Here is a 257,500-nt window from a genome sequence, read left to right as displayed (position 1 = left end):
ATTCTGAATGAAACGAATATAATATATCTTAAAACGATGAAATATAAAATGCACCACAGTTTGAGCATTGTAATTGCATTGTGTCTAAAATGGTTCATTGAGATGCAAAAGAGGTGCGATTTGAAAAGTGCAGAGAATCTCCCTCACCCAGCAAACGACCCCACCCGCAGTCGTGACCCCACTTTCAGTCATTGCCCCACCCGCATTCATGACCCCACTTTCAGTCATTACCCCACCCGCATTCATGACCCCACTTTCAGTCATTACCCCACCCGCATTCATGACCCCACTTTCAGTCATTACCCCACCCACATTCATGACCCCACTTTCAGTCATTATCCCACCCGCAGTCGTGACCCCACCCGCAGTCGTGACCCCACCCGCAGTCGTGACCCCACCCGCAGTCGTGACCCCACCCGCAGTCGTGACCCCACCCGCAGTCGTGACCCCACCCGCAGTCATGACCCCCCCCCCCCCCCCCACAGTCTTGACCCCACCCGAAGTCGTGACCATACCCGCAGCCGTGACCCAACCCGCAGTCGTCACTCCACCCGCAGTCGTCACTCCACCCGCAGTCGTCACTCTACCCGCAGTCGTCATTCCACCCGCAGTCGTCACTCCACCCGCAGTCGTGACTCCACCCGCATTCGTGACCCCACCCGCAGTCATGACCCACCCGCAGTCATGACCCACCCGCAGTCATGACCCACCCGCAGTCATGACCCACCCGCAGTCATGACCCACCCGCAGTCATGACCCACCCGCAGTCATGACCCATCCGCAGTCATGACCCCACCCGCATTCATGACCCCACCCGCATTCATGACCCCACCCACATTCATGACCCCACCCGCAGTCGTGACCCCACCCGCAGTCATGACCATACCCACAGCCTTGACCCCACCTGCAGTCTTGACCCCACCCATAGTCATGAACCCCACCCACAGCATGCAAACATGAAGGGAAGAAGAAGACCTATGCTCACCTTTGAGCTGTCTAGTCTTCCTTCGATCCCTGATGTGGAGGAATTTGACTGCAATAGTAGCCCATGTGCTTCGTTCAGTAGAACACCGAATCGTAGTCCGCCCTGCTTTATAGAATGGACATTAAGCCAGATTGTTTGGTTACATATGCCATCAGTTGCTTGTGGATGTCAGAGCCCACTGTGCCTTTTTTTTTTATTGTAGTCCATTGGGTGTAGGTACCATGGCTAAATTGTGAATACCTGCCCTAAATAAGGACTGGTGATGCAGGATCCACCTGTCCAGGGTAAATTCTCGGCTCTGAAATACTTGCGACTTGCAGACCTTAATATTGTTACGTTTGTTGGGGTAGGTAATGAAATACCTTAGTCCAGATAGGATTGTATAGGGTAGTGTGCTCCGAATGTCGCGAAGAAGAAACCTTCCTATAATTAAGTGAGGCCCGGATGTCCGTGTAAGGCTTATGTGTCTCCATGGCGAGGGGTGGAGCTATGCTAATTCGTTTGGGTATAAGGGTAGATTTCCTGTGTGTAAATGCCTCTGTAGTATTCCCTTCGTTCTTATAACACTTACACCACCGTCCACCAACCATGCGATCAGCGCCTAAATTAAATAACGCCGATTCGACAGTGCTCGTTGATTGGACCGCGGGTGACGTCAGCGAAAACATTCTAGCGTCGGAGCAAAAAGGGACACATCCCACCATGTTCCCTCTCTCTTGCGCTGGGTTTGATTGCGGATGCACTTTTCTCGCTCTCTGTCCCGGGCTTGGCAGAAGGCAGATGCATTTTATTCTCTCTCTCTCTCTCTCTCTCTCTCTCTCTCTCTGTCTCTGTCTCTGTCTCTCTCTCGATACTCGCCATAAATATTATTGTTAATGGTGCTTACTGAATGCACCCCTGATATGGTAAAATATATATTGTTGCGGATATGGAATTTGGCCTCCATATCCGCTTGTAAATATTCCCCTATTTCCCCAATACTCCCCAACTATCCCCAATCCCCCATTCCCTAGTCCCATTGCCTGTAAATAACACTCTGTAGAACCGACCTTCCCCTTCTTCCCCCATTAAATGTCGTGCCCAGGTCCACCGCATCTCACGTAGACAACTTTCGGACCTCTTGCTAGTTATTCTTAGTCTATGTCAGTTAAGGACTCGTTTCCATTAATTCTGACTCTTCGTTGCACCAGAATGTGATTGTATGGCACCAGTAGTGAGTTTAGGACCTCCCCATACCTCCTCCCATCTCCCCATGAAACAACAACAACAACAACAACAACTACAACAACAACAACAACAACTACAACAACAACTACAACAACAGAGGAGATTGGGGGCGGCGCGGCGCGGGGAGTGTGCGTCCTCACTCCGGCTTGGTTAGCCGCCATTGCCCATGCGCTCCACGGGGTTACCACGAAGGGGCTGGCTGTCAGCTCCTCGTCAGGGGTGGAGCCCGGTAACCCCCCGCAGCCAGTGAGAAGCGGCGGGCCGATTCCATCTGGGGCGGAGCTAACGAGCCGAGGGCGTGTCACTCCCCGCCGGATATGCGCAGCCACTTACCGGACGTGAGGTCAGATGCGCCCCCAGCTTGGAAAGACAAGTCGCGACCTCCGAGCGCTGAGCGACCTCCCCGCATCTTTGAACCGGACCGGGTCGATTCTGTCCCTGAGCCAAGGTGCACCTTGAGCCATCGACTACCCGCCTTCCTTGCCATCAATCCCCGTGTGAGTCAGTTTTGTCCCGTTTATCTGTCGTCTGTCGGGGCTAATATAAGACCATGTTTAAGTGCCCACCTTACTATGCTGTACCTCTCATCCCTGTAATCTAAACGTTCCGAACTAATATAACCTCCTCCGGAGGTCTTGAGAACTGTACCCCTTGTGTCGTTGCCTTAATCCCAGCCGTTGTGTCCTTTTCCTTCATTGATCTAGCGTAGCGCGACTCGGCCAAGGTTCGAGTATAATCGGGTAACTTGTGCGGACACGGCGGCCATTCCGCTCGGCCCACCATAACATCAAAGTCGTGTCCGTAACAATTGGTGTCAGGAGTGTCGGATTCGGACCTGGGACTAAATTCATTTAGCCCAAATTTTGGAACACCAATTGTACCATTAGGGTAACAATTGGTGTCGAGGAGTGAGATTCGATCCGGAGCGCGTTTTACGCGCTCAAAATTATAACAGCGAAATTTGATTGTGTTTTACAAAATATAAAAACCCGAATTTTGAAAGTCGCGCTATGGCAGACCAAGTCGGCTGGGGTCCGGTAGAGGAGAGTGAGGCAGGGTCGATCCAGGACCAAAATGAGGGACAAGGGGAGAGCGAAGCAGTGAGGGTAGCAGACGCACAAAATAGCGTCGTTGCGCCCGACGTTGCGGGCGCGCAAAATGGCGCCTCGCTGGTCACGGCGACCGCGCCCGCGACCGTGGCAGCGCCCCTGGTGGATTCGAACCTTTTTATGTTGCAAATGAGGGCCCTTATGGAACGAATGGGAGACCAAATTGTGGGAATGAGGGCTGATAGTGAGCGGTTGGGGAACCGGATGGATGCTCAGAGTGAGCAATTGGGGGTAATGGGAAACCAAATGGGGGTAATGAGGGACGAAGCGAGGGGTACCGGTGAGGGGTTAGACAATAATTTTAAGGGATTAGACAAGAAATTTGGGAAGTTAGACGACAAATTTGAGGGGTTAGACAACGGGATAAAAGAGGTGAAAAATGGGTTAATGGGGGTAGAAAATAGAATGGCTGCCCAGGAGAATCAGATAGAGGGAGTGAAAAATGGGTTAGAGGGGTTAGAAAACAGGATGGAAGGCAAATTGAGGGACATGAGGGACCAAGCGGAAAGGGAAGTTAAACAAATGGGGCAGCAGATAGAGGGGGTCAGAATGGGGGTAGAAACCAAACTGGATGCTCACAGGGAGGAAATGGAGCAGATGAGGGTGGCATCTGGGCAGGAGATACAAGTGATGGGAGAAGAGATCAGAAGAGGTGTGAGTGAGGAGGTCGGAGGAGTGCGCGAGGAGGTGAGGCACTGTGAGGAGCACATGGAGAAGGAGGTGAGAAAGGGGACTGTAAAATTGCAAGGGGGTATAGAGGAGTTGACGCTGGGAGTAGAACAACTGACAGTGGGACAAAAGGAGTTGGGGGACCAGGTAAAGAAGAACACAGCGGTAATAGAGGGTTTAAAATCGACACAGAAGGAGATGAAAAAGGACGTCGGGGTAATTAAAAAAGAGTGTCAGACGGTACATGAGGACCTGACGAGGAAAATGAACAAAGTGGTAGAGGTGATGGAGGTTAAAGAGCGGGAGGTGCGGGAGCACATAGAAAAAAATAAAGTGGAGTTAGAGGAAGAACTTAAAGGGGCGCACGAAGAGATGAAGGAGGTGAAGCAGAAATTAGAAGAAGTGGAAGAAGGGGTGAGCGAAATTAAGAAGCGACGGAGAGAGGATAAGAAAGAGATAAAGGAGGAAGTAAAAGAATTGGTCCAAAGTCTGTGTTCGGATCGTGATGATGTGCTCATTAACCGGATGAGGGATTCGCAGGTGATGGAGGAGAAGCGAAGAGGAAGAGGACCCGGTGTAAGTGGTGACCAATATGGTCGTGCGTATGATGCGCCAGGTGATTTAATGAGCTTGGGGGTCGAGATGGACCCGGGTGTTCGTGAGAGGCCGTTGGTGAAGTGTGCGACAGGTCTGGTGTGCGAAAAAGGAGGTGTGCGAGAAAGTCCGACTCTGGGGTGTGTGAGGAAAAAGTGCGTGCCAAGGAGTGAGGGTGCTGGCGAGAGTGAGTCGGTCGTAGCGTGTGTGCGAGGGAGCACATGGAAGCGCGGTGTGGTAAGTGTTACAGAGGGTGTGACGGGAGAGTGTGCGCGAGAAAGGTGTGTGACGGACAGGTGCATGGGGAAAGAGTGCGCTGTCAAAGGCAAGGAAGAATGCACGCCTGTGGTGAGTGTTACAGAGGGTGTGACGGGAGAGTGTGCGCGAGAAAGGTGTGTAACGGACAGGTGCATGAGGAAAGAGTGCGCTGTCGAGAGTAAGGGTGAGTGCGCTGTCAAGAATGGAGGTGAGAGTAGTGAGAGTGACAAGGAGAGTGAGTTGGTTGTGACAGGTGAGCGAGGATGTACACCTGGGATGGAAGGATGCACACCTGGAATGGTAGAGCGTGAGTGGGAATGCACGCTGGAGTTGGTGGTGAGGCACGTGGTTGGGTGTGCGAATGAGAGCACACCTGTGATTGTCACAGAGGAGGTGACAGAGGAGGGGGCGCGAAGAGGTGTGTTGGTGAGGTGTGCGACCAACGAATGTGTGCCAAAGTGTTCGGTGGTCAGGTGTGTGACCAAGGCTGTGAGTGGAATGGGTGTACCTGGGTGTGTAAGGAAAGGTACGAGGAGCATGGAAACGGCTGGATGTGTGAGCAAGGAACGGGCTGCGGGGTGTAAGCGTCCAGGTGAAGCATCGACGGTAACCGGTTTAGAGGTTAGAGCGACTTTTAGCCGAATCGGGCCCTCGGTGCGTGCTGGGCCTCGCTTTGAACGGCCGCGTCCGTGCTCCACTAGGCGGAGCGGGCAGCCCGATAGAAAGGGTCGTCATGGCGACCACTTTTTGTTGAGGCAGTCCGGCAGGTCGAGATCGGGACATTGGATGGCTCCACGCCGAGATGGTGCGTGGGATCTCGGCCCGGGTAAGCCCCCGTCCCTGCACCGAGTGCCGGACGCATCCAGCCGCTGGCACAGAACAACCCGCATTCATGGCTTGGCTTTACGAAGCCGGGCTTTGGACAGGAATTGGCGCACCGAGAGGAATTAGTGAGTAGACGGGTGATGAGGATAGTGTTTTGGCCCCAAAATTAGAGAAAAACAAAATTTGATGATTGGCAAAGGATTGGCAGTAATGATTGGCAGATGATGGGCAGTGATTGGCAAATTTTTAATTTGTTGAAATTTGATGTGCAAAATTGGTAGTGAGCGATGGGCCCGGTGGGTAAGGGGGGCATCCCTGCCACCCTTCCCATGGCGGGGGCAAATGCGCTATAGCTTATGGGGTGTATGGCAGTGAAAACTAGCCCGGGTGGGTTAGGATATTGATAGGGCCCTAGAAGATGACATTAGGTAACGTTAAGGTTAGTTAGTGACTGATACCTGTAGTGGGGACGCAGGTAGATTAGTGTGGATTATAATGACGAGGGAGCGCAATAGTTTAAAGGGACGACAGGGAAGCGCAAGTTTCAGAGGGGAGTAGTTAGATGAGATGATGCTGTGTGAGAGCTGGACAGGTGTGTGGAGCAGTGTATGAGTAGTGAGTGTTGTGGATCAGCGCGAATGCGCTTGGGGAGAGAAGGGTGCAGGTGGCACCAGGTGTGAGAGCACAGGTGTGCAAGTACAGGTGTGTGGAGAGAGTTGGAGTAAGTGGTACGGAGTGGTGTGCATGGTGCGAAGGTGTGAATGGGGGAAGAGTGGACCCCCATCACGGATACCCGGGGCGGGTAGTGTCAGTGTTAGGTAGAGGGTATAGGTAAATTGTGGTTGGATATTGGCATTTGTGGTGCGGTTGCAGAATGGTGTTGTGGATGGGTGCATTAGTGTTGTGGAAATGGCTGGGCGTGTAGCCTGTTAGTGTGTGTAGTTGGTTGGGCACTCCACCACTGTGAGGATGTCGGCCAGGTGAGGCCGCAGGTGGGCTCTGGGAGCCGTTAGTGTCAGTGGGTGCCTGAGGATCCCGGGTATGGATCGGGTAGCCCAGTGCCAGAGAGGGCACCGAGTGGGGAGAGCGCCAGAGGGCCTTCCCCAGGTAGTTAGGTTAGGGTAAGGAGCAGGTAAGCTCGGAGGCAACTGCAGTGGTGGAGGTGTGCAGGTGGGTAGACCCGCTGGGAGAGGTACACGCCACAGCCCAGAAATTGTGCGAGGGCACCGGGAGATGAATCGGGGGAGTGAGACCCCAAATTGAAAAGCACCACAGTTTGGTCAATGGGCATTGGTTTTTAGAACCCATAGTGTAAGAGGGCCAATGGTTTGGCAGGAGAAAGACCCCGGGTAATGTAAAGTTGTTAAAGTCATTTAGGAAATAGTTAGGATTGATGAACCTGTCGCACCATACGCAGCCACTTACCTGTGGTGATGATGACTCCACACCTGCGTTTTCTTTGTTTGTGTTGCAGGAAGGAGAATTGCTGTGTTGGATTTGTGAGACGCATCACGACGTGGATGAGACATTGGGGTGATTCCATCTCTCCCTCCCTAGGAGGGACTGATGATGAATTGGTAATGGCAAATTATGATGTTGAGTTGGAGATGGCAAATTTTGATGAGAGTTGAAAATGGCAAATTTGATTGGTTAGGAGGGAGAGAAGACGAATTTGGTTTATGGGAGGAACGGGGAAGACAGTAGGGACGTTTGTTGATTTGTAAAGTAGATGTTTATGGGTAGTGTTGTGTTTTGTGGATACAGTAAGGGGTAAGGGAGGGGCCATGTAGGTTACCTGGTTGGGGGGGGGGGCGTACGGTAGGAACGTACCTGTCTCACCTGGTTCCCATGTGCCCCCAGTGTGCATCACCTTGTATTGCGTGCACTTTTGCGCCCTTACCACCTTACTCACTTGTCTTTTCTTTTGTCTCCCACCTCCGAGGATCTGGCTTTGGGGCAGAGAGAGAGAGGAGAGAGAGGTGCTGGCTCCGCAGTTGTGGGCCTGTACTTTCGCTGCTTGCTGCCTGGATCGATACACCATATGGACCGCAATGTTTGTGGCCGCCCACCATGGACCGCAGTTTTTTTGCGGCCAAGCACCACCCATTGATGGACCTCTGGGTCAACGTGGCACCTATGCCAAACAGGTGAACCACTAATAGTTGGCCCCCTGACGGCCACAATAAAGAAATGGACGCGGTTGGCGCCTTTCTTTATTTCGAAAGAAGCCAGAAGGCCAAGTGCACCACACGAAGAGCAAGAGACACCTGCAGGGTTAGGGGTTGTTGTTTTTATTTTAACGAACAATGGTGACTGCACCGGATGGTGCTGACTGTGTGATGGGGTGGTGTTTTTGGTGCTGGGAAGGGGTGCTCTGCACATTATTAAAGGCCGTAAGGCCACAGAGCACTCGTGGGTTGGTGTATCGATGCTGGCATGCGTGCTCTCTCTATGCATAACATCTGCATGTGTTCCTCCAAAAACAGGTCCTGGATCGTAGTGTAAATATCAGCGTAGTCTTGTAAATAATGCTCCCTACCGGCTGTATGTTTAGTTTGCGAATTCTTTCCGCGATTCGGTTATCCTGTGGGTGTGTTTCTGTGAGGAGAAGGGTGCAACGTCGCAGGGGGACATATTTACTCAATTGTGAATATCTGTAAAACTGTCGCACTCAGGGTAGAGTTAATAGTAGAGGGAACTACATCTGAGTGCCACACTAAAATAGGTAAAAATTTATCGGGTCGGGACGCCCCGAGGGTAGAGAAGGGTGCAATGTTGCGGATATGGAATTTGGCCTCCATATCCGCTTGTAAATATTCCCCTATTTCCCCAATACTCCCCAACTATCCCCAATCCCCCATTCCCTAGTCCCATTGCCTGTAAATAACACTCTGTCGAACCGACCTTCCCCTTCTTCCCCCATTAAATGTCGTGCCCAGGTCCACCGCATCTCACGTAGACAACTTTCGGACCTCTTGCTAGTTATTCTTAGTCTATGTCAGTTAAGGACTCGTTTCCATTAATTCTGACTCTTCGTTGCACCAGAATGTGATTGTATGGCACCAGTAGTGAGTTTAGGACCTCCCCATACCTCCTCCCATCTTCCCCATGAAACAACAACAACAACAACAACTACAACAACAACAACAACAACTACAACAACAACTACAACAACAGAGGAGATTGGGGGCGGCGCGGCGCGGGGAGTGTGCGTCCTCACTCCGGCTTGGTTAGCCGCCATTGCCCATGCGCTCCACGGGGTTACCACGAAGGGGCTGGCTGTCAGCTCCTCGTCAGGGGCGGAGCCCGGTAACCCCCCGCAGCCAGTGAGAAGCGGCGGGCCGATTCCATCTGGGGCGGAGCTAACGAGCCGAGGGCGTGTCACTCCCCGCCGGATATGCGCAGCCACTTACCGGACGTGAGGTCAGATGCGCCCCCAGCTTGGAAAGACAAGTCGCGACCTCCGAGCGCTGAGCGACCTCCCCGCATCTTTGAACCGGACCGGGTCGATTCTGTCCCTGAGCCAAGGTGCACCTTGAGCCATCGACTACCCGCCTTCCTTGCCATCAATCCCCGTGTGAGTCAGTTTTGTCCCGTTTATCTGTCGTCTGTCAGGGCTAATATAAGACCGTGTTTAAGTGCCCACCTTACTATGCTGTACCTCTCATCCCTGTAATCTAAACGTTCCGAACTAATATAACCTCCTCCGGAGGTCTTGAGAACTGTACCCCTTGTGTCGTTGCCTTAATCCCAGCCGTTGTGTCCTTTTCCTTCATTGATCTAGCGTAGCGCGACTCGGCCAAGGTTCGAGTATAATCGGGTAACTTGTGCGGACACGGCGGCCATTCCGCTCGGCCCACCATAACATCAAAGTCGTGTCCGTAACAATTGGTGTCAGGAGTGTCGGATTCGGACCTGGGACTAAATTCATTTAGCCCAAATTTTGGAACACCAATTGTACCATTAGGGTAACAATTGGTGTCGAGGAGTGAGATTCGATCCGGAGCGCGTTTTACGCGCTCAAAATTATAACAGCGAAATTTGATTGTGTTTTACAAAATATAAAAACCCGAATTTTGAAAGTCGCGCTATGGCAGACCAAGTCGGCTGGGGTCCGGTAGAGGAGAGTGAGGCAGGGTCGATCCAGGACCAAAATGAGGGACAAGGGGAGAGCGAAGCAGTGAGGGTAGCAGACGCACAAAATAGCGTCGTTGCGCCCGACGTTGCGGGCGCGCAAAATGGCGCCTCGCTGGTCACGGCGACCGCGCCCGCGACCGTGGCAGCGCCCCTGGTGGATTCGAACCTTTTTATGTTGCAAATGAGGGCCCTTATGGAACGAATGGGAGACCAAATTGTGGGAATGAGGGCTGATAGTGAGCGGTTGGGGAACCGGATGGATGCTCAGAGTGAGCAATTGGGGGTAATGGGAAACCAAATGGGGGTAATGAGGGACGAAGCGAGGGGTACCGGTGAGGGGTTAGACAATAATTTTAAGGGATTAGACAAGAAATTTGGGAAGTTAGACGACAAATTTGAGGGGTTAGACAACGGGATAAAAGAGGTGAAAAATGGGTTAATGGGGGTAGAAAATAGAATGGCTGCCCAGGAGAATCAGATAGAGGGAGTGAAAAATGGGTTAGAGGGGTTAGAAAACAGGATGGAAGGCAAATTGAGGGACATGAGGGACCAAGCGGAAAGGGAAGTTAAACAAATGGGGCAGCAGATAGAGGGGGTCAGAATGGGGGTAGAAACCAAACTGGATGCTCACAGGGAGGAAATGGAGCAGATGAGGGTGGCATCTGGGCAGGAGATACAAGTGATGGGAGAAGAGATCAGAAGAGGTGTGAGTGAGGAGGTCGGAGGAGTGCGCGAGGAGGTGAGGCACTGTGAGGAGCACATGGAGAAGGAGGTGAGAAAGGGGACTGTAAAATTGCAAGGGGGTATAGAGGAGTTGACGCTGGGAGTAGAACAACTGACAGTGGGACAAAAGGAGTTGGGGGACCAGGTAAAGAAGAACACAGCGGTAATAGAGGGTTTAAAATCGACACAGAAGGAGATGAAAAAGGACGTCGGGGTAATTAAAAAAGAGTGTCAGACGGTACATGAGGACCTGACGAGGAAAATGAACAAAGTGGTAGAGGTGATGGAGGTTAAAGAGCGGGAGGTGCGGGAGCACATAGAAAAAAATAAAGTGGAGTTAGAGGAAGAACTTAAAGGGGCGCACGAAGAGATGAAGGAGGTGAAGCAGAAATTAGAAGAAGTGGAAGAAGGGGTGAGCGAAATTAAGAAGCGACGGAGAGAGGATAAGAAAGAGATAAAGGAGGAAGTAAAAGAATTGGTCCAAAGTCTGTGTTCGGATCGTGATGATGTGCTCATTAACCGGATGAGGGATTCGCAGGTGATGGAGGAGAAGCGAAGAGGAAGAGGACCCGGTGTAAGTGGTGACCAATATGGTCGTGCGTATGATGCGCCAGGTGATTTAATGAGCTTGGGGGTCGAGATGGACCCGGGTGTTCGTGAGAGGCCGTTGGTGAAGTGTGCGACAGGTCTGGTGTGCGAAAAAGGAGGTGTGCGAGAAAGTCCGACTCTGGGGTGTGTGAGGAAAAAGTGCGTGCCAAGGAGTGAGGGTGCTGGCGAGAGTGAGTCGGTCGTAGCGTGTGTGCGAGGGAGCACATGGAAGCGCGGTGTGGTAAGTGTTACAGAGGGTGTGACGGGAGAGTGTGCGCGAGAAAGGTGTGTGACGGACAGGTGCATGGGGAAAGAGTGCGCTGTCAAAGGCAAGGAAGAATGCACGCCTGTGGTGAGTGTTACAGAGGGTGTGACGGGAGAGTGTGCGCGAGAAAGGTGTGTAACGGACAGGTGCATGAGGAAAGAGTGCGCTGTCGAGAGTAAGGGTGAGTGCGCTGTCAAGAATGGAGGTGAGAGTAGTGAGAGTGACAAGGAGAGTGAGTTGGTTGTGACAGGTGAGCGAGGATGTACACCTGGGATGGAAGGATGCACACCTGGAATGGTAGAGCGTGAGTGGGAATGCACGCTGGAGTTGGTGGTGAGGCACGTGGTTGGGTGTGCGAATGAGAGCACACCTGTGATTGTCACAGAGGAGGTGACAGAGGAGGGGGCGCGAAGAGGTGTGTTGGTGAGGTGTGCGACCAACGAATGTGTGCCAAAGTGTTCGGTGGTCAGGTGTGTGACCAAGGCTGTGAGTGGAATGGGTGTACCTGGGTGTGTAAGGAAAGGTACGAGGAGCATGGAAACGGCTGGATGTGTGAGCAAGGAACGGGCTGCGGGGTGTAAGCGTCCAGGTGAAGCATCGACGGTAACCGGTTTAGAGGTTAGAGCGACTTTTAGCCGAATCGGGCCCTCGGTGCGTGCTGGGCCTCGCTTTGAACGGCCGCGTCCGTGCTCCACTAGGCGGAGCGGGCAGCCCGATAGAAAGGGTCGTCATGGCGACCACTTTTTGTTGAGGCAGTCCGGCAGGTCGAGATCGGGACATTGGATGGCTCCACGCCGAGATGGTGCGTGGGATCTCGGCCCGGGTAAGCCCCCGTCCCTGCACCGAGTGCCGGACGCATCCAGCCGCTGGCACAGAACAACCCGCATTCATGGCTTGGCTTTACGAAGCCGGGCTTTGGACAGGAATTGGCGCACCGAGAGGAATTAGTGAGTAGACGGGTGATGAGGATAGTGTTTTGGCCCCAAAATTAGAGAAAAACAAAATTTGATGATTGGCAAAGGATTGGCAGTAATGATTGGCAGATGATGGGCAGTGATTGGCAAATTTTTAATTTGTTGAAATTTGATGTGCAAAATTGGTAGTGAGCGATGGGCCCGGTGGGTAAGGGGGGCATCCCTGCCACCCTTCCCATGGCGGGGGCAAATGCGCTATAGCTTATGGGGTGTATGGCAGTGAAAACTAGCCCGGGTGGGTTAGGATATTGATAGGGCCCTAGAAGATGACATTAGGTAACGTTAAGGTTAGTTAGTGACTGATACCTGTAGTGGGGACGCAGGTAGATTAGTGTGGATTATAATGACGAGGGAGCGCAATAGTTTAAAGGGACGACAGGGAAGCGCAAGTTTCAGAGGGGAGTAGTTAGATGAGATGATGCTGTGTGAGAGCTGGACAGGTGTGTGGAGCAGTGTATGAGTAGTGAGTGTTGTGGATCAGCGTGAATGCGCTTGGGGAGAGAAGGGTGCAGGTGGCACCAGGTGTGAGAGCACAGGTGTGCAAGTACAGGTGTGTGGAGAGAGTTGGAGTAAGTGGTACGGAGTGGTGTGCATGGTGCGAAGGTGTGAATGGGGGAAGAGTGGACCCCCATCACGGATACCCGGGGCGGGTAGTGTCAGTGTTAGGTAGAGGGTATAGGTAAATTGTGGTGCGGTTGCAGAATGGTGTTGTGGATGGGTGCATTAGTGTTGTGGAAATGGCTGGGCGTGTAGCCTGTTAGTGTGTGTAGTTGGTTGGGCACTCCACCACTGTGAGGATGTCGGCCAGGTGAGGCCGCAGGTGGGCTCTGGGAGCCGTTAGTGTCAGTGGGTGCCTGAGGATCCCGGGTATGGATCGGGTAGCCCAGTGCCAGAGAGGGCACCGAGTGGGGAGAGCGCCAGAGGGCCTTCCCCAGGTAGTTAGGTTAGGGTAAGGAGCAGGTAAGCTCGGAGGCAACTGCAGTGGTGGAGGTGTGCAGGTGGGTAGACCCGCTGGGAGAGGTACACGCCACAGCCCAGAAATTGTGCGAGGGCACCGGGAGATGAATCGGGGGAGTGAGACCCCAAATTGAAAAGCACCACAGTTTGGTCAATGGGCATTGGTTTTTAGAACCCATAGTGTAAGAGGGCCAATGGTTTGGCAGGAGAAAGACCCCGGGTAATGTAAAGTTGTTAAAGTCATTTAGGAAATAGTTAGGATTGATGAACCTGTCGCACCATACGCAGCCACTTACCTGTGGTGATGATGACTCCACACCTGCGTTTTCTTTGTTTGTGTTGCAGGAAGGAGAATTGCTGTGTTGGATTTGTGAGACGCATCACGACGTGGATGAGACATTGGGGTGATTCCATCTCTCCCTCCCTAGGAGGGACTGATGATGAATTGGTAATGGCAAATTATGATGTTGAGTTGGAGATGGCAAATTTTGATGAGAGTTGAAAATGGCAAATTTGATTGGTTAGGAGGGAGAGAAGACGAATTTGGTTTATGGGAGGAACGGGGAAGACAGTAGGGACGTTTGTTGATTTGTAAAGTAGATGTTTATGGGTAGTGTTGTGTTTTGTGGATACAGTAAGGGGTAAGGGAGGGGCCATGTAGGTTACCTGGTTGGGGGGGGGGGGGGCGTACGGTAGGAACGTACCTGTCTCACCTGGTTCCCATGTGCCCCCAGTGTGCATCACCTTGTATTGCGTGCACTTTTGCGCCCTTACCACCTTACTCACTTGTCTTTTCTTTTGTCTCCCACCTCCGAGGATCTGGCTTTGGGGCAGAGAGAGAGAGGAGAGAGAGGTGCTGGCTCCGCAGTTGTGGGCCTGTACTTTCGCTGCTTGCTGCCTGGATCGATACACCATATGGACCGCAATGTTTGTGGCCGCCCACCATGGACCGCAGTTTTTTTGCGGCCAAGCACCACCCATTGATGGACCTCTGGGTCAACGTGGCACCTATGCCAAACAGGTGAACCACTAATAGTTGGCCCCCTGACGGCCACAATAAAGAAATGGACGCGGTTGGCGCCTTTCTTTATTTCGAAAGAAGCCAGAAGGCCAAGTGCACCACACGAAGAGCAAGAGACACCTGCAGGGTTAGGGGTTGTTGTTTTTATTTTAACGAACAATGGTGACTGCACCGGATGGTGCTGACTGTGTGATGGGGTGGTGTTTTTGGTGCTGGGAAGGGGTGCTCTGCACATTATTAAAGGCCGTAAGGCCACAGAGCACTCGTGGGTTGGTGTATCGATGCTGGCATGCGTGCTCTCTCTATGCATAACATCTGCATGTGTTCCTCCAAAAACAGGTCCTGGATCGTAGTGTAAATATCAGCGTAGTCTTGTAAATAATGCTCCCTACCGGCTGTATGTTTAGTTTGCGAATTCTTTCCGCGATTCGGTTATCCTGTGGGTGTGTTTCTGTGAGGAGAAGGGTGCAACGTCGCAGGGGGACATATTTACTCAATTGTGAATATCTGTAAAACTGTCGCACTCAGGGTAGAGTTAATAGTAGAGGGAACTACATCTGAGTGCCACACTAAAATAGGTAAAAATTTATCGGGTCGGGACGCCCCGAGGGTAGAGAAGGGTGCAATGTTGCGGATATGGAATTTGGCCTCCATATCCGCTTGTAAATATTCCCCTATTTCCCCAATACTCCCCAACTATCCCCAATCCCCCATTCCCTAGTCCCATTGCCTGTAAATAACACTCTGTCGAACCGACCTTCCCCTTCTTCCCCCATTAAATGTCGTGCCCAGGTCCACCGCATCTCACGTAGACAACTTTCGGACCTCTTGCTAGTTATTCTTAGTCTATGTCAGTTAAGGACTCGTTTCCATTAATTCTGACTCTTCGTTGCACCAGAATGTGATTGTATGGCACCAGTAGTGAGTTTAGGACCTCCCCATACCTCCTCCCATCTTCCCCATGAAACAACAACAACAACAACAACTACAACAACAACAACAACAACTACAACAACAACTACAACAACAGAGGAGATTGGGGGCGGCGCGGCGCGGGGAGTGTGCGTCCTCACTCCGGCTTGGTTAGCCGCCATTGCCCATGCGCTCCACGGGGTTACCACGAAGGGGCTGGCTGTCAGCTCCTCGTCAGGGGCGGAGCCCGGTAACCCCCCGCAGCCAGTGAGAAGCGGCGGGCCGATTCCATCTGGGGCGGAGCTAACGAGCCGAGGGCGTGTCACTCCCCGCCGGATATGCGCAGCCACTTACCGGACGTGAGGTCAGATGCGCCCCCAGCTTGGAAAGACAAGTCGCGACCTCCGAGCGCTGAGCGACCTCCCCGCATCTTTGAACCGGACCGGGTCGATTCTGTCCCTGAGCCAAGGTGCACCTTGAGCCATCGACTACCCGCCTTCCTTGCCATCAATCCCCGTGTGAGTCAGTTTTGTCCCGTTTATCTGTCGTCTGTCAGGGCTAATATAAGACCGTGTTTAAGTGCCCACCTTACTATGCTGTACCTCTCATCCCTGTAATCTAAACGTTCCGAACTAATATAACCTCCTCCGGAGGTCTTGAGAACTGTACCCCTTGTGTCGTTGCCTTAATCCCAGCCGTTGTGTCCTTTTCCTTCATTGATCTAGCGTAGCGCGACTCGGCCAAGGTTCGAGTATAATCGGGTAACTTGTGCGGACACGGCGGCCATTCCGCTCGGCCCACCATAACATCAAAGTCGTGTCCGTAACAATATATTCCTTTGACAGTTTTAATTTCCTTGCTCAAAACCTTTTGCAGGTTATGAGCCATGCAGAACGGTTAGGCGACCAGATGGTTGATCAACATACCAATAACAGAAGCAACAACTAGAGAGTTCATAGAACACGATACCCTTCTCAGAAGTTTAGCGCTACTGAAGCAGTCTTATACACCACGCTTATACACCGTAATAAAACGACGAGTCACAATTTAGGAGGAGGCGGCTTTATTGATCACGATAGAATGCAGTGTCAATCTGCATCATACATAGCCATATGTAGCGGCTTCTTCTTCATTGTACCCTCACATGCCACGCCCACTTCCCAGGGACTGTGCTTGACAGCTCATATTACATACACCACCCTATAGTACATGTCAATACTCTAACTACTGCAAAACTGGAGGTTCATGGAAGTATTTATAAAAGGCGATTTGTGTTCCACAGTGTTCATATAATTCAATTTAAATAAAGGTTTAAAGGCGTATAAATAAATTAAATCCGGGTTTTACCACCATTAACACAGTGTCTTTTCCATTACCCTATCTAACACGTTACATTTGTTCTTCGTTCCTGTTGTTTGTGTCCTTTATAACATCCTTAAAAACAGTAAGTTTCATGTTTGGAATGATTTTCAATTCTGTTTGACTGCCAGGCAGACAGTAAAAACAAACAAAAAAAAAAAAAACATCTCACTCTGTGCATGTGTGATCAGGCCAAATTCAGAGCCAAAGTGCGGTAAAACGAGAAACCTGTCTTACTATTCACGTTCTGATTCGTGTTCAATATTGGCCCCCTTGGCCCCCTCCTCTTCATCCTTTACCTGTCCCCCCTCGGTCACTTAATCCGCCGTCATGGTCTCCAATTCCACTGCTTCGCCGATGACATCCAGCTTTTCATCTCCACCAAGTCCATCTCCACCGCCACCCACTCTATCCTGACAAACTGCATCACTGAAATAAAATCCTGGCTTCAAATCAACTTCCTCAAACTTAACTGTGATAAATCTGAAATAATCATCATTGGCCCAAAAACGCTCACCAAGTCCACCCATAACTTTGCCCTCAACATCGACGGTTTCCCAGTATCCACCTCCCCTCACATCCGGAATCTTGGCATCATCTTTGACCAAACCCTCTCCTTCGACAAATACACTAAACAGATCACAAAGACAGCCTTCTTTCACCTGAAAAACATCGCCCGTCTCCGTCCATCCCTCTCCTCCGTGGCTGCAGAAACCCTCATCCACGCCTTCATCACTTCCCGTCTGGACTACTGCAATAGCCTCCTTTATGGTTCACCCTCAACAATCACCAATAAACTCCAATACATTCAGAACTCCGCTGCCCGTCTACTCACCCATTCCCGGACCCGTGACCACATCACCCCCGTCCTTTACAAGCTTCACTGGCTCCCCATCTCCCAGAGAATCCAGTACAAAATCCTCCTCTTGACCTACAAAGCCCTCCATAACCTGGCCCCATCCTACCTGGCTGACCTCCTCTCCAGACACACTCCCACCCGCAACCTCCGCTCTGCTGGTACCAACCTCCTGACCCCCCCCCCCCCCCATCCGGACCAAATTTAGATCCTGGGGGGACAGGGCCTTCTCCATCGCTGCTCCCACCCTCTGGAACTCGCTACCTCACACCATCAGAGACTCCTCCTCACTCACCACATTCAAAACATCACTCAAGACCCACCTGTTCAACACTGCATTCAACATTTAACCCACAGCATCTAACCCCTGACTATCTCCTCTCCTTCTCCCTCCTTTGTGCTTTGAATATTTCCCTATTGATTCTTCTTTTTTTGCAATTGTCTTTATGTTTTGCTATGCATTATGTTTTGCACTCTGTCAAAGCGTCTTTGGGCTTCCTGAAAAGCGCTATATAAAATAAATGCATTATTATTATTATTATTAATATATAACATTCAATTCAAATAAGTTGTTCCTCGATCATAAACCGGCGATCATCAACTGATAAGATGGACAGACAGACAGATGGACGGACGGACATGAAGCACTTGCTTAATCCCGCTTTTCGCTTCGCGTGTGCGGGGTAATGAGGTTCTTCTTCTCCTTCGCAGTGATAATATATTTCAATCACTTGTTTAACTTGCGTACAATGGCAGACAACACACAAAGAATAAGCAGCATGCCCCATCACCTTTGCAAGACACGACCCTTGGTGACCCCCTCCTCATCAAGAGCAACATTTTTAGTGTTCGTTATGCAGATCGTTAATAACATTGAGCAGGTTGTTTAATGATGTGATGCTATTCGTAAACCTGTCGAATCCAACCACTGTGCCTCAGTTACCACCTCTGTGATTCTCTGCCATTAGGGGAATACCTGTCTGGAAGCTGGTGCATACCTGCTCAACTATGACCGCTGTGCAGCATGTCAAGAGCGTGATGTACTTCAGTCGAGTCATAGAAGTCGGGAGGAAGTGGATGAAGAAGAGATAATCACTTACAACCGTAAGTGACATTTGGAGTATTGATTGGGCCTGCCTGTTTTGCTGCTTCACAAGTTATCCAAACGACTCCACGGTGTGTATTGCAAGAGTAGGGCGAGGTCAATAACTGTGGAATCGTTATCCACAAGCATGCTTTACAGGGACATTGTTAGCTTTTCATTAAAGCCAGAGGAAGATTGGGGTTTAAGATGAGGAATTTGAAGGAGGGATGTGGGGAGCAAATGAAGATTAGGGTGGAGAAGAGCGAGAGGGAGCATAAGGAATTCAGAACTTGTTCAACAAGCAAAACATGTGTGTCCCACTTTATCATCCGAACCAGTAACAAATGCGTACTGGACGTGCAGGTACAGTAATGGGCACACTTGTTTTGCAATGATTTATCGAATAGTACTGCAGAAATATAAAGATCTCTACAAGCCAGGAGTAGGCGAGTTATCGCAGGCATTCAAATTTAAACCTGTCCCGGGTCATTTTAATTAAGACTTTTGTAGGAAAACATGCGTATGTATATATATATATATATATATATATATATATATATATATATATATATATATATATATATATATATATATATATATATATATATATATATATATACATGTATGTATATATATATATATATATATATATATATATATATATATATATATGTATATATATATATATATATATATAATTAATATATATATATATATATATATATATATATATATATATATATGTATGTATATATATATACACTCTGAATAGTTTATATAGATATATATATGCAAGTTTTGGGATTTACAAATATATATTTCAGACTCTCTTCGTGTCTCCTTGGCGGGTCTGTGCAAACACAGAGATAAGGATGAAGTCTGCGAAACAAAGATAAAAGTCCAGATGTCCTCCTCTCACATCATGGACGGTGACCTTTTCTTGACTATAGGTCATTAGTGTAGAGACAATGGCATTCTTACGGAGTTCCAAGTGATAACTGCTTGAGTTAGCGCCTGGGGGTCTGACCTGCTATAACATCAAAGAGATTTGGTCTCTATAAACTAGTCTGACTATCCGAGGGTTTTCATATTTCTCCTTGTTCGAAGTCGTCTGTGTATCTCTATTTGTTGAATTGGTTATGTTGTAAAAGAACAAGTATTTCTCCGCTGTGAATCAAGAAATCTGCCAAACAAGAACTTTGCTTGTATTTCGTCAAGTATTTATGTAAACATCTAAGGCCATGGTTCTTAACCTGGGTTCGACCGAACCCCAGGGGTTCAGTGAGCCAGTCTCAGGGGTTCGGCAGAGGTCCTCCGAAACGCATTGCAATTTGTTTTTTTGTTTTTTTAAAGTTTTGTATCAATTTTGAATCTATGTGTAATTACGCTTATTATTAATATTATTATTATTTTGCTATGTATGTTACGAATGAATGGAAATGTTATTTGTAATTGTATTCCCATCCCATTCATGGTTTCTCTGGTCTGTGTTTAAGATAAGTTGTTTCACACTGACTGTAGTAAGTTGAATCAATGAGCAACTTGCTAATTATTCTGTTGATGGTGCTTACTTGCTTACTTACTTTCTGGATTTTGGACATTGCAGGTGTTCGGAAATTCCAGTGAATAGCCTCAATTAGCTTGCCGTGTGCCGTGTGTCATTGGTCGCGCCTTACTTTGGAGTTACTGATTAATTGAAAAGTAAGTTGGAAATGTTTGTGGATATGCAGGGCGGGTTCAGTTATATTAAAGTCAAAAGTGGATGGTGATTATAAAATATGATTGAATTACTCAGAAAATTAGGTGGAGGTGATATAACTCCTTTGGTCGCAATTCAAAACTAACAATTCGCAGTTTTCTATGTAATATTATAATGGGATTTGAGGTGACATAGAGTTGAGTAGATAATAAATCCCGTCATCGTAACTATAAGTTATGTTTTCTTCGTTAAAATTTCTCAGTTTTCAGAGGTACTGATTATATTTAAGCATGTTCCTTTTTTAATTTTTGTCATATAATTATTTGCCCGAACTCAATTAAGATCAGTTTTTTACTTCTTTTTTTTTTTTTGCAGTATGTCGAGCAAAAAAAAATGAAGTGTTCGGAGGATTACGTGCGGTACGGGTTCACGTGTTTGACGGAACGGGACGGAAGTCAGCATCCTCAATGCATGCTTTGCAATGTCAAGTTGAGCAACTCCAGCCTAGCACCAGTAAAACTATGGGAACACTTCAAAAAACTGCATGGTGAGGGGCAGTACAAAGACGCAACGCTGGATGAATTCAAATTAAAGAGAGTCCGATTCGACGCAAGTGCTACCTTGCCCACTCTCGGCTTCATTCCAATTGACAAACCGATCCTCACCGCGTCGTATGAAGTTTCGTACCTGATCACAAAGCAGGGCAAACCGCATACCTTTGGCGAGACACTCATCAAACCGACCGCGTTGAAGATGGCCAACATCATGCTGGGAAAAGCTGCTGAAAACAAGTTGTCTCTCGTTCCACTCTCAAATGACACCATCAGATGCAGAATCGACGACATGAGCGATGACATCCTCGTCCAGGTAGTTGCAGATTTGGTCACGAGCCCGACAAAATTCAACCCCCAACTCGACGAGACCACCGACGTTTCGAATTTGAGCCAGCTCATCTTATTTGTGCGTTATGTCAAAGGAGACGAGATCAAGGAAGACTTTCTGTTCTGCAAGCCTCTCACAACAACGACGAAGGCAGCTGACGTGAAGAAGCTTGTGGACGACCTCTATAGAAGCAAGGGCCTCTCATGGAACATGGTGTCTGCAGTTTGCTCGGACGGAGCTCCAGCCATGCTGGGATGCAACTCTGGTTTTGGAGCGCTGGTGAAGGCCGATGCACCACACATCATCGTCACTCACTGCGTCTTGCACAGACACGCACTGGCATCAAAAACCCTGCCTCCAAAACTGGCCAATGTTCTGAAAATCGTCGTTGAAACTGTGAATTACGTGCGAAGCGGTGCTCTGAATCATCGCATCTTCAAAGAGCTGTGCAATGAAATCGGCTCTGAATTCGAAGTCCTTCTCTACCACTCTAACGTTCAATGGTTATCACGAGGGAAGGTAGTGAGCCGTGTTTTTGCCTTGCATGTAGAATTAGCCCTGTTTTTGCGAGAACACCAGCATTGCCATGCGACGCACTTCCAAGAGTCAGAGTTCATCCTCGCCTTGGCGTACTTGGCTGACATCTTTCATGCACTCAATCATCTCAATTGCCAGATGCAGTGTGGTGGAGTGAATGTCATCGAATCTGAAGAAAAGCTGAGCGCTTTCCGAAAGAAGTTACCGTTGTGGAGGCGGCGAACAGAGAACGACAACTTCGCGAACCTTTCGCTACTGGACGAGTGCGTGAGCGGGATCGAAGATGAGTCTGAAGTTGGAGGCACTGCTGTACCGGGGGAGCTGAAGCAAGCGATTGCCACGCACTTGGATGAGCTGGGAAAGTCATTCGATGGCTACTTCCCCGACCAAGAGCAATACCCAGCATGGGTGCGGCAGCCGTTTACTTTCGACGTTGCAACGGCAGATGTCAACGACCAATACCTCGACGACCTCATCGAACTTCAGCAGAGCCAGACACGACAACAACTCTTCGGCACAACAACGCTCTCAACGTTTTGGTGCCGCCAAATGGAAGGGTATCCTCACATCGCTAAAATTGCCCTTGAGATCCTCACGCCGTTCGTTACAACATATCTCTGCGAGCATGCGTTTTTGAAACTGGTGGACATTAAAACAAAGAAAAGGAGCAGGCTTGCATGCGAAAATGATTTGAGGGTGGCCCTTGCCAAAACAAAACCACGCATTTCCCAGATCGCCTCCCGAAAAGAAGAACAGAAAACGCATTAAGATGCAATTCTTCTTAATTTTTTTGTCAAATTTGAGGGGTTCCGCGAGTGTTCGGTGGGTTTCGTTTGGGTTCAGCGCCTTTAAAAAGGTTAAGAACCACTGATCTAAGGATCCATCACTCAAGACATTTACAACAGTACCAACAGGTGGACACAGTTAATTTGATCAGCAGAATTAGCTGATGGAGAAGTGAAGTCTTCCTCTTTTGTACGCAGCACAAGCCTGCGCATAAGCATAATTGGCTCTGTTAGTTTGGGCAGCAATTTGTAATTTGTTCAGGGTGCTGGGGATAGTGTGGTGATGATGGTGCACCAACTAATGCCGGCAGACAGGATGTCCGTTTATCGTCCATCCGAGGGACGGCACATACATTGATGAATCACCCTGCCTGTGAAACACGGGGATGACAATTTATTTATTGCTCGGTCGGGATTCAAACCAGACAGCTTGGAGGCGAGTGTGCATACCGCTCGGAGTCTATGCCATCCTGCCAGCCTGAAAAGTGAAGTAAGCGTCGTGCACAAGCTGTGAACAACCGCTCCAGAAGTTCCGTTTAATCAAAACTTTAAAAAATATTGTGGCCACGTTCGGAGAACTTTGAGCAAACATAACTGAAGTAGGATGGAATCTTTTTGTTTTAAGGAATTATCCATTCATGAAGTATTGATTTCTTTGGATATGATGTTATCATGAAGATATCCATTGTACCCTCGAATCGGCAAGGATTTTAAAAAATATTCCTCATCAGACTAACAAGCGACATTTGTGTTCCAGATGTTTGCCAGAACTGTCATCACGTGGTTGCCAAACATGAATACACATTTTCTATTATTGACGATTACCAGGTAAACTTTGCATTGATGTTACTGATGTTAAAAGATGGGATAGCTATAGATAGAGGTTTGGAGCATTCGCGGAGACTTGTAAATCATTTGTTTGCATTTTTTTTGTTCACTTTTCACTCCTTTCTTGTTTTGCCATACCTGCTTCGCACTCATTGTGTTCAACGTTGATCATAATCTGTGGAATTGGGTTTCTGAAGATGATGGCAAACTGGTCTTTATAAGGACATTTGATTCTTTTATAAGGAAATTTGATTTATTTTTTTTATATATAAATTTTTGCTTCTTTTATAAGGAAATTTGATTCTTCCTTTATAAGGATTATATTTGATAAGGACATTTGGTCAATCTGCCTCGAGAGAGAAATAAGGACATTTGATTTTCTCAACCAGATGTTCATCAGGTATGCTAACTGCCACCTGAGAAAGAAGGCGAAGCGACGTTTGGGGTGTGGGTCCGTCCATATTCAAAGCAAGATGAGGTCACAGGCACACGCCTGAAATGCCACTTCACCTCTTTTTCTCACGTGGCGTTTAGCATAGCATACCTCTGTCAACATTTGGTTGAGAAAATTTGTTCTCCTTGTTTGAAGATGAAACAAGAAGCCTTCACAAGGTCTAATGCATTCATATTTTCATTTTGATCTTCCTTTCAATTCCATGGCAGGATATTTTCTCATAACCTTTTTTCCTCCAATGGGAGGTGGTTCGGAGGAAGGAAGTGGTTGGAGGTGTATTCATAACTACAAGAAAGTGTTATTTTTATGATTGTCACTAAATTTTGGGCAACTTACACTGTTTACTTTCTTGGTACGTGTGTTTTAGCCTTCAAGTATTCTGTTCAAATGATTCCTATTATTACCTCCGCCACCGAATGTGGATGGAGGTTATATTTTCACCTGTCTGTCTGTCTATTTGTTTGTTACTTGCAAAATCGAAGATTTTTCAAGTATATTGGTCGGTAGCGTTTGTTATTCTGTTTGTTTGTTTGTCACTCGCCTACAGGTCACAATTCTAAACCGATCGTCATGAAACTTCACCAAGTTGTAGAGGTCGTCACAATTGATATTGATTTTGAGCTCAAAGGTCATGTGGAGGTCCAATTTCTAAAATCGCCATTTTTCATCCGATTGACTTGAAAATTTAACAGCATTTGTATATTGAGTCAATAAATTGGAAAACCAACTATTTTTTTGAGGTCCAAAGCTCAAACTCAAGCTCAAACTTCTAAAATCATCAATTTTCATCTGAAAAATCGTCACTTTTCATCCTATTGACCCGAGCTTTGATCAAGATCATGAATTTTAATCTTGATGAAATGGACAATTTGCTGGATCAATGGCAACCTTTTTGGGGGAGGAGGGGGGGCGGGAGGTCAATTTTGCAAGTATCGTGCTCTGCATGACGTCTGTTTGTTTGTCCGTTTGTTTGTGAACAAGATATCTCAATAAGTTGTGGACGGATTCAGACGAAATTTGGCAGAGGGGTAGTGTTTGTGACAAAAACTACTCGATTTGATTTTAGTGAAGATCTGAATATGAATGCGGATACGATAATTATTTAATTTCAAAGTGATTCTTCACAATTGGGAGACAGAGCCAAAAACGATACAGAACAGGATATCTCAAAAAGTTGTGGACGGATTTGTACGAAACTTGGTGGAATGGTTGGGTGTGTGACAAGGAGGAATTGGTTCAATTTCAGTGAAGATCGGAATATGGATTTGGATACGAGAATTATTTAATTTTGTAAGTGATTTTTCACAATTGAGAGATTGGGCGAAAAGCGATATATATAACATAGTTTAAAAAGTTGTGGGCGAGTTATGACAAAACTTGATGGACCAGTTGCTTGGGTGACGAGAACAAGCCGATTCGATTTTGGTTCAGGTCTGAATCCAGACTCGGCTTATCAGTGGGATAGAAACCATAAACTGTTCAGCCTGGTGGAGGTATGCGCTCTACCAAGTGCCATTCTAGGTCCTGTTGCATTGATGGTAAAGTCTGCTATGAGATCAGTTTTTCTGGTCCCAAGGTATCGTTGTCCTAAACAGTACTTTTATTCATTTCTACATTTTCTCTACCCTACACAGAACAATATCATCGGGTATTTTTACCTCCACCACCGAAGGTCAACGGAGGTTGTGTTTATACCCTTGTCTGTCTGTTTGTTTGTCTGTGAGCAGGATATCTCAAAAAGTTGTGGATGGATTCGGACGAAACTTGGTGGACAGGTTGGGTGTGTAGCAAGGACAAATTGATTAGTTATTGGTAAAGAACTGGAGCCGGATTATGAGATGTTTTTTTAATTTTTCAAGTGATTCTTCACTATTGAGAGATTAGGCCAAAAACAATGTATCGCATGATATCTCAAAGTTATGGATGGATTATGACAAAACTAGGTGAAAAAGCCGATTCGATTTTGGTTTAGACCCCGATACAGATCCGGCCTATCAGTGGAAAACAAAATGTAAACTGTTCAGCCTGGTGGAGGTATGTACATGCTCTACCGAGTGCCGTTCTAGTTTCCACTTCAATGATGGGGATTATTTTGTTTCCATCTGCTGCATGTCAAGCAATTCTGCCTTGTTTCCAAGGCTCTGTTGAATGGAACCTTCTTAGCTCATTGCCCCGTTGCAAGGCCTTCTTCGGTCATGGGGCTACAAGGAAATGCATGAAAAGCAATACGTATCAGAAAACAATTGTACCATCTAGCCTGGCTTGTCTATCTATAATTCCAGTAATCTCTGTGTGTATGTTTGTATGTTTGTATGTCTGTATGTCTGTGACCGCTGTTTCTCGACAACCACGGGTCCGATATACTTTAAACTTGCCAGGTATATTGCTGGGGATCCGAGGATGTGCCTTTTCAAGGTTTCATATTAATCGGAGAAGTAGTTACCGAGCTATGTCCAAAAAACGATTCAACCAATCAGAGAGCAGCGAGCTATCACGTGTGCCGAACGTGGCGAACAGACTCTGCCTCGGACGGCACATTTGAGAGCGTATTCATTTATTTCACGTTGGAAAACTATGTTGCCGTTAAACTATGTTTTAAAACTAATTAAAACTAATTTGCGATTCATCGTAACTGCGATTTGCGACCTTCCGGACAGTGAAGACTGCACTTCCGGCAGCCAATCACAGAACGCGTTGTTGCGTAGGCGTGGCCGATGTGAGAGCGAGCCGAGCCGAGCGCGTGCGCCATTACGGTTCGTAATTCGATTTCTTCCGGAGAAAATAATAATTTCTCGATTTCTTATGCGCATTATTTCTCCCAATTCAGTCAGAGCGAAGGGCGGAAGCGAAGAGCGTTGTTTTTTTTGTTTACGGGCGTACGGGCGGGGTAGAGCGTACGGGTAGCGTTTTTTTTTTTTTTTGGCAAGGAACGGGCACCCACGTACGCGCATGCCCTAGTATCTCCAAATATGGCAGGTGCTCATGCTTTACTACTTCATGACTTGTTCAAAAAACACTTTTCGGCATTCGTTCTTAGTATTTGTGTTTGGGTTCCTTCCCCATGTGCTCCTTCCCTTGTACTTTTGGTTCCTGTTGATATTGCAGCTCCTTTCCAAATGAGTTACACTTTAATTGTTCCTCACCACCCTTCCTCCATCCCCCGTCGCCCCTACCCCCTAACCCTCCCCCCGTCCCATCACAGTACACTTTATTCCTTTTTCTATAGTCTCTTGAGACAGCCGATTAATGCTTATTCCTGCCAAACAACATGTGTTTGTGACATTGGTTCCTCTTTTTTTTTGGTCTAGGAGTACACGATGCTGTGCTTGCTATGTGGCCGCGGGGAAGATTTGATCAGCGTGTCACCCGAAGACCCCCGCAAAATGGCATCACTGTTTTGAGCTGTACTCCCTCACGTGACGGACGGTCTCACTTTCAATGTAAATTTTTGTAAAAATGCAACGCAGCACAGAGATTACTTGCAAAAAAGAAGCACCTTCACACCCAGAGAGGTCACTTGTGCGGTCCATTTGCAGGAAACATTCATATAAAAAATCCATCTTGTTTTAAACTTCGACCAAAATGAGCAGAATATCATGTAAAACTTACTCATTTGCTAAAATTTGTACTCATCGATATGTCCTTATTACATTTGTTGTGAAGTGATGGAGTGGTATGTACTTATTTTCTGAAACTATCAAAACGAAAAAGGGTTCATCTACTGAGAAAATTAAAGATGAGAAAAAAGAGGAAAGTGAAAGATGAGGAAGTAATGAAGAGGAATGCACAGGAAATAGGCATCCATACTCTCATTTTTGCATCCATAATATTACATGATCCTGAAATGGTTGTAAAGTTATGCAGATGATGATGGGACATGTGCTTCATCAAATTGTCCTCTAGTTGTATGATTTCTAAGTCTGTCAGGATAGTGCAGAATAGTGCACTCGTCACCTTTGAGGTGTCTTGTGTACGTTTGAATCTCCACCTGTCTGTAAACTGTTGGATTTGGCCTTCGCAGGCAGAGTGTTGCATCACAAATTGGGCCGTTCCTCGGATTGATTTGAAGCTGGGCGTCCTGTCTACGAGCATTGATTGCTGGTGAACGGTAAAAATTCCAGGGTGTCTTTGAAGGGAAGTATTACGAGCATCACCAGCACCCTGGGTAAATTCCCATTTCCTAAAATCACCTACAGGGGGAACTTTATTAGCAATAGAGCTGTGCTCCCAGAAACGATGCATCCAGCAGGCAGTTGCACACAGATCAATGGAATGAAGTGTGACTGTGTTGCCAGTGCCCATTAATAAAGGGAAATTTTGAATTTGGCCCTTATATCAACACACAGTGGCCTATTCCTTTGACTCGGCCATAGAGACGGGAAGAAGAAGACCACTCCTCTTCAGATGCATAGGGCTGCCAAAGTAATTTCCTCGGCTGTTGGGCCCAATCCTGGACGGTTTGCCGCTCCAACACAGGATACTCGAATGGCTCATTCTTTCCAGTAATCTGGTACTCATTTTCCTGACCTCAGAAGGATGACAGGCTGAGTCAACCCACCTGTTATTAATTCAATGGCATGACATGGGCTCAAACTCAGGACTCTTAAGATCTCAAGCCGGCCAACTTAACCGTTAAGCCAACACCAGGTTTATAGGGATGGGTGTGTGTGTGTGTGTGTGTGTGTGTGTGTGTGTGTGTGTGTGTGTGTGTGTGTGTGTGTGTGTGTGTGTGTGTGTGTGTGTGTGTGTGTGTGTCAGGGTCAGGGTCAGGGTCAGGGTCAGTCAACTTTACTATAAATCTTGAATTCTCAGATCGAATCTAACTTGTATACCCTGGTCACATATAATCTATAAACCCCCGGGCTAATCAAGATTGTGAGTTAGAATAGGGGATGACATGAAATGGCTTGGTTGAAGCTCTGGAAGGAGGATTGCAATAGAACTGCCTTAAGAAGGCAATTCCACATATGGTAGAAAAGAGTAAGAACAATATAGTCAGGTTCACTATGTTTTTTCGTTCAAATTTTTTGGAGATTAGCAAAACTATACATTTTTGGAATATTCAGAGCATGAGGAATCCAAAAATTAATGTTGGCATTTGCGTAGACACCTGCATGAAAATGACACTCAGGACAGTGATGAAGATCTGTAAAAGCATATTCCTGAACGGTATAGACCTAGTAGATCCTGTGTATAGGACTTATAGTTCAATCTGATACTAACAAGGCTGCTTTCTTGCTTTATAAACCCATACCTATAACTTCAAAGGACTTGCAATATCATGTATTATGTAATACAGTTATATCACAAATATAAAGACAATGGTTTTCAATTGCCTTTGTTTGTTGCTTTTCTATAATCCTGAGCACTATTTTGAGGCCTTTATTGGATTCCTTGACCCAGAAAACATAGGATTAGTATATTTAATTAAGTTTCTAGGTTGACTAGAAGCCGAGATAGCGCAAAATATGTATTTTATGGTGGCCATTTTGAAAATCCAAAATGGCGGCCATGCAGGTGTCTGTGCAAATTCCAACATTGATTTTCGGATTCTCCATGCTCTGATGATTCCAAAAATGTACAGGTTTGCTAATCTCCCAAAATTTTGAACGAAATTATATTTGCTAACATAGTGAACCTGACGAATAGTGTGGTCATGGGCAGTAAGCTTGTATTTTATCAGTTTGACCAGGAAGGGTTTACTGGACGAACACATGTATCCTAGAGTTGTTGGGGAGGGTTAAAGAGCTGAGAGGGGAGAGGAAGTAAAAAAAAAAGAAGGACAGACAGGCCACAACGTGCCTGCAATGTGAGATCAACACACCCTGTGCTTCGGCCTTATTGCATTAGGTTTCAATAATGAGGGCTTTAGAATCCAGGAGATGTTGGTGTGATACTGGGGTGCCAGCCCATAGGGGATAGCAGTATTTCATTCAGCTATAGAGAAAAGCCTGACTGAGTAGTTCAATTTTTTCAAGAAAATACTTGAAATGATGGAGGATGCCCAGTCAGCAGTTGGCTTTGGAGGCCAGTTTTAATATATAGCCAGCCCAGGGGAGGTCCCAGCTGCTGAGGCCCAAAAGTTCAAGAGACTGAACCTCTTCCAGTCGTTGACCATGGAATTAGATAGGTGGGATAGTTTAACAATCCTTCTGGAGTGACAGGTAAGAATGCAGGTTTTTCCATGATTGAAGGATATTGTCCTGTGATTCCCCTCGGTGAAGACCGGAAAATCACGGATAGCAAATCGAGCGTTACTTCGAGGCGTTCAATTCAAATACGGATTTTATATCTACACGTGGGAGGAAGAAAGAAGAAGAGGACGCTGAAGCTATTAACTGTCGTGAACTCGCCGGGCAGTCTTCAAAGCCTGCAGGAAATAAACTCGCACAAAAACGGATTTAGAATATACAGGGAAAATAATGTAAGGATTTATTTACAACGGAATGCCGGGACAAAGGAAACGCGATAACTAAACTCCTAAATTGGGATCCCTCACACCAGACTTAAACACATACGGGGGAGAAGAGAAATAAATAAATTAATGTGTTGTTTTATGTGTGGGCTTAGCTCAATCGGATGATGTATCTCGCCAAGACCCGTATCAGGTCCGTTGGCGGGAACCGCACCATCATTGGTGCACACCAGGCTTCCATTCCCTCGTGTGCTTGCCGCGCCCCCTCCAGGCAGGTCGCGTGAGTGAGCGAACGATCCACAGCTCCCTTCGTACCGACCACAGGTCACGTCCCGCACACCGTCGCTCGCCAATGTCCGGAACCAAGAGGAGAGAGTCAATGGCAGAGGAAGGTATGAGGGGCAAGCGAGAGAGAAGGCAAGAGAGGATCCAATGCAAGAGAGGGTCCAATGCAAGAGAGGGGGGGGGGGGGGGGTCCAACACAAGAAAGGGTCCAACGCAAGAGAGCAGAGAGAGAGAGAGAGGAAAATGTCGGTTTCTCTCCACCTTTTATCAATCCCTTCTGATGTCATCTGCCTCTCTTTATCAATGCTTGCAGACCACCACTACTGTCTTTCACTCTCCACCAATGGTCGCGTCACTTCTCTCTCATGCTATCGGTCGGTGGCCAATCAGTGCGTCGCTTCCTTCCACCAATCAGCGGGTCGCTTCTTGCTCCGCCCCTGGCCAATCACAAGTCCTTCCTTACCCTGGCCTTTGCTTGGTCGACTCCTGCCCAATAGCGAGTCCTTCTGGGCGTAGTTCCCGGCCTGCCTGTGCTATGTGTGTCTGCCAAGTCGGGGTTGTCAGCCCAAGTGTGTCATCTGGGTTCCGGTTAGTTTTATTGTTATTTGCTATGTGTGTACTAATGCGCGATTCCTGCTCTACGTTTCTAGTGCGTTGCCATACGGGGAGAAGGATAAATCACAAGGTCTCACGAACAGGGGAATTAGCATAATCCCTACGATAATTAGCACAAGGCCATCCTCGTATGACCACAAATATACAAGCTTAAACCGACATCCGGGCTAAACAGGTCCTCTACTTATGTACATCGAAATGGTTCTTTCTATCCACGATTATCGGAGCACCTACTTAAACCGATCTACCTGAATCTATATATCACTACCACAAAATTCATAACAATATTTTATATTTATCAGATCAGCATCTAATCAATTCGATTTCAACAGAGAGTGATGCAGCTGTTGGCTGTTTAACCACAACATTTTAATGTCTAATTTAACTATAATTTTATTTTGTACCTTGAATGTGGATTATGTCCAAGTTAGACACGCATATTCTTGAGGGTGGTGTTGTATAATCTATAATCCATATTCTTCGTTTTAAGAGGTACAAAGTTAGGTCAACACACAACCAGCTTTGCGCAGCAATGAGATTAGGCTATAATTTAAAAAAAAATTTAAATATGCTGAATTATAAAAAGCGCAGGTCTGCAAGAGCTTCCCATTGTTGTTGTTGTTGGTGTTATTGGCGTTCTTGTTGTGAGTCGATTTTTGAAATGTGCACCCATTGGGTGCGGCATGCCATAAGAAGTCTGAGTGCACATGTGTAATCATGTGACTTATTATATGGGGTCGTTGTTATGTGGGCCCGCCCGGCGTTGTGTGTTGAATCTCCACACCCAGGGTGGGACGGAATAAAACGAACAGAATGAAGTGTGACTGAGAGCAGCATCTTTACAGGCACATCATGCCTGTAAAGGCATGTGCACCATCAATGGTTCCGTCTGCACAATCGATGGTTCCGGACAAATGGTTGCGAACGTGTGCACTATCAATGGTTCCGGACATCCGGTGTTGCCTGTCCCCATGACTTACTGCCCATGATTCAAATATCCCATTGGACTAGATCCGTGGTTCTTAACCTGGGTTCGACCGAACCCCAGGGGTTCAGTGAGCCAGTCTCAGGGGTTCGGCGGAGGCCCTCCGAAACGCATTGCAATTTGTTTTTTGTTTTGTTTTTAGTTTTGTATCAATTTTGAATCGATGTGTAATTACGCTTATTATTAATATTATTATTATTATTTTGCTATGTATGTTACGAATGAATGTTAATGTTATTTGTAATTGTATTCCCATCCCATTCATGGTTTCTCTGGTCTGTGTTTAAGATAAGTTGTTTCACACTGACTGTAGTAAGTGGAATCAATGAGCAACTTGCTAATTATTCTGTTGATGGTGCTTACTTGCTTACTTACCGACTGGATTTTGGACTTTGCAGGTGTTCGGAAATTCCAGTGAATAGCCTCGATTAGCTTGCCGTGTGCCGTGCGTCATTGGTCGCGCCTTACTTTGGAGTTACTGATTAATTGAAAAGTAAGTTGGAAATGTTTGTGGATATGCAGGGTGGGTTCAGAGTTATATTAAAGTCAAAAGTGGATGGTGATTATAAAATATGATTGAATTACTCAGAAAATTAGGTGGAGGTGATATAACTCCTTTGGTCGCAATTCGAAACGAACAATTCGCAGTTTTCTATGTAATATTATAATGGGATTTGAGGTGACATAGAGTTGAGTAGATAATAAATCCCATCATCATAACTATAAGTTATGTTTTCTTTGTTAAAATTTCTCAGTTTTCAGAGAGGTACTGATTCTATTTAAGCATGTTCCCTTTTTAATTTTTGTCACATAATTATTTGCCCGAACTCAATTAAGATCAGTTTGTTACTTTTTTTTCTTTTTTTTGCAGTATGTCGAGCAAAAAAAGGATGTGGTCGGATGATTACGTGCGGTACGGGTTCACGTGTTTGACGGAATGGGACGGAAGTCAGCGTCCTCAATGCATGCTTTGCAATGTCAGGTTGAGCAACTCCAGCCTAGCACCAGCAAAACTATGGGAACACTTCAAAAAACTGCACGGCGAGGGGCAGTACAAAGACGCAACGCTGGATGAATTCAAATTGAAGAGAGTCCAATTCGATGCAAGTGCTACCTTGCCCACTCTCGGCTTCGTTCCAATTGACAAACCGATCCTCACCGCGTCGTATGAAGTTGCGTACCTGATCGCAAAGCAGGGCAAACCGCACACCGTTGGCGAGACACTCATCAAACCGGCCGCGTTGAAGATGGCCAACATCATGCTAGGAAAAGCTGCTGAAAACAAGTTGTCTCTCATTCCACTCTCAAATGACACCATCAAATGCAGAATCGACGACATGAGCGACGACATCCTTGCCCAGGTAGTTGCAGATTTAGTCGCGAGCCCGACGAAATTCAGCCTTCAACTTGACGAGACCACCGACGTTTCGAATTTGAGCCAGCTCATCTTATTTGTGCGTTATGTCAAAGGAGACGAGATCAAGGAAGACTTTCTGTTCTGCAAGCCTCTCACAACAACGACGAAGGCAGCTGACGTGAAGAAGCTTGTGGACGACTTCTTCAGAAGCAACGGCCTCTCGTGGAACATGGTGTCTGCAGTTTGCTCGGACGGAGCTCCAGCCATGCTGGGATGCAACTCCGGTTTTGGAGCGTTGGTGAAGGCCGATGCGCCACACATCATCATCATGCACTGCGTCCTGCACAGACGTGCTGGCATCAAAAACCCTGCCTCCAAAACTGGCCAATGTTCTGAAAATCGTTGTTGAAACTGTGAATTACGTGCGAAGCCTTGCTCTCAATCATCGCATCTTCAAAGAGCTGTGCAATGAAATCGGCTCTGAATTCGAAGTCCTTCTCTACCACTCTAACGTTCGATGGTTATCACGAGCAAAGGTAGTGAGCCGTGTTTTTGCCTTGCGTGTAGAATTAGCCCTGTTTTTGCGAGAACACCAGCATTGCCATGCAACGCACTTCCAAGAGTCAGAGTTCATCTGCACTTTGGCGTACTTGGCCGATATCTTCGACGCACTCAATCATCTCAATTGCCAGATGCAGGGCGGTGGAGTGAATGTCATCGAATCTGAAGAAAAGCTGAGCGCTTTCCGAAAGAAGTTACCCTTGTGGAGGCGGCGAACAGAGAACGACAACTTCGCGAACTTTTCGCTACTGGGCGAGTGCGTGAGCGGGATCGAAGATGAGTCTGCAGTCGGAGGCACTGTACCGGGGGAGCTGAAGCAAGCGATTGCCACGCACTTGGATGAGCTGGGAAAGTCATTTGACGGCTACTTCCCCGACTAAGAGCAATACCCAGCTTGGGTGCGGCAGCCGTTTACTTTCGACGTTGCAACGGCAGATGTCAACGACCAATACCTCGACGACCTCATCGAACTTCAGCAGAGCCATACTCATCAACAACTCGTCGGCACAACAACGCTCTCAACGTTTTGGTGCCGCCAAATGGAAGGGTATCTTCACATCACTAAAATTGCCCTTGAGATCCTCACGCCGTTCGTTACAACGTATCTCTGCGAGCATCGTTTTTGAAACTGGTGGACATTAAAACAAAGAAAAGGAGCAGGCTTGCATGCGAAAATGATTTGAGGGTGGCCCTTGCCAAAACAAAACCACGCATTTCCCAGATCGCCTCCCGAAAAGAAGAACAGAAAACGCATTAAGATGCAATTCTTCTTAATTTTTTGGTCAAATTTGAGGGGTTCCGCGAGTGTTCGGTGGGTTTCGTTAGGGTTCGGCGCCTTTAAAAAGGTTAAGAACCACTGGAGTAGATACAAATAGATACATTCTTGGTCGGACAGCTGCCGGACCACACCCACATCTGTCGCTTGACTCCACCCACCATAATGCGAGACGAAATGATATGGACCGGCCGCCATCTTGTTTCCTGTTTGGACTATCACATTCAGCCTGTATAGACCTATGCTGATTATGCACTGTCCAATGTTGTTGCATTAGATTTCCATTGGCTTTGTTTGGGTCGAGTATTAAATTATTAGTAAGGTCTAATCAAGCCCGTAATTAATCAAGCCTCCTTAAAAAATAGTGTTCCGTAATTTTTTGGGAATGGCGCCGTATGCGCGTTAAATGCACGTTTCCCAATCAGCCCGTTAACAGATTTTTAAAGCCAATTCAGGAGCGCTTAATGGCAAAGTCCCATACCTCGAATAATCACGAAAGGTTTTTTATGAACAAAAGGTTTATTATCACAGAGAGAGCGGGAGGGCAGAAACTTGGTACCGTTGACTGAATACACCTCTGACGTTCTTGAGGCCTGAACCTACAGTCACGTGAAAAAGTAAGTACACCCAATGTAAAGTTTTGACTTTTTCAACATATTTCAACATACAGCTATTTGATCTTCATTTCAACAATATTGATAGATAAAGGTGATATAATATCATGAAACATTTACATTTTGTCATCCATTGTATAATTTAAATAAACATAAATGCAAATTTCGCATGTGGAAAAAGTAAGTACACCCTTGGCTCTAATAGGTGGTATTGCCCCCTTTGGCAGAAACAACCTCAAGTAGGTGTTTCTTATAACTGTCTACCAGTCTCTGACATCGACTGGGAGAAATTTTTGCCCACTCCTCCATGCAGAATTCTTTCAGCTGTGCGATTTTTGAGGGGTTTCTTGCATGCACAGCTCGTTTCAAATCCCCCCACAACATTTCGATGGGATTTAGATCCGGGCGTTGACTTGGCCATTCCAGAACCCTCCATTACTTTCTTTTCAGCCATTCCTTGGTGGATTTACTGGTATGTTTAGGGTCATTGTCATGTTGCAAGGTCCACCTTCGGTTGAGCTTCAACTTTCCGACAGATGGCCTCACATTATCCTCAAGCACCCTCTGATACAATGAAGAATACATAGTGGATTCTATGATGGTGAGCTGCCCAGGCCCTGATGCAGCAAAGCTGCCCCAAACCATAATATTTCCACCACCATGCTTTACAGTTGGTATCAGGTTCTTGTGGTCAAATGCTGTCTTTGGTTTTTGCCAAACATGTCTTCTGGTACTGTGGCCAAATAGCTCTACCTTTGATTCATCTGTCCAGAGCACATTGTTCCAGACGTGCTGGTCTTTGCCTCGGTGTTCATTGGCAAACTTTAGTCTTGCCCTGATGTTATTTCTTGAAGCAAAGGTTTCCTCCTGGCACACCTCCCATGTAGATCAAATTTGTGCAGCCTCTTTCTAATAGTAGGCTCGTGCACTTTGACATCAACAGTGGCAAGAGCTACCTGTAGGTCCCGTGATGACATTCTGGGGGTTCTTAGAGACTTATTTCAGCATCTTGCGGTCTGCTCTCTGGCTGAACTTGCTGGGGCGGCCTGGCCTGAACAAGTAGGCAGTTGTTTTGAATCTTCTCCACTTGTAGATGATCTTCCGGACAGTTGAATGATTGATTTCAAATTGTTTGGAGATCTTTTTAAATCCCTTCCCAGACTTGTAGGCATCTATAACCTTCTTTCTGAAGGCATCAGAGAGCTCTTTTGATCTAGGCATGGTGACGCCGCACACTTCAACAACAAAGAGCAAACCAAACTAAATGTCTGAGGTTTAAATAAGACAGGTTCCTCCAAGATCCTCTCTGATGATGTTCTAATCATTTGCACCTGAGCTGGTTCACCTGATTCTAATTTTAGGTATTTGAAGTAGTGATAAATGTAGGGGTGTACTTACTTTTTCCACATGCAAAATTTGCATTTATGTTTATTTAAATTATACAATGGACTACAAAATGTAAATTTTTCATGATATTTGTTATATTATATCACCTTTATCTATAAATATTGTTGAAATGAAGATCAAATAGCTGTATGTTGAAATATGTTGAAAAAGTCAAAACTTTACATGGGGTGTACTTACTTTTTCACGTGACTGTAGATCTACTGTAATCTATATACCCTAGAGAGGATAATAACATCGCCCTTCCTGCTGCTCCTGTTCGGAGTGGGTGCATTGGGCAGCTGGGTCTGGTTTCAGACAACCATCAGACTCGTAATTGATATTGAACCAAACCATTGAGACCCTCGGAGATGAATTGTATATAATACCTTCAACAGCAAGGATGAGGGAGCTGAGTGGACAGAGGAGGCTAAAAATATATATTTTGTGTCACAGACTGTGACCACAGTGCGGTCATTCCTGTTAACCTATAACTATAAGGAGGTCACACTTCGTGGCTTGTTAGCACAACTCTGCATGAATAGCACCAAGATTGCAGTTTGTCATTGGACTCTGTTCCTTTGTAGTTGGATCCTGTTTGAACCCAACCCATATTAGACAGCTCAGAATGGAACATACTGTCATTGAGCAATCCGGGGCAACCGCAAGTTAACAAAGCTCTGTCTGTTGGGCACGAGTTGTAATCGTCCACTTCATCTCTGCTTGTCATTAAACCCGTAAAGAATGTTGTTCAACCTGTGTTCTGGCGACAACTACTATAGGCGTTTTCAGCCTCTGTGATAAAGCTGGGTGTGGGTTCACCTCTAACTGCAGGGTTGCATGGTGTGCTTAGCAGAGTAGATTTGCTGGCCTCGCTGTAGGCCCTTTGTTTCACAAGGCCTACACATGACATAAGGAACCAAAGGAAACTGAAGCACTATGTTTATTCAAGAGAAGCTTTCTAAATCTGGCAGTGTGTGGACATGAAGTCCCCATTCAGTATTTAACCAGATCTTGCTTAATGCCTTCCCGACTTCCTCATCCCCTTCCTGTGTTTCTTCTGCAAGCTTGCTTGATCCACCAGAATATACTGATTATGCCAATTTTTTTATTTTTTGTATACACAGTCATTAGGGAGATCATTATAACAACGAAATGACAAAGGATGGAAGGTTGATGCAATGACAAGGGATTGGGAGGTAAGGGGGACAATGAGGGACACGTAGATAGAAGATAGAAAATGAAAGAAGATCATAAAGGTTATTGAAGGTCATTGATAATAATCTGTGGGGTGTACATGATATATACATTTAACGCATTCTTAATGATGGATGCGAATTTTCAGCTTCGAAGATGGATGCGAGGGAGCTGTTGAATCAATAATAAATCTGTCTCGACTTTGAAAAACTTCCAAGACTGCTTGTTTATTCAATCGTTTCCAAGGTCATATGACAACTCTATAACGCTCTTTTGGGTTGACATCTTTTGTATAAACATTAAAATATGTCCTCTTTTTCTCTCATGTCCACGTGTCTCCACGGATTGCCGTGTGGTACTTGGTGTATGATGTACTTTTTAACTGGTTAATATTAAATTGGAATGCTATTTGAATCAATATTGTGTCTGTTCAAGCATTGTGCTCGGTTATATTTAAATGATGTGCCTGTAAAGATGACTGCATCATTAGTGCTTGTTGTAAAAATTCATCTGAAATGTACTGAATGTTATTCAGCCTCATGATAATGAAAGATGACTTTTTCAACATTACAAAGAATTCATATAGCACTGTTACTAAATAACGATATCTGTTATTTTTATGTCTCCGACTGACTCTTCATGTAAAGCAAGTCGAAGGCGTGATATTAAATACAAGTTTTGATGGAACACCTAGTTTACCAAATATTGTATTAGTAAGTGGATGATGATTCAAGAGTGAAGAGATTTATCCATCCTATATGTATGTACTAGCAGGAGCTACCCAGCACTGGCTGGAGGGGCTAGGGGATACCAGGCACTGCCCGGCTGGGTGGGGTTATCCGGTGTCGCCCTGCTGGGTGGGGATATCCGGTGTTGCCCTGCTGGGTGGGGATATCCGGTGTTGCCCTGCTGGGTGGGGATATCCGGTGTTGCCCTGCTGGGTGGGGATATCCGGTGTTGCCCTGCTGGGGGGGGATATCCGGTGTTGCCCTTCTGGGTGGGGATATCCGGTGTTTCCCTGCTGGTTGGGGATATCCGGTGTTCCCCTGCTGGGTGCGGATATCCGGTGTTGCCCTGATGGGTGGGGGATATCCGGTGTTGCCCTGCTGGGTGGGGATATCCGGTGTTGCCCTGCTGGGTGGGGATATCCGGTGTTGCCCTGCTGGGTGGGGATATCAGGTGTTTCCCTGCTGGGTGGGGATATCCAGTGTTGCCCTGCTGGGTGGGGCTATCCGGTGTTGCCCGGCTGGGTGGGGCTATCCAGTGTTGCCCTGCTGGGTGCGGATATCCGGTGTTGCCCGGCTGGGTGGGGATAGCCGGTGTTTCCCTGCTGGGTGGGGATATCCGGTGTTGCCCTGCTGGGTGGGCATATCCGGTGTTGCCCTGCTGGGGGGAGGGGGGGATATCTGGTGTTGCCCTGCTGGGGGGGGATATCCGGTGGGTCCCTGCTGGGTGGGGATATCCGGTGTTTCCCTACTGGGTGGGGATATCCGGTGTTCCCCTGCTGGGTGCAGATATCCGGTGTTGCCCTGTTGGGTGGGGGATATCCGGTGTTGCCCTGCTGGGTGGGGATATCCGGTGTTGCCCTGCTGGGTGGGGATATCCGGTGTTTCCCTGCTGGGTGGGGATATCCGATGTTGCCCTGCTGGGTGGGGATATCCGGTGTTGCCCTGCTGGGTGGGGATATCTGGTGTTTCCCTGCTGGGTGGGGATATCCAGTGTTGCCCTGCTGGGTGTGGCTATCCGGTGTTGCCTGGCTGGGTGGGGCTATCCGGTGTTGCCCTGCTGGGTGGGCTATCCGGTGTTGCCCGGCTGGGTGGGGCTATCCTGTGTTGCCCTGCTGGTTGGGGATATCTGGTGTTGCCCTGCTGTGTGCGGATATCCGGTGTTGCCCGGCTGGGTGGGTCTATCCGGTGTTGCCCTGCTGGTTGGGGCTATCCGGTGTTGCCCTGCTGGGTGCGGATATCCAGTGTTGCCCTGCTGGGTGGGGATATCCGGTGTTTCCCTACTGGGTGGGGATATCCGGTGTTCCCCTGCTGGGTGCAGATATCCGATGTTGCCCTGCTGGTTGGGGCTATCCGGTGTTGCCCTGCTGGGTGCGGATATCCAGTGTTGCCCTGCTGGGTGCGGATATCCGGTGTTACCCTGCTGGGTGGGGATATCCGGTGGTGCCCTGCTGGGTGGGGATATCCGGTGCTTCTCTGCTGGGTGGGGGATATCCGGTGTTGCCCTGCTGGGTGCGGATATCCAGTGTTGCCCTGCCGGGTGGGGCTATCCGGTGTTGCCCGGCTGGGTGGGGCTATCCTGTGTTGCCCTGCTGGTTGGGGATATCTGGTGTTGCCCTGCTGTGTGCGGATATCCGGTGTTGCCCGGCTGGGTGGGTCTATCCGGTGTTGCCCTGCTGGTTGGGGCTATCCGGTGTTGCCCTGCTGGGTGCGGATATCCAGTGTTGCCCTGCTGGGTGGGGATATCCAGTGTTTCCCTACTGGGTGGGGATATCCGGTGTTCCCCTGCTGGGTGCAGATATCCGGTGTTGCCCTGTTGGGTGGGGGATACCCGGTGTTGCCCTGCTGGTTGGGGCTATCCGGTGTTGCCCTGCTGGGTGCGGATATCCAGTGTTGCCCTGCTGGGTGCGGATATCCGGTGTTGCCCTGCTGGGTGGGGATATCCGGTGGTGCCTGGCTGGGTGGGTCTATCCGGTGTTGCCCTGCTGGTTGGGGCTATCCGGTGTTGCCCTGCTGGGTGCGGATATCCAGTGTTGCCCTGCTGGGTGCGGATATCCGGTGGTGCCCTGCTGGGTGGGGATATCCGGTGCTTCTCTGCTGGGTGGGGGATATCCGGTGTTGCCCTGCTGGGTGCGTATATCCAGTGTTGCCCTGCCGGGTGCGGATATCCGGTGTTGCCCTGCTGGGTGGGGATATCCGGTGTTGCCCTGCTGGGTGGGGATATCCGGTGTTCCCCTGCTGGGTGGGGATATCCAGTGTTGCCCTGCCGGGTGCGGATATCCGGTGTTCCCCTGCTGGGTGGGGATATCCGGTGTTCCCCTGCTGGGTGGGGATATCCGGTGTTCCCCTGCTGGGTGGGGATATCCGGTGTTGCCCTGCTGGTTGGGGCTATCCGGTGTTGCCCTGCTGGGTGCGGATATCCAGTGTTGCCCTGCTGGGTGCGGATATCCGGTGTTGCCCTGCTGGGTGGGGATATCCGGTGGTGCCCTGCTGGGTGGGGATATCCGGTGCTTCTCTGCTGGGTGGGGGATATCCGGTGTTGCCCTGCTGGGTGCGGATATCCAGTGTTGCCCTGCCGGGTGCGGATATCCGGTGTTGCCCTGCTGGGTGGGGATATCCGGTGTTGCCCTGCTGGGTGGGGATATCCGGTGTTCCCCTGCTGGGTGGGGATATCCGGTGTTGCCCTGCTGGGTGGGTATAGCCGGTGTTTCCCTGCCGGATGGGGATATCCGGGGTTGCCCTGCTGGGTGGGGATATCCGGTGTTGCCCTGCCGGGTGCGGATATCCGGTGTTGCCCTGCCGGGCGGGGATATCCGGTGTTGCCCTGCTGGGTGGGGATATCCGGTGTTGCCCTGCTGGGTGGGGATATCCGGTGTTCCCCTGCTGGGTGAGGATATCCGGTGCTGCCCTGCTGGGTGGGGATATCCGGTGTTTCCCTGCTGGGGGTGGGGGAGGGGGGGGGGGAGATATCCGGTGTTTCCCTGCTGGGTGTGGATATCCAGTGTTCCCCTGCTGGGTGAGGATATCCGGTGCTGCCCTGCTGGGTGGGGATATCCGGTGTTTCCCTGCTGGGGGTGGGGGAGGGGGGGGGGAGATATCCGGTGTTTCCCTGCTGGGTGTGGATATCCTGTGTTTCCCTGCTGGGTGCGGATATCCAGTGTTGCCCTGCTGGGTGCGGATATCCGGTGTTGCCCTGCTGGGTGGGGATATCCGGTGCTGCCCTGCTGGGTGGGGATATCCGGTGTTGCCCTGCTGGGTGGGGATATCCGGTGCTGCCCTGCTGGGTGGGGATATCCGGTGTTTCCCTGCTGGGGGTGGGGGAGGGGGGGGGGAGATATCCGGTGTTTCCCTGCTGGGTGTGGATATCCAGTGTTGCCCTGCTGGGTGCGGATATCCGGTGTTGCCCTGCCGGGTGGGGATATCCGGTGTTGCCCTGCCGGGTGGGGATATCCGGTGTTGCCCTGCTGGGTGGGGATATCCGGTGTTGCCCTGCTGGGTGGGTATAGCCGGTGTTTCCCTGCCGGGTGGGGATATCCGGGGTTGCCCTGCTGGGTGGGGATATCCGGTGTTGCCCTGCTGGGTGGGGATATCCGGTGTCGCCCTGCTGGGTGGGGATATCCGGTGTTGCCCTGCTGGGTGGGGATATCCGGTGTTGCCCTGCTGGGTGGGGATATCCGGTGTTGCCCTGCTGGGTGAGCTGTTCCAGGTGGTGGTTCCGGGACGTGTTAGACATTGAAAAGCAATGGAGTTATTTGCCTCGTGATGGTTGCCCTTTGCCTGCGGGTTGGCGGCAGCAGTGCTCGACCCCACATCCCAATATACACCAAATAGAGGCCTTTGGTGACCTCAAAATGGCCCAGATGCTGAAGTACCAACACCCAAAATTTGGCACCTTTAGGTGCTGCGGTTCAACTATGAAAGAATGATGTTCAAACAAACACTTGAAAATATTTATATAGATATGGAGGGAGATAAGGGTGGGCAGTATGATATATCAATAAACGTAACAGATATGGCAGTTGACAGACATGGATAGGGATGATTAACTGGTTAACTTGGTTTGGCCCCCGTGTTGACAAGATCGTGGACGAGCAAAAGCATCTGCACTGTTCACATACACTGCACTACTCTGACCGCTCATAGTTTGCCTTGCTATAATTATAACAGTATTTTGAAAAACTATTCGTTTTATTCCATCCCACTAATGAAAGTTGGTGCATCATCATGTCGTATGGGCCAGATGGTGAGGTGGTGTATGGCGACTGTGAGGTACACTAATGTTGCCCATCAATTTTATTCAGTTGTTACTGTCATGCTGAACACTTGGCTGCATCTTGTCTAATGATGATGAGCACTTGTCGATTTAAAGTTTCACAGCAACCAATAACATTCAGACTTCATAGAGGAGGCAACAACAAGTTTAGGGGCAGCAGATTGTCCAGGGCAGTAACAGTTCATTGACTACGGGGCCAGAAAACAAAGGTCAGAGGCCAAGGCAAATTGTATTGCCAGTAATGCTAGCAAGCTGGTCTTCGCATATTGGCAATAATGGTGATAGGCGCAGCAAGCAGCAGAAATGTTGCTGGTTGGCTGGAGATACTGGCGGTAGGTTTGGCATCAAGGGTGAAGGAAGGCCAGCTGTAATCCGTATTGTTTTGTTGGGAGAAATTTATTGTGCGGCCGAAAAACTCCTTGGCTCTCTAATCTACCCCACGCTCCCTAACTAATTGTGGAGTCCTTCCTGGATCCCACCCACACACTACGGGTTCTCTCTTTCAGTAGCCGGGCCAGAAACTCTGCACTTCCAAACTAACCCGGTGTCTGGCTGCTCTCAGCTACTCAGGAGTCTACATATATAAGACCTTAAAATAATTGCTCTGCCTTCTAACTCCCAGGAGACACTCCCAGCCCACTAACTAGACATTTGCACTCCCACTATGAAATCCACTACCGATTTGCCTTGTCCAAGGATCAGCAGCTTGCACCTTGCAGTCTATACAACTTATGACCCCTCTATCTAACCTACAACTAGCTGCAGGCTCCCTCCAGTATGGATGATGCTCTCACTCAATGTTTCACACAACTCACTTCCCATACCCTGCACACCTAAGATTTGGCAATACCATACAGTCACATGTCTCGCTTGGAGTTTACAAAAAAGCACCTAAAGGACTCTCAGACTGTGAGAAACAAGATTCTGTGGGCTTTCATGTGTCTTTCACTGAGGAGACGCTTCCGTCTGGCCACTCTGCCATAAAGCCCAGATCGGATCGGTGGAGTGTTGCAGTGATGGTTGTCCTTCTGGAAGTTTCTCCCATCTCCACACAGGATCTCTGGAGCTCAGCCAGAGTGACCATCGGGTTCTTGGTCACCTCTGTTACCAAGGCCCTTCTCCCCCGATTGCTCAGTTTGGCCGGGCGGCCAGCTCTAGGAAGAGTCCTGGTTGTTCCAAACTCCTTCCATTTAAGAATTTTGGAGGCCTCTGTGCTCTTGGGAACCTTAAATGCAGCAGAAATTTTTTTGTCGGCTTCCCCAGATCTGTGCCTCGACACAATCCTGTCTCTGAGCTCTGCAGGCAGTTCCTTCGACCTCATGGCTTGGTTTTTGCTCTGATTTGCATTGTCAGCTGTGAGACCTTGTATAGACAGGTGTGTGCCTTTCCAAATCATGTCCAATCAATTGAATTTACCACAGGTGGACTCCAATCAAGGTGTAGAAACATCTCAAACATGATCAAGAGAAATGGGAGGCACCTGAGCGAAATTTCAAGTGTCATAGCAAAGGGTATGAATACTTATGTCAATGTGATATTTCAGTTTTTTCTTTTTAATAAATTTGCAAAACTTTCTAAAATTCTGTTTTGTCTTTGTCATTATGGGGTATTGAATGTCGATTGATGAGGGACAAAATGAATTTAAACGATTTCAGCATGAGGCTGCAACAAAACAAAATGTGAAAAAAAGTGAAGGGGTCTGAATACTTTCTGAATGCACTGTATGTGTATATATATATATATATATATATATATATCCATAAAGTTCTCAGGTTTGTTTGTCACATTACTGTGTCAAGATGAACACACGAGCCAGTCGGGAGATGTGTTATCGGTGCTGTGCACCCGAATATCCAAAGTATCTACTCGAGCGGCGGTTGTTCGTACACGTGTGTCGAGGTGTATATTCCTGCTATGATAGCTAATCATCGCGTTTTTCCAAGGCGGTTTCTAATAACAAAAGTAGTAACACATGATAATAGCATAATATTGATGTTATTACAAAACAACATTAATACTGATAATATCCCATATCCCCTACGGGTTTCCTCCTTGAACAAACACTGTGTTAACGTGTATAAATAACTTATTGTGCTGTTTCATGGTAGCACTCCCTACCAGAAGTAAGAATATTATAAACCACAAACACATATGATTACCTTTTTAAACTGTCGTTGCTGCTGTTTAACACTAAACTGAAAGAAATTTGGAGGTATCCCGACGACCATTAGACAATATCTGCTTATCGCATCGACGATCCACATGAGCATAAATCTACTGTTTATATACCCCAAAAGGGTTAATCACACGACCCTTCCTGCCACTTCCATGGCGTTTTTCCAAGGCTGCTCTTTATAACAAAAGTAGTAACAACACTATTGATAATAGCATAATATTAATATTATTACAAAGCAATATTCACACCCTCCCCAAGGGGGGCAAAGGGTGTTCCAAAAATACCTGGACAAATTTGGTTGTTAATATATTTAGTACCACAAATGATAAAATGATGCCCTTTGTTTTATATGATGCAGAAACTCAAAATTTTCTTTATTTTCAGGTCTGGTGGCTTAATTTAAAATAAAAAGGCGACTCCACAGGAGAAAGCTCAGTGCATAGAATGGTTCATCAAGACGAGATCCGACGCACAAGTTCAGCGTAATTTCCGTACAAGGTATGGAAGGAATCTGCACTCGTGGACTGGTATCAAAGAGTGGTACAAGAGGTTTAAGGTGACTGGAAGTTGTCAGCAACAGAAAAGTACCAGTCGACTAAACACAAGTGCAGCAGACGTTGAACGAGTGTGAATCATTTCAAGAAAGTCCCAGAAAATCAATCGGACGTGCATCCAGAGAACTGGGACTACCAACCACCACTGTACACAGGATTTTGCACAAAAGACTGAAGCTTTATGTCTGTCTATAAGGTGCAGATTTTTATTTGATTTTTTTTTTTGTATACGTAATCGAGGCTCGTGAAAGAGCTAACATTTATCACACAAACAAATCAAACAGACAAACAAAGTATATAAAAAGGGGAGCGGTAGACAAGATGGGGAGAGAAGGGGAAGCACATAAACACAACATTTGAGAGCAGGGACATCGGGAATGTATGGGAGGGAGAGGGCTTTGGGGGAGGCGGCGTGGGAAGGGGGGGTGGGGGGGGGGGGTGGGAGAAGTATAAACACAAGGACACCAAGGACTTCCAGGAAAGAAGTTGGTATTTTTAAAAAAGTGGATCTGGGGTGAAATTAGCGGGGGTAGAAAAGATCAAGGTTTTGGATGGGGGAAGATAAGAGATGGTGGTGAACAGCTGTTTTAAAGACCTGGAGGGAGGAGTGGGATTGAAGAGAGTGAGGGAGTTTGTTCCAGAGGTGGGAGAAAAGAGGAGTGAAGGTGAGCAGAGAGTCTTGATTTTGGCAGTTTAACCATAAGAGGGTTGCAGGCAGATCTTGTGTAACCTATAGGAATATTTGGGGGACAGAGCCCAGAGAGAGCTGGAGGAGCAAGGCCGGAGAGGAGTCGGTAGAAGACAGAAATACCCCCAACCTGCCTGCGGTGAGTAAGTGAAAGGCCCTCGGAGGTAGCTTCAACACGGGAGATTCCAGTGATTCTGAACGCTTTGGTTTCAACAGCGTGAAAACGAGCTAGGTGTGAGGCAGGAGCACCAGCCCAGAGGGGAGAGCAGTATTCCATTGAGCCGCGGATGAAAGCCTTGTATGTGGTGAGGAGCTCAGGTGTGCCAAGGAAGGACCGCACGATGGAGGATGCCCAGTGGTGACTGGCTTTGGAGGCCAGATTTGAAATGTGGTTTTCCCAGGAAAGATCATGGCAGATAGTGAGACCCAAAAGCTTGAGTGACAGAACTTCTTGGAGAGGATTATTCAGAAAGTAGATGGGAGGGTTGTCCAGTCGGTCTTTTCAGAGAGACATCGTAAGAGTGTGAGATTTGTCAGGATTGAAAGACATGTTCCACTTGTTTGCCCAGTCAGTGATTTTGTCCAGATTCTGCAGGAACTCAAACCAAATGACGGACCCAAACAAAAGGCGTTTGCCTTGGAAATGCTCAGATAGAGGATAGAGGATGTCAGATAGAAGATGAGGAAGATTACCTGAACAAGGTCATCTTTGCAGAGGAAGCTTGCTTTCATATATCGAGGAAGATCAACTGGCACAATGTGAGGAACTGGGGCTCTGAAAATATCCACGTGGTCATTGGACACATACGTGACAGTCCAAAGGTCAATGTGTGGGGTGGCCTTCTCTATGACCGCCTGGTGGGTCCGTTTTTCTTTGCAGAGGATACAGTGACCTCAACAATTTATATGAACATGTTGGAAGGAATCGCCTTCCCACAGATTGAAGACCTGCAACCCGATGTCATATTTGAACATGACGCCACTCCCTCTCATTGGGCCTTAGTCGTTCGAGCCATCCTGAACGGAAAATTTCTAGGTCGCTGGATTGGCCGAATCGGACGAATTGTCTGGCCCCAACGATCACAAGACATAAACCCCCTTGATTTATTTCTGTGGGGGTTTGTCAAATATGTCGTCTACAACACTGAGGTGACAAACCTGCAGGATCTTCGTTCTCGGATCACAGCTGAATGTGCACTGGTGGACGCAAACATGTTGAGCCAAACATTGCAATAACTCGTGTACCACCTTGATGTCCTGCGCACGGCAAACGGGGCTCACATTGAAGTGTATTGATGGTGTGCACAAAATTTTGGGTTTCTGTATGATATAAACCAAAGGGTATCATTGTATCATTTGTGGTTCTAAATATATTAACAATCAAAGTTGTCCGGGTCTCTTTGGAACATCCTGTATGAGACTTGCCATATTGCCCCCCCCCCTTCCTCCCACCTCTGCCCCTCCCCTCAACACCCCACAGAAGCAAATCTTATTATAGGGAATTTAGAATGGTGAGGGCACAATCTGATCTTTTCAATGACCTGATCTAACATTATGGTGTAGCGGCTACCGCTGGGTATACACAATCGCCTTGCACCTACCGAGGACGCGGAGCGATCACCATGCCGGGCTCGTCCGGGACGCCTGGGCATGCCCGCTCTCGACTTGCCAGGCCTCGTCCGGGACGCCCGGGCATGCCCGCTCTCACCTTTCCCGGGCAAACGCTCCGGGATAATGTGTATATATATTGCTGCCCAATAAACGGGCTTTTCAGAGTACCCGAGTTGATTTGACACAATAAAGAAACTCGGACGAATTCCAGCTTTTTGTCGCGTCCATTCTTCCGATTTACGTTGGAGCATAGCTCCTACATTGGTGACCCGACATGGACACGGCAGTTACCCTCAAACTGCCTACCTTCTGGGAGGCTCATGCGGCGGTTTGGTTCGCCCAGGCGGACTACCTGTTCGCCCTGCGAGGCATCACGGCCGACGACACCCGCTTCCACCATGTGGTAGCAGCGCTCGGCTCCGCCCCCGCGGCCCGCGCCCTGAGCCTCCTTGAGAGCCCGCCAGCCGCTGACAAATACGACGCGATTAAAAAGCTCCTCGACGCTTTCGCCCTCTCATCGGCGGAACGCGCACGGCGCCTGCTCGACCTGCCCGAGCTCGGCGACACGCGCCCGTCCGAGCGAATAGACTACATGCTTTCGCTGCTCGGCGAGCACTCTCCTGCATTCCTGTTCCGGGAGCTTTTCCTCCATCAGCTGCCCAGCCAGGTACGCCTCGCCCTGGCAAGCACGACGATCATGGATCCCCGCGCCCTCGCCAGGGAAGCCGACAAGATCTCCGCAGCAGGCCAACGCATTGCAGCAGCGACCTGGAGCCCACCGCCATCCGAAGCAACGCCCATGGCGCCCGAGCACCCGGCACGGTCGACGACCGAACTGCCGACGCAATTGGCGGCCGCTACGCCGTGCCGACCACCTCCAGCACGACGACCGGGGCCTCCACCTGACCAGGCGTGGTGTTATTATCATGCCAGGTTCGGACAGAAGGCCCGGACATGCCAACCCCCGTGCACCTTCGGCAAGCCGGGAAACGGCCGGGCCGGCGTTCATTACCAGCCATGAGCGCCGGCCACACGGGCAACTTACTTTTCATCAGGGACAAAGCGTCAGGACAGCGCTTCCTGTGTGACACCGACGCCCAACTGAGCGTCATACCCGCCTCCGATCAGGACAGGCAGTCCGCGGTTTGCGGCCCCTCCTTGGTTGCGGCCAATGGATCGGCCATACGCACCTTCGGCCTGCGCAACGTCACCCTCTGCTTCGGCGGCCAACGCTTTAATTGGACTTTTGTAACCGCAAGCGTGCCCATGGCTTTGCTAGGCGCCGACTTCCTATGCGCACACGGACTGCTGGTGGACGTCCAACGGCGTCGCCTCATCAACGCCGAGACCTTCAGCTCCCTGGTATGCACATTGAGCAGCTCCGCTCCGACGGAGCTGGCGGCCCTCACGGAGTTCCCGGCCCTCACGCGGCCGACGTTTTCGGCCGTCGCAGTACGACATGGGATCGAGCACCACATACCAACCACGGGCCCGCCGGTCTACGCCAGAGCCCGCCGCCTCGACCCAGCCAAGCTCGCCGTGGCCAGAGCCGAGTTTGACGCTTTGGAACACCTCGGCATCATGCGGCGCTCCGATAGCGCGTGGGCTTCGCCACTACACATCGTCCCAAAACCAGGGGGCGGCTGGCGCCCATGTGGCGACTACCGCCGCCTTAACGACGCTACCACCCCCGACAGGTATCCGATCCCACACATCCAAGACTTCTCCGCCCGTTTGGCAGGACGGGTCATTTTTTCAAAGATCGATTTAATACGGGGATACCACCAGGTACCTGTCAGGGCGGCCGACGTCCCAAAAACGGCCGTCATCACGCCGTTCGGCTTATTCGAATTCCTGCGAATGCCGTTTGGCCTCAAGAACGCGGCTCAGGCGTTCCAGCGCTTGATGGACGGCGTGCTGCGCGACCTGCCGTTCCTCTTCGTTTACCTGGACGACATCCTCGTCGCCAGCACGTCCTGGGCCGAGCACCTCCTCCACCTCCGAACACTGTTCGGGCGCCTCAGCGAGCACGGCCTCATCGTCAACCCGGCCAAATGCCACTTCGGCACGACGGCCGTTGATTTTTTGGGCCACCACATCACCAAGAACGGGGCCGTGCCACTGCCAACCAAGGTCGAGGCCATCACCACGTTTCCGCGTCCCCGCTCCATAAAGGCCCTGCAGGAATTCCTGGGAATGGTGAATATCTATCACCACTTCGTGCCCCGCGCTGCTCAACTCATGCGGCCCGTCTACGAAGCCCTCCGGGGCAATCCGGCCAAGCACGACGTCGTCTGGTCCGCAGCAATGGACGCGGCCTTTAAAAGCTCAAAGCGGGCCCTCGCCGACGCAACACTGCTCGCTCACCCGGTGCTCAACGCTCCCATCGCCCTCACCACGGATGCCTCCGACTACGCGGTGGGCGCCGTACATGAGCAATGGGTGAACGGGGTTTGGCAGCCACTCGCTTTTTTCAGCCGGCAACTCCGGCCGAACGAGCTCAAATATAGCACGTTTGACCGCGAGCTCCTCGGTCTACACCTGGCCGTTCGCCATTTCCGCCACCTCCTGGAGGGCCGACCCTTCACGGCGTTCGTCGACCACAAGCCGTTGGTTTACGCAATGGCCAAGGTCACGGAGCCGTGGTCGGCCCACCAACAGCGCCACCTCTCCGCCGTGTCGGAGTTTACCACGGACATCCGGCACGTCGCCGGCAAAGACAACGCCGTGGCCGACTGTCTTTCTCGGGCCAGCGCGAACGCGGTCCACCTCGGCGTGGACTTCGCGCTTATGGCGGCGGACCAAACCACCGACACCACGGTGCAAGCCCTCCGGGCGGCGGACACGGGCCTCCGCCTGGCCGACATCCCCTTCGCGGACACTGTCCTGCTCTGTGACGTCTCCCAAGGCCAGCCTCGCCCCATCGTGCCGGTTACCTGGCAACGCCGCATCTTCGCCTCCCTCCACGGCCTTTCCCACCCGGGCCGGAAAGCTTCCCAGAAGCTGGTGTCGGCGCGATTCGTCTGGCACGGCCTTCGACGGGACGTCCGCGATTGGACCAGCACCTGCACAGCCTGCCAACAGGCCAAGGTCCACCGACACACCCAGGCCCCGCTGGCACCTTTCACCGTGCCCGAACGACGTTTCGACCATGCCAACGTGGACCTGGTGGGCCCCCTCCCCCCATCACGGGGTTTCACACACCTGCTCATCATGGTGGACAGGACCACCAGGTGGCCGGAGGCCGTTCCCCTCGTCTCCACCACCACCGCCGACGTGGCGCAGGCTTTCATCGCCACCTGGGTCGCCCGCTTCGGCGCACCGGCGGACATCTCATCGGACCGCGGACTGCAGTTCACCTCCGAGCTGTGGGGCGCGGTCGCCCGCAACCTGGGGGTCAAGCTCCACCGTACTACGGCCTACCACCCCCAAGCCAACGGGTTGTGCGAGCGATTCCACCGCTCCATGAAGGCCACGCTCATGGCCAGCCTTCAGGACGGCGGTTGGGCCGACCGGCTGCCGTGGGTTCTTTTGGGCCTCCGCACGGCCCCCAAGGAGGACCTCCGGGCGTCCACCGCCGAGCTTGTCTACGGCCAGGCGCTACGCGTCCTGGGCGAATTCGTGCCTGACGCTACCAGTCCCTGGTCCGCAGCTCACCAGCGCTCGGACCTCCAGGAGACCGCCCGACGGTTTGCCCCCGTGCCAACGTCCCACCATGGTGACCCCCAGTCCTACGTCCCCCCAGCGCTTCGCACAGCGGAGTACGTTTTTGTGCGTCATGACGCACATCGGGGGCCACTCCGGCCGCCGTACGACGGGCCCTTCCGGGTCCTGCGACGGGACGACAAGTCGTTCGTCATCGACATCGGCGGCAGGTCGGACCGGATTGCGGTGGACCGCCTCAAGCCGGCGCACGTGGACATCGACCAACCGCCACGGTTGGCCCTTCCGCCGCGGCGAGGCTGCCCCCCGTCTACGGTGCCCCCCACTCGACCGCCCACCACCACACCGGACCCCCCCCCCCCCCACGACCTGCCAAGGGTCGCTTCGGCCGGGTCATCAGGACCCCCCTTAAATTGACCCTGACGGTGCAAGTCGATTCTGGGGGGACGTGTGTAGCGGCTACTGCTGGGTATACACAATCGCCTTGCACCTCCCGAGGACGCGGAGCGATCACCATGCCGGGCTCGTCCGGGACGCCCGGGCATGCCCGCTCTCGACTTGCCAGGCCTCGTCCAGGACGCCCGGGCACGCCCCCTCTCGCCTTTCCCGGGCAAACGCTCCGGGATAATGTGTATATATATTGCTGCCCGATAAACGGGCTTTTCAGAGTACCCGAGTTGATTTGACACAATAAAGAAACTCGGACGAATTCCAGCTTTTTGTCGCGTCCATTCTTCCAATTTACGTTGGAGCATAGCTCCTACAATTGTGTCATTACTGTCATGTACGGTCTAATCCTAAGTTAACACAAGCCTGTGCCCCCGAAGGACATCGCATGTAGTTCATCACAAGCTGAAATTTTAAACCAATGAATTTGCATTTTTATTTACCAATGCTACCTTTTGGTGGTCGTCATGCTTTAACGCAAAGCTGAATTTGTGCTGATTCTTTCCCACTAATAGAGTACATTGAAGTGCGCGGTGCTACGCGCGCGACTTGCTACCAAGGAGGAAGCGGACAACGCGGTAAGTTTAATGTTCTTTATTAAACGAGGTCACTGTAGCACTGGCCCGCTCCGGGCTGCGCGCCCGGTGTATATCCTGAGGCCACGCCTACCCCTCGGGCGTGGCCGCCGCCCACTTGGTGCGCGGAATGATGTCACCACGCCAGTGGGCTTTCGTGTCCGCCACAACATCCCAGCACACTGAATGTGAACCCTTCAACCTGGCAGTGATGCCAAGGACCAGCTCTTGGCAAAAACAAAACTCGTACAGTAAAACTGTGCACAATGTAACCTGACCGCAAACAAAGTTGGCGTTTTAGGTTTACCATGAATAAAGTTAGGTGAATAGTGTTTATGAAGAGGTGCACATGGATAGTAAACATGTCACTTATGTGATGTCACACGAACAATGTAGGGAGGTAGACAAGGTACCTGGAAACAGGAGGCCATTTGGCCCATGGTTCCTGCGCTCTTTCAACACTGTGATCATGCAGTCTGTCAGTTTATCTGTTTAATTTTGGGAGGGATGGGTGGAGTGGAGAGGAAAACAGATGGGCTTTGATATTGTACAATGTGGAAATATGATCACGATCGGTTAACTTTTAACCCACAGTCGGTCAACATTGAAACCACAATCAGTCAACTTTGAACCCATGATAGGTCAACTTTGAACCAATGTGTTACGGATTAGGCCCTCATTATGGTTGTTGTTATCATTGTTGGTTCTAGATATTATGGTTATTGTGACTTAAGGGAAAGGGTTGTTGTGGTTAAAAGATTTAAAAGCACTCCTGGTAAAATGTGGCCGGAAATCCGGATCGTGACCGGAAGAGGTGGAGCGAAGAGAAAGAGGCGGGAGGAGATCGAAAAGAGACGTGGTTGTGGAAGCTACGGCCCGAGCGTGCGACGTACAGTGCGAGTGAACTTTGCGTCCTTGAAGGGAAGTTCGGGCGACAAGAAATATCGCCGGAGTGCGTGGAGCCTGTGTCGTTGGGTATTCTCATTGAGGTTCCGGAGGATCCGGGCCTCAAAGCCCGGGTTGGAGTGAAAGCCGTCCGCCATCTTCGCCACGCGAGCGACCTGCAGTGAACAGGTTTTTGTCGTGTCGGCTGGGCATTATTCCCCGGTGGTTTGCCGGGGTCGGCTGTGCCAGAAAGGGGCACGTGAGAATTATACGGGTTGAACCGCAACGTGTACGTCGGAGCGCGTCTTTGTGAGGTTCTTTTCCACCGCTGTGTTGCCGGGTGTTGGGCACGTGACCTCGGGGTCGTCTCGGTCGCCTACGCCTCAATTGACCATCGGGCCTTGACTCCCCGATCGCGGGAGCGCACAGAGACATTGGGACTTCGCCTTGGAGGGGTTAAAGACATTGGGGGAGGTGCCGTGAGTGTGGGGTTAAGGGGCTTGACAAGGATATCATCGTAAGATTTGAAAGTAGGGGTGATTGCCCCCATTGTTGTATGGCTCTTTGTGTGTGATTTATAATATATTATTGTTTGTTTAGGGTTAGGGTTGGCCCCACCCTTTCCCCATTGTTGGGGAAAGGGTTGGCCCCATTGGCCCCATTGTTGTATGGCCCCACCCGTTCCAACCATAATGTTGTATGGCTCTTTGTGTGTGATTTATAATATATTATTGTTTGTTTATAACCTGGTGTGGTTGCATTCTTGATTTGACTGTTTCATTTGCTGGTTCCATTGAGGGTTTCATTACCTTCGCAAAAGCGGAAGGTTATGTTTTGATCGCTGTGTATTTATTTGTATGTCTGTGTGTGTGTGTGTGTGTATGTTATTCGCATAACTCAAAAAGTATTCAACCGAATTGCATGAAATTTGGTGGGATGATTGGTTATTATACGGGACACATTTGATTAGATTTTGGGAGCAATCGGGTCAAAGGTCAAGGTCAAGGTCACGAAAAGGTCAAAATCGTATTTTTACCAAGTACAGAACAGTAGCTGCGGCGAAGGTATGCGCTCTACCGAGTGCCCGTTCTAGTTATTTGCTGGATTTCAACCAAGGATAACACATCTTTCTGCCGGGGACCCTCTCGGGGTTCGGAGGTCCACCGAGACCAGAGGTAAGGGGGGGACCCCGTAACACCATGATAGGTCAACTTTGAACCCATGATAGGTCAACTTTGAACCCATGAAAGGTCAACTTTGAACCCATGATAGGTCAACTTTGAACCCATGATAGGTCACCTTTGAACCCATGATAGGGAAACTTTGAACCCATGATAGGTTAACTTTGAACCCATGAAAGGTCAATTTTGAACCCATGATAGGTCAACTTTGAACCCATGAAAGGTCATCTTTGAACCCATGAAAGGTCAACTTTGAACCCATGATAGGTCAACTTTGAACCCATGATGGGTCAACTTTGAACCCATGATGGGTCAACTTTGAACCCATGATAGGTCAACTTTGAACCCATGATAGGTCAACTTTGAACCCATGATAGGTCAACATTGAACCCACTATAAGTCAACTTTGAACCCATGATAGGTCAACTTTGAACCCATGATAGGTCAACTTTTAACCCATGATAGGTCAACTTTTAACCCACAATAAGTCGACTTTTAACCCACGATAGGTCAACTTTTAACCCACAATCAGTCAACTTTTAACCCATGATGGGTCAACTTTGAATTCTGAAGACGGTGATACAATCTTTACCAGCACCATCATTCATGCCAATGCAACAATTTGCAATCTGCCAAATGGCCTCTGGCGTGTACCCCACTTTCAAAGCAAGAAACATGTGACCATTCCAGTTCTCAAAGGGTGGGATGGCTTTGTGTACCCATGCCTTTTTCCACGTGAATGGAATTTTCAGGTAATCTTTTGGTGTTAAAGTCCACAGAAGGGAGTGCCTCGCGGTAGAGATTTGTACAGTTAGAGGGGAAGATGAAATGTGATGCTGGAAGTGGTGGTGGGGAGGGGAGGTGAATCACACAGTACATGACTTTACTGTAATCCTCCTGAGTCGTGGTTCAAAAGTGCTATTTATAGGCTGGATTTGAAATACTAGGGCATTGCCCGTACTATATCTATATCTAAAATTATATCCCCCCCCCCTCTATTTACATGAAATGGTTTGGTCCAAAGCGAACGGCTTCCGGAGTTTGGTAAAGAAATCGCCATCGCGTGCACAAACGCGCAGGAAAGCGAATGAATCGCAAATTCGTTTTTATTAGTTTTAAAACATAGTTTAACGCCAACATAGTTTGCAAACGTGAAATAAATGAATACGCTCTCAAATGTGCCATCCGAGGCAGAGTGTGCCCGCCACGTTCGGCACACGCGATCGTTCGCTGCTCTCTGATTGGTTGAATCGTTTTTTGGACATAGCTCGGTAAGTAATTGTCCGATTAATATGAAACCTTGAAAAGGCACATCCTCGGGTCCCCAGCAATATACCTGGCAAGTTAAAAGTATATCGGACCCGTGGTTGTCGAGAAACAGCGGTCACAGACAAACAAACACACAGACACACAGACACACAGAGATTACTGGAATTATAGATAGATAAAGTCCTCTTATCCCCTGATATTTTGCTCATTGCCACAATTTGGAAAGATATGAGCAGAATATGACTCCCAGGAGGTGATAATTCTACAATGAGCTCGTTGTCACCCCTCAGCCCGATTGGGCGAAAGGGTATTGTCGTTGTTGTGAAATCAAGATACAACATCGACCCATAAGGTAGGTTTAATCGAAATTCGTTCTCAACAGCATCTAGAGAGAAACCAATAAACATTGTATTAATATTACAGGTGAATACAGGTGCGTACAGGTGGTATGACTATAAATGAGCTTATGATATATACACAAAGAATTAAGTTAAGCACCCCCCCCCCGTTTTTTTACAACCTCGCACATTACAAGTTTGTTGTCGTCAAAACAGTGTAATATACCCATGATATTGCTATATTTTCTGGAGAAGTGATATTATGGTCACATAAAAACATAACAATCATGCCGTTTTCAATATTTTATTCTGAATAATTTAAGGTGAAATTTTTTGGGAATTTTAGGCATATTTTCACCTCAATTTAAGTATGGAGCTATAGGTCCATCACGGACAGTGTGGATGACGTTTATGTTTTCTAACGTACAGTCATTGTTCTGAGAAGACCTCTAGCGATCTTTGCGTCAATAACGTGTGTAGGACCCACGTGATCGGATCACTGACTCAACCCTACGTCTCATAGACCCTGTAAGCCGTCGTATGCGTTGCTGTGGCAGGTTGTTCCATTCCCGATGTAATGCACGTTCCAATTCATCCAGATTGGCTATTGGAGGGACCATCTTCGCAATTTGTCGTCCCAACATGTCCCAAACGTGCTCGAGGGGGTTCAACCTGCCACAGCAACGCATACGACGGCTTACAGGGTCTATGAGACGTAGGGTTGAGTCAGTGATCCGATCACGTGGGTCCTACACACGTTATTGACGCAAAGATCGCTAGAGGTCTTCTCAGAACAATGACTGTACGTTAGAAAACATAAACGTCATCCACACTGTCCGTGATGGACCTATAGCTCCATACTTAAATTGAGGTGAAAATATGCCTAAAATTCCCAAAAAATTTCACCTTAAATTATTCAGAATAAAATATTGAAAACGGCATGATTGTTATGTTTTTATGTGACCATAATATCACTTCTCCAGAAAATATAGCAATATCATGGGTATATTACACTGTTTTGACGACAACAAACTTGTAATGTGCGAGGTTGTAAAAAAACGGGGGGGGTGCTTAACTTAATTCTTTGTGTATATATAGCAGAATCGTTACCTTTCTATGGAAGCCCAGAGGAGCTATAGAGTTACATTGCGGTGATGGATCTACATCTCCTGTCTGCGCTGATATATATAGGAACCGCGAAAGGGTCGCGTAGCGGCCATGAGGAGAATAACATCAGTGTCGTAACTTGGATGACGATTTCATCACAGTCGTCACGGGCGTCGTCCGGGCGGGCGTCCGGGCATTCGGGTGTCAGTCAACTTTTGGTTTCCGTCAATTTCAAGGGAAACGGCTTGTCCGATTAAATCCATTTGTGCAGTGTGTGTTGGGGTTGAGTAGAGGAAGGTTCCTTTCGAAAATGGGCACGCTGCTATGTTCAATATGGCCGCCACAGCAGCCATCTTGAAATTGGTTTCTGTCTATTTCGAGCAGAATGGCTTGTCCAATTAAATCCATTTTTGCAGTGTGTGTTAGGGTTGAGTAGAGGAAGGTTCATGGGTGCGCTGCGATTTTCAATATGGCCGCCACGGTAGCCATCTTGAAATTGTTTTTTGTCAATTTCGAGCAGAACGGCTTGTCAGATTAAATCCATTTGTGCAGTGTGTGTTGGGGTTGAGTAGAGGAAGGTTCATGGGCGCGCTGCGATTTTCAATATGGCCGCCACGGTTGCCATCTTGAAATTGGTTTCTGTCAATTTCGAGCAGAACGGCTTGTCAGATTAAATCCATTTTTGCAGTGTGTGTTGGGGTTGAGTCGAGCAAGGTTGCTTTCGAAAATGGGCGCGCTGCGATTTTGAATATGGCCGCCACGGTAGCCATCTTGAAATTGGTTTCCGTCAATTTCGAGCAGAACGGCTTATCCGATTAAATCCATTTTTGCAGTGTGTGTTGCGGTTGAGTAGAGGAAGGTTCATGGGTGCGCTGCGATTTTCAATATGGCCGCCACGGCAGCCATCCTGAAATTGGTTTCCGTCAATTTCAAGCAGAACGGCTTGTTCGATTAAATCCATTTTTGCAATGTGTGTTGGGGTTGAGTAGAGGAAGGTTACTTTCGAAAATGGGCATGCTGCGATTTTCAATATGGCCGCCACGGCAGCCATCTTGAAATTGGTTTCCACCATGCATGGGCTGAGGGGTTACGCCCGCTTTGCGGTGCTATTTATTTTCATTTCCAAACTGCACCCACTCTCATGGTACATCCATGTGGGGCCATTTATTCTAATCTACTAGCAACGTACACGGCGTTGCCCGATCCTTTCTCCCACCCCAAACCCCTCCTCCACCCCCGCCCCCTCCTCCGGAATCCCACCCCACCCTTTTCTCTCATTCCTCCCACCTCCTCCAATCCCACTCCCTCCCTCCAGACTCGTACCCCACCCCTTACCCTCCCTCCCCTCCTCCCCTCCCACACCACCTCCACTATGACCAACAGACACGAACTCAGCTTTATACAGGGTTGTCTGTAAAGTCACTGTGCAGTAGAAGGTAATTTATTTAATAGAAAGTGTTCTGAAAATAATCTTCACACCTCCAATGTGTATTTCCCTCCTTTACGTAAGACATGTTCAACCAGCACCACACGCTCTTCCATCAATAACATCTTCAATAACAAGGGAACTGAAAAAACAAACAAATACATATTAGGAAAGTCTAATAAACAAATAAATATAATAAAAATAATTCAGTGCACAGTGACTTCACAGACACCCTGTATCACACAACTATACACAAAGAATTAAGTTAAGCACCCCCCCCCCGTTTTTTTACAACCTCGCACATTACAAGTTTGTTGTCGTCAAAACAGTGTAATATACCCATGATATTGCTATATTTTCTGGAGAAGTGATATTATGGTCACATAAAAACATAACAATCATGCCGTTTTCATTATTTTATTCTGAATAATTTAAGGTGAAATTTTTTGGGAATTTTAGGCATATTTTCACCTCAATTTAAGTATGGAGCTATAGGTCCATCACGGACAGTGTGGATGACCTATAGGTCCATCACGGACAGTGTGGATGACGTTTATGTTTTCTAACGTACAGTCATTGTTCTGAGAAGACCTCTAGCGATCTTTGCGTCAATAACGTGTGTAGGACCCACGTGATCGGATCACTACTCAACCCAACTCAACCCTACGAGTGCACTCATCTGCATTTCATCAATGGATAATTGCTAATGTCATACCAATCATTATTTGATCTCACATACCTTAGAATATATGCCAATGTATACATATACACAAAGAATATATATTAGGGGGTGCTTACCTTAATTCGTTGTGTAGGGGTGCTTAACTTAATTCTTTGTGTATATATATGCTTCTGGGATCACCACTCACCTCCACTCATTTCATTATCTTTTTCCCACTTGTGGACCCAACTTCCACATTCTCTTCAATTTTTTTTTTTTTTTTGTTGTATACTGAATCGAGGCTCGTGAAAGAGCTAACATTTACTTCACAAACAAATCAACCAGACAAACAAAATATATAAAAAGAGGGAACGGAAAACAAGATGGGGAGAGAAGGGGAAGCACACAAACACAACATTTGAGAGCAGGGAGATGTGTGGAAGGGAGAGGGCTTGGGGGGAGGTGGCGTGGGAAGGGGGGGGGGGGGAGGGAGAAGTATAAAACACAAGGACACCAAGGACTTCCAGGACAGAAGTTGGTATTTCAAAAAAGTGGAATTGGGGTGAAATTAGCGGGGGTAGAAAAGATCAAGGTTTTGGATGGGGGAAGATAAGAGATGGTGGTGAACAGCTGTTTTAAAGACCTGGAGGGTGGAGGATTGAAGAGAGTGAGGGAGTTTGTTCCAGAGGCGGGAGAAAAGAGGCATGAAGGAGTGAAGGTGAGCAGAGAGTCTTGATTTTGGCAGTTTGACCATAAGAGGGTTGCAGGCAGATCTTGTGCGACCTGTAGGAATATTTGCGGGACAGAGCCCAGAGAGAGCTGGGGGGGCAAGGCCAGAGAGGAGTCGGTAGAAGACGGAAAGACCACCAACCTGCCTGCGGTGAGTGAGTGAGAGGCCCTTGGAGTTAGTTTCATTGCGGGATATTCCAATGATTCTGAATGCTTTGGTTTCAACAGCGTGAAGACGAGCTAGGTGTGAGGCAGGAGCACCAGCCCAGAGGGGAGAGCAGTATTCCATTGAGCTGCGGATGAAAGCCTTGTATGTGGTGAGGAGCTCAGGTGTGCCAAGGAAGGACTTCGCACGACGGAGGATGCCCAGTCGGCGACTGGCTTTGGAGGCCAGATTTGAAATGTGGTTTTCCCAGGAAAGATCATGGCAGATAGTGAGACCCAAAAGCTTGAGTGACAGAACTTTTGGAGAGGATTATTCAGAAAGTGGATGGGAGGGTTGTCCAGTCGGTCTTTTCGGAGAGACATCGTAAGAGTGTGAGATTTGTCAGGATTGAAAGACATGTTCCACTTGTTTGCCCAGTCTGTGATTTTGTCCAGGTCTGCAGAGAGTGAGGAGGCTGCAGACTGCCGATCTGAGGGATGAAGAATGGAGCGACAGAGAGTAGAGTCATCAGCAAAGAGATACAGAGGATTTTCAAGAGAGTCAGAGAGATCATTGATGAAGACCAGAAAAAGCACAAGGCCCAGAACACTGCCTTGTGGAACTCCAGCCTGAACAGGAAGAGGAGATGAGAGAAACCCATTCAGGGCCACACGTTGACTACGACTAGAGAGGAAGTCCGCCAGCCATGCGTGGAGATTTCCATGGATACCAAAAGAGGAGAGTTTGGTGAGCAGAGCGGAATGCCAGACCGTATCGAAGGCACGTGATATGTCAAGGGAACCTGCTCTAATTTCCTGTTTGGCATTGAGGACCTCCATCCATTGTTGAGAAAGCAGAAGCAGCATGTCCAGAGTAGAGTGTCCAGGTCTGAAACCAAATTGATGATCAGAGATCAAGCCATTGCAGAAGAGGAAAGATTTCATATCTCAAGCAATGATGGATTCCATGACTTTGCTGATAATTGGGAGAAGGCTGATTGGTCTGTAGTTGCTGGGATCTGTTTTTACACCTTTTTTGTGCAAAGCGGTGATGTTGCCAGATTTCCAAGCAGATGGAAGATGACCTTGAGCAAAAGAGAGGGTGAAGAGAACAGAGAGAGGGAGTGAAAGAGCGGAAGAACAGGATTTTAGGACCCGTGGGCTGATGCCGTCAGGTCCAGTTGCAGAATCCGAGTCGAGGATTGACAGAAACTTTTCCACCTTGTCAGGAGGAAAGGACACAGAGTCCAGGAGCAGCTGGGTACGACTGGGTATGGTGGGTACAGAGGGATGGGTTTGGGACACAAGATTTAGAGGCAAACACAGAGTTGAGGCATTCAATCTCATTCTTGCCTCCAGGTCTTCAAGACAGCTGTTCACTATCATCCCCAATCCAAAATCATGATCTTTTCTCTCCTCGTTAACCCCCCACGCATCTGCCTTTGTCTATTTGTGACCATAGAGCTTTAATCTCAGTCTGCAAAGACTTGAGTACCACACGGATACCTCCTAGTTTGGAGGTGATGTGTTGGTATAATTTATGCACATGACGTCAGCGTCGTGTCATAGGGTTAGTGTGCTTCTTTGGCTAAATTTAATATTCCTGACTGCAAACCTCCTAACTGGTGATGAGCAGGGCAGAGAAAATATGTTCGCGTGGCAGGCGACCCTTGTTGCTAACAGGTTATGTAGCAATTGCTGGGGTAAGACTCAATCTGTGCCTTACTTCCTCGTCAAGTTAGGGGGTTCAATCTGTATTCAGGGTGTTTCAATAAGATCGATACAACTTTGACTTCCTGCCATTTCTTTGTTTTTTGACCTATACCGTTTTCCTTTTCAGGCTTTGTTGATGTTATCGTGGTATTTGTTCCCTGGGAATTCTAGCTCTGTATCTCAACTATGCCATTGACAGTGGAGCAGAAGACAAAAGTGGTGGCTCTGTGGTATGAGACTAAAACGACAACCACAACAACATTTTCTGGGGGGAAGAACCGCCTGAGATCACTGAAAGGTACCGGAAAGGGCCTAAGGTCATATGCTTCTGCACCTTCAATGCTAGATGGGGAATACTAGGGCCTTACTGGTTTGAGAATGATAACAGCAGGACGGTGACGATCAACGGTGAGTGCTACCGGGCCGTGCTCCAGAAGTTCCATAATGATCGAGCCCAAAAGGTCACCCCAAACCAGCTCAGCATGACCTAGTTTTGCAGGATGGTGCACCCCCACATACAGCTTGTGACAATCACTTTCCTGCAGCAGCTCTTCAGAAACCGCCTCATTGCCCTAGGTACCGCTCTGTCTACGTCAACCGCCCTGCCACACTGGATGATCTGAAGCAGGAGATGTCAGCCTACCCACAGGCAGTGACACATGAGACCTACAGGAAAGTTGGACAGAACTTTGGAGTCAGGATCAATGACTGTCTGAACCGTGGAGGGGCACACATCGAGAACGTCAATTACAAGGATTTTTCTTAAATGCCAATTTCTGACCTTGGGCTCTCACTAACTCCAGCAGTGACTAAATGCAATAGTAATCAGTGATAGAAAATACCATGTCATAAGCTTTCAATAAATGTTTGGTTCATCTTCCTGAGGTTTCTGTTTCTTTGTAAATAAACGTTTAAAGTTGTATCACTCTTTTTGAAAAACCCTGTATGTATTTATATATATATATATATATATATATATATATACTGCAGTACTGGCAAAAGATAATGTAGTAGGCCTTAGTACTGGTGTGGTTATATTTGCGTTTATTAATTGAGTACCAGAAAAAAGCCTTATTTTGTTAAAAAGTTACTATCATGCATGTGAGATTATAATACCACATGTGAGGAAAACTGAAAAAAAAAAAAAAAAATGATTTAGGTGCTTTAAGGGTTGCCAGATTGGGGTGGGCAGAATAGCGCATTTGACTGGGAATGACGCAGGTTGGCACGGAGGTAATCCTGATCTTGCAGGAAGTGGAGGGGTGCATTGTGAAACGAAGTTTGCCATTGCCAGTGGTCAGCGCAGTTCCACGTGTTCATGTCGACTCATTTCCTGCAGAAGTTAAGTTAAGTAGAGCTTCCAGGGAAGCAGAACTCAACTGAACTGACTGGACAACTTTAAAGTAGGTCGGGTCTCACATGCCAAGTTTGATGAAAATTCGTCAATATATGTGGACGCTAGATTGTTAACGTCGTTTCAGAGCTGAAAAAATATGGCGGCCATTTTGTGACAGATCGGGTTGACATGCGATAGCAACCTAGCTTGTGTGGTAAGAGTCTCACACACCAAGTTTGATCAGAATCCATAAATATTTGTGGATGTTAAAGTCTTAACGTCGTTTCGGAGCTGTAAACAATATGGCGGCCATTTTGTGACGGATCGGGTTGGAATGCAATAGCAACCTACCTTGTGCGGTAAGGGTTAAACATTCCAAGTTTGATCAAAATCTGTTAATATTTGTGGACGCTAGAGTGTTAACGTCGTTTTCATGACCAAAAACAAAATGGTCGCCTAAATCCGCCATTTTTCAACGGATCGGGCTGAAATGTAATACCAACCTGGTCCTTGGGGTAAGGATGCTGCATGTCAAGTTTGATCAGAATCGGTTGATATTGGTGGACGCTGGAGTGTTAACGTCGAAAAGTTGACAGACGACGAGACGCCGGAGGGTTCAGTATGTGATGAACTCAACTGGACGGTAGTCCAGTTGAGTTAAAAAGGAAAGGGGCTCAGAGTGACAGGTCCAGAAACATTTCTCTTGCTTTCAGTGAATGTACTAAATCCCTGATGGAATGACCATGCAAATCATCAGCCTGGGAATGATCCATCATTGAGGTTTCGCCCTTTCAATCCCAGAACCGCTCTGAACAGTGGGTCCACAACCTCAGGGTCATCCAATCAGGAAGAGACAGAGAGACAGACACAGACATATATACTGTATCTACACTGTTTATCGATATGTAAATCGCTAAAAGTGGAAAGAAAAATGGACTTTACATTATTTAGAAAGGGGGAGCCGAGGGAAAAGTTAGAGAGTCCGGGTCATATGTGGCATCGGAAGATATTGCTGAGGAGTCATCATATCGTTGAGTGGCCAAAAGCGTGTGTTATGGTGCTGAGAGTTGGTGAAAACTCAGAGACACTATCCAGAAGTCCTGAGACGGAGTCCGACAACCAGAGGGTGTTTCCACCTCTTTAGGATCCCAGAAGCTCATGAGCTGCTTGGACGGAGCTGTCACGTTAGTGTTGAGTTACAGTATATATTGCGATATGTCTGGGCCTTAATAGGCCACTGTCACACTCGTCAATTTCTCACCAAGATATAACCGAACGGTCTGATTGATTACTTGAAATTGAGTGCATAGTCGCATGTGTCTCAATGTTTGCTTGTTAATCAACTGTCTTCTCTACTGCCTTTCCTGCCAAACCAACATAGCAAGAAGGCGGACTCAAAAAATGCCAAATAATTAAATAACAATAATTGTTCGGACAATAAAAACACCATGACGCAAGAAGTACATGGAGACCAGAACCTCGATAAAGGACGAATATAAAACACGTTTACCTAAAAGCTGAACCTTCCCAACTACAACCCTGTAACTTACAGAGGAAAAGGTTTGTGGAAAAGGGGAGAAAAGAAAGATCTCTAAATCATGGGAGAATAGATAAAATGAAGAAAAAAACCTCCATGGGTGCGGGCCTCATGCTGAAGCGCATGTCCCGTTAGGGGTCTCTTGGGGCTATCTCGGGGCACTTAGGTCCCGCCAAGACTTCAGCTGGCTCCACTGGTCTGGGAGGCAGTGCGGACTACTTACCAACTCGGTAGAGTGCTCCTCCACCAAGCTGAACAGTTTACGTTTTGTATCTCATGATAAGCCGGATCTGGATTCGAACCTGAACCAAAATTGAATCGGCTTCTTTTTATCACCTATCCAATTCATCCACAAAGTTTTGTCATAATCCATCCACAATTTTTTTTTCGATATCATGTTAAATATCGTTTTTCGCCATATCACTCAATGTTGAAGAATCACATAAAAAATGCTCGCATCCGGATCTTCATCAAAATCTAAGCAATTCTTCCTTCTCACACACCCAACCTGTCCACCAAGCTTCGTCCGAATCTGCCCATAACTTTTTGAGATATGCTAATTATCGTTTTAGCTCCATCTCTCAATTGTGAAGATCACTGTAAAAAAAAACTACAGTATCCGTATCTGGATTCGGCGCCCTACATCTGGCAAATAAAATACGTTTACTTCTTCATGTATCTGTACAAAACAAATTGACGCCACTTTAAATGAAATTTTCTAGAGCATTACTTGGTTCCTCCTAAGAACACGAGGGTAGTCCAGCATGCACACAATATTTTTTGAATGTCACTGCTTTTCTATTGTTTGGCATTTTCTACAAGCTAAGGAATGTCCATCCCTTATTTTCTATACTTTGCCACATGGCACATACCATATAAAGGGGCCTTTTCTATTCCCCTGGCATTTCCCCCAAGAATGTCCCTTATTTTCAATATCTCCCACATGGCACATACCATATAAAGGGGTCTTTTCTATGCCCCTGGCATTTCCTGGCCAGGGCCAGGGGCATAGAAAAGGCGCCTTTATTTGGGATGTGCCATGTGGCAAAGTATAGAAAATAAGGGACATTCTTGGGAAAAATGCCAGGGGCATATAAAAGGCCCCTTTATATGGTACGTGTCATGTGGGAGGTATCGAAAATAAGGGACATTCTTGGGGAAAATGCCAGGGACATAGAAAAGGCCCCTTTATATGGTATGTGCCATGTGGCAAAGTATAGAAAATAAGGGACATTCTTGGGGAAAATGCCAGGGGCATAGAAAAGGCCCCTTTATATGGTATGTGCCATGTGGGAGATATAGAAAATAAGGGACATTCTTGGGGGAAATGCCAGGGGCATAGAAAAGGCCCCTTTATATGGTATGTGCCATGTGGGAGGTATAGAAAATAAGGGACATTCTTGGGGAAAATGCCAGGGGCATAGAAAAGGCCTCTTTATATGGTACATGTCATGTGGGAGGTATAGAAAATAAGGGACATTCTTGGGGGAAATGCCAGGGGCATAGAAAAGGCTGCATTATATGGTACGTGCCATGTGGCAAAGTATCGAAAATAAGGGACATTCTTGGGAAAAATGCTTGGGGCACAGAAAAGGCCCCTTTATATGGTATGTGCCATGTGGCAAGTATAGAAAATAAGGGACATTCTTGGGGAAAATGTCAGGGGCATAGAAAAGGCCCCTTTATATGGTATGTGCCATGTCGCAAAGTATAGAAAATAAGGGACGGCTGGCATTTCCCCCAAGAATGTCCCTTATTTTCTATATCTCCCACATGGCAAATACCATATAAAGGGGCCTTTTCTATGCCCCTGGCATTTCCCCCAAGAATGTCCCTTATTTTCTATACCTCCCACATGACACGTACCATATAAAGGGGCCTTTTCTATGCCCCTGGCATTTTCCCCAAGAATGTCCATTATTTTCTATACTTTGCCACATGACACGTACCATATAAAGGGGCCTTTTCTACGCCCCTGGCATTTTCCCCAAGAATGTCCCTTATTTTCTATACTTTGCCACATGACACATACCATATAAAGGGGCCTTTTCTACGCCTCTGGCATTTCCCCAAGAATGTCCCTTATTTTCTATACCTCCCACATGACACGTACCATATAAAGGGGCCTTTTCTATGCCCCTGGCATTTCCCCCAAGAATGTCCCTTATTTTCTATACCTCCCACATGACACGTACCATATAAAGGGGCCTCTTCTATGCCCCTGGCATTTTTCCCAAGAATGTCCCTTATTTTCTATACGTTGCCACATGACACATACCATATAAAGGGGCCTTTTCTATGCCCCTTGAATTTTTCCCAAGAATGTCCCTTATTTTCTATACTTTGCCACATGCCACATCCCATACGAAGGGGCCTTTTCAATGCCCCTGACATTTTCCCCAAGAATGTCCCTTATTGTCCCACGTCGCACCGCTGAGCGAAAGGGGGACTATGGTTTTCCCCTCCGTCCGTGTGTCCGTCCGTCCGTCCGTCCGTGCGTGCGGGAATGCGTGTGTGTGTACGTGCGTGCGTGCGTAAGCAAAGGACAGCATTCGAATTTGGTGTGTGGGTGCAACCCACGACAAAATCCAAGATGGCCGCCGCCATGTATGTCTGACACCATGTATGTCTGAACCTTGTGAGCGGAATATCTTGAAAAATAAGCGAAGTACCAACTTCTAATTTGGTGTGTGGGTGTATCTAGGCATAAGGAAGAACCCTGTTGAAAATTGGGTCGCCACCTCAAAATCCAAGATGGCCACCGCCATCTATGTCTGAACCTTGTGAGCTGAATATCTTGAAAAATACGCAGGGTAACAACTTCTAATCTGGTGTGTGGGTGTATCTAGGCATAAGGAAGAAGGCTATTGAAAATTAGGTCGCCACGTCAAAATCCAAGATGGCCGCCACCATATATATGTCTGAACATTGTGAGCAAAATATCTTGAAAAATAAACGAACTACTAACATCTGATCTGGTGTGTGGGTGTATCTATGCACAAGGAAGAACGCTATTGAAAATTGGGTCGCCACGTCAAAAATCCAAAATGGCCGCCGACATGTATGTCTGAACCTTGTGAGCGGAATATCTTGAAAAATAAGCGAAGTACCAACTTCTAATCTGGTGTGTGGGTGCATCTAGGCATAAGGAAGAAAACTATTGAAAATTGGGTCACCACGTCAAAATCCAAGATGGCCGCAACCATATATATGTCTGAACCTTGTGAGCGAAATATCTTGAAAAATAAACGAACTACTAACTTCTAATCTGGTGTGTGGGTGTATCTACGCATAAGGGAGAACGCTATTGAAAATTGGGTCGCCACGTCAAAATCCAAGATGGCCGCCTTGCGTCTTCCACTTTGTCAACTCGCATCACTTCACCGAAGGGGGACCTAGGCGTAACGCTTGTTTTCTATACTTTGCCACATGGCACATACCATATAAAGGGGCCTTTTCTATGCCCCTGGCATTTTTCCCAAGAATGTCCCTTATTTTCTATACTTTGCCACATGACACATACCATATAAAGGGGCCTTTTCTATGCCCCTGACATTTTCCCCAAGAATGTCCCTTCTTTTCTCTACTTTGCCACATGGCACATACCATATAAAGGGGCCTTTTATATGCCCCTGACATTTTCCCCAAGAATGTCCCTTCTTTTCTATACTTTGCCACATGGCACATACCATATAAAGGGCACTTTTCTGTGCCCCTGACATTTTCCCCAAGAATGTCCCTTCTTTTCTACACTTTGCCACATGGCACATCCCATACAAAGGGGCCTTTTCTATGCCCCTGAAGGAGCTATGCTCCAACGCGAGTCGGAAGGATTGACGCGACCAAAGACGGAAATTCGTCCGAGTTGCTTTATTGCATGTATCAAACTCGGGTACTCTGAAAAGCCCGTTTATCGGGCAGCAATATATATACACATTATGCCGGAGCGTTTGCCCGGGAAAAGCGAGACCGGGCATGCCCGGGCGTCAAGGGCGAGTCCTGGAAAGGCGAGTCTGGACCTGCCCGGGCATCCTGGGCGAGCCCTGGAAAGGCGAGGGCGGGCATGCCCGGGCGTCCTGGGCGAGCCCTGGAAAGGCGAGAGCGGGCAGGCCCGGGCGTCCTGGGTGAGCCCTGGAAAGGCGAGAGCGGGCATGCCCGGGTGTCCTGGGCGAGCTCTGGAAAGACGAGTCTGGGCATGCCCGGGAAAGACGAGACCGGGCGTGCCCGGGAGGCTCGGGCGAGCCTGGGAACAGCGAGTCCGGGCATGCCCAGGAGAGGCGCGTCTGGGCCTGTCCAGGCGGCCTGGACGAGCCCGGCATGGTGATTGCTCCCTGGCCGCGTCCTTGGTAGGTGCAAGGCGATTGTGTACACCCAGCGGTAACCGCTACACACGCCCTTCCAGAATCGACTTGCACCGGCAGGGTCAATTTAAAGGGGGTCCTGATGACCCGGCCGAAGCGACCCCTGGAGGGTCGTGGGGGGGGGGGGGGGTCCGATGTGGTGGTGGGTGGTCGAGCGGGGGGAACTGTGGATGGGGGGCGGCCTCGCCGCAGACGAAGGGCCAACCGTGGTGGTTGGTCGACGTCCACGTGCGCCGGCTTGAGGCGGTCCACTGAAATCCGGTCCGCCCGGCCGCCGAAGTCGATGACGAATGACTTGTCGTCCCGTCGCAGGACCCGGAAGGGCCCGTTGTACGGCGGCCGGAGTGGCCCCCGGTGTGCGTCATGACGCACAAAGACGTACTCCGCTGTGCAAAGCGCTGGGGGGACGTAGGACTGGGGGCCACCGTGGCAGGACGTTGGCACGGGGGCAAATCGTCGGGCGGCCTCCTGGAGGTCTGAGCGCTGGCGAGCTGCGGACCAGGGACTGGTAGCGTCGGGCACGAACTCGCCCGGGACGCGGAGCGCCTGGCCGTAGACGAGCTCGGCGGTGGACGCCTGGAGGTCCTCCTTGGGGGCCGTGCGGAGGCCCAAAAGGACCCACGGCAGCCGGTCGGCCCAACCGTCGTCCTGAAGGCCGGCCATGAGCGTGGTCTTCATGGAGCGGTGAAAACGCTCGCACAACCCATTGGCTTGGGGGTGGTAGGCCGTGGTACGGTGGAGCTGGACTCCCAGGTTGCGGGCGACCGCGCCCCACAGCTTGGAGGTGAACTGCGGACCGCGTTCCGAAGAGATGTCTGCCGGTGCACCGAAACGGGCGACCCAGGTGGCGATGAAAGCCTGTGCCACGTCGGCGGTGGTGGTGGAAATGAGGGGAACGGCCTCCGGCCACCTGATGGTCCTGTCCACCATGGTGAGCAGGTGTGTGAAACCCTGCAAAGGGGGAAGGGGGCCAACCAGGTCCACGTTGACGTGGTCGAAACGCCGTTCGGGCACGGTGAAAGGTGCCAGCGGGGCCTGGGTGTGGCGGTGGACATTGGCCCGCTGGCAGGCCGTGCAGGCGTTGGCCCAGTCGCGGACGTCCCGTCGAAGGCCGTGCCAGACGAAACGCGCCGACACCAGCTTCTGAGAAGCTTTCCGGCCCGGGTGAGAAAGGCCGTGGATGGAGGCGAAGATGCGGCGCTGCCAGGTAACGGGCACGATGGGGCGAGGCTGGCCTTGGGAGACGTCGCAGTGCAGGACAGTGTCCGTGAAGGGGATGTCGGCCAGGCGGAGGCCCGTGTCCGCCGCCGGGAGGGCCTGCACCGCGGTGTCGGTGGTTTGGTCGGCCGCCATGAGCGTGAAGTCCACGCCGAGGTGGACCGCGTTCGCGCTAGCCTGAGAAAGACAGTCGGCCACGGCGTTGTCTTTGCCGGCGATGTGCCAGATGTCCTTGGTAAATTCTGACACGGCGGAGATGTGGCGCTGCTGGTGGGCCGACCACGGCTCCGTGACTTTGGCCATTGTGTAAACCAATGGCTTGTGGTCGACGAAAGCCGTGAATGGGCGACCCTCCAGGAGGTGGCGGAAATGGCGAACGGCCAGGAATAGACCGAGGAGCTCACGGTCAAACGTGCTGTATTTTAACTCGTTCGGCCGGAGTTGCCGGCTGAAAAAAGCGAGTGGCTGCCAAACCCCGTTCACCCACTGTTCATGGACGGCGCCCACCGCGTAGTTGGAGGCGTCCGTAGTGAGGGTGATGGGAGCGTTGAGCACCGGGTGAGCCAGCAGCGTTGCGTTGGCGAGGGCCCGCTTCGCGCTCGTGAATGCCGCGTCCATGGCCGCGGACCAGACGATGTCATGCTTGGCCGGCTTGCCCCGGAGGGCTTCGTAAAGGGGCCGCATGAGCTGAGCAGCGCGGGGCACGAATCGGTGATAAAAATTCACCATGCCGAGGAACTCTTGCAGGGCCTTGATGGAGCGGGGACGCGGGAACTTGGTGATGGCCTCGACCTTGGTCGGCAGTGGCACGGCCCCGGTCTTGGTGATGCGGTGGCCCAAAAAGTCAACGGTCGTCGTGCCGAAGTGGCATTTGGCCGGGTTGACAATTAAGCTGTGCTCGCTGAGGCATCCGAACAGCGTTCGGAGGTGGAGGAGGTGCTCGGCTCGGGACGTGCTGGTGACGAGGATGTCGTCCAGATAGACGAAAAGAAATGGCAGGTCGCGCAGCACGCCGTCCATCAAGCGTTGGAATGCCTGGCCCGCGTTCTTGAGGCCAAACGGCATCCTCAAAAATTCGAACAGGCCGAACGGCGTGATAACGGCCGTCTTTGGGACGTCGGCCGGCCTAACAGGTACCTGGTGGTATCCCCGTATTAAATCGATGTTTGAAAAAATGACCCGTCCTGCCAAACGGGCGGAGAAGTCTTGGATGTGCGGGATCGGATACCGAGTGGCCGGCGCTCATGGCTGGTAATGAACGCCGGCCCGGCCGTTTCCCGACTTGCCGAAAGTGCACGGGGGTCGGCATGTCCGAGCCTTGTGTCCGAACCTGGCGTGGTAATGACACCATGCCTGGTCAGGTGGAGGCCCCGGCCGACGTGTTGGAAGCGGTCGGCGCGGCGTGGCGGCCGCCAGTTGCACCGGCAGTTCGGCCTCCAACCGCGCAGGGCGCTCGGGCGTCATCTCGGATGGCGGCGGGCTCCAGGTAGCCGCTCCGATGTGCTGGCCTGCCGAGGAGATCTTGTCGGCTTCCCTGGCGAGGGCGCAGGGATCCGTGATCGACGTGCCTGCCAGGGCGAGGCGTACCTGGTTAGGCAGCTGGCGGAGGAACAGCTCTCGGAACAGAAAATCCGGAGAGTGCTCGCCGAGCAACGAGAGCATGTAGTCCATTCGCTCGGACGGGCGCGTGTCGCCGAGCTCGGGCAGGTCGAGCAGGCGTCGTGCGCGTTCCGCCGGTGAGAGGGCGAATGCGTCGAGGAGGAGCGTCTTGATCGCGCCATACTTGTCAGCGGCTGGCGGGCGCTCGAGGAGGCTCAGGGCGCGGGCCGCGGTGGCGGAGCCGAGCGCTGCTACCACATGGTGGAAGCGGGTGTCGTCGGCGGTGATGCCTCGCAGGGCAAACTGGGAGTCCGCCTGGGCGAACCAAACAGCCGCGTGAGCCTCCCAGAAGGTAGGCAGTTTAAGGGCAACTGCCGTGTCCATGTTCGGGGTCACCAATGAAGGAGCTATGCTCCAACGCGAGTCGGAAGGATTGACGCGACCAAAGACGGAAATTCGTCCGAGTTGCTTTATTGCATGTATCAAACTCGGGTACTCTGAAAAGCCCGTTTATCGGGCAGCAAGATATATATACACATTATGCCGGAGCGTTTGCCCGGGAAAAGCGAGACCGGGCATGCCCAGGCGTCAAGGGCGAGTCCTGGAAAGGCGAGTCTGGACCTGCCCGGGCATCCTGGGCGAGCCCTGGAAAGGCGAGGGCGGGCATGCCCGGGCGTCCTGGGCGAGCCCTGGAAAGGCGAGAGCGGGCATGCCCGGGCGTCCTGGGTGAGCCCTGGAAAGGCGAGAGCGGGCATGCCCGGGCGTCCTGAGCGAGCCCTGGAAAGGCGAGAGCGGGCATGCCCGGGCGTCCTGGGTGAGCCCTGGAAAGGCGAGAGCGGGCATGCCCGGGCGTCCTGGGCGAGCCCTGGAAAGGCGAGAGCGGGCATGCCCGGGCGTCCTGGGTGAGCCCTGGAAAGGCGAGAGCGGGCATGCCCGGGTGTCCTGGGCGAGCCCTGGAAAGACGAGTCTGGGCATGCCCGGGAAAGACGAGACCGGGCGTGCCCGGGAGGCTCGGGCGAGCCCGGGAACAGCGAGTCCGGTCATGCCCGGGAGAGGCACGTCTGGGTCTGTCCGGGCGGCCTGGACGAGCCCGGCATGGTGATTGCTCCCTGGCCGCGTCCTTGGTAGGTGCAAGGCGATTGTGTACACCCAGCGGTAACCGCTACACCCCTGACATTTTCCCCAAGAATCATACTACCACTACCAGACCAGATTTAGCAAACTTCATTGCCAAAATCATCATTACCAGAGTATTTGTTTCATTGCCGAACGGATTTCCCATTTATACCAAACTCACCCGAATTTGGTAATAAAAATACCAATTGGCAACCGTGAGAGGGGGTTGTATCACAAAATGCACCATTTATTTGTGCTGCGTGGAAGCTGGGTTCATGTCACCGCTGCCCCGCTGTGATGAAGCGCTGCTCCTGCTCCATGTGTGTATTTGGTCCCATATTTTGCGAAACACCACATGCCCTGTGTGATCGCATGAGATCTCGCGAGAGAACGCCACGAGTTGTCTGACACAACCGTGGCTATTTATGTTTCTCCCTCTTCTTCTTTTTCTGATTTGTTACAACAGGAGACTGCGGTTTGCCATCATTTACGCGGAGCATGACTGTGGCGCTGCTGCAGTGCCCCCTGTAGGTTATGGCACGGATTGATCATTTCTCCCAAAGCGGAGAAAACAATATCGGGTGATATCGTTGAAGTTCAAACCTGGATTTGAACTTCAATTCGGTACACTCTTTTTGTCACCCCTTAGACCTAGAACTCCGTACGTAAAGAGACGCCATTCTCCTTTTCCTCACAGAGCTTTTGATTTAAAAAAGTGACGAAAGTACAAAATTACAGAGCCAATGATAAGCGAGGATGGAACAATATATATTTTTGTCATTCATAAATAAATGGTACATTTAAGTACTCTCTCTTGTTCTCAATCTGTGGACGTTGCTGTGAGCGGTAATGTATTGAGTGATGTATAAGGCGAGGGAAGATGATCCACTAGTTCCTATGATAAGTTAATTTTAAATCTTTTTTATTATAATTGTTATTGTAAAACATGTATTATTAAACAAGAGGTTTATGGAAGTGTTGAAGCAGGCTCACACTATAATTATATATATTTTAATATTTATTTATTGCAAAGACACTACTTCCGTATCCGTTTATTTAGTGTTTCACTTTTGTTGACATGCTGTTATTAAATACGTTGCGGGTCCCTTATGCACGTTGTCGTGGCTTGTACTTTTTGTCCCATCGTATTTCTCCTTTAACTTTCCGACATCGGCCTTCTCCTGTACAACTAGCTTCCAACTGGGTAAGGTCATTTGATGGGGTTGAGCTGTCACCGGCGTGCATCCACATAGTACATGGGTCTCTGTTATCCCGTTTTCAGGAATAAGCATTTGAGGAACTTGGGGTATGTTCCATTACCATTCGGCTTGCAGAGCGATCGCCAAGTGGCTTAACCACTTAAGTGAGCAATCCAAAAATTGGTTGCCTCGCAATGGCTGGCTTGGGAAGCGAAAGCAAGCTGATTGGTAATGGAACACATCCGTTGAAATCGTGCAGCAACCAAAGACGATGTGATTTTGAGATTCCTTTTAATCCCGAATAATGTGATTAGTGTTGAAATACAGAGCTTATTCGATATCTTACTAAAGCTTTCTTACCCTTTCCCCCCACACGCCTCCTTTTGCACCCACTCCTCTCCTCTTGCCCCAACCCCTCTCCTCCTGCCCCAACCCCTCTCCTCCTGCCCCAACCCCTCTCCTCCTGCCCAACCCCTCTCCTGCCCCAACCCCTCTCCTGCCCCAACCCCTCTCCTCCTGCCCCAACCCCTCTCCTGCCCCAACCCCTCTCCTCCTGCCCCAACCCCTCTCCTCCTGCCCCAACCCCTCTCCTCCTGCCCCAACCCCTCTCCTCCTGCCCCAACCCCTCTCCTCCTGCCCCAACCCCTCTCCTCCTGCCCCAACCCCTCTCCTCCTGCCCCAACCCCTCTCCTCCTGCCCCAACCCCTCTCCTCCTGCCCCAACCCCTCTCCTCCTGCCCCAACCCCTCTCCTCCTGCCCCAACCCCTCTCCTCCTGCCCCAACCCCTCTCCTCCTGCCCCAACCCCTCTCCTCCTGCCCCAACCCCTCTCCTCCTGCCCCAACCCCTCTCCTCCTGCCCCAACCCCTCTCCTGCCCCCACCCTCTCCTCTTGCCCCCACCCTCTCCTCTTGCCCCCACCCTCTCCTCTTGCCCCCACCCTCTCCTCTTGCCCCCACCCTCTCTTGCCTCCCAATCCCCTCTTCTTGTCCCCACCCTCTCTTCTTGCCTCCCAACCCCCTCTTCTTGTCCCCACCCTCTTTTCTTGCCTCCCACCCTCTCCTCTTGCCTCCCACCCTCTCCTCTTGCCTCCCACCCTCTCCTCTTGCCTCCCACCCTCTCCTCTTGCCTCCCACCCTCTCCTCTTGCCTCCCACCGCTCTCCTCTTGCCTCTCAACCTCCTCCTCTCGCCCCCACCCTCTCCTCTTGCTCCCACCGCGCTCCTCTTGCCTCCCAACCCCCTCTTCTTGCCCCCAACCTCTCCTCTTGCCCCCACCCTCTCCTCTTGCCCCCACCCTCTCCTCTTGCCCCCACCCTCTCCTCTTGCCCCTACCCTCTCCTCTTTCCCCCACCCTCTCCTCTTGCTCCCACCCTCTCCTCTTGCTCCCACCGCTCTCCTCTTTCCTCCCAACCTCCTCCTCTTGCCCCCCCCCCCCCCCCATTCCCACTCCTTGTTCCCCCCTCCCATCCTCTTGTCAAGTAGCTGACTCCTGGTTTCTTCCCTTGTTTGAATCATGTATTTTTTCCCCTCTTCACAGTCACTGTCATGGATACTCTCTGGTGGAGAGCATTTATCTTGTCCTATTCATGACTCTTCCTACAGGTAGGTATATTAATTTGTCGACGTTTTTGTGATCTTTGATTGCATTTTTGTTGTTGTGACCCTAAACTTCTGTTTCCTGGTGATAATGGCAGGAATACATCACGTTGTGTTTTGTATGCTTATATGCTCCATGAATCTCCCTGATCTTTTTCTCAGATTGAAATCTGTTCCCTTTTCTACTGGTCCATCGATCAATGCCTCTTCCACATCAATGGTTAAAGTTGGTAATAGCAATAAGCCCAGCACAGACACTCACCTGGTATGTGTGGTTTGCTTCGTTGTCCCTAAAATTGCTCCTTTGGTTGTTTCTTTATTACCAAATACGATAAGCACCCGCTCCCTGCGGGAACAGCCCGGGAGTCATGTTATTATATTTATGATTATTAATACTATAGCAAAGTACCCACCCTACCTGGCGCGATCATGTTCCAAGCATGCACCGCATTCTTGTGACCCGTCCCTTTATTTGGGTGGTGTATAGGCAACAGACCACTGCCTTCATTGCTCCCAAAAATAAAAATTACCCAGGTTACATATATGAAGCAAATAAAGGCGTACTGCTCATGTGCACTTATCGTAGTTGTATAGCTTGGATAATACCAATTTAACCCCTATCTCTCAATCTCCCCCTCCACCCAAAAGAAGAAAATGCCAAGATGGATGAAAAAAAGTTTTCTTTTCTAAAACTTGATGGAGGCAAACGAAACTTGCACAGGCACAACTTCAATGTTCTCTCATTAATTCCTGAAAGTTTTAGCTTCCTCGGTCAAATCCTCTTGGAGGAGTTGGAGCATCCACTCTGAGTCTCGGAGTTCGGTGGTTCAAACCCCAGCAGTGCTACCACAGACTTTATTTCTTTTTTAAATGGTATGTGTTACTTTTTTTTCCTTTTTTTTGTATACATAATCGAGGCTCGTGAAAGAGCTAACATTTATCACACAAACAAACAAAGTGTACAAAAAGGGGAGCGGTAGACAAGATGGGGAGAGAAGGGGAAGCACATAAACACAACATTTGTGAGGGACATCGGGAATGTGTGGGAGGGAGAGGGCTTGGGGGGAGGCCGTGTGGGAAGGGGAGGGGGGGGTGGGGTGGGAGAAGTATAAACACAAGGACACCAAGGACTTCCAGGAAAGAAGTTGGTATTTCAAAAAAGATGAAATTGGGTCACTTTTTTGACACTTGGCCTTTCAAAGGATAAGGCATGGACAAATAGCACTGGAAAGGCAATGGCAAACCGCCCAGTATAACCCTTGCCATGAAACTGCGTCGGCAGCACTGATGCTTTAAAACAAGAGTACGGTAAAAGAGTACGGTATTTAAAATCAAAATACATGCTCCCACCAGGAGTAAAATATAGTGCCGATACCTCCTCCCTACTTGAGGCTCTGCTTCTTCATGTGATGGATGGATAGACGTGTCTCCTTTTAATAACAACCGTTCCACCCAGGAGTGGAAAAATATGTCAATACCAGCTGCCTTTGGCAAGGGGTCAGTGGTTAAACCACTTGCACTATTCTCAGTGTGTGGGCGCAAATCACAAATTACGGTACTCCGAGCACGTATGCAAACTTTGGTGGTGATTGGCCCAGCCGTTTTTATGGTGTAACCCATAGGGCAAAGCCATCTAGAACAGTGTTTGTCTGTCCGTATGTATGCATGTCCCTCGCAAACGTACACCAATCGGAGCCGAGGATCTGGTCACATTATAGGAGTGATGTGATGTGATGTGATGTGATGTGATGTGATTACGTCTGTGATGCCGTTACGATGGCTGACTCCACACACCGCAATTTTTATTTATATGCCGTTTAGGCCAAACGTGGTCGTGTCATATATCACAATCGCCATGCTCTACCTTTACATTTTTCATTCAGTGTGAATCACAAACAAACTGGTTGTTAAAATGACCATCAAATATCGAAAGCATGGGCATTATGGGTCTTCCAACGACAGGTACGTATAGGCCTTAGGCTTCATGCCTTCATGCCTCACCTTCAGAATGCTTCGGACAAATTACCCCAGGCTTCTTAATACAGTAGTATCGTTTTCATAATAATAATAATAATATTAATAATAATAGCAAGTCAGGAGACGACGACGATGGTTCACGAGCGAGCGGTATTCAATGTGTTACGGGGTCCTCCCCCTACCTCTGGTCTCGGTAGACCTCCAAACCCCGAGAGGGTCCCCGGCAGAAAGATGTTATCCTTGGTTGAAATCACGCAAATAATGAAACCCTCAATGGAAGCAGCAAATGAAACAGTCAAATCAATAATGCAACCACCAGGTTATGAACAAACAATAATATATTAGAAATCACACAAAAAAGCCATACAACAATGGGGGCAATATCAAGCCCCTTAACCCCAAACTCACGGCACCTCCCCAATGTCTCTGCACCCCTCCAAGGCGAAGTCCCAATGTCTCTGCACCCCTCCAAGGCGAAGTCCCAATGTCTCTGTGCGCTCCCGCGATCGGGGAGTCAAGGCCCGATTAAAGTCAATTGAGGCGTAGGCGATCGAGACGACCCCAAAGTCACGTTGTTCAGCACCCAGCAATACAGCGGTGGAAAGGAACCTCACAAAGAGGCACTCCGACGTACAACTTTTGCGGTTCAATCCGTGAGCTTCCGTATAATTCTCACGTGCCCTTTCTGGCACAGCCGTCCCCGGCAAACCACCGGGGAATAATGCCCAGCTGACACGACCAAACCCGGTTCACTGCAAGTTGCTCGCGTGGCGAAGATGGCGGACGTCTTTGTCTCGAACCCGGTCTTTTAGGCCAGGATCCTCCGGAACCTCAATGAGGATCCCCGACGACACAGGCTCCACGCACTCCGGCGATGTCTCTTATCGCCCGAACTTCCCTTCAAGGATGCAAAGTTCACTCGCACTGTACGTCGACCGCTCGGCCCGGAGCTAAAACGACCACGTCTCTTCACGATATCCTCCCGCCTCCTTTCTCCCTCGCTCCACCCCTTCCGGTCACAATCCGAATTTCCGGCCACATTTTACCAGGAGCGCTTTTAAATCTTTTAACTATAATAACCCTTTCCCTTCAACCACAATCACCAGAATACTTCGAACCAACAACAATAATCATAACAACAATCATTAGGGCCGAATCCATAACAAATGACAACGGTCAAAACCGACATTGAAAATATATAAATAGGAATGTATTATCTGTTATGAGACTACTTAGCTACACAATACCGAAAATTCGGTTAGATTGCGACAACTTTGAAAATTTGACCTTTGTGACCTTGAAATGTCAAAACGAAGGTTACTGACCTTGACATGAGATAGAAAATAATGTATAGTCAGTTATGAGGTTAGTTAGCTACACAATACCGAAAATTCGGTTCGATTCCGACAACTTTGAAAATTTGACCTTTGTGACCTTCAAAGGTCAAAGTAAAAGATTCTGAAATTTGTTGGAAAACTTGTATTTCATGATGTATGTGATAATATAGGATCATGTACGACATTTCACCCGATCAGGAAGCGAACAATGTAATAAAACCATCAAAAATCGACTTTTCTAAATTTCGTGACCTTGTGACCTTGACCTTGGGGCGAAAATAAAAATCGAGCTCCGTGGGGCTAGACACATGGCATTGGCCAAACCAAATACCGAAACCCCTGTCAGATTCCACCAAACCCCTCGGAGAAGATGTAGCTTGAAATCTATTACCCCCTAAAAAGACATCTTTTTCGGGTGTGGCTCCGCCCACAATGGGCGCAATACGCCCAATCTAGGCAGGACACAACTAGATCATGATATCAACCTCCCACCCAAGTTTCATCAAGATCGGATGATATCATCGGGTAGTTATTTTGCGGACAGAGACACACAGACACACACCCATGATGAATATAGTGGTCACTGTTTGATAACTCGTGAACCAATAATAATAACAATAATAACATTAAAAATAATATAGTAAATATAATCATAACACTGCAATCCCTTTGAAATGAAGGCCCTTAAGACCGCAAAGACCTGAAAGATGCTTTTAGACCCCTTGGACCCTTGACCATTTAGAGCTTTAGATCACTTGAATCTTTATAGATTACAAATAAATAATATCACCAATATTACAAATAAATTTGTACAAAAAATGTTTGTGTTATGATTCAGGTCATTATCCTCAGTTAAACCAACCAAGCCTGCTTGTCTGTAGCCATGTAGCGATGTGAGGCGATCGTAGTGAGCTGATCGACGCCAGTGCAGAGAATTGCATTATTACCTCCGCCACCAAAGGTGGATGGAGGTTATGTTTTCACCCCTGTTTGTCTGTTTGTCTGTCTTTGTTTGTGAACAAAATGTCTCAAAAAGTTGTGGATGGACTCGGACAAAATTTGGCAGAGATGTAGCATATATCACAAAGATGAAATGATTCGATTTTGGTGAAGATCCGGATTCGGATCTGGCTACTATAATTTTTTAAGTGATTCTTCACCATTGAGAGATATGGCCAAAAACGATATATAGCACGATATCTCAAAAAGTTGTGGACGGATTTGGACGAAACTTGTTGGACAGGTTGTGTGTGACAAGGAAGAATCAATTCGATTTTGGTGAAGATATGAATATGGATTTGGATTTTGGATATGAGAATTATTTAATTTTTAAGTGATTCTCCACCATTGAGTGATATGGCCATCCAGGCGGAGGTATGCTCTCTACTGAGTGTTCTCGTTTCAGTATGATTTCATGAGGGTGCACACATGCATTGTGGGGAATTTGGAAACCATTTACTGCAGCTATACATTTATAGCACAAGTTCCAAAATTGCTGATATCCTTCACTCACTCAGTATATGCTTACTGACTGATGCCTTGTGCAGATTTGTGTGCCGATTAACTTGCACCTTGACAGTGTGCCTCTTTGCTGAGAGATTTGCGCTATTTGATTTTGCTCGAGCAGAATTCCCATTTGATTACTCTGGTGTTTTGCAGGAGTTTAAATGACAGTTTGTTGTGCATTTGATTTCGCCTGACTCGTTTAGAATGTCACTTGACTCGTATGTACACACGAGGGTGGTTCAAGGCTACATTGGACTTTTGATATTTAGTTGATGGTGAAGTACCTGAAAGTTGACATTTCCCTTGCTACACGAAAGCTCTTATCCCATCACTCTGTTAGGTCATTGTGTCCCTTCTGCTTCAAAATCTCCAGGATGGGTACATAGCCATTTCAGACGAGCTGGGATGTCTATGATTCACAAACCTACTGCCACCCAGATATTCCTCGAGCGGTCCAATGAGATGAAAATCATAAGCCGATAGGCCTGTACCATAAGGTGGATGATTTGAAACTTGCCATCTCCTATTTAGCTGTAATAGTGGACACATTTGCTGTGTGAGGTTGAGTATTCATGCATTAAGGTTTGTGTGCATGCGTGCGTAAAATGTTCATTGCTTGAGCTATATTTTTAGGTAGAACAATAAAACTATGACTATTGCCCGGTAAAACTGGCTCCAACCTTTTGCTTCTGACCTGCAGGTGTCCTGCATGTAAGGGATGATTGATTTCCTCGCTGTGTTGAAGCACTGTCGGCACATTTTGCCAATCAAGCTTCTGAGAGGGGTATAACAGCTCAGCAAGTCCTCAAGACTTGTTTTAAATGAGCCTTGGTCCATCAGGCCTCACTGCTGTGGCAGGCAGTCCCATGGCACATGGCTTGTTCTTTGCTTGCATGATTAACTGGGACAACCTCAAAATAGGTTATCAGCCAAACAACAGAATAATTGTTATCTCGAGTCAACGTGTGTTGGTGCTTTTGGGCTGAACTCTGTACATTTCTATTGTTTCGTTTTATTTCATCTTGTTTATTCTTAATATAATTCAATGATTTCTTTTTCTCAATTCCACCACCACCACTCAAGTTCACAGTTACAAATGAACCTGATGACCTTTTTCGGCAGCTCATAGTCAGGGTAAAAGGTCACGACACGGCTGTGCTTGACAGCTATGAGTTCTTTGTGTCCCTGGCAGCACGTGAACTGGAAATTACATTGGACAAAATGTAAGTACGGACGAAATGGGTTTGAGTAACAGATGAGCATGCAAGCTTTTGGAAGTTCGTTGTCCTAATAATGGTGTTGCTCTTTTAATGCATTCATGCAGTTGGGTGCCAAAGAAGGTGTTTGAAAGATTTACACTCCTGAAATCGGTTCACATCTACAAAAACCACCGCGTGCAGTATGAGATGCGCACATATGGCCGTGTTTTTGAGGTTGGTCACATTCACTTGAAGAACTTGGGAGTTTATAGAATACCTTACATCGTTATGCGGTCTTGAGAAAAAGGACATGGGACAGCGTCGTTAAACTCTTGCTTTGCGCTTTGCACTAAACAATGAGTGCCAGGCGCCACTGTATTTGTCTGAATGCTGAATCTCACATGTACTCTCTGATTTGTGTTCTACGGCGTTCAAAAATATATAATTCAATTGAAATTAAGTAGATCCTCAATCGTAGACGGACATCTGTAGACAGATAGACAAAGTGAACCAATTGCATAACCACGCGCTTCACTTTGCGTGAGTCGGGTAATGGGTACATGACTTGGGCTGTGGAAAGAGGTGAAGGTGAGAGACTGTGTAAGCAGATTGAGTGAGAAAAATAATGAGAGATGGAGTAAGGTAGGAAGTGAGTCTATAAAAGTTTGGTGGAAGAATGGTTATACCAAGAGTTGTACCCAAGTTTCGTGGTCGATTATGCTGAATACTTGACGTTAAAGAAGAGAGCATTGTTGAACACTTGCACCCAAACATTTCGATAAACTATTTGTTCCCTGTCGCCAATTAACTTGGTGTTCTCCACACTTTGAAAATACTATACCTATTAGGGTGGTCCAAAAATTTGAAGATTGGATTTTCATTTTTCCACAAGCCTGCCCCTATTCCTATTCAAGAAAGTAGTTTGTGGTGAAAATTTGAGCTTGATTGGACAATATTTAGAGGTTGCTCAAAATGTTGACAAATTTTAATGAATAATAAGATACAGAATTTTTAGCATCATACATCAATTCATAGATAATTATCTATTTTCAATTACTCAAATTATTTATTATTGTTATTGTTTGTTTGTGAACTAATAAATAATTATGTACAATGTACCATTGTACGTTCAATTGTTCATTGTTCAATGTTCATTCATATAGTCAAATTAAGATTAAAAACAAAACAGTAGATTAAACATTCATGTATTAATTTGACAATAAATCAATTATCGGAAAAATAAATCATCTATCAGAGACGATAAAACAAATCTATCAGAACAATTAAAACAAAGTAAACATCACAATACACATAATTTGAATGATTTTACGTAACATTGTTTTCAGAAACTTGTGTTTCAAAACATTGCCTACTTCTTTGACAAGATGGCTTTGGTTGACACTGGAAAGTTTTCACAATGAAGTTTCACAACTCTCAACACAAATTGCTTCTGCTCTTCATTCTTGGTCAGTGTCATGGAAAGTTTGGATGAGAGCAACACCTCGCTCAGCACAGTCATTGATAACCTTCATGCTGCGTATCTTCTTCTCAAGCTCTTGGTATGAGTTGTCTGTGTTCCAGAGGTGTGGCTCCTTTTCCAGAAAACTCAGTGATACTTCTTTGTCAGAATCTGAGATGACAACACCAAATAATTCAAGAGATCGACTTGTGATGTAGGTGTCCACTGAGTCAGAAAGCCTGAAGGCTTTAGCAACTATCCCATGAAGATTGTTTGGCTTTGGAGCCCGCTTGAAGTTCTTCACCATCTTTGCCTTTGTCTCATCATCCACCCGGCTATCAAAAAGAGCTAATGCAGCAAGGTGTTCTGACAAATACCAGAGGTGTCTAGTGAATGCTTTGACAGCAGTTTCACAGACAACCATATCTGGGTAAGAATCAAGGGTTGAAAGAAGAAGCAAATCATTGAGAGGTGCCTTTGTGGGTAGCGGCGCCTCATGCCAGAATCTCGCATACACAACTGCAACAAAAAGAGCAATCTGTGTGATTCCCTTCAATTCATGTGATGTTGGCTTTATTTGGTCTTTGAAGAGAACCATCTTGAGAGCATATATGGCTTTCATCATCCAACGGGCATTGTGCATAGCTCCTGGGGCACGGAATTTCACCTCTCTGGCCTCACATCCACCCAGACATGTATGGCATAGTCTCAGAAGTTATTCATAGTCATCACGTGGGTGTTGTTCTTCCAGTGCAGCAGCATACAAATGTATCATATTCTGACGTTCAACAAGGTTATAGGAAAATATTGTTGAGGATTTGAGAATTGTTGTAAATATCACCCTCTGTAAGTGTAATGATTCCCTGTAAATATCTCCGATTTGTGTGAAAAGGTCAAAGGTCGTCCTCTTCGTTAGTCCATATACATACACGCAGGCCACCATATACCCTTCTAAATAGTTATTTCTTTATTATGTGTATTAGTTTAAAGTTGTGTTTCCCATTAGTTGACTCTACATTGCACCGAATTCAAAGAAGATAGATTCCCTTTCAATTCCCCATTTGTCCGCAATTGCCAACTGCATTCGCCCTCCATTGAACACGTGGTCGGTTCGGAGAAGAAAGGCGTGTCTCCGCCCTCGTCATCGGAGGGAGGAGTGAGCCAGCCCCGATCAACCAACCAAGGATGAGGGGTTTGGCTTGACAGGGCGGAGACAGAACGACCGGGGAGGTTCGCGAAGATTCGAGGGTGTGGCCTATATAACCCGTCACGCGACGCCCCCACAGAGATGATTGAGGGAGAGAGATGCGCGCAAGAGTTCAGTGAGGGACTGTTTGGTAAAGGAGGTGAAGGGCGAAGTCATTGAGGGAGCCAGAGAGTTGAAGGAGCCCGAATAGAGAGCTCTGGGAAAGGAGACGCTGTTCCAACCAGCCTTGCCACGACAAGCTCCGACGTGTTCCTGCGAGCATCCCGGCCGTGTGGACCCGAGTGCGGAGGGGCCGCGGCTGCTCACTCCCGGCCCGACCATTCTCCTGCTCCAACTGAACCTTCCTCTCCTTCCAGCCATTCGTTCCTTCCTTCATTCCCTGTGTAAGTCTGATTGTCGTCTGTTTTGTGTCTCTTGTCCTGGGGTATAAGTAAGTTTGTATAGGTAAGTTAGTATTGCACTGTGTCCTTCTGGTCCTTCCATCCTTCTGTAAATTATTTTCGTATCTTTCCTTCTGCTTGGTTCTTTTGGTCTTGTACATAATAGTTAGTAATAAATTATATTTGTTCTTCCTACTTTTGCCTTCTTCTTCTTCACATCCGTTCGTCTTTGAGGTTTCCACATTGAACACCTGTGGCGTGATTTTGGCCAACGTTTGAGAATCAGGTCAGTTACTTGCTAATGGTTCGTGCCGCGGCTGCTAATCCGCTCGGCAATTAACATCTTGTCCGCGGTCGCGAACGGGGTTGCTCACCTGCCTCTCCGGAGGGAGCTTGGGCAACTTCAGGACTCACGTCGGTCAGTCATACACAAGGGGATTAATCCCCCCCTTCTTAAGGGGAAAAAGGCCGACGTAGAGATCCGTAACAATTGGTGTCAGGAGCGCGATTCAGACCCGAAGTGCGTTTAACGCACTCAAATTACGAGTGGCCCAAAATTTTATTTTATATTCCTAAATTTAAAATCATGCCATGGATAGTCAAGGCGATCGGGTGCCGGTGGGAGTAGATTTAGAAGGGGTAGAAGTGACCCAGGACCCCAGGGAAGAAGTGGGAATAATGGAGGAGGAAAGCAATGAGGATGTGGTTGCAGAGGGTTCAGGCGCACAAGATGGCGCCCTCGCGCACGATGCTGCAGCGGCACCAAATGTCGCCGCGCCCGTGACCGTAGCAGCGCCGCCAATGGACTGGGGCCTTTTCATGCTGCAAATGGAGGCCCTTTATTGCGAAGATGGGGGAGCAAATAGAAAATAAAATGGATGCTCGGAGCGATAAATTGAGTGAGAAACTGGGAGGCCAAATGGGAGCAATGAGGGATGAAGCAAGGGGTACCAGTGAGCAATTGAGAGACGGGTTAAGTAATATGGGAAATCAAATCGGGGGGCTAGAAGCCAAATTTGAGGGTTTAGACAATAAATTTGAGGGGTTAGACAACAGGTTGGAAGGGCTAGAAGGTAAATTGGGGGGCCAACTGGAGGACGTGGGTAACCAAATCGGGGAAATGAAGGAGGGGTTAACGGGGTTGGAAAACAGAATGGCTGCCCAGGAGAACCAGATGGAGGGGGTGAAGAATGGGTTAGGGGGGTTAGAAAACACAATGGAAGGCAAATTGAGGGAGATCGGGGAGCAATCCTCCCGGGAAATTAAACAGATGGGAGATCAGATAGAGGAGGTGAAAATCGGGTTGGAAACTAAATTGGATGCCCAGAGGAATGATTTGGAACAGATGAGGGCAGCATCTACCAAAGAGATGGGAGAAATGGGGGGAGGAGATCAGACGAGGTATGGGCGAGGAGGTCTCGGGTGTACGCGAGGAGGTAAAGCGAGGTGAGGAGCGTATGGAGAAAGAGGTGAGAAATAGTACGGCTAGGTTACAGGGGGGCATAGAGGATCTGAAGAGGGGAGTGGAACAGCTGACGGTGGGACAAAAGGAATTAGTGGAGCAAGTGGAAAAGAACACTGCGATAATCGGGGGGTTAAAGGCGACGCAGAAAGAAATAAAAAAGGAACTGGTAGCGACGAAGAGGGAATGTCAGATGGTACATGAGGGGTTGACAAAGAGGTTGGACGAGGTGACAGAGGCAATGGAGACGAAAGAACGGGAGGTGAGGACGCACATAGAAACGATCAAGGTGACCTTAGAGGACGAAATTGAGGGGGCGCACCAGGAAATGAAAGAGGTGAAGTAAAAATTAGAGAATGTGGAAGAGGGGGTGAGTGAAATTAAGAAGAGACGGAGGGAAACTCAGAGGGAGATAAAGGAGGAGGTGATGGAATATGTGCAAGGTCTGTGCTCAAATCGTGATGATGTGCTTACTGACCAAATAAAGAATTTGCAGGTGGCGGAGGAGGAGCGGAGACGTGTCGAGGTGAGTGGCGATATACTCGGAAATGTATATGGTGTGAGGGGAGATTCAGTCGGCTTAGGTGTTGGTGTAGACCCGGGTGTTCGTGAGGGACCAATGGTGAGGTGTATGACTGGTCCGGAGTGTATGGATAGAGGAGGTGTGCAAGGAGGTCTGACTAAGGGGAGCGTGCGTGGGAGTGTCGAGCTCCGCGCCGGGACGGTCCCCGCCAGCCGATGCCCTCAACTCCGCCCCGTATCGATCGGCCTAGCCGACCTCAGACACCCCCCCCCCCCCCCCCCCCCCCCGCCAGGGCCCGGGAAACTAGAACGTGCCGGGCATGCAGGGCGGTGTTCGGCAGTAGGGGATGGAGAGGAGCCCTCATTGACGCGACAGATACAGAGTGGAACGGAGGGGTGTGTGAGGAAAAAGTGCGTGCCGAGGAGTGAGTGAGTGCTGTCGAGAGTGAGTTGGTTGTGGCGCAGGTGCGGGGGGGCACATGGAAGCGCGTGATGGGGAGTGTTACAGGGGATGTAACGAAAGAGTGCACACCTGTGGTGAGTGTTACGGAGGACGTAACGGGAGAGTGTGCACAAGAGGATGCACGAGAGAGGGGTGTAACGGACGGGTGCATGCTTAGAGTGCGCTGTCGAGAGTAAGGGTGAATGCGCGACCGAGTGTGGTGGTGAGAGTAGTGAGAGTGACACGGAGCACGAGTTGGTTGTGGCAGGTGAGAGAGAATGTACACCTGGAATGGAAGGATGCACACCTGGAATGGTCGAGCGCGTGTGGGAATGCACACTTGAGTTGGTAGTGAAGCATGTGATTGGGTGTGCAGGTGAGTGCACACCCGTGGTTGTCACAGAGGATGTGACCGAGGAGTGGGCGCGAAGAGGTGTGTTGGTGAGGTGTACGAACGACGAGTGTGTGCCAAGGTGTGCGGTGATCAGGTGTGTGACGAAGTCTATGAGTGTACCTGGGGGGTGTGTAAGAGAAGGTGCAATGACGAGGAGTATGGAGACAGCTGGATGGGTGAGCAAGGAACTGAACGCGGGGTGTGAGCATGCAAGTGAAGCATCGACGTTAAACGGAGCAGCGGTTAGATCGACTTTTAGCCGAAGCAAGCCCTCGGTTCGTGCCGGGCTTTGTGTGCAGCGGGAACCAGCGGGGATCGTAACCACGGCGGTTTCAAAAGAACCGCCGTACGGGATCCCCGCCGGGCCTCGCTCAGCACGGTCGCGTCCGTGCTCCGCTAAGCGGAGCGGGCGGCCCGGTTCGAGGACGGGGGAAGGGTTGGCGCGGCGACCCCTTGTGGTTGCAGCGCACCGCCGGCCGAGATTGGGGCATCGGACGGTTCCGTGCCGACATGGTGCGTGGAATCTCGGCCCGAGTAAACCTCCTTCCCTGCACCGAATGCCGGACGGACCCAACCGCCGGCAATGAACCACCCGCATTCATTGCTCGGCTTTGCGAAGCCGAGTTTTAATGATGTAACGACGCACCGAGGCTCAAGTTAAAGTACATTTGGTAGGGATAGGGAATTTGTGATTGGAAAATTTTTGATTGGCTGGAATTTGATGAGCAAAATTTATAGTGGAAGATGCCCGATGTGGTGGGATGGCAAATCCACCATCCCTCACACGACGGGGCACATGAGCAATAGCTATGGGGTTTATGGCAGTGTAAGTTCGCCGAGGGAGGGTTAGGATAATGTATAGGGACCTAGAGATGACCATAGGTAACTGTAGATTTAAGTAGCAACATTGGACAGGTAGTCGGGAACATAGAGAGGTTAGAATGGATGATAATGACGAGGGAGCGCAATAATGTAAGGGGCGACGGGGAAGCGCAAGTTTTAGCAGGGCACCAGGTAGATCAGATGCCGTGTGTTTGAGAATCGGAAGTGTATTGTGAAAAGTGAGTGAGGTGGTTGTGCATTGTATTGAATGATTGAAGAAGCCTGGGAGGAAGGAGGCTGCAGGAAGCACCAGGTGTGATGGCACAGGTTTGCAAATACAGGTGTATGGAGCATGGTTGTATGGAATAAATGGTCTGGAATATATGGAGTATGGAATGGATGGTGTGGACTGAGTATGGTGGAAACTGTGGAGCGGAGTGGATGGTGCGAAGGTGTGTATGGGGAGGATGGACCCCATCACGAATACCCGGGGAGGGTAGTTTAAGAGTTAGGTAGAGGGAGTAGGTAAATTGTGGTTGGATATTGGCATCTGTGGTGCGTGTGGAAGAATGGTGTTTGGATGGGTGCATTAGTGACGTGGAAATGGCTGGGCGTGTGGCCTGTTAGTGTGTGTAGTTAAATGGGCACTCCACCACTGTGAGGATTTCGGCCAGGTGAGGCCGCAGGTGGGCTCTGGGAGCCGGTAGAGTTGTTGTGGATGGGGCCCGAGGATCCAAAGGACGGACCCGGGTAGCCCAGTGCCAGAGAGGGCACCGAGTGGGGAGAGTGCCAGAGGGCCTTCCCCAGTTAGATAGGTTAGGGTGAGGAGCAGGTAAGCTCGGAGGCAACTGCAGTGGTGGAGGTGTGCAGGTGGGTAGACCTGCTGGGAGAGCCACACGACCCAGTCCTGAAATTGTGCAAAGGCACAGGGAGTTGAATCGGGGGAGTGAGACCCCAAATTGATGAAGCACCACAGTTTGGTCAATGGGAATTTGGTTCTTAAAACCGCATAGAGTAAGTTGGCCATTGGATTGGCAGGGAAAGACCCCGGGTAGTGCAAAGTGTGTTAATGTCATTTAGAAGGTAGATAGGATGGAAATCTCCTTGCACCATCTGCATCCACTCACCTGAGGTAACGACGGTGCTCCACGCCATGCCATGTTATTGTTTTTTTTTTGTGCAAATGTTTTGGATTGTGAGACGCATCATGACGTGGGTGTGACATTGTGTTGATGTTCCATCTCTCCCTCCTTATGAGGATTGATGATGAATTGGTGATGGCAAATTTTGGATTAGAGGGATTGTGGTGACGAATTTGGTACAGGGGAAATATGGGGAAGACGAGACAGTAGTGACGAATTGGTAAGGGTGTAGATTTTTTTTTTTGTACATACTGGGGTAAGGGCAAGGGTAGAGTAGGTAACGGGGGGGGGGGGGGTGACGTATGGTAGGGACGAGCTTTTCTCCGCTCAGTCTCCAGACGCACCTCACCTTGCATTGCCTTTATTGATGTGTACCCTTGTGACCTTACCCCTCGCTAACCTGCCCTCTCTGTCTTCCTTCCCCGACCCATGGATCGTGCTCTCTGGGCACCGAGGGGAGCGTGCGGGAGTCCGCCATTGTGTGCCAGAACCCCCGCAACCAGCTGTCTGCATCGATGCACCCCTTATGGACCACATGTCTGTGGCTGAGCACCACTCATGGACCCCACGGGTTGGGGCATGGCCCCTCTGCTGGAACCGGCCACGATGGCCCAGGATCTTGCTTGCGGACCTCGGTGACGTGGCACCTATGCCACACAGGTGAACCACCCCGAGTCGGCCCCTGTGGGCCATAAATAAAAAGTGGACACGTTTTGTGCTTTTTATTATTTCCAAATAGGCCGCCATCAAGAAGACAAAGAAAGACAACATCTGGAAGAACAATGGCCAGCAGAGGGAGCCGAAGAGCAAGACCACCAGCAGGGGTTTGTTTAATTTTTTGAACTGTGGTGACTGTGCACTTTGGTGCATTTTTTGGTGCTCTTTATTGGTGCTGGTGCGTCGATGCAGCGCAGGCTGTCTCCCCCCCCCCCCCCCCCCAAAAGAACAATCGCAGGTCCTGGGTTGCGTTTTGTAAATACAGTCAGCGTCACTTGTAAATAATGCTCCCCACTGTTCATGTTTAGTTTGAAGACAATTCCGCAATTCGGTTAGCTGTGGGCGTAAATCTGTTAGGCAGGGTGCAATGCAGCAGGGGGACATACTTATTTGTGTTTTAAAACTGTCGCACTCAGGGTCAGGTTAAATGTAGAGGGAACTACACCTACGTGTCACAGTAAGTTAAAGTTTTATAGGCCCGAGCACGTGCCTCGAGGATGAGGGTGCAGTGTTGTGGATTTGAGAATTGTTGTAAATATCACCCTCTGTAAGTGAAATGATTCCCTGTAAATATCTCCGATTTGTGTGTAAAGGTCAAAGGTCGTCCTCTTAGTTACTCCATATACATACACGCAGGCCACCATATACCCTTCTAAATAGTTATTTCTTTATTATGTGTATTAGTTTAAGGTTGTGTTTCCCATTAGTTGACTCTACATTGCACCGAATTCAAAGAAGATAGATTCCCTTTCAATTCCCCATTTGTCCGCAATTGCCAACTGCATTCGCCCTCCATTGAACACGCGGTCGGTTCGGAGAAGAAAGGCGTGTCTCCGCCCTCGTCATCTGAGGGAGGAGTGAGCCAGCCCCGATCAACCAACCAAGGATGAGGGGTTTGGCTTGAGAGGGCGGAGACAGAACGACCGGGGAGGTTCGCGAAGATTCGAGGGTGTGGCCTATATAACCTGTCACGCGACGTCCCCACAGAGATGATTGAGAGAGAGAGATGCACGCAAGAGTTCAGTGAGGGACTGCTTGGTAAAGGAGGTGAAGGTCGAAGTCATTGAGGGAGCCAGAGAGTTGAAGGAGCCCGAATAGAGAGCTCTGGGAAAGGAGACGCTGTTCCAACCAGCCTTGCCACGACAAGCTCCGACGTGTTGCTGCGAGCATCCCGGCCGTGTGGACCCGAGTGCGGAGGGGCGGCGGCTGCTCACTCCCGGCCCGACCATTCTCCTGCTCCAACTGAACCTTACTCTCCTTCCAGCCATTCGTTCCTGCCTTCATTCCCTGTGTAAGTCTGATTGTCGTCTGTTTTGTGTGTCTTGTCCTGGGGTATAAGTAAGTTTGTATAGGTAAGTTAGTGTTGCACTGTGTCCTTCTGGTCCTTCCATCCTTCTGTAAATTATTTTCGTATCTTTCCTTCTGCTTGGTTCTTTTGGTCTTGTACATAATAGTTAGTAATAAATTATATTTGTTCTTCCTACTTTTGCCTTCTTCTTCACATCCGTTCGTCTTTGAGGTTTCCACATTGAACACCTGTGGCGCGATTTTGGCCAACGTTTGAGAATCGGGTCAGTTACTTGCTAATGGTTCGTGCCGCGGCTGCTACTCCGCTCGGCAATTAACATCTTGTCCGCGGTCGCGAACGGGGTTGCTCACCTGCCTCTCCGGAGGGAGCTTGGGCAACTTCAGGACTCACGTCGGTCAGTCATACACAAGGGGATTAATCCCCCCTTCTTAAGGGGAAAAAGGCCGACGTAGAGATCCGTAACAATATTTTATCTTCTACTTGGAACCTCTTCTTGTCAATTAAAGCCCGTGTTTCTGAAACCTCTTGAACAGTCTGATCTCAGGTCCGCGAGTGGGTCCTATGACTTTAGTTGTAACATCAGAGAGCATTACTTCAAACACATGATATCGACATGCAATCCAGACAAGCTTAGCATCCAAACCTGCTTCAATGAGGGTACATGCTCTGTTTCTCAGCCCTGTGTTGGATGCAGTGGTGTCAAACACTATGCCTTTCACCAACTGTTTGACATTCCACTCCTCAAGAAGTTGTATGCATGCATTTGCTTGTGCTACACCAGTGCCTTGGGGAATTTTTGGGACTCCAAGCAACTTCTCGGTATTCATACCAGTTACAAGTATCGCTACCCGATCAACAGATTCTTTGTGATTGCCAGTATAATCAGGGAGTATTTTCCCATCCCAGTGTAGTAGGAGTGGGCTATTACATGAGAAATTTGCCTTTTCTTCAGTGGCCATTATTTCCCTTCCACGAATTCGAGCACGACAAATTCCACTGTGTGACAGAGAAATGTCTTCAATGGTATGACCAAGAGATTGTGCAAAAGCACTGGCCACAAACATAGCACGCCGATCTGAGAGATTTACTCTGTCCAGAGTTGCCACTATTGCTGGAGTGAACACCTTGATGGGAGCCATTTTCGCCTGTTTGGCAGAAGATGGACTTTGGAGTTTGAATTCATTGTCCCCTGAATCGGAGCTTTCAATCTCAGACATCATCATCATCAACCACAGCCGATGTTGATGGAACAGATTGCATTGCTGTTAGAGTCTCAGCAGCATGTTTCTTCTTTCTTTTATCTTCATTCTCAAGCCTGATACACTTTCTGTTCTCCTTCACTGCCAGAGTGTTGTCCACAGATCCTATAAGTGAACTTAAGGGATCCTCACGCTGCTGCATGATAAGGAATGCTTTGTCTTCTTCATTCGTCATTTTCTCAAGCGCATCATTTGGTGAGATATCGAAGAGGGATTGAAGATCATCTTTGAACATCTGCTCCTTCACTCTATAGTTTTCGAATGTCTTGGTTCTATTTTTCTTTACCAGTTTGTAGGCATCATACAACTTCAAAAGTTGGCACTCACAGGAATATACTCTCTGCAATGGAATTCGTGCTTTCTCCCAGTATGCACACACAGCTTGTACACTAAGTTTGGCACTTTCCTGAACTGTATGGTGTTCTTGTATGTGATGGTACTCCATTTTCTGCAATGTGTGTCCTTTGGTTGGTAGTCCCCCACATATTATTTCCTTTTCAGATTTGCCGAGCAACCAAACTGTGGAAGAGCTGCGAGTTTCTGCCATCTGAAAAAAAAAACAGGATAAATAAAAAATGTTATTTTTTGAGCAACCTCTAAATAAGTTCCAATTGACCTCATATTTGGTTCATATGATCTTTATGAACATATAATAGGAACAAGGGCATCCTTGTGGAGAATAGATTTTTAATAGTATTAAATATTACATATATCTGTGGACCACCCTAATACCTATGCTTTGGCACAGAAGTACAGCAAAGGTTAACAAATTTTTTTTTTTTTTTTACCCATGCCAGAGGAGAGGGTGTTGCATTTGAATCCGTTTGTTTGTCCGCAGAGAATAAATATGATTTTCTCTGAACCGTTGGTCTGATTGACAGGAAATTTTCACCATAGGTGTGCCTCCTCCTGTATAATTGTAATGATAATTATGACGTCATAGGTCACGTGGTATGGGCGCCATCTTGGAAAAACTGAAAAACTTTGCACCTTTATATCTCCGAAAGTGCTGCATAGAAAAAATTGAGACATGGCTCATTGTAAAGAACTCGCCATAGGGAATTATATATATTAATGATGTCATAGTTGCCTCCATTATGACGTCATAATTTGACAAGTACAAAACTTCATCCGATCAGGCTAAAATTTATTGAGCGTCATCTCGGGATATGGAGAATGGTGGAGAAAAAATAATAACGATGGTGTCATCGGTCACGTGGTTAAGCCTCCATATTTGTTTTAACATAAAAGCCTTAAAAAACACGAAAAACATGTCTTGGCGAGGGTCTGCAATCTTATTGCTCTTTCTTTATTTTTTTTTTGTTGGTGTTTAATCATAAAATTGACAGAACTGAACATGACAAATTATTTGTTATTTGTTGATAATTGTAAGTTAATTGACATTTGTCATGAGTTTACAAGAAGTTCACCATATGAAGAAGAAAAATAAAATACATAAAGACATTGTTTGGCTATTGGATAATAAAATGTACAAAAACGAGCATAACAATAAATAAAAAAAACCACCTTTAGAGGCCATTTTTCCCCGCAAGCGGGGGTTGGCCTTTTTCGGGGACCGTGGTTGTTGTTGTTTTTCGGTCCCCTTTTTGAAGCAATGTTTTACGGCCGGATGCCCTTCTTGCCGCCAACCCTTTTTGTCGCCTTTTACGACAAGCAGGGAATTACCAGTGAACTGGTACTCAATTAGCCGACCTCGGAAGGATGACAGGCTGAGTCAACCCCCCTGGCGTTAATTCAGCGATCGACCGGGATTCAAACCCAGGATCCTAGGATCCTAAGCTGGCACCCTAGCCGCTAGCCCAACACCAGGGCAACACCAGCATAACAATAATAGCAGAATGTAAATCTGTTGCATAAACCCAGAGTTCACAAACTTGACGGAATGAATTTTTTTTTTTTAATGACTAAAAATAAAAAAGTTTGAAGTAGCGTATTCCATTCCACTGCAAGGCAAAGGCCTCCCTCAGCTTATACTGAGGTGTGATTGGCACATTCATCACGCTTGCCATATCTGGGTTAGCAACAGAGAACAAACATGATAAATGTTCATGACAAGTCGGTGAAGAAATAAAGAACTTTAATTACTCGACCAAACAGCCACCTCATTAAAAGTTTTTGTCGTTTCAGTAAACAAGTATTTTTGTCACTGAGTCGAATGATTGATTCTCAGTCGAGATTTGTCAGAATGGTAGCATATCAGAATCTACAGGTGTGCATTCAACGGGCACTCTATATGTTGGTTTGCAAGTGGCATGTGATCCAAAGCAAAGTGAGAAAAAAAATTTAAGCACCAGGAGTCTGATAATCAGCTTAGTGATAAGTTTTGATGGAAAGAAAGAAATAAGAAAACATCTACTTTGTGAGTTCATTAAAAAAAAACTCAAACAAAAGGTAAAATTGCTTATCTGCAAGAACAGCGGGTTAAATCTTGCATATTGAAGATTTCCCTCCTCATTGTAAGGCTACATCTCCATGGGTCAAAATCTAAATGCGCAATGCAGAATGCACATTCGAACATGCCATAAAATTTGTGGGTAACTTGATGCAGATTCATGAGCAGAGGTCGAATAAAATGAATAAAACAAATAAAATGACGTCGTGTCGTTTTCTTTCTTTTTGTTATTTTTGCTTGTGTCAGAGAAGAATGGCCTATTTTGGCAGCTTGTGATAAGTCAGGTTTACTTGTTGTCATTTTGTTTACCTCCACCACCAAAGATGGACATTGGACAGGTTATGTTTTCACCCCTGTTTGTCGATTTGTCTGTCTGTGAACACGATATCTCAAACAAAAAGTTATGGACGGATTTGGATGAAACTTGGTAAACGGGTTGATTAGATTGATTAGATTTTGGTGAGAAATCGGATCTAGATGTGACTTTTAAAATTATTTTAGTGATTCTTCACCATTCTTCATTGATGGGGCCAAAGGCGATTATATAGCACGGTATCTCAAAACGTTGTGGACAGTCTGTTCATGGGACTATTCATACGGTGAGCACGTGGAGCAATGCCATTGTTTCTTTGTAGTTTTTGCAGGGGTGGTCAGGTTTAAAAAGATCCTCTTAATCACTGTTAATCATTGTAGCTTTACAAGTAAAATAATTGTTTGGGGTAAAGATATGTCGAGTTTATTAAACTTCCTGGTGGTTAAAGTGACCTGTCCTTCAGACAGGTTTATTGAGGATTTAATATGTCCAACGGACAAAATTTCCTGTCCCAAACAGTCCGCCAACCATTAACGTCAAGCCCTGTCCGATTTGTAAGTTCTGTCAAACAACAACAACAACAGGCATTTTAAGGCCATTTTCCCTGCAAGAGCGGGGGTTAGCCTTGCGGTCCCCATGACAATGTTCTCCATTTTGCCCTATTTTCTGCATCTCCCCTTGTTAACCCCCTTGCCCGCATTTCTTCTTCGACCATCTTTCGCCAAGTCTTTCTCGGTCTTCCCCGTCCTCTACTTCCTTCTACATTCATTCCCATCACTCTTTTCAACCAGTCACTTTCATCCTTCCTCAACACATGACCAAACCATCTCAACCTGTTTCTCTTCACAGCATCCATCACAGGCTCTATTCCCATCATCTTTCGCAATTCATCATTTGTCTTCCTCTCTCTCAACGATACTCCACACATCCACCGAACCATTCGCATTTCCACCCTTTCCAGCCTTCGTTGCTGCTCTACGTTCATTACCCATGTCTCACTCCCATAAATCATAACACTTCTCACACATGCAGCATACACCTTTCCCTTCAGCTTTAATGACACTCCCCTCCTCGTCAGCACGCCAGTCAGTTCCCGAAACTTCTTCCATGCACATCTCACTTGAGCAACCGTTGCCGAGTCTGATCCACCTTCTCCATTCAGCATGTCTCCAAGGTAACAAAATGTTTTCACACCTTCCAGCTTCACGCCATCTCCAAGATCCAACTCAACATTTCCTCCATCTGCAGCTCCCTCTGTGCACACCTTACACTTGAATGTAGCTGCCACAATGGTTAATGACCCTCTCAAACCACTACATTTTTGATGAACCCACTCAGCGCACATTGTACATTGAATGGATTTCACTCTGGCACCCTTGCTGCACACAGCACACAGCCACTTCCAAGTTCTTTCCACCTCACCACATGCTTTACCACTTGCCATCACCTTCGTTTTTCCGATATTCACCTTCAGACCTTTTGTCTCCATACATTCCTTCCACTTGTTCATCTTCTCCTTCAGTCCATCCATACTTTCTGCAATCAACACCAGATCATCTGCATACAACAACTCCCACGGTAAACCCTCATCTACGTTCTGAGCCAGCACCTCCATCACAGCTACAAATAGTAGTCGACTTAGTACTGACCCCTGATGCACTCCCACCTTCACCTCAAACTCACCACTGTTCCCGTCCTTCGTCCTTACAGCTGTGTGCGCTCTTTTGTACATTGCCATCACTACTCTGATCAACCATTCCTCCACTCCTAACTTCCTCAATGCCCATGTCACTACTTCACGTGGAACCCTATCGAATGCTTTCCCCAGATCAACAAACCCAAGAAACAACTTCTTCCTCTTCTCCATATACCTCTCCTGCAACTGCCTCACAATAAAAAGCGTGTCTGTCGTTCCTCTTCCTGGCATAAATCCAAACTGCATTTCGTCAATCTTCACTTTCTTCCTTATCCTCCTCTCCAACACCCTTTCCAATACCTTCATTCCATGCTCCAATAACTTTATCGCTCGATACGAGCCACAGTCCAGAGGGTCACCTTTCCCCTTGTATAGAGGGACGAGGGTACTCAGTTCCCAATCCACTGGAATGCGGCCTTCTTTCACCACCAGATTGCAGATCTCTGTCATTCTCTTCACACCCCAATTTCCCGCTGCCTTCAACATATCTCCCACAACTCCCGTCGGCCCTCCCGCTTTTCTACTCTTCATTGCTTTTATCGCTTCCTCAACTTCCTTCTCCATTATCTTCTCTGCTGATCCTAAAACTGGGTTACTTTTTATGTTGCCATCCCATTCATTCTCTGCATTCAACAGTATTTCCATATATCTCTTCCATCTTCCTTTAATTCCATCTGGGTCCACAACGATTTGTCCCACTTCATCCTTCAAGCAACTCACCCCCATCACATCACACCTCTCTTTTGCTATCTGCTTTGCAATCCTGAATACCGCTCTCTGACCCTCTTCCGAATCCAAGCGCTCTCAGAACATTTTCCTACATGCCTCCTGTGCCTTTGCTACCTCTTTCTTTGCAGCCTTTTTGGCTGCCTTATAACTTTCATGCTCTGCCTTTTCTGCCCCCATACCCTTCGCCTTCTGCCACTCCTTGAACTTCTTCCTCTTCTCGTCAATCTTCTTCATCATCCCACCATGTTTCCGAGTGCCTCGGTGGTCCTTTTGTCCATCCACATACCTCACCAACGGCTCCCAACAGACTATCTTTCATTGACATCCAACCACTTTCAAGCTCAACCCCATCATCCTCCACCATACTCAGCCTCTCTTTTAATGCCTCCCTCACTGTCACCTCTTTCAACCTCCACACCTTCATTCTCGGTTGGTACTTCACCCGCCGAGCTCTCCTCGCACCTTTCACCCTTATGTCGCAGACAACCAAGTGGTGCTGTGAAACAGCCTCCTCCCCCAGGATCACCTTTGTGTCCCGGAGGTGCCCCCTATCTCGCCTGCGCACCAGCAGGTAGTCAACGGTTGTCGTCGACCCACCTGACGTGTATGTAACATTGTAACAAGCTTATTATCCTCTTTATGGAACTGAGTATTACAAATCAACAAATCAGCTCCATCAGCAAACTCCAAAATCCTCTCACCTTCTCCATTTCTCACACCATATCCGTAACCCCCATGAACTCCCTCAAAACCATCCATACTCCTTCCCACATGTCCGTTTAGGTCTCCTCCTACCACAACAACTTCCTCATCTTTCACGTTTTCCATCAGTTTCTCTATAGCACACCAGAACTTGTCCTTCTCTTCATCGCTCCGACCAACCTGCGGAGCATATCCCGAGATGATGTTCACCAAGAGCTTTCCAATCATCATTTTCACCATCATCAACCTTTCACTCACTCTAGTCACACTCACTACACTGTCTACAAACTCCTCAGAAAACAGGACACCAACACCATTCACGCCCTCTGGACACCCTTGCCACACAAACTTGTATTTCTGTCCCTGCCTACCGTTCACCATTCTCACACCACTTCCCTTCCATCTCGTCTCCTGCACACAACATATGTCCACACAACATATGTCCACACAACATATGTCAAGCCTTTCCAAAACCTTACTACCACAATTCCCCCCTTTAATTTACATCAGATGAGCCGCAATAAGTACGACAAGGAAAGCTCCAACATTACTGATCTCTTCCCATCCATCCACTCAAACCCAGTTCATTTTAAATTTCATTATTGATTTTACTCTTGGTATGAAAAGTGCATTGAAGTCTAGTTGGCTAAAGATGTTTCTCTTTTGATTGAAATGTGTTTTCATATTTACAGGTACGTCATATAACAGGAAGCACAGCTCGTGTCTTCCTTGAATACATCCAGCGGAATCTCCCTGAAGGTGTCGCAATGGAGGTTACATGGGTAAGTCCTTGAAAATAACTGCCTTTGAACCAGCATTATCAACCAGCCGGGAATTTCTGTATATGCCTTCTTGTTGCCCTCTTCCACACTCCCTTCCACAACCCTAGCACCGACTGGAAAAACTCCCGAATCATATCCTGGAGCCAGTGTGGAAGCCAGAAACGGACTCTGCCAGCCCTTTAGCTGATGATGAAGCTGCAACTGAAGACTAGTACTTGCTTTGAGTTGATTAATACCTGAGTTTGGTGTCCAAGAGATTCAACTTCTTTTGTTTGTCATTAAAACTGTCCTTCCAGTAAACCTATATATCCTGACAAGTTTGACACCAAAGAAGAAAGGTTTTAAAGAGAAAAAAAAAAGATGAAGACTATGAAGATGAGTGAGAAGAATGATTTGGAAGCACTGCAGCCAGACTGCCAGGCCTCTTTCATTTGTTTTTGTTGACATTTTTTACATTGAATATTATGGTTGCAAGATGTTGCTTAAATGAATGGCTGCAATGTTTTCAAATATCTTCTTGCAGCTGTCTTCTTAGATTTTGGTATGATCGGTGGTGATGTGGTTTTGTGGTCTGTTATTCCTGCTTTTTAGATCATGGAGGACTCCATGAGTGGCCCACGTACAGTTCCTCCCATGCAGCTGTCGTCTGTGTTTTTGTCTATTGGCAGAATAACTGCACAACGAGGGCCGTTATAGTCGGCATATTTGGCACAGGGCTTCATGTTTAAGTCTAGGTCAAGTTCAACTTGGAGCTCAAAATGAAAAATATAAAATTAAAATTAGTACTGTGCAGAACTATTTGCTCACACCGCTACCACACTATGGTATAAATTTGCAGGGTAGCAATCTCTGAGCCTACACTGCACCGAGACTCGTCGCATCCATCAAGTGCGTTTTAGTTTATAATAAAACATTTTTGCAGCATAATTGGTGTGTTGGCAGTTACTTGCCTGATGGCATCAGAGGTTGTGGATTTAAACCTGATTGAAGGCAGCAGTGTTAGGAGGGCACATTGTCTATGTCCTGACACACACACACACACACACACACACACACACACACACACACACACACACACACACACTGTGCAAATCGATGTGTGTATATGTATGTATGTATGTATATACACTACATGACCAAAGGTATGTGGACACCAGAACATCACACATCTCATTCCAAAATCATGGGCATTAATATGGAGTTGGTCTCCCCTTTGCTGCTATAACAACCTCCACTCTTCTGGGAAGGCTTTCCATAGATGTTGGAACATTGCTGCGGGGATTTGCTTCCATTCAGCCACGAGCATTAATGAGGTCGGGCACTGATGTTGGGCGATTAGGCCTGGCTCGCAGTCGGGGTTCCAATTCATCCCAAAGGTATTCGATGGGGTTGAGGTCAGGGCTCTGTACAGGCCAGTCAAGTTATTCCACACCGATCTCGACAAACAATTTCTGTATGGACTTCACTTTGTGCACGGGGGCATTGTCATGCTGAAACAGGAATGGGCCTTCCTCAAACTGTTGCCACAAAGTTGAAAGCACACAATCGTCTAGAATGTTATTGTATGCTCCAGCATTAAGATTTCCCTTCACTGGAACTAAGGGGCCTAGCCTGAACCATTATTCCTCCTCCACCAAACTTTACATTTGGCACTATGCATTCGAGCAGGTAGCGTTCTCCTTGCGTCCGTCGGACTGCTAGATGGTGAAGCGTGATTAATCACTCCAGAGAACACGTTTGCACTGCTCCAGAGTCCAATGGCGGTGAGCTTTACACCACTCCAGCCGACGCTTGGCATTCCGCATGGTGATTTTAGGCTTGTGTGCGGCTGCTCAGCCATGGAAACCCATTTCATGAAGCTCCCGACGAACAGTTGTTGTGCTGACACTGCTTCCAGAGGCAGTTTTGAACTCGGTAGTGAGTGTTGCAACCGAGGACAGACGATTTTTACCTTTCCAGTGTTGCTTGGGCTTTATGCTTGGGGTCATTGTCCTGTTGGAATGTAAATCTTCACCGCAGTCCAAAGTCTTTTGCACTCTGAAGCAGGTTCAACTCAAGGATTTACCTGTATTTGGCTCCATTTGTTGTTCCCTCTATCATAAGTCTTCCAGTTCCTACAGCTGAAAAGCATTCCCATAGGATGATGCTGCCAACACCATGCTTCACAGTAGCGATGGTGTTAGATGAGCTGTGCTCGGTTTCTGCGAGATGCAGCGCTTTGCAATTGGGCCAAAGAGTTAAATTTTTATCTCATCCGATCACATAATATTTTGCCTCATGCTCTGAATCTTGCACGTGCCTTTTTAGAAACTCCAAGCATGCTGTCCTGTGTCTTTTTCTCAGGAGTGGATGCCATCTGGCCATTCTCCCATAAAGCCTTGATTTGTGAAGTGCTGCAGAGACTGTTGTCTTTCTGGCAGGTTCTCCCATCTCAGCCAAGGAACTCTGTAGTTCTGTCAGTGTTCATTGGGTTCTTGTTCACCCCCCTGACAAGTCTTTCTTGCCCGGTTGCTCAATTTGGTCGGACGGCCAGCTCTAGGAAGAGTCTGGATTGTTCCATATTCTTTCCATTTCCTAATTATGGAGCTCACTGTGCTCTTGGGAACTTTTAACACTCCAGAAATGGTTTTATCCCCTTCCCTAGATCTATGCCTCCGCACAATTCTATTGCAGAGTTCTACAGACAGTTCTTTGGACTTCATGGTAGAGTTTCTGCTCTGACATGCACTGTCACCTGTGGGACATTGTATAGAAAGATGTTTCTTTCTAAAACATGTCCAATCAATTGAATTGGCTGAAGGTGGATTCCAATCAAGTTGTAGAGACATCTCAAGCATGCCCAAAGGAAATCGGATGCATCTGAGCTCAATTTGGAGTGTCTTCGCAAAGAGGTTGAATACTTGTTAACTCAAGACATTTAAATACAGTTTTTCATTTTAAATTAATTTGTCAAAATGTCTAAAAAAGAAATTCCACTTTGACTATCGGGGGTTATGTGTAAATCGGTGATAAAAATCTCAATATAAACCATTTTTAATTCAGGCTGTCAACACAACAAAATGTGGAAAAAGTCAAGGGGTGTGAATACTGTCTGAAGGCACTCCAAATGACATGCTGGTCTTTCTCCACTCGTCGATTGCATTCGCCGTCCTGAGGTCATTGCATCTCCGCGTCGTCATCAAAGCACTCCACTTTCTCATCGAAAGCTCCAATACTTCCAAACACAGCCATATTTGTTTCTTTGGGTTCCGGAACAATCAACAATCCTCGTCCCCAATTTATTATGTCCTGGACAGGTGAATACAGCAAATATTCCAGTCGACATAATCGAGCGGATGAAACACGACTTGGAAGAATGGAAGCCATAACCTCGATTCACGCATCCCCGCTGGTGGAATTCAGCTACCAAGCAGCTAGCTAGCGCTTACCAAGCCAGCCGTTCCTGATCAAAGGTTTCGAATAGAGTGCTTGTTTGAGTGCTTAAGCCACTTGGCGAGCGATCTATAAGAAACTTGGCAACTGAACACACCCCTGCTCCAGTAAAGCCATGGAGATGGTCCCATGGAGCCTGCGTTGGTATACGATGGTCTACGATGGAAGGATCGTGGAGCCCATCCTGCGTCGACGTACGATTTTGTGGCCATCATACGTTGGAAAATCATCTTTTGAAAGGTTCAAAAGATGGTCCACGATCCTACAATCGTAGACCATCGTACGACCGGCGTACGACACGTACGATATCGTACGATAACGTACGACAATCCTGCTAGCATGCAGGATCATCCTGCGTCCTCGTGCGTCCTCGTAGCTACTTTAGGGGTAGCTACTTTGGGGGTAGCTACTTTGGGGGTATATAAACCCCAGCCATCAGCCATCACTTCATCATCATCAGTTCATGCCGACTTGTTCAGAGTGATCGTGGGCCATCGTATACCAACGCAGGCTCTATGGGACCGTGGCTTAACAGTTAACACAACAATTGAAGTACGTATTAGAAAATGTTATCTCTAGAGCACAATTTAAGAATTTATTTAAATTATTCAAATACATTTTATTTTTCATTCATGTTCTTCAACAGCATGTACATAATTATATTCTAAGATGATAATGGATATTTGATTCATTCCCCATTACGAAGATGGTTCATCTTGCAATGAAACATATTGAGCGGTGTATAAGTGCTCACTGTATCTTGAAACATCACAAGACTGTACTGTAGAACATTTGGTAAATGTATTTTTTTTTTGTATAAATTAGTTTTCCTTTCTTTTAATATTGAATGTATTTTTGTTTTTTTAATGAAATCGCCTATTATATTGTGATAAAACTTAAAGTGCATCCATCACATCAGTCGTTAGCGGATATCAGTTGAACGTTCGGCCCGCATGGCTCCGGGATGGAAGCGGCGTGGTGGGAGAGGAAGAGGTAGAGGGAGGACGGACCGCCACAGCAGTTCCTCTAAACGATCCAGGAAAAGTGTGGAAGATGGTGAGCCGGGTGAGGAGAGGCGTCAGAGTCAGGACAGGTCAGGCCGGGTTTCTACAGCTTTCCGTGTTCGGCAGGTTACATTAAAGGAAGAAGAAGATCAGTGCGTGTGTTTCATTACTGTACACAGTGAAAGGAGTCTTTAAATATAAATTAAAATCTAATTTAGTAATTAAATTATAATGCATTAACTTGTAAAAAAAAAAATGTACCCACATATAATAATTATAATAGTAATAATAACGAGAACGACACGGTAATCTAGAGAGTACACCTCCGCTCGGCTGAACAGTTTTCATTTTGTTTCCACTGATAGTGATAGTGATAGGTCGGTTCTTCTCACTTACCCAACTCATCCACATATTTTTGTTATGTCATCCACAACTTTCTGAAATATCATGCTATATGTCGCTTTTGGCCCGAACACTCAATGGTGAAGAATCTCTTTTTTTTAATGCGGATCGTCACCAAAATCTAATCATTTCGTCCTTGTCCCGCACCCAACCTCACCACAAAATTTCCTCCGAATCCGTCCACAACTTTTTGAGATATCCTGCTGGTAAACAGAGAGGGGTGAAAACATAACCTCCATCCACATTCGATGCGGTGTTACGCACGCTACTTGTAAGCAAGGAGGAAGCGGACAACGCGGTAATTTGTAAGAGTCTTTATTCAAGAGCTCACTGTAACACTGAGCTGCTCAGGGCTGCACGCCCCGTGTATATCGTGAGGCCACGCCTCTCTCCAGGGCGTGGCCCACCCCCACTTGGTGTGCGGGGTGATGTCACCACGTCAGTGCTTTCGTGTCCGCCACACGCGCCCCCCCAGAATCCCCGCGCACCTGAAGGGTCAGTTTGCGGGGCAAACGGATGACCCGGCCGAAGCGCCCCCTGGCGACTGGCGGCGTCTGGGATGCAGGGATGCCATCTGGGATGCCTCCGGCTGCCCCTGGGATGGGTGCAGGACCGGGGGGCGGCGTGGCGGGTTGGGCGGTGCCGGGGGTCTGCCCGCAGGGGGCGGCCCCGACGCGGGGGTCGGGCCACCGGCGGTGGATGGTCCACGTCGAGGTGGGCCGGCTTGAGGCGGTCCACAGAAACGCGGTCAGGAGTACCGCCGATGTCCAGGGTGAAGTGCTTCACCCCGGTCTCCAGCACGCGGAAAGGCCCGTCGTACGGGGGCCGCAGTGGTGTCCGGTGGGCATCGTGGCGGACGAAGACGTACTCCGCCGTGCGAAGCTGCGGGGCGACGTGCGTCGGTGGGTGCCCGTGGCGTGCCGTCGCCACCGGGGCGAACCTCTGGGCGGTCTCCTGCAGAGCGGAGCGCTGCTGTGCCGCGGACCATGGTGCCGTGGAGTCGGGGAGTAACTCGCCCGGCACCCGCAGCGGTTGCCCGAAGACCAACTCCACCGCGGATGCGCGCAGGTCCTCCTTGGGCGCCGTCCGGAGGCCCAGCAGGACCCAGGGGAGCCTGTCGACCCAGCCGCCGTCGCGGAGGGTGGCCCGGAGCGCGGCCTTCAATGAGCGGTGAAATCGCTCACACAGGCCGTTAGCCTGGGGGTGGTAGGCCGTGGTTCGGTGCAGCCGGACCCCGAGCCCCTCCGCGACCGCCCCCCAGAGCTCCGAGGTGAACTGGGGGCCGTGGTCGGACGAGATGTCTGAGGGGGCACCGAACCGGGCGACCCAGTTGGCGATGAAAGCCTGCGCGACGTCCGCCGCCGTCGTCGACGCCAAGGGCACGGCCTCCGGCCACCGGGTGGTGCGGTCCACCATGGTGAGGACGTGGGTGAAACCCCGCGAGGGGGGCAGAGGTCCCACCAGGTCCACGTGGACGTGGTCAAACCGGCGTTCCGGCACCGTAAACGGGGCCAACGGGACCTGGGTGTGCCGGTGCACCTTGGCGCGCTGGCACGCGAGGAACGTCCTGGCCCAGCCGCGGACGGCCTTCCGGAGGCCATGCCAGACGAATTTGTCGGCGATCAACCTTTGGGAGGCCCTCGCGCCCGGGTGGGGGAGGCCGTGGATGGCGTCAAACACCTGGCGCTGCCAGCCCGCGGGCACGATGGGGCGAGGCCGCCCGAGGGAGACGTCGCACAAGAGGGCCGCGCCCGCGCCGTCGAACGGCACCTCGGTGACGCGGAGGCCCGTGACGGCGGTCCGCAAGGCCTGGACGTCGGGGTCAGCGGCCTGGTCCGCTGCCATCCGGGCATAGTCGATGCCGAGGTGGACTGCGTGGGCGACGGCCCGGGAAAGGCAATCTGCCACCGGGTTGTCCTTCCCCGCGACGTGCCGGATGTCTGTCGTGTCGGATGTCCGTCGTGTACTCGGACACGGCCGAGAGGTGACGCTGCTGCCGGGCCGACCACGGCTCGGTGACCTTGCCCATCGCGAAGACCAGCGGCTTGTGGTCGACGAAGGCCGTGAACGCACGGCCCTCGAGCAGATGGCGGAAGTGCCTGACCGCCAAGTGAAGCCCGAGCAACTCGCGGTCGAAGGTACTGTAACGGCGTTCAGGCGGGCGAAGCTGCCGGCTAAAGAACGCCAGCGGTTGCCAAGCTCCACGCACCCATTGCTCGTGTACCGCGTAGTCCGAGGCGTCGGTGGTGAGGGCGATCGATCGGCGCATCGGGCGCTGGGTGCGCGAGCATGTTGGCGTTGGCCAAGGTGAGCTTCGCGCCCGTGAACGCCGCGTCCATCTGCTCGGTCCAGGTGACGTCGCCTTTGCCCGCCTTACCTCGGAGAGCTTCGTGCAGGGGGCGCAGGAGCTGGGCGATACGGGGCAGGAACCGATGGTAAAAGTTCACCATGCCCAGGAACTCCTGCATCCCCCTGATCGTGCGGGGGCGCGGAAACCCCTTCACTGCCTCCACCTTGGCCGGCAGGGGGACGGCTCCGTGCCTGGTGAAGCGGTGCCCCAGAAAATTGAGTTCGGCGACGCCGAACCGGCACTTTGCGGGGTTCACAATCAGGCCATGCTGGCCCAGGCGTTCGAAGAGCGTGCGGAGGTGGTGTAGGTGCTCTTCGCGGGAAGCGCTGGCGATGAGGATATCGTCCAGGTAGACGTATACAAAATCCAAGTCGCGCAGGACGCTGTCCATCAGCCGCTGGAACACCTGAGCCGCATTCTTCAGACCGAAGGGCATCCGCAGGAATTCGCAGAGTCCGAACGGCGTGATGACCGCCGTCTTCGGGACGTCCTCCGGCCTGACGGGGACCTGATGGTAACTGCGTATGAGGTCCACCTTCGAGAAGAAGGACATGCCCGCCAAACGGGCGGAAAAGTCCTGAATGTGGGGGACGGGGTAGCGGTCGGGGGTGGTGGCGTCATTGAGATGGCGATAGTCCCCGCACGGTCGCCATCCCCCACCGGGCTTCGGCACGATGTACAGCGGCGACGCCCAAGCACTCTCCGAGCGCCGAACGATGCCGAGTCGCTCCAGGGTAGCGAACTCCGCTTTTGCTACCGCCAGCTTCGTCGGCTCGAGGCGGCGTGCCCGGGCGTAGACCGGTGGCCCGATGTTGGGGATGTGATGGGCCACCCCGTGCTTGACGGCCCCCGCCAAGAAGGTGGGCCGCGTGAGGGCCGGGAAGCCTGCGAGGAGGCGGGTGAATTCGTCCGCTGTCGGAAGCGTACAGATCAACGTGGCCGGAACCGAACCGTTCAGCAAGCCGCTTGGCAAGCCGCTTGGTGAGCCGCTCAGTGGGCTGCTCGACGAGCTGGGCAGCGCACAAGCGAGCGAGCTGAACGTCTCGGCCTGGACAAGACGTCTGTGCTTTACGTCGACCAGGAGCCCATTTGCGCACAGGAAGTCCGCGCCAAGCAATGCCATGGGCACGTCGGTGGTGACGAACGACCATCGGAAAACCTGCCCTCCGAACCGCAGAGAGAGTCAGCGTTTTCCGTACGTACGGATGGCGTCCCGTTTGTGGCAAGCAGCGCGGGGCCCCCGCCCGCGGCGTGCTTGTCCGACGTACCGGCAGGAACGACACTCACCTGCACTCCTGTGTTGCACAGGTAACGGCGCCCGGATAAGGTGTCCGTGATGAACAGCAGGCTGTTCGAACGGCCGGCGCTCATTGCCACTATTGAGCGCCGGCCCGGGCGTTTCCCGACCTGTCGAAGGAGCATGGCGGATGACACTGTCGAGCCTCGTGGCCAAACCTGGCGTGGAACCGGCACCAGGTGGTGGAGCTGGAGGAGCGTGGCTGGCTCCGCCAGGCCGGTGCAGCCGGCGGTTTTCCCCGCGGTGGCGGTTTTTGCCGCGGGGGTGGGCGGGGCGTGGCAGCGGCCACGAGGTGCGTATCAGCATGCTGTGTATGCTGTGGAAGCTGATGCTGTGGATCAGCATCGGCCTCGGGATCCACGAGGTGGGCCGCACCGACTCTCGCCCCCGTGTCCGAAGCCGCGAAGTACCTGTCTGCCACGGCGGCCAATGCTCGGGGTTTCGTTAGCACGGTCCCGGCCAACGCGAGGCGTACCTGTGCTGGAAGTTGGCGACGGAAAAGCGCCCGGAATAGAGAACCAGGGGCTTTGTCGCCCAACAGTGACAGCATATGGTCCATTCGGACCGACGGGCGCGTGTCGCCGAGCTCGGGGAGATCCAGGAGGCGATCGGCCCGTGCGTCCTCCGTGAGGCCGAACGTGGCTAGGAGCAGCCGCTTGAGTGCCTCGTACTTGTGGCCGTCTGGTGGGTGGCGAAGGACGGACACAACTCGAGCGGCCGTGCCGGGCCCGAGGGAGGCGACGACGTGGCAGTAGCGCGTGTCGTCGTCGGTGAGGCGCCGAAGCTGAAACTGGGCTTCGGCTTGGACGAACCAAACTTCGGCCTGGGCCTCCCAAAATTCGGGAAGTTTAACCGACATCGCGTTGTTGGCCATGGCAATGGCGTCGTGTTTGGAAGGATCGCTACGGCAGATCCAACGTCGAGGGTCACCAGTAAAGCGCGGTGTTACGCACGCTACTTGTAAGCAAGGAGGAAGCGGACAACGCGGTAATTTGTAAGAGTCTTTATTCAAGAGCTCACTGTAACACTGAGCTGCTCAGGGCTGCGCGCCCCGTGTATATCGTGAGGCCACGCCTCTCTCCCGGGCGTGGCCCACCCCCACTTGGTGTGCGGGGTGATGTCACCACGTCAGTGCTTTCGTGTCCGCCACACCCACATATAATCTATCTATAATTCCAGTAATCTCTGTACGTCTGTACGTCTGTACGTTTGTCTGTGACCGCTGTTTCTCGACAACTACCGGTCCGATATACTTGAAACTTGCCAGGTATATTGCTGGGGACCCGAGGATGTGCCTTTTCAAGGTTTGAAATTAATCGGACAAGTACTTACCGAGCTATGGCGATTTAGCCGTTCGCCGTTCGCTTTGCCGTTGCGAATGGACCAAACCATTCATGTAAATAGAGGGGGGGGGGTTCTGTGGTCGTTCGCTTTGGCTTTGCGAATGGACCAAACCATTCATGTAAATAGAGGGGGGGGTTCTGTGGTCGTTCGCTTTGGCTTTGCGAATGGACCAAACCATTCATGTAAATAGAGGGGGGGGGGGGTTCTGTGGTCGTTCGCTTTGGCTTTGCGAATGGACCAAACCATTCATGTAAATAGAGGGGGGGGGGTTCTGTGGTCGTTCGCTTTGGCTTTGCGAATGGACCAAACCATTCATGTAAATAGAGGGGGGGGTTCTGTGGTCGTTGCGAATGGACCAAACCATTCACATCGAATCATCGAATCACATCGAATGGACCAAACCGTTCGCTTTGGACCAAACCATTGCATGTAAATAGAGGGGGGGGTTCTGTGGTCGTTGCGAATGGACCAAACCATTTCATGTAAATAGAGGGGGGGGGGGGATATAATTTTAGATATATATATAGTACGGGCATTGGCAAGGAACGGGCACCCACGTACGGGCAATGCCCTAGTAATTATAATAGTAATAATAACGAGAACGACACGGTAATCTAGAGAGTACACCTCCGCTCGGCTGAACAGTTTTCATTTTGTTTCCACTAATAGTGGTAGGTCGGTTCTTCTCACTTACCCAACTCATCCACATATTTTTGTTATGTCATCCACAACTTTCTGAAATATCATGCTATATGTCGCTTTTGGCCCGAACACTCAATGGTGAAGAATCTCTTTTTTTTAATGCGGATCGTCACCAAAATCTAATCATTTCGTCCTTGTCCCGCACCCAACCTCACCACCAAAGTTCCTCCGAATCCGTCCACAACTTTTTGAGATATCCTGCTGGTAAACAGAGAGGGGTGAAAACATAACCTCCATCCACATTCGATGGCGGAGGTAATTAATTAATCATCATCTGCCATGCAACAGAGTGTTGGTGCTGCCAAAGCAGATACCTAGGGTTACCATATTTGAACTTCAAAAAAGGAGAAAAAAAGACAATATGTGGGGTGTGTCTGTGTCACTTACAGTATCTACCGACTCGTGTTATATTAAAGTGTATATATGTATGCATAATAGCTCGGTACCTGTGCTACGCATGGGTGGGAGGCCATGAGCAAACAAACAATGTGGAAACAGTGAATGCTAAACCATAGAACAAATAAATTTCACATTTTTGTGCCAACTTCAGTCGAACGTCGTACATGGACAGCCGGTTTGTGAATGAATTGGGGAAAAAATAGCGAATGGAAAACGATGAACCAATAAATTCCATATTCCTGTGCCACCTTCAGTCGAACGCAAGACATGGACAGCCAGTTCGTGAATGAATTCAGGAAAAAAACGGCGAATGGGCAACGATGAACCAATATATATACATACATACATACATACATACATACATACATACATACATACATACACACACAGTGTACTAGACATGTCTACATTGAGTAGCTACAAATATGAACAAGCGTTTATTTCTCAAAAATCAGTTATAATTATTTTAATTTCAATGTACCTCTTTAAGCATGGTGAGTCCTTTCCTACCACCAATCCTTCGTCAGTGCTCTTCCTCCTGATATGTACCGATGCAGACTTCTCTAACAATTGCTTCTTTCTTGGTTCGAGCACTTGAACATTTTCAGGCTACCTTAGAATCAAGGAATGTCATCTTCAACAAGACATGTGCAATCCATTGACTTGAAACTCTTGTGATGCTTAACGGTGTGAAATGCAAAAGCACCCTCTGCTGTACTAACCTCTGCTGTAATAACATCCTCTGATTTGCTGCCTGGTTTTACAAAAAAATAGGGGCAATACCGCTGTGTGCTCACATGGTAGAATAAAGCAGTATACCACACTGACTAAAGGTATTTTAAACAGTATCACGGTATTTTAAACCAATTTAAATGGTTGCTAGAACACAGCGCACCATGTACAACCGATTTTAAACAAACAAACAAAACCAAATACCTATTTTGGGGGCAACACCCCACCCCGTATACCTCCTCAGACCCCAATTTTTATATTGGCTTGAACAAACATTGATACATCACGGGTGATGAAGTTTGTGATGAAGTTTCATCAAAATTGTGTGTGTAGTCTCGGAGGCGAGAGCAAATACATATTTTGGGGGGCAACGCCCCCACCTAGATCTCGGATTTTTTTTAATGTCATGAACAAACTTTGTTATATCATGGGTGATGAAGGTTGTGGTGAGGTTTCATAGAAATTGTGTGTGTAGTTTCAGAGAAGAAAGCAAATACCTATTTGAAGGGGGGGGGGGGGTAGACAAACCTAGACTCACGTTGACCCCCCCCCCCCCATAGACCCAATCAGATCTCGATTTTCTTAACTTTGGTACTCACAGGTGATGAAGGTTGTGGTCGAGTTTCATCGAAATTGTGTGTCTATTTTTGGAGAAGAGAGCAAATACCTATTTTAGGGGGTCAAATCCCCCTCACATCCCCTTAAACCCTGATTTTTTATTATGCCATGAACAAACGTTGATGCGTTTGTGGTCAAGATTAAGGTTGTGGTTAGGTTTCATTGAAATTTTCTGTATAGTTTCAGAGAAAAGAGCAAATACCTACATTGGGGGGGGGGGGGGCAACATCTCACCCCCCCCAGGAGACGGGCCCGATTTTTTATTTAAAAAAAATATATATATATATATACAGTGGAACCTTGACTTACGAGTTTAATTCGTTCTGTGACCGAGCTCGTAACTCAAATTGCTCGTTTCTCAAATCAAATTTCCCCATTGAAATGCTATTAATCCGTTCCAGCCCCCAAAAAACCACACCAATTTTTTTTGTTACGTGTTTTTAAATAAGAAAAATGTACTTTATAAATAACAAATAATGTATAAACAAGCACGACCTCGTATATACTGTACATGATAAAAGACAATGTAAAGAAATAAACTGGTTTTATTAAGTGTATTTACCTTGAAGATCAGACGAAGATGCTGGCGGAGGTGGAGGGGATAACTTTTGCCTTTTTCGCCACACTTTCCTCGCTTTCACTTGCAGGGCGTTTCAAGAAAAACCTGTCCAACGAGGTTTGTTTCTTCCTCCCTTTCAAAATGTTTCGAAAATGAGTGAGGCAAGTGTCGTTACACAGCGCCAACGCACGACCTGTTGCAACTTTTTCAGGGTGTTTCTTTTCAATAAACTCTGAAATTTTCTCCCACATTCCCAACATTTCCTTAATCTCACTTGTAGCGATAACCACCTCCGCCTCTGGCTCCTCCGCGTTAATTTCCTGCAAAACCTCCGTCTTGCTAAGTTAAGACGCCCATGGTTAAAACTAAGAAATTTTCCAAAATAACCAAAATGCGAAAACAAAAATGCAGCGCTATACGGCAGAGATACTGTACTTGCACGGCAAGATAACCACGTGACCAGAACCCACCTGGTGGCGTAAACTCAAAATAACCAAAATGCGAAAACAAAAATGCAGCGCTATACGGCAGAGATACTGTACTTGCACGGCAAGATAACCACGTGACCAGAACCCACCTGGTGGCGTAAACTCAAAATAACCAACATGCGAAAACAAATATGCAGCGCTATACGACAGAGATACTGTACTTGCACGGCAAGATAACCACGTGACCAGAACCCACCTGGTGGCGTAAACTCAAAATAACCAACATGCGAAAACAAAAATGCAGCGCTATACGACAGAGATACTGTACTTGCACGGCAAGATAACCACGTGACCAGAACCCACCTGGTGGCGTAAACTCAAAATAACCAACATGCGAAAACAAAAATGCAGCGCTATACGACAGAGATACTGTACTTGCACGGCAAGATAACCACGTGACCAGAACCCACCTGGTGGCGTAAACTCAAAATAACCAACATGCGAAAACAAAAATGCAGCGCTATACGACAGAGATACTGTACTTGCACGGCAAGATAACCACGTGACCAGAACCCACCTGGTGGCGTAAACTCAAAATAACCAACATGTGAAAACAAAAATGCAGCGCTATACGACAGAGATACTGTACTTGCACGGCAAGATAACCACGTGACCGGGTGGCGAAAGCTCGTAACTCAGATCTCGGCTCGCATCTCAAAGCAATAAACCGCCCGAGCGACGGCTCGTATCTCGAAAAACTCGTAAGTTGGGGCACTCGTAAGTCAAGGTTCCACTGTATATATATATATATATTTTTTTTTTTTAATGTCATGAACAAACTTTGTTACAACATGGGTGATGAAGGTTGTGGTGAAGTTTCATCAAGCCATGTGTGTAGTTTCAGAAAAGAAAGCAAATACCTATTTTAGAGGTGTCAAACCTGGAGCCACTTTGACCCTCCCTCCCGCCCCCCATGGACCCTTTCAGACCCCGATATATATATTTTAATGCCGTGGACAAATTTTAGTTGCAACATACCCAAGATCATTTGCGCCAAGTTTGGTCACAATCCCATCAGTGGTTTCGGAGAAGACATTGCAAGTTTTTTATTACGGACTGACTGACGGGCAGACGACGCACCATCGCATAAGCTTCCCGGAACTACGTTCCAGGTGAGCTAAAAAAAAAAGGAAAAAAAAGTGTCTCAAATCTTCAAAAGTATGCCTTTGAAAATGCAAAAGCAAAGAAATGGCAAAATCCTGGACATTTTTAGTTATTTAAAAAACACGGCCGGACAGAGATTTGAGGACCGAAAAAGAGGTTTACTAAGTTTGGGGAAAAACGGACAAATGGTAACCCTAAGTTATGAGGCTACAATCCTGGATGGGTCATCACTCCAACTTCGGAAGTTATGGCAGGATTTTGAATTTGTTCACGGTGCCGGTGATAGGTCACCTACTCCTCACGAAGGACACCATGGGATATTTTACGTCCACCAACGAATGCTGAAGGACAGGACACCTGGTTTAACGTCCATCCGAGGGACGGCACTCACATTGATGAAGCACCCTGCCTTTGAAACACCGGGATGACAGTTTATAGCTGGGTCGGGATTCGAGCCCAGGCTAGACCGCGTCGAGGTGAGTGTGCGTACTTCTATGCCATCCTGCCAGCTGCACTGATGTCCCAGCTTAGGAGACATTACATCTCACTGTAGATTTCTCAATAAAATGTAAACAATCTCATGTACCATCTCATCCTCCTGTGTGGTCTTGGTGAACATAAAATAAAAAACACGATTCAGTCTTGCCTGTCCAATTTACGAACAAAGATAGTTCTCAAAAGTCTTCTGGGGCCGGAGATTGAGAGTCCGCACAGCAGGGTGCCACAGGCAAATCTTCTGCAAATGTTCACTGACTTCACTTTTTAGAAAAGCAACAACATTATGAACACTGACTCATTTTTCTGCCGAGTTGTAACCAAAAACGTGTCTCGATCAAGGTTTCATCTCTGCATATCTCAAGTCATTTGCACACAAGTTTGTTACTCGCTCAATTCTAACCAGTTTGCTGCCAGTTCCAAATTGTCGAGCCGATTAGATTTTGGTTCAGGTCCGAATCCACATCCGGCCTATCAGTGGCTACAGAACGTAAACTACAGTGGCTACAGAATCATTGGAATCTCCCGTGATGACGCTATCTCCGAGGGCCTTTCACTCACTCACCGCAGGCAGGTTGGTGGTCTTTCCGTCTTCTACCGACTCCTCTCCGGCCTTGCTCCCCCAGCTCTCTCTGGGCTTTCTCCCCCAAATATTCCTACAGGTCACACAAGATCTGCCTGCAACCCTCTTATGGTTAAACTGCCAAAATCTAGGCTCTCTGCTCACCTTCACTCCTTCATTCCTCTTTTCTCCCACCTCTGGAACAAACTCCCTCACTCTCTTCAATCCCACTCCACCCTCCAGGTCTTTAAAACAGTTGTTGACCACCATCTCTTATCTTCCCCCATCCAAAACCTTGATCTTTTCTACCCCCGCTAATTTCACCCCAAATCCATCTTTTTGAGGTGACTTTTGTCTTCTTTCCTGGAAGTCCTTGGTGTCCTTGCGTTTTATACCTATCCTGCCTCCCCCCAGGCCCTCTCCCTCCCACACATCTCCCGATGTCCCTGCTCTCAAATGTTGTGTTTGTGTGCTTCCTCCCCTTCTCTCCCCATCTTGTCGACCGCTCCCCTTTTTATATACTTTGTTTGCTTGTTTGTTTGATTTGTTTCTTTGATGAATGTTAGCTCTTTCACGAGCCTCGACTCTGTATACAAAAAAAAAAAAAAAAAAAAAAAAAAATGTTCGTCCTGGCGAAGGTATGCGCTCTACCAAGTGTCCTAGTTTTATTCTGCTCTCATTGGTATCCAAGCTACGGCTTGTTGCTTATTGCTGCAGATTCTACTGTACTTGCTGAAGGGGTCATACACAGGCCTCCCACTCCCAGTGTTGATTTGAATCACATTTATCATTTACAGTAAAACAAAAATGGTTGTTGCTTGTGGGTACCTAGTTCCCGATAGTTTTTTTTACCATCATCGTGCTTATTGAGCACTGGATCACCCATGAATTTGGTGCCAATGTATGTGGGTGTAAGTTATTCCCCAGCACGGCTTCATCTATGTGGTTTATTGACGTGATTAAATGCTTTTTATTCGCTTTTGTGGCAGATTTTGCAAAAACGGAACTTCAACACAAGGCGAAAAGCAGGTACGTTTATCACACGGTTACGAAGCTGTAGGTAAAGGCCATTTGGCTTATCACGCCTTTGCTTTGTCTACATCTCAGCACTCCAATGTATTACAGGTTTACCTACGTGCATACGTATCCTACATTTACTTACGTATCCTACGTGCTATTTTTTTGCTCACCCAAGGTAGAGAAATTGTGCTGGGTACCGACTCACAATGGGCTATTCTTTTCGAATGATAGTCTTCTTTTAGCATACATGAGCATGTCTTGTGCTGTAGAATGGGCAAGCTGTTTCTGCAAGAAACATTATTGGATTTATTTTTATTAAATATGTTTCAGTTTCCTACCTTTTCACAAGAATGTTCTAGACTTGAAAGTCTCTAATTGTGCAATAAATAATTAAATTCCCGCAATGCTTCTGCTTAAATAATTATTTGTGTGTGTGTGTGTGTGTGTGTGTGTGTGTGTGTGTGTGTGTGTGTGTGTGTGTGTGTGTGTGTGTGTGTGTGTGTGTGTGTCTCTCGCTGAATATTATATCCATATGCGGGTTTCAGAAGGTGGAATGGAGTCCTCCCAGGTCTCGAAGTATCCACCTCCGTTTCAGTAAGGGATCATGATTCATAGACCAGTTTGTGAAGTTTTCTTGTTCTCAAAGTTTTGTTCCGAGGGCTCCTTTGAGGATTGTCACCAAGCCTCGGACAGCTTCCGACTGCCGTTTGTTTGTCGTAATATTTCCTGGGATGGTTTTTAAGATCTACCTTAGGTTCTTTTTATCATTCCCATTGCTCCAATAATCACTGGTACAATTTTGACATTCTTCAACCTCCGGGATCTTTTCACTTCATTTTTGAGGACTTTGTATTTGGTCATTTTCTTGATTTCTGCATTGTTTAGGCCAAAATCGCTGGGGGCTGACACCTCAATTAGCAATGCCTTCTTTTGTTTTTTTGTACCTCAGCACAATGCTTTGTTTTCTGTGTTCATGCTTGATGGGATGATTAGGTCATATGTGAGCATTACTTCCTTGTTTTCAGTGATTGCTTTTGGTTCATGTTTCCACAACTTTTCTGGAACTGGGATAGTAAGACTTTCACAGATGTGCCAGTGTATCACTCGACATGCCTTGTGCCTTTGGGTGTACAGCTGCTCTGACATGAGGTTTTTACATCCTGAGCTGACTCGGTGGTGACTCGGTGGAGAGGTGACTCGTACATTCTGTTTCTATTTTGCAGAATCTACACTTGTCTGATTCACTCAGTCCCGCCATTTTCTTAAACCCATTGGTGTAGTCTCCTTGGTCTTGGGCATTTATAAGGATTCGTTTTCCATCCAAGTTGACCTCTTCTTCAGCATTCCAAAGAGCCTTCTTTGTTTGTTCCCAATCTGTCCAACTCTTTTTTATATATATATATATGTACCTTCCTGCTCTTTCATAGTTTTCCCAGTTGTTGGTGTATATCTGTTGATATTTCATTTTATATTTTTCTTTCTTCTTTTTTGCAATTGATGAGGCTGTACTTGTTGTTTTGGTTTATTGTGTGACATCTTCTATTCACACCTGTCTTTGAAATTTATTTTCTAAGTGGGTTATGGATACGTTCTCTGGTTTATTGTCTATGTGTTTGCTTACAAGGTGTTTGTGTTTTTGTGTGTGTGCATTAATGCATGTCTGTCTGTGCATGCGCGACAGGAGACCAAACCTGAAGTATATGACAACTACGGCAGTAGCAGTTCTGATGACGAAGAGGAAAGACCAATTGGACAGCAGCGTGTCCGGCAAGAGCTCCTGGCAGCACTGCTTCGTGGAGGAAATGATCAGGAGGAAAATGGACAGTGGTCTACATATGACGTTGATGGAGACATGTTGCACAGCAGTGATGCAGAGCAGGAGTCTGAGGAGGAACTTGCGGATAATGAAAACACAAGTACGGTGAAAACTCAAGACATTGAGGTTAAGTGTGATGACAAGGGTGGGGTTGCAGTTAAGACTACTCAAAAGAAGAAAGTTGAAGTGCAGAAAGAGCAAAGCACAATAGTGAAAAAGGAGGGTATGGAGTTTTTTGACCAAAACCATGAAGCGGAATTTAGCCTGAACATTGAAGCCAAGGGCAGCGAAGATGAGGAAGAAAAGGAAGACATTCGACAAAAATGTGAAGTTAACCAAGGTGAGTCTGATACGATTATATATGTGTGTATGTTTACCTCCACCACCAAAGATGGACGGAGGTGATGTTTTCACCCATGACTGTTTGTCTGTCTTTGTCTGTCTTTGCTTGTCTCTCAGGAGGATATCTCAAAAAGTTATGGACATGATGATGGGTGTGTGACAAAGAATAAATTGATTCGATTTTGGGGAAGATCCGGATCCATATCTGAGAATTTTAAAAGTGATTCTTCACCATTGAGAGATGGGGCCAAAAATGATGTATAAATACGTTGATCGTTGATCTGCATCCGGATCTGAACCAAAATCGAACCAATTCATTTTTGCAAACACCCATCCTGTCCACAACATGTTGAGATATCATGGTCACAGGCAGACAAACGAACAGGGGTGAAAACATAACATCTGTCCACCTTTGGTTGTGGAGGTAATTACAATGTATGAAATGTAATGATATTTAACCGATTTCCTTGCATAGTGAAAAGTTATGGGTTGATTATGCTGTCGCTGATGTTCAGAAGGTGTTAAATGATTATTGTTCTATTACAGCGCACGCAATTTTTGCCGAGTTTGTTTTGTTTTTGCCGTGTCGTGAAAAATTGGATTTTAGAGGTGAGACATTTGCCTTATTTATGCAAGGCCTGTTTCAACAATTGCTGATGTCCTGCAGATCTATTTTTGAAACACATGGAGTTTGAGATGGATGAAAAGGTTGCATCTGTCGTGTTGGAGAAGACCATGCAGGACACCGTGAAAGTAAAGGTGAGAATGAATGGTTTGCCTTGAATTTGGAGTCGTAGAGGAGCTTCTACACACATCATCATATCGCATCACAGGGTGTGGATTTTGGGAGATACTGCTGTACTGTTACTTGAATTGACTTGACTGGCCAATTTTAGTCCATCGCAGGACAAAGTCATTATTGTCTATTCTCTGCAATGTTGGGCCATTGCACTTTTTTTTTTTTGTCTCTCCTCTAATTTTGTTCTTCATCTGCTTATCTCTAGTCCCTCTCACAGTTACACGTTTGAAGTAATTATTGTCATCCATTGGATGGCTATTCTGGCTTTGTTCAGGTTTTTTTTTTCCAAGGTGTCATAGAAACTGAGATATCATTAAAAGTTGGGGCACTAATTGTAGAATCAAACCCGACAACAGATATAAACACCTCCTATCATATACAAGGAGATTATTTGGACTTGGGATCCTAGACTTGTAAGCAATGAGCTCGTGTGGGAACACTAAACACACACACACACACACACACACACACACACACACACACACACACACACACACACACACACACACACACATACACACACACACACACACCTGTGCCCGCACACGCATACAAATACACATGTACACACACAGGTCATTTCACCTAGTACATGGCTCCACCATGTTGTTGCGAGCACAGAAGCCTTGCTGACATTATCACAGTACATATTTATGACTGTGTTGACATCATCAATTTGTGTTAAATGTATTTGTGAAGAAAAGTAAAAAAAAAAAGAAAGAAAGAAAGAGTAGTTGTTTCAATTCACTTTTGCATGTTTTTGATGTGCACAGTCACCCAAGATTGTGTTGTTTAGATTAGGTTTTTTTTTGTATACAAGATCGAGGCTCGTGAAAGAGCTAACATTAATCACACAAAAAGACAAACCGACACACAAAACACAAAAAACAAGGGGAGCGGCAGACAAGATGGGGAGAGAGGGGGAAGGACACATAAGAGAGGGGGAAGAGGGGGAAGGACACAAACACAACATTTGATAGCAGGGACATCGGGAGGACTTGGGGGGAGGTGGGAGAGGAATAAAACATATGAACACTGCAAGGACTCTGGGGTGAATTACCGGGGGTAGAAAAGATCAAGGTTTTCGATGGGGGAAGATAAGAGATGGTGGTGAACAGCTGTTTTAAAGACCTGGAGGGAGGAGTGGGATTGAAGGGAGTGGGGGAGTTTGTTCCAGAGGTGGGAGAAAAGGGGAATGAAAGAGTGAAGGTGAGCAGAGAGCCTAGACTTTGGCAGTTTAACCATAAGAGGGTTGCAGGCAGATCTTGTGCGACCTGAAGGAATATTGGGGGGACAGAGCACAGAGAGAGCTGGGGGAGCAAGGCCAGAGAGGAGTCGGTAGAAGACAGAAAGACCACCAACCTGCCTGCGGTGAGTGAGTGAAAGGCCCTCGGTGTTGACTACATCGCAGGAGATTCCAATGATTCTGAAAGCTTTGGCCTCAACAGCGTGAAGCCGAGCAAGGTGTGAGGCAGGAGCACCAGCCCAGAGGGGGGAACAGTATTCCATTGAGCTGCGGATGAAAGCCTTGTATGTGGTGAGGAGCTCAGGTGTGCCAAGGAAGGACTTCGCACGACGGAGGATGCCCAGTCGGCGACTGGCTTTGGAGGCCAGCTTGGAAATGTGGTTTTCCCAAGAAAGATCATGGCAGATAGTGAGACCCAAAAGCTTGAGCGACAGAACTTCTTGGAGAGGATTGTTGAGAAAGTAGATGGGAGGGTTGTCCAGTCGGTCCTTTCGGAGAGACATTGTAAGAGTGTGAGATTTGTCAGGATTGAAAGACATGTTCCACTTGTTTGACCATTCTGTGATTTTGTCCAGGTCTGCAGAGAGTGAGGAGGCTGCAGACTGCCGATCTGAGGGATGAGGAATGGAGCGACAGAGAGTAGAGTCGTCAGCAAAGAGATAGAGAGGATTTTCAAGAGAGTCAGAGAGATCATTGATGAAGACCAGAAAAAGCACAGGGCCCAGAACACTACCTTGGGGAACTCCAGCCTGAGCAGGAAGAGGAGATGAGAGAAACCCATTCAGGGCCACACGTTGACTACGACCAGAGAGGAAGTCCGCCAGCCATGCATGGAGATTTCCATGGATACCAAAGGAGGAGAGTTTGGTGAGCAGAGCAGGGTGCCAGACCATATCGAAGGCACGTGAAATGTCAAGGGAGACAGCTCTAATTTCCTGTTTGGCGTTGAGGACCTCCATCCATTGTTGAGAAAGCAGAAGCAGCATGTCCAGAGTAGAGTGACCAGGTCTGAAACCAAATTGATGATCAGAGATCAAGCCATTGGAGAAGAGGAAAGATTTAATATCTGAAGCAATATATTGTTTATATAATTATATATAATATTGTGTGGAGGTAGCAATATATAATTTATAGGTTGTTTATATTGTGTGGAGCACTTCACTCCATCTCTGCTGTTGTGTCCTCCTCCTCTGCAGGAAGTTTCCGTCCCCCCTACCCTTTGCATTTTCCCTCCCCTCCCCCAAAACACACACAGTGTGTGCTTCCCTTTAGAAATGCTTTTTATTTAAACTAACGAAAAGCTATTAATTGTGTCCATGCGAGTGAACATATAGAAAGTGATATTAAATTACCCTTATTAAAAAACCAGTATTAATTGGATAAAAAGTTATTTTCCAGTAAGATTTTGTCTTAATCTCTTGGTATATTTACACCCTGCTGTACCGTTTTACAGTGGCCGGTTCTTGGCCAGATGTGCATCTCTTCCTCGCTTCCTGGGCACGTGGAACCTCCTGCACGAATCAAATCTGATGTGGGACCTACATGTCTGCATCTCTCCCGCCCTCTCAGCCTCACCTGGCTAGCCACGAATAGGGTGGACGGTAAACAGGCCAAACATAGGCGGATGGATGACAGGAGCACGTTCTTCACTAGTCTCCAAGGAGAGTTATTTTCCATCCTGAACAGCTATCGGGACTTGCTTTACACAGAGCGCATGGCTACCGTGAAGAGTGAGGAGATCCGTAGGGTCTACTGCCTCCATGCGCTCAACCACGTGCTCAAGGCTAACGCAAGGGTTCTTGCCAACAATCGCACGTTGCGCAAAAGAGCTGAGCGTGAAAAAGAAACGAGGGCCGTAACAGCAACGCAGAAACGCCGCCTGCGCATGAGGAAAGCGGCAACAACCAGTAAGGAAAAAACGGAAGAGGTTCACAAAGTGGTGTCATCCATTGATGATGATGATAAGTTTCGAGACCAAGGATTCACCCGGCCAAAGGTAGTCCAACCATATACCATAATGTTCTTACCTTTCCTACCGAATTATTTATTTATGCTTGGTGATTATGTGAAATGATGACAATTGAAAATCATTTGTAAATCTTTCCTTGATCGCTGTTGGATCAACATTGTAGTGTACCTTGGCAGTCGCCCGGATCTCTTTTGGCTGTCTGCGTTTGGCTGAAATCCCCAGTGGAGTTTAATTTGAAAAAAGCTGTCGTCTTGTGCAACATCTTTCTGCCCATTAGAGAGAACAAACAGCATTAAGCTGGCTATCTCTTCTACATTCCATTGTAGATAAACGTTTCCATGGTATTCAAACAACAGTAAGCCTTTGAGATGGTACGAATGAATCCTGGTTGTAAAGTAATCACAATGTGCGACTGTGCGAAGCAAGTCTGTATCGTGTTCGGAATACTCGGGTTTGTGTAATAAGTATTGCAGTTTGTGTAATAAAATTGCTCTCGAAGAATGTAAGTTTTTCTTAAGCACAAGTTGACGAGTTGGATCATTGTTCCCTTTTTATAATGCATTTTCCTTGTGGAGTTTTTTTTGCATTTTTTTTTTTCTGCAACCCTCTCCCCACTTACCTGTCTGTGTATCTGGTTCAATTTCAGGTTCTCATTGTACTCCCGACCCGTGATGCAGCATTGCGCTGTGTACGCATCTTCATGGATCTGCTGAGGCCTGTCGGTGAGAAGTTTCAGGTTGGCCACCAGCAGAGGTTCCTATCTGAGTATGGCAGAGAACCAGATGACATTCCTCCAAACCTATCACGGCCTGACGATTTCCTCTTTATGTTCTCCGGAAACACAGACGACCATTTCCGTGTGGGTGGGTTGATTGACGCAAGTCTGCGTCTTCAAATTTTGTTTTGGAATGTTTAAAGGAAGAGAAATACTCATTATTTGTACATCTTGCCTTGCAGGTTGAGCCGCAATGAAGGTTCCCCCTATCTTAACTGTCCCATGTGATGCATACCATCATCTTATGGACTATAGAGGATGCATTTTGGATCTGCATTTGATTACGTATTCTGCCCACTGGTTTAATCCTCACCAAGGTGTAGCTGTGCCACTGATGCAGTGTCCTTGCACATTAGGACATGTATTTGTATTTTGGTCAGAGCACCATCACACATTGGCCTCTTTTCGTAAGATGCCATTGGATATTTAACATCTACCGGTGAATGCTGGCAGACGTGACACCTTGCTAAACGTCCCTCTAAAGTACTGCACACTCATTCGTACAATGCTCTGCCTGTGGAATGTTTTGATGACACCAGGATGACGGTTTGTAGTTGGATTGGGAACCATAATCAGACTAGATAACTCCAAAGTGAGTACAGTATGTGCAACCTCAAAGCTATCCTGTCACCCTTTTGTAACTGTGGCCTTATCAGGAGGGAGGGTATTATGAGTGAAGTTGTAAAACAGAAACATAGCGTTTTGCACACAATGTATGGCACACAATGCCCTACTCTTTTTGAAAAGCACCGAGTTCTTTAATATTCACTGGTACTAACAGTTGTCAGAGACCCCATCTAAAAGGACACTGCACTGCTTGTGAAGCACCAAGGTAATGGTTTCATGGAGTCCGGTACTATTTTCCCATGCAAGACGAAACGACACTGCCAATTCGATGATCATGGCCCGGGTACTTTCAGTGTAAGGATTTAATGAAGAGGTTTGAAAATAATTGAATCCCACGAGGAGGTCCGAATGTGAATTGATTTGGTTGTCGATGTGGTTACATTGAGCAGGTTTGGCGGTACTGCAGAGAAAGCTGCGTCTCTATTCACCATTCTACTCCTCTGATGTGATCATCGCCTCACCGCTGGGCCTACGCACCATTCTGGGTGTAGAGGGTGAGAAGCAACGAGACTTTGACTTTCTCTCCTCCATCGAGCTGCTTGTGCTTGACCAGACTGACATGCTTCTCATGCAGAACTGGGAGCACGTCACGGTATGAACCTGTTGCAAAAAGAACAAACCTTTGTAAACTGTTGGCACCCACCTAGATAGCTTGAGCTTAAAGCATGGACACAGTACTCTTAAGCTGGTGTTAAACTGTTCATCGTTCCATGACAATTTGTCAGCTCATCATTGCAATTTAGCATGTTAAACCAAGACGTAGTCTGGTCTATCAGCTCGGGGTTTTTATGCCTCCGTTGACGAAGTCGCTGGAGGCATTATGTTTTCAGGTTGTCCGTCCGGCTGTCCATCCGTCCGAAATTCCGTGATAGGTTTTCGTTACCGCGATAACTTGAGATCGGCTGAAGGGATCTTAGTCAAACTTGGTGCAGGTATGTATAATGAGGTAAAGATAAATTGATTAGATTTTGGGGTCACGCGGTCAAAGGTCATGTTGGGTAAAAATCCTGTTACCGCAATAACTTGTGAACCAGTGATGGGATTCTGACCAAAGTTGGTACACTTGTGTATAATGATGCACAGCCGAACTGATTAGATTTTGGGGTCAAGAGGTCAAAGGTCAAAAGTCCGTAATATGTCTATAACTTGAGAACGGCTGAAGTGATCTAATTCAAACTTGGTACAGGTATGTAAAATGATGTAAAGATTAACTGATTCGATTTTGGGCCGTCTCTTCTGTTCTATATTATCATGACAGGTAAAAATGTGATAACTTGTGAACAGCTGAAGGGATTTAAATTAAAATATGGTACAGGTATGGATAATGATGGAAAGATTAAATGATTAAATTTTGGGGTCAAGAAGTCAAAGGTCAGAGGTCATGTCAGGTAGAAATGTGATAACTTGAGAACAGCTGAATGAATTTAAATCAAACTTGGTACAAGTATTGTAATGATGTAATAATGTGGGCGGAGGCATATCGGTCGACGTTGTTGTGACGTCGACGAGTACCGTTCTAGTTCACTATGACTTACCAAGTGCTCACAATTGTTCTCAAAGCTGTTTTATTGCACGGACATTACTGTTGCTGAAGCTTGTTAATCTCAACCACCATTGATGATGGACTTTATCGTGTTTCAGTATCAAGAATCGTCATTGGCTGTCCAATCACTTCTGCTAGTTTTTCATACCAGTGATTGGATGAGCCTGCCTTTCTGTTAAATAGCAGTGTGCAACTGTGCATGTCATGTTCAAATGCAAATTTGATTGAACACAAACTTCTGGATTGTGCAGCCATACAGCATGGGGTGCAGAACGTTATTTTAAATGTGGTGGGTGGGGGGGGGGGGGGGGGGATTGGTGGGATCATTTAGTGATGTCATTGCTTCACAATGGTGCCAAAAGCTGTTCATCACCATCTCAGATCATAGCCAATCTAAAACCATGATATTTTCTACCCTCTTTAACCCCCACCCCAATCTCTCCTCCTTCCAAATTTCCAGTTTTCCCTCCTTGGAGTTTCCTTATCTTGTACCCATCTTGTCCACCCCATGCAAACAATCTCCCCCCCCCACCCCACGCAAACAATCTCCCCCCCCACCCCACCTTCCCTCCCCACACCCCACCATCCCTCCCTACACCCTTTTTCATCCAAATCTCCCTCAATCTTAACATTCAACTTTGCTGTTGGTGTTGCCCCTCTCTCCCTCTACTCTTCCTTTTGTGTGCATCTCTTCTGTTCATTTTGCATGCTGTTTTGTCTTGATCCATTCAGTGTCCTCGCTTTTATAAAAAAATGTATATAAAAAGGTGACAAATATCACAATGTGACTGATTTATGGGCTTGACAGTGTTGCGTAAGAAGTCGCCATTAGATCATTTGTGGATTTTTCATATTTAGATGTACCATACTCTGAGAGCGTCGGTGCTGCTGAAGCAGTTTATTACACTAGGTGGTTTGCCATTGCCTTCCGAGCAGTAGCTAGTGCAAGATTTTGGAATTTGTTCACCGTGCTGGCCGATAGCTCACCTACTCTTCGCAAAGAACACCGAAGGATTTTTAATATCCACCATTTAATGCTGGCAGAAAGGATGCCCAGTTTAACGAGGGATGACACACACATTTATGAATCAATCACCATCTTTGTGAAACACCGGGATGACAGTTTATAAATGGGTCAGGATTCAAACCCAGGATAGGCAGCTTTAGAGGGGAGTGTGCGTATCATATGGACTTCCTTGAAAATGAAAGTTATTATGGCCGTATATCTTGACAAGCCCCTAATGCCTCTTCCTAACATATCACTTTGATGTTTGTGGCATATGGTATTTAGGGGTTAAAAGGTTTTTTTATTATTATTTGTTCTCCATTGATATAGGCTCATAGAAAAGCTTGTGTGTACATACGTCACACACAGGGTAAGGATATTATGAGTTGGTGCACTTTTCCATGAACTACAAGGGCATTCATAGATGAATGATTATGATGATGATGCAGTCACAAATGCATTCATAGATGATGCACAAAAAAAAATTTTTTTATATGGGATTTGGACCTGGGATCTAAACAACAAACACGAGCAATGTCCTTCGTTGGGAAAGCTATACACGCCAACCCCCTTTTTCTTCTGCAGTTTAATGAAATCCTAATATACAGAAATTGTGCATTTGGTTGTCTTCTTTTGTGATGAAGTCCCTCAAATCGGTCTCTTCAATTCTACCACCCCTCCATGTATCAGCACCTGATGTCCCACCTAAATCGTTTGCCTCTCGAGTCTCAGGGCATAGACTTTTCACGTGTGCGAAACTGGATGCTACATGGCTGGGCCTCTCGTTACCGCCAGACCGTGGTGCTGTCAGCTATGGCAGTACCCCAAATCCTTGCCATTTTTAACCATCATTGCCATAACTACCGTGGGCAGGTGAGTCACAAATGTATGGGTTGGTGAAATTGAGTGAGTAGGCCACAACATCAGAAATGACTTAATTGAATTTTAGTAAATTTCACCTCAACAGACTAATTGCATTATATGCACAGATCAGCATGTACTGATCGTGACTTTGATGTGACCTTTGTGAAACAGGTGTTGGCAAGAACCCCACCCAAGATGGGCTCGATTACCCAGGTTCTTGCTCAAGTACCACATGCGTTCCATCGCCTGGAGTCTCAAACGTACTCGCAACTCCCAGATATCAGGTACAAAACCCTAATCCACATCCCATGGAAATCATTACCCAAGTTCAGATCATTATTATTTTTATTGACAAGATTTTTATCCCTTAATTTAATAACAATAATATCCCTCTTTTGCTCTCAACCTTTACCAAGGTTCCAGCACTTTGTGGAAAAGGTCCTGCCGCAGTACCGTGATGCTGTCATGTCGCATACCATGATATTTGTGCCAAGCTACTTTGACTACCTCCGCCTTCAGAACCATTTTGAGGAGAATAACTTGGAATGTTCATATATTTGCGAGTACAAAGAGGGACGTCAGGTTGGGCGGGCTCGCCGCGCTTTCCGCAAGGGCCACAACCGTTTCATGCTCTACACCGAAAGGTTCCACTTCTTCAAGCGGTTGGTCTTTTGCTTTTATGTGTCGTTTGTCAAACTAAACATCTTGCACGCTTTCTTCCTACTTTAAGGATTGGCTTGTGATAATTTTATTGTGGAAACTTGAAGGTGACGATTGCCATCACGCTCCCTACAGATACACCATTCAAGGAGTCCACCACCTTGTGTTCTATGACCTACCCACGTACCCTGGCTTCTACAGCGAGGTGTGCAACATGTTGCTCGCTGGGCGTGCTGGCGTGCAGGATGCTGGTTGGACGTGCACAGTGCTCTACTCGCGCTTTGATGCACTGCGGCTTGCGGCCGTCGTTGGCTCCGAGCGTGCTGCACAGATGATCGCTTCATCAAAGTCTGTGCACCTTTTTGTAACTGGGGATACCGTTGGCTAGCCGGCAAATGTTTCTTCTACAAGCCGAGCTGTGTAAAAAAGAAGTTTTGCTTTCCAAAATAACCGCACCACGGTGATGGTGACAAAATTACCTTGAAAGAACCGTCCTCGGTTTTGTGTAACTGGCACGCTATGGATCCTTAACCTCGATCACAAAGACGAAATGTTTTCCCTATCCACCGGTGCGATGAACAAGTCTTACTTCGAAGCAGAGCAGAACTTCGAGAGTAATGGGATTTTAAAAGACAATTAGGTAATTACACATGATTCCTTTTTGGATTGCTATTTTTAAACCTACTTTATTTCCCTCTCTATGCAGAAAATGCAACAGAGCCCCGTAAAAACAAATACTTATCATCCCCAATTCACCTATAATTAATTAATTCACCTGTAATGAACGGAATTTTTGCAGACAATCCCATTTTTACTTTTTTCCAATAATGAAATATATTTAGGAACATTAAAACAATAAAATTATCGAGCCCTTGGGGAGAAACGAACAAAAAAATATTGATCGAGCCCTTGTGGAGAAATAGACTGGTAAGTATGGCCAAACCAGGAATTGTAGGCCGAACCACACAAAATGAAATGCGGTGGAAGTTTCTTTTTGGGTGATGCCACAGTGGGATGTCATGCTCACGTACCCTGAATGCTAGGAACATGGCCTTAATTTCGCAAAATACAACAAGTCCATGCAGCATCTGTGCTCATTACAACGAGACTCACCGGGTCGATCTGGATCGGACAATAACGAGACGACTGCAGTTCTATAGTTATCCGAGTTAATTTTGACATTTGGTTAAATAGCAATTGCCCTGTTAAAGATTGGTCACAGCCTGATGTAATCGCAAATGTAATCTGCGGGGAGGCGGAGGGATAGGGTTGAGGCCCATCACAGTGTCTTGCATGTCCTTGTTGTACAAACTCCTGATAATTCGGCACGCCTTTTTATTTATTTATTTTTACACTATTTGCAGGTGGAATACACGTTTCTCTTACTGACGATGCACATGTCATGTTTTGCATTGTACCATATCATGGTTATTCCCTTGTTGTTCCTGAAGTCAAGTGATTGGCAAACAATGTTGATTTTTTTAAATTGCCAAAACTTGTAACATAACATTAATTGCCAAAAAAAAAAAAAGGCCGGGGTTTTTCCTTCCTCTTGCCAAACACAGCAAACTGTTTGATGATTGATGATGGAATAATAAACAAAACACAAGGGGTAGTTTTTTTTCCCCCCCATCAATGAGCAAGGATGCTTTAAAAAAAAAAAGCCTATATTAATATAACCTTTACTATATTGCTGTGTAGCTGAAGCACATCTAATTAGCACAAAGTGCATTGGGTTATCATGATGACCCTTCACCTTTAAATAAAACAAGCCACAACATTGCCTCACATTGCAGCGTAGCTCGGCTGTGCTTCCGTTTATTTACACTTTGATCTCTGTATACCTGCCACTCATGCAGTGGACAAAGCAGATATGTAAACTATTTTAACTCATAAAACGCCCCTGTGAAGTGCATGGTTCTCACACGAGAAGTGCATGGTTCTCACACGAGAAGTGCATGGTTCTCACACGAGAAGTGCATGGTTCTCACACCAGAAGTGCATGGTTCTCACACCAGAAGTGCATGGTTCTCACACCAGAAGTGCATGGTTCTCACACCAGAAGTGCATGGTTCTCACACCAGAAGTGCATGGTTCTCACTCGAGAAGTGCATGGTTCTCACACGAGACGTGCATGGTTCTCAATCGAGAAGTGCATGGTTCTCACACGAGACGTGCATGGTTCTCACTCGAGAAGTGCATGGTTCTCATTCGAGACGTGCATGGTTCTCACACGAGAAGTGCATGGTTCTCACACTTAGAAGTGCATGGTTCTCACTCGAGAAGAGAAATGCATGGTTCTCATTCGAGACATGCATGGTTCTCACTAGAAGTGCATGGTTCTCACTCGAGAAGTGCATGGTTCTCACTCAAGACGTGCATGGTTCTCACTCGAGAAGTGCATGGTTCTGACACGAGAAGTGCATGGTTCTCACTCGAGAAGTGCATGGTTCTCACTCAAGACGTGCATGGTTCTCTCTCGAGAAGTGCATGGTTCTCACTCAAGACGTGCATGGTTCTCACTCGAGAAGTGCATGGTTCTCACTCAAGACGTGCATGGTTCTCACTCGAGAAGTGCATGGTTCTGACACGAGAACCTTTAAAAAAAATTTTTTCCAATTCAGTCTTGTACTATTGTGATTGTTTTGTTATCAGTGTCTCCGATTACACAGCAGAGAGCATTGGGGTAAGTTGGAGAAGACTTTTTATAATGTTTTATTATGTATATAGGCTTAAACGGTTTTCGAGTAACATGTTGTTATTTAACAACCACAATTATTCCCACCTTCGTGTGGGGTTGGCCGGGGAAGATTTTTGGCTCGAGCCTTTCACCAACCGGCTGGTCCAGCCTGACATTCGATGAAGTAGGTTAAAACGGGAAATTTGAATTTTTCCAGGGTTCCGGTGATAACTCACCTACTCTATTTGCGAAGGACACCGTGGGATCTTTAACATGCACCAACTATTGCCGGAGACGGGATGTTTGATGTCCATCAGCACACATATTGATGAATCATTGAATCACTGAGATGACAGATTTTGGCTGGGTCGGGATTCGAACACAGGGTAGACAGCTTTGAGGTAGGTGAGTGTGCGTACTTCAGGTTGAACAACGTCGATCCTTTAAATTTAACCTCATCTGTCTTCTTTTAAAGAGACTAACTTTCTGATGAGGTCAAGACCTCAGTCCAAGCCTTCAGAGAAAACTAAGTTGAAAAGATCCACTATTGATGACTTTGATGTACTGAACGATGGTGTAGAAAGGAGCTTTGGGAGTGACGTCAAGGTGGCAATATGCCACAATTGGAACAATTAACCACAGGGAGTGGATAGTTGAAAATGTCTATAGTTTTTGAGGTCAGCTCAGTTATAGCTTTACGTTTGGATCAGGTCCGTGGCCCCGTCTTGCCATCTCCTCTTCGTGTTTAAGTTTTGGCTTTTCCGTGCGTGTGTGCCACACCAATATCTGGGAATGAGGACAGGGCAAAGTGCAATAAATAAGTAAATTGAAGTGAGATGGTAGAAGGAACTTAGAATCAAATAAAGCAAAAGTCATCGACATATTACATGTACTTATTGCAACACTTAACCACCGCCACCCTCTACCCCATTACGTTTCACCCATTCCCCTCCATTTAATCTTGCCTCATCTTCCAAACCTCGTTTTTATCCCCTATGTAAAACTACCATGAACTCTTTTCCTCTGTAATACCACCCATTTTCTTTTGGATTATCTTTTTCTCTATTTCCCACCACCCATAGTAATTTGTAAAGGCCTGGTGTTGGCTTAGCGGTTAGGGTGCCGGCTTGGGATCCTAGGATCCTGGGTTTGAATCCCGGTCGATCGCTGAATTAACGCCAGGGGGGTTGACTCAGCCTGTCATCCTTCCGAGGTCGGCAAATCGAGTACCAGCTCACTGGTAATTCCCTGTGCATCGCAAAAGGCGACTCACAGGGTTGGCGGCAGGAAGGGCATCCGGCCATAAAACATTGCTTCAAAAAGGGGACCACCGTGCCCGAAAAAGGCCAACCCCTGGCTCTGTGGGGAAAAATGCGAAAGGTGGTCTCTCTCTCTCTCTGTCATAGTAATTTGTAAACCAATCGGAGATCGTACACCAACCTTGGTACAGTTTTGTGCACGAGGTTCTAAATCCGCCCTTGAAACTAGAGAGCCAAGTAAGCTGGATTCCAGCAGACCTCGTTCAGCCGCAGGGTCAAACCGTGCCTCTCGGTGGATGATTAGAAGGTTTAAGGCGACAGCAAAGGCGGCCATATCGATGGGAAAGGGCCGTTGGGGTTTCCAGGCCGTACGGAAGGCGGTGACTTGCCCGCGGCTCACGAGCGGGCCCTCATACAGGAGGCCACCAACTAGTCCCACAGGCCACACTGACACACGTGATGTGTAACGCATCTGGAAAGATGCAAAGGTGGGGAGAAAAGGGCAAGTGTCATTTAGGTTCTGTTCAAAAATTACCAAAAAATATTTTTGAATCACATCACATCTGATCTGCAGTTAAGAAATGTGTTTGCTCCTTCACATAAAGCTTCACCTCCTTGAAGAGCTCGATACTGTACGTGTTGTCATCATCAGCAAAATAGACGACCGCAGTGGTGTCCCAGGCACGTTCCCGCCGCAACCAAGTTACAGCCGCATTTCGTTGCTCAACGCCACGAGCTCTCACCCAGCCTGGCTCGCCTGGTCGATGGCGGAGCTCTGAAGGGGTTTCCATACTCAGCAGTGTGTAAATCAGGCCGCTTTTTGCTAACACCTCAGTTGCTACGATACCGGATGTTCTTGCATCTTCGACTAACAACCAGTGCAGAGCTGGCACCAGCCGCAGCGTCTGCGAGAGCCGAGTCAGTTCGGCTCTCTGCTCCGGCCTTGCATATGTTGGGGTTACCACATAGATTGTCGGCAAATCGGCACCTTCGCCATCATCACTCCATGGCCGTCGATGTTCCTTCCGATCTTGCAAAACGTCTTTGTGGGAGTTTGCAGTCAAAAGGATCGGGCGACAATTGCATGGATGACCTGAAAATTCACAACATTTTGGGGAAAAAATAAAATATTAGTTTCTTTCCACATCTGTAAAAGTGCTTTTTTTATTATAAATGTTTGTTTATGCTTCCGCCGACGAGGTCACTAGAAGCATTGTTTTTTGGGTTGTGCATCTAGCTGTCCGTCCGGCCGTCCGTGATAGGTTTTCGTTACCGCGATAACTTAAGAATGGCTGAAGGGATCTAAGTTAAACCTTGTACAAATATGTATAACGATGCAAAGATGAACTGATTGGATTGTGGGGTCAGAGGTCCTGTTAGGCAAAAATTCTGTTACCGAGCTAACTTGTGAACCAGTGATGGGATTAACGATTTTTACCAAACTTGGAATAAGGTCAGAGGACATGTCAGGTCAAAATGTGATACTTCAGAACAGCTGAAGAGATTTAAATCAAACTTGGTACAAATATGTATAATGATGTAATAATGTGGGTGGAGGCATATCGGTGCCATTCTGGTTTTTCACTTTGTCATATATTTACTAAGCACCTGCATTATTTTCGATTTTTCACTCCAAACGACAAACTTATCAAATGCTCTTTTTCAAGCGTAGCCCTCATGTTATGAGATAGAGATTTCGAGCTTCTTTTCAACATTCGCAGGTTACTGCAAGACAGAAGGTAGTAGGTGTCCAAGCCACCAACTAGTACTCCAGCCTGGTGCCATTCATATATTGGTGTATATTTTGACGATGCATGCTTAAGACATACAGAGGCAGACATCTAATGTTTGCACAACTTATAAAGGGAGTAAATTATTTCTGACGGAGTACAGTCGTGGCCAACAATATTGGCACCCTTGCACTTTTTTCAAATAACTCACAATTTTCTCTAAAAATAAGTTCAAATTGCCAAAAGTATTTGGTCTCCACAATTTTTTCTTTCACTGTTAATATTACAGAACCTTTGTTTTTGATTCAGAACTTAATATATCTATCTATAATTCCAGTAATCTCTGTGTGTATGTTTGTATGTTTGTATGTTTGTATGTCTGTATGTCTGTGACCGCTGTTTCTCGACAACCACGGGTCCGATATACTTGAAACTTGCCAGGTATATTGCTGGGGACCCGAGGATGTGCCTTTTCAAGGTTTCATATTAATCGGAGAAGTAGTTACCGAGCTATGTCCAAAAAACGATTCAACCAATCAGAGAGCAGCAAGCTATCACGTGTGCCGAACAGACTCTGCCTCGGACGGCACATTTGAGAGCGTATTCATTTATTTCACGTTGGAAAACTATGTTGCCGTTAAACTATGTTTTAAAACTAATTAAAACTAATTTGCGATTCATCGTAACTGCAATTTGCGACCTTCCGGACAGTGAAGACTGCACTTCCGGCAGCCAATCACAGACCGCGTTGTTGCGTAGGCGTGGCCGATGTGAGAGCGAGCCGAGCCGAGCGCGTGCGCCATTACGGTTCGTAATTCGATTTCTTCCGGAGAAAATAATAATTTCTCGATTTCTTATGCGCATTATTTCTCCCAATTCAGTCAGAGCGAAGGGCGGAAGCGAAGAGCGTTGTTTTTTTTGTTTACGGGCGTACGGGTGGGGTAGAGCGTACGGGTAGCGTTTTTTTTTTTTTTTGGCAAGGAACGGGCACCCACGTACGGGCATGCCCTAGTCCTTTTAAATCAGACAATAAAAAGAAATGGCATTGACAATATTATTGACACCCAAGACTTAATATTTGTTTGGCCTTTGTACAAAATAACTGCAGTTAAGCGCTTCCTATAGCCATGAATGAGCTTCCTACATCTCTCTACTGGCAGGTTGGCCCACTCTTCTTGTGCAAACTGCTCCAGTTCTCCCAGATTTGAAGGGTTTCCTTCTCCCAACTGCTGTTTTCGGATCTTCCCACAGGTGTTCAATGGGATTTAGATCTGGACTCATTGCTGGCCACTTCAGAACAGTCCAGCGTTTTGTCTGGAACCATTCCTGGGTGCTTTTGGAAGTGTGTTTGGTGTCATTAACCTGCTGCAAGACCCATGACCTTCGATGGAGACCCAGCATTCTGATACTGGGTTGAACATTGCGCTCCAAAACGCCTTGGTAATCTCCTGATTTCATGATGCCATGCACACATTCAAGGCACCCAGTGCCAGAGGCATCACAGCAACCCCAACACATCGCTGAACCTCCTCCATGTTTAACTGTAGGGAAGGTGTTCTTTTTTTGAAGGCTTCATTTTGTTTTCTGTAAACATAGAGATGATGTGCTTTACCAAAAAGCTCTAATTTGGTCTCATCTGTCCACAGGACATTCTCCCAGAAGGATCTTGGTTTGTTCAGGTATGTTTTGGCAAACTCCAGTCGGGCTTTCTTATGCTTCTCTCTCTCTCTCTCTCTCAGCAGTGGGGTCTTCCTGGGTCTCCTACCATAGAATCCCCTTTCATTGAGTTGGCGACGGATGGTGTGAGTTGAAACCATCGTCTGAAGGTCAGCTTGAATCTGTTTGGCAGTTGATTGAGGTGCTTTCTCCACCGTTCGAACAATCCTTCACTGCAATCTTCGATCAAGTCTACTCTTACAGCCACGTCCAGGGAGGTTGGCTGCAGTGCCATGGGCCTTAAACTTCCTGATAACATTGCGTACGGTGGACACAGGAACATAAAGGTCTCTGGAGATGGACGTGTAGCCTTGATATTGTCCATGCTTGGCTACAATCTTGTGTCTGACCTCCTCAGACAATTCCCTGGCTTTCTTTCTTTTCTCCATGCTCATTGTGGTCCACACAGTGATACAAAACAGCAGAATGACTCCTTTTCTCTCTTCAAACTGGTTGAATGAGTGATTTTTATATTGCAGGCACCTGCAACTCACCGTCGGTGAGTTCAATTCCAAAGTAAAGGAGAATCACCTGCTTGAAATCTAATTATTTCTAACAACTTCTAAAAGGTGCCAATAATATTGTACAGGCCATTTTTGGATTTCTGTGTGGAATAAGCTAAGATTTAGTAATTTCTCAGCTCTTTTTGTTTTGTTCCACTGAAAACCAAAGAAATACATATATGTGGATACCAAAATGTTTTTTTATTTCAACAATTTTCTGGAAGAAATGGTGCATTATTTGAAAAGTGCAAGGGTGCCAATATTTTTGGCCATGACAGTATCTTCAATATGAGTATCATTGCATGGGAGTCAGTGTCATTTTAGGGGTCTATGCTGTTATCTATACTATGAGTGAAGTTATATATTTATTTATATATTATATGTATGTATGCTTCACAAACTATTGAACCAAATCATCGTGTTGTATGAAGAAAGTTTAAACAACTTAACAACATGCATTATGGTGATGTTGAAATTTGAGTGAGGATAATTCGAAATTTTCAAAATGTTTCATTTCACTCAATTTAAACGGAGGTTCAAACCAAAGCAAACAACACTTCGCAGCAAAGTGCAAGTGATTTTTACTCACCCCATATTTATAAGCAGCAACGATGGTTAATGAAGGTGATGTTAGTGGACTTACAAGCAGATGGAAAAAAAAAATGAAAAGAAAAAAAGTTGGATCTTTGTTTTCCTCATAATTGTTTTCCTCATAATTGTGGTTGTTGGGAAGTGTGGGTGGACACAATTCCTTAGTGGGTAGGGGGAAGTGTTTTCTGCCCACAAAAAAATAGACCAGGCAATGACGGTGCCCCTGTTCGTGTACAATAAGAGAGCCATGGGTCTGTCTGTGTCACCATGTTTTCAGAGATGGCCGAACAGATCTTCGTCAAACTTTCAGAGCTTCATCAATGAGTGTTTTAGGCCAAAAAAACGATTTCGTCAAAATGCCAACAGGATTTTAACAGTACTGGAAAATGCCGAGTACTCCTGCTAATAGTTATTAAATGTTTGACCCAACTTACAGGGAAAAAAATTATTGTAAGTTTTTGTTAATATTGTAACTGGGTTTGCAAGGCAGCTCAACGGTGCTGTACTTAGCGGCTGTCTTAGTTGTATTCGCTTTCCCATCCGACCATAAACTCACCCTGGTGCTCTGTAACTAGGTAGTGGTGGAGTTAAGCCGGTGTCCTATTGGCTGGCATTCAAACCCTAAAAAAACTATTAAAGTGAGTAATACCACAAGTGGATGAATTATTTTATAAGTAATGAGCGAGAACTATAATGACGTCATGGCTGTTAATTGAATTAAAGTTTTTCAAGAAGCTTAAATCCTCATGAAGAGATTAACGGTAGACGTTCTTAAAAAAAACAAAAAACACTGGGCACACCGTTTGTCATCTGCACACGTGGTACAAGGTATAAAGATATTTGGATGGGTGCACCGTTTGTCATCTGCACACGTGGTACAAGGTATAAAGATATTTGGATGGGTGCACCGCTTACGTCATCTATTTATGTGGTACAAGGTATAAAGATATTTGGATGGGTGCACCGTTTGTCATCTGCACACGTGGTACAAGGTATAAAGATATTTGGATGGGTGCACCGCTTACGTCATCTATTTACGTGGTACAAGGTATAAAGGTATTTGAATGGGTGCACCACTTACGTCATCTGTTCACGTGGTACAAGGTATTTGAATGGGTGCACTGCTTACGTCATCTGTTCACGTGGTATGTAAAGGTATTTGAATGGGTGCACCGCTTACGTCAGCTGCTCACGTGGTACACGGTATAAAGATATTTGGATGGGTGCACCGTTTGTCATCTGTACACGTAGTACAAGGTATAAACTGCTGACGATTTGTAAATAGATTCCCATACGTAACCAATTCGCTTGATTACGACCTACACATCTGATAGAATCATAATCAACGCAAAATTGACTGCTTCCAGTTTTGAATTGATAGAAAGTCAATGAGGCAAGATGATAAACTAGTTTAATTGCCGATCTTACCGATGGTATAATTGCCGATTGGTACCTCGAATTCCACCCACTCACCTGAGGCATAACGATAATTCAAAATGTAATACAAGGGTCCTCTGTGTGTTTATATCTGGTCATAATATAAATAGTGAAGTGTACTAAACCTAATGCTTTGTTGCTCACCGAGCTGGGACAAGGTGTAGAGTAAACCGAGAGTGGACACAACGAAGTACACGGCGAACAGAGTGCTGAGGCGCAACCGAGCCATGCTGTTTTGGAGAACGGCGTCACGTGATAACTTCCAACGTGTCGTAAAAAATACTGTTGTTTAAAAAAAACCGTTTTACTCAATGCTATGGCCAATATATGAAGGCAAAATCATTACATTGCCAAATATCAGTGCAGAAAGACTGGAAGTAATATTCGGCGAAATATCGCGAGACGTGAGGTTATCTACCTAGTACATACTTGTTTATACAACCGTTACAACGTCAACATATTTACGTTTCCAGATATTACAAAAGGCGTTTTGGTCAGTTAAAATAGAAGGATAATGAATACTCTCAAAATGACGCTATCGCTCGACATCTTTCAGGCAGATTGGGCGGTGTATGAGCAAAGTTCGTCTTTCTTTTTAAATCGCCATTAAAATATCAAAACCTCGAAATATATAATTTATTAAACATCAAAACGTATATATATATATATATATATATATACATATATATATATATATATATATATATATATATATATATATATATATATATATATATATATATTGAATTGGCTTATTAAAACCTGATTTGAAAAACCCAAAAGTCAATAAATAAATAAATAAATCAAAACGTGAAGTGGAGTTCCTACTTCCTAATTATGCTTTTTTCGGTGTCGGCGATGTGAGCTGAGGGAAAGTGCAGGCAGGCTCATCGGTGGCGCTCTCAGCTCATGCACGATGGATCTCCTGCTGCTCGCAGAGAGCGCTCTTTATTTGGCCGCCGCTTTTAGCTCCTTGATCTCCGTCACGGCGATTGCGTCCACTGAGGTAATTTCGCAAATCGGTACACACGTAAACGCATGCGCACGTAAACGCATGCGCACGTAAACTCACGGACACGTAAACGCACGGACACGTAAACGCACACGTCAACGCACGGACACGTTGCTACGAAGCGTTTTAAAGACACGACGAAATATTTAGATCTTTTTATTTTTGTGTGTTTCAGTCACAGTTTATTTTTTAGGGGGGGGGGGGGGGGGGGTTTTATTATTATTTTTTAGTTTTTGGAGGGGGGGGGGATAGTCAGTATTTGGGGAGCGGTTTAGTCAGTATTTGGGGAGCGGTTTAGTCAGTATTTGGGGAGCGGTTTAGTCAGTCGTTTTTCGGTGGTTGGGGTGGTTAAGTCGTTTTTTTTTGTTTTTTAACCAAAAAATTGAGGGGGGTGCGGTTAGTCGATTTCTTTGGGGTTTTAGTCAGTTGATGTTTTTTTGGGGGGAGGGGGGGTGGTTTAGTCAGTATTTGGAGGGGGGTTAGTATTTTTTGGAGGGGTTGGGGGGGTTAAGTCGATTTTATTTATTTTGAGGGGGGGGAGGAGGGATTTCAGTCAGTTCGTCGATTTATTGTGGGTATTGTGGGATTTTAGTCACTAATACTCATGTAATAGTAATCGCTTGTTTTCCTGTCCCAGTTGTGCGTGTGCAGCAAAAAGTTCAGCTAAGCAGAATTCGACTTGTGGTGCAGACTAAAAGGAAGGAAATGATTTATTTATTTCTGATTCTTAATCACTATTGGAATGTTTTATTTGATTGGCTATCGGCTATCAAATACCCGGAGTTAAACGTCTCCGAAACGAGTGTGCTACACTTTTCCGAGCGCACACGTGATGTGTGTAACTCGTGACTAGTTCGTAACTCGTACGTCATCGGTGCCCCTGGGGCACGGTTACTCTTGTATTGTACCGACAGGGAACTGTTTTCGTGTTCGTAATTTGGGTGTTTATGATTCGGGAGATGTTTGTATGTTACTCCTGAAGTAGTGATAACGTGTGCTACGACATGAACATCGACTAAAGGCCATAAATCTCCACTCTCTGCACCATAGACAGAAAAGGTGACAAGATTATTGTAGGTGAAGTGAGAATACCAGCAGAGATGTTCTTCACAAGGGCAATCCCCGAAAGTACCCGAGGACACATTCAAGCTGCACAGACACAGGTCCAGATTGGATATCAGAAGCAAATTCTTTAGTCGGAGGATTGTAACGGACTGGAATAATCTCACCGAAAGTGTGGTTGAAGCAAAACCGATTAAATCTTTTAAGGCCAAATTTGACATTGATTGGTGAACTCGAATGTTCCTGACAGTCCTTAACGCATGCACAAATGGTATGTAAAGTACAACAGACATTGTGGAGAAGACCGGAATGATTACAGGAATGTGCCTTCTTTCCTGTATAATGTTGTACAAATTATTGTTACTAGGGCATTGCCCGTACTATATCTATATCTAAAATTATATCCCCCCCCTCTATTTACATGAAATGGTTTGGTCCAAAGCGAACGGCTTGCGAGTACGGTGACAATCCCCCCCCTCTATTTACATGCAATGGTTTGGTCCAAAGCGAACGGCTTCCGGAGTTTGGTAAAGAAATCGCCATCGCGTGCACAAACGCGCAGGAAAGCGAATGAATCGCAAATTCGGTTTTATTAGTTTTAAAACATAGTTTAACGCCAACATAGTTTGCAAACGTGAAATAAATGAATACGCTCTCAAATGTGCCATCCGAGGCAGAGTGTGTCCTCCACGTTCGGCACACGCGATCGTTCGCTGCTCTCTGATTGGTTGAATCGTTTTTTGGACATAGCTCGGTAAGTAATTGTCCGATTAATATGAAACCTTGAAAAGGCACATCCTCGGGTCCCCAGCAATATACCTGGCAAGTTAAAAGTATATCGGACCCGTGGTTGTCGAGAAACAGCGGTCACAGACAAACAGACGTACAGACGTACAAACGTACAGACAGAGATTACTGGAATTATAGATAGATGAATTTGGGTAGTGATATATGCAGAGCAGAGTAGATCTGAGTCGGTAACATGCTTCTTGTGTCGCGGTAAGGAACACTACCTGTAATAAGTCCATGTGTAGGCGGTTCGTCGGTTAAGGTGTATAATTGTGAATCTACCAGGAGATTTGTGTGATAGGTAGTGTAGGGGTTAATGAGTAGAGCCCTTGTATGTCTCACCTGGTAGTCAAACCTTTGTCCCTTATGGCACTACAGACCACATAGACACTTGGTTAGGATCCCTTACCACCGTTTAGAGGCCATTTTTCCCCGCAAGGCGGGGGTTGGCCTTTTTCGGGGACCGTGGTTGTTGTTGTTTTTTGGTCCCCTTTTTGAAGCAATGTTTTACGGCCGGATGCCCTTCCTGCCGCCAACCCTGTTTGGCGCCTTATTACAACACACAGGGAATTACCAGTGAACTGGTACTCGATTAGCCGACCTCGGAAGGATGACAGGCTGAGTCAACCTCCCTGGCGTTAATTCAGCGATCGACAGGGATTCGAACCCAGGATCCTTGGATCCTAAGCTGGCACCCTAGCCGCTAGCCCAACACCAGGGCTCGGTTAGGATCCCTTTGGTGGTTAGGATCCCTTAGTACAACATTAATGATGCCCTTTCCCCCCTGTTGTGACTTAGGAAGAAATCGGGCTAGAACACCGCCCCACGGCCGCCACCATTTGCACCTCCGAGAGACATACCCGCCTCGTATAGCGGGTCACCTACTTATCGCTGGTGAGAAGCGGTGAATTAAGGAATTTGTAAGTAGGATCCAATGAGCAATTCTCCATTGAAGATCCCCAACACGTTTCGGCACAAGCTGTTTATCGTACCAACCCCAAATCGGCAGGACTGCAGGCCATCGCAATAACGATGTCTTCTTCCACGCTGACCTCGTTAGGGGAACGCAAACCACGCCATGTTTCTGCGTTAAGGCATCAAAAGCCTTAAAAACCACTGAAAATGCATCCTGGCAAGGGTTTGCAATCTCCGATTGCTCCTTTTCTTGTTTAAAGTTGCAAAATGCTTCAACTTTATGCTCATTGTCATTATTTCATTATTGTCGTTGAAAACAAAGAATATGGAAAAACAGCGTGAACTAGAACGGCACTCGGTAGAGCACATACCTCAGCCAGGCTGAACAGTTTCTTTTGTATCCACTGTTAGGTCGGATCTGGATTCGGACCTGAACCTCAATCTAATCAGCTTGTTCTTGTCACCTCACCAACTCAAGCACCAAGGTTATTCATAAGTCATCCATAACTTTTTTAAATATCATGTTACTATATATCTTTTTTCACCTGATCCCTCAATGATTAAGAATCACTTAAAAATCAAATAATTCTCGTATCTGAATCCATATTCAGATCTTCACCAAAATGGAATCGATTAGTCCTTGACACACACACACACACACACACACACACACACACACACACACACACACACACACACACACACACACACACACACACACACACACACACACACACACCCTGTCCAAGTTTTGTGCAAATCTGTCCAACATGTTGCGATATCATGGTCACAGCAGGGCCTCTGGTTTTTGTTTTTTAGTGGGGGGTTTTTTTTTTTTTAAATTTAAATTACCGTCTTTCATCTGGTCTCGTTATATTTACTCCTCAGTCACATTTGCTCTACGGCTAGGATACTGCGGCCGTAACCCTCCCTAAATTGACAGAAACGTGCGGCGGCCGCAGAGTTTCTGAGGTGGCCTCAGGGTGGCCCTAGGGCGTATGGCTATCTTTTACAGGCCGTAGGGGTCGCCGTGGAATTGTAGCGTGGAGTTATAACTTTTTTCATTTCTAGGTTGGCCGTAGCAATTCGACAAGCCGTAGCCATGACAACTGCAAGTGCTGTTATACATATGAACAAGTACAAAAAGTTTTAATTAAAACAAAAGCCGCGTCGATGTTACACAATGCCTAGATGCAGCTGTACCTATAACGTCGATGTTATAGGCACAGGACATTCCTATTGATTCGATTACTTGATGTTATTTTTGTGCAAAGTGAAAATATATCTCGGCAATTTCCCGTGTGTGGCGACGAAATTTTAATATATCTCGGCATTTTCCCGTCTGTTATTTCAGGCGGTGTATGACTGACCATGCCGCGATTAAAAAATATATATCTCGGCAATTTCCCGTGTGTGGCGACACGTGAAGGAAGCTATGCTCCTCTCTCCACATTATTGTGACGTATAAATGAAATATTTCATCGTGACGATTGTCATCAAATGGACGAATTTTTAATATATCTCGGCATTTTCCCGTCTGTTATTTCGGGCGGTGTATGACTGACCATGCCGCGATTAAAAAAAAAAAAAATCTCAATGGACTTGAAGTTACAGGCCTTTGAGAATTCATTTCGTTCTATAAAGGGCAACTTTCATCGGATTTTCTTCGTTTTTTTTCAACCGAGTCTAAAACTATGTTAGCGACTGTGAAAAATGAAATGATATATCGAATTTGATTTGAAAGAAAACTGTGTGAGAGAGCAAGACACCACAGGCCTACAAAACAGGCCTCAAAGCTATGCGAGTTAATAAAATGGTGGATATTTGTTTATGTGAAGCCTCTCCCACAATGGGTGGAGCTATGGTTCCCAGAATGGGTGGAGCTTTGAGGTTTTGTCTTCTCTGCAAGAACAACAACAACAACAACAAGAAGAAGAAGAACAAAAAGAAGAACAACAACAACAGCAGAGGGCTCTCTATGAGCAGCGTCTGCGACGCGGCTAAAAAGAACTGGTATATATACCCACTCGTTACCGTCCGTCTGGCCGCACGTTCGCCTTAGGGCCCCCCTGCGGTCGCCTTGCGGGCACCTTGAGGCTACCTTGCATCTGCCTTGAAAATTCTATGGCCGCCGCAGGGACGCCCTAAGGTCACCGTGCGACATCAAATCAAAGACCGTACGGCACCCCCACGTTTTCGGTCTCCACAATTTCTAAATACCCCGTGCGGCTACCCGAAAAATAAAAACATATGTGACTGCTACATTGTGACCGTGGAAATACTGCGGCCGCCCTATAATTGCCAGTGGCCGTAGACTTTTTAGACCCTACGGCCGCCGAGCCAAATGTGACTGAAGCATTAAGGATATTTATTGTCGGTTTGAAAAACGATGCATTTCTTGAAAAATGAGCAAATACTATTTGATCAAAAGATGTTATAACCTTACCCATCCACAGGGAGCATTTTCTGGCCACTGCATCATCTTTGGCACTGTAGCATTACAAGGGAGTACTGTGATTGTGCAGACATTCGGCAGTTCCTCAGCTTGCCGCTTTCCACTGACGGCGTCCATCTTCACAGCAATATACTGCTTTTCCAATGTTGCATACTGGGCCTTTTCTGCCTGCATGGGACAAGTGCACAGGTTGATTAGGACTTGAACATGAGCAACATTAGATTGGCTTGGTGACCTTTGCTCGTACCCATCACCTCCCTTCCTTCTGTCATGCACCATCAGGTCCCGTAGTTGGTCAAGCTGGGATGCGTTATTCCTATCAGTGCTGGCTCTTCTCGTCCTCACCGCTGCTTGTGAATTGCGCTCCGGGCTCGGCTACTTCTGTTCCTCTCTGTTTGAAGTTGCCAGCCGACAGCATCCACTAAAGACGTAAGTGTGTGTGTGTGTGTGTGTGTGTGTGTGTGTGTGTGTGTGTGTGTGTGTGTGTGTGTGTGTGTGTGTGTGTGTGTGTGTGTGTGTGTGTGTGTGTGTGTGTGTGTGTGTGTGTGTTGTGTGGTGGTGGTTGCCCGTGCAATGCGTAGGCAGTGGCTGTGCGCAGTAGCATTTCTTTAGATAAGCATGACGTACTATTTACGCAATATATATATATATATATATATATATATATATATATATATATATATATATATATATATATATATATTGTTGCGGTTTGAGAACCCACACTTGTTGTAAATATCACATCGTTAAAGGTAGCACCCCATAGATAGGCCACCATAGGACATCAGTTATTTCTTAGTATGTGTTAGATAAGGCCATTTTCCAATAGTTGAATCTGCGTTGCGTTGATCAAATAAGAGTAGGCCCTTTCGTTCATTTTGCAGCCTCCCTCCAAGCGACGCCATTAAGCGCGCTCCCCAGTCTGTGCCCCATGGCCCCTCCCAATTTGGTACGTTCCTTGGCCGCATCCTTCGCTGCCCTTGAGCGTGAGCTCGCTCAACGCCGCCATAAGCCACGAGGTGAAGCCCGGAAAAAGGGGGCGGAGTGCCAGGGAGGAGGTGTGGCCACGTCACCCAGCCGTCAGGGCGGGGCCGGTAAGCAATAACCAGCTAACCAGGGCTGGAGTGACATCGCCTGACAGGCGTGGCTTTGGGGCTTGCGGAGCGTTCGCTGGCTTGCATATAAAAGCCAGCGCACAAAGCCCTTTTACAGGACTGTCCAGGACTGATGCGATTTGAAGGACTGCAAGGAAGCGTGCTGATTACAGAACTGTGCACAGAGGAAGCTTATGAGCTTGATCAAAGAGGGCTCGCTGGCATTGGTATTTCAAAGCAGGACATTGGGAAGGGGGCGCTTGGAGCGAGTCGTGCGCATATTACGTACGCAGTATACCAGCCTTCCCCCATCATTCTAAGTGTCCGCTCGCGTAACGCTACACGAAGAGCTGCCTGTCGGGTTTTTCCTCGCCTAGACCGGAGCCGGACTGGAGCCTGGACGCGCTGGTGACCATCAACCTGTTCATCTGCAATCCCCTTGTGAGTGTCTGTATGTGAGATGGGCCCGTTTGTCCAGGGAATAAGTTAAGACCATAATTAAGACTGCCCTGTGTACTTTTCCTTCCTCTTTCTTTCTTGTACATTCTTTCGTTTCCTCTTCTTCTTCTTTGTACATGTGTTAATAAATTGCTCTGTTCTTCCTATTTTCCTGGTTTTCTCTTATCCGATCGCATCAGTCTTTTCTCTAATTGGGTAAGCGTGGCACAATTCGGAACCGCTACAATCGGGTTTAGTCACTGGTTAACAGCTCGGATCGCGGATTGCTATCCGCTCGGCATATTCCATCCATATCCGTGGTTCAAGCGGGAGTTATTCCCTTGCTTTACGGTCGGTGGTAGTAATTAGGTAATAGGACTAAAAATCGACCAACAACCCTATTTACCACCGACCGGAAGGGATGTTATAACTTCCAGGACTCGCGTCGGCCAGATAAAAGGACAAGGGGACTAACCCCCTCTTGATGAGGGGAGAGCCGACGTTTGAGATCCGTAACAATATATTGTTGCGGTTTTAGAACCCACACTTGTGTAAATATGAAACTCCTGTAAATATGGCATTAAAGGTTAAAGGTAGCACCCCTAGTTAGTCCACAAGCAACACGTAGGCCACCATAGAACTTTAGTTATTTCATTATTATGTGTTTTAGATAAGGCCGTGTTTCCAATAGTTGAATCTGCGTTGCATCAATTAAATAAGAGTAGGTCCCCAATCCAATTCCGGCCATTTTTCCAACCTCTTTCTCCCAGCGACGCCATTACGCGCCTCTGCCAGCAGCAGCCGCCTCAGCGCTCGCTCAAGCTGCCATTAACCATGCGGTCAGGCCTGAGGAAAAAGGGGGCGGAACGCCAAGAACAAGGTGTGGCCTGTCAACCAGCTGTCAAAGGTGTGGCCGGTAAGCCCTCACCAGCCAACCCGGGCTGATGTAACATCACCGACGGGCGTGGCTTTATGAAGCGCAGAGTGATCTTGGCCCGCGTGATATAAGCGCGAACGCAAAGCCCTTTCACAGGACTTGTTCAGCGGCGCTATTAACGGGACTTCTTTTGATGAGAGTGCGCATTGAGAGGACTGCGTGAAGAGAGACACGGCAGCACTCGAGTGGAAGGTTGGCGGTAAAAAGGACTCGGGTGCAAGAGAGCGCATTTGAACGAGTTTGGTTGGAGACACGCTTATTAACGAACTTGTCCAGGAGCGCACACGTGCAGGACACCAGCCTCCGCCCACTATATGTAAGGTCCGGTCACGTTCCAACGATACGTGGAGCTGCCTGCCGGGTTTCGCCGCTGGACCAGAGCCTGGACTGGAGTCGACTGGAGCCTGGACCCTCTACCTGACCACCTACCAGCTACAATCCCCGTGTGAGTGTGTATGTTTGTCTGGGGTATAGAATAAGACTGCTTTAAGACTGCCCTGTGTCCTGCTTCTTCTTCTTCCTTTCTTGTACATTCTTTCCTTTCCTCTTTTTGTTTGTAATAAATTCACCTGTTCTTTCTGGTTTCGTCTTATTCCCTTCGCTTTAGTCTTTTCTCAATTGAGTACCTGTGGCACGATTAGGAACCGCTCAGAATCGGGTTTAGTCTCATTGTTAACAGCTCGGATCGCGGATTGCTAACCGCTCGGCATTTTCCAACATATCCGTGGTTCGAGCGGGAGTTATTCCCTCATTTCCGGCTGGCGTTGGTACTTAGGTAGTAGTGAACCCCTCGGCCTAACAAACTCTATCTAACGTCGTGCCGGGAAGGACGTTATAACTTCCAGGACTCGGGACGGCCATTAACCACCCCCCCCCCCCCTTGATAATGGGAGCGCCGCCCCCCGAGATCCGCAACAATATATATATGCATTGCATATGTGCAGAGATGTTTGTTTTCTCTACCCTACTGTTTTATCCTCCCCTATTCTAACCTCAAGCTGTACATTTTAAATCTTCTTATCCTCTGTTTATATGTCTACAAAACCCACAAGAGCTTTGTAGTTAAAGCCATGAGAATGTGCAGGTGTGGCGAATCTGCATTGAAGAAGTTTGCCGTTGACCTCGTCACAGGACAGGAGCTCACACGGCCCAGCATGGGGCTTATCAGTTGATCTAGCGTATGGTTCAATTAGCAGCTGCTTGGAAAGAGGGCGAAATTTGGAGATTTGTTGGCGACACAACTGACAGACGGTTGACCGTAACAGCTGCACTAGGAGAGATGTAAAGGCCGAGAGATAGATGGCTGTTCGGAGAAATGGCAGGAGGAAGAATAACGCCCGAGTCTCTGTGCGGGGCTGAGTATACCAGAGCTGTGAACATTTAATCCCCAAAGTATAGAGAGCTTTGAAGGAGTCACAATTACAGACCTTGAGTTTTTACAGTGAGTTGCACCAGGGAGCTGCCGATAACGCTGCTTCCAGACTCCTGCACAGCTTGCCTCTGGGTTTGAAATTTACTTCAGTATCGTTGGTCTTGCCCCGAAGGAGACGTGTGCGTGTGTCTGTCTATATATTTTTGCTTTAAAAATGTTTTTCTCCGCAAACGCTTGTGTGATTGATGCGAAACTCTAAATATAGGAGGGATTTCACATGAAGAATATTTTATTGATAACTGATGTCATCGGTCACATGGTAGACAGCCATATTGGATTGAAGGAATTTTTTTTTTCCCCCATTTTCTCCAAAACTGCTCAACGAAAAAAAAAATAAGACTTGGCATATGCCATCAACTCCACATGGGGTATTTGGAGTGATGACGTCATCGGTGAAGTGGTATTCCAGCCATAATTGAATTGAAATCCTTATCCAAAAATCTGAAACTTCATATATGATCTATGATCCAATGTGAGGGAAGAATTAAATTTATGGCACACATAACCCATGCCAATAAACTATGTGATATAATAGGGTGCATGGATGATACGGGTACATGGTCCATAATAGCAGTGGGCCGTAATAGTAGCGTGTTCAGTTTACAATGGAATTTTTGTTCAGAAAGAACACATGAGGAGAGACTATGCGCCCTACGAGTGCCGGTCTAGTTTTTGTTTTCCCTGTACTGTGATCTTGTAGACTGAGTGAACGGGCCTCAAGATAAGAACTGTTAGGAAATCTGCCTCGCTTGGGATTGTGCTGTGGATATTTTGGGACAATATTGTTTGTTGTCAGTCTCACCCCGAAGGGGATGTGTGACTATTGCAATGTGCGTGCATGTGTGTTGATATATTTTCGCTTTAAATATGTTTTTATCTGCAAACACTTGTCGAATTGATGCAAAACTTTAAATAATGGAGGAACACCCAAAGGAGATTTTTTTTTGTTGATAACTCTGATGGCATAGGTCACATGTTTTGGCAGCCATATTGAATTAAAGGGAAAAAAATTGGATATATTTTTCTCTGATACTGCTCAACAAAAACAATTGACACTTGCCAAATATGAACTCCCCATGGAATATATAGGGTGATAAGGATGACTTCATTGGTGAAGTAGTATTCAAGCCATAATTGGTAGAATCTAAATCCTTATCTGAAAAATCTGACACTTCATATATCTGATCTACGACCCGATGTGAGTGAAGAATTAAATTTATGACCTTCGGTCACGTTGCCTGGTGGCCACTTGGAGTGAAAAAAAAAAAAATGTAAAAAATATTCAGAACCGCAGAACAGATCAATGCCAAACTTCATATTGTTGTGGATATGAGAATTGTGTTTTTTTATTGTGTAGTACATTGTAAAATATCACCCTCCTTCCTCCAGTTGTGTATAAAGGTCAAAAGGGCATCCCTTAATTAGGTCATATACAATCACGTTAGCCAATCATAGATTTCCTGCTTGTTGGTAGTTATTTCCTTATTCTGTGTATTAGGTTAAGGCTTTGTCTTCCATTAATTAATACTCCATTGCACCGAATTCAAATAGATAGATCCCCTTTCATTTTCATTCCCAAAGCCCCATTCCCAAAGCCTCTATTGCCAACTGCATTCGCCGCCATTCCCCATGTGCTCCAACTCGGAGAAGAAGGGTGTGGCCCGCACACCATCATCAAGAGGTGGAGCCAAGAAGCCCCTACGACCAACCAAGAATGAGTGGGTATGGCTCAAGAGGGCGGGGTTATAAACCCGTTGCATCAGCCCCCACCGAGAGTTGCGCCAGAGACGGCAGATGAGTTCTAAGAGTTGCGCTAGAGACGGCGGATGAGTCGAGACGAGCCCTCGGAGAAAGAAGGGAGACGTGTCCTGAGGTGAGCCAGAGAAGCAGCTTTGGCTCCACCAGCAGTTTGGCTCCACCAGCAGTTTTGGCTCCACCAGCAGTTTGGCTCCACCAGCAGTTTGGCTCCACCAGCAGTTTTGGCTCCACCAGCAGTTTTGGCTCCACCAGCAGTTTTGGCTCCACCAGCAGTTTGGCTCCACCAGCAGATTTGGCTCCACCAGCAGTTCTGGCTCCACCAGCAGCTTTGGCTCCACAAGCAGCGTTGACTCCACCAGGCAGCTTCGACCCGTTACCCTGCGGGAGCCAGATTGCGGTGGCATCGGTGGCCGTCGAGGTCCAGCCCGACGTCCCGTGCGGGATCAAGCTCCAGCCAGCTCCGTGCCTTCCTCCCCTTCTCTGCCGTCCCAAACCATTCCAGCCAATCGTTCCTGCCTCCATTCTCCATTCGTGTGAGTCCGTCTTTGTTTGTTCTGTTCTTGGGTTTCTAAGTAAGACTGTAATAGGTAAGCTAAGTTTCACTGTCCTTCTGGTCCGTCCCTCTTTCTGCATTATTTTATTATCTTTCCTTCTCCTTGGTTTCTTTGGTCTTGTAAATAATAGTAATAAATTATAGTCGTATTGCAAACCCTTTTTGTCTTCTTCTTCTTCACATCCGTCGTCTTTGTCTTTTCCAAATTGAATACCTGTGGCACGATTTGGCCAACGTTTAAGGAATCGGGTTAGTCTTTGTTAACGGTTCGGGCCGCGGCTGCCATCCGCTCGGCAATCCATTAACATCTTATCCGCGGTCGCGAACGAAGCTGCTCACCGCCCTTTCCGGAGGTCGCAGTGCAGCTTCAGGGACCACGTCGGTCAGTGACAAGCGAGGGGACTAATCCCCCCTCAAAGGGGAACCATAGGCCGACGTTGGGTTCCGTAACAATATATATGATCAACTCACAATGGGGAATATATATTGAAATCTTTTTCATATTCCACCTTCATTGATGCAGTTTATCCTTGATGTCCACAACAGTGGTTGCTAGATATCCTAATAATCGATCATTAAAGCTATGGATAATTGCCATGTATATGACATAACAGGGTGCATCGATTATAAGGGTATATGGGCCACACTAGCAGTTAACCATAATAGTAGCATATTCATTTAACGATGGTATTTTTATGGCGTAGCCCATTGGGCGAAGCCATCTAGAACAGCGTTTGTCCGTCCATATGTATGTCCCCTCAAATAGCCGTATACCAATACGCAGCCGTATACCAATCAAAGCTGAGGATATGGTCACATGACAGGGTGATGTGATTATGTCTGATGTCATTACAGCGTACGGCGGCTGACTCCCCACACTCCGCCATTTTGATTTATATGTCGTTCATGCCGAACACATTGTCGAACCTGTCATATATCACAATCGCTATGCTCTACCTTTACGTTTTTCATTCAGTGTGAAACACAAACAAACTGATTGTTAAAATGATCATGAAATATCGAAAGCATAGACGTTACGGCTCTTCCAACAGTACAGTACGTATAGGCCTTAGGCGTTATGACTCGTCTTCGGACCACTTCGGACAAATTAAGCCCAGGTTTCTTAATGCAGTAGTGTATCGTTTCAGTCGTATCAGTTTCGTAATAATAATAATAACATAGTAAATATAACCATAACACTTTAATCCCAATATTGTGAATGGAGAGTTGATAGATTGAAGCAGTTTATGGTTCATGATCAGTGATCTAAGCAATGTTCGGCACTAATATTGATAACCGTGGAAGTAGGGAATTAGCCTCGGTTTTTTAAATGGTAATATCATTTTCGAAATAATGATAACGTAACGTTAATATTATAGTAAATTTAATCGTTTCACTAATCCCTTCGTAGTGACTGCAAACTTACTGGAAGTTGAAATATATCGGTTTTGTGTCCGTTACGTCATTACGTCTATGATGTCATTATGACGGCTGAGTCCACGGACCAACATTTTAATTTACAAGTACACCCGCTCACTATGGGAGTGGCAGGGTCATTCCTCTTTGGGGTATATAGATTACAGTCGATCTATGGTCGGGTCTCAAGAACATTGGGTGCGTGTTCATTTACCAAGTTTTATTATGGAGAGATCGCCATTTGGTTGAAGCATTCGAGCATGCACTCAATTCAAAACCGTTAAGGAATAGCTGGCTTGGCAAGCGCTAGCTAGCTGCTTGGTAATTGAGCACATCTCCAACCCGTGTGGGGTACATAGATTACAGTAGATTTTCGCTCAGTTCTGAAAGTAAAACTTACCTCACGGATGTCGGGATTCCTCCAAATTTCTTTGTTTAATGTTATAAACAGCATTAACGACTGTTTGAAAAGTTAAACATATGTGTTTGTGGTTTATAATATTTTACCAGCCCAGCTATGCCGCTGTTTGACTTTTGGTCTTGTTTTGTTCAGAATGAGTGCGCGAGGCGAGACTATGGGCACTCTGGGTGCCGTTTTAGTTTATCGTGTATTGCTTCATGACTATTTGCTGTCGTTTTTATTTTGATAACAACCCAGGAACTGTTATTCCTGCCTGGCTTCCATTCTTGCTGTATGAGTGATTGTGTTTTCATGATCAACACCCTTAAGGTGCATAATTGGGTAAAAGCGATTAGTGCTTTTGAACCCTGAGCTCCTTGGACTTTCAGCTCCCCCACCCTGGCATCAGTGGAGAAAAATCACTGAAAAGTTGATCACTTCTGGGCTTGGTGAAAAGCGTAGGCATGCCTAGTACTCAATGAAAAGTCAAATTTCCATCCTTGTTCAAAAGAAAATGTGACTTAATCAATTTTCCCATAATTCTTCAGAAGACAACCATTTATTTATGTCACTTGCAAAATCTGTTCCTTGGGGGCAACCTTGGGTGTTTATGAATCAAAGGCTACATGTGCAATTTTGAATCTTTTCAGGTGTGTGTGCTTTGTGTCTGCAGTTGCCGTGACGCACAGAAACTAAACTGGACTCGTGAGTACCAAACCAGCAATTTCTACGACCATGCGGTGATGGGTGAGGTCAGCACCATTTTGGAGTATCATAATGTATTGCCATGGGATTTTAATTTCAGTTTCCATTTTGCAGCTTTTAGTCCAGGAGCCAGAATCTGCTCAAAATGGTTTCGTGCAACACCCACTACACAGTTGGTTTGTCACTTCCAGGTGATTGGGGAACATCTATAGAACAAATCCAGCCCTGATGTACAGTTGAATTGTGGCAGCAACAATAAATGGCAGCCACTTTTCTATGAGGGGGTGGTGTCCGAGGTGTAAATCTGAGATTTTGACGGATTTCATTTATTTATTTTTTCTCTTAGCCCCTACAGGCTACAGGGAGATATTATCCCACAGACAGAAGATACTGTCCGTGCTTGTGAACGGTTCATATGCTCCCTGTGCATAACAGCTCAGGCAGCAGGTGACACGGCGGACGAAATCAGATATTGGATGTTCTGCCAGAAAAGGCAGAAGAGTGAATGCCTACCACCAACATCTGACAGTATTAGGCAACACATTTATCGAGCTAACTATCAGTCATTCATCTGGAAGAAGTCATTGCTCCCCAACCAAGCACTACCAAAGCCAGATGGTAATGGATGGAACATCGAAGATGGAACTCTCCAGCCCACCCTCATGACCAAAGACCCTGCTCCAGTTGCACTAGTTGAGCTGTAAAGTGTCTGCAAGTGTAAAGTGTCTGCATGACAATGCAGCCACGTATATATGCCTGCAAGAACAATAACAATGCAAAAACCCAGACAAAGAACCTACCACAAGCGACTCAGAAGATGATGATGAGGAAGATTAATGATGACATTTTCGTGATTTTATACCACTTAGGGGATGATTCAGTAGCAAAATATGTGTTTATTTTAATAATACAACAAATAACAGTTATATGTTAACATTGTAATGTTCAGTGAATGACTATGGTTATGATACGCAGCCAGATTTGACCTGGTGAGATAGTTTTGCTGAGATTACTTGGAGACTTTTGGTCATAACAGGAGTGGGGTTGATGATTTAAGGGGAAATGAAATCTATATTTTTCTGACTTTACTTAAGGATTGTCCAATTTTGTTTCTTGAAAAGATCATCAAGATATATCATATTACAACCATAACCGCATTTGAACAACATAAAGATGATATTGCATAATTACAGTCGAAAAGCAAAAACTACATATTTCAGCGATTTTGTGTGTTTTGGGTATAATACAAGGTATAATAATTTTTTTTTTTTTTTTAATCATACTTGAACATAACGAAAATCCCCTCATACTTCCCACTATCCTTTTAATTATAATGTTGAAGAATCCCTATTGGAAGAGCTGAAAAAACAAAAATACAAAATAAAATCGTTAATTTCAAGCTTTATGCTACCCCCTTAATAGAAAAGTGGCTACCATTTATTGTTGCTGCCACAATTTAACTGTACATCAGGGCTGGATTTGTTCTACAGATGTATCCCAAGCACCCTGAAATGACAAACCAACTGTGTAGTGGAGTGGGTGTTGCACGAAACACATTTTATCGGCCTCTCTTGAAAACTGGCTCCTGGACTATTTAGATGTTTCCTATTTCAATATGGAAAAGGCATACCCAGGCTTGCAAAGCATTCATTCAGCATCTGCTCAAATGCCACTTGTGATCAAAGGTGACAGTAACAAAGAAAAGCGAGAATAATTTTCCACTGTATCAGGGGTATGGACAATCCTATCTAAAGTCTGGGCCGACCCTTTCTAAGCATGACAACTGCCGCACAAACATCTGGTTTGAGGTAGTATAGGCAGAACACTCTGTAATTGCTCAGTTTCAGAGCATCGTGTATAGAAGAAAAAGTTTGAAACAGTTAAGAGGAATGATAATCCACAGTTAGAGTGGTCCTCTCTATCAAGACTATTTCAACCATTTTTGAGCCCATTATTCCCAAATTAACTGGAAAATGTAATTATGGAGGTGGAAGTTCATAGGTGACACAAACCTCGTGATCATATCGGTGGCAATGGATAAAAAAAAATATTGCATTGAGAAAAGAGAATCTCTTGACAAGTTATTAGATGGAATAGATGTGGGTACAAAAGATCATGGTTTTGGATGTCGGATGATATCAGATGGTGGTGAACAGCTGTCTTGACGATCTGGAGTGAAGAATGAGATTGAAGAAAATGTGGAAGTTTATTCCACAAGTGGAAAAATAGGAACGAATGAGTGGAGGTGAGCAGTGATTCTGGATTTAGGTAGTCACACCAGAAGGGGATTTATTGTGGACTGTGTGTGCCCCACTAAAATCTGGGGGGGGGGGGGGGGGGGGGAAGGGGACACACAAAGCATGGAGAGGCTCCAGGCATTCATTGAGGCCAGGCCTTAAATATAAGAGCTGCATTGATAGAAAAGTGAAGAAAGAGAATCGTCTAAGTTTTTGAGGAAGTAAAAAAAATCTCCTTTTTGAAAAGGGGAAGATCATAAGTGTTCGTAAAGATATGAGAAGGTAAAGGGTTCCAGAGTTTGGCAGTGAAGGTGAAGGCACAAATGATAATGGCCCACCCTTGAGTTGCTAATGGCCACACAATAATCATGCAATGTAGTGCCTTGTCAAGTATTCCATGGTCTCGCTAATGGCGGAGGTACACAAGCAGCAAGTTCTTGGGAGTAGAAACCAAAGTAATATCGGTAGAAAAGAGAGAAACAACCAACTTTGTGGCATAATTCAAACTAGTCGAGGTTTGAGGTCAGATTACTTTGGATTCATTTCTGCCCAGTAAGTATGTGGAGCTAGAACCTCCCCAGATGTGAGAGCAGTTCTCTGTACAAGGACGAATCAATCCTTTATATAGTTGAAGCAACTGTTGAGAATAATTTTCGACATCTATACAGGACTCACAGTTTCTTCGAGACAGACTTGGCTATTTGTGTAATGTGTGGATTGCAAGATAAATTTGATGTTGGGGTAATACATAGTAGGTTCATTGAATTACATGGTGCAATTGTGGGGCTTTCTGAGGAGTTGAGGAGATGGATTGGAAGGAATTGAGTTTTAGAAGCATTAAACTTAACGTCATTCCATTTGCCCCACTGGGAAATCTTGTCCAAATCCGAATTTAAAGAGGTGGCTGTGATCAAACGAGATATAGATCGAGTGAGGGAAGATGGAGCAGATGGGGAAAAAATGGAGGAATGTAATGTCGTCATCAGCATACAAGTGCAAATACCCAGTCTTTCAGAAAGGACTGTCTGGAACACCGTCCCTCTCCTGCCCTCCCTTTCCACCACCCCCCTCCCAACTGCATTCTCAACAATCTTCTCGAAGAAGTTCTGTCACTCAAGCTTTTGTGTGTCACTATTTGCCATGATCTTTCCAAGGAAAGCTACATTTCCAACCTGGCCTCCAAAGCCAGTCACCGACTGGGCTTCCTCCTTCATGCAGAGTCCTTCCTTGGTACACTTGAACTCCTATCCATGTACAAGGCCTTCATCCACAGCTTGATGGAGTACACTCCCTCCCCCCCAGTTTCTGCAACGGCACACACAGTCTGCCATCAACCCCTTCTGGAGAAACTACCTAAATCCAGGACCACTGCTCACCTCCACTCATTTGTGGATCACCTCGACTTATTTCTGCTATTTACCCACCTGTTGAACCAACTTTCACATCCTCTTATATCTCATTCTTCCCTCCAGGTCTTCAAGACAGCAGGTCACCACCATTTCAGAACATCCTCCATCCAAAACCTTGACCTTTTCCACCCCTGTTAACCACCTGCTCCTTTGCAAATTTCCAGTTTTTTTTTTTTCCTTCCTGACTTTGCTTCTGTATCTATCTTGTCCACCGCATGCGATCCCCCCTCCCCATTCCTCACCACACCCTCTGTCCAAGTCTCGCTCTATTTTGTCCTTCAGCCCTGCTGTTGGTGTTTCTCCCCCTCACCCCCCTCTCTCTCTCTCTCTCTCTCTCTCTCTCTCTCTCTCTCTCTCTCTCTCTCTGCTGTTCCTGTTGTGACCTGATCCGTTTATTTGTCAAGCTCTTCCACAATCCTGGACTCTTGAGCAAAAGAAAAGAAAAACGTCCGCAGCACACAAGCCATTTATTTATGAGGGTGGTCCATCAATGGCATTGCATGTTGTGGTTCAAATAATTTATCCTGTAGCCTTGAAATGTGGAAATGAGTTTATGAGCAAGGAGTTGAGGTCCATATTGCTTTACCTTGATAGTAAAGGCTGGTGGATGGGATTAACTTTCCTTTAATATCCTGACTGCAATACAAAATGAAAACTCAATAATTCATACAATAGTGGGGGGGCCAATGTAGCAGATTGAAATGCCCGGTGAAATTGCTTGTTAATTTTTGGACACTGGTTGGGCTGTCTTTAGGGATGATATAAGTTCTAGAAAAAATATGTCTCCAATTGTTTCAAGTTCTTTATGGCGGCCATTTTGGATTTTCAAAATGGCGGATGTCGAAAACGTAAAATTCCATTATCTTGGCTTCTAAATGACCTAGAGTTTCGATTCTGGTGTCCAGTTGTACATTTTTGGGGATAGAGAATTGAATGAAACCTTCTTTAATAACCTACAAGGGATAAAAATAGGTTTTTATGGCACAGCCGAACCAGTGTCCAAAATCTAACTTAATGCACATCTATCTTAATTGTTATTTGTTATTTGTATGTTCCAGATTCGTGACCCTGAGCTATGATGGAGCCAAAAAGCAAGAAAACCAAGAAAGAAACTGATTTCACACTTTGCATTCAGTGCCAGGATCCCCAAGGTGCACTAGTGACTGAGCCAGCACTGGGCTCATATGCAAAGTTTCTCCAGTTCATCCAGGAGAGGGCACGATATGGTGATGCCGACTTCAAACAGATCAGCGAACGATTAAGCTGTTTCACTGCCACTGACTTGAGGAACAATAACGCAAAGTGGCACCGGGCATGTTATGGATCTACATGCAACACTGCTCACCTGGAGCGTGCTAGAGTTCGCCACCAGAAAGCCTGCGAACATGGCGACACCCAGCATCTTCATAAGAGGTGTGGACGTCCTTCTTCTGCACCTGCCGCTGCAAGTACCTCAGGTTCTACGCAAGACGAGACTCTTCGCTTCACACGTTCATCATCAACTCCATTCAACAGAGACCTTTGTTTCTTCTGTCAAGAGGTCACTAAGGAAAGTGTACATGTTGTATGCACGTTCAACGCAGGTAAACAGCTGAAGAAAGCTGTTGAAGAAGGCAGCAACCACAAGTGGAAAGTTCAGCTGAGTGCTGCCATCAGTGCACATGATGCTCATGCGATCGACGTCAAGTATCATCTCCCATGCTGGGTGCAGAATGTCCAACGTGCTCCCAAGAGTGGGACATCAAGTGATGACAAAGAACACATACTGCAAGAAACTAATGTTATCAAAATAGCCGCAGACATTGAGTTTGTCAGCCTTGTTCGCTCTCTACTCCAAGCTGGTGAAATTCTCAACATGTCTGACCTGAAGTCGGTTTACTCCAGGATTCTTGACAATAATGGTGTGCACAATGTCCCATCACCTACTACCCAAGGCATGAAGGAGAAAATCAACTCTCACATTGATGACGTTCACTTCATGAAACCAAAACGTCGAAACGAGTCAGACTGTGTATTCTCCACTGCCGTGCGTGATGCAGCTGTCGAAGATGCAATGACGAAGACAAATGAAAAAAACATCGAACAACTGTTTGAGAGTGCCTCTGTTCTCCGCAGTGCCATTGCTTGTCAGAACAAGCACCCATGGCAATTTGAAGGAGAAATGAACACTGATGATGCTGAAAAGCATGTACCCAAAGTACTCTATGCTTTCCTCCGCTGGCTACTGGAAGGACCAGCCACGAGCATTGAGCCAGAGACTATGCGCTCAGCCACTATTCATCGAGATGTTATAACCATCAGTCAGAACATCATGTACGGCTACAAGTCAAAACGCCAAGTCACGTACAAGCCCAAAGAGCCAGATGCACCATTCCGCCATCGCTTAGAATGGCCACAGCAGCTTGCCGTTGCCATTGTAGTCCATCAGTCCACCAGAAACAAGAAGCTTCTGGATTTCCTGCATGGGTTCGGTCTGTCTGTTGATTATAGTCGGATCTTGCGGTTGGAGACACAGCTGGCCAACTCAGTCATAGAGTCTACGACAGAACAGGGTGTATACTTTCCAAGAACCATGCGCATAGGGACGTTTGTCTTCTTTGCAGTGGACAACAGTGACTTCAATGAAGACACACCTGATGGGAAGCGGACACTCCATGCTACAGCCTGGGCACTCTACCAACGACGGGAACATGCACCCTCCACAGATGAACATAGAACACTGACACTACATGACCGAAAGGCCAGACACCGCTCACTCAAGGTTCTGACTGCTCCAGACTTTGTTCCTTGCCAAGCACCAAACAAACAATCTGCCACAGGTACCACGTATAGCTTCAAGACACGGTCAAACCCAGATGTCACCAAGCCGTACTCTGCGACGGACACAGTGTGGCTACTTTCACGCACAATCATGCGAACAGCTGAAGCTGAGGACGTACAAGACGACATCATCCCACCAGATGACCAGCTGCAAGCTGCAGAACCCCAGCATGCTGACCCTGTTGGGTCACTCGTCCACGATCCAAAACAACCACCTGGCAGTAGGATCAAGCATCACGATATCCCAACTTGGACAGCCTACAACTCACTGCTCTCCTCTTCGAAGCCTCTGACAGAGGTCAACGCCCTGCCATTGGTAGCAGCACCAGCCCATGAATGGCAAACACTGATAACAGTCTTGAAACAGACACAGCAAATCAACTGCATGGTCATGGGTCCCGATAGGAAGACAGTGATCACCTTAGACATGGCCCTGTATGAGCGAGCCAAACAGCTGGAGATGACCAGAGATGACTGCAAAGGCAAGTGGGTACTGCGACTAGGGGAGATGCACACTGTGATGGCTGCACTGAGGGCTGCTGGGAATGCCATAGAGGACAGTGGTCTTGACGAGGCTTGGTCTGAGGCTGATATCTATGGCCCAACAACGACCAGACAAATACTGGAAGCCAAGCACATGAAGAGGGCTTTGGAGGCCCACATCACCACTGTCCAAGCCCTCTTCGACCTCTATGTGGACGAATTCTTCCAAGAGCATCCCCATCTGAGGGGCCCATGTACCCAGTCAGCACAACAGGTTGCCCAGAGCTGTCATCTACACAACCGAGAGGAGATGACAAGCGCGCAGAACAACATGCTAGCTGTCCTCGAGTCAAACGAAGTCCTGGAGGCCATGGCAAAGTTTGATGAGAGGAAAGAAGCCAAGAGTCCACTGTTCAAGTTTGTGCGACGCTACATGCGGATGATAATGCTGATATACACATTCATCCGTGCCACCCGTGATGGACAATTTGAGCTTCACCTGTCTTCACTGGATGAGATGTGCATATACTTCTTTGCACATGACAAACAGAAATATGCCAGGCTGACTCCCCGGTACCTTGCAGAGATGAAGGCCCTGAAGATGACAGATCCAGGGATCTACCAAGAGTTCATGGATGGGAACTTCAGTGTCCATAAGAATGAAATCCCCTTCTGTGCTGTAGGTGTGGACCATGCACTGGAGCACATCAACAGGATCATGAAGGTGACAGGGGGTATTGTGGGCATTACCCAGAATGCCAGTGCCCGCGAAAGGTTCTTTCTGACAGCACCAGAGCTGAGTAGGCTTGCTGAAGAAGCCCGTCAGATGGCTGGCTCACAATCAGCTACACGCAAGGAGCACCACGACCTATCAACCACAGTCTGGGCTCGGCAGGAAGACAGCATTCGTCGACTGAAGAATGTGATCAGAGAGTCCATGAATCCCATGACGCATGAGGGTGAAGACCTGACGACTATCATCACCAAGGTGGTGATGCCAGCTGAAGTACAGAAGGATGTCTGCAACCAAGATGAGATTGGTCAGAAAGCGTATAACACGTTTGTTGCAGAGCGCATCAACACAAATGAAATCAACCTTTGGGCCAGAATGGGAAAGGTCAAACTGAAGATGTGGAAGAGTGCCAGGAAAGCTGTGAAGCACAAGCTGGCAGACAAGGTTGTAGAGCTGAAAGACGACAGGTCACTGTTTGCGCGCATGCTGATCGTGGCCCGCTCACGACCAGAGATCAACTTGAAGGATGCCATAGGTCAATATGAATTCACCGCGCTTCCACGAACCCTCTTTGCAATGGCTGGGACACTACTACCATGCACAGACAAAAGCAAGCTCATGGGCATCCTAGAAGATCTACCCAAGAAGTCAACTGGCACTGGTCAGCAGCCAGACGACGACAATCCTGAACATACTCCACCCCCTCCCAAGAAGGTGACTGTCATAGACGGCATGGCATTAGTGCAAGCAATGGGTAAGCCACAATGGGTCAAAACATGTGCCCAGTGGGCTGGCCATTTCAATGCAACACTGGATTGCAAGACCAACGGGTATGATGAAGTCCACCTCGTGTTTGACCGATATGATCTGCCAAATTCACTGAAAGAGGCCACACGGGAGAGGCGCCAAGGTGGCAAGCCGCCCACTGCTTACCACGTTCAAGACAGCACCCCGATTGGGAAACTGACAGCAAAACAGTTCCTGTCGCACACCAACACCAAAGATGAGCTAACTGTCTATCTGGCAAAGAAAGCTCTGTGTCACTTTGAGGGGACTACCAAGGTCTTCATCGTCACTTCAAGGCAGGATGTCTTCTCCAACTGCATGGATGTACAGCATCTCCGTAGCTCCCAGGAGGAGGCTGATACGAGGATCTTTCTTCACAGTCTAGATGCCGTCCGAAGAGGTGCAACACAGCTGTACATTCAGTCACCTGATACTGATGTATTCATCCTAGCACTCCACCGGTACCATGAACTATGCAAAGACACATACTTCATCACGGGTGTGGGGAACAAGAAGAGGCAAATCTCACTGGAACCAATAGTACATGAACTTGGTGTCAGGAAGGCTGCAGCCCTACCAGGATTCCATGCATTCACGGGAGCAGACCAGACTGGTCGGTTTGCCGGCAAGGGAAAGCTCACATGTTGGCAAGCCCTCAATAGGTGCTCTGTTGAGGTGGTATCTGCGTTTCATGACCTTGGGGCCTCTGAGGAGCTGAGAGCTGACACAGAAAGTGACATTGAGGCATTTGTATGCCAGCTGTATGAGCCTCGTACTACAGTTGTGGATGTGGGCAAGCTGAGGTGGAGACTGTTTACCAAGAAACAGCTAGAGGCACAGAAGCTGCCACCAACACGGGGAGCTTTACATGAAGCCATTGCTCGTGCACATTTCCAGGCCATGGTGTGGCATCAGGCTGATGTACCGGACCCCCAGCTTCCACAACCAACAGAACATGGATGGAGAGCAGAAGGAGATCAGCTGGTGCCCATCACAACCAAGGACCCTCCAGCCCCAGCTGCCATCACACATCTAATCAAATGTAACTGCAAGAAGACCCAATGCATGTCTCACTGCTCATGCAGGTCTCAGCATCTCAACTGTTCTGAGATGTGTATGTGTGGGGCAGATGAAGAGGTGTGTGGTAACACGGGTCAGGAGCGCCCCATGGGAATCGATAACACTGATGATGAGGAGGATGGAGATCCTTCAATGTAACAATGAACACTGCCAACTAAAAATATTGCACAAAGACATTATAAGTGTACATTTGAACACTAAAGTCCAGCCTTTATGTGATTTAGAAGTGAAAATGATGGAAAAAAATATATATATGTGTTGGCATAAGTGCGTGAAAATCCAAGATGGCTGCCATAAGAACCCTTTTGATCATATGTAGGTGTATAAATGTGTGTTTATTGGATTAAGTATCCGCAAATATGTACATTTGGACACCAAAATTAACACTCTAGGTCATTTAGAAGCCAAGATAATGACAATTTCGGTTTTCAACAAACGCCATTTTGATAATCCAAAATGGCCGCTATAAAGAACTTGAAAAAAATGGAGACATATTTTTTCTACAACTTCTATCATCCCTAAAGACAACCCAACCAGTGTCCACAAATTAACATTTGAATTCAACGGGAAAACATTGGCCCCCCCACTACAAGGCAAATGTCTAATAATTTGAGAATTGGCTGAGCAAACAGAGTGGGGGTGACATATGGCTATGATGTTGTATTTCTGCTTCTAGCATATTTGTGACTGCAACAGCAGAGCCAGGCTAAGGTGTATTTTGAAAACTTACATCTTTATTGAATATGATAATAAAAGGAGATTATACACAAAGTTGACATGAAGACCAAATTTATCTGCAAGGTAAATATCCATTTAAAAAGCTCAGAGGTTGTAGAATTGGATACATATGCACATGACTCGCATAATGTGATGAGAGCTCGCTCTTTTTTTTTCTTTTTTTTTGGGGGGGATCCAAAGTCCAGGCTCAGGATAGCTAGAACACAGTGGAAAGCAGAGAAACACCAATAGCTAGGGAGAGGAAGAATGAGAGTATGGGGAGGGGGTGGTGGGACGAGGTGTAACGATCTCGAACACCGGCTGAAAGCACAAAACGGGAAAAGCGGAAATGAAAGAGGACAAATTATGGAAAGGTGGGGTGAGGGAAATGGGATAAAACGCACGAACCTGCAAATAAATAGGAAGATTAGTGGGGGTAGAAAAGATCACAACTGTGGAGGGGGGATGATCTGAGGAAGAGGTGAATAGCCATCTTGAAGCCTTGGAGGGGAGAATGGGATTGACTAGGTGGAGGGAGTTCATTTCACAGGCAAGAAAGAGGAACAAATGCGGAGGTGAGCAGTGAGCCTGGATGTTGTGCGTTTTGCCAGGAGGTTACTGGCAAGTTGTGTGCATCCTGCAGAAATGTGGGAGGACGAGGCTTGGAAACAAGTCCAAGGTTCAAGACTAAACGAGGTGGTAACTCCATCTGTACCAATTTCAATTTGATTTGTGCGTGGTCCCTCAGATGGACGATAAACTGGGCGACCCATCTGCCAATGGTTAGTCGATGATAAATATCCCATGGTGTCGTTTGAGAAAAGCAGGTGAGCTATTACCAGCACCCTGAACAAATTCCAGATTGCTGCCCTAACCTATGGGACATTAGCAAGTTCAAACATCACACTTACCTTCACCCACTCAGCTTTATGTGAAACATTCATCTGTAGACATTTCCCAGTGGGACTGACTCAAGATGCAAAGACGAAGTTTTGGATATCCATCAGCACAGTTAGACTGATTATTATTTCGTATCCAGCCTGTGGCTGCTGGTTGCATCATTGCTGGGAGTGTGGCTGTGCCGCTGATGCAGTGTCCCCTGTTTCCTGTATGCTGGTGCTCATGTTGCTGATCTTGAAGGATGACAGACTGACTAAACCCACCTGGTGTTATTTAACAGCATGACAGGGGCTCAAACTTAAGGTCCTAAGATCTTAAGCCAGTGATTTTAACTGTCTTGTCACAAGGTTCACATTAGAAGCATTTGTTATGACATTTAATTTGTTGTTCTATCATAACTTGATGCAAGGGTCTTTGTGCTTGGTCTGATGCAGACGACATTGTGGGTGGAACTTCTCCTGCTGCTAGCACTCGTGTTGCTCCTCGTCACAAGAGTGCACATTCGTGAAAACGAGTCCTGCTTTCCATTACCACGCTATTTTGGCAGTGTGGAGGAAAGAGCCACTCTCATAGCTGCAGCCCCGATTCCGACTTAAGCCGTGTTGTGTTTTCTTTAATCGGCCAAATCACACAGGTAACTGGGGATCTGTTGCCACTGCCATATTCCATTGTCAAACATCATGACAATGGTCTTTCGTTTTCTAAAAACATCAATAGGATGGATGAACAATGCTTTATGTTTGTCGAACCAAGCTTAACCCATCATATCAGATGATTGTTGCTTCATCAATCTGCACATCTCATTTTTCAGGACCCCTTACTCCCCAACCACTGAAGATGGTCTACCGCAGCATACAAACCCAGTCTGCACAACTCTCAAAACTTAATAGTAGCAAGAAAGGTAGGGGAAGGGATTTTTGTACAATCAGGGACTTGATACAAATTCAGGCAACATTTGTGCCTTAAAGTTTAAACTACCAAAGTGCCTTAAATTAATACCATGGCTTCTCTTTTAAACTTCAAATAGAAGCAGTTAACGTAAAATTCAGTTTTATTTTAGTCGTTAACATTCCTAAAATTGCAAATGCTTGTGGTTCTTCAATGATTACTCTTGTATTTACTGTTTTCTAATGGGATTAATGCTCCTTGTGCCAAAGATTATATAATAAACGTGTCTTGTAACCAAAAACTGAGATCAAGCAATTATTAGGATTGTACAACACATCTTTATTTTTCAAATAAATATGCAAGGGGATATCGACATGTATGTGCAAAAGGAAGAGAGAGAAAGAGAGGATGGAGTTATTTGGAACATACAGGAAAAAGGGGTGGTGGTAGATGAGTGGGGGGCAGGGAATTGTCCACGATGTACATATTTTCCCTAGTTTAGCAACACAAACAGAACAGTTAATTAAACACGTGGCTGTTTTGGCAACTAGCACTACAAGAAAACATTGAATAAAAGATTTAGCACAACCATTGTAGCAGTTTAAGAAAAGGTAACTTCATTCTGTTAACTCTTGTCCAGGACTTGATCACTCAAATGGATGCACAATTTGAACAGGATCACTTAAAGGCATCTCGTTCCAGGTCGTCTTTGGGTCTGGTTGTAGCAGAGCAAGAGGTGAGAGTGGTGGTCTTGCTTTCAGACAGATGTTTGTTTATAGTTGGTTGTGTCGAGAATCTTCTTTCCACACATTGCGCAGATCCCTGCGTGCGACATACTCTATCAAATCGGTGTTGAGCACAATAGGCCCAACCCACAGAAAGAACATGCGGTACCTGGTAAAATACTCGTATTTATTAATGAAAATGTATGGATCAAACAATCTCGGCGTTAACTGAAACGTGTAGAGCATTTATCTGACATCTGACTTACCCTTCTTGTAAGCGCAGCCTTGGCAGTAATGCGAGCCCACCTGATGTACGCTGCTTTTGCATATACGGCAATGAGAAAACTTGTTCTTGCTGTAAGGATCAAACCTGTGCCAAAATGAAGACAATTGGGATGCAACACCCAGTACATGAACAAGGCACGAACACTTTTTAACGACGATCTGTCAAACACAGCCACCTAAGCAATGGAAGGTGGTCCGAACACCGAAGCAATCTTACCGTGCTTTCTTTGCTGTCAGCATCTTGTTCTCGTTAATCTTCCTCCCACCACTCTCTACAAAAAGAAAGACCAGCTTCCCACATCAGATGTTAACCTTTAACCTCTGACAACACCGCTCGTTGGTTACACCGACAACGTTAGCAATTTTGCAATCCCGACATCAGCACAGGCTCAAATGGCATTCAACAAAAGCTTAGCTGAAAGACAAACAACTCGCCTGTCGTATTGCGAGCTCCATCCTTCCACGTATCTGGTGTGATGATCCTTCCCAGTTTCTTCTCACCTGCACAGAACGAGTTATTGCTAAATTATTGGTCATAGTTTAATGCAATTATTTGAGCTGATGTATTTAGTCCTTGCTAACTCCACACTTCCTGGCAAACTGTTAAAACATACAACATTATCTTTGGAGGACGCCTGCCTGTCTTATTTCTGTTTTCTCATTAAGGGGCTATATATATATATATATATTGTTACAGACGCGGTTTTGGATGTTAGTTTACCGAGCGGTTTGGTATGACCGCGTCTGCACAGTTTACCCGATTCCACTCGAACGTTGGCCAAATCGCGCTATGCTAAATCAATTAAGGAAAGGACACAACGGCTGGGATTAAATGACACGTCACCAGGGGTACAGTTCTCAAGACCTCCGGAGGAGGTTATAATATTTGTATGCGGAACGTTTAGATTACAAGGACAAGAGGGACAGCATAGGAAGGTGGGCACTTAAACACACTTATCTTATTCCCGACAGACCACAGATAAACGGGACAAGACTGACTCACACAGGGATTGATGGCAAGGAAGGGCAGGTAGTCGATGGACAGCACAAGGTGCACCTTGGCTCAGGGACAGGATCCACACGGTCCGGTCCAGATATGCGGGGAGGTATCGTCGCGCTGGAGGTGGCGTCTGTTTCTCCTCAAGCTGGGGGCGCATCTGACGTCACCTCCGGTCAGTCGCTGCGTATATCCAGCGGGGAGTGACACGCCCTCGGCTCGTTAGCTCCGCCCCAGATGGAATCGGCCCGCCGCTTCTTATTGGGTGCGGGGGGGTTACCGGGCTCCGCCCTTGACGAGGAGCTGACAGTCAGCCCCTTCGTGGTAACCCCGTCGGAGCACATGGGCAATGGCGGCTAACCAAGCCGGAGTGAGGACGCACACTCCCCGCGCGCTGTTGTTGTAGTTGTTGTTGTTGTTGTAGTTTCATGAGGAAGATGGGAGGAGGTATGGGGAGGTCCTAAACTCACTACTGGTGCCATACAATCACATTCTGGTGCAACGAAGAGTCAGAATTAATGGAAACGAGTCCTTAACTGACATAGACTAAGAATAACTAGCAAGATGTCCTATAGTTGTCTACGTGAGATGCGGTGAACCTGGGCACGACATTTAATGGGGGAAAAAGGGGAAGGTCGGTTCTACAGAGTGTTGTTTACAGACAATGGGACTAGGGAATGGGGGATTGGGGATAGTTGGGGAGTATTGGGGAAATAGGGGAATATTTACAAGCGGATATGGATGGAGGCCAAATCCCATATCCGCAACATTGCACCCTTCTCTACCCTCGGGGCGTCCCGACCCGATAAATTTTTACCTACGTTAGTGTGGCACTCAGATGTAGTTCCCTCTACTATTAACTCTACCCTGAGTGCGACAGTTTTACAGATGTTCACAAATGAGTAAATATGTCCCCCTGCGACGTTGCACCCTTCTCCTCACAGAAACACACCCACAGGATAACCGAATCGCGGAAAGAATTCTCAAACTAAACATACAGCCGGTAGGGAGCATTATTTACACAAGACTACGCTGATATTTACACTACGATCCAGGACCTGTTTTTGGAGGAACACATGCAGATGTTATGCATAGAGAGAGCACGCATGCCAGCATCGATACACCAACCCACGAGTGCTCTGTGGCCTTACGGCCTTTAATAATGTGCAGAGCACCCCATCCAAGCACCAAAAGCACCACCCCATCATGTACAGTCAGCACCATCCGGTGCACCAATAAAGCGTTCATAAATCACCGGTGGTGTCGCAGCCGGCCGATGTTCTGCCGCTGGTCTTGCCTTCATGTGGTGCACTTGGCCTTCTTGCTTCTTTCAAAAATAAAGAAAGGCGCCAACTGCGTCCATTTCTGTATTGTGGCCGTCAGGGGGCCAACTAAAAGTGGTTCACCTGTATGGCATAGGTGCCACGTTGACCCATAGGTCCATCAACGGGTGGTGCTTGCCCGCAAAAGACTGCGGTCCATGGTGGGCGGCCACAAACATTGCGGTCCATATGGTGTATCGATCCCGGCAGCAAGCAGCGAAAGTGCAGGCCCACAACTGCGGAGCCAGCACCTCTCTCTCCTCTCTCTCTGCCCCAAAGCCAGATCCTCGGAGGTGGGAGGCAAAAGAAGAAGACAAGTGAGTAAGGTGGTAAGGGCGCAAAAGTGCACGCAATACAAGATGATGCACACTGGGGGCACATGGGAACCAGGTGAGACAGGTACGTTCGTTCCTCCCATAAACCAAATTCGTCTTCTCTCCCTCCTAACCAATCAAATTTGCCATTTCCAACTCTCATCAAAATTTGCCATCTCCAATTCAACATCAAAATTTGCCATCACCAATTCATCATCAGTCCCTCCTAAGGAGGGAGAGATGGAATCACCCCAATGTCTCATCCACGTCGTGATGCGTCTCACCAATCCACACAGCAATTCTCATTTCCTGCACACAGAACAAAGAAAACACAGGTGTGGAGTCATCATCACCACAGGTAAGTGGCTGCGTATGGTGCGACAGGTTCATCAATCCTAACTATTTCCTAAATGACTTTAACAACTTTACATTACCCGGGGTCTTTCTCCTGCCAAACCATTGGCCCTCTTACACTATGGGTTCTAAAAACCAATTCCCATTGCCCAAACTGTGGTGCTTTTCAATTTGGGGCCTCACTCCCCCGATTCATCTCTCGGTGCCCTCGCACAATTTCTGGGCTGCGACGTGTAGCTCTCCCAGCCGGTCTACCCACCTGCACACCTCCACCACTGCAGTTGCCTCCGAGCTTACCTGCTCCTCACCCTAACCTATCTACCTGGGGAAGGCCCTCTGGCGCTCTCCCCACTCGGTGCCCTCTCTGGCACTGGGCTACCCGGGTCCGTCCTCCGGATCCTCGGGCCCCATCCACAACTCTACCGGCTCCCAGAGCCCACCTGCGGCCTCACCTGGCCGACACCCTCACAGTGGTGGAGTGCCCAACCAACTACACACACTAACAGGCTACACGCCCAGCCATTTCCACAACACTAATGCACCCATCCACAATACCATTCTGCAACCGCACCACAAATGCCAATATCCAACCACAATTTACCTATACCCTCTACCTAACACTTACACTACCCGCCCCGGGTACTCGTGAAAGGGGTCCACTCTTCCCCCATCCACACCTTCGCACCATGCACACCACTCCGTACCACTTACTCCAACTCTCTCCACACCACTCATTCTCTGCTCCATTTATTCCACACACCTGTACTTGCACACCTGTGCTCTCACACCTGGTGCCACCTGCACCCTTCTCTCCCCAAGCGCATTCGCGCTGATCCACAACACTCACTACTCATACACTGCTCCACACACCTGTCCAGTTCTCACACACACGGCATCATCTCAGCTAACTACTCCCTTCTGAAACTTGCGCTTCCCAGTCGTCCCTTTAAACTATTGCGCTCCCACGTCATTATCATCCACACTAATCTACCTGCGTCCCCACTACAGGTATCAGTCACTAACTAACCTTAACGTCACCTAATGTCATCTTCGCTAGATCCCTACACACAATATAACCTAACCCACCCGGGCTAGTTTTCACTGCCATACACCCCATAAGCTATAGCGCATTTGCCCCACATGGGAAGGGTGGCAGGGATGCCACCCTTACCCACCGGGCCCATCGCTCACTACCAATTTTGCACATCAAATTTCAACGAATCAAAAATTTTGCCAATCACTACCCATCATCTGCCAATCATTACTGCCACTCCTTTGCCAATCATCAAATTTCGCCTTTTTTTCTAATTTCGGGGCCAAAACACTAACCTCATCACACAGTCTACTCACTAATGCCTCTCGGTGCGCCAATTCCTGTCCAAAGCCCGGCTTCGTAAAGCCGAGCAATGAATGCGGGTTGTTTGGTGCCAGCGGCTGGATACGTCCCGCATTCGGTGCAGGGAAGGAGTTTTACCCGGGCCGAGATCCCACGCACCATCTCGGCACGGAGCCATCCCATGGCTCGATCTCGACCTGCCGGAATGCCTCAACAAAAAGTGGTCGCCATGACGACCCTTCCTATCCAGCCGCCCGCTCCGCCGAGTGGAGCACGGACGCGGCCGTTCAAAGCGAGGCCCAGCACGCACCGAGGGCCCGATTCGGCTAAAAGTCGCTCTCACCTCTAACCCGGTTACCTTCGATGCTTCACCTGCATGCTTACACCCCGCAGCCCGTTCCTTGCTCACACATCCAGCCGTTTCCATGCTCCTCGTCGTACCTTCTCTTACACACCCAGGTACACTCATTCCACTCACACCCTTGGTCACACACCTGACCACCGAACACCTTGGCACACATTCGTTGGTCGCACACCTCACCAACACACCTCTTCGCGCCCCCTCCTCTGTCACCTCCTCTGTGACAATCACAGGTATGCTCTCACTCGCACACCCAACCACGTGCCTCACGACCAATTCCAGCGTGCATTCCCACTCACGCTCTACCATCCCAGGTGTGCATCCTTCCATTCCAGGTGTACATCCTCGCTCATCTGTCACAACCAACTCACGCTCCTTGTCACTCTCACTACTCTCACCTCCATTCTTGACAGCGCACTCACCCTTACTCTTGACAGCGCACTCTTTCCTCATGCACCCGTCCGTTACACACCTCTCTCGCGCACACTCTCCCGTCACACCCTCTGTAACACTCACCACAGGCGTGCATTCTTCCTTGCCTTTGACAGCGCACTCTTTCCCCATGCACCTGTCCGTCACACACCTTTCTCGCGCACACTCTCCCGTCACACCCTCTGTAACACTTACCACACCGCGCTTCCATGTGCTCCCTCGCACACGCGCTACGACCGACTCACTCTCGCCAGCACCCTCACTCCTTGGCACGCACTTTTTCCTCACACACCCCAGAGTCGGACTTTCTCGCACACCTCCTTTTTCGCACACCAGACCTGTCGCACACTTCACCAATGGCCTCTCACGAACACCCGGGTCCATCTCGACCCCCAAGCTTCTTAAATCTCCTGGCGCATCATACGCACGACCATATTGGTCACCACTTGCACCGGGTCCTCTTCCTCTTCGCTTCTCCTCCATCACCTGCGAATCCCTCATCCGGTTAATGAGCACATCATCACGATCCGAACACAGACTTTGGACCAATTCTTTTACCTCCTTTATCTCTTTCTTATCCTCTCTCCGTCGCTTCTTAATTTCGCTCACCCCTTCTTCCACTTCTAATTTCTGCTTCACCTCCTTCATCTCCTCGTGCGCCCCTTTAAGTTCGTCCTCTAAGGCTACCTTGACCGTTTCTATGTGCGTCCTCACCTGCCGGTCCTTCGTCTCCATTACCTCTACCACCTCGTCCAACCTCGCTGTCAGTCCCTCACGTACCATCTGACATTCCCTCTTCGTCGCTACCAAGTCATTTTTTAGGTAATTTTGTGTCGCTTTTAACCCTCCTAATACCGCAGTGTTCCTTTGAACCTGCTCCGTTAATCCTTTTTGTCCCTCCGTCAGCTGTTCCACCTCATGCGTCAGGTCCTCTATGCCCCCTTGTAACTTTACAGTCCCCTTTCTCACCTCCTTCTCCATGTGCTCCTTACAGTGCCTCACCTCCTCGCGCACTCCTCCGACCTCCTCACTCACACCTCTTCTGATCTCCTCTCCCATCACTTGCATCTCCTGCCCAGATGCCACCCTCATCTGCTCCATTTCCTCCCTGTGAGCATCCAGTTTGGTTTCTACCCCCATTCTGACCCCCTCTATCTGCTGCCCCATTTGGTTAACTTCCCTTTCCGCTTGGTCCCTCATGTCCCTCAATTTGCCTTCCATACTGTTTTCTAACCCCTCTAACCCCTTTTGCATCCCTTCCATTTGATTCTCTTGAGCGGCCATTCTGTTTTCTACCCCCATTAACCCCTCCTGTATTTCCCCTAATCTATTGTCTAATCCCTCTATTCTACTCCCTAACCCTCCGATCTGGGCCCCCATTTGGCCCTCCAATCGCTCACCCAATCGCTCACTATCAGCCCTCATTTGCTCACTATTAGCCCTCATATCGTCCTTCTGCAGGTTGAGGGACGCCTGCATTTGCACCATAAATTGCTCCATGAGGGCCTGCATTTGGGCCATCCCTCCCACTTGTGCAGCGGGTGCGGCCGCCGTAGCTATGTGCGAGGCGCCATTTTGCGCGCCCGCAACCTCGTGCGCGACGACGCCATTTTGCGACCCTGCTACCCTCACTGCTTCGCTCTCCTCATGTCCCTCATTTTGGTCCTGGATCGACCCTGCCTCACTCTCCTCTACCGGAACCCAGCCGTCTTGGTCTGCCATAGCGCGACTTTCAAAATTCGGGTTTTTTTTTTTTTTTTTGTAAAACACAATCAAATTTCGCCGTTATAATTTCGAGCGCGTGAAACGCGCTCCGGATCGAATCCCACTTCCCGACACCAAATGTTACTCTAATAGTACAATTGGTGTTCCAAAATTTGGGCTAAATGAATTTAGTCCCAGGTCCGAATCCCACTCCTGACACCAAATGTTACAGACGCGGTTTTGGATGTTAGTTTACCGAGCGGTTTGGTATGACCGCGTCTGCACAGTTTACCCGATTCCACTCGAACGTTGGCCAAATCGCGCTATGCTAAATCAATTAAGGAAAGGACACAACGGCTGGGATTAAATGACACGTCACCAGGGGTACAGTTCTCAAGACCTCCGGAGGAGGTTATATTAGGGCGGAAGGTTAGATTACAGGAATGAGAGGGACAGCATAGAAAGACAGGCACTTAGACACACTTATCTTATTCCCTGACAGACGACAGATAAACAGGACAAGACTGACTCACACAGGGATTGATGGCAAGGAAGGGCAGGTAGTCGATGGACAGCACAAGGTGCACCTTGGCTCAGGGACAGGATCCACATGGTCCGGTCCAGATATGCGGGGAGGTATCGTCGCGCTGGAGGTGGCGTCTGTTTCTCCTCAAGCTGGGGGCGCATCTGACGTCACCTCCGGTCAGTCGCTGCGTATATCCAGCGGGGAGTGACACGCCCTCGGCTCGTTAGCTCCGCCCCAGATGGAATCGGCCCGCCGCTTCTTATTGGGTGCGGGGGGGTTACCGGGCTCCGCCCTTGACGAGGAGCTGACAGTCAGCCCCTTCGTGGTAACCCCGTCGGAGCACATGGGCAATGGCGGCTAACCAAGCCGGAGTGAGGACGCACACTCCCCGCGCGCTGTTGTTGTAGTTGTTGTTGTTGTTGTAGTTTCATGAGGAAGATGGGAGGAGGTATGGGGAGGTCCTAAACTCACTACTGGTGCCATACAATCACATTCTGGTGCAACGAAGAGTCAGAATTAATGGAAACGAGTCCTTAACTGACATAGACTAAGAATAACTAGCAAGATGTCCTATAGTTGTCTACGTGAGATGCGGTGAACCTGGGCACGACATTTAATGGGGTAAAAAGGGGAAGGTCGGTTCTACAGAGTGTTGTTTACAGACAATGGGACTAGGGAATGGGGGATTGGGGATAGTTGGGGAATATTTACAAGCGGATATGGATGGAGGCCAAATCCCATATCCGCAACAATATATATATATATATATATATATATATATATATATATATATATATATATATATAGATATATATATATATATATATATATATATATATATATATATATATATATATATATATATATATATATATATATTGTAACGGTTTTGAGAAGTGTAACGGTTTTTGAGGAAGTGTAACGAATGTGAAAACGTTACAATGTGAACGTTACAAAAGTATGGTAACACCCTGGTAATGTAAATAATGGTCGCAGCCGTCCTCCTAGTTAATTCCATGAAACTTACACGCAGGCCACGATATATCTTTTTAAATAGTGTATTTCCTTATTCTATGTAGGCTAAATATGTGTTTCCCACTAGATTGACTTTGCATTGTATCAAACAAAATAAGCGTAGGCCCTTCCAATTTCCCCAAATCATCTCCGCTCTCCAAAGTTCCTTTCAAAAGGGTGCGAGTTGTGTTCAATCCCGCAAGCCGCCATTGCCCATGTGCTAATCTCGGAGAAGAAAGGCGTGTCTCCACCTCGTCATAGAGGGGAGGAGTGAGCCAGAGGGTCGCATGTCCAATCAGCACCGCGGTGAGCGACCCGGTAGGCGTGCCCTCGCAGCCGGCGGCTTGATTCCGCCCCGAGTTATAAAAGCGACTGTAAGGGACTGCTTTACCAGATGACCTGGGAGATGAGCGAAGAGGCGACACCAAGAGGAGCGGTGAGATGCGAAACGCTCCAAGCCAAAGAGGAGAGGTACTCGGAAAGGGAACCAGCTTTGGAGAGACGCGCTGAAAGGAGGGAGACGGCTCCACCAGAAGGAGAGGAGCAGGTGTGCCGAGCCAGCGCGTGACGTCTACAGCAGCGGATACGCGACGGAGGGTTTTCCCGCCAAAACCGCGAGGAATGGAGAGCTGCTGCCTCCGACCTTGCCTCCCTCTCCAGCAATCCACCTCAAGCCCTACCTGCCTGCAATATCCCCTGTGTAAGTGTGAACGTCGTCTGTCCTACTCGTTGTCTTGGGGTTAAGTAAAATGAATAGTATAAGCTAACGATGCACTGTGTGACTGCTTTTTCCATCCATTGCTTGTAAATAATTTTGGTCGTTCTTTCTTTTTGCTTGTGTGTGTATAATAAATCTGTTCTTCCTCCGTACTCTGTCTTCTTCTCTTTTCCTTCTCTTTCGGTCGCTTTAGAGGTTTCCCGATTGAATATCTGCGGTGCGATCTGGTCAACGTCGGGTGGAATCGGGTTCTAATCGGGGAGTAACTGTTCGGACGCGGTAATACACCACCGCTCGGTCAATATAACATCTAAAACCGCGTCTGTAACAATATATATATATACACAGTCACGTGAAAAAGTAACACCCCATGTAAAGTTTTGACTTTTTCAACATATTTCAACATAGCTATTTGATCTTCATTTCAACAATATTGATAGATAAAGGTGATATAATATAACAAATATCATGAAACATTTACATTTTGTAGTCCATTGTATAATTTAAATAAACATAAATGCAAATTTCGCATGTGGAAAAACTAAGTACACCCCGACATTTATCACGACTTCAAATAGCTAAAATTAGAATCAGGTGCACCAGCTCAGGTGCAAATGATTAGAACATTGTTAGAGAGGATTTTGGAGGAACCTATCTTATTTAAACCTCAGACATTTAGTTTGGTTTGCTCTGTTGTTGAAGTGTGCGGCGTCACCATGCCGAGGTCAAAAGAGCTCTCTGAGGCCTTCAGAAAGAAGGTTATAGATGCCTACGAGTCTGGGAAGGGATTTAAAAAGATCTCCAAGCAATTTGAAATCCTTCATTCGACTGTCCGGAAGATCATCTACAAGTGGAGAAGGTTCCAAACAACTGCCAACTTGTTCAGGCCAGGCCGCCCCAGCAAGTTCAGCCCGAGAGCAGACCGCAAGATGCTGAAATAAGTCTCGAAGAACCCCAGAATGTCATCACGGGACCTATAGGTAGCTCTTACCACTGTTGATGTCAAAGTGCATGAGTCTACCATTAGAAAGAGGCTGCACAAATTTGATCTACATGGGAGGTGTGCCAGGAGGACACCTTTGCTGTCCAGAAAGAATATCAGGGCAAGACTAAAGTTTGCCAATGAACACCTAGGCAAAGACCAGCACTTCTGGAACAATGTGCTCTGGACAGATGAGTCAAAGATAGAGCTATTTGGCCACAGTACCAGAAGACATTTTTGGTGAAAACCAAAGACAGCATTTGACCACAAGAACCTGATACCAACTGTAAAGCATGGTGGTGGAAATATTATGGTTTGCGGTGGCTTTTCTGCATCAGGGCCTGGGCAGCTCACCATCATGGAATCCACAATGAATTCTTCATTGTACCAGAGGGTGCTTGAGGATGTGAGGCCATCTGTCGGAAAGTTGAAGCTCAACCGAAGGTGGACCTTGCAACATGACAATGACCCTAAACATACCAGTAAATCCACTAAGGAATGGCTAAAAAGAAACAAATGGAGGGTTCTGGAATGGCCAAGTCAAAGCCCAGATCTAAATCCCATCGAGATGTTGTGGGGGGATTTGAAACTAGCTGTGCATGCAAGAAACCCCTCAAACATCGCACAGCTGAAAGAATTCTGCATGGAGGAGTGGGCAAAAATTTCTCCCAGTCGATGTCAGAGACTGGTAGACAATTAAAAGAAACGCCTACTTGAGGTTGTTTCTGCCAAATGGGGCAATACCACCTGTTAGAGCCAAGGGTGTACTTACTTTTTCCACATGCAAAATTTGAATTTGTTCATTTAAATTATACAATGGACTACAAAATGTAAATGTTTCATGATATTTGTTATATTATATCACCTTTATCTATCAATATTGTTGAAATGAAGATCAAATCGCTGTATGTTGAAATATGTTGAAAAAGTCAAAACTTTGCATGAGGTGTACTTGATTTTCACGTGACTGTATATGTACTCTCCCTCATGCATACTGTTATGAATTAGGGGTAGAGGAATATCTAGATCCAGGTAGATCTGCATTGGTAGGTACTCGACTGTCGTGATAGGGAATCTACCTGTAATAAGTTCTATGTTTAGCCGTATGTAGGAATATGTTGTATCTGTGTCCGCGCCACGAGGGGGCCGGGCATGCTAATTAGTGCAGGGATTATGGGTAAAATTCCCTCGTGTGTTGTTCCCTCTGTGAGCAACCCAGTGTCCCTTATGGCAATACATCCTATAGACACTTAGATCCCTTAGTGCACAGACTAATTAATTCCCCTCCGCCACAATAAGTCTTACAGGAAGAACAGGCAGGAAGCCAGATCGGGGCACCGCCGATGGGGCCGCAGCCAGCCACATCACCAGCTGGCACAGCAACAACCATCGTGCAAGGCAGGCGATAGCCACGCCCAGGGAACGTGTGCTTGGCTGGGGTAAGAAGCTGGCCACTGATTGGTAAACGGAAGGTGGAAGGAAGCGGCACACTGATTGGCCACCGACTGTGGCTACCTCGGCCAATCAGTGCGGAAGGCGTGAACACTCGGCCAATCAGTGCGGAAGGCGCAAAACCACTACTTCGAAGCAGGTCGCTGATTAGAGAAAAAGGGCCAGTGACATCAGAAGGCGGGAAATACCACAAATAAGCGAGGGACTGATTGGTAACGCGAGAGAGCTGACGTCACACCGCGGGTGACAAAACTACTGGCTGGCGGGCATTCTGGGTCGTCGTCGTCGGCTTCCCTGCGTTCTTGTCTTGGTGCTTGGAGCGAGGCTTGGTGCTACGAGCAAACGGGACCTCGCGGGCGAGCGGGGGCACATCGAGGCCTTTCTTCGTGCCAACCGGAGCTGCGTCGGACGACGCGCTCGAACATCGACCCGACGCTACTCTGCCAGACAGATAAGCTCGCACCCACCAATGCGCACACAACGGTTTCTTTATTTAATTCATTCCCCTGTGCTGTTATTGAAGTGAGGTGTGCGGGATCCCAATTTAGAATTGGTTTTTACCATCGCGTCTCCTTGTATCGGGGTCCGCCTAATAAATCGGTTTCTTTTTGTACATTTTACCTCCCGTGTTCGTGTGAGCTTAATTTGCACGGTTGAAGACTGCTCGGATCGCGCCAGGTAAGAGCTCGCCGCTTCTTCCTCCCGTGCTGCCTAGTCAAATCCGTAATTGATCGTCGTCTCCATTAAGTTTGTTTGGCCATCCGCGAGCACACAGTATTAACCGAGGGCATTCGCGCGACAATACATATATAGTGCCTATAGAAAGTCTCCACCTACTTTCCAATTTTTCACCTTATGTTGTCTTATAGCCTGGTATTAAATGACATTAAATCACTTTTTCCACCTCTAATTACACATCGTAACCCACAACTTTCAATTGAAAAACAAATTCTACAAATTTCAGAGAATTTATTAAAAATACAAAACGAGAATATCAGTTGAACAAGTGTCCACCCCACTGAGTTAATACTTGGTGGAAGCACCTTTGACAGCAATTACAGCTGAGTCTGTTAGGATAGGTCTCTACCAACTTTGCACACCTTGATTGGGCAATATTTTCCAATTATGTACAAAACTGTTCAAGCTCAGTCAAGTTGCATGGGGAGTGTTTATGGACAGCAATCTTCAAATCATGCCACAGATTTTTGATTAGATTTAGGTCGGGGCTCTGACTGGGCCACTCATGGACATTTATCTTTTTGTTCCTTAGCCACTCCAGTGTAGTTTTAGTTGTGTGCTGCAGGTCGTCATCATGCTGAAAGGTGAACTTCTGTCCCAATTTCAGCTTTCTTGCAGAGGGCAGCAGGTTTTCCTCGAGGATTGTTCTGCATTTTGCTCCATCCATTTTCCATTCTATCTTGATAAGTGTCCTAGTCCCTGCTGATGAGAAACATCCCCATAACATGATGCTGACACCACCATGCTTCATAGTAGGGATGGTGTTCTTTGGGTGATGTACTGTGTTGGGTTTGCACCAAATCTAACGTTTTGCATTTAGGTCAAAAAGTTCCATCTTGGTTTCATCACACCACAAAACCTTTTGCCACAGACTTCAGAATCTCCGGAGTGTTTTTTTTGCATACTTCAAACGGGACTCAAGGTCGGCGTTTTTGAGTAATGCTTCCTTCTTGCCACCCTACCGTACAGGCCAAACTTGTGGAGTGCTTGGGATATTGTTGTCATGTGCACACAGTGACCAGTCTTTGCTATAAAGGCCTGTAGCTCTTTCAAAGTTGCCATTTGCCTCGTGGTGGCCTCTGATCAGACTCCTCCACTTTTATTTTGGCCACTCTGATCAGATCACTGTGTGCCGTTCGAGTTACCTTTACGATTTATCACCAGCAGTTTCAAGCAGAAATATTGCATGGATCAAAATTTCAACAACCATGGTAACCGACAAAGAAATGGACATTTACATTAGGGAAAGCACGGCCATACAACTGAACTCAATTCGGAGGGAGTACGTGATACGTCACCTGCAGTCTTCTCTCGCCCATAGGTGATGTCACCACACTTAAACACCGTTTCACTCTGCCGTTAAAAGACTACACAACACAGTAACCCTACTGTACCGTCCAAACAAATGGCATCAACTGTGTCGATCGCACAATCAACAACTAGAACGGCCCTCGGTAGAGCGCATACCTCCGCCAGGCTGAACAGTTTGTTTTGTATCCCACTGATAGGTCGGATCTGGATTCGGACCTGAACCTAAATATAATCGGCTTGTTCTCTTCACCAAACCAACTCGTCCACCAAGGTTATTCATAACTCGTCCATAACTTTTTTTAATATCGTGTCATATATCGTTTTTCACCCGATCTCTCAATGGTGAAGAATCACTTAAAGAATTAAATAATTCTCGTATCCGAATCCATATCATATCTTCACCAAAATCGAATCAATTCTTCCTTGTCACACATCCAATCGGTCCACCAAGTTTCGTCCAAATCCGTCCACAACGTTTTCAGATATCCTGCTATCTATCGTTTTTGGCCCTATCTCCCAATGGTGAAGACTCACTTAATAAATTATACGAGCCGAATCCGGATCTTCACCAAAATCTAATCATTTCGTCCTTGTCACATACCTACATCTCTGCCAAATGTCGTCAGAATCCATCCGCAAGTTTTTTGAAGATATCTTGTTCACAGACAGACAGGGGTGAAAACAACCTCCATCCACCTTCGGTGGCGGAGGTAATACCGGCACCCGGTAGAGTGCGTGCCTCCGCCGGACTGAGCAGTTTACGTTGTATATCCCACTGATAGGCCAGATCTAGAGTCGGACCTGAACCAAAATCGAATCGATTCGTCCTTTTCAGACACCCAACCTGTCCACCAAGTTTCGTCCGAATCCGTCCACAACGTTTTGAGATATCCTGCTTACAGACAAGCGAACAGGGCTGAAAACATAAACCCCGCCACCTTCGGTAATAATTGGACATTAAAACGGAAAGACCAGGAAAGTCGAACAGATCAAAATTTCCTGTACTGTACTTACAGTTACCACAAACCATGATTTGATAAAGTCTTCTTTCTCAACAATCCTCCTTCTTCTTCTTCCTCTGTATTTATTTTACTCAGAAGCGTTACGCAAACGGTAAAAGCACAACTGTTTTATCATACGCACCAATCTTTTGATATACACATCAGATAAATAAAACTGGCAATTAAAAGGCTGGCCGAGTAAATCAACACCCGCAATGACGTCACCGAGACGCCGAAGTGACTACACCGCCTATGAGTCGCCGTTAAAATAAAGCAATTAACAATACGTGAGTGGGATTACATGCTGAATATATTTATCCCTTTTAATCACGTAAGATATTTTTCCTCATGTTTACATAATCCCTGCCGTTTAAAATGATATAATTAGTTTTACTTGTAAAATACTGCTTCCTGTATTCGGATCAAGCCACGCCTACGCCTACCGTAGCGTTGCGTTTACATTGCAGTACCAATGTACCATACTTACATTTCACGTCACGTGACGTACACCATTTACATTTATCGTCATGTGTGCCATTTATTGATCACAAAAGCGAGATTGCTTGGGGACATGGCTTACCTGTACTGAATGAGCGACATTGTTTGATTGTTGCGGTGTATCAAGTTATAACACAAAGCTGCGGCTTAATGAATCCAATTACGCGCATAATGATAATAAAATGATCCATAACAGGGGGCACCATTTTTAGGATATTAAAATACAGACGATATTAAAAATGGAATCTCACAAGACATAATCGGCTCACAATTACACGCATATTAAGAAATTTGAGAAATATAATTTGATACTTGACGCTCCGGGAATCTTTATTCCTTTTTTGCACGAAATTAAAAATCCCGTTTATTTATTTATCCGTGTTCCTAATCCCACACCGTTTGTTTAAACTAAATATCATTTACACATTCTTTATTCTCCCTTTTCGCAAAGCAATAAAAAAAATAGTTCTAAAATAATCAAGAATCCTCCTCCAGTGTCGTCCTCTCCCTCTTTTCTCCTCTTCCATAATTACATATACATTATAGTTATACATACCGGTACTGTACCGTATCCCCTCAGTGTAAGATCTTCCTTGTTCTTATACCTTTCATGGTCCTTTTCACGCCCCACCTCCTCCCTCCTCTTCAGCTACCCCGTTACGCACACCCTCTCCTCCCTGGTGCACACCGTGCGCGTGCGCTATATCGTATGTTTCGTTCGGTCACATCGGCGTTGCCTGAACGAGCCACTGCATTCGAAGGGGTGTCTTCGTGTACCTTGATCATCATTGTGGTTTGTAGATCCGTATATAGACTTTGTTACTCAAATGATTTGCACTGCGTTTACTAAATAGTAAATATGATGAAGTCGTGACCATGTCAGGTATTCTGTAACCTCCGGTGTTTGATATAATCAGCTCAACGCTGTTATGGAACATTCATAGATCCACATATTACGGTACGCAAAATAGCGTTATTTTTCACAGTACCCTCCCCCGGGTACGTACCGCTGTCCACCTACCCCCCCCCCCCCCCCCCGATGGGTACGTAGCGTTTTCCACCCAGCCCCATCCCCACGGGTACGTACCGTTGGACACCCCTCCCTCCCCCCACGGGTATGTACCGTTGTACACTCCCCCCCAGCCCCCACGGGTACGTACCGTTGTACACCCCCCCCCGCTGGTACGTACCGTTGGACACCACCCCCCCCCACGGGTATGTACCGTTGTACACCCCCCCCCCCACCCACAGGTACGTACCGTTGAGCACCTAGCCCCCCCCCACCCCCCTGATGGATACGTACCGTTGTCCACCCAGCCCCTCCCCACAGGTGCGTACCCCCCCCCCCCCCACCTCCCCCCCCCCCCATGGGTACGTACCGTTGAACACCTAGCCCCCCCCCCGATGGATACGTACCGTTGTCCACCCAGCCCCTCCCCCCCCCACGGATACGTACCTTTGTCCACCCCCCCCCCCCACGGGTACGTACCATTGTACACCCACCCCCCCTCCCCCACGGGTACGTACCATTGTACACCCACCCCCCCCTCCCCCACGGGTACGTACCTTTGTCCACCCCCCCCCCCCCCCCACGGGTACGTACCATTGTACACCCTCCCCCACGGGTACGTACCATTGTACACCCTCCCCCACGGGTACGTACCGTTGTACACCCATCCCCCCTCCCCCACGGGTACGTACCGTTGTACACCCACTCCTCCCCCCACAGGTACGTACCGTTGTCCACCCAGCCCCTCCCCACAGGTGCGTACCCTTGTCCATCCCTCCCCTGCACCAGTGTGTGTTGGCTGTGAGGGCGGGGAAGGGGACACACATGGAGGGGCCACAAATAATGTTGTTTTCCTGCAGCGGGTATATCATGCACCTAGGTTTGTATTTACATTCATGAACACTTGAAACTGGAAAACAAGAGGAAAAGGCAAAAGGTGTTTCTATGGAGGGCTTCACATCATGTGTAGAAATCTGTTTATTTGGTGTGAAGGTTGAAGGGGTATGTACTAAGAGGGGGAACATTCGATTTTTCCAAAACTCACTTTCACCCAGGACGTGCCAGCTGGTGTATATCAGCATATGTTTGTTTACAATCCGTTTTATGCAGACAAAGCATTCTCTTTATGAATATTTAATATCATTATACAGCGTTGGTGTATTTACATGTACTGTATGTTATTCCATGTAAAAGCCATATTGGATGTTTCCCTCGGTCCTTCTTTTTTGTGCACAAGGTCAAGGCTCATGGAAGAGCTAGAACACAAAACTGAAATAACATAATCGAGCACACCGATGGCGGGGTAGAGCGACTCTTGGAGGAAGAATCCGAGTTCATCATGCTGAGAATTCCAGGTTGAAATCCCACGTATGTATTGCAATGTTTATTTGTCCTTTGTCAGCTTCTTCTTCCTCTTCTATTATATGGAGCACAGGGCTGAGGGTAGCATCATTTGCTGGGGGCACTGTCGTGCCACTGATGCAGTGTTGTCCACCTGGAGGTTAGGAAAGGAATTTGGAATTTGTTCAGGGTGCCAGCAATAGCTCATCTACTCTTCACAACATAGGACCATCGAGGATCTTTAACATCCACTGACTAATGCTGGCAAACGAGTCACCCTGCTTATTGTCCATTCGATGGACGGCGCACACATTGATGCCTCGCCCTGCATTTGAAACATCAGAAGGACGGTTTAGAATCGTTAGAGATTGACGAGACGGCTTATAGGTGAGTGGGCATACCTTTAGGCCATCCTGCCAGCCCTCTTTGCCTGCTGTCTTTGTAGTTAATCTAAAACTAAACGGCGTGTGTGTTTGTGTATGTAATGTACATGTATGTGTGTGTGTATACATGTGTGTATACAGGTTAATCAATGTCTTTGTACTGTAACTATTATTGATAAATATCACCTTGCTCATATTTTCGTTTCACTTTTGAGTCGTGTTAAGAATTCTCGTTCCATAAAAACTGAAACCATGGGCCAAAGATATCACATTTTTTGTATGCGAAGCGGGATTGTGTGTTGGCTGCCCTTCCTATCTGAAGAACGCCTTTCGCATGAAGCATGCAAGTTACCTGGTGAATTGGTTTGCAGTGCAGAAGCCGCTGCCCAAACAGCAACCACACTCGGTAAGCAGTGTAACCTGGTGTCAAGGATCCTCCAAGAAGACCAGACCACAAGAGGCTTATGTGTGCATGTACAGGGCATGCCATGCGGCGATTGCGCAGAGTGTTGGCAGGCCTACTACTGCTATGCCTGGGAACACTGCTGGGCTTAGCAGCATTGCGCGCTATGATGGGGCAGCGCATGCAGCAAGGAATGCCACAAGGGTCACAGGTGTGTGAAGACTAAAATTATTTTTGTCTTGTTGATGTTGACAATAAGAGAGCAGTGGATCCATTGTAGTCATTGTCTCATTTCCTCTAAGAACAACCCCTTCCATCTTTCCTCCAACAATATTCAAGATTGTGTGCATTAATGTGTGCCACGTGTGTGCTTTGAGGCAAAAAAAAAAAAATCTGAAATTTAAAAGGACGTTATTTCTGTCTTTAACACTTTTATTAATTGGTCAAATTATTTTCAGAAAGACCTTTGATCTCCTTTAGCTAAGCATAGACCCAATGAGGGGGTTCGGTTTAGTTGCCGATAACTCGACCATGCGACAGGTAGCACTGGGTTTCTATATAGTCATGGTATGAGCGCCAATTCTAGCTGTTGCGAAAGATACCATTGGATCAATCTTGATTGGTTGCAGATGGAACTAGAGCGAAATTGATGGAGCGCCATCGCAAATCCCCACACTTCCCACCTAAAGCAAAGTTGAAAGACTGCAAAGTTTCACTAGGAATGACCCAATATCAAATTTTGAGTAAAAAAAAAAATCTTCTGTTTTGACCCCTGTAATCCTGAGTCCCACCCCCTTGGGCATGAATCTGGGGTCAGATCCAAAAAAAGTTATATATTTCATGCATCCCTGAATGTCGATTGCATATACAAACTTTCATTACCTCTGCCACCGAAGGTGGATGGACGTTATATTTTCACCCCTACTTAGGCAGTTAAGACCGAAAAATAGGGCGTATCGTTCATTTTTTCAGGAAAGCACCAAATTTGGCACAGATGTAGTATGGACCTATACAATTGTTTTCCTGAGGGGCGCCCAAAAATTCAGAACCCCTGGTGGCCGCCATATTGAATTTCAACATGACCGCCCTCTGTGACCTATTTCCCTCAATAACTTCTATACTATGAGCGATAACACCACAGTTCCAGTGTCTTACCCCATGTTTTCATGGTCTCTGAATCCAATGGGATCAATTGCATAAAGATTGGCATCCATCATCTTTAATTTCAATATGGCCGCCATGGTGTTTCCATTTTCCTTGAATCTCTCATAGTATTTTAGGTAAAATTTCAATTCCAAGTGATACACATTTTTAAATTGGTCTCTGATAACAATGGAATGGTATTAATTAATCAAAGTTACACACAGTTGCAGTTTTAACTTAAAATATTGTGGGCACTTGAAAGGTGGAGGCTCTCGCACAGACGCGTAGTACTACAAGCACTGTCCATCGCAGTCACACAGTGATGTGCAGGGCAGATTTGCCCTGGAGCATTTACAGTTGCCTTTACAGGCCGACTTACAATGGCAGCTTGTAAGCTCTGAACATGCCTCCTGTATCGGTGGTATTGTGGTCCAAATTGGTGTCCAAGAAGTCCTTGTTTTCATCCAGCCCCAATCAGCTGGTGATGGAAGTTCTGGATAGGGCACAAGTGCCTGACTCCATACGTGTCCAGCCTGAAAACATGCACGTTTTAGGTGTTGTTCGAAGGTGTCTGCTGTTGGGGGAATGTGATCAATTGTTCTTGCCTTCTTCGTGAACAAGTGTCGGCGCATGTCATTCACTGTCTTTATCTCGGTAGTCCGGTCATAGAGGATGGCAACATATCTTTCTATGCTCTGTAGTTCCATAGTAATAGCGTCCACAGATGGCCTATAAGCGAGAGCATGAAAGGTCTGCGTGATGCTGGGGTATGCCTCCCAAGCCTTCCAGGCTGTCTTTTTCCCAATTTGAGCAAAAAATGACACTGTGTCGCAGCCAGTGAAGGCATGAAATAATGGCAAAGACTCGGACTTCCTGCGGCCAAGGCCGGTGGCAATTTTATGGATGGCAAGGTAGCGGTAGCTTTTACCAGTGCCAATGGCAATCCAGAGTTCCTCCACACCGTGTGACTGGTAGGTAAAGTAGTGTGCTATTGCCAAGACCACAATACAAGACCAAGACCACTCATAGTATAGAAGTTATTGAGGGAAATAGGTCACAGAGGGCGGTCATGTTGAAATTCAATATGGCGGCCACCAGGGGTTCTGAATTTTTGGGCGCCCCTCAGGAAAACAATTGTATAGGTCCATACTACATCTGTGCCAAATTTGGTGCTTTCCTGAAAAAATGAACGATGCTTCCTCTTAACCGCTCTGCTACCCTGTCTGTCTGTCTGTCTGATTGTCTGTCTGTTTGTATGACTGAACAGGATATCTCAAAAATTGGTGATGGATTTGGACGAAACTTGGTGGAGAGGTTGCGTATGTGACAAGGCCGAAATGATTCGATTTTGGTGAAGATCCGAATCCGGATCCGGCTACGAGAATTTTTTAAGTGATTCTTCACCATCGAGTGATTGGGTTAAAATCTATGTATAGCACGATATCTCAAAAGGTTATGGATGAGTTACTAAACTAGGTGGACGACTTGGTTAGGTGACAAGAACAAGCTGATTAGATTTTGGTTTAGGTCTGAATCCAGATCCGGCCTACCAGTGGGATACAAAACATAGACTGTTCAGCCTGGCGGAGGTATGCGCTCAACCGAGTGCCGTTGTAGTTTACAAATGTGCCCATCATTACATTTCTAGGTATTTGACCTATTGACTCTGTCCCAGGGCCCCAGGGGGCAGAGCCAATAATGACACTCCTCTCACACCTTCTTGCCATGTAGTGATGATAATTACGGTATCAAGTTTGGTGAATTTCTGCCCAACCATTTATGAGAAGATAGTGTGACAGACAGACAGACAGACAGACAGACAGAGCTGATTACAATATCACTACTTTTTAAGGCGTGGGGATAATAATAAGTCTAAAACAAATACGTCGTGATGTATGTTCTCAATCTAGTTCAGTTAGACCTTCTGGGATTTAACCTTCGAAACGGACAGCTGAGGACCAAGTACCCATTACAAGTTACATTTGACCTGCTGCCCAAGGTCCATCGACAGTATTGAACGAGCTGATCAGTTTCATCACACCTTCTCTTTGCCCCATATTTGATCCAAACTTGTGGATGCTTTTGGAAACTTTCATACAGCAAAGAACTGCGGAAAGTCTTTATAATTCACCTGGTTTATGCCAATAATGGTTTCTTGTGCAAATATATGCAAGCCCCTTACATGACCAACTGATTTTCTCTTGTTCAGTACTTTGAGATTTCTTTGTATTTGAAAAGTGCTCTATAAATAAAAATTTTTATTATTATTGTTGTGTACCATTTATCCTGTCAGGCTGTAGTCGTTCACGTTAATGAAAGTGTATTTATTAGATGAGAACATTTCATCAGGCACTAAGTTTTTTTTTTGTTTGTTTGTTTTTTGCATCAATAATGGAGCGTGGTACAATGGAGATATGGATGCCTTAATCAATTATTTATTGCCAAGTGCCACGTGAAGTTAACTTGGCAAGCATACTCTCAGCTTGGTTACACAAGAAAAAATGTAAGCTCATTGTCGGGAATTCGGCAATAATTTGCCAAGCTGTTTAACAAGGAGCCAGTCAATCATAGTGGGTTTCATAGTTGGATTACATGGAACTTGTGGTCATGTTCTTAGAATAAACTTGGGACTTTGGGAAGCGAAACATTGTTCATTGCCACTGATGGCCTAGTATGATATACAGACTTGGCATTTAATATGGAATAATTTTTTTGTGGGGGTGAACTTACTTTTCAAGATGTCTGAGAACCAAAAGTTCATTGGAATTATGTTGAAATTATTCTAGATTTTGTTAATGTGACCTTTAAAAGAAACAAAAACCACATTTGACATTTCGAAACAAATAAATTGATCCTTGAAAGTGATGTAAACTGATATGGAACTCAATTCATGCACAGTACTGTGTTAAACTTCTGTACGTTTTCCAGAAGTATCTCTTTATTTTGCACATTAGCCAAAAATTTTTTTAACAAAAACAAAAGTTAAATTACGAATGGGATTACGGACAGTAAAATTACAGTTCAGAACTTCGTGTAACCCCCACGAGCATTCTGGAGAGCATGTACACGTTGAGGCATGCTGTTCACGAGATTTGCCAAGGTTTGGACAGGAATCGCTTGCCATGCAGTGACAATAGCCTGCTGCAATTCACGCACAGAGGTCGGCTGCTGGCCCAAGTGGTCGATTTGACGCGTTCATTCTGCCCACAAGTTCTCTATCGGATTCGTATCCCGGGACATGGCAGGCCACTCTATATGCTCTACACCACGGTCAGCAAGAAAGTGTTGGACCATGCAAGCACGATGAAGCCGTGCATTGTCATCTTGGAAGACAAAGTTTCCTCGAAAGGCTGCACGAGCAAATGGAAGCAATGTTTCTTCCAGAATGGCCCTGTACTTGAACTGGTTCAGGTTTCCATTCAGAACAACCAGGTCAGTTTTGCCCCCTGCATGAAAAGCAGCCCAAACGGTCACCCCGCCACCTCCAGCTTGGACACTTGGCACTATACAATCTTTGTTGTAGGCTTCATGCACTTGTCTGCGCACTCGGACACGGCCATCTTGACGATAGACCAGAAATCTAGACTCGTCACTGAAGATCACGTGATTCCAGTGTCCTGGCTGCCATTGACGGTGCTCTCTGGCCCACTGCAATCGGCGCTGGCGGTGTTGTCTGGTCAGGCGTGGCTTTCTCAGGGGACGCCTGGCACGATAACTTGCTTGAACCAGTCGTTGGTTGACTAGCCTTCTGGATACAGGCACATTTGTCAGTTGCTGCCACTCAGCCCTAAGCCGATTAGCTGACTTGGTACGGCCATTGCGGACTAACCGGCGCAGCTGGCGATCATCCCTCCATGTGGTTCTGCGGGGACGTCCTGGCCTCGGCATTGGAGTAGGGAAACCACTCTGAGCATTTCGTTTCAGGATCTTTGACACCTGACCTTGAGTGATGCCATACTGCCGAGCAATAGCACGCTGTTTCATGCCGTAATTTCGTAAAGCCACCACTCCATGACAAACAGCATTGTCGAGTTGACGGACCATCTCCAGAGGAAGCGGCAATAACTTTTGGAGACGTGCAGCAGTTGTTTTCCACTAATACAGAACGCAACAACCCTTGTATACCCGACTGTGAAGCCAATCATCAAATGCACCTGTCCGTACATTTTGCCACGCCACCTGTGATATAATCCTGTTGTTGACTTCTTGCTGCGACAGACAATGAGTGACATGGTTCTTTTAACAAATAAATCACCAAAGTGTCAAAGAAACTCACCAGATTGATAGCCTGAGTTAAGAAAGTAAACCTAAGTCAAGAAAAAAATATATTCCATATTAAATGCCAAGTCTGTAGATGGAAATCTGGCTTGCTGAGGTGGTTATATGTATACAGTATATATATATATACCGTATATATATATATATATACAGTAATACCCCGGCCTACGTCATTAATTGGTTCCATAAGCCGTGACGTAATTCGGTTTTTGACGTAAACCAGGCGTAATGTCTTTAAAATGCCTTAAAATTAAGACAAACACCGTAAAACTAGAGTAAATAACTGGAGGAGGCTACGGCTTCGCAGCAAATTGCCAATTGCAAATTTGCAAATCCATGCACATGTGCACATGCACACGTCGATCAGTTCGTCGACGCCAGATGCCGGCGAGGTGCCCGACGAGGCACCCCGGCTCGAGGCATGACACGGTCGTTCGTTTCACATGTGCCATGGGCCATGCATGGAGCCTGACCTCGTCGCGGACATTGCACACTCTGCACGGTGACGTGACATGACGTCTGCCACGGACGGTCGTCCGAGCCGGCATCGTCATGTTTCGCCGTTGCCACGTTACGTTGGTTGTTTTACACAGTAAAGGAACCTTTACACAGTGAAGCAATAATCACAAAAATACCAGCGAAAGGCAAAGCAAGCACGCGACCGCAGCACAGGACAAAATGCATATGGCGTCGCCTTTGTTTTGAATGAGAACCAGCACCTACGCGTATGTATACTGTACGTACATTTTTTTATATTTTTTATGTGCTTTTTATTGTATTTTAAATTGTTTAGATCGTTAAAACATCAACATTAAAACAACGATCAACGATCGTTAAAACGTTAAAACATCCAATTGTTTAAATTGTTTAATTTTTTCACATCCGTAGGAGTGACGTAAAGTCACACCTAATGACGTTCGCTGAACTGAAATTTACTCTAGAAGAGTGGCGTAAAGTCGGATTTGACGTAGGTCAAAATGGTGTAAAACGGGGTATGACTATATATATATATATATATATATATATATATATATATATATATATTGTTACGGACCGCGGATAAGGATGTTGGTTTGCCGAGCGGATGGCACCGCGGGCCGTACAGTTATCCCGACTAACCCGATTCCCAAACGTTGGCCGGATCGCGCCACAGATATTCAATAGGGAAAAGACTAAGGCGACACGGATGTGAAGAAGAAGAAGACAAAAAGGTTGGAAATACGAATCTAATTTATTTACTATTTACAGGCTCAAAAAAAACCAAGGAGAAGGAAAGATAAGAAAATAATATACAGAAGATATTAGAGACACAGTGCAAATTCCTTATACAAGCTTAATTCAATACCCAGGGACAGAACAAACAAAGACAGACTCACGCGGGGAATGATGATAGGACTGGCGGGAGGTGGATGGCTGGAGGGAGAGGAAGGTCCACCGGTACTGCAGCACGATCGGTGCGTTTGGCAGCCGCCGTTCCTTCGCGGCCCCGCTCAAAACTGCCGTCCAGGCCCCAATTTGCTGTCGTTGCTGCTGTGGCTGCGGCTGCTCTGGGGACGTCGCGTGCTCTTCCAGGACTCGTCTGGTCCAACCACACAACTGAACAACGTGCTTGCTTCTTGCCCAACTCTCTTGCTTGGTCCAACTTTGGCGAGCAAGGCGACGAATAGCAGGCTTTGTGCTTCCCTGGACGATCTTCTTAATGTTCTCTCTGGATGATCTCTCTGGATGATCTCCTTTTGCTTGATCTCTCTGGATGATCTCTTTTGGACAAGAATCGCTGCTGGATCATCTCTTCTCGGCCAGAATCGCTGCTGGATGATCTCTTCTGGCCAAGAATCGCTGCTGGATGATCTCCCCTGGATGATCTTTCTCTCTCTCGCAGGACCTTGCGCGCGCGCTTTTTATAGCGCCTCCGGCGATCAAGCCGCCGGCCTTCAGGACACGCCCATCGGTGTGCTCACCTCGGCCCTGGTTGGTCACGCGACCCTCTGGCTCCGCCCTTGATGATGACGGGCGGGCACGCCCCTTCTTCCCCGACCCGAGCACATGTTCAATGGTGGTTTTGGAGGGGATGTAATTGGCAATCGAGGCTTGGCAATGATGAAAGGGGAAAGTGAAAGGAATCTACTCTATTTCACTTGGTGCAATGGAGTGTCATCTTAATGGGAGACAAGGCCTTACCCTAATACACATAATAAAGATATAACTATCAACCAGGGGGAAATCTATGATTGGCTAACATGTATGCTTTATGGACTAATTATGGGACGCCCTTTGACCTTTACACAACACTGGAGGCAGGAGGGTCCAGAATAAAGCAATATTAATAAAACACACAATAAAAAAAATACAATCCTCATATCCACAACACTATATATATGTATATATATATATATATATATATATATATATATATATACATATTGTTCTGTCAGCCCGGCGGTTAACCTGGTTAAGCCTGGATGACGAATAGCCGTAACGGTCTTTAATCCGAGGCGCTTAGCTGAAACTGGCGGTTGGTCCGTTGTGCGCGAGTGAGGGGACCAAGTGCTTACCTGGACAGAGCACATGGGTTGATTCCTGAAACCCACAGCGAATAAACACACACAACACAGCAAATGAAAGTACCACGATAATGATTTAATGAAAGTAAATGTAATGCGATAAAAAAGAAATGTGAGGTAAAACTAATTTCTAATTTGAGACGTCTCCATTCAGACACAAATACACAACAGGGGAATGATAATATAAAATAAATTGTTTTCTCTGGTCGGCCGGCACTTAGCTTGCTCAACGAGATCGTTGAATGGAGTCGGCAGTACAAAGTGGCCTGAAGCCGCTCACATGGGAAATGCGTCAACAATGGCACATAGTCGCTCTCCACAGCTCCACGTACGTGAGGTAGTTTGTGCAGGTGGTCCTCTTTCAGTCCCCACTCCGTTTGAAGCGCCAAGAGCCCCACAAACTACCACTAACACCTCCTCACAATCGCAAAAGTTCCACACAGCTCTCTCAGCACCAGCGCACCGAGCCAGAAGAGCCAGCACACAAACGACCGACCGAGAACAAAGGAGAGAGAGAGAGAGGAGAGAGAGAGAGAGAGAGAGAGAGAGAGAGAGAGAGAGAGAGAGAGAGAGATAGATAGAGATAGATAGATAGATAGATAGATAGATAGATAGATAGATATATATTCACAGTCTTCTTCTTTCTGCTCTCGAACCTACTAGCTCTGATGTCACGCCGACGAACGGCCGAGCTCCCTCGAAACACCCCACGTCTTCTCGACCAATGACGAAGATCGCACGATCCCTTATCGGCAAATGTTCAGGTCCTGTCCTCAGTGGTGGGGCGGGGTTTAGCCCAATCAGGAATGTTCTGTGGTTCTGTCGGCAGTTATGTCTGTTATTGTTGGTCAATGGGTGGTTGTTGTTATTGTTGTTGTTGTTGTTAAAACGAGCATGCGTTTTTATGGCCGGCCTTGTTGTAATTGTAAAAATGTAGGGAAAACCACAGGGGGCAATCACAGACTGAGGAAAATTAACTTAAATCCCTACCTTGTTAACATAGCTCCACCCCCCATGTGAAGAATACATAAACAATCTTAAGCTCCAGTTTCCCTGCTAAATACATCGAAATGTCTCCGACGCGTCCACAGTCCATGTTATTACTATATGATCGTACCTCTACTTTGGTATTTCATCCTCTACCCCATAACAATATATATATATATATATTTGTTGCGGATCTCGCCGCCGGCCTTCTCCCCTTACCAAGGTGGGATTAGTCCCCTTGTCTTTGACTGGCCGACGGGACCCGGGACCTATGACGTCCTTCCCGGACAGCGCGAAATAGGGTCGTAGGACTAGAATCACTATTACCTAACTACTCGCGCTGCCCTGAAACGAGGAAATAAGCCCCGTACGAATCACGCGTGCTAAGACGCCGAGCGGTGCGTACACGCGATCCGTGCCGTTCATATGGTGACCCCAGTTCTAGCGATCTCGTTCGTACCACGCTTAGCCAATGGATAAATCACAAATACGGTCGAATTGGAAAAGGAAGAACAGAATTTATTCACACTATTTACAATGATTCCGAGAAAAGGGGGACACAGTGCAGCCTTAAAAACAGTCTTAACTTAATCCCCAGGACAAACGGGCCCGTCACACACAGACACACTCACACAGGGCTTGCAGCTGCAGGGTGATGGTCCGCGTCCAAGGATGGCTCCCGTGCAGCTCCCTCCGGTCTACGGCTCGTCCCGTGCAGAAGGTAAGTAGAGGGGCAGGAGCTCTCTGCGTGTCGTTTGGCGCACACGGGATAATACGGGGCGAACGGTAGGGTCTGAGCTCTGGCGGTTGGCGGTTATCACTGGCAGCTATTGCCGGGTTCACTCGCGTGGCTGAGTAAGCGCTATTTGCCACCGACGCGTCTGGCTGCCTTTCCTTCGGCGCGTACGTTATACTGAGATATAGTGCAATGCCTCCAAATCGAGCGCTGCGAATCACGTTCTTCACAGTCCTCTCGCGTGTGCTCTCCCCTTGCGAGTTCTCTCATGCCAATCAGTCCTCCTCGTTCTCCCTCGTGTTCTCTCCTTGCGAGTCCTGACCGAGTCCTGTTCAAGGGCTTTGTGCAAAGACTTTTACAGGCACGCCCCGCGAACCTTCTAGCACTTACCAGACGTGCCTTACCATGCCCTGTCATGTCATGCCGTTAGAGCCCTGGTTGGCTGGTGGCCTTTACCGTCATCACCTCTGACGCGCTGCCTTGACGCCGCCCCACCCCGAACCCTCGCTCCTCCTCCTATTCAGGCCTACCTCGTGGTACTCGATGAGTGAGCGAACAAAGGGCAGCGAATGCTGCTGGCAGCCAAAGCGTAACAAACTGAGTGGATCAGCCAAATGGGGCGTGGGATCAATTATGCCCATTGAGGTGGAACTTGGAGGGTGGACCCAAAAATGAATGGGACCTAAACTCATGTCTTTACACAACGCAGATATTACTAGGGGAAATGGCCTATACTTACACATACTATGACATAACTAATACTACAGGTGGCCTACGTGTTGCTCGTGGACTAACTATGGGGGGCAACCCTTTAACCTTTAATGATCAATATGTGCCAAACTCAAAACCGTAGTTATATATATATGTACTAGCTGAGGTACCCGGTTTCGCCCGGGTTGAATAAGAATAAGACAAATATATGATGAAAAGAACATGTATATTTTAGAGCAATATCACAGTACATTTCCTCCATGACGTTTTGTCAATTGTCAATTTCTCAAAACCTCTTGGTATACAACATTTCTGGTTTTCCTACTTGGTGCCAAGACATAAAGATTGCTTGGTTTTCCAACCCTCGAGCAGCCCACGTACAGCTGGCCATGGGAAGTACCCGGCATTGCCGGGCGGGGGAAGGGAGGGGAGGGGGAAGGGGAGGAGAGGGGGAAGGGGAGGGGAGGGGAACGGGGGGGGCGGGGAGGAGAGGGTGGGGAGGGGAGAAGAGGGGGGAGGGGTGAAGCAGGGGGAGGGGGAGGAGGAGTGGAGAGAAGGGGGGGGAGGGGGAGGGGAACGGGGGGGGCAGGGAGGAGAGGGGGGAGGGGTGAAGAGGGGGGAGGGGAGAAGCGGGGGGAGGGGGAGGGGGAGGAGGAGTGGAGAGAAGAGGGGGGGATGGGGAGGGGGAGGGAGAAGGGGAGGGGAGGGGAATGGGGGGGGCAGGGACGAGAGGGTGGGGAGGGGAGAAGGGGGAGAAGAGGGGGGAGGGGCGAAGAGGGGGGAGGGGAGAAGCGGGGGGAGGGGGAGGAGGAGGGGAGGGATGGGAGGGGGAGGGGAGAGGGGCAAGGGGGGAGGGGGGAAGGGAGGGGCATGGGGGGAAGGGAGGGGTGAGGGAAGGGGGGAGGGGGAAGGGGGAGGGAGGGGAGGGGGGAGGGGGTAGGGGGGAGGGGGGAGTCAAGTCGGAAGTCATTGTCGTCAATTGAATGTCGCATTTATTTTTTATTCCCTGTCAAATGGCATTGGTCCCGCATTCCGAACCCGGAAGTCGGAAGTCATTGTCGGCATAGTTGAAAAATTAACGTTACGAAATACGCTGATGACGTCATAATTTTAAAACCCGAAAGTTTTTTAAACATTTAAGGTGTGCTGTAGTTGCTCTGGGACGTACTGATTCCGAATATGAAGTTGAAAAATTAACGTTCCGAAATACGCTGATGACGTCATAATTTTAAAACGCAACGTTTTTTTTTTTAGTTGAGATTTTATTCGAATTCGAATTCCATTAAATTTCAACTGTTGGAAACAATAATTATTTCAATTTCCAACAGTTGAAATAATTATTGTTTCCAACAGTTGAAATTTAATGGAATTCGAATTCGAATAAAATCTCAACTACCGTTTATTCGTTCTTGGCGCGAAAAAATGGCGCGCATTTTGTCATTATGTGCGACTTTACGTCACTCCCACGGACGTGAAAACATTTGTTTTCCTTAAAAATATATTTAAAATAAATACAATAGTACATAAATTAACAATAAAAGAAGCTAAAAAACAATTTAAAATACAATAAAAAGCACATTAAAAATATATAAATATGTACGTACAGTATACTGTACGTACGCGCAACCGCGGGATCGGAAAGGGGCAAAAGCGCCGCCACAAACTACACCATGGAATTGCAGCTGGCGCGGTTTTTTAAACCATTGATATTAAAATACAAAGTAGCCTATAACCACCAGGATTTTATGCCGATTCCGAATCTGTGTCTAAAACTTTTCTCCGATGTGTAGTTCTTGAGTTATAAGCGGACATCCAGACAGACACACACACACACACACACACACACACAGACACTCCTCCTTTATATATAGAGATAGAGATATATATATGTATGTATATATTTAACTAATTGTGCACTTAATTATTTTATCCTTGTAACCCGGCCCAGCCCTCTCTCTTCCACAGATGTCCCTGTTCCCTACTGTTGTACTGCCCTCTTCCCACCCCCCCCCCCCCCACCCCCACCCCTCTTGTCTCCCGTTCCCTTTTATTATATGTTCGATGTGTTCGCTCTCACACGTGTCTTGACTAAGTATACAAAAACATTTTTTCCCCTTGATGCTTAAATGCTAAGCATTCACTTAGGAAATATCAATGCTGTATTAAAAATATCCACAAGAAGTAATTTCCACAACAATATTGTTTTTTGGCAAATAGGTGTGCGTATTACTAAAATTAATGCAGGGCTGTTAGCAGTAAACAAAATATTTCTGGAATAGAAAAATTGCAAATATTTACTGTCAATAAACTTTATTTCTGTACCACTGTAACATATACATACAAGTTACTTTCAATCAGTACTTGATTCCTTCATGAAACATCCTCATGAGATTCTCATCAGATCTCATTGGAGACCATAGGAGATTTTTGTGGAGGTTTATCCACGCCTTCATCACCTCCCGTCTGGACTACTGCAATAGCCTCCTCTATGGTTCACCCTCAAAAATCACCAATAAACTCCAATACATTCAGAACTCCGCTGCCCGTCTACTCACTCATTCCCGGACCCGTGACCACATCACCCCCGTCCTTTACAAGCTTCACTGGCTCCCCATCCCCCAGAGAATCCAGTACAAAATCCTCCTCTTGACATACAAAGCCCTCCATAACCTGGCCCCATCCTACCTGGCTGACCTCCTCTCCAGACACACTCCCACCCGCAACCTCCGCTCTGCTGGTACCAACCTCCTGACCCCCTCCATCCGGACCAAATTCAGATCCTGGGGGGACAGGGCCTTCTCCATCGCTGCTCCCACCCTCTGGAACTCACTACCTCACACCATCAGAGACTCCTCCTCACTCACCACATTCAAAACATCACTAAAGACCCACCTGTTCAACGCTGCATTCAACATTCAACCCACAGCATTTAACCCCTGACTATCTCTTCTCCTTCTCCCTCCTTTTGCTTTAAATATTTCCCTATTGATTCTTGTCTTGTCTTTTTGATTCTTGTCTTATATATATGCCGTATATCGCTGCTGTTTGTTTTCTTGATTCTTGTCTTTTTGCAATTGTTGTTTTCATGTATTGTTATGCATTATGTTTTCCACTCTGTCAAAGCGCCTTTGGGCTTCTGGAAAAGCGCTATACAAAATAAATGAATTATTATTATTATTATTTAATGCTAATGTTGTGGCATAAAATGTTTCTCCTCCATGCAGTCTAGCCGGCAGGAAACTAATAGTGAGTTTGATGAGGTCGCTTATCTGGAAGCTACGCGATGGCAGCCTGGCCTCGATCCATACCGCCTCCATGCCTTCAATCAGCGCGAGAGTGACCGCTTATCGAGTGACCGGGCACTGCATGACACACGGCACCCACAGTGAGACTAAACACCACCTCTCATGCACAATTCCCCAAAGTGCTTGAACATTCTCTCTTTAAGCCACCTTGTCACCCAGAATCATTCCATGCTGGCACTTGGTTCCACAAACCTTTTACACTGGCACCTCATGTGTTTACCTTATTCCCTTCCCTTCCAAGCTGTTCTACCTTGAACTATTCTGAAGATCTGCCACCAGCATCGATCATCATTACTTTTCATAATGAAGCGAGATCCACTCTGCTACGTACAATTCGCAGGTGGGCTGACTCGGTGGGTATGTGTATTAAGAATGTGGGATATTGAGGCTGGTTTGTGATGTGGGGATGTGGGAAAAAGGGTGGGGTGAGGGGTTGGGATTGGATGTGGAATATTGTTGGTGACAGAAGCTTTTGTAAGTTGTTGGAATGGAAATGTTAAAAATCCTAATTACATTGAACAAAATATCATGTCCTTTGTTTTGCATCTGTTATTAATGATGTGCTTGCACTTCCTTTCTCGTTCTATATAATCCTAATATAACGATGTGTACAGTTCTTAAAATACATCCTACTGTGAAGTCCTTTTATGATTGAATGAAAATAGTTTTTAAAATCTGAACCTGCCAGTATTTAGCCAAGACATCTTAAGAAAACCGTGTCATGAAATCTCATGAGATGTTCATCAGATTTCTAATGGATGTCATGAGAAATCATAGGAGAATTTTGTAAAGGATGATGCCAATGTGACAAAGCCCCATCGTGTCAAGTTCATCAGTCCTTTCCATAAAGGGCGGCCTCAATTTTCCTCCATTTTGTTTGATCCTGTGCCAATTCTCTTTGTCCGTCAAGTGAGTAAATATCAAATTAGAAAGAACGGCATTCGGTAGAGCGCATACCTCTGCCAGGCTGAACAGTTTACTTTTTGTATCCCACCAATAGGCCGGATCAGCAGCCAGACCTTAAGCAAAATCTAATCGGCTTGTTCTTGTCACCTAACCAACTCATCCACCAAGTTTTGTCTTAACTCGTCCAAAACTTTTTGAAATATCGTGCTTATACTGTATATCGTTTTTGGCCCCATCTCTCAATGGTGAAGAATCGCTTTTAATTTTTTTTAGTATCCGGATCCGGATCTTCACCAAAATGTAATTGTTTCGTCTTTGTCACACACCCAACCTGTCCACCAAATTTCATCCGAATCTGTCCAAAACTTCTTTGATATCCTGTTAATGAACAAAAAACAGACAGATGGGGGTGAAAACATAACCTCCAACCACTGTCGGTGGCGGATTTAGATCAACAACAATATGGCTCCGGATGCGAGAATTTTTAAAAACTTTCTAAGTGATTCTGCTCAAGTTGTGCTGTGCTGCTCAAGTGCTGCTCAAGTTGATTTAATTGATTAATTATTAGGATATTTAACGACTACTTTTTTGCACACTAAGGCTAAATTGCATTAATGAAAATGAGTATGAAAAAAACATTGAAAACTATATTCCCTATGGCTAGTCGACCATATGTATGAAGTTTCACATCGATCTGTTAAGCAGTTCTTGAGAAGAATTTTTACGTTTTTGTTTTCAAGCTGCCACCAGACCACTTGACCGATGACATCATAAATGTAATTTTTCACTCACCTCGGATCATAGATAAGATGTATGAAGTTTCAGATTTTCTGGTTAAGGATTTTGATTCAACCAATTATGGTTGGAATAACACTTCCCTGATGACATAATCATTATCACTATACAGCCCATGGTGAGTTGATGACATATGCCAAGTTTCAAATTTTTTTTGTTGAGCGGTTTTGGAGAGGATATCCAATTATTTTTTGTTTAATCTAATAAGGCTGCCATACAATGTGACCTACGTCGTTAGAGTTATCAATAAAATATTCTCCACAGGGAGTCCCTCATATGTTTAAAGTTTCACATTGATCAGACGAGTGGTTCCAGGGAGTAAAAAAATTAAAAGTGAAAATATATGGACGTGGACACACACACACACACACACACACACACACACACACACACACACACACACACACACACACACACACACACACATTACAATAGTCTCGCAACCCCTTCTGGGTGAGACATAATTACCTTGGAGAATGATAGCATTGTATTGAAAACCTCTTTTCTTGTAAACACTTTATATGTCATCTTGAGTTCACTCTGCAATATGGACATTTTTCTATCCTTAAATCACTGCTAAAACAATTGATTAGGAAGAATGAAGAACTATTCTTGCCTGTGAAGGCAATTAGAACTAATAATGGTATGAGGAAGGGTTAACGCCTGAAACGTAAAGCTTTTCCCTTGCTTCCCATGATGGCTAACATACCTCAATCAACATCCTGTTCATTCCGTCCATTCATCATTAGGTAGCACTGATCAAAATCGAAAGTTTGTGGTGCTGCATTTAATTTTGTCGTGTATAATTTAAAAAAAAATGTTTTTTTTCAACTCCTTCATTGAGACATAATATTCGCAGCATTAAGCATTTTCAAGATGTAAAACAGAGAATACCAAAATAGTATATTATTTGCATGTTCAAGACCATATAGCTGTATAAATAAAAGGCCGGTGTTTGTGTGTCTGTCTTTGTTTCCTACCTTCTCTCTCACCACTTTGTGCATTGTCGGTAAACCTCAAAGGCATACTTAACAATGTTTTGCAATTCAGTTTGCGTCATCCAAATTTGCTTCCAACTCCTCCATTTAGTCCCCTCTGCTGAGTTGAAAGTAGACTTTTCTCAACTTGTTCACCATGTTCATGTTGGATGATGTCACGGCATTCCGGTGGGCAGTGTTTCCAGCACCACTAAATCACAGGATTGCTGTTCTTCTGTAGCCCTCCTGTCCCATCCTTGACAGGTATATCAGAGTTACAAATACTGTATTTGTGTACTTTTACTTGTTTACATTGTTAATATGTTTACAGTGACTATTTTGACATGTCTCTAACTTTAATTGAGGGGTTGTACTTCATTTGATGAAGGTCATCAACATGCACACTTTTGCACTTTCAAGACAATATTTCTTTCATTAATCATGGGGAATTAAATGAAGAAGTTGGTTGGAAGCAACACCAGCTAGCATTTGAAGCTTTGTAGAGAAATATGAAAAAACAAAATGTTGGGTATCACTGATGATAAACAAGTATTTTTACCTCCATCCACCCAAGGTGGACTAAGGTTGTTTTCACCCATGTTCACCCATGTTTGTCTTTGTTTGATACTTGCAAAATCGAAGATTTTTCAAGTATATTGGTCGGTTGCGTTTGTTATTCTGTCTGTCTGTTTGTCACTCGCCGACAGGTCACAATTCGAAACCGATCGTCATGAAACTTCACCAAGCTGTAGAGGTCGTCACAATTTCGAAGACTATTGATTTTGAAGTCAAAGGTCATCTAGAGGTCGCATTTCTAAAATCGCAATTTTTCATCCATCCAATTGACTTGAAAATTGAACAGCATTTGTATATTGAGTCACTAAATTGAGAAAACAAATATTTTTGAGGTCAAAAGGTCAAAGATCAACTCAAGCTCAAACTTCCAAAATCATCAATTTTCATTTCAAAAATCATCAATTTTCATCTGATCGACTGGAACATTTAACAGCATTTGCATAGTGCCTCATTGAATTGGGAAACAAACTATTTTTGAGGTCAAAGGATCGTCAATTTTAATCTTTATGAAATGGACAATTTGATGGATCAATGGCAACCTTTTGGGGGGGGGGGGGGGGGTGGATTTTGCAAGTATCGTGCCCTGCATGACGTCTTCTTGCTTGTTTGTCTGTGAACAGGGTATCTCAAAAGGTTGTGGATGGATTTGTACGAAATTCGATCAACAGGATGGTGTCTGACAAGGACCAGTTGATTCAATTTTGGTGAAGATACGAATCTGGATCCGGATAACAGAACTTCTTAATTTTTAAAAGTGATTCTTCACCATTGAGAGATAGGGCCAACATATATATATAATATACAGTGCATTCAGAAAGTATTCAGACCCCTTCAATTTGTTCACATTTTGTTATGTTGCTGCCTTGTGCTGAAATCGTTTGAATTCATTTTTTCCCTCATCAATCTACACTCAACACCCCATAATGACAAAGAGAAAACAGGATTTTAGAAAGTTTTGCAAATTTATTAAAAAGAAAAAACTGAAATATCACATTTATATAAGTATTCAGACCCTTTGCTATGGCACTTGAAATTTAGCTCAGGTGCCTCCCATTTCTCTCGATCATCTTTGAGATGTTTCTACACCTTGATTGGAGTCCACCTGTGGTAAATTCAATTTATTGGACATGATTTGGAAAGGCGCACACCTGTCTGTATAAGGTCTCACAGCTGACAATGCATATCAGAGCAAAAACCAAGCCATGAGGTCGAAGGAACTGCCTGCAGAGCACAGAGACAGGATTGTGTCGAGGCATAGATTTGGGGAAGCCGACAAAAAAAAATCTCTGCTGCATTGAAGGTTCCCAAGAGCTCAGTGGCCTCCATAATTCTTAAATGGAAGAAATTTGGAACAAGCAGGACTCTTCCTAGAGCTGGCCGCCCGGCCAAACTGAGATTGATCTCGCGAGATCACGGCGAGGTCACGTCTTTTCGAAGCTGTTCCATGCGCTCACGCTTTCGAAGCTAAGTAATCTTTCACAATTGTGTTTTTGTCGAGACTGTATCTATCTTTCGGTGTGTGTACCTATAGCGTGTCCTTAGGAAAATTTTCGGTGCTAATTTTTCGTACATGTATACACAATCGTCGGTTAATGCGTATCGAGTATTCTGAGGCCTAGTACTCGTAGGCTTAGGCGACCGTACCGTCTCCGACCTTGTGGTTTTGTTTTTCTCTCAGCGGTTCGTCGAATGCGCTGCAATTATTTTCGTTCTCTGTTTCGTCCCAGTCGTTCACCCCATACCTCCTTGTTTAATATCTCTACTCAAAAAAAAAAAAAAATAACCCAAATTTTTTTTCCCTTCTCAGGTCTTATTCGTTTAATTGTTGTTCTTATTTGTTTGTTCGTTCTTCATTCACGTTGTTCGCGATCACGCGATCACGTGGTTAGAAATGTATAATCTCTGCCCTGAACAACTATTTTCTCTCATATATTATAACACCTTTTTCTTCTTCTCCTACAAAAGGATGCTTTCGTCTTGCTCACGAAATCTATTCATTCCAAAAAAAAATAATAATACCATCTCTTACAGTTCCTCTTTTCTACATTCCCTAAACTCTCCAGAACTCCACCCCTCCTTCAGCGTCCTCAAACGTATTTTTGACTCGAAGGTCTCAAATTCATTTTGCAAAAAATGTTCGTTTCCCATGAATCGTACACTTTTCAAAATCCAATCTCACCCCTCCCCTCCAAATCTTCCCCATCCCCCCATCCCTCCAAAACTTCCCCATCCCCCCTCCCCTCCAAAACTTCCCCATCACCCCTCCCCTCCAAATCCTCCCCATCACCCATCCCTTTCAAATCTGCCCCCTTGCCCCTTCCCTCCCCTCCCTCCTAAACTCCCCCCACACCCCTCCCCTCCGAGACTCTCCCTCGCTCCTCCCCTCCTAGACTCCCCTCTCACCCCTCCTCCTCAAAGCATCCTCCCTGCTTCTTCCCCCTTCCAACTTTCACCTTCATCTCCCCCAACCTTCTGCCTCGCTCTTCCCCCTCCTCAAATAACACCTCGCTGTGCCTCACCCAATCTCCATCAAACCTTTTGTCCGCCCCATTCTTCCCTTTCTCCAAGCTATTCTGAAATCTCTGAAATCTCTGACACACCTTCAACAGCTCTCCCTACCTCTTCCTCCTTTTCCACATCTTACCCTACCCCTACCCCCCCCCCCCCCCTGTTCTGTATCCGATGCTCCCCCTTCCTCTTCATTAACGGTATGGACCTCAAACATCCGGGGCCTAGCTCAAACTTGACTGATCTCTCCATACAGGTTGCTTCTGACAAAGCAGATGTGATCTGCTTAACAGAAACTTTCCTCCTTCATGATGTCTCTGATGCCTTGGTATCTCTCCCAGGTTACTCCCTCCTCCGGTATGATAGACCTGAGCCTCGTCCTGGAGGTGGGGTTGCTATCTTTATAAAAAACTCTCTTCCTCACTCACCCTCCACTGCCCTCTCTCCACCTCACCCCCAGGAATACCTTTGGCTACGGCTTCCCCTTCGCTCCCACCTTTTGTTCATATGTGTGTTGTACCGTCCACCAAACAGTGATGACTCCATCTACATCTTGCTGTCTGATAATATGGACCAACTTCTATCTACCCATCCCAACTCTCTTCCTCATATGTGGCGACTTCAACTGTCATTATGCCAGCTGGCTGGGTGTGGGTTCATCTCTCACCAGCCATGGCACCTCAGCAAAGGACTTCTGCGACTCATTGGGACTGGCACAATCTGTCAATTTCCCGACCCGGATCTCAGTCAATGGAGTATCTTCTCTTCTGGACTTGGTTATGACTAACTTCCCTGCAAATGTCTGCTGCTCTTCTTCTGCTCCAATCGGTTCTTCTGATCATGTGCTTGTTAAAGTGGACATCTCTCTGGCCATTCTCAGAGAGCCTCCTCAGCGTCGACGAGTCTGGCATTTCACTCAGGCCTACTGGCACGGTCTGCAAGCAGCCATCAATCATCTGGACTGGTCTCCCATCTCTCCTGCCTCTGACATCAATTCTTCCTGGGAATTCTTCCAAAGCAAACTGCTCTCTCTCATGCACAGATTTATCCCATCTCGTCTTCAGTTGTCTTACCCTTCCTCCCGTCCATGGTACACTGAATCTTGTGGTGAGGCAGTTGCCCTGAAACAACTTGCCTTTGCCTCTTGGAAGGCAAATCCAACTGAAGGCAATCTCAGTTCCTTCCACCAAGCTCGAAACAAGTGTGTTTCTACCCTCAGGAGTGCCAGGAAGCACTATCTCTCCACACTCAAGATTGAACTCTCAAACCTGTCTCCTTCCTCCAAATCCTGGTGGCGTCTGGTCAAATCCGTTTCTGGTGTTTGTCCCCCCTCCAACCCCTCCCTTACCTCAAATGGCTACACAGTTGACACCGCACGTGACAAAGCCGAATGCCTCAACTCTTTGTTTGCCTCAAAATCTTGTGTCCCAAACCCATCTCTCTCTGTTCCCACCTTTCCCAGTTGAACCCAACTGCTCCTGGACTCTGTATCCTTCTCTCCTGACAAGGTGGAGAAGTTTTTTTTATCAAACCTCGACTCTGATTCTGCAACTAGACCAGACGGCATCAGCCCACGGGTCCTAAAATCCTGCTCTGCCGCTCTATCTCACCCTCTTTCTGTTCTTTTCACCCTCTCTTTTGCTCAAGGTCATCTGCTAGCACGTTGGAAATCAACAAACTTTACCGCTTTTCACAAAAAAGGTGCAAAAACAGATCCTTGCAACTACAGACCAATCAGCCTGCTTCCAATTATCAGCAAAGTCATGGAATGCATCATTGCTTCAGATATCAAATCCTTCCTCTTCTCCAATGGCTTGATCTCTGATCATCAATTTGGATTCAGACCAGGTCATTCTACTCTGGACATGTTGCTTCTGCTGTCTCAACAATGGATGGAGGTCCTCAATGCCAAACAGGAAATCAGAGCTGTCTCACTTGACATATCACGTGCCTTCGAGCTCTGCGGTCTGGCACCCAGCTCTGCTCACCAAACTCTCCTCCTATGGTATCCATGGAAATCTCCACTCATGGTTTGCGGACTTCCTCTCTGGTCGTAGCCAACGTGTGGCCCTGAATGGATTTCTCTCATCTCCCCTGCCTGTTCTGGCTGGAGTTCCCCAAGGTAGTGTTCTGGGCCCTGTGCTAGTTCTGGTCTTCATCAATGATCTCTCCGACTCTCTGGAAAATCCTCTCTATCTCTTTGCTGATGACTCCACTATCTGCCGCTCCATTCCTCATCTCTCAGATCGGCAGTCTGCAGCCTCCTCACTCTTTGCAGACCTGGACAAAATCACAGACTGGTCAAACAAGTGGAACATGTCTTTCAATCCTGACAAATCTCACACTCTTACGATGTCTCTCCGAAAGGACCGACTGGAAAACCCTCCCATCTACTTTCTCAACAATCCTCTCCAAGAAGTTCTGTCGCTCAAGCTTTTGGGTCTCACTATCTGCCATGATCTTTCTTGGGAAAACCACATTTCCAAGCTGGCCTCCAAAGCTAGTCGCCGACTGGGCATCCTCCGTCGTGTGAAGTCCTTCCTTGGCACACCTGAGCTCCTCACCACATACAAGGCTTTCATCCGCAGCTCAATGGAATACTGTTCCCCCCTCTGGGCTGGTGCTCCTGCCTCACACCTAGCTCGGCTTCACGCTGTTGAGGCCAAAGCTTTCAGAATCATTGGAATCTCCTGCGATGAAGTTAACTCCGAGGGCCTTTCACTCACTCACCGCAGGCAGGTTGGTGGTCTTTCTGTCTTCTACCGACTCCTCTCCGGTCTTGCTCCCCCAGCTCTCTCTGTGCTCTGTCCCCCCAATATTCCTTCAGGTCGCACAAGATCTGCCTGCAACCCTCTTATGGTTAAACTGCCAAAATCTAGGCTCTCTGCTCACCTTCACTCTTTCATTCCCCTTTTCTCCTGCCTCTGGAACAAACTCCCCCACTCCCTTCAATCCCACTCCTCCCTCCAGGTCTTTAAAACAGCTGTTCACCACCATCTCTTATCTTCCCCCATCCAAAACCTTGATCTTTTCTGCCCCCGCTAATTCACTCCAGAGTCCTTGCAGTGTTCATGTGTCTTATACCTCTCCCACCTCCCCCCAAGTCCTCCCGATGTCCCTGCTCTCAAATGTTGTGTTTGTGTCCTTCCCCCTCTCTCCCCATCATGACTGCCGCTCCCCTTGTTTTTTGTGTTTTGTGTGTCGGTTTGACTTTTTGTGTGATTAATGTTAGCTCTTTCACGAGCCTCGATCTTGTGTACAAAAAAAAAAAAAAAACAGTATCTGCATTGCCTGTTTGCTTCTGGCCTCCCACCCGTGCGTAGCACGGTTATTTCTCTAGTTGGTGTAATTTATCATTATTGTGCTGTCTTTTGAATTTTTTCCTGTTTGGTTTTATTATGCAGATCTTCCCTAAGCCACCGTTGTGTGCAATGCAAGCAGACGTTGGTGTGTTGTGAAGCATACTGTCCTGTCCATAGTGATGAAAATCAGCCTTGGACGAATAGCCGAAACAGTTTTACTCCCGAGGCGGCAGCCTGAAAATGGCGATATTTTTATCATGCGCAGGATGAAGGAATGCGAAGCGTTTATATGAACGGAGCACACCGGTTTATTCCGAAACCACAAACAAAGAACTGCTTAACCCCTCGTGTGAAGACACATAAACAATCTTAACCTACAGTTTCCCTACTTGAGTACATCGAGATTTCTCTTACGCGTCCACGGTCCATGCTATAAATGATACAATCCTACCTTTCCCATGGGATCCTTTTACCTACCCCCATAAATGTAACAATACAGTCACGTGAAAAAGTAAGTTGAGTAAGTTTAAAAGTTTAAGTAAGTTTAACAAGCCCCATGTAAAGTTTTGACTTTTTCAACATATTTCAACATACAGCTATTTGATCTTCATTTCAACAATATTGATAGATAAAGGTGATACAATATAACAAATATTATGAAACATTTACATTTTGCAGTCCATTGTATAATTTAAATAGACATAAATGCAAATTTCGCATGTGGAAAAAGTAAGTACACCCTTGGCTCTAATAGGTGGTATTGCCCCCTTTGGCAGAAACAACCTCAAGTAGGCGTTTCTTATTACTGTCTACCAGTCTCTGACATCGACTGGGAGAAATTTTTGCCCACTCCTCCATGCAGAATTCTTTCAGCTGTGCGATGCTTGAGGGGTTTCTTGCATGCACAGCTCGTTTCAAATCCCCCCACAACATCTCGATGGGATTTAGATCCGGGCTTTGACTTGGCCATTCTAGAACCCTCCATTTCTTTCTCTTCAGCCATTCCTTGGTGGATTTACTGGTATGTTTAGGGTCATTGTCATGTTGCAAGGTCCACCTTCGGTTGAGCTTCAACTATCCGACAGATGGCCTCACATTATCCTCAAGCACCCTCTGGTGCAATGAAAAATTCATAGTGGATTCTATGATGGTGAGCTGCCCAGGCCCTGATGCAGCAAAGCTGCCCCAAACCATAATATTTCCAACACCATGCTTTACAGTTGGTATCAGGTTCTTGTGGTCAAATGCTGTCTTTGGTTTTCGCCAAACATGTCTTCTGGTACTGTGGCCAAATAGCTCTACCTTTGACTCATCAGTCCAGGGCACATTGTTCCAGAAGTGCTGGTCTTTGCCTCGGTGTTCATTGGCAAACTTTAGTCTTCCCCTAATGTTCTTTCTGGACAGCAAAGGTTTCCTCCTGGCACACCTCCCATGTCGATCAAATTTGTGCAGCCTCTTTCTAATGGTAGACTCGTGCACTTTGACATCAAGAGTGGCAAGAGCTACCTGTAGGTCCTGTGATGACATTCTGGGGTTCTTAGAGACTTCTTTCAGCATCTTGCGGTCTGCTCTCGGGCTGAACTTGCTGGGGCGGCCTGCCTGAACAAGTTGGCAGTTGTTTGGAATCTTCTCCACTTGTAGATGATCTTCTGGACAGTCGAATGATTGATTTCAAATTGTTTGGAGATCTTTTTAAATCCCTTCCCAGACTCGTAGGCATCTATAACCTTCTTTCTGAAGGCCTCAGAGAGCTCTTTTGATCTAGGCATGGTGACGCCGCACACTTCAACAACAAAGAGCAAACCAAACTAAATGTCTGAGGTTAAAATAAGACAGGTTCCTCCAAGATCCTCTCTGACAATGTTCTAATCATTTGCACCTGAGCTGGTGCACCTGATTCTAATTTTATGTATTTGAAGTAGTGATAAATGTAGTGGTGTACTTACTTTTTCCACATGCGAAATTTGCATTTTGTTTATTTAAATTACACAATGGACTACAAAATGTAAATGTTTCATGATATTTGTTATATTATATCACCTTTATCTATCAATATTGTTGAAATGAAGATCAAATAGCTGTATGTTGAAATATGTTGAAAAAGTCAAAACTTTACATGGGGTTTACTTACTTTTTCACGGGACTGTATTGTTACATTTATGGGGGTAGGTAAAAGGATCCCATGGGAAAGGTAGGATTGTATCATTTATAGCATGGACCGTGGATGTGAACACTACTTGTTTCGTTTGCCAATATTTTTGTAGAATGCTGAGTTTTTGGTTGCTACGCTCAGAATTTAAAATTTCAAATGATTGGGTTAACAGTTCGAATATGATAATCTGTAGATCCATTCCAGATAGCAAATATAATTGTGTGGATCATATCAAAATGTATGGCGGGGAGGGGGGGGGGGGGGGGGGAGGTGGAGCATAAAATATCTGTCATTTTGATAAAGGTTTCTTGATTGCTATTGAGTTGTTTGTTTCAGCACAATCTGTGTTTGACTTGTGATGTGTAACCTTGCTCAAACTTTCTCTTCTTCCAAACGTCATCCCTTCCCCAGTGTGCTGAATCGTAGTCCTTCTGCACTGCTTGCGGAAATAATTCTCATTGACGACTACAGCGCAGAGGGTAAGATCTCTGTGTAACAACTTGTATGGATGGCATATTGTATTACTAAAAGAAGCAGTGACCATTCATCACCCTTTATTCTAACATCTAAAGGGTTCCTGCTGCCATATAATATAATAAAAATGGTACTGTTTGAAAGCTAACAGCTAATCATTTTACTTGTTTGGAAAGCTAATAGTCGATTTACTTGGAACAAAAAATTGTGTCAGTTTAATCATAAAGGTGCCTGTTTTAAAACCCTGTCTTACGGGATGGAAGTAGAAGAAGTAGAATTTGAAACTAAATGTAACGGTTCCAGCAGTACCATTTTTATTATGCTACCACACTAAGAAGCGTTTAGAATAAAGAGTGACAGACGTGGAAAAACCAAACAAAATTGTATATAATGTGACGGATGTGGTCTAAGGGGTAAATGTAGGAAAGATAAAAATCATTATTTCATAGTGCATATCAGCATAAGCATGATGTATTTTCTGTAATGACCAAGATAGTTGAGTGAAGTGTTTAGGAAGCTCCTACCTTCCCTTGCCCGAGTGTTTGTGTCTAGGTTCCATACCTCCTCCCCCCCCTCCCCCCAAAACCCTGAAATGCTCCCCCCGTTGTGCATCTGTCCTCGTGCATATTTTCTTCAAAACCAGCAGTATTAAACACACCCACGATCGATGGCAATGTGGACCATCGGTCGTCGAACTGGTAGGGGCGATTCTCTTGACCGCTGCTTTGCGGCCAATGACATGGATCGATGCACCCGAACACACACGCCACAGATGGATCAATGCACCCAAACACACACAACCCCCTTCTCCCCACCTCCCCCGCATGGGGTTATAAAAGCATGGAGCATTAAGCAATCTCTCTCTCTCTCTCTCTCTGGAGGCTGTGCAATCTCCCTGCTGTTTGCTGCTGGGTGCGAGTTCCTGGTTGGTACGCTCTCTATCAGGTAGTGTTCTCCTCACTGTCCATGGGTAAAGGGCTGGTGGTGTGACACTGATGGTGTTGCACTGGCGGTGTTGCACTCATGGTGTTGCGCTGGTGGTGTTGCACTCACGGTGTTATGCTGGCGGTGTTGCGCTGGTGGTGTTGCACTCATGGTGTTGCGCTGGTGGTGTTGCACTTACGGTGTTGCGCTGGCGGTGTTGCACTCACGTTGTTGCGCTGGCAGTGTTGCACTCACGGTGTTGCACTCACGGTGTTTCGCTGGCGGTGTTGCACACTTCAACAAAAACCCGGAGGAAGGAGCTGCATGGACAAGCCAACCCAGACCACGGCGTGCCGACCCAATTGACAGCAAGACTGCATGCGAGCAAGGCCAATCATGCCACAGGTTTCTTTCTGTCTCAGCCTCTCCTCTATCAATCCTGTCACCCCCGAGTGAATGAGATAAGGCCATATCCGTGTAAGCCGACGTGATTCCAGTGGTCCACCGTTTTTTTAGTATTCATTTGTATCAGTTGGTTTTACTGTCATGTTCTTCTTCTTCCCCCTCCCCACTTTGTTAATAAACCTGTTTATTAAAGAGAACCTGTATGTGATCATCGGGAAACGGGAACTACCTACACGCATAGAGGATTGGCAGATAACCCATAAGTTGGGCTGTTTGTGTTCGCGCAATTAAGGCGCTAATAAAAGTGCATCGCCAGTGAGTGTTTGCTCAGGCACTTCTGGCAGACTGTATTTGCCACAGTCGTGTGTCTGAGATGCTGGTCCATGCACAAATTAATAGGCAGACACGGAGACCTGCCCTCCCTTCCCCGCCCAGCGGACACGTCGGTCGTTGAAGACCCATGACCATTATAACAGTAATACTTCCTGAAGCAATATAATTTTTTTTTATAATAGTACACAGAAATAACACACACACGACAACAATTACAGCCACGATGATAGCAGCAAGAACAACAATTACGTGTTATAACAGATCCTGCTTTCACTTCTTTTTCGCGTCCTCATTGATACTCAGTTAGACGTGCAATATATTTGTGAATTGAAACATGCTGTCTTTTTGTTAAATCAATCAGCGAAGTGATTGGTTAGCGTGGCATACCTAGTGTTCATACAATAGGACAATGGAAGGGTGGGGAAAGGAATCAACATTAGGTTAATCGTGGGGGTGAAAATGATGTGTTATACATTTTTTACCATTGTTGTATACAAAATGTCCAATTGTTTTCATTATACATAATATTGCATGCGCAAGTTAAAGAGAAATGTGGAATTAAAAATAATTATAAAAACAAAGCAAGAAACTTGCAAGAGTCATAAATAGCGACAATAGGGAACTTGACAGTGAATGTATTTTTGCTGCAGTAGACAATAAATAATCTAAATCGTGAATTCCGTCTCATTAATTAGGATAGTCTCGCCGATTCTGAATTATCGTCATTAATTATTGAACATACTCACTGATTCATTTTTGAAGTTGGAGTGATTGATTCTATAGTTTAAGCCGACGACAATTATACAGCTCACGTCCATTCGCTTGCGCTGCTCCGCTGCACGTTAGAATTGGGTAAAGTAAACTTTGAGCTTCAAAAAACTAGTGAGCATGATGGACATACAAACAAAATGTTTAACACACTAAAAAAAAGATTTGTTTCCCTGCAAAAAATGATGTTGATCAATTTGATGGAGATTGAGATCAAAATGTTATGTAGGATCTTGATAGATGGACATCTCTGCAGGTGTAACCAAGATGGTGGTGTGAACTACACTTCCTTCCTGTCCATTGACTCATTCACCAAATAGCTTCAGTACAGTCCTGTAGGTGATGGCTGGCAGGTTGGCCTAGAGATCCACACAATCACCTCTAAGCTGTCTAGCCTGGGTTTGAATCCTGACCTAGCCATAAACTGTCATCTTGAGCTTTCACAGTCAGGGTGATTAATCACTGTGTGTGCCGTCTCTTGGACGGACGTTAAATGTGTCCCGTCTGTCGGTATTAGTTGGTGGACGTTAAAGATCCCACAGCATCATGAGCAAAGAGTAGGCGAGCTATCGCTGGCACTCTGAACAAATTACAAATTCATACCCTAACCTACAAGGGAGCACTGATGAGTGGCCCAGCCATGTCTTCAACCAATGATGCTACCCTGCAGCCTTGTGCCGCATACGACAGAAGAAGATTGTAGACAAATTCATCCCCATTTTCTACTTGCCCATAATTGAGTGTACACTTTAAAGGTCTCACTGTGTTTCTGTATGAAAAAGAGTAGATCTGAGGGGCCAGTACCATGGAATGCTTTATAGAATACAGCAGTGTAGATAAATTTATTCTGTATGAACTTTTTAATGCTGAACACAGCTGTTGTCACCCTAAGGACGAATGCTAAGGGTGAAAGAATAAACACAAGTGCAGTACTTGACTTCATTTACCCTTGTGCTGGCCTGCATTGCAGTTTCATGTCGTCTAAAGTTGGCACTGACAATGTAAAGTTACGTTTTTGGCTAAAGTTACTGCTGCCATTAGTGATAAGGTTACCATTGGGGGTAATGCGTTTGTGCTGAAGTTACGGTGAGTGAGTTCAGGTTACTTCTGGCAAAGTGAAAGGGTTAGGGTGCAGGCTGATGCTTCATTGTGCTGAGCTTAGCCTCCTTACGTAGTGATGGAGTCAATGTTAAGCTGACTGCAGTGATGTTCGTAGAGTTGAACCTTGCTTAGCTTGGAAAACATGTATTACTAGTAAAGAGTAATGCAATTCAAAACATGCACGTGGCTTGTATTCCGTCCGTAAAATGAAATAATTAGCTCTGAGTGCATCTTGTGGTATGCAGGCAAACTGCCTCGTCTGCAGAAAAGTCCGTATTGTTTGTATGTGTGTGCAGCATAGGTAATCTGCAGACATGCAATACCTGTTTGTAAACATTTAGGTAATAAATAAATAAAATCAGGATGTGGTTTCATTTTCCAATAATACTCGTCATAATTTTGTAACTTAATTTGGCAGATCCTCTTGACCTAACCTGACTTTGTTATTGACTCTCAGCATCCGACTGCCAGCTACTAACTGCCCTGCCCAAGGTCACCTGCTTCAGGAACATGAAACGTGAAGGTGAGTACTGACATTACGTCACTGTCACCATAATCACTCTGGCTCTTTTATTTAGTTGTTTGTCCATTATGATCTATTTCAAGTTCATTTTTATGGAAAATTTATTATTCAAATTTCAAAAGCTGGGAAATAATAGACATGGTGATTTTCTCATCTTTTTCCCCACTTTACGTCATGATTTGAAAAAAATACACTGCAGTAAACATAATTTAGTGAATTTCTCATGGATTTCCATGGAAGCAGCAATGTTTTACAGTGGAAATTCCTGAATTATTGTGAAAAGCATGTGTTGTAAATATATGTTTGCTCCCAATAAAGCTTGTTTGCACTATGCACTATATTCAGTGACCAAAGGGGGTTGAGTGAATATACATCTTTGTTCCCTCTCTCTCTCTCTCTGCTCATCCACCTTGTCATCTTTAAGTATCATGTAAACAAACAAAACGTTTGTACCCTACAAAGGCAAGATATACAGTGCATTCAGAAAGTATTCAGACCCCTTCACTTTTTCACATTTTGTTATATTGCAGCCTTATGCTGAAATCGTTTAAATTCATTTTTTCCCTCATCAATCTGCACTCAACACCCCATAATGACAAAGAGAAAACAGGATTTTAGAAAGTTTTGCAAATTTATTAAAAAGAAAAAACTGAAATATCACATTGACATAAGTATTCATACCCTTTGCTATGGCACTTGAAATTTATCTCAGGTGCCTCCCATTTCTCTCGATCATCTTTGAGATGTTTCTACACCTTCATTGGAGTCCACCTGTGGTAAATTCAATTGATTGGACATGATTTGCAAAGCCACACACCTATCTATATAAGGTCTCACAGCTGACAATGCATATCAGAGCAAAAACCAGGCCATGAGGTCGAAGGAACTGCCTGCCGAGCTCAGAGACAGGATTGTGCCGAGGCACAGATCTGGGGAAGCCAACAAAAAAAAATTCTACTGCATTGAAGGTTCCCAAGAGCACAGTGGCCTCCATAATTCTTAAATGGAAGAAGTTTGGAACAACCAGGACTTTTCCTAGAGCTAGCCGCCGGCCAAACTGAGCAATCGGGGGAGAAGGACCTTGATAAGAGAGGTGACCAAGAACCTGATGGTCACTCTGGCTGAGCTCCAGAGATCCTGTGTGGAGATGGGAGTAACTGCCAGAAGGACAACCATCACTGCAACACTTCACCGATCTGGGCTTTATGGCAGAGTGGAAAATTTTCAAAGACAGGAAATTTTCACCATACGAGCGCCTCGGCCTGTAGAATATTTTAATGGTAATTATGACGTCACAGGTCACGTGGTACGGGCGCCATCTTGGAAAAACCGAAAAACTTTGCACCTCTATATCTCAAAAAGTGCTGCATAGAAAATTGAGACATGTCTCGTTCTAAAGAACTCTCCATGCAAAATAACATGTGAATGATGATGTCATATGTGCCTCCAATATGGTCACAATTGTACAAATAAGAAACTTCATCCGATCAGGATGAAATTTCTTGAGTATCTTCTCGGTATAAATTGATGCAGAAAAAATATTATAATGACGACGTAGGTCACGTGATTCGGCGGCCATATTGTTTTAAGTGATAAGCCTGAAAACCACTAAAAACCCATTTTCTCCTAAACGACTGAACAGATTGAGCCCAAACTTTGCAGGCAGAATCACATGCCCAAGACGAACAAATAGCGGTCATTTTTCGATATGTCGCATCCTTTAGGAGTTATGACGTTTTGAAGCATAAACCTTTCAAACCTAGCTCCTCCGTCATTTTTGATCATATTGAATGGAAACTTCACAGTTATGTTCCCCATGTCGGCATGCTAAAATGCCGTTTTGGAATTTGCGATAGCTCACATGGATTGGCAGCGATGAATAATTGAATGAAAATCTTTTTTTAAATTATATCTCTTGAACCGCTTCATTGATAGACGTGAAACTTTATAATAACGTGGACGTCATGAAGTGGAAGAAGTGTGCGAAATTTCAAGATTGGTTGTACAGTCTGGAAGCTGGAAGTCGTTATTGTGTGAAGAAGAAGAAACGATATTTTATCTTCTCCAGCCATGTGACTTTTCGGTGTAGGTTTAATTATGATGAAAATGGGGTTGTACGAAAGGGGTTGTATCAAAGCGGGGTTGTATCAAAAACGGGGTTGTATGAAAGCGGGGTTGTATGAAAGCGGGAAGGCGGAGGAAAGCGGTCATCACTGCCAGCAGTTATAAAAGTGGCAGTTCTAGTTAGTATTAATATTGTTTTGAAATAACATTAATATTGAGCTATAATATTGAGCTATATTATTAATATTGAGGTTGACTCAGCCTGGCATCTTTCCGAGGTCGGAAAAATGAGTACCAGATGACTGGCTATAGAGAGGCATGGCATCAGCAGCAGCCCCCAGAAGAGGATGCAACCAGCAGCCACAGACTGCACACGAACCACCGCCACTTACAGATTTGTGGTCCCTTGTAAAAACAACACTGAATCTTTTCAATATTAAGCCGTGAATTTCTGATATCTCCTCATTCCTTTATAAACAAACACTAACGGTCGGGACCTTGATGACCTGGGGGCACTGTGGCATATGGTCGCTTAAAACGCAGTGAAGTTGATCATCTCTACCACATAGAATGACATGCAGCACCATCTTAATCCACCAAACATTGCAGCCAAATAGATCAGGGGATTATTCTGTTCTGAAACTGAAGTACAGGAAATGGCAGATGCGACACATGATCAGTGCCATTACGAATGATAAGACTTGTACTTGAACAGATCCCATGAAAAAGGCCACTTGTTAGACACCGTGTACTGCATTACCAAGGCCCGAAGTGAGGTGGAGCAAACCACAATTCAAAAATGTTTTTGGCATTGTTCATGAATTCAGAAGTCAGCATGTTGTTAAGAACATGAGAATTTGAAAAAGTCAATTTTCATTGATGGTGTATCCCATTCATTTCCTTATCGTAGACCTTTCATATGACTAGAAGAGTATCCACTCATTGGGCAAAATTGTTTCTAATGTGCAATATGTTCTTTTGGCACATCCCTTTATTTGGACAGTGTATAGGCAACAGACCGCTGCTTCGATTACTCCCGAGAATAAAAAATAACCCGGGTTCCCGGATAATTCCAATTGCACTGGGCCATATGCTGACACCAGAGGCCTGAAGCCCAAGGCTTGTATGTGCTATCGCCTTCACAAGGCCCGTGATGCCTATCCGCTCCAACCTTTTGATATTTAATGATCATTTTAACAGTGGCTTAGCTTGTTTTACAATGACCTTGTACGGAGGGCAATGCCATTGTGAATATGACACTTCTGAATGGGCTTACTAAAGCACCAAAATGGTGGACGTATGATTTTTTTTTTAGGTTACAATTATGGGTGGAGTTTGGCTAGCTGTCCAACCAATGGGTATAGAGCAGACAAAGATGTATAGAAACACTTCCTCCATTCTATATAGATTGTGCTACACTCTATTCATCTTCTTCTTTAACGTTCACAATTATTCCAACGTTCTTGTGGGGTTGGCTGGGGGAAGCTTGGCCCAAGTCTTTTACTAATGGGCTGGCCAGGCCTGACATTTGACTAAGATTAGGACAGGAATTTGGAATATTCGGCCATGGTGCTGGCGATAGCTCGCCTACACTTCCCGAAGGACATCGTGAGATCTTTAACGTCCACCAACGAAAGCCAGGAGATGGGACGCCCAGGTTAACGTACATTTTGAGGGACGGCATACCCTGATGAATCTCCCTGCATGTGAAACACTGGGATAACAGTTTATAGCTGGGGCCCATGAGATTCAAACCCAGGCTAGACGATATTTTGTAAGAATAACGATTGAAAATTGGAGGCTGTAGTAGTCTCTGTTTTCCAGAAGATTTGAACCTGTGTTAACACCACTTTTTACTGGTCTCTAGAGTGGTCTTTATAGACAGGTTTGTCTTTATAGACAGGTTTGTCTTTATAGACAGGTTTGACTGTATATGGAGGAATGGAATGGTCCACTCTGCATATGTGATGTCACTCAAATTATCATCTTGATTCTTTGTGTTGTGATGTGATACATAGGGCTCATCCGCTCTCGTGTGCGAGGGTCTGAAATGGCGCGTGCAGGAGTACTTACATTTCTGGACAGTCACTGTGAGGTCAACAAAGGCTGGCTGGAACCACTACTACAGAGGGTCAAAGATGTAGGTTCATGCATCCACAGACCTCTGGTCACATGTGCTAGGTTAAGGTGACACATAACCACTAATAGTCACCATTTAGCTCTTGGCTTCATGAGTACTTGTCACTATGATACTCAAGCAAACGTCAGAGGTCACACCATATCATTACTCATGAGCCGTAATATTTGATTATCATATTCTTTTGGAAACTTGGGGGCATGTGCTAGGTTTGACCCTGGTGTTGGGCTAGCGGCTAGGGTGCCGGCTTCAGATCCTAGGATCCTGGGTTCGAATCCCGGTCGATTGCTGAATTAACACCAGGGGGGTTGACTCAGCCTGTCATCCTTCCGAGGTCGGCTAATTGAGTACCAGTTCACTGGTAATTCCCTGTTTGTCGTTAAAGGCGGCAAAAAGGGTTGGCGTCAGGAAGGGCATCCGGTCGTAAAACATTGCTTCAAAAAGGGGACCAAAAAAAAAAAACAACAACCACGGTGCCCGAAAAAGGCCAACCCCCGCTTTGCGGGGAAAAATGGCCTCTAAAGGTGGTTTTTTTTTTTTTTTAATTCTTTTGGAAACACCCATTTGTACTAACTGACTATGTTCCAACCTTTTGTCTGTTAGTGCATTTTCATCTTTCGTGTTGAAATTTGATGATGTTAATTTTTTTGAGTCTCCTGGCAAAATGGCGATCACAGCCATTTGAGGGCAAGTCCAGAGCCTAATTTAATGTTTTTTTCATATCTAATCATATCATATCATATCATATCCAGAGCCTAACATTTACCCTGGTGTTGGGCTAGCGGCTAGGGTGCCGGCTTAGGATCCTAGGATCCTGGGTTCGAATCCCGGTCAATCGCTGAATTAACGCCAGGGGGGTTGACTCAGCCTGTCATCCTTCCGAGGTCGGCACAATTGAGTACCAGTTCACTGGTAATTCCCTGCTTGTCGTTAAAGGCGGCAAAAAGGGTTGGCGTCAGGAAGGGCATCCGGCCGTAAAACATTGCTTCAAAAAGGGGACCGAAAAACAACAACAACCACAGTTCCCGAAAAAGGCCAACCCCCGCTTGCGGGGAAAAATGGCCTCTAAAGGTGTTTTTTTTTTCATATCTCAGGAAGTCTAGTTTAGGCTATTCAGAACTCTAAATAATTCGAAAATTCTCCAGTTTGTTTGATTGTTAGTTGACTTGAAACTCTTCCAGTTTCCGATCTGATGACTTTTTTTTTGCCGTCGACGACCTTTGAATCGTCATCATATTCCCTCACATTTCATTGCTCTCCTTATCCCTACCTCATAGTACCATACCTCATCACCCTTCTTACCTCTGCCATGATAGATCTCTCTCCAATTCTCATATCCTCTTTGACTCGTCTAGGTGCAAATCAGCCTTCCCCTTTTCCCCTTTTGGCATTATGGCGCAGCATGCTGCCTGCCTGCCCAACTGCCACTGACGTAGCCTGGACTCTACTCTTACTTTGCAAGAGGCTCTCACTCTGTCTTTCCACTCTCTAATTTGCTCACCTTCTCCTTGTCACATGGCAATGAAGGCCTCGTATTTCTATGGCCTGATATGGCACAGACGTTTGGTGAATCACTATTGCATGGCCCGGCATCACTTGGATCACCTTTATTTCCAGCCGTGTCTGAAAAGCTTCCATCAGCTTCCCTGGTTCCTGCTGTGCTTCCCTCCTTCCGTTTCCGGGGTCGCAAAATTGCCTGCCCGATGTTCTATGACAACAAAATTTTTCTTATGAGCAATTGTAATTTCCTTGGTAACATCCTGGTGGGCAACTACGTTTTCTTCAGCACATGCATGGCATTGATGACAAAGGTACACAAAATTAGTGCATTGGATCGTCTGATTCACATGCCGTACTTGTTTTGGTTCAGATGCTCCTGACTCAGTCCATCCGCTGCCTCATGACCGAGATGAAAACCACCCATATACCTGTTTGTTGCATGATACTTTGAATCGTCTAATGCAGATCTCATCAGATGGATGTGAAGTGAATCAGTATTCACCAGATAAGGCTGTAGAATATTGGCTTTTCTCAGCCAAAGGTACCTGGAATCTGGACCACAAGTCTTTAAGGTCCAGGGAAACAGAACCCCAACAGGGGGTGAGCAGGCCCGGCAGCCACCTACTCTACTGTTACAGGAGCAGAAGGATGAACCCTCCGATTCTGAGTCTGAGTTTATTTATTCTGAGTCCGATTGTGCTGAGGCAGGGGGTCCCGGTGGACAAAATGCAGTAATGGACAATTATGATGTAATGATTTCTTCTGATTCAGGATGACGTTATGATCATACCTAATGGAGAAAGCTATTCTTTGTGAAATATGGGAATACTATCAAGACATTCTACTTCCAGCAATCAAATGTTGGTGTTGGTATACTGTATTCACTAATGTTGAGTCATCAAGTAACTGTTCATGGTTAATTTTGTATTATTTAATGAAGAGAGAAGAGAAGAGAAAAGAAGGATTGTTGACTTGAAACAAAAAGTTTCATTAATTGTAAAAGCTGAACTGTGACTACAGCAGAGAAACAGGAAGAGTTTAAATTCTGGAAGGTAATAGTTGGTCGGAAAATGATACTGAATCTGAACCCTCACTCCTCCTCTCCACTCAACCACGTGACCTGCTTGTTTAATCCCCTTACCTTCTCCTCTGCTCCCTTCCTCGCTTCTCCCCTCACCCATTGTTGTAAAAAGTCAAATCCACAACATTGTCCCAATGGTAGGTTTAATGCAAATTCGATCTCTGGCAACACCTGTAAAAATACGATCATGCAATATATCAGGATTATATAATCAAGGAGAAGTCCAGCAATTAACGATCAGTGCAAGCAAGCCTGGATCATCTAAATATACGCACCATTCGAGTCTACGCTGTCACACAGATTATATGTCACAGGAATGATCCGGAGCGATGGTCGTCCGAGTTCTTATAGACGCCTCTCAGTGGTTGGAGGGAGCATAACACCTGGGTTCAACTTCGGTACAATTTCATTACATTCTCCCCGCCGTTAAAACTACACTTCCGCTAGGGTAGGAATCATGCACGCAGCAGCATAATAGTAGGGGCAGCAGTTGTCCGTCCATGTCAGTTGGTCCAACCGTAGCGATCGGGGCGACGAATCTCCCTTCCGGCACGGGTCCGGAAACTACCGGGTGCTACATCCCCAAGACCGGAGTCCCCTGCGTCGGAGTAGCCGCCTAAGTCAGGTGATGGAGGTGGCACCACAGAGCCTACAGGTTGGGGTGTGTTTAGCGGTGAGATGGCCGGCAGATACTCCACAGGCGGAGCAACAGGAGAGTCCATGGACTCGTAAATTGGTTCGTCAATTTCCCCGCAAGGGGCCAGGTGGCGTACGGAGACTGTTGACTCGCGTCCATCAGACATCAACACACGAGCATGCTCGGGATTAGCTTGGAGTACCTGCACCTTATCCACTCGTGGATCATACTTACTCATGTGAACAGCACGTTTGAGGAGAGCCGGTCCCGGCTCTGCAAGCCAACTAGGTAAAGATCGGGTGCTACCCGAACTCCTCGGGTGATGAAACATCCGTTCGTGGGGAGTTTGATTGGTAGCCGTACACAGTAAAGTCCTGATCGAGTTCAGTGCCACAGGTAGCGACCAAGCCCATTTGTCTAGGCCTCGGCCGAGGGACTTAAGGCTCAGCGTAATGGCTCTCCATATAATACCATTGAAGCGTTCGACCTGTCCATTTGCCTGCGGCCTATACGGAGTGGTATAGCTAGAAGCGACATTATGCTGGAGTAAGAAGTTCCTCACTTCCTGGGACAGGAACACCGCGCCTCGATCGGTATGCACGTAGGCCGGATTCCCAAACATAGAAAACAAGTTCTGCAGACACCGGATAACCGTGGCGGCTGTCATATCTACGCACGGGAAAGCAAAAGGGAATCTCGAGAACTCATCAACGGTTGTGAGCAGGTAACGAGAGTTACTCGAAGCCTGTGACGCCGGCAGTGGTCCTTTGAAATCCATCGCCAATCTCTCCCATGGCCTAGTAGCTCGGACCAGTGTTCCCATAGGAGGGTTGTAGAAGCGCGGTTTGAGTTCAGCACATACAGAACAAGTGCGACAGATCTGACGAATATCCTCAACCGAGTAGGGCAAGTTACGACTACGCACAAAATGAGCGAAACGCGTCACCCCAGGATGGCACAAGGTGTCGTGCAAAGCACACAGGTCCTCAAAAGATATGAGACTCGCACACGTCGCCGGCCGCGATAAGGCGTCGGCAACCAGGTTATCCCTCCCAGGGCGATATTTGATTGTGTAGCAGAAATCGGCGAGTTCCATCCGCCAGCGAGTGATTTTCTCAATCTTAATGCGTTGAGCATGCTGGGTGTCGTACATAAAAGCAATGCTCTGTTGGTCCGTGATAATTTGGAAGCATCGTCTGAGCAAATAGGGACGCCAACGCCGAATCGAATCGACGATGGCATACGCCTCCTTTTCGACAGACGAATGTCTCCGCTCAGCGGAGGAGAGAGTTCGCGAAAAGAAGGCCACAGGGCGCCCCCCTTGGGAGAGAGTTGCAGCTATCGCATGATCTGACGCATCACTTTCCAAAACAAAAGATTTATTTTCGTCAATCGTCGCCACAGCGGCGCCAGCGATGTCGGACTTAAGGCTATGGAAAGCAGCCTTGGCGGCAAGGCTCATGGGGAACGCTTCGCAGTCCACAAGTGGGCGGAGCTTCACGGAGAAATTTTGTACCCACTTAGAATAATGAGCGAACAGTCGAGAGCACGCTTCAACGAAGCACGATCGCAGGGCGGGGCCATGTCGAGCAAGGGTCGCAGACGCTCCTTATCCGGAGCGACAGAGCCGTGGGTCACGGTGTACCCCAGAAGATCTATTGTGCGAGCAGAGTAGCGACATTTAGCCTCATTCATAGTTAAGCGATACCTCTGCGCGACCTCGAGGAAGCGCTTCAGATTAGCATCATGATGTTCCTGGTCATACCCGCAAACCGTGAGATTATCCAGATAAACAAAGACATCGGTCAAGTTCTCCTTAGCGATGAGGTCGTCCGTAGCCCTCTGAAAACAAGTGACCCCGTTTGTGACCCAAAAGGTAGCCGGGTGAACTGGTATAACCTCTGACCCGATTCAAACGCTGTATAGATGCGATCTGCCTCGGAGATGGGGATTTGATGATACGCACTACGCAGATCGAGAGTGCTATAGACCGAATACTGTGCCACCTGTCGAACCAGGGAGTCCATTCCCGGGAGTGGGTCGGCGTCCAGCTGTGTAAACCGATTAATCGTCTGCGAATAGTCGATTACCATGCATTTGGGATGCGATTCGCTTCGTACCACCAGAACTTGGGCCCGCCATGGCGACTGACTAGGTTCTATGATACCTTCCTTTAGTAGCTGTGCCGTTTCTTCCGCAATGAATTGCGCGTCAGCTCGTGAGTAGCGTCGCGATTTAACCGCGACAGGTGTACAGTCCGTGGTCATATTGGGGAACAGCGACAGTGGCTCAATTTCCATCTCTGCAAGAGCACACACAGCAAGAGTATCAGTACCACCAAATTCCATTTCCAAACGTCCATGTCGCATGAGAAAATCATGTCCTAGCAAAACTTATGCACATAATGCTGGTAAGACCATTAGATGCACATCCGGAAACATTCGACCCTTAATCACAAGCTTCAGTCGACATTCCCCTTTTGTGCTAAGCCATAGTCCCTGAGAGGCCATAAAGATTCGGCGTCTTGTCCCAAGAATCGGCCATCCATGTTTCTGCACAAGTCGAAAATCAACATAACTATCCGTGGATCCCGTGTCGATTAAAGCATTAGCAAAAATTCCCTCGATCATGAGTGGGATTATAGCACGAGCCAGGCCAGGTGGACCTGTAGTTATCGAGTCGTCAAGGTGAGGTGCTCGTGCCTCACGTGTGGATCCAACGCCAGCTAAAGTCTTTCGTGCCGTTGAAGTCGTTTGTAGGACAGTTGTGCCGCCTCCAGAGGGCGCACGTGCCACGCGTGAAGTTCCCAGCTTTCGTGCCGTTAAAGTAGCTTGTAGATCATACGTGCAGCCTCCGGAGGGCGCTCGTGCCACGCGCAGAGTTTCAAAGCCAGCATTAACCGATCGGGTGGCCGATCCCGGAAGTTGGCAGGGCGTCGGAAGAATGCTGGCCAAGGACGGTCGCACCGCGTACTGAAGTGTTTGCGCCACTTGTTTAGTCGGCGCGGCGAGTCTCACCAAGGTCGAGCTCTCAGCTCGGGGCCCACGGAAAGGGGCGATCCCCATCAAAGTCGGGCGAGGCGCGCCGTTCGTACCGCTGGCTCGGAGATACGTACATTAATCGTCGAGCGGGCTCGCTTGCCCCGCGACGCTCGGCACACTTTTGCAAAATGTCCCGTCTTTGTGCACAAATGACACCGCATCTTTAGCAGGGCAAACAGACCTGGGATGATTCCGATTCCACGTAGCGTTACCAAATAGCACGTAGCGTTACTTTCGGACTTGGGTCCAGCTGCAGCGGCCACCGTCAAGCCCGGATCGGGATCCTCGGGAGTGGCCGGGGTCTCCGATTCCGGCGGAGGTGCCGAGGCTGCATCCCCGACCTCGGCGGTAGCTCTCTCCGGTCGAGTCTGTCGAGATGTCCCCGCAGTGACGTATGGGCGTTCATACGCGTCGGATTGTTCCCGTGCTTCGGTATACACGTGAGATAACCGGAGTGCTTCGGCTAGTGTCAAATCGGCTTCTTCAAGTAGTCTCTGTCTGACGACCGGTGACCTAAGACCTGCGACGAAAGAATCGCGGACAAGGTCATCACAGACTTGTTCATGAGTGTGTACCACAGGGGTACTTTCCTTCAGTAGGCGTCGGAGGTCTTGAGCAAATTGATCTAAAGTCTCCGTGGGCTGTTGTCGTCGAGTCGCAAGCAAATGTCGTGAATAGACCACGCTTCGTTTTTTTATGTAGATACGCTTCAGCTCAGCCACAGCTGCATCAAACTTCTCACATTGTTCAATTGCCATGTACACGGCATGGTGCACCTTTGATTGCAGAACAGCGAGTTTTGTTTCATTGGTGACGGCCTCCTGAGCATTGAACTGGTTATTCAAGATTTTCAGCCAATTTGTCAGTTCGGCGGCCGCGTCCGTCGCCTGGGGGTCTGCTCCGAAGATCGGCACTTGGATCATCTTATGAGCCATGTCGTTCTCGTTCGTGTCCCGTTCTCGTTCAAGACGAAGAGACGAATTTGCATTCATTGTTGTAAAAAGTCAAATCCACAACATTGTCCCAATGATTGGTTTAATGCAAATTCGATCTCTGGCAACAACTGTAAAAATACGATCATGCAATATATCAGGATTATATAATCAAGGAGAAGTCCAGCAATTAACAATCAGTGCAAGCAAGCCTGGATCATCTAAATATACGCACCATTCGAGTCTACGCTGTCACACAGATTATATGTCACAGGAATGATCCGGAGCGATGGTCGTCCGAGTTCTTATAGACGCCTCTCAGTGGTTGGAGAGAGCATAACACCTGGGTTCAACTTAGGTACAATTTCATTGCACCCATATTTTCTAACTTTTTTATCAGGTGCTTTCCCTTCTGCACTTAAACGCACTTTTCATTAATTAATTTTTATTACCACTATACACGTACTCTTCTTTCTTGATCCACCCACCATCTTTGATACTAGATCACACTATCATCTTGTTCCATACTCTTCACTCCATAGGGTGTTGCAAAATAAATGATACTTTTTCCCCCCAGATTGTATTGACCACATGTTGCAAAATAAATGATACTTTTTCCCCCCGGATTGTATTGACCACATGTTGCAAAATAAATGATACTTTCCCCCCCAGATTGTATTGACCACATGACCGCGATTTTTGAATTCAAATTTCGCGTGCGTCATCATGGCGTGTTGTCTCCGTCATATTTGCGACTAATGTTCGTGTCTTTGCTGAAATCTTTTAAAAGTCGACTTCAAATGGTTTCTGAAGCTAATGGTGGACATACTGACGCGTATTAAACGTGAGTTTTTAATTTTTGAATGAAATAAAGCCTTTGGTTGGATTTTCATCCGATTGAAACTTCATTTCATCTTTGGGGAAAAAAGTATCATTTATTTTGCAACACCCCTTATGGCCTTTCAAAACATTCTTCATTTATAGCTCACCTGGAAGGAAGTTCCGGGGAGGTTATGCGATGGCGTGTCGTCAGCCCGTCAGTCCATCCGTCTGTCAGTCTGTAAACACTTGTAACTTCTTCTGCGAAACCGCTGATGGGATTGTGACCAAACTTGGCACAAATTATATTTGTTGTACCTACACACACAATTTCGATGAAACATTACCGCAACGTCCACCACCCGTGCTGTACCAGTTTATTTATGGCATTAAAAAAAAACTGCCCCTTTGGTGGTGTACGGGGGGGGGGGGGTGGTGGTGTATGGGGGAGGAGTGTTACTCCCTTCCCCCCCCCCCCCCAAAAAAAAAATAAGTATTTGCCTTCTTCTCAGAAGCTACACATGCAATTCCGATTAAACTTGACCACAACCTTCATTACCTGTGATGTACCAAAGTTTGTTCATGGAATTAAAAAAAATTTTGGGCCCTGAGGGTGAGGGTCTACTGGTGGGGTTGCCCCCCCCCCCCTCCACCCCCCCAAAAAATAGGTATTTGCTTTCTGATCAGAAACTACACATACAATTCCAATGAAACTTGACCACAACATTCCGTTCATCACCCATGATGTACCAACATTTGCTACTGGCATTTTAAAAAATCGTGGTCTAAAGCAGTCTATGGGGACTGGGGAGGGTTTCCCCCCAAAATAGGTATTTGTTTTTTTTTTCTCTGAAACTACACACACAATTACGATGAAACTTGACCACAACCTTCACCACCCATGATGTACCAAAGTTTGTTCACAACATTTTTAAAAATAGTGGTCTAAAGTAGTCTATTGGAGGGGGGGTGGTGGGGGAGGGTGTCAGGCGAGTTTGCCCCCCAAAATAGGTATTTGGTTTTGTTTGTTTGTTTAAAGTATTATGATTACGTTAGTATTATTGTACATGCTGCCCTGTCTTCTAGCAACCATTGAAATTGGTTGAAAATGCCATGATTCTGTTTAAAATACCTTTAGTCAATGTAGTATACTGCTCTATTCTACCAGGTGAGCACCCAGGGGTATTGTCCCGATGTTTATTTATTTATTTATTTTCATCATAGCTCTCTGATCGCTCGTTCACGTTCATATTTAACAGTTCCTCATCTCCCTCCTAAGTCTTTATTTTAACATGTGCCAGCGTCTGATTCTTGGCTCCTTAGTATTCCTCATTTCCAGCCAGTCTGCTGTCGCAGCTGAATTCGGTCACTTGGCTTCTTTCACCTAAAGGCGAATGACACGCAGATTTGAATTTCTATCTTGGAACTTTCCTCAACTCAATACAAATATCAATCACTGCCTCGCTGATGCATTTGACTGGATAACCAACCCTCTCTTAAAAGGTCAACTTGCATGAAAAGGATACTTTACAATCTACAGTACTTGTTTTTGGAAACCTTGGGCCAGTTTTGCAAAATAGATTAATGCTGAAAAAAAAAATTCGTTGTTGACCTGCACCAAATTGGAAATTTGGTTTTAGAAAGCAAAATGTATACAGAGTGTCTACAAATTACCATTCCAAATTAAAACCGTAATTAAAAAAATTTGAAATGGGATACAACGATGATGTGGTTTGCGTCATGTGAAAGAACATTTCTCAGTTTTATTGTCAGGAATTGTCAAGCTCATCATCCAAATCTGAATCGACTTAGGGGGACTGCGCTCAAACGACTCACAAATGTGTTCAACTTCCTCACCACATGTGCTTGGCCAGCCTGCCCCCGTTCCTCTGCAGGATGCACGCAGTCCTCATAAACTTTTTGTGCGACTCACGAATCGATATTCTCGATGGTGGCTGCCTTCTTTAGGTCATCCTGAAGCTTTGTTGAACCTGTGGAGCTGATTTGGTCAATAGAAATCGGGCAGCACACTGCACTTTTGCTTATGTATGGGGGCGCCATTTGTAGTGATGTCACGTGTCACAGGAGACACCTGGAAACGGACAAAAAAAACCTCAGTACAACTACAAGAAATTTTATTTCAAATTGCAGCAAACCGCATCAAACAACAACAACAACAGGCATTTTAAGGCAATTTTCCCTGCTAGAGCGGGGGTTAACCTTGTGGTCCCCATGACGATCTTCTCCATTTTGTCCTATTTTCTGCATCTCCCCTTGTGAACCCCCTTGCCCACATATCTTCTTCCACCATCTTTAGCCAAGTCTTTCTCGGTCTTCCCCGTCCTCTACTTCCTTCTACATCCATTTCCATCACTCTTCTCAACCAGTCACTTTCATCCTTCCTCAACACATGACCAAACCATCTCAACCCGTTTCTCTTCACAGCATCCATCACTGGCTCTATTCCCATCATCTTTCGCAATTCATCATTTGTCTTCCTCTCTCTCAACGATACTCCACACATCCACCGAACCATTCGCATTTCCACCCTTTCCAGCCTTCGTTGCTGCTCTACGTTCATTACCCATGTCTCGGTCCCATAAATCATAACACTCCTCACACATGCAGCATACACCTTTCCCTTCAGCTTCAACGACACTCCCCTCCTCGTCAGCGCGCCACTCAGTTCCCGAGACTTCTTCCATGCACATCTCACTCGAGCAACCGTTGCCGAGTCTGATCCACCTTCTCCATTCAGCATGTCTCTGAGGTAACAAAATATTTTCACACCTTCCAGCTTCACGCTGTCTCCAAGATCCAACTCAACATTTCCTCCATTTGCAGCTCCCTCTTTGCACACCTTACACTTGAATGTAGCTGCCACACTGGTTAATGACCCTCTCAGACTGTTACATTTTTTATGAACCCACTCAGCGCACATTGCACATTGAATGGAGTTCACACCAACACCCTTCCTGCACACAGCACACGGCCACTTCCCAGTTCTTTCCACCTCACCACATGCTTTACCATTTGCCATCACCTTCGTCTTTTCGATACACCATTAAACCACTCCTAACATTCTCAATGCCCATGTCACTCCTTCACGTGGAACCCGATCGAATGCTTTCTCCAGATCATCAAACCCAAGAAACAACTTCTTCCTCTTCTCCATGTACTTCTCCTGCAACTGCCTTACAATAAAAAGCTCGTCTGTCCGCGTCTCTTCGCGTCTCTTCCTGGCATAAATCCAAACTGCTTTTCGTCAATCTTCACTTTCTTCCTTATCCTCTTCTCCAACACTCTTTCCAATACCTTCATTCCATGCTCTAATAACTTCATCGCTCGAAACGAGCCACAGTCCAGAGGGTCACCTTTCCCCTTGTATAGAGGGACGAGGGTACTCAGTTCCCAATCCACTGGAATGCGGCCTTCTTTCACCACCAGATTACAGATCTGTCATTCTCTTCACACCCCAACTTCCCGCTGCCTTCAACATATCTCCCACAACTCCCGTCGGCCCTCCCGCTTTTCTACTCTTCATTGCTTTTATCGCTTCCTCAACTTCCTTCTCAGTTATCTTCTCTGCCAGTCCTAAAATTGGGTTACTCTCGATGTTGTCGTCCTATTCATTCTCTGCATTCAACAGCATTTCCATATATCTCTTCCATCTTCCTTTAATTCCATCTGGGTCCACAACGATTTGTCCCACTTCATCCTTCAAGCAATTCACCCCCATCACATCGCACCTCTCTTTCGCTATCTGCTTTGCAATCCTGAATACCGCTCTCTGACCCTCTTCGAAATCCAAGCGTTCTCCAAACATTTTCCTATTTGCATCCTGCACCTTTGCTACCTCTTTCTTTGCAGCCTTCCTGGCTGCCTTATAACTTTCATGCTCTGTCTCCTCTGCCCCCATACACTTCGCCTTCTGCCACTCCTTGAACTTCTTCCTCTTCTCGTCAATCCTCTTTCCAACTTCATCATCCCACCACCATGTTTCCGAGTGCCTCGGTGGTCCTTTTATCCATCCACGTACCTCACCAATGGTTCCCAACAGACTATCTTTCATTGACATCCAACCACTTTCAAGCTCAACCACATCATCCTCTACCCTACTCAGCCTCTCTTTTAATGCCTCCCTTACTGTCACCTCTTTCAACCTCCACACCTTCATTCTCGGTTGTTACTTCACCCGCCGAGCTCTCCTCGCACCTTTCACCCTTATGTCGCAGACAACCAAGTGGTGTTGTGAAACAGCCTCCTCCCCCGGGATCACCTTTGTGTCCTGGAGGTGCCCCCTATCCTGCCCACGCACCATCAGGTAGTCAACGGTTGTCGTCGACCCATCTGGTGTGTATGTAACAAGCTCATTATCCTCTTTCTGGAACTGGGTATTACAAATCAACAAACCAGTTCCATCAGCAACCTCCAAAAATCCTTACACCTTCTCCATTCCTCACACCATATCCGTAACCCCCATGAACTCCCTCAAAACCGTCCATACTCCTTCCCACATGTCCATTTAGGTCTCCTCCTACCACAACAACTTCCTTATCTTTCACGTTTTCCATCAGCTTCTCTATGGCACACCAGAACTTGTCCTTCTCTTCATCGCTCCGACCGACCTGCGGAGCATATCCCGAGATGACGTTCACCAAGAGCTTTCCAATCATCATTTTCACCATCATCAACCTTTCACTCACTCTAGTCACACTCACCACACTGTCTACAAACTCCTCAGAAAACAGGACAACAACACCATTCACGCCCTACGGGCACCCTTGCCACACAAACTTATATTTCTGTCCCTGCCTACCCTTCACCATTCTCGCACCACTTCCCTTCCATCTTGTCTCCTGCACACAACATATGTCCACTCTTCTTCTGACCAATACTTCCACCACTTCTCCTGATCTCCCTGTCATTGTCCCTACATTCCATTTCCCAAACCTCAGAAACCGATCTCCACTTGGGGAATCAAACCACATCGCATCGCATTGCATCGCAAAGCAGCAAACCGCATCGTGGATGGAGATTATGTTTTCACTCCTGTCTGTTTGTTTGTGAACAGGATATCTCAAAAAGTTGTGGAATGATTATGACAAAACTTGGTGGACAAGTTGTGAGTGTGATGACGACAAATCAAATCTATTTTGTTGAAGATCCGAATCCGGATCCAGATACGAGAATTTTTAAAATTATTAAGTGATGCTTCACCATTCAGTTGTAGGGCCAAAAACGATATATAGCACAATATTTCAAAAAGTTGTGAATGGATTCGAATGAAACTTTCTGGATTATTTTTTGATTAGGTGACAAGAACTAGCAGATTAGATTTTGGTTCAGGTCCTAATCCAGATCCAGCCTATCAATGGGATAGAAAATATAAACTGTTCAGCCCGGCGGAGGTGTGCGCTCTACCGAGCCCGTTCTACTTATTTATTTTATCATTATTATGGTTTGAATTTGCAATGGTAACTTTTTGGACACCCTGTACTTTCTCTGTTTATTGTCTTGTACCAGAAATCATTTTGTTGATGAAATTGATCTTGATTCGACATAAAATCCACGTATTGTTTCAGGGCTGCTACTGTAACCCTTAAAAACAGATCTCTGTGACTCCATGGCTTGCATGTCGTGTGTCTATACTTGTATAATTGATATTTTGCCTTCTTCGGTCTTCCACTGGCATGTCCTAACGTTTATCACCTGCTGGCAGGATAGGACTCGAGTTGTGAGTCCGATCATCGATGTTATTAATATGGACTCGTTCACCTACACTGCTGCCTCACCAAACCTGCAGGGAGGTCAGTTCATCACTATTATGACAACCACACCAGGTCACTTGTTCAATTAGACTTCCTCGTAGTCCATTTTCTTTCTCTTTAATTGATGTCGGCTGCAGGGTGTCCGACATAAGATTTAACCTTTCAGTGACAACTCGGACTGATGTGACTAAAGTACATGAGCCTTGATATATTTGTTTATTTTGATTATGGATTTTTTCCTCCAAATATTCCTACACTACTCAATTGTTATCTGTTCCTTTTATTCATGTCTGCACAGGATTTGATTGGAGCCTGCACTTTAAATGGGAAAACCTTTCCCCGCAGAAGGCAGCACGGCGCTCTGATCCGATAGAGCCTATACGGTGAGCAGAGCCACAGCAAGAAGTACTTTGCAGAGGAAATATTTAGGACATATAACTTGAAGATAAATGCATTGGTTACCAGAATTGATTGGATAGTTAGAGCGCTTGAGTCGAGGATGTCGGCGGTTCAATTCCTACCCTTGCCAACTCGTACCAAAGGCTTTAAAAATGGTACGTGTTGCTTTCTGGCATGACACTGAGCATTAAAAAAGGATAAAGCACAAACAAACTCCTTTAGTTGACATCCAAGGGGGGTGGGGGTGACAGGAAAATCCTCCAGAATTGCCCTGCTGAGTGTGGAGGAAAAAGTGACATCGTCAGAAAAGATGGCATAGTTAGTACCCAGAATGCTCTGGGAAGTGATGTCACTTCCTTCAAGCTAAATGTCTGAAGTTACATCCTGAAGTTACATCCAGTGTTGTCTCATGTATTTGTCTACGTATGTGTGATTTGTATACGCAGCTCATTTTTGACCCTGTAACTCCCCCTCCCCCCCCCCCCCCCCCAACCCCCTTCCCCAAAAAAACCTTGTGGTTCATGTTTAATTTGTGGTGCTTTTGTCCTACAGGACTCCTGTGATTGCCGGTGGCTTATTTGCCATGGATCTGGCCTGGTTCAAGAAACTCGGAAAATATGACACAGCAATGGAGGTCTGGGGTGGAGAAAACCTGGGTCAGAACCTCCCTGACCATTTGATTGACTTGCATGACGTTTTGATTTACATCATAATTTTTGATTAACAAAATGGTGACATAGTGGTAGGCATCTCAGAAGTTGTGGCTTCAAATTTGACTGAAGGATGGCGCATTCAAAATTTGGGTTAAAATAAGTCAGGAATTGTGCTCGTCCCAAGGGAATTAACATGTCACTCTCAAAATGTCATCAAAACAAAAAACTTAGCTGGCTCACTAATGACCTACAGTGAGTTGGTAATCTGCCACCTCAACATGATGTGGCCTATAGATGGCAGCAGTTGACACTTCATTGTTGAGTTCTAATTTTCATCAGGGCAACTTGGGATGAGCACAAAATGGTGCCTAGAAAGTAGTGCTTCCCACGTCGCAAAGGCAAACTAGAGCAATGCGACTGTGTCGCCAATATGCCTCCGCATAGTCCTGCAACAGGTAGATGCCCTCTTTCACTGTCCTAAAAATAAACAAGTTTGATTTCAATCCCTTCAGCTGTTTTGAAGTATCACATTTTTACCAGCCTTGACAGGTTTCACATCGATCGGTGAAGCGCTTTCAGAGAAGGGATTTTTTGAAATATCGGCTTTCAAGCTAATATGGCTGCCACACCACATGACATATGACAATATGACATGAAAAATGTACACACTGCATATGTATGGGTAGTATCGGATAATAGTCCAGTCATTCTAGCGAACTTTTACCCCTAACCCACCACTAATTGCAAGAGAAAAAAAAATGATATTTTTCTGAAACCTGTCGATCCTCTGAACAAATACATAAAATTATACTCAATTATAATGAGTGGATCATACTTTATTTTCAGATTGAACGAGAGCCGTGAACAAGAGGTGGAGTGACGCTTGCAGTGAGAGATTTGATCAGTGTGCTGAGGACAGTTAAACGCTGTGGTCATTGTGAATGTAAGTCGTATTATATTGAATTCGGAGCGACAGATACTGGGCTGGTCTGTCTACAGATTTAGTCATCGAACAAGTACTTATGAGAAGTCTGAAGACATCAGGTGGTCTGACCAGGGGACGAGGGATGACAGAGACACAACGCTCAGTCTGGGTCATGGCTAGTCCTTTCTTTGCAGAGGTGAACAACGCCCTCCAACACCTCACTGATGTGATGTATGTGACAAGTGAACAGCACAAGGATCTATCAAAGTCTAGACAGAAGAATGATGTAGCTGATATCCAGAAAATGCTTGAGTTTCTTCATGAGAGGGATCCCTTTCAAGACGACGATACTCTTCACAACATTTTCACTGGTATAGTTGCCCAGACAACGGTGAATGTTGATGAGGCGAAAACTGTGGGAGAAAGGCTCTTGGGCCAGATGAGTGGTAAACGTGTGCTTGAATACAGCTTCAAGAAGAAGGGTCAAGCCATAACTATGGACTCAGAGTCTGCAATGAAGACACCAGACGGAGACATCAATATCGACCCTCAGTTACTCTTCCAGAGACTTGTGATCGCTGGCACTGAAGTAGGAGACTTATCCAAAGCACTCCTTTGTGAGTTATGCACATATCCTCCATCTTTGTTCGAGACCAAATATGCCTTGCTGTCCGCCAATAAGCCAGCGTTAGCCTCAGCAATCAAATCCTTGGCACCTGCCGATACTGCACAACCGTCCGATATACAATACGTACTCGATGGCGGTGCCCTATTGCAGCGCATACCGTGGCAGTCAGGTGAACAGTACAAGGATATTCTTGACCGCTACCTGAAATATGTTAGTAGGCATTACGGGCATGCTATCGTCGTGTTTGATGGCTATCGTGAAGGTCCCTCAACGAAAGACTGTGCCCATCAGAAAAGGGGTGAGCGACCATCAGTGAAGGTATCTTTTTCTCAAACCATGACGCTTTCTGTCAAGAAGGAAGAGTTTCTTCGGAACAAGGAGAACAAGCAACATAGACATTCTTGGTAAGAAACTGGAAGAATCGCATTGTGAAGTGCTTCATGCGAGTGGGGATGCAGACCTACTCATAGCAACAACTGCAGTTTGTAGCTCTTCAAAATCCAACACTGTTCTTGTTGACGAAGACACTGACTTGTTGATACTACTGTGCTACTATTTTCGCAAGAATACTGCGCACACTCTCTACTTAATGTCGGAGCCGAAAAAGGGTTCATTGAATCCAAGACAATACTTGGACATTGGCAAAGTCAGAGAGGCTCTGGGTGATACTGTCTGTGAAAACATTCTCTTCATCCATGCGTACCTGGGATGCGACATGACATCAAGGGTCTTTGGGATCGGCAAAGGCACTGGACTCAAACTGTTCAAGGACAATGAAATGTTCCAGCAAGAGGCCCGAATTTTCGGCAATAAAGAGTCAACACAGGATGAGGTCATTGCTGCAGGAGACAGAGCAATGGTTTGTGTGTACGGAGGCAAACCATCAGACAATTTGAACGAATTGAGGGTAGCAAAATTTCATGCTAAGGTGACAACAAACAAAACATCGTTGCACCCACGGGTACTTCCGCCCACGAGCTCAGCTTCCAAATATCACAGCCTATGGGTATTCCAACAGGTTCAGGAGTGGAAAGGACACAAACTCAACCCGCTTGACTGGGGATGGAGGATCATGGACACCAGGATGATCCCTATGCATTCTGACCTCGCTGCAGCACCAGACTATCTCCTAAAGCTGGTTAGGTGTTCTTGCAAGGGTGGTTGCAGTGATAAACGTTGTGGTTGTCGGAAACTTGGGCTGCCTTGCACATTTGCATGTAGGGAGTGCAGAGGTATTTGTGCAAATGCAGACGAATCAGTGGACGTTTTCGAGGATGCTGATGATAGTGACCATGGAAGAGACGAAGTGACGTGTTAAATATTGTGAACGGACAGAAGGACATTGGGTACAAATAGTTGTGGTAGTGTATTCAAACATGGTTAAATAAATAATTTAGAGTTGATTTGGTGTATTATTAAGAGTGATATTGTCATATAATTCATTTCCAAACATTGCGGTAGTCCGAAAAGTTCCCAAATCGGAAAGGACCTGAAAAACCATGTTCCACTCAATATATTTAAGTATAATTTTGGGCAGATATTTAGTAGACATCAAGTTCTCAGAAAAGTATTACTTCGTTTCTCTTGCAATTAGTGGCGGTCCATTCACATTTTGACTGGACTCTAAGGTTAGTTTTTTCTATCCAATATGGCTGCCAAACCACATGACCTATGATGTCATTATTTTCAAACTATATGCTACAGTGGTGCTAGATGATATTTGTAAAATTTTGCATCGATAGGGTAAGTGGGTTCAGAGATGTAATTATTTAATATTTTCCTTCAATCCAATATGGCTGCCACACCATGTGACCAATGATGTTTTTGTGATCATCTTTTAATCGCCATGCTTAGTCAGTGACACACGTAAAGTCTCGAGTCAATCGATTTGGTGGTTTGGGAGAAGATGTTTTTATAGGGTTTTAGGTTAAATCCAATATGGCTGACACACCATGTGACCTATGATGTCATAAATTTAATGTTTCAATACAAATGGGTCATAGATCATGTGCATGCAATTTCAGATTTTTTTAGGATAAGGAATTCAATTATAACATTTTTGGCTGGTAACACTCGCCCAGAATGAGTGCCCTGCACCTATGATGTCATCATTATCATGCTTTTGTTCCCCATTGGGAGTACTTGACAATGTGCCAAGTTAAAAAAAATTATATTCAGCGATTTCCGAGAAATATTTTTTCATTATTTGCGTTTATTCCAAGATGGCTGCCATACCACGTGACCTATGACATCACAATTGTGATTTAAAAAAAAACATTCTGCATGGGTGTCACTCCTACCCTGAAAGTTTTGTCTTCATCGGATATGTGGTTGCTGAAAAAAACGAGATTTAGCCCGTACGGACGGACAACCCAAAAACATAATGCCTCCAGCCACCTTCGGGAGCGGAGACATAAAAATAATTTAAAAATTGCTTTGATCATAAATCCATGTCCTATGATGGCACGACTTCTATATAAGTTGTTGTGTGTTTTTACGCAGTCAATTCTACAACCTTTTTAACTTGCTGAGATTTATTTTTATTTCTTAGCCAACAAGATTTGGAAATATGTACACAAAATTATTCCCTGCTTTTTATTGTATTTCTATTGGCAAGTCGGAATAATGTATCGCTTCACACAAGTCGTGCCGTGATTTCGATGACATAACTGTGCTGAGTAGCACGTGTGCCTTTACCGATCCACAAACGGCTCGGCCCATCACAATAATACGTGTGAAAATCCTCCAAGAGGATGCTTCATGTAAATGAAGTAAAATAATATATTGATGTGGATATGAAACGAGGCTCAAGTCAGACTTATCTAAATCTTAAGAGGTCTTGTTTATGCATGACCCATGAGTTTTAAGGAATCTGTCACTATGACTTGAAGGGGAATATTTTTTTTAGGTATCCCTAAGGATGGCACAAGACCCAAAATACATAGTTGTCTACACCGGATATGGTGGACATGTTCCTATTGCTTTATGCTGTCTTTATGCAGAGTTTTGGTGTGGTTTGTACTGTTTTTGCTCCCTTCTGTTTTGGTTTGTTGTTGCGGTTGTCATTATGCTCACGTGCTTCACAGAGCTTTCATTCCGTTCGTGGTTGTGTGGCGGGAGCTTGGAGATTGTGCCTTGTAGTCGTGTCGGCCACGTTTTCCGGAAGCGTCATCCATACGTGTTTCCTGCGGGAAATGCCAACACTTATATCCGGTGGGTAACTACAGCAATGCTACTGACGCTAAGTGTTTTTATTAAAATAATTGAATGTCATTGAAGAGCTAAACAACAGAGGATATGTTACCAGACTGACAATGGAATGGAGTGGAGCACATATGGGCAGAGCATGAACTCGTCCAGGGAGCACTGCTGCATCAGTAGCACAACCACGCTTCAGGAATAATGCCATTTGCGGACATATTCCTATCCAATGTTCATTTGCAATAACGATGGTAACTCGAGAGTTCATAGAACACCTTACATGGGAACGGTCTTTTGAACTCATGCTTTGCGTTTCCGAGCACAAGCCGCCATTTTTGTCGAAATCTCGCTGTTATTCCACCTGCAGAATGAGCGGCAAATTTGATTGGTCAAGACGGCTTAAAGTTTTGTCCAAGCACTGCTGAAGGGAAAGTTGTTGGAAGTGCAAACAATGTGGTTAGTGTTCAACAGTGTTCAAGTATATAATTAAATTGAAGTTTAGTTCTATAGGCTGTAAAATAAAACAAAATCAAAGAATCTGAAGTTCACCGCCGCTGACGCACCCTCTTTTACACACCCCATCATTAACACGCAAGTTAGTTATTCGTGCTTGCTGTTTGTGTCCTTTACGGCGTCCCTGAAAACAGTAAGTTTCCTGTATGGAATGATTTTCAATTTTGTCTGACTGCAAGACAGGCAGATGGATTGAACCAATTACCTTACTACTCTCTGCGCATTCATACTCGGGAAGATATTCTGCACAATTTGCAAAACTCAGAGACAAAGTACTGCTAAACTGCAGGTTCGTGTTCCAATTGGTGTTCTCCAATGTTCAAAATATATAATTCAATTTAAATTCAATAATTTTTTGATCATAGACTGACACCTGTCAGACAGACAGAGTGAACCAATTGCTTAACCCCGCTTTGCGCTACAAGTGCTTTAATTGTGTTTAATGGCCTCGCCCATTCCCAAAGGCACGGGAGAGGCTATTGTAATTGGTCTGTGTTGAAGTATTTGTGCTAGTGATTCCGCATGCAGATCTACTTTAATGTAGTGGCCCGATGAGTGAAAGGGGTCCCCATGAGACCTGGACTAATACCCCCCATGAGATTCTGCATTATTAAATGCTCCTACTTGTTCTACTTGTAATACTGTCGGACCCCGCTATTCGCGGAGGATAACAAATCCGCGAATAGAGAGGAACAAACCACGAATGGCGAGACAAAACCCGTGAATGTCGGCGATAATCCCGCAAATGTTGATGCAAATCCCGCGAATGTATGACGTGGCATTGTTTCAATGGGGAAAGGGGGGATAGGTTATAGGTTCCCGGTGGTTCCTGATTCATAAAGGAAAGTTTTAAAGTTTAAAATGTTTTTGACCGCAAATGCACATGATTACAATTTCACCAAAAATGCTTACAAATTTTTAAAAACCCGATAACACCAGGTACAATTTCCAATTTAGTGAATGAATGTGCTTACAGTTCATTAAACGTGCTTAACCAGCTTAACCACATCGTACCGTGAAAGTAAAATAAAAAAAACACAGCACCATCGTGTACTGTTTAAAAATCTCTTTTTTTTTACAAACACACGCAACTTTCAAATGATGGTGATGATGCTGTTGATGATGATGATTTAATATCCCATGAATTCCTCGAACTTTGAGGGTGACCAAAATGATGGTGCAGCAAAATCGTGCACTAAGGGAGAGGCAGGAGAGCTTGCAGAAGGTGAGGACACTGGTGAGAATGCTGGTGAGGACGCTGAGAGGTGTTGATGGTCTTGAGGTGGCAGGAGCAGGGCTGAATAAATGGGTAATGGGGAGCTGCCTGACACATTGCCCAACATTTTGATATTGCTCCATGTACGTCATCCAAGCCCCTCTTGAACTTGAGGTACCTCTCCACGACTGGGTCTGCGCATGTCCTGCATCACCTCTCCCAGGAACTGGACTGTGAGGTTGGTCCTCGGCACCTCTTCCTCATCACTGCCCGCCTCCTCCTCCTCAGAAACCTTTGGAATGGCCTCCAACTCGTCCTCGGTGAGCGGGTTTAGGGAACAGTTCAGCATCATGGGTTTCAGCATGAAGTCCCTCGTCTGCATGTTGTCCTCGATCCATATGCTGTGAGTCTTCTCCATCCTTTAAATGTGAACATTCCGGACATGGGTGACCACCTTCGTACTCAATGCAGCGCTCGCTGAAACTCTCTCACGAATCGCCTTCTCCTTCTTCCGTATTTAGCGAACAGTGGATTTGTTGAAGCCGTAATGCCTGCCCACAGCGGCCACACTCTCTCCTCTCGAAAGCCGGTTGAGCAGCTCCACTTTCTGGCTCAGGCTCATCACTTTCTTCTGCCTCTTGGAAGTCGACGCGTCTCTGGCACTCGTCTTGCGCTTGGGAGCCATGATTGAATGATGAGCAGAGCGAGAGTCAAAAATGCATGTCCAAGCAACGGAACAAGAAGAATGATAGAGACCCAAGACACAGTCTGTATATGTAGGAATGCGAGCATTGTGGGTAGAATGTGGTCGTGGTGAATACTCTGCACATTGTTTGTGGGGGATATTATCGGATGATGCCGTATTGAGCCTATCTGCTAATTTCAACAATAGATTTAATGAAGCGCTTTCATTCTACAATTCGTGGGGTTGACTTGTTTATGCAGCTGGTGGAACATCCAGCAAAGCTCGCTTTTAGTGAGGCTAAAATTCGCGGCCATGAAAGCCATGAAAACGCGAAGCATACGGCACTACGGCAGCGAATGCAGAAGCAGGTCAAGTTTGCGGCTCGTATATGTTTTTTTGCGTAAGTATGTCCAGCTGCTTTATGCCTGGTTGGGGAAAGTTGGGTTTTTATAAATGTGTTAAGCTAGCGTCTCGTGAATTTTTTTTTTGCGCCCCTGAAAAACCGCGAATTTGTGGAACACGGCTGCGAATAGAAAAAAAAACAGTGAATTTGCGGGACACTTTTCTGCGAATAGAGAAACAAGTCGCATTTTATCAACCGCGAATACACAGAACTGGCGAATAGCGGGGTCCGACTGTACTAAGGAAGATTGAATAATATTTTTTAACGGATTCATGTTTGGTTAATTTTGGAATGAGACAATACAAAGACAAAACTGACTTTTCCCATTCGGTAATGGTTATAAATCACAACTTGAATGTGCAGCTAACATCCATAAATTATTTTTGGGGTTCAATGATTACCTGTCACTGCAGGACAGAAAGTGGATGGAGGTTATGTTTTCACCCCTGTCTGTCTGTTTATCTGTCTGTGAACAAGATATCTCTAAAAGTTGTGGACGGATTCGGATGAAATTTGGCAGAGAGGTAGCATATGTGACAAGGACGAAATGATTAGATTTTGGTGAAGATCCGGATTCACATCTGGCTACTAGAATTTTAAAAGTGATTCTGCACCATTGGGAGATGTAGCCAAAAATGATACATAGCACTATATCTCAAAAATTTATGGACAGATTTGACGAACCTTGGTGACAGTTTGGTTGTGTGACAAGGAAGAATTGATTCGATGTTGGTGAAGATCTGAATATGGATTTGAATGAGAGAATTATTTCATTTTTCAAGTGATTCTTCCACATTGAGAGATCAGGTGAAAAGCGATATATAACATGTTATTTCAAAAAGTTGTGGGGGAGTTATGACTAAACTTGAGGGATGAGTTGGTTATGTGACAAGAACAAGCTGATTAGATTTTGGTTCAAGCCTCTCCTCAGTGAAAGACACATGAAAGCCCGCTTGGAGTTTGCAAAAAAGCACCTAAAGGACTCTCAGACTGTGAGAAACAAGATTTTGTGGTCTGATGAAACCAAGATTGAACTGTTTGGCTTCCGTCTGCCCACTCTGCCATATAGCCCAGATCGGTGGAGTGTTGCAGTGATGGTTGTCCTTCTGGAAGTTTCTCCCATCTCCACACTGGATCTCTGGAGCTCAGCCAGAGTGACCATCGGGTTCTTGGTCACCTCTCTTACCAAGGCCCTTCTCCCCCGATTGCTCAGTTTTGCCGGGCGGCCAGCTCTAGGAAGAGTCCTGGTTGTTCCAAACTTCTTCCATTTAAGAATTATGGAGGCCACTGTGCTCTTGGGAACCTTCAATGCAGCAGAGATTTTTTGTAGGCTTCCCCAGATCTGTGCCTCGACACAATCCTGTCTCTGAGCTCTGCAGGCAGTTCCTTCGACCTCATGGCTTGGTTTTTGCTCTGATATGCATTGTCAGCTGTGAGACCTTATATAGACAGGTGTGTGCCTTTCCAAATCATGTCCAATCAATTGAATTTACCACAGGTGGACTCCAATCAAGGTGTAGAAACGTCTCAAAGATGATCAAGAGAAATGGGAGGCACCTGAGCTAAATTTCAAGTGTCATAGCAAAGGGTATGAATACTTATGTCAATGTGATATTTCAGTTTTTTCTTTTTAATAAACTTGTAAAACTTTCTAAAATCCTGTTTTCTCTTTGTCATTATGGGGTATTGAGTGTAGATTGATGAGGGAGAAAAAGAATTTAAACGATTTCAGCATAAGGCTGCAACATAACAAAATGTGAAAAATGTGAAGGGGTCTGAATACTTTCTGAATGCACTGTATAGTGTATACCTATGAAATGCTGATGCCATTCATTCATAATATTCCATGACAGCTGTTCTCGGTTATCGAAAACAAATCACAGATTTTGCTAGAAGAAATCATATTTCATAATTCTGGCACAAACCGTTAAGATTTCACAAAAGCAGGTTGTGGTAGCATTTTAAGCTGCTGATTTACTGTCAGATTGATGCGGTCGATGCATATTAATCATGCCCTACATAGTCATTGCAGGAAGGTAAACGTATTTGTGGAGGAATGCCATGCATTTGTTTGGCTGATCCAAATAATTCAACGTTATTCAGTTTATAACAACTTTATTTGCAGGAACACAAGACGGGCAGCAGAGGTCTGGATGGACAGCTATAAAGAGCTGTACTATCAGGCACGTCCTGCAGCCAAGTACCGGCCATATGGAGAGTGAGTCGATGAACGACGTCCAAAAAAAACCCTGGTCCACCTTTTCTCATTCAAGCCTCTCCACATAATCTCTTGTTTTCTTAAACCTCAAGAGGGAGCTTTCAAACTTGTCTCCCGATGCTAAAACTTGGAGACACCTTGTTAAAGCTGCCTCTGGTGTATGCTCCCCTTCCATCCCTTCCCTCTTCAAATGGCACTTCAGCTGAATCCACTCGTGAGAAGGCCGAATGCCTCAATTTGTGTTTGTTTCCAAATCCCCCTCCCCCCCACATCCTTACCCCGAACCCATATCTTGGCCTTCAACTCTGCTGTTGCTTTTGTCCTAAATATATGTTTGGTGTACTAGTACTAGCTCTTCCATGGGCCTCAACCATGTATTTAAAGAAAATCAGATTTTCTTTTTCCATTACTGATGTATCTCAATCTTCAACCTCTTCCATGTGCAGCATCAGTAACCGGCTGGACTTGAAGCGCCGCCTCACATGTCGACCGTTTCGGTGGTTCCTCCTCAACATCTACCCAGAACTGATTTCTTCGGGTGAGCCAGTTGTGGGCACTCTGCATCACGGCAACCGTTGTCTTGAGGCCATTGCCGGCACACACGCAGGGGACCTACCCAGTGTGGTGCTGGCATGGTGTTTGGGGATACAGGACAGAAATGTGCCACCACAACAGGTATGGGTCAATGATCTACAGGCTTTTGTTTTTTCAAAAGGGATGGTATATGTCGACCTTTCATTCTGTGTATGGATACTGGGAAGACCTTAAATCTCCTTAACCCTCCCCTTGGCTCTGGCTGCTTGGCAGATTTGGGAAAGGAAGGAATTGCAGCTACGCCAGGGAACACTGTGCCTTTCTGTGCTCACCACATCTCCTGGCTCTGTGGCTGTATTTCTGCCCTGTCAATCATCTGACGGAAAACAGGTATACATCTGTGACCTACCCTAACAGCCTGGTGCTCATGTGAAATAGGGATCTGATATATATATATATCTGTGCAGTGTCTGTGTTGTGTTGTCTTGTCTTGTCACTGAACTACTTTCTCAAACTTTTGTGAAATCGTACCAAACGTCTGGTATGCACATATCTCTCCCGTCGGTATGTCCTAAGGGTATTTTCTTTGAAAAAATTTCCAGTTTTTTTTTTTTTTTTTAAACTTCAATTGTTTATAAAATGTGATATCACGTATATTACAAATACATTTGTGCAAAATAATTGTTTGAATTATGATTGGTTTAAACCATGACAAAACGGCAACTCGGGTACAGTCATTTATCTATATATCTACACATCTGGGCAGTGTCTGTGTTGTCACTTAACGACTCCCTCAAACTTTTGTTTCCGTGGTTGTGAAGTGTTTTTAATAACGTTATGGTGGTTTTGAATCACGTGGTGGTGAGGTATTTTGAATTATGTGGTGGTGAGGTGTTTTTAAATGACGTGGTGGTGAGGTGTTTTTAAATCACATGGTGGTGAGGTGTTTTGAATTACGTGGTGGTGAGGTATTTATAATTACGGTGGTGAGGTGTTTTTAATTATGTGGTGGTGAGGTGTTTTGAATTAGTTGGTGATGAGGTGTTTCGAATTATGTGGTGGTGAGGTGTTTTTAAATGACGTGGTGGTGAGGTGTTTTCAATTTCGTGGTGGTGATGTGTTTTCAATTTCGTGGTGGTGAGGCGTTTTTAATTTCGTGGTGGTGAGGCGTTTTTAATTTCGTGGTGGTGAGGTGTTTTTATTACATGTTTTATGGCTGTGAGGTGTTTTCAATTTCGTGGTGGTGATGTGTTTTCAATTTCGTGGTGGTGAGGCGTTTTTAATTTCGTGGTGGTGAGGTGTTTTTATTACATGTTTTATGGCTGTGAGGTGTTTTCAATTTCGTGGTGGTGAGGCGTTTTTAATTTCGTGGTGGTGAGGCGTTTTTAATTTCGTGGTGGTGAGGTGTTTTCAATTTCGTGGTGGTGAGGCGTTTTTAATTTTGTGGTGGTGAGGCGTTTTTAATTTCGTGGTGGTGAGGCGTTTTAATTTCGTGGTGGTGATGTGTTTTTATTACGTGTTTTATGGCTGTGAGGTGTTTTTAATTTTGTGGTGGTGAGGTGTTTTTATTACGTGTTTTATGGCTTTGGGGTGTTTTCAATTTCGTGGTGGTGAGGTGTTTTTATTACGTGTTTTATGGCTGTGAGGTGTTTTTAATTTCGTGGTTGTGAGGTGTTTTTATTACGTGTTTTATGGCTTTGGGGTGTTTTTAATTTCGTGGTGGTGAGGTGTTTTTATTACGTGTTTTATGGCTGTGAGGTGTTTTTAATTTCGTGGTGGTGAGGCGTTTTTAATTTCGTGGTGGTGAGGCGTTTTAATTTCGTGGTGGTGATGTGTTTTTATTACGTGTTTTATGGCTGTGAGGTGTTTTTAATTTTGTGGTGGTGAGGTGTTTTTATTACGTGTTTTATGGCTTTGGGGTGTTTTCAATTTCGTGGTGGTGAGGTGTTTTTATTACGTGTTTTATGGCTGTGAGGTGTTTTTAATTTCGTGGTGGTGATGTGTTTTTATTACGTGTTTTATGGCTGTGAGGTGTTTTTAATTTCGTGGTGGTGATGTGTTTTTATTACGTGTTTTATGGCTGTGAGGTGTTTTTAATTTTGTGGTGGTGAGGTGTTTTTATTACGTGTTTTATGGCTTTGGGGTGTTTTCAATTTCGTGGTGGTGAGGTGTTTTTATTACGTGTTTTATGGCTGTGAGGTGTTTTTAATTTCGTGGTTGTGAGGTGTTTTTATTACGTGTTTTATGGCTTTGGGGTGTTTTCAATTTCGTGGTGGTGAGGTGTTTTTATTACGTGTTTTATGGCTTTGGGGTGTTTTCAATTTCGTGGTGGTGAGGTGTTTTTATTACGTGTTTTATGGCTTTGGGGTGTTTTCAATTTCGTGGTGGTGAGGTGTTTTTATTACGTGTTTTATGGCTGTGAGGTGTTTTTAATTTCGTGGTTGTGAGGTGTTTTTATTACGTGTTTTATGGCTTTGGGGTGTTTTCAATTTCGTGGTGGTGAGGTGTTTTTATTACGTGTTTTATGGCTGTGAGGTGTTTTTAATTTTGTGGTGGTGAGGTGTTTTTATTACGTGTTTTATGGCTTTGGGGTGTTTTCAATTTCGTGGTGGTGAGGTGTTTTTATTACGTGTTTTATGGCTGTGAGGTGTTTTTAATTTCGTGGTGGTGATGTGTTTTTATTACGTCTTTTATGGCTGTGAGGTGTTTTTAATTTCGTGGTTGTGAGGTGTTTTTATTACGTGTTTTATGGCTGTGAGGTGTTTTTAATTTCGTGGTTGTGAGGTGTTTTTATTACGTGTTTTATGGCTGTGAGGTGTTTTTAATTTCGTGGTTGTGATGTGTTTTTATTACGTGTTTTATGGCTGTGAGGTGTTTTTAATTTCGTGGTTGTGAGGTGTTTTTATTACGTGTTTTATGGCTGTGAGGTGTTTTTAATTTCGTGGTTGTGAGGTGTTTTTATTACGTGTTTTATGGCTTTGGGGTGTTTTCAATTTCGTGGTGGTGAGGTGTTTTTATTACGTGTTTTATGGCTTTGGGGTGTTTTCAATTTTGTGGTTGTGAGGTGTTTTTATTACGTGTTTTATGGCTGTGAGGTGTTTTTAATTTCGTGGTTGTGAGGTGTTTTTATTACGTCTTTTATGGCTGTGAGGTGTTTTTAATTTCGTGGTTGTGATGTGTTTTTATTACGTGTTTTATGGCTTTCGGGTGTTTTCAATTTTGTGGTGGTGAGGTGTTTTTATTACGTGTTTTATGGCTTTGGGGTGTTTTTAATTTTGTGGTGGTGAGGTGTTTCTATTACGTGTTTTATGGCTGTGGGGTGTTTTTAATTTTGTGGTGGTGAGGTGTTTTTATTATGTGTTTTATGGCTGTGGGGTGTTTTTAATTTTGTGGTGGTGAGGTGTTTTTAATTTCGTGGTGGTGACGTGTTTTTATTATGTGTTTTATGGCTGTGAGGTGTTTTCAATTTCGTGGTGGTGAGGTGTTTTCAATTTCGTGGTGGGGAAGTGTTTCAATTTCGTGGCTGTGAGGTGTTTTCAATTTCGTGGTGGTGAGGTGTTTTTATTATGTGTTTTATGGCTGTGAGGTGTTTTCAATTTCGTGGTGGGGAAGTGTTTCAATTTCGTGGCTGTGAGGTGTTTTCAATTTCGTGGTGGTGAGGTGTTTTTATTATGTGTTTTATGGCTGTGGGGTGTTTTTAATTTTGTGGTGGTGAGGTGTTTTTAATTTCGTGGTGGTGACGTGTTTTTATTATGTGTTTTATGGCTGTGAGGTGTTTTCAATTTCGTGGTGGTGAGGTGTTTTCAATTTCGTGGTGGTGAAGTGTTTCAATTTCGTGGCTGTGAAGTGTTTTCAATTTTGTGGTGGTGAGGTGTTTTTATTACGTGTTTTATGGCTGTGAGGTGTTTTTGTGAGGTTCCATCCTTCGTGTGAGGTTCGTGTGAGGTGTGAGGTTCCATCCTTTTCAAATGCTTGTTTATCCGTATTCCAACCGTATTAAATTCTTGTTTATCCGTGTTCCATCCTTACTAAATTCTTGTTTGTCTGTGTTCCATCCTTACTAAATTCTTGTTTGTCTGTGTTCCATCCTTACTAAATTCTTGTTTGTCTGTGTTCCATCCTTACTAAATTCTTGTTTGTCTGTGTTCCATCCTTATTAAATGCTTGTTTATCAGTGTTCCAACCTTATTAAATGCTTGTTTGTCTGTGTTCCATCCTTATTAAATGCTTGTTTATCAGTGTTCCAACCTTATTAAATGCTTGTTTATCAGTGTTCCAACCTTATTAAATTCTTGTTTGTCTGTGTTCCATCCTTACTAAATTCTTGTTTGTCTGTGTTCCATCCTTATTAAATGCTTGTTTATCAGTGTTCCAACCTTATTAAATTCTTGTTTGTCTGTGTTCCATCCTTATTAAATGCTTGTTTATCAGTGTTCCAACCTTATTAAATGCTTGTTTGTCTGTGTTCCATCCTTACTAAATTCTTGTTTGTCTGTGTTCAAATCTTTTTAAATGCTTGTTTGACCGCATTGCATCTTTTTTAAATGCTTGTTTTTCTGCATTCCAGCTTTATTAAATGCTTGTTTATCAGTGTTCCAACCTTATTAAATGCTTGTTTGTCTGTGTTCCATCCTTTTTAAATTCTTGTTTGTCTGTGTTCAAATCTTTTTAAATGCTTGTTTGACCGCATTGCATCTTTTTTAAATGCTTGTTTTTCTGCATTCCAGCTTTATTAAATGCTTGTTTATCAGTGTTCCAACCTTATTAAATGCTTGTTTGTCTGTGTTCCAAACTTATTAAATGCTTGTTTGTCTGTGTCCCATCCTTTTTAAATTCTTGTTTGTCTGTGTTCAAATCTTTTTAAATGCTTGTTTGACCGCATTGCATCTTTTTTAAATGCTTGTTTTTCTGCATTCCAGCCTTATTAAATGCTTGTTTATCAGTGTTCCATCCTTATTAAATGCTTGTTTATCAGTGTTCCATCCTTATTAAATGCTTGTTTGTTTGTGTTCCATCCTTTTTAAATGTTTGTTTGTCCACGTACCATCCTTTTGAAATGCTTGTTTTCACGTTCCATTGTTTTCAAATGCTTGTTTGGCCGCGTTTCATCCTTTTCAAATGCTTGTTTATCTGTATTCCATCCTTATTAAATGCTTGTTTGTCTGTGTTCCATCCTTACTAAATTCTTGTTTGTCTGTGTTCCATCCTTACTAAATTCTTGTTTGTCTGTGTTCCATCCTTATTAAATGCTTGTTTATCAGTGTTCCAACCTTATTAAATGCTTGTTTTTCTGCATTCCAGCTTTATTAAATGCTTGTTTATCAGTGTTCCAACCTTATTAAATGCTTGTTTGTCTGTGTTCCATCCTTTTTAAATTCTTGTTTGTCTGTGTTCAAATCTTTTTAAATGCTTGTTTGACCGCATTGCATCTTTTTTAAGTGCTTGTTTTTCTGCATTCCAGCTTTATTAAATGCTTGTTTATCAGTGTTCCAACCTTATTAAATGCTTGTTTGTCTGTGTTCCATCCTTTTTAAATTCTTGTTTGTCTGTGTTCAAATCTTTTTAAATGCTTGTTTTTCTGCATTCCAGCCTTATTAAATGCTTGTTTATCAGTGTTCCATCCTTATTAAATGCTTGTTTATCAGTGTTCCATCCTTATTAAATGCTTGTTTGTTTGTGTTCCATCCTTTTTTAATGTTTGTTTGTCCACGTACCATCCTTTTGAAATGCTTGTTTCCACGTTCCATTGTTTTCAAATGCTTGTTTGGCCGCGTTTCATCCTTTTCAAATGCTTGTTTATCTGTATTCCATCCTTATTAAATGCTTGTTTGTCTGTGTTCCATCCTTTTTAAATGTTGTGTGTCAAGCAACGAAACAGCATGTTACGTTTTTAAAGTCTTGTAAAAGCAAAGCCAGTGTGGGAATCCAAACATCAACCTCTCGGAATAAGAGCTAACGCTCTAACCATTATGCAGTTGAGTCTGGTTCCAAGACATCACAATAAGACACCTTTATAAAGTACATGCTGCTGAGACATTGCTCTTTTGTCTTGAGATTTTTGTCTTTTGTTCTTTTTGTCTTGAGACAACCTTCCCAACGTTTGGGAAGGTTGCTTTTGATGCGCTGTCCTTGGTACCTTTAATAATACCGTGTGGGTGTGTGTGATTTGATTGTTCAGATGCAACTCCATTTGACTTGTCTTTTTGAAGTAACAACTGTGGATTGCCATGACTTTTCATTATATTCTGGACTGGTGGATAATAGCCAACATACCCAGTCAGCCATTTACTACTTGCGGTGAAAATGACTTGTTTTGTTTGTTACCTATACCCCCTGCCCTCCCCCCAAAACCCAATCATTACAGCATTGGCAGCAACGAGGTTCACAACTTGTCCATCAGGCAAGCCAACTGTGCCTGACAAGCGAGGAAGCTCGTGGAGACCGAAGTGAAAAGCCTGAGCACAAGGAGGGACAGTCTTTGAAGGGGCCATCTGGTGCTGTGGTCTTGCCCTGTGAAGGAAACATGCCTGGTCAGCAATGGCAACTTGCCAGCACTCCCAGCTAGTAATCCACAGCGTTGCAGTTTGAAGTTGGGATCTTGGATAAAAGTGCTGCTTGCCAAGAAATGACGAGCTACCTAAACCGCTTTGATTGAGGGTAATTTAGGAGTGTTTCGTATGGTGAGCTAATGCCACAACCCTGGAGCCACTCTCCATAGTTGGATTTGACCCTAAAAGGCTTGTTTGAAAGGGCAACACTTTCATAGCTACTGAAGCCTTCTCGAAAGTGAAAAATTGACAGCGGAATTCACGAGGTTTGATATCGTTTAGGCTGGAGCCTCTTGATTTACAGCCATAAACGATCTACCTTGTAGTACCGTAATCGTGATCTACTGTGTTGCACAGTAATCATGAGCATGAAGGAAAGCTTGACCCTAAATGTTGCTTCCTTAACTGCAGACTTACTTTGATCTGAGTACGTGCGCTCCCTCCAAAACTCGCCGATACAAATACGCATGAACCCATTCGGGGACCAACTCGAGTTATTTTCAACTTGTTACCCTCTTGAAGGGAACTTCATCTTTTGATTTCATGTCCACATTTCCTGCACACACACCTTTGAATGAATCCCTTTGTGCCATATTACATTCATGCTGGTTTGAGTATCCTTCCACATTTCATCAGTGAATGGAGGGGCTAAAATAGTTTAATTTTGCAATGTGGGAAATGACAATAAATGCAGCACTTTTGGGTATGTATTTGGATTACTGCTTTATGGTGTGGGAAGGGATGAGGAAGCAGGCAATCGTTAACATCGATTTGTACGACGTAGATACGATGGGCGTTCACAAAAGTGTTCGAACGAGATGCTCGTAATGATACTATTGGTTAGTATGATTTTGTAATAATTTTTTTTAAATTATATATGCTGACATATTAAAAATCGAAAGAGCAATCAGTGCAGACCCTCGCCAGGACTTGTTTTGCATGGTGTATTTTGTGTCTAAGTTCCGTACTTTCTAGACGTACTGTATGTACACTCTGATACGTACTATATGTACTTTATTTATAGATGCACTCACGTTCTTGATACAGGACACGTACTTTATGGACATACTCGCATTGTAATAGTACGTACTTTGTAGATGTGCACGCATTGTAATATTACATACTTTATAGATGTACTCACAATCTATTTATATATCTCTGCTATGAGATGCTTGCCTATCTGTCTGTCTGTGCGACACTATTCTTCTCATCAGAGTGTACCGGGGAGTGTTATCGGCAAAAGAAAATTATTGAAAATTATGAAGAAAAAAAAAAGTTGGATTTTTCAAAATCGCTCTATATTAGCTAAGTCTATGTAGTTATGTGAAAGGTAATAAGAAATGATCCCCGACCCCATTTCTTAGTGGGTAGAGGGAAGTGCTTTAGGCCCTCACAAAAAAATAACTGCACCCATGTCCGAAGGAAGTGATTCATTTTGGCATTTTTAATATGGAATAGGCAAAACCTAGAAACAAACTAAACCTATTAGAATTATTCTTTACTAGGACGTGCCCGTACGTGGGTGCCCGTACGTGCGTGCAAAAAAACATGCGTGCAAACAACAACAACAAAAAAAAACTTTGAAACCACGTGGCAGTAACGACCACAGAACCCCCCCCCCCCCTCTATTTACATGAAATGGTTTGGTCCATTCGCAACGACCACAGAACCCCCCCCTCTATTTACATGAAATGGTTTGGTCCATTCGCAAAGCCAAAGCGAACGGCGAACGGCTAAATCGCCATAGCTCGGTAACTACTTGTCCGATTAATATGAAACCTTGAAAAGGCACATCCTCGGGTCCCCAGCAATATACCTGGCAAGTTTCAAGTATATCGGACCCGTGGTTGTCGAGAAACAGCGGTCACAGACACACAGACACACATACACACAGAGATTACTGGAATTATAGATAGATAACCCTTTAGAATTACCCTTTATACGCCATTCTTGGGGAAAATGCCAGGGGCATAGAAAAGGCCCCTTTATATGTTATGTGCCATGTGGCAACCTATATAAAAGAAGGGACATTCCATGGCTTGTGGGAAATGCCAGAAAATAAGGGACATTCAAAAATCTCATGTGCATGCTGTACTACCCTTGTGAACTTATGAGGAACCAAGTAATGCTCAAGAAATGTTCATATAACGGGGCGCCAATTTGATTCCTACAGTGAATGTATTTTAACCTATATATATGTATGGCGCCCCTTTATATGACAGATACCAACGTGAATGCGAGGGTTTTCTTAAATAAACGGAGTTTTTATTATTTTATATGCCTTTTTCATGTTCTGGTGAATACCAGAACAGATTTTTAAACAAACTGTGAGTTTTAATTTTTAATAGGGGTTTTTCATGTTGTGGCAAGTACCAAGAGCAGGTTTTTAAATAAACGGAGTTAAATTTTTATAGGGTTTTTTCATGTTGCGGCGAGTACCAAGATCCGGTTTTTATATAAACTGAGTTTTATTTTAACAGGGTTTTTCATGTTGCGGCGAGTACCAAGAGCAGGTTTTTATATAAACTGAGTTTTATTTTTATAGGGTTTTTTCATGTTGTGGCAAGTACCAAAAGCAGGTTTTTTAAAAACGTTTATTTTCATAGGGGTTTTTCGTGTTGTGGTGAGTACCAAGAACAGGTTTTTAAACAAACTGTGTGTTTTTATTTTTAATAGGGGTTTTTCATGTTGAGGCAAGTACCAAAAGCAGGTTTTTATATAAACTGAGTTTTATTTTTATAGGGTTTTTTCATGTTGTGGCAAGTACCAAAAGCAGGTTTTAAAAAAACTTTTATTTTTACAGGGTTTTTTCATGTTGCGGCGAGTACCAAAAGCAGGTTTTTATATAAACTGAGTTTTATTTTTATAGGGTTTTTTCATGTTGCGGCGAGTACCAAAAGCAGGTTTTAAAATAAACTTTTATTTTCATAGGGGTTTTTCATGTTGTGGTGAGTACCAAGAGCAGGTTTTTAAATAAACTGAGTTTTTATTTTTAATCGGGCTTTTTCAAGTTGTGGCAAGTACTAGTAAAGTCGTTTTCTGGGAACCTTACACCTTTTTCAAATAACTCACAATTTTCTCAAAAATAAATTTAAATTGACAAAAGTATTTGGTCTCCACAATTCTTTATTTCATTGTTAATATAGCAGAACCTTTGTTTTTGATTCAGAACTTAATATGTCGTTTTAAATCAGAAAATAAGTAGAAATGACTGACAAAAGTATTCACACCCTTGACTTATTTGGTAGCACACATAACCTTTGACCAAAATAACTGGTCAAGCAGTTCTTATAGCCAAGAATGAGATACCTACACCTTTCTATGGCAGTTTGGCCCACTCGTCTTGTGCAAACTGCTCCTGTTCTCCCAGATTTGAAGGGTTTCCTTCTCCCAACTGCTGTTTTCAGATCTCTCCACAGCTGTTCACTGAGATTTAGATCTGGACTAATCGCTGGACACTTCAGAACAGTCCAGCGTTTTGGCTTGAACCATTCCTGGGTCCTTTTGTAAGTGTGTTTGGGGTCATTGTCCTGCTGAAAGACCCAGACCTTCAACGGAGACCCAGCTTTCTGACTCTGGGTTGAACATTGCGCTCCAAATTGCCTTAACAATCTCCTGATTTCATGATGCCATGCACACATTCAAGGCACCCAGTGTCAGAGGCAGCGCAGCAACCTCAAAACATCACTGAACCTCCTCCATGTTTAACTGTAGGGAAGGTGTTCTTTTCTTTGAAGGCTTCATTTTGTTTTCTGTAAACATAGAGATGATGTGCTTTACCAAAAAGCTCTAATTTGGTCTCATCTGTCCACAGGACATTCTCACAGAAAGATTTTGGCTTGTTCAGGTGTGTATTGGAAAACTCCAGTCAGGCTTTCTTATGTCTCTCTCTCTGCAGTGGGGTCCTCCTGGGTCTATTGCCATAGAACCCCCTTTCATTGAGTTGGTGACGGATGGTGCGAGTTGAAACTGTCGTACCTTGTGTCTGAAGGTGAGCTTGAATCTGTTTGGCAGTTGATCGAGGTGCTTTCTCCACCATTCGAACAATCCTTCGTGCAATCTTCGATCAAGTTTTCTATTGCGGCCACGTCCAGGGAGGTTGGCTGCAGTGCCATGGGCCTTAAACTTCCTGATAACATTGCGTATGGTGGACACAGGACCATCAAGGTCTCTGGAGATGGACTTGTAGCCTTGGGATTGTCCATACTTGGCTACAATCTTGTGTCTAACCTCCTCAGACAATTCTGTGGTTTTCTTTCTTTTCTCCATGCTCATTGCGGTACACACAGTGATACAAAACAGCAGAATGACTCCTTTTCTCTATTCAAACTGGTTGAATGAGTGATTTTTATATTGCAGGCACCTGCAACTCTACAGGTGAGTTCAATTCCAAAGTAAAGGAGAATCACCTGGTTGAAATCTAATTATTTCTAACAACTTCTAAGAGGTGCCAATAATATTGTCCGGGCCATTTTAGGATTTCTGTGTGGAATAAGCTAAGATTTAGTAATTTTTAAAGCTTTTTTTGTTTAGTTCCACTGAAAACCAAAGAAATACAAATGTGGATACCAAAACATTTTTTTATGTCAACAATTTTCTGGAAGAGATGGTGCATTATTTGAAAAAATTGCATGGGTGCCAAAATTTTTTGGCCACGACCACATACATCAACACTGGAGGGTTACATCATTTTTAGCATTAGCGTTTATAATTATAATCTCAACACGCTTCGGGTTTTGCAGCATCACACCGACGAGTCAACGGGTGTGGAAGGCCGGTAAACCTCACGTTATTGTTGACCGACATCACCATGACCATGTGTGGCACGACCCTGATCATGCAGGCAGACGAGAAAGAGTAATCTGTTTGAAAGAGTTTTAAAGACGGTTGTTCAACTCGATAAATTACATTAACACGGTGGGAAGAGATGTTTTAGTACCAAGGACGCAGTGCGCAGGCGCCATATTGGTTGGAAGCTTAAACAAGCGTAACCTTCCATTGCTGTGTCAGAGTAACAAGATAAACATGCTAGATTGTGAAGCCACTGATGCTGTTATTGCCAGGGAAATGAATACAATCAACATGGCGGCACGCATGGCATTATGGGATAATGCTGAAAACCCTCCAGAGCTGGGAGATGGTTTTGGACCATTGATCTCCATACCAACTGGATTGGAGGCTTCATCCTGGGACCGTGACGTCACCATCCGCCATCGTTGTTCACCCAAAAAGGAATCGCACAAGCGCTCTCCACCACTGAATTCAATGCTTGCCGCACACATAAAGCCTGTTCATGACTGTTCCAGAATGATCTGAGGTTTCTGAGCCCAACATATATAAACCAAGCACACACATCAATATTTTCTCTTGAAAAGGAAATATGTTTAATCGTTGGGCGATGCCTAAACAAAATAAAATAGCACCGAGTGGGCTGACGGTCATCTCTTGAGGTTGATCATGATTTAGCTGATTTGGGGAATTCCCCCCCCCCCCCCACCCCATTTGGGGGCCCCCTGAGCCGAAATCTAAAAATCTAAGAACGAGCGATCCTGCAGGCCATCGAGTCGAAAGACTGTGTCGGGTTTCAGAACAATCGCTTGGTAAATAAGGGACGAGTAGGGATCCAAAGTTGAAAATTAGATGGCCTTACATCGTATCAAATGAAACTAGAACAGCACTCGAGAAAGAGCACACCTCCACCTGGTCGGCCATATCACTCAATGGTGAAGAATCACTTAAAAAATTCTACGAGCCGGATCTTCTATCCGGATCTTCACCAAAATCGAATCGAATCGTCCCTGTCAGACACCCAACCAGTCCACCATGTTTCGTCCAAATCCATCTATAAATTTTTGAGATATCCTGCTATGTATCGTTTTTGGCCTGATCTGCCAATGGTGAAGAATCACTTAAAAATTATAGTAGCCGGATCTGGATCTTCACCAAAATTAAATCGATTCATCCTTTTCACGTACGTACACACACACACACACATACACACGCGCACACACACATACACACACGCACACAACACACACGTACACACACACACATACACACGCGCACACATACAAACATACACACACGTACACACAACACACACACACACAACACACATACACACACACACACACACACACACACACACACACACACACACACACATACACACACACACACACACACACACATACACACACACACATACACACATACAAACATACACACACGTACACACAACACACACACACACACATACACACGCGCACACACACACACACATACACACACGCACACAACACACACGTACACACACACACATACACACACGCACACATACAAACATACACACACGTACACACAACACACACGTACACACAACACACACACACACAACACACATACACACACACACACACACACACATATTTTCAATTTTTTTTCAAAATACCTGCCACAACCAACAGAGGGCACTGCATCAGCGGCACAGCTGAGCCCTCACCCAATGATGCTACCCCGCAGCCAATGATGCCACCCCGCAGCCAATGATGCCACCCCTCAGCCAATGATGCCACCCCGCAGCCAATGATGCCACCCCTCAGCCAATGATGCCACCCCGCAGCCAATGATGCCACCCCGCAGCCAATGATGCTACCCCGCAGCCAATGATGCTACCCCTCAGCCAATGATGCTACCCCGCAGCCAATAATGCTACCCCTCAGCCAATGATGCTACCCCGCAGCCAATGATGCTACCCCGCAGCCAATGATGCTACCCCTCAGCCAATGATGCTACCCCTCAGCCAATGATGCTACCCCTCAGCCAATGATGCTACCCCTCAGCCAATGATGCCACCCCACAGCCAATGATGCCACCCCACAGCCAATGATGCCACCCCGCAGCCAATGATGCCACCCCGCAGCCAATGATGCTACCTCGCAGCCAATGATGCCACCCCGCAGCCAATGATGCCACCCCTCAGCCAATGATGATACCCCTCAGTCAAAAGTCATTGGACCTGCTTCCTCGTTCGATTGCTCAGGAATGGAGAAGGGTCCAATCCTATCCTCATAACCCCCCTCCCCCAACTCGCTTCCTTCCGGCCGCTCAGCCATTTTGAGCATGTTCGCCATCACGTGACGAGCAGCTTTCCCCGCACGCGACTATATTTCCTCAGAAACAAACAAAAAAATCCTTTAAATTTGACAACGCGCTGTTTTCATATTCTTTCCCGACACCAATCACTATAAATGTAGACGCCGTGGTCACCATGATCGACCCTCCCTTCGAGAGAGAGAGAGAGACGATCATTAACATTTAAGAGTCCAAATTTTCAAAGCTCAGCTCACCTGGATCGTGGCTGTCCTGACGGGTTCGAATCCCACTCCTTGACAACAGTTGTTGCTCAGAGGGTTCGAATCCCACTCCTTGACAACAATTGTCCTGTCACCCACGATTACCACCACTGGGTGCCGAATATCCGTGACGGTCCTTTATTCGGAGGTGCGCAGCCAAAACTGGTGATTGGTCCATCACGCGAGGTGAGGGAACCAAAGTGCTTACCTGGACGGAGCCACACAGGTTTATTCTCAGACCCACGAACAGAGAAGCAACACACAACAAAAAAAATGCAATACAAGAATTTAATGAAAATAAATGCAATACGAAAGTGGTGAAAATGAAAGGTGAGATAAAACTAAATCCTAATTTGAGACGTCTCCACTCACACACAATTATACAACAGGGGAATGATAAAACAAATTGTTTCTTTTAGTCAGCCGGCACTCAGCTTGCCCATCGAGATCGTTGAATGAAGTCGGCAGTACAGGGTGGCCAAGTCCAACGCCCCCCGCGTCTGAGCGCCCAATATTGTGCCGAGCCATCGATTGAGCTGTGAAGACGGCCCTCTTTGTGCTCTCTCTCCATCTGAAGCACCAAGAGCCCCGCAAACTGCCGCCTTATTACTCTTCAAGATCGCAAAAGTTCCACAAAAGCTCCGGAAAGTCTCCTCACAGGTGCACA

The 257,500-nt window shown here is 46.2% G+C and overlaps 8 protein-coding genes and 1 long non-coding RNA gene across 26 annotated transcripts in view; 6 read left to right on the top strand and 3 right to left on the bottom strand.

Moving 5' to 3' along the window:
* Positions 1–27,394, top strand: part of CHURC1 (churchill domain containing 1) — a 27,783-nt gene extending 389 nt beyond the window's left edge. Inside the window, exons 2-4 of one of the 2 annotated variants that reach the window (XM_068133710.2) lie at positions 18,428–18,563; positions 23,204–23,274; positions 27,037–27,394. In XM_068133710.2, the coding sequence (XP_067989811.1) occupies positions 18,428–18,563; positions 23,204–23,274; positions 27,037–27,129 (300 nt within the window). In that variant the 3' untranslated portion in view covers positions 27,130–27,394. The remainder of the gene's footprint in view (positions 1–18,427; positions 18,564–23,203; positions 23,275–27,036) is intronic. The other variant, XM_078766985.1, reaches the window with a different exon arrangement.
* Positions 27,395–32,915: 5,521 nt separating this feature from the next.
* On the top strand, positions 32,916–176,793 carry LOC144888560 (protein FAM200C-like). Its single transcript, XM_078766967.1, has 2 exons — positions 32,916–35,429; positions 175,434–176,793. The coding sequence occupies exon 1, from the start codon at positions 32,919–32,921 to the stop codon at positions 33,792–33,794; it is 876 nt and encodes a 291-aa protein (XP_078623093.1). The 5' UTR covers positions 32,916–32,918; the 3' UTR covers positions 33,795–35,429; positions 175,434–176,793.
* On the bottom strand, positions 52,748–57,469 carry LOC144889803 (uncharacterized). The gene is made up of 3 exons (XR_013622078.1): positions 57,411–57,469; positions 53,041–53,115; positions 52,748–52,900 (listed from the first exon to the last, which is right to left on the bottom strand). It is a non-coding gene; the product is annotated as an uncharacterized LOC144889803 (long non-coding RNA).
* MRPS10 (mitochondrial ribosomal protein S10) lies at positions 74,277–100,736 on the top strand. Its single transcript, XM_068133701.2, has 7 exons — positions 74,277–74,451; positions 75,982–76,046; positions 76,203–76,305; positions 81,944–82,083; positions 82,185–82,293; positions 99,720–99,809; positions 99,917–100,736. Exons 1-7 carry the CDS (start codon positions 74,326–74,328, stop codon positions 100,019–100,021), a joined length of 738 nt encoding a protein of 245 aa, XP_067989802.1. The 5' UTR covers positions 74,277–74,325; the 3' UTR covers positions 100,022–100,736.
* Positions 104,154–129,752, top strand: UTP25 (UTP25 small subunit processome component). Of its 4 annotated transcripts, XM_068133652.2 has the most exons (12): positions 104,320–104,334; positions 116,287–116,326; positions 117,343–117,509; positions 117,999–118,473; positions 119,143–119,234; positions 121,974–122,516; positions 123,136–123,352; positions 124,281–124,483; positions 127,131–127,313; positions 127,476–127,588; positions 127,721–127,966; positions 128,100–129,752. In XM_068133652.2, exons 4-12 carry the CDS (start codon positions 118,170–118,172, stop codon positions 128,350–128,352), a joined length of 2,154 nt encoding a protein of 717 aa, XP_067989753.2. In that variant the 5' UTR covers positions 104,320–104,334; positions 116,287–116,326; positions 117,343–117,509; positions 117,999–118,169; the 3' UTR covers positions 128,353–129,752. The 4 variants fall into 4 exon arrangements, with proteins under 4 accessions (XP_067989746.2, XP_067989770.2, XP_067989753.2 ...); XM_068133645.2 differs by lacking the exon at positions 117,343–117,509 and having other exon boundaries at positions 104,154–104,334; XM_068133669.2 differs by lacking the exons at positions 104,320–104,334; positions 117,343–117,509 and adding an exon at positions 104,160–104,297.
* Positions 129,750–138,262, bottom strand: B3GAT3 (beta-1,3-glucuronyltransferase 3). Of its 2 annotated transcripts, XM_068133687.2 has the most exons (4): positions 138,025–138,262; positions 132,515–132,996; positions 132,085–132,375; positions 129,750–131,430 (listed from the first exon to the last, which is right to left on the bottom strand). In XM_068133687.2, the coding sequence occupies exons 1-4, from the start codon at positions 138,107–138,109 to the stop codon at positions 131,332–131,334; spliced, it is 957 nt and encodes a 318-aa protein (XP_067989788.2). In that variant the 5' UTR covers positions 138,110–138,262; the 3' UTR covers positions 129,750–131,331. The 2 variants fall into 2 exon arrangements, with proteins under 2 accessions (XP_067989788.2, XP_067989783.2); XM_068133682.2 differs by having other exon boundaries at positions 129,750–132,375.
* LOC137438513 (transmembrane protein 179B) lies at positions 138,671–165,200 on the top strand. Its single transcript, XM_068133618.2, has 6 exons — positions 138,671–138,886; positions 144,115–144,302; positions 144,396–144,542; positions 152,815–152,893; positions 164,446–164,645; positions 164,823–165,200. Exons 1-5 carry the CDS (start codon positions 138,797–138,799, stop codon positions 164,605–164,607), a joined length of 666 nt encoding a protein of 221 aa, XP_067989719.1. The 5' UTR covers positions 138,671–138,796; the 3' UTR covers positions 164,608–164,645; positions 164,823–165,200.
* On the bottom strand, positions 165,215–180,751 carry CRIPT (CXXC repeat containing interactor of PDZ3 domain). Of its 2 annotated transcripts, none has more exons than XM_068133631.2 (5): positions 180,485–180,751; positions 166,345–166,410; positions 166,127–166,181; positions 165,891–165,994; positions 165,215–165,721 (listed from the first exon to the last, which is right to left on the bottom strand). In XM_068133631.2, exons 1-5 carry the CDS (start codon positions 180,498–180,500, stop codon positions 165,657–165,659), a joined length of 306 nt encoding a protein of 101 aa, XP_067989732.1. In that variant the 5' UTR covers positions 180,501–180,751; the 3' UTR covers positions 165,215–165,656. The 2 variants fall into 2 exon arrangements, with proteins under 2 accessions (XP_067989732.1, XP_078623099.1); XM_078766973.1 differs by lacking the exon at positions 180,485–180,751 and adding an exon at positions 180,076–180,380.
* Positions 180,752–181,546: 795 nt separating this feature from the next.
* GALNT16 (polypeptide N-acetylgalactosaminyltransferase 16) lies at positions 181,547–250,393 on the top strand. Of its 12 annotated transcripts, none has more exons than XM_068133546.2 (16): positions 181,547–181,762; positions 183,216–184,108; positions 184,183–184,316; positions 197,749–197,909; positions 198,071–198,169; positions 209,457–209,524; positions 213,508–213,573; positions 217,656–217,777; positions 231,507–231,594; positions 231,854–231,938; positions 232,507–232,610; positions 237,247–237,373; positions 242,304–242,396; positions 242,843–243,071; positions 243,204–243,320; positions 249,295–250,393. In XM_068133546.2, exons 2-16 carry the CDS (start codon positions 183,814–183,816, stop codon positions 249,493–249,495), a joined length of 1,989 nt encoding a protein of 662 aa, XP_067989647.2. In that variant the 5' UTR covers positions 181,547–181,762; positions 183,216–183,813; the 3' UTR covers positions 249,496–250,393. The 12 variants fall into 12 exon arrangements, 11 of the variants coding, with proteins under 11 accessions (XP_067989647.2, XP_078623065.1, XP_078623074.1 ...); XM_078766939.1 differs by having other exon boundaries at positions 181,548–181,759; positions 183,990–184,108; XM_068133587.2 differs by having other exon boundaries at positions 181,711–181,762; positions 184,079–184,108.
* Positions 250,394–257,500: the final 7,107 nt, after the last annotated feature.

The sequence above is a fragment of the Myxine glutinosa genome, chromosome 1 (genome assembly GCF_964187855.1).
Source record: "Myxine glutinosa chromosome 1, kmMyxGlut1.1, whole genome shotgun sequence".
Taxonomy (NCBI): domain Eukaryota; kingdom Metazoa; phylum Chordata; class Myxini; order Myxiniformes; family Myxinidae; genus Myxine; species Myxine glutinosa.
Note: the sequence above shows the minus strand (reverse complement) of the source record. Positions and strands in the feature narration are given on the sequence as shown.

What these genes read in the sequence shown, in the direction of transcription:
- LOC144888560 (XM_078766967.1), top strand. Translation starts at nt 32,919, where the DNA reads ATGTGGTCGGATGATTACGTGCGGTACGGGTTCACGTGTTTGACGGAA.
- MRPS10 (XM_068133701.2), top strand. Translation starts at nt 74,326, where the DNA reads ATGCTGTTATTAAATACGTTGCGGGTCCCTTATGCACGTTGTCGTGGC. An exon ending in ATTCATGACTCTTCCTACAG is followed by an intron (nt 76,047 to 76,202) that starts GTAGGTATATTA and finishes TCTTTTTCTCAG; the next exon opens with ATTGAAATCTGTTCCCTTTT. An exon ending in TCGCAATGGAGGTTACATGG is followed by an intron (nt 99,810 to 99,916) that starts GTAAGTCCTTGA and finishes CCACAACCCTAG; the next exon opens with CACCGACTGGAAAAACTCCC.
- UTP25 (XM_068133645.2), top strand. Translation starts at nt 104,195, where the DNA reads ATGGCTCCGGGATGGAAGCGGCGTGGTGGGAGAGGAAGAGGTAGAGGG. An exon ending in AGGCGTCAGAGTCAGGACAG is followed by an intron (nt 104,335 to 116,286) that starts GTCAGGCCGGGT and finishes CTTTTGTGGCAG; the next exon opens with ATTTTGCAAAAACGGAACTT. An exon ending in AGAACTGGGAGCACGTCACG is followed by an intron (nt 124,484 to 127,130) that starts GTATGAACCTGT and finishes TCCATGTATCAG; the next exon opens with CACCTGATGTCCCACCTAAA.
- B3GAT3 (XM_068133682.2), bottom strand. Translation starts at nt 138,109, where the DNA reads ATGGCTCGGTTGCGCCTCAGCACTCTGTTCGCCGTGTACTTCGTTGTG. An exon ending in CTACACCTTGTCCCAGCTCG is followed by an intron (nt 132,997 to 138,024) that starts GTGAGCAACAAA and finishes GTGAATTTTCAG; the next exon opens with GTCATCCATGCAATTGTCGC. An exon ending in GTATCGAGCTCTTCAAGGAG is followed by an intron (nt 132,376 to 132,514) that starts GTGAAGCTTTAT and finishes GCATCTTTCCAG; the next exon opens with ATGCGTTACACATCACGTGT.
- LOC137438513 (XM_068133618.2), top strand. Translation starts at nt 138,797, where the DNA reads ATGGATCTCCTGCTGCTCGCAGAGAGCGCTCTTTATTTGGCCGCCGCT. An exon ending in CGGCGATTGCGTCCACTGAG is followed by an intron (nt 138,887 to 144,114) that starts GTAATTTCGCAA and finishes ACCCATCCACAG; the next exon opens with GGAGCATTTTCTGGCCACTG. An exon ending in ACCATGCGGTGATGGGTGAG is followed by an intron (nt 152,894 to 164,445) that starts GTCAGCACCATT and finishes GGTCTGATGCAG; the next exon opens with ACGACATTGTGGGTGGAACT.
- CRIPT (XM_078766973.1), bottom strand. Translation starts at nt 180,103, where the DNA reads ATGGATTCTGACGACATTTGGCAGAGAT. An exon ending in TGACGACATTTGGCAGAGAT is followed by an intron (nt 166,411 to 180,075) that starts GTAGGTATGTGA and finishes CGTTCTGTGCAG; the next exon opens with GTGAGAAGAAACTGGGAAGG. An exon ending in CTGACAGCAAAGAAAGCACG is followed by an intron (nt 165,995 to 166,126) that starts GTAAGATTGCTT and finishes ATTTTGGCACAG; the next exon opens with GTTTGATCCTTACAGCAAGA.
- GALNT16 (XM_068133546.2), top strand. Translation starts at nt 183,814, where the DNA reads ATGTGTGTGTGTATACATGTGTGTATACAGGTTAATCAATGTCTTTGT. An exon ending in CTCACCAAACCTGCAGGGAG is followed by an intron (nt 231,595 to 231,853) that starts GTCAGTTCATCA and finishes ATGTCTGCACAG; the next exon opens with GATTTGATTGGAGCCTGCAC. An exon ending in GATCCGATAGAGCCTATACG is followed by an intron (nt 231,939 to 232,506) that starts GTGAGCAGAGCC and finishes TTTGTCCTACAG; the next exon opens with GACTCCTGTGATTGCCGGTG.